This window comes from Camelus ferus, chromosome 12, assembly GCF_009834535.1.
Source record: "Camelus ferus isolate YT-003-E chromosome 12, BCGSAC_Cfer_1.0, whole genome shotgun sequence".
Lineage (NCBI taxonomy): Eukaryota > Metazoa > Chordata > Mammalia > Artiodactyla > Camelidae > Camelus > Camelus ferus.
In genome coordinates this window covers 32,058,272-32,289,724 of record NC_045707.1, presented here as the reverse complement: position 1 = coordinate 32,289,724, position 231,453 = coordinate 32,058,272, and the positions used below count along the sequence as shown (strand labels likewise).

The 231,453-nt window shown below is 38.1% G+C and overlaps 5 protein-coding genes across 11 annotated transcripts; 2 read left to right on the top strand and 3 right to left on the bottom strand.

Moving 5' to 3' along the window:
- Positions 1-34,765: 34,765 nt before the first annotated feature.
- On the bottom strand, positions 34,766-75,759 carry TBK1 (TANK binding kinase 1). 4 transcript variants are annotated; one of them, XM_032493327.1, is made up of 21 exons: positions 75,459-75,759; positions 72,914-73,031; positions 68,971-69,111; positions 66,063-66,192; positions 63,762-63,943; positions 58,719-58,879; positions 55,975-56,085; positions 53,023-53,202; positions 50,900-51,096; positions 50,108-50,166; positions 49,628-49,719; positions 47,412-47,513; positions 46,368-46,446; positions 42,730-42,851; positions 42,555-42,631; positions 41,936-41,975; positions 41,367-41,468; positions 41,142-41,238; positions 40,333-40,439; positions 40,032-40,103; positions 34,768-35,647 (listed from the first exon to the last, which is right to left on the bottom strand). In XM_032493327.1, the coding sequence occupies exons 2-21, from the start codon at positions 72,998-73,000 to the stop codon at positions 35,593-35,595; spliced, it is 2,193 nt and encodes a 730-aa protein (XP_032349218.1). In that variant the 5' UTR covers positions 73,001-73,031; positions 75,459-75,759; the 3' UTR covers positions 34,768-35,592. The 4 variants fall into 4 exon arrangements, with proteins under 4 accessions (XP_032349221.1, XP_032349218.1, XP_032349219.1 ...); XM_032493328.1 differs by having other exon boundaries at positions 35,549-36,707; XM_032493329.1 differs by lacking the exon at positions 34,768-35,647 and adding an exon at positions 36,728-38,333.
- A 2,765-nt stretch (positions 75,760-78,524) lies between these two features.
- On the bottom strand, positions 78,525-212,603 carry XPOT (exportin for tRNA). Of its 4 annotated transcripts, XM_032493318.1 has the most exons (27): positions 212,487-212,603; positions 162,879-162,958; positions 119,265-119,500; positions 107,149-107,282; positions 103,980-104,062; positions 101,967-102,023; positions 101,215-101,284; positions 100,233-100,451; positions 99,179-99,363; positions 98,909-99,077; positions 97,521-97,757; positions 96,352-96,390; positions 96,156-96,218; positions 95,071-95,195; positions 94,560-94,704; positions 94,031-94,150; positions 93,586-93,680; positions 92,953-93,022; positions 90,798-91,036; positions 89,672-89,957; positions 88,542-88,731; positions 87,871-87,987; positions 87,583-87,698; positions 86,839-86,886; positions 83,561-83,632; positions 81,530-81,586; positions 79,534-80,367 (listed from the first exon to the last, which is right to left on the bottom strand). In XM_032493318.1, exons 4-27 carry the CDS (start codon positions 107,206-107,208, stop codon positions 80,335-80,337), a joined length of 2,895 nt encoding a protein of 964 aa, XP_032349209.1. In that variant the 5' UTR covers positions 107,209-107,282; positions 119,265-119,500; positions 162,879-162,958; positions 212,487-212,603; the 3' UTR covers positions 79,534-80,334. The 4 variants fall into 4 exon arrangements, with proteins under 4 accessions (XP_032349211.1, XP_032349209.1, XP_032349208.1 ...); XM_032493320.1 differs by lacking the exons at positions 79,534-80,367; positions 119,265-119,500; positions 162,879-162,958; positions 212,487-212,603 and adding exons at positions 78,525-79,140; positions 110,383-110,685; XM_032493317.1 differs by lacking the exons at positions 119,265-119,500; positions 162,879-162,958; positions 212,487-212,603 and adding an exon at positions 110,383-110,688.
- C12H12orf56 (chromosome 12 C12orf56 homolog) lies at positions 117,942-186,347 on the top strand. The gene is made up of 13 exons (XM_014565743.2): positions 117,942-118,552; positions 139,151-139,313; positions 144,770-144,842; positions 152,730-153,138; positions 156,138-156,211; positions 162,957-163,101; positions 169,058-169,164; positions 169,851-169,940; positions 175,180-175,303; positions 177,547-177,621; positions 177,921-177,995; positions 181,781-181,959; positions 185,001-186,347. Exons 1-13 carry the CDS (start codon positions 118,019-118,021, stop codon positions 185,128-185,130), a joined length of 2,178 nt encoding a protein of 725 aa, XP_014421229.2. The 5' UTR covers positions 117,942-118,018; the 3' UTR covers positions 185,131-186,347.
- Positions 203,580-204,308, bottom strand: LOC116667657 (mitochondrial import inner membrane translocase subunit TIM16-like). The gene has a single exon (XM_032493325.1). It carries the CDS (start codon positions 204,007-204,009, stop codon positions 203,644-203,646), a length of 366 nt encoding a protein of 121 aa, XP_032349216.1. The 5' UTR covers positions 204,010-204,308; the 3' UTR covers positions 203,580-203,643.
- A 150-nt stretch (positions 212,604-212,753) lies between the features above and the next one.
- On the top strand, positions 212,754-231,206 carry C12H12orf66 (chromosome 12 C12orf66 homolog). Its single transcript, XM_006192366.3, has 3 exons — positions 212,754-213,027; positions 218,109-218,394; positions 227,705-231,206. Exons 1-3 carry the CDS (start codon positions 212,793-212,795, stop codon positions 228,519-228,521), a joined length of 1,338 nt encoding a protein of 445 aa, XP_006192428.1. The 5' UTR covers positions 212,754-212,792; the 3' UTR covers positions 228,522-231,206.
- The last annotated feature ends 247 nt before the right edge of the window (positions 231,207-231,453 follow it).

The window sequence follows — 231,453 nt, the reverse complement described above, 5'->3', positions numbered from 1 at the left end:
CCCTTCCTCTGCTAGGTCCGCTGCTGCCTGGAGTCTCTCTCACTTTCTCAGGCTCCCTCTCCTTCACTCTCCACAGCTGGTCCCACAGTCAATCTCTTGCCCGTCTAATCCCCCCGGGCTTCTGCTTCTTTGAGGATCTAAACTAACACAGGAGTGCATGGCCATCATGCCCGTCTGATACCTACCGGGGGCGTCTACCTCTGTACATATGCAGTTAGAGGGGCCAAGCGAGCTGTAGGAGGCGCCCACCTGGGTCACAGAGGCTCCACATAAATTCTTAGTTTATTTATTTATTTTAAAATTTCTTTGAGGGGGAGGTAAAGGTTTATTTATTTATTTTATTAGTTTGTGTGTGTGTGGTGAATGAAAGCACAGCATTTATTTATTTACTTTTAACCATTTTTAAAATTTATGTATTTATTTTACAACATCATATTTTTAAGCTTTTTTTTTTTTTTTTTTTTTTTTGGTTGGGGGAAGTAATTAAGTTTACTTATTTAATTATTTTTTTAGCGGTGGGTCTGGGGATTGAACCCAGGGCCTCGTGCATGCTAAGCTCACACTCTACCACTGAGCTAAACCCTCCCCACCCTACAACATGATATTTTTAAATTGAAGTATAGTTGATGTACAATATTGTATGTTACAGGTATACAATATAGTGATTCACAAATTTGTAAAGGTTATACTCTATTTATAGTTATTATAAAATATTGGCCGTATCCCCCGTGTCATACAGTACATCCTTGGAGCTGATTTTATAGCTGACCTCCATTTTGCCCCTCCCCCGTCCCGCCCCCCACTGGTAACCACTAACTCCTTCTCTACATCAGGGAGTCTGTTTCTTTTGTTATATTCACTAGTTTGTCAGTGTTTTTTTAGATTCCATATGTAAGTTATTTATTCTTCTTCTTATTTTAACAGAGGTACTGAGGATTGAACCCAGGACCTTGTGCATGCTAAGCACGTGATCTACCACTAAGCTATGCCCTCCCTCACTAAGTCTTTCTAGATGTCACCTTCTCAATGAGACCTACCCTGACCACACTGAAATTTTGAAAACCATTTGCTCCTTGACACTCAAGATTCCTGTATCCTTTTTCTATGTTTTCTCTTTTTCCAAAGCACTTTTCAGCATTTATTATATTGTGTAATTTAAGGATATATTTTGTTTATTGTTTATGGTCTGTTTTTTCCCACCAGAATGTAAGCTGCACAAAGGCAGGTATTTTTGTCTATTTTGTTCACATGGTGAGTGAAGACAACCCTGTCTTGAAGACAGGGCGCTATGATGGAGAGTGACTGGGAGGGGAGACTTCAGTCAGGATTGCTCCCTAGACTATGAGCTCCTTGAGGACAGGGCCGTGTTGGAATCCTCAGTGCTCAACTCAGAGTGGAGATGCAATAAATATTTGCTGAATCTCATTGGCTGAACTGAGCCAGAGGAGGGACCAGGCATCTCCTAGGATGGTCCTAAAGGAATGGACTGTTTGTTGGCTTCTCTTAACACTCACTGGATCATGATACCTCCAGGAATCTGCTCACTTCTGTTTTTGTATCTGCCAGATAAGAAAGCCTTTGCACCAGAATCCTCTGCATTCTGACAGCATTCAACCTGAGTCCCTGTTTTCATCACATCTTAAGGGGAACCTTTACCCAGAAAATAGGGAGATGGTCAGAAGTCTGAAAAGAGAAGAAGGATATGTTCTGTATTGTTCCTCGGATCAGAGGTTGGGCCAATGGGCTAAAACTGCAGGGAGACATACTGTGGTCAGCCCTAAGCATGCTGAAGACAACTCCTTAAACTAATTAGCTCCCCTTCAGAGGAGATGTTTAAGCAGAGACTGGACGGTTACCTGTCTTCGCTTGTAAGCCTGACTGGGAAGGAGGCCAGGCAGATGGACACCACGGGTCCCGTCTCCCTCTGGAATGTGGCGGTTCTATGGCCTTGAAAGAGCACAAAATGTGACCCCAGATGGCATTATTTCTCTTTGTGAAGGACATATTACCACAAAGCATTTATTTTACTATAATTCTTGATAAAAATTCCAAATTTCCTGGCAGTAGTCTGCCAGTACCACAGTGTTCACAAACACTGCCCTCTCCCCGCTCCCTGACCCAAGGTCAGGGACATTTAACACTCTAGTCCAGCCTCGTTGACCATAGTTCTGTATCCCAGAAGCATCAGGCATACAGCTGGTTACTTCCTATTATTATTGCTCAATCAGCTGTAATCTACAAGAGGACTTTACCTCTTTAGTTAATGACTGAACCTGGTGTCATTACTGATTATAAAGTTACTGGGGAGAAAAAGCTAATAACTTTCAGATCCTTAACACTGATACTGAGAATATAAAGCGCTGTGTGATATCTAAAAGGGAATGTGGAAAGATCTACGAGATAAGGGTAGAAAGAAAATATTCAAATCACAGCATTTTAGAAGTAGAATCCAAGTCACTCATTTTGGAAAAAGGGACACTGAAGCCCAGGGTTCAAAGCTCTTGCTCAAGGTCTTCTGAACCTCTGTCCTTGGTATTCCTGCTAGACTGCATTTCTCTTTCTCCCTCCCTTTTCTACCTGGTCTCCCAGCCTCCAAAATTATATTCTGCCACATCCTTTTAAACACCATCAAAGTACAAAAAAATGTTAATTGTTCAGAGAGTCAAATTACAGTATTTAAATTTAATCAACTTCAAGGCTCCCCTAAACTTAGGATGTTGGTTCCTGGCTGACCAACGCCAGGGGTTTTCTGAAGGCTATTGGAAAGCCCTTAGCACTGTGCAAGGCGCACATCTTGTAATCTATTTGAAAATGATACCTCTCAGTCTTGCCTACTGAATAACTGAAAACAATTTTGAAAATATTCTGTAGTCGTAACCCAAGCTGTGGCCCTTTGGCAAGTCACTTAGCCTCTCGGGAACTCAGATTTCCTCTTCTGTTAACCATAAAGCACTCTCCGAGTCATGGTCTAAGCCAGGTTCTCTGCTAAATGCCTACCTTATAGGGTTGCTGGGAGAATTAAAGAAAATAAGCAACATTAATTGAGTCATTTTCTGGCAAGCACTGTGTTAAGTACTTTATGCATTGTCTAAATCTCCACAACAACCCTAAGAATGAGACAAGACCACATTTGTCACATACAGTTTATAGATGAGGTTAAATGACATGGTCACCAAGGCCATCAGGCAGTAGGGGGCTGCATGTCTTTATGTCCTTGCCCTTGGCCACTGTGGGTAGGTAGGCAATGCACCTCGTATAATGTATTAAAAAGTGCTATAGAAGTACAGTTGCCATCTGTGAGGGTGTGGAGATCCCTAACATGCTCCTCTTGTCTGCCCCCACCCCTCTGAATTGAAATAAGGGTGAAACCAAGATCAAATAGCCAGTCATCCAGGGCAGGTGTGGGGAGGGGACGGGAGAAGGAGTCATACAAACAGTAGCCGGAGAAACTTGTGCAAGCAGGACAGTTGGGTGCAGGGCACAGCATTGCCCTAGCAGCTGGTGGACAGGACCAGAAAGTTTACCGACCTCTTGGGCATGAGATTCTACTGTTTTCTTTTTCCTTGGAGGGGGAGGTAATTAGGTTTGTTTGTTTGTTTGTTTGTTTTAATGAAGGTATTGGGGATTGAACCCAAGACTTCGTGCATCCTAAGCACATGCTCTGCCATTGAGCTATACCCTGCCCCACTTTTTTTCCTTTTCTTGTTAAGCAAGGATTAGAAAAAAAGAAAGAAAGAAAAACAAGGGTGAAAAAAGAAAGAGGGAGGGAAGGCAAGAAAGCTTTAATGGGGGGCTGAGCCTCTAGATAAAATTTCTGGTTTAGTTTTGTCATTTGCAGAATCGTGTAACTTCTGTGAGCCTCAATCTCCTCTGTAAAAAGGAAAATATCTTGCTGATGGAATTGTGGTAAGCATAAAACGAAATAATATATGACAAGCACACTGAAGGTTAATTAATGTTAACGATAAACAGAAGAATGATGTGTCTGAACCTCAGTTTTGTCCACCCATGCTCAATAAATACTAGCATTCTTTATAGGTTTCCTGTTTTTTCGTTGGAATCCGTGGCTAATGGGCAAACATACGGTAGCCAATGTTAGAGCGCCCTCTGGTGGCCCTGCTATCACAAACAAATACGACCATCCCAATGTCAGCCTCCACGAGGGCCAGGACTTTGGGTCTCTGTCCTGCTGTTGACCCTAGTCTGCAAGCACCCAAAAGAGAAGTGCGCCAGAGGCCAGGCTGCAGGTGCTTTCATCAGAAAACGTTACCATCAGTCTGCAAAAATGCTGAATCACTACGTTGTACTCCTGAAACTGACACAGTAATGTAAATCAACTATACTTAAATTAAAAAAGAAAAAAAAAAAAAGAAAAAACATTACCATTAGCTCACAATGGTTAGGAATAATTCCTTTAGCATGTCTGAGTTTGAGCCTATGAAATTAGCTGCTAGTCAGCCATTCCTAACCTACAAAAATGACAGTTTCATGTGTTTGCGCTTAATCACTGCCTGCTGTATGAGGAATGATTGAGAATTGGAGTGTGCAGCGCTCAATGGAAACAAAACATAACGACTTAAAGAATGACTCTGTGGCCCGTGGGATCTAGAGCTGAGAGAGGGACAGAACACCTCTCTTGTAATAGTTTACTAGTGGGCTGTTTTCCTAACCCCCTATATCTCTCCTAGCACCTTCCATCCTTAAGTCTCACCCTTACCTCAATCAGAGCCCAGGTGGTGGTGGTAGGCTTTGCAACCCTCTTTCCTGCTAGTTCACGCAGACCTTCCATTTCCTTCCCTAAAAGCCCTGTTCTCAGAGCCTTCGGAGGACAAACGGTTGTGAAACCCACCATGTCTGCATGGCCCTTCTAAAAAAGACCAGATTTGGATGGGGGGGGGGCGGGTGTCACAAAGTCATCAACTGCTCTGAGTCCTGACTTTACTAATTACATTTTTGGAAGATTCCAATTTGGAAAATTGGAATAGACCTAATAACTCGACCCCACCTCACTCACCAAATCTTAAGGGACAGCTTAGGACTGCTGACGAGGGTGTAAGCTTGCACAGACTGTCTGGTAAAGAATCTGGCAATACTGTCGTCAAGGGCCATGAAAGCTCTAGGCCAAATAATTGTCCTTCAAGAATCTGTGTTAAGGAAATAAGCAGAAATGTGGGGAACGATTTTCATAAGAAGATGCTGTTGCAGCTTTATTTGTAACAGTAAGAAATGACACCAAAGAGCCCAGAATTGTTAAATCAAGTATGAAACATCCATAAGATGAAATAATATACCTTAGAGATCATGTTTTCAAAGAATATAGACTGACAGGGAAAATGGTCACATTGTAATGAAGTGTGAAGATATATCTGTATCTATATTGATATCTATCTAGTGATTCTGGTTTTACAAAGAAATAAATAGACAATAGACACTAAAAAAAAAAAAAAGAGGAAAGAAAGACCAAAATATTGAGCGTGATCATCTATAGGTGGTGGGATTATACACAATTAAAAATTTTTTTATAGTCTCCAAAATTTCTGTAATAATCTTGTGTTACTTCCATAATCACAAAAATATGGGCAATATAAAGGCAATTTGATTTGCAAAGTCAGTCAAGTTTGAGTTTCATAATATTCATGGTATTGGATTTAGAAATTGTTGACACAACATTGTAAAATGACTATAACTCAATAAAAAATGTTAAAAAAAAAAGAAATTGAATACCAGGTTTCATTAAAATCTAAAGTTGATAAATGACTAAATTTTGGTGGGGGTAGGTAATTAGGCTTATTTATATATATATATACGTATGTATGTATGTATGTATGTATGTATGTATTTGCTTATAAAAGAGGTACCAGGGATTGAACCCAGGACCTCTTGCTTGCTAAGCATGTGCCCTACCACTGAGCTATACCCTCCCCACCTAAAAAAGTTTTAAAATACGTTTTATAGTTGAAAAGTGCTCCTTCATGGCTCTTGAAAATAGTATTGCCAAATTCTTTAACAGAAAGTTTGCACAAGCGTACACCTTCACCAGCAGTTCCTAAGCTGGTTTATCTCACCATAATTCACTTGTAGTCTCCTGTGTAGTGTATTGCATTTAAAATTTGTTGTTGTTGTTGTTTTTTAAAGGCTTAGTTAGTCCCTTAAGATTTGGTGAGTGAGGTGGGGAAACGATTGAGTAGTTAGGTCTGTTCCATCAACCACTTTTCAAAGTCCTCACCATAGCAAAAAGCAGCAGCAATACGTGTTCTCTTCAATAAGTGGTGCTGGGGAAACTGGACAGCCATACAGAAAAGGATGAAATTAGAACATTATCTAACACCATGTATAAAAATAAACTCAAAATGGATTAAAGACCTAAATGTAAGGCTGAAGGAGTCTAAAACTCCTAGAGGAAAACACAGGCAGAACACTCTGACATAAATCACAGCAATATTTTTTTGGATCCATCTCCTAGAGTAATGAAAATAAAGACAAAAATAAACAAATGGGACCTAATTAAACTTACAAGCTTTTGCACAGCAAAGGAAATCATAAACAAAATGAAAAGACAACCTACAGAATAGGAGAAAATGTTTGCAAACAATGCGACTGACAAGGGCTTACTTTCCAAAATATACAAATAGCTCATGCAGCTCAATATCAAAACTAACTAACTAACTAATCAAAAGATGGGCAGAAGATCCAAAGAGACATTTCTCCAATGAAGATGTGCAGATGGCCAAGGCACATGAAAGGATGCTCAACACCATTAATTATTAGAGAAACACAAATCAAAACCACAATGAGGCATCACCTCACACCAGTCAGAATGGCTGTCATTAAAAAGTCTACAAATAATAAATGCTGGAGTAGTTTACTGTACATGAATTATACCACAATAAAGGTGTTTTTAAAAATAATAAATAAATAAATAAATAAATAAATAAATGCTGGAGAGGGTGTGGGGAAAAGGGAACCCTCCTACACTGTTGGTGGGAATGCAAATTGGTGTGGCCACTATGGAGAACAGTATGGCAGTTCCTTAAAAAATTAAAAATAGTGTTAGCATATGATCCAGTGATCCCACTCCTGGGTATATATCTGGAGAAAACTATAATTTGAAAAGGTCAATGCACCCCTCTCCGCCCCCCAATGTTCACAGCAGCACTATTTACAATAGCCAAGACATGGAAGCAACCTAAATGTCCATCGACAGATGAATGGATAAAGAAGATGTGGTATATATACACAATGGAATACTAACAGCCATAAAAAAAGAATGAAATAATGCTATTTGCAGCAAAATGGATGGACCTAGAGAGATTATCATATTAAGTGAAGTAAGTCAGACAGAGAAAGACATACGATATTGCTTATATGTGAATCTAAAAAAATGATACAAATAAACTTATTTGCAAAATAGAAATAGACTTCCAGACATAAAAAACAAACTTATGACTACCAAAGGGGAAAAGGGAGAGGGATAAATAAATTAGGAGTTTGGGATTTACATGTACATACCGTTAAATACAAAATAGTTAACCAGCAAGGACCTACTGTATAGCACAGGGAGCTATACGCAATATCTCATAATAATGGATAATGGAAGAGACTCTGAAAAAGAATATATATATATATGTGTGTATAATTGAATCACTTTGCTGAACACCTGAAACTAACACATTATAAATCAATGATACTTCAAAACAATTTTTAATAATTTTTTTAAAGCAGCAGCAAAATAAGAGTGAGAGAATAATTTCCTTGGTTCTTGGCCAAATTCTACAGCTTCTAGATGATTCGATTCTGCTTGAAATAATCTTCTCGAGGGTTTTCACGGATTTGAAACCATTCTGAAGTTTATCCTTGTAACAGTGGCCGAAGCCAGTAGCATTGGGATTACAATTAGTCTGAGAGATCTTACAACACAATCAGCTAATACACATTTCCCAAAGGTTAATATCCTGAGTCTTGAGATATTGCCAGGACTCCGAATCCTGCAAATGACTTGGGAACCATCTCACTGATCATTTTGCACCTTTAAAGCCCATGAGAAAGTAAGTGTCAAATCCCAGTACAACTCACAAGAGTGGATTGGTTGGGTAGAACATTAAAACAACGTATTATACTGGGTATGCCTCAAGAAGAGAAAAACTATCCAAAATCTAATTTAATTCTCATCACCCCCTGTGAAGTACGTATCATTACCCGCCAGAGGTCGGTGCAGGAAATTACATGCTACAGTGCCATTCTCAGTTGGGGGCATTCTTACCCTAATACAGACAAATTTTATACTCAGCCCGTTGGGAAGGGTTTTTCGTATGTTCTGCTTGGCCCTATCTGGCAAACCAGATCAGGGGCTTCCCAAAACATCAGCTCCTAAATTATAAATTCTACAGTTTAAAAATAATGGAACTAAAATAAATTAAATATCAAATTAGGTTTTAATTTTCTAAAACTTTTAGAGCCACGTAGGAGAGCTCCATACGACTTTCAAAAACATCTTTGTAAGAAAATAACATAAATTATTCAAGCTTTGGTAGTTCAGGCACCTTTTGAGAAGCTTCCTAAAGCATTTGTTTAAACTTTACACTCGAACTCTGCATTTTTTTTCCAAGCCATACAAACATGTATTTGTTCTCCCTCGAGCTTCTCATAATACCTCTATTATTCTCTCTGCTCACTCCAAAGTCATCCTATTAAATTACAAACTGCATTTCTAATCCAAGCTTTTCTTGCTGAGATGAAGGCATTTTCTGAAGTTAGTTTCAAAGCTGGTACAACTTTGCAGGAACCCCAATAGGCTCCAGCTGTAAAATTCACATCCGTCACTAGTTTAAATGAAGCCACCAGTTTGCCAGAAAAACTACTATTCATGCCCTTTACAGATTCCCCATTCGTTCCCTGTGCCCCTGCCAAGTGTAATTAAGTCGGATGGGAATTTAGCAGATGTGAGCCACACAATGCTGAACAAACTCATCACAACAGCTATTACTGCTCTGATCAAGAGTTAACTTTGTTAGGGGAAAAACAAATGGCAAAACCATGGATCTGGTCTTTTGTGCTCAGCATTGGTCACGGGCTGTGCCCTTGGCCCCAAACTGAAAAAGAGCTTCATTTACCTACGGAGGGAAGATGACTATTGCTGTCTGATTTGGGTCATCCTATTCAGACCTGACAGTGAGCTCCCAGAAGCTGATGAGATACTCAAAGATCATTTAATGCCTGTGTCCCTAGCCTTCTGGGAAACAAATAACTGACTTTTTAAGAGTAACCTTGACACGTCAGGAGAGAAGATGCTAGAAATAGTCAAGTTTGCAGAGGAGTGGGCTTTACTGCCAATTGTACCCCTTCCTTCTGGAAATCTCAGCAAACCAGGGAGAACAGTGAGAAGGGAGGTCTGGCAGAAACCAGGCTGAGGATCTATTGGAAGCAGACCACCACCAACTCATTGGAGATCCTTGCTTTAATGGAGCCCGTAAAGACTGGTGGGTTCCCGACCAGGTGTGCATGCCGAGGTTCTTTATCAGATGAAGAAACAACCAACACACACGTTCAAAGTTCACGTCCTGCTTTGAGCAGCAGTGAGTACACATGTCAGCCAGACGGCTTCCTGAATGTGGACCAGCCATCGTACCGATCAACGCCTCGTCTCTCACCCAGATCTGCCGGGCGAACTATTGGCACAGCCTGTCCTGTTACCTCTAGAATCCCAACCCACAGTCATGCAACAAGCCCTGAGGAGAGGAGTCGTGGCAGAGAGTAAACACGAGCCAGAGCTTGTGAGGGAAGGAGACCAGTCTACGGGGGACGGCACTGCCCCCAGGCCCAGAACACCACAAGCACCGCAGAGCACCTACCTGAGGGTTCTTTAGGCTTGAGTTTCTTACTTCACAGGTGGGCACGCAGCTTGGTAATTTCCCATTTTGTGGATAATCCAGATGTACCAGGTCTCGGCAGTAAGAATGACATACGTATTTACCCTCTGAAGGAGGAAGCACACACAGTTCCTGGTCAGCTGTATGTGGGTCTCCATCCATCTGACATTTTTTTTTTTTGCATTTTTTTCTCTTTAATTAGTTAATTAATTATATATTATGTATATTTTAATGTTTATTATTTTTATTGAAGTTGCAATTTTCAAATTGAGATAAAATTCACATAACATGCAATTCAACCATTTTAAAGGGCAAGTCAATGACTTTTAGTGCAATCATAATATTGTGCGACCATCACTGTCATCTAATTCCAGAGCGTTCCCTCCAGCCCAAGAGCAAGCCCTCTATATGTTAGCAGCCACTCCTTCCTCTGTCCCCTGGCAACCACTAATCTACTTTCTGTCCCTGTGGATTTGCCTATTTTGGATATTTTGTATCAATGGAATCATACACTATGTGGCCTTTGGGGTCCGGCTCCTTTCACGGAGCACAATGATTTTAAGGTCCATCCATGGTGCAGCATGTATCAGAATTTCATTCCTTCTTATTGGTGAATAACATTCCATTGCCTGCAAGTGCCATATCTGGTTTATCTATTCACTTGATGGACATTGGGTTGTTTCCATTCCTAGGAGTAGAACTGCTAGGACATACGGTAACTCTGTTGAATTTTTTTTTTTGTCAGCTTCACTAATATAATCTCTACAGTGAAGCCTCTAAACAGTTTTGAACCCATGCTATTGTCAGTAAAAAAAAAAAGGAGGGGTGAGGAATTGAACATATACCTATAATGTATGCCGAGCAAGCAATGTTATTTATTTGTCATTTTTTATGTGTACTACTATATTAATATATCACATATATAATAAGATGCATGAGAATGGAAAATTCTAAGGATGATATTGAAAACTAAGTACAAAGAATGTCTAGTATCTTCTCAGTCCCTAGTGGGTTATCTTGCACACCTACAGGTACACCCAGTATTGCCCAGACTCCTGTCTAGGGCCTTCCTCTGGCTACAGCCTCTCCACAGAGACCATGAGATATGCCCCTTGGAGCCAATACAGCCGCTTTCTGGGTCTCACCCTCTGGCTACCCAGGACTCAGAATTTCCCTGCCCAGTTGGTCTCCAGCCTGCTCCCAGGGCCCCTGCAGGCTTCTTGCCTGGGTCCTCCTGTGTGTTCACCCCAAGGCCCAGGGACTTTCCAGGAGTAGTGGTGGGGGTTGGGGTTGGACACGTGCACTGAGGTGTCACAGGACAAAGGCACTTGTGCAAGGCCTTTTGTCAGCCATAAAAAAGAATGAAATAATGCCCTTTGCAGCAACATGGATGGACCTAAAGATTATCATATTGAGTAAAGTAAGTCAGGCAGAGAAAGACAAATATCATACGATATCACTTATATACGAAATCTAAAAAAAGTGATACAAATTCTATTTACAAACCAAAAACATGGACATAGAAAATAAACTATGGTTACCAAAGGGCAAAGGGTGGAGAGGGATAAATCAGGGTTGGGGGATAACAGATACACATTACTATATATAAAACAGATAAACAACAAAAACCTACTGTATAGCACAGGGAACTATACTCAGTTTCTTGTAATAACATATAATGGAAAAGAATCTGAAAAAGAAAAATACGTATGTATGTATATGTATAACTGAATCACTGTGCTGTACACTTGAAACCAACATTGGAAATCAACTCAATAAAAAATTTTAAAATCTTCAAACTGTACTAACACTAACCCAATAACACCACTTCTAAGAACTTACTCTAAAGAAATAATCATGATGTGAGGAAGGACTTATGAACAGGGATCTTTACTGTAACGTTGAAAACTTGGGCGCAAATCAAATGTACAACAATGGGAAGTCAGTTAATACGGTACATCTATGTGATAGAAGACTGAGATGTGATCAATAAATGATGTTGGAGAACAGTATTCAATGACCTGAGAAATTGTTAAAGGAGACGTTCAAATTACAAAGGAGAATATATGTTATGATTCAATGTTTAAAAATATATACATAGAAGACACTAATGAGTTCATCTCAGAAACAGACTTGCAGACATAGTAAACAATCTCACGGTTACTTGGGGGAAAGGGAGTGGGAAGGGATAAATTTGGGAGTTCGAGATTTGCAAATATTAACAACTATATATAAAAATACATAAAAAACAAACTTCTGTATAGCACAGGGAACTATATTCAATATTTTGCAATAACCTTTAATGAAAAAGAATATGAAAATGAATATATGTATGTATATACATGATTTTGGGCATTATGCTGTACACCAGAATTTGACACATTGTAACTGACTGTACTTCAATTTAAAAAATATATGTATATACAAAGAAAAAAGATAAGGATATGTGTCAATTATCAATTATAGGGATTTAAAATTTTATCCTTTTTTGTATTTTGTATTTTATACAGAGCTCATCTAATTCTTTTGTAATCAGAAACAAATCACTTATAATATTCATAATGGTGAGATATGTTGCGGTCCTCAACTAGAAGGCTGGCAGTGAGGATGAAGATGGAAAAGTCAAATTTGAGAGATGCCTAAAAGCTAGTGTTATGGGATGAATCTCCTGCAGATTCATTTGTTGAAGACCTAACCCCAGCACCTCAGAATATGACTATGGTTGGATATAGAGCCTTTAGAGAAGTAATTAAGAAAGAATGAAGTCATGTGGGTGGACCCTAATCCAATACAGCTGGTATTCTTATAAGAAGAGGATATTAGGACACAGTCAACTCACAGACCAAGGGGTAACCATGGGAGGACACATGGAGAAGATGGCCAACTCCATGCCAAGAAGAGTCCTCAGAAGAAAGCAATGCTGCTGACACCTTGCTCTTGGACTTTCAGCCTCCAGGACTGGGAGAAAATACAATTCTGCTGTTTAAGCCCCCAGTCTGCTGTGTTTTTTTATGGCAGCCCTAGCAAACGAATACAACTAGTCTTGTCAGGATTTTGATACCCAGAGGGAGGACTGTAAGATGACTCCCAGGTGATGCCTTTCACAAGGAGAGGATGCTGGTAGAAAGGATGAAGGGATGGGCTCTGGGCCGTCTGACATGGGGGTGCCAGGGGAACGAGGAGGGAAGATGTCCCGTACGCAGTTGGGTGTGGGAGTCTCTGGTTCAGGGGGGAAGAGCTGAGATGGAGTTGGAGATGGGGAGTCATTTAGCTTATTAAGTTGTACGGGAGACCTGGGTGTGACGGGGAGTCATCTGAGAGGGGGGTACCTACTGGAAAGAGTGTGGGTGGTTGGTCGGACAGTCTGGCTTTGAACTCTGCCCCAACCACTGACTGGCTGTGAGGATTTGCACAAGTTACCCTCTGTGAGCAGAGGGGAGAGTGGAGCCTCACAGGGCCCCTGCGAGCCTTAAAGTGATGTGACATGTTACATCCTAGAATGTTCTGGAATTGGAGCTCACACAAAGTGGCAGCTCTTCCTAGGACACTAAGAGCTAGGAGAAGGAGAGATCCCAGATGTTAAAGGGCTGCTTTGAAGAAGACTGAGAAGTAAAATTCAGAGAGGCAAGAGGAGAAGAAAGCAAAAGCGTGGGGAAGGAAGTCAAGACAGGAGAAAGTTTCCAGAAAACGCGGGGCAGCGCTGGCGCGTGTCAGAGGAGCCGGGGAAGGGAAGTATGAAGCAAAGTGCAGGGATGCACTCCAAAGCCGTATTCCGTATTTTCCCTCTTCCACGACTGTGCACCCTCTTTTTTTTTCCTGAAGCTCCAGAGCTCTCCCTTCTCATCTGGGAACTAGATTGACACTGCTATGACTTACACATGTCTAAAACACCCAGCACAGGCAAACTGAAGTAGAGAGCTGTGTGCTAGTCAGCACTCAAGACGGAATTCACTAGGAAACATTTTCTCTTTTGATGTATTTTTGTTTCTCATTCATAATTAACTTTAATCTCTAGCACTATAATGTCAAACCTACAGCAGGCCCACTATTTCCTTTTATGAAGAGTTTACTTGAAAAAAGGAAAGCAACACCCAAGCATTGGGAAAGTTTAATCCCCTTCTTGTAAATGGAGTTTTAATGGGATGGGAATATGCTTAGGAGGAAGCACTGATTTATGGGACTGCAGGGAATTTTGGAAGGCTATCTACCAAATTTCATCTACACTAAAAGGCACTTAAAAAAAAAAAACTTTTTTGTTTGTTTTGGGGGGCAGGTAACTGGGTTGATTTATTTATTTTTAATGGAGGTACTGAGGACTGAACCCAGGACGTCGTGCCTGCTAAGCAGGCGCTGTACCACTGAGCTATACCTTTAGCCTAAAAGGCACTTTTTAAAAAACACATAAACATCTCTGAAATGAGCTTACGTCTTACAATGAATCGTGCATCAGATAATTGGCAGCATTTGCCTTTCTTAGTGATTCATAAAATAATGTCACAATTGATGGCGTCTTGGGTAAGATGAAACATGGCAATGCTTTGCCTTAGGACCAGGCAAGCTATTCTAGAAACACAACTAGTGATTTGTTTTGTAAAGCCCTCTGGATAATAGTAATAAGATGGGCACGTAGCAGAAGCACAGCCTCAGCAACAGTTTCCATAGCTTAGGATAAAGGTGGGCATCTTTCTGCGCACACCAAGAAACAAGACAGCTCGTGGCTTAAAACCAGGTAGAAGTCCTCCCTGGGTCCATTCCAGCCCTTCTCACCTTCTCACTCCACGCACACACACACTCACACACATGCACACCCCGTGAGCCCCCTCCGGTTCCCCCGCCCAACCTTGCAGAGGTCTTCACTGGCCTCAGGATAGGTAATCTATCTGTCACTGGCAAGAGAGGAGTGGGAGATCTGCCTCTTTTACTAATTACTTAATTTCTGTTAAATCCTCATTTAAATTTTGTCACTAATAAACGCCTGCTGACTTTTGAAGCTCTCGGAAACGCCCTGCATTTTACAGGCAAGACCCTGTCCATACTGCGAGCCTGAATGCAATTTCCGTTGCTTCCCGAGAAAGACTTAGGAGCCGTGGACTAAAGCCTGGAAGTCCTTGAGTCCTTTTAGGAAGAACTGGAAAGGCAAGACACATGTCTTTGATATTTATAACTGGTCAAAATTAATGCTGGAGTTAGTGTTCCATCTGTTATGGAAAATTTAACCTCCTGAGCGGTCCTGTAATAGAAAGAAGCTGCAGGGCGCCACTGTCACCACCCTTTTGTTTAATTCATGCGACATTTGAAAGCATATTGGCCTACGAGAAATAAAGCTTACTTGTGAACTGACTTATAATGAACTCAGATGCCCAGAAACCCAGGCAGCAGGCCCGGCTGAAGTGTTTATCCCAGCCCTGCAGGCCAGCTGCGTCCTTCTGCTACATCAAAGGCACAAACAACTGAACCAACGTGGAGACCCTCGGTCCTCCCGGCGGCCCGGGTGCCGTCAGACTGTCAGAAGCAAGGGTAACCTACCGGGTATGCGGGTTTTCTTCACCTGCAAGTTGATTTTGCCCGAGAGCTTATAAATCGCAGTTCCCATCTCCGAGCCCCGGCTCTGTGTGCGGCCCAGAGAGACAGCTGAGGGTGACAGGCTGAGGGGGCCAGCCCCCGGTGACCTGTGTGACTCAGAGCCCACCAGGAGGCCGGGCCTCCTTCCACTCCCTGGCTTCGTGTATTTTTCCAACAGGCCACCAATATGCCCAGTGGCTGTGCTCATCAGGGCTGTCAAACTCGTACAACCAAGTCCATAGATCAGGTGAGAAGAGGGTGAGGGAGCATCTCCCAGACCACGGCTTGTTTGGAGATGCCTGTATTGTGGTTGTTAAGGCCTCTGGACACAGATGGTCTAAGCTGTGTGACCTTTCGCAAGTTATTTAACTTCTCTGTGCCTCCATTTCTTCTTCTGTAAGGTAGTTCCCATCACACTGAATTTGGTAAGTATGAAAAGTACTTAGAATACTAGGAAACCCCACTTCATATGATAAATCAGATCACGGTTCCTGGTGGTGGAGGTGGGAAAGGACCCCAACAACAACAGCCAAGAATTAGGAGAAGAATGAGGGCCTACTGTACAACACAGGGGACTAGATTCATTATCTTATAATAAGCTATATTGAGAAAGAATATGAAAAGGAATATGTATACATACATATGTATAGCTGAATCACTATGCTGTACACCAGAAACACCAGAATCACCAGAAACTAGCATAATATTGTAGACTGACTATACTTCAATTAAAAAAGAATTAGGAGAGGGGAGGTATAGCTCAAGTGGTAGAGTGCCTGCTTAGCATGCACAAGGTCCTGGGTTCAATCCCCAGTACCTCCTCTAAAAATAAATGAATAAACTTAATTACCTCCCCACAAGATAGAAATTTTAAAAAACTTAGAAAGAAAAAAGAATTAGGGGAAGAAGCAAAGCTGTATTCATCATTCAACCAGGTCCATAAACAGGACTTTTCTATTTGTACTGAAAGTCTGAGATCCGTCCTGAGAGCACGAACTGCTGTCTAGTGTCCTTGCCTCCTGTGAGAACCCTTCCTCAGCTTTCTCTCCCCAGTGGCTGCCTTTCTTGTGGTTAGAAATCCTGAGTAGCTGTGCTGTTCTGTCCCTGATCGCCCCCTGTTGTCAACTTTGAGGCATTTTTATCCCTTGGTTAAACTCTCAAGTCAATCCCTTGAGGAAGGGGGACTTGCTTCACTTTCCGGGTGCCCTGAGCCAGAGGAGAGTTGATTTCACCAAAGCCAGATCTCACAGAGGGGGGCGGTCAGGATTTGGTACAAAACCTTCAGCAGCACAAAAATAGCCTTTCTTATTTCTCAGCTGGCTCTGTCACTTACCAGCGTGGGATCTGGGTTCTCAGTTTTCACATCTGTAAAACGCAGGGGTGCTTCTAGGTGACCGCTGAGGTCTCTGTAGATTCTGATTTCCGCTGAGATTCTCGGATTGGAGTTTGCACAACCTTGGGAGGGAAGGATGCCACGGAATCCACACAAAGCTACAGGCTACATACAGTTCGCCTTTCTAAAGCATCAACATTATTTTTTATATTAAAACAAATCTGGGAGTGTGGTGGAATGCAATTCAAAATTTCCAAGTTTTTTTTTTTTTTTCAAGAAAAAAGTGAGATTTTTAAAATGTTCATCCTGGAAAAAATAGCGATGATGGTTGAACACTGTGAATGTAATGCCACTGAACTATCATATGTAAAAATGGTTAAAATGATACTTTTTCTGTTATATATATATTTTTTACCACATTAAGAATATTTTAAAACAGTATTCAGGTAGACTAGAGAGTCCAGAAATAAACCCACACATACTTGGTCAACTGATTTTTGACAAAGGTACAAAATTCAGCGGAGAAAGGATAATCTTTTAAACAAATGGTGCTGGGACACTTGGACATTCACATGCTTTCCATGTATTTTAAAATAAACTTCAATTTATACCTCTCATCATATACAAGCATTACCTCAAAATGGATCATAGATTTAAATGTGAAACCTGTAAGTATAAAATTTCTAGAAGAAAACACAAATGGAAATTTTCATATCATTGTATTAGGCAAAGATTTCTTAGCTAGGACACCAAAAGCATAACTAATAAGAGAAAAAAAATGTAAGAAGTCTTCAAAATTACGAGCTTCTTCTCTTCAAAAGACACTATTAAGAGAATGAAAAGACAAACCACAGACTGAGAGTAAATATGTGCAGATCACATATCTGACCCAGGAAAATATAATGAATTTCAAAACTGAATAGAAAGTAAACAGTCAATTTAAAATATGAGCGATAGATGTGAACAGACTTCACCAAAAGAAGATACATAGATGGCAAATACGTACATGAAAAGATGCTCACCGTTATTAGTCATTAGAGAAATGCAACTTAAAACCGCAATGTGATACTGCTACACACCTATTAGAATGGCTAACATGAAAGAGTGACCACAGCACGTGCTGAGGAGGAGCAACCAACTCTTTCTTACACCCTGCTAATGAGGATGTAGTGCCAGGACTGCTTTGGAAGAACAGTTGCACAGTGTCTTAAAAAATTAAATATACAGCTATCATATGACCCAGCCATTCCACTCTATGTATTTACCCAAGAGAAAGGGACAACTTTGTCCACACAAAGACTTGTCCACAAACATTCACAGCATCTTTATTTTTAATAGCCCCAAACTGGAAACAACTCAAATGTCCATCAGCAGATGAATGGAAAAACAAATTGTGGTACAATGAGATACTATTCGGTGATTTTTAAAAGTGAACTGTTTTGATACACATGACAATATGGAAGAATTTTAAAATAATTATACTGAATCAAAGAAGCCAGACAGAAAAAGAGTACGTGTTCTAAGTTTCCACTTGTATAATATTCCAGAAAATGCAAACTAATCTACAGCAACAGAAAGCAGATCAGGGTTCCATGGTGGGGGCAAGAGGGGTTAAAGGGGCATGAGGAAGTTTTGGAGAGTGATGCATGCATTCATTCTTTTGACTGTGGTGACTCTTAAGGTTTTGGGGTCAAGTTCTTCTCAGATGGGAGTAGCTTGGTAGACAAGTGTGTAGGCTCTCAGGCAGCAGGGCACAGGCATGGTACTAGAGAGGGAAACCTCTCACCAAGCTGGGTTGCCACAAGAAATGAAGACTGAGTCCCTTGAGATCTCTGTCTTCTCTTTGCTTGTCATAGCAATAATTTGGGTGAACAATCTATTGGTTAAGTTTTCCCGTATTTTTGCCAACATGGTATTATTGGTGAGAACATTTTGATTATGAGTAATAAGAATCCTACCTTCAGGGGGTGGGAAGGGACAGACTGGGATTTTAAAATGTAGAACAGATAAACAAGATTATACTATATAGCACAGGGAAATATATACAAGATCTTATGGTAGCTCACAGAGAAAAAAAATGTGACAATGAATATATATATGTTCATGTATAATTGAAAAATAGTGCTCTACACTGGAATTTGACACAACATCGTAAAATGATTATAACTCATTAAAAAATGTTAAAAAAAAAAAAAAAGAAACCTATTTTAAGCCAATAAAAGAGTGTATTGGCTCACATACTGATAAGTGCAAGGATACATTATATTCAGGTATGGCTGGATCCAGGAGCTCAAACAAGCTCATTGGCTCTTTTTTTTTTATGAATTTTTTTAAGCCTTTTTTTTTTTTGGTCAGGGGAGGTAATTAAGTTTATTTATTTATTTATTTTTTAGTGGAGGTACTGGGGATCAAACCCAGGACCTTGTGCATGCTAAGCATGCACTCCTCCACTGAGCTATATACCCTCTCCCCACACTGGCTCTTGATCTATCTCCATCTCTCTGCTTTCATTTCCCCTGTGATGGCTTCATCTTCAGGAAGGCCTTCTCTCATGGTGGCAAGGTGACTGTCAGCAACCCCTGACCCACATCTAACAGACAGGTTACTTCTTTTTCTTAAGTTCCATTGAAAGATTCAGGACTGACTCTGGTTGGGTGGACTTAGTCTATGTCTAGATGTTAGAAAATGCTGACTGGCCAGGCGTGGGTCACATGTCCACCCACGGATCAACTGCAAGTAGAGAATGAATGATTTCTCAAAGACAATCAGATCCCCACTACACCTTCAACATCACCCCTACCAAGAACCACGTTAGCTTAACGTGGTGCTTAATTGTAGTTCCTGAACACTTGACTTTGGAGAAGTCATTACATTTTGTATTAAAGATATACAGAATTATGAACTCACATAATTGGAGAGGACATTTAAGGTCCATTCACTCAGGTTTTCTACCCCTTATTCCTTTTAGGCTCTGGCTTAGAAGCTAATTGTATTTCCTTGCATATGATCTTTCAATCTGGAAAAATGTACAGTGAAGTAAATATAAAAGCCTTCCCTCTTGCATTCTCTCTAGAGAGTCCTTAATTTTCCAGCAACCCTGTGGAATGCTACAGATGAGGGGACTGAGGTTCAGAAAGGTTAGGTAACTTATGGGAGGCCAAGCTCATGGTGATGGGATTAGGACCTGCTCCTCGCTGGCCTCTCCGTGGGTGGACGCCCGCCCGTAGCATCATCAGCCTCCAGGAGTCACAGCTGCGCAGGGTCAGTCCCGCAGCGCCTCACCTGTCCTGGGTGCTGTTACCCAGCGCCCACTTAGGGGTGGTAGGGTTGAAACGAGATGAACCTACACTTTCAACGTCCTCTTCTGCTTAATGCTAAAGTGAGGTTTCCTTTGTAGCCAATTTAATGTGTAAGGATTCTTTCCATTTGCTAACATCAGACTAACGAAGGAATGTTCTCTTTTCAGTGCGCCTTTTAAGAACACTAGAACCAGCAGGGGTGAATGTGGAGGAAGGAGCACTGCCCTAGTTAGAAGGAGACCTGAATCCTCTATTTCTGGCTTTGCCCACAGCTCCCTGGATGACCTTTGAAAATCCGCTTAACCTCCCTAAGTCTCAGTTTCCTGAACTGAAGTTGGATTTGATCAGTGTTTCTCGCTGGCGGTAGACCTACCTCAGTGGTACCTAAAACGAAAGCTTTAAATTTTCGGTAGTTATGCGCTAATTTCAATGCGTAAAAGAATATAATAGTACATCAAGTCAGTTATTTTCCACCATCTTAGGATGATGCTAAGTAAAAAGGGCATGTTACTTAGCAAAAAATCTTAAGTGAATTCTAGCAGAGGCTTATGCGAGTATGGCAAACATTGTGACGACGGCCTGTAAGTGGCTGATATTTGGGAAACCCTGGATGGGGAAATGAGAGCTACCATTTACGAAGCACTGACTCCGTGCCAGGAACCGGGCAGTTTGTAAGAATTAAGTTATTTAATTCTAAAAGCAATTCCAAGCAATAAGCACTGTCTTTATCATCTCTATTTTACAGAAGAGGACGCTGGGGCAAAGAGAGGTGAAGTTGCTTTCTTACCAGTAAGTGGCAGAGCCAGGGTCTGACCTCAAGCCATGTTCTTTGTCTTCGTGCGCTGCTGGCAACCGTGGTGGAGCACACAGGACTTACTGCCAAGGACGGGGGTGTGTGTTTCAGCCTGGACGAGGTCCAGCACGAGGGCGGCATGAGAATCACCTGGGGAGCTTGTTAAAACTGCAAATTCATAGTCTCTCCTCCAGAAATCCTGGTCCTTAGACTAGGGGTTCAGGAGGCAAAGTTTTAACAATCACCCCCGAAAGTGCTGAAGCAGGTGGACCTGTGGGCTCATGCTGAAAAGTGGCTTGCAGTCCTCGGAATATTTAGAATAATGGGCAGAAGTTGGGAGACGAGCTCACTGCAGCCTCTTCTCCCTCGTTCACCCAGCTCGTCACTCACACCTGCGGCCGTTTGCGGCCTGTAGGACAGAAGTAACGAGCTGACCACGCTGTGCTTTCAACTGTTCTTTCACACACATCACAGGAACAGCAGTGAGGAATCTTCTGATCTTTATTCTCAAGTATGTTCTGACAGCAAGTCTCCATGTTCCTGATCACCCTACCAGGAATAAAAGAAACTCCAAAGCAGAGAGCAGTAGGAAAGGAGACTCTGAAACACTTCAGTGCAGACCCAGTAAATTCTGTCTGAAGAATCGCACCCATGCTCACCACCGCCACATGCCAGCCCATTTCCCCTTTCTGCAGCCAAGGCTCATTATGATCACAAGTAGACTGAGTACATGGAGCTTAAAAAGGCTGAAGAAGAGGAAGTGGGAGAATGTACATGACTCTTCCAAACAGGCAGTGAAGACCAGAGACATCTGTGCCCAGGTATAGTGAGGCAGAAAAGAGGAGAAAGAAGAGAAGTTGCTTTCAGGGCTTCTGGAGAGAAGGACATGACCCTCTAGAAATCTAGAAAATAGGTAAGAAATGTACACAAAGGGGAGGGTATAGCTCAGTGGCAGAGCGTGTGCTTAGCAAGCACAAGGTCCGGGGTTCAATCCCCAGTGCCTCCATTAAATAAATAAATAAACCTAATTACCTCCCCCTCCCCCCAAAAAACAAAATAAATGTACACAAATAGCTGTAATTCAAAATACGAGATGGTAACAAGTACCGCAAGAGAAGTGCAAATGTTTTTAAACAGGTATGGGGCAAGTCTGATGAGCAGATGAATGAAAAGATTTTAAAAACTCTAAGACCTGATGCCTGACAATCGGATGAAGAGGATGGAGCTGGGGCACGAGCTCTGCAGCCTGCCATGGGCCCCCCGGTTCTCATTTTTCTTACACTTGAGCTTGCCTTTTATTTTTATTTTTTTGGCAGGGGGAGGTAATTAAGTTTATTTATTTTATTTTTAAGAGGAGGTGCTGGGGATTGAACCAGGACCTCGTGGATGCTAAGCATATACTCTACTGCTGGAGCAAAACCTCTCCCCTCCCCCTTGCCTTTTGATTCAGTCACACCTGGATTCCTATAGGCATATCAGTTTGCATATCCAGCTTGGTGTGGACCCTGATGTGATTACTTGCAGAGGATGCAATGCAGGAAATGTGTGGAGACAGGACTGGCCACGTGGGCCTTGAATGCCATACAAAGGAGTCAGTGGCACCTTAGAAGTCAGTGGTTCTCCTGTGGACCAGAGCTGTAAACAACAGGGAGCCGCAAACAGTGGGAGGCTTGGGAATGACGTGAGTGCACTGGGGCTTTAGAAACATCTCTGGGGGAAGCTGGGAGCAGAAAGGAAGGAAGCACGATTAAAGGCAGAAGAACAGCTAGCAAGTGTTTACTGCAGTCTAGTGGGGCTTGAGACCTCCCCTCCTTCCGCCAGCTTTCCAGTTGCTTCCTGAATTGGTCACCTGACCAGCTCAGGAACTGGGCTGTGGGCAGATCAGCCCAAGGTGAAGGCCACTTTATTAAAAACAGTTGTCCTGGTGGCAGTTTGTTTTTTCTGTGCCAGAGTTCAGGGTCTGTGGTCTTAGTCTATAAGCGACTCTGGGCCATATGCACATTTGGGAGCTGGTCAAACAGAGAGCTCCTGCTGAAGGCTGGAGGACCTGTGGGGCAAGGAGAGAGCTGTTTGGAACCACAAGAGATATCTTTATCCACAAGGAAATGCCTGTTCAAGGAAGCCCATTCTTTCAAGCAAATGAACAGAGAAGGGATTTCAAAGAACAAACAGGGCAGCAGTTTTAAAAATGCGGGCATCTTCCTTTGCCCTGGAATGAATCAATACTCTGCTCCCAGCCCTCTGCCCACCATCCCGCACCTGACACCCTGAGTTTGGGGAATGGAGCTGATCTAGAGACACCACTATTCTGGATTCCCAGAGGGGCTCAGTAGCCCAAAGCTGGGAGGAAAATGGAAGTGAGGATATCCTCTCCCCGCTTTCTTCCCCAGGGAACCAGAGTATCTATGTTTTGTTGTCTGTTAAATCCCTACTAGGACAGAGAAACTGCTGTATCCCCAATTTCTTTAGCTGAAACCGAATAGGTGGATGGCTGTGGAAATCACAGCCAAGAGACAGTTTTGGTGAGTGGGGGAGACTTCCGGTCTCTCAGTTCCTTGGGTTGGCACTCCTGGTACACAGCGTTCACCGTCATTATCGTGAATGAGCTCTCAGTTCCCTTGGTAAATCATCCAGACCATTTGATGGTGGCCAATCCTAAAACTGCTCTTGACAAAAGACTTGATTAGATGTTGTGTGCATGTGTGCCTACGTATTTGTGTTCTTTTGTGTGCCTGTTGAGCCAGGTGGGAGGCTGGGATGACAGGTTAAAACACTTTAACCACATATGAACCACGTTCATCCAAAGCACTGAGCACATCCTACCTTGGGCTGATCCCTGTGCTGGCGCCTTGGTGACTAAAAGAAGCAGAAGGCAGGGTCCCTGTCAATTTCTCCCTATGTTGTCCCCCACCAGGAGCCGAGATGAATAGACTTGACATCTGGAGAACAGAAGTTTGGTTGCAGTTTCTGTTTTTATCTTATATGCTCTCAAAAAAAAAAAAAAAAAAAAAAAAAAAAAAAAAGAAAGTAGTTTTGAGCCTGGAGAAGATTCACTCTGTAACACAAGCTTTTTGATATTTTCAAAGGTGTTCTACTTTGACTGAATTTTCCAGATCTGTCTGAAAAGCGTGTCACAGGAAACACAATGCATTTCCAAAGGCATCTGCTTTCCTGCCTCCTGGTGTTCCAAAAAAGTTTGCTGTTTCTAAAGAACTCTAAGTGTGAAATTAAAATTTTGAAGCTTCACAAGTTGGGCTTTGCATAATTTCACAGACTCCCCCTCGTCTCTAGAGAAGAATCAACCCAGCCAGAAGGGCTGTGTTCCCTCTATTTGGGGGAAGGGACCCAAGGGGGCTCTGAAGGTAGATGGAGGGCTCACACAGGTGAAGCGGAAACCAAAATTCACTCCCCCTGACCATGCCACTTTTCAGCTGCATGACCTGGGCCAGTTATTAAGCCTTTTTGAGAATTCCCACTTGTTTATTTCTGCATTTGTTTCTGGGTTCATAGACCTTTGAGGTCCATGCAGACTAAGACTTTAACGTAGACCCTCCAGAGGCTACAATAGCACCCACTCCCTGATTTCAATCAGTCATTTTGGTTTCTCTTTTTTTCATCGTCCTCTTTTCAGTAATGACCTCAAAACTTTCTAGCTAGCAGAAATAGTAACAGTAATCCAGAGAAGCGAAACGCCACATTCATATTTAACACCCATATCTAGGCTTCCAGTTGGAGAAGCCACAATATATCTTTTTTTTTTTGCTTTAAGTGATCAAAAATCAGCAGTTTTCTTGAATGCACCATTATGACTAGAAACAGAAGCTGAAATCTATTCAGTGCTTGTGTGCCAGGTTCTGATCTAAATGTGTTATTTCTGTCAACTCACTTAATCCTCATGAATAATGCTGCCAAAGAGGGACAATAATTACCCTCAGTCCACAAAAAGAATGAGCAACTTGACCAAGGTCGCAAACAGAAGGCGGCGGGGCTGGGATTCTGAACCGAGGCAGTTTGGTCCCAACACTACTAGTGCTGCTCACCACGATGCTGCTCTGATCTTAAATCTCTTCAGAGTGTGTAGATATATTTAGGTTAACTTCCTTGCAGGATAGCTGACATAGAATAAAATGCACAGATTTTCAGCTGGGTGAGTTTTAATGCACATGCCCATGTAAACCCCGCTGCCCCCTAATGAAGATACAACTCATTTCCATCAACTCTCATGGCCCTTTGCAGTCAGTCCTCCTCACCTCTTGTTAGGTAACCACTGACCTGATTTCCATTGCCCTAAGAGCTGATATATTTTTGAAAATAATATGAGGGATGCAGAAGAAAGGTCTTCAAGTCATGCACCCACGTACAGGCAATCCTGTGACTTCTCAGGGTTTTGAACTTCCAGTTATAGAATAAAAGTAAAGTTATAGGATAATGTTCATTCCTCTTCAGCCCTTTTATTTCCTGATGTTTCTATTTGTCTTAAGTAATCATACAATTAAGAGTTTTCAAAACAGAAAAGAAAAAAATCTGATCTCTCTAGTTTCTTAGTTAGGCTCATAGATCATTGCCCAGGACTTGTCTGGTCCTAGGAAAAGGCCAGATATCCTTAAAAAGAACAGAACAATCAGAGGGTAATTACACTTCAATTAAAAAAACCAACACCTCCCCCCCCCAAAAGAAAACAATCAGAGGGTAGGGAATTATCCAAGAATAATTCAAGGAAATTTCCCAGAACTGAGAGACATGCATTTCCAGTTTGAAAGGGCCCACTCTAAAGCATTTCATTGGGAAATTTCTGAGTACGAAACCTGAAATGACTTTCACGAAGTTTCTTTACAGAAAGCTATGAGCTGTTCTCCGCTAAAGCGAGGAAGTAAATAAAGAACGAAGAAGAAAATAGGACATGAGAAATAGAAGCTCCAATTCAGGAAAAAGGTAGAAGCTCCAATCCCAGGATAAAGGCTCAACCAGGTCTTCAGAGCAACCTTCCACATTAGGGCAAGACTGCCATGGGGATGTGGAGGGATAGGCTGTCTAAAATGTTTCATTATATGTAAAACTGTGTGGAGAGGCTATTGAAAAAATATGCCAAGAACTAGAGACAGGTACCAAACAACAACAACAAAAACAACTCAAGTAAATTAAAAACAAAAACAAAAAAAAAACAACCAAATAGCAATTACTAATGAGATAATGCAAACCAGCTTGGACCAGAAAGTTAAACAGTCTCCCTGCTGTTCATCAGTCTGGGAGGATACACAGAGAATGTTAATGTTTCTCCCACACCGAGCTGTAACGTGTCATAATGACCCCCCACCAGAAATCCCCCAAACCATGCACTATGAGAAACTTTGCTGATTTAAATCATACCAGTAAGAACGAAACATCCAACTTTTGCTTAGAGGATCTAGTTTGCTCCCATGTTTCAAGGACTAACAAGTGCTGATCTTTTTATTAGCATGGCTTGCTAACATTGGTAAGGGCCTGAGTTACTGTTTAAATCATCTCTAAAAACTCTTCTTTTCTGTGTGTGTGTGTGAAAATATATGCTTTTCTGCTTCTACACTTTGTCCTCTCTCTTTGCAGAGGGAAGATAATCAGCCATCGGCAATGGTGGTTTCATGTTTGTGTCAAGTGTGTCTCTCTCACATGGTCAGAGATAGTTCACTTTGTTGGCCACTAAGCAGAGACAGGCCTTACAGATTCTGTGGAGTCATCCTGACCATAAGCCTGCCTGTGGTCCCATTAACAGACAGTTAATTTTTACTAGGGGATTCCACCCTACTCTCTATTCTCCCGCATCCAAGGGGTGAGGTGTCATCCTAATCAGGGCTCCTCCTCTACAGAGCTGCTGTTTTTGTTTTTTAAATTGAAGTATAGTCAGTTTAAAATGTTGTCAATTTCTGATGTACAGTATAATGTTTCAGTCATATATATCCATATTATGTTTTCATATACTTTGTCATTATTGGTTACTACAAGATATTGAATATAGTTCCCTGTGCTATACAGCATAAACTTCTCTATTTTATATATAGTAGTGTGTATCTGCAAATCTCAAACTCCCATTTTACCCCTTCCCACCCCCTTTCCCCTTGATAACCATCAGTTTGTTTTCTGTGTCTGTGAATCTGTTTTATAAATAACTTCATTTGTCTTTTTTTTTAGATTCCACATGTAAGTGTATCATACAGTATTTTCCTTTCTCTTTCTAGCTTACTTCACTTAGAAAGACAGTCTCCAAGTCCATCCATGTTGCTGCAAATGGTATTATTTTATTCTTTTTTATGGCTGAGTAGTATTCCATTGTATATAAATACATCTTCTTTATCCAGTCATCTGTTGATGGACATTTAGGTTGCTTCCATGTCTTGGCTACTGTATATAGCAGGGCTATGAACATTGGGGTGTATGCATCTTTTCAAAGTAGAGTTCCCTCCAGATATATGCCTAGCAGTGGGATTGCTGGATCATATGGTAGGTCTAGTTTTATTTTTTTTTGAGGACTCTCCATCCTGTTTTCCACAATGGCTGCACCAAACTACATTCCCACCAGCAGTGTAGGAGGGTTCCCTTTTCTCCACACTCTCTCCAGCATTTATTGTTTGTGGACTTTTTAATGATGGCCATTCTGACTGGTGTGAGGTGATACCTCACTGTAGTTCTGATTTGCATTTCTCTCTATAGAGCGGTCCTTGAAAGAGTCCTGCCATATTGTGAACAAATGGGATGCTGTCTGCTGAGCAGCTTCCCTTTCGTCTTCTCCATGGGAAGGAGGTGGTTTTCTGTGTTTCCCAGATGTGTTCACATCTGCCTCCTCATAGGAAGCAGAAGACTTTCATTCAGTAATCAAATTTCATTGAGCTAATTGCTAAAATCTGGGGCAAAAGGAGGGCAAGAGGGAAAACCCAATCCTCAGTGTAAAAAAGTCCCGCCTGGTATCACCCCTCCCCCAGGGACCCACCTAAACTGCTAGACCCTCTGGATCCGATTTTTTGACCAACCTGAGGGAGACTTTGGTTGTCTTGTGAGCCACCATGAAAAGGAATTAAAAAAAAAAAATTAATAGAATAGGCTTTTGTCTCCAAGGAGCTGTCCTGGAAGCAATGTTCAATTGGAGATTAGTAATGATTTGGAAAATGAAATGAAGAGCTGGGCTGTGAAAGTGATGGCCTCACCATCAAAATTAAATGGCCAGGACGACTACTGGGAATGTGAAAGGGCCCTGGAGCAAGTTATATATAAAATAAGGCCAATTTTGATATGTAGGAGCCTCGAATTTAGGGCTCATCCCCATATGTGGAGAGTCTAGAGGTCGTATTTATTTTTAAAAAAGAGCATGTATGGAGGGAAAGGTACAGCTCAGTGACAGAGTGTGTGCTTAGTATGCACGAGGTCCTGGGTTCAATCCCCAGTACCTACATTTAAATTAATTAATTAATTAAAAAATGGATTTTTAAAAATAGCATGTATGGTATATAAGCTCCTTAAACAGGATTTAACATGAGGTCTCAGATATAATGACAATTAATGGCAGTCCTGTTTCTGCAGATGAATAACATGGCGACATGCTATTGAATTCAAGAAAACTTCCTCCCTTCTGCTCTCTCCAGCAACCAGGCAGCTGATTTGTCTATACTACTGAATCTTAGTTTTGTGATATTTATGAAGCTGGAAGCTATCTTTAAGATCAAATCTAATCCATACATTTTACAGACAAGAAAGCTCAAGTCAGAGACACTGAAGTTACTTGCTTAGAGTAACGCAGCTCTTGGGAGCAGAAGCAAAGTCTGATGGCAAAGTCTTGTGCTCTTCCCACTGGACTGCAATACACTCAAGCTCTGGACTTTTCATACACAGGTGAGCTTCCATAACTCAGTTAGAAATGGTTCCAGGGCATCAAATGTGGCATCAAATGGTTCCAGGGCACCACTCTCCATTGTTTTAAGACCATAGATTAGTGACATGATTAAAATACGTATTGAATTTAGATTTGTTGATCTTTTCTATTTCTTCCTAATTCATACCTCAGCGTAACTTAATGCCTTCTAAGGTGGATATGGGGAGACAGAGAAGAAACGAAGGAGCGTGAGCTAAAGCCGTGTTCAGTTCCATGGTGATAAAGCTATTTGGGAGCCTTCCCTGAATTAGCAGTATTTAAATATCAATCATTGGTCTTGCCTTTAGACCATTCAAGTTTTCAAGTTGGGTTGATTGGGATAGATGTCCTTAGGGAACCCTGGGCACGTTTCTGTGGCAACCTGTAGATGACTGTGGGATGCTGATGAATGACAGAGTTTAATTCCAAAGAAGTGACCTGACGTTGAACTATTTGTAGGTAGTGGCAATCCATAAATCTACACAGAAGGTTGGAGAGAGGATCTCCAGGGATTAGCAGATTTCTAAGAGTCAATTCGTTCCTTTAACTCATCCAACTCAAATCCAGTATGACTGTCCTCATAAATCAATTAAGTAAGACAAACGGTTTCTAACTGCCCACTATACAAAATACCGTGTTAAACATTGGAGGAAAAACAAAAGACAGTTCCTGCTCTTAAAGATATATAATTCTGTAAGGCATATATGTAACTAACCTCATTAGAATGGGGTAATATCTTTTAACAAATGACTATTTCATCAGACTGTAAGTAAAAAGATTTTAAGAAACAGGCTATTAATCTTCAAACTAATGAGAATACTAGCAAGCAATACTTTGGAAAAATAAATGACCAAACTTCCTAGGTACAGATTATCCACTGATGAAGGCTATCCATAAAATACAGCAGTACCCTCTGTGGGGGAGACACAGGGGAGATATGTTTTAAGACCCCTGATGGATGTCTGAAACCGCAGATAGCACTGAGCCCTATGTTTTTTTCCTATACGGACAAAGGTATGATAAAGTTTAATTTATAAATTAGGCATAGTAAGAGGTCAACAATAAATAATAATAAAATAGAACAATATACTGTATCAAAGTTATGTGAATGGGGTCTCTCTCAAAATATCTTATTGTACACATTTAATACCTTTTTTTCTTTTAACTAAGCACTTACACACTGTGGCTGTAAATTTTGCAGTTCGGGGTGTGACAGCAAAACTAGCACAGATTTCTTTCCCCTTCACAATTTTATGGATAGAAGATTTGTTTTTTACTGTTGATCTCAGCAACCTCAATATACAAATTTTTTTCCTTTTCTTATTAAGTTGAGAACTTTCACCTTTTCACGTAAAGGAAGTACTTTACCGCTTCTCTTTAGCAGATCTGAATTGCCAGCATCACTACTCTTGTGCTTTGGGGCCGTTATTAAGTAAAACAAGGGTGACTTGAACGCAAGCAGTGATAACTGTGATAGTCGACCTGACAGCAGAGATGGCTACTGAGTGACTAACGGGTGAGGCATACCGGACAAAGGGTGCAGTCATAACCCAGCTTCATATTCACATTCTCTGATGTTTACAAACCATAGCACTGCGGAGTGGCAAAAAGAGCACTGGACAAATAATCAGATGATTTAGGATAAAGTTCTGGTTCTTCTCATGTGACAGTTTTGGAAGGTTAAGATATTTAACCATTTGGGGGCAGTTTACTCAACTTTAAAATGAAGGAATTGGAGAAGATGACTTTTCTAAGTTCCCTTGGGGCTCTAAAATCCCAAATGATGCTATTCCATACCTGAAGGATGATATATACACAAACACACACACAGGGACTTCTAAGTTAGATTCCACAGTCTTTGATAATGAGAAAGAATGAAAGAAAATACCAATTCAAGGAAAAAAGAGACGACTGAAATGTACTAGGCCCCATAGTTTGTAAGTTCCCTTCCTTGGTGAATACAGATCAGTCATTTCTGTGTTAATTAAAGGAGGGTCTGGTGCTGGGTCATCTAACATCTCATCAGATTATGTCTGATGATCTATCAGACAAGGGGTAAATGTCAAGCACTTACATAAGATGCAGACCTGCATAGGTGTCAAAAAAACATAACTGGAATTTTAACGCAGCTGCAAGGTGAAACACAGTGAAGGAAGAGAATTTGCTTACCTTGGTCCAGGTGGCATGTCCAACCCTCCCCCCAGTGCAGAGTAGGAAGAGCTGGGCTCTGCAGAAAGTGTGCTCTGGCCTTGGAGAGCTCATCTCCCTGCCTCAATTCCCTCTTCTCTGACCCCCTCACATCCCAGCCAGGTAGGACTGGACAGAAATGCAGAACTTTACACAGCAGCGTATTTAAGGTGCTTTAAAATCACACATTAATACTCGACTAAAATGTGATATAAACTGACCCAAAGAAATGTAAGTTCCATTGATGTTTTAAATTTTCCAGGAAAAGGAGGGGAATGCTCTTGATTTACTCTTTTTTGTTTATTCTAAGATATTTTAAGTCTACAAGCAAATTGAGATTCATTGAAAATGAGCTGTTTTTTTCACTTGTTTTTTAAAGCTAAACATTCTCCATCTCTCTCTAAAAAACTTCTCCAAACCCAAATGCCTAAAAAACATAAAACTGGATTATAAAATGTTCATAGCTTTTAATAGCTCACCTTCCAATTGCTGTATTTTCTCTCAATTTTTCAGATAACCATGCTAAATAACACTTTTGAAAGGCTTTAAGAGTTTTATCTCCCCCCACCCCCAACTTGAGGGAGGCTCCATTTTAGGAACAGAAGAAAATGTATTTCAAATGAAGCATTAGCCTCAGATAACTTACCTCCACCTTGGCTCCAGAGCAACTTGGATTTCCGATTCTTCGAGCAGGTCAGTGATTTGGGGAACCAGTAAAAGAGCTGGGCTATTCTTCTGAATGTCTTGTTCAACTCACTTCTTATGGCCATGGCTGGAAGTGTGTTCCAGAGCAGCTCTCCACAGAGAGCATGGATGAGGAAAACACAGCAACACCCCCATCTGACACTTTAGCTGTGAACTCCCTTTCGGCCAGTATGTCTGGGGACCACCTGTTAGCCCTAAATCCCCTTCCCCTGTCATTCCTTTAGCTTGTCCTTTGGACCTTAGCCCTCATAACTAGAAACTGTATTAATAGATGTTCTTTCTAAAGAAAGAGTTTTAAGCTTCAGAAACTCTAACCTAATGTAACAGTTGATAACTTTTAAGTACAGACACTCCCCCACCATGCCCCACCTCCTCCACAGAAATACAATTACTTTCATAGCCACTAACACAGCATCCAACAGAGCTGTCCACTGCAATTCATAGGACTTGGTGGTGGTTAACAAGCTACCTCCTAAACCCACAGCCTTGATCCCATTTGTTTTATACATTTTTCACTGGAAAAATATGTATTTTAAACCTTGGCGGGAAATTATCCCCCCAAAAATAATTTGACTGATTCTTACAAGTCTAGAAGTGCATAAAAGAACAAGATTATTTCCAGAGTTCTGTTTTGATTTTTGACTCTTTGAACATTTCTCTAGAGCTGTCTTTACTTTATTTTTATTGAAGTATAATTGATTTACAATGTTGTGTTAGTTTCAGGTGTACAGCAAAGTGATTCAGTTACACATACACATATATGTATTCTTTTTCAGATTCTTTTCCATTATAGGTTATTACAAGGTATTGAATATAGTTCTATGTGCTATACAGTAGGTCCTTGTTAATCTATTTTATGTACAGTAGCTTCTATCTGTTAATCCTAAACTCCTAATTTATTCCTCCCTCCTAACCATTTCCCCTTTGGTAACCACAGTTTGTTTTCTATGTCTGTGAGTCTATTTCCAATTTATAAATAATTTCATTTGTATCATTTTTTAAAAATTTCACATATAACTGATATCATATGATATTTATCTTTGTATGACTGACTTCACTTACCATAATAATCTCTAGGTCCATCCATGTTGCTGTAAACAACATTATTTCATTCTTTTTAGTGGCCAAGTAGTATTCCACTGTATATACACCTCTTCTTCTTTATCCAGTCTATCTGTCGATAGACATGTAGTGCTGCTGTGAACATTGGGGTGCATGTATTTTTTCGAATTAGTTTTCCCTAGACAAATGCCCAGGAGTGAGACTGCTGGATCTTATGGAAACTCTATTTTTAGTTTTTTAAGAAACCTCCGTACTGTTCTCACCCTCTCCAGCGTTTATTATTTACAGACTTTTTGATGATAGTCATTCTGTGAGGTATCATCTCATTGTAGTTTTGATTTGCATTTCTCTCATAATTAGCAATACTGAGCATCTTTTCATGTGCCTGTGGTCATCTGTATGTGTTCTTTGGAGAAATGTCTATCTAGGTCTTCTGCTCATCTTTTGATTGGGTTGTTTTTATTTCCAGGTCAGATGTTTTGTTTTCTATTCCATTCTCATAATTTCTTAGGAATTTGCTTAGGAGTCTGCTTGTAAGGGACAAGTGAGGAGAAAGTCCAATTAAAACAACAGCATAAGACTTTTCCAGATACTTTCATCTTAAAAGTAGGATGTGGAGTGGTGGATCTAGCTACAGCAATAGTGTTAAGACTTCTTTATGTCTTCCTTTCAACAGTGTCTGCCCTAGCTCTTTTCAGTTTTAAAAATTGGAGTAACTGTAAATTTTACGCAGCACTTCCTCAAAGACAAAGCACAGTGCATACAACGCCCTTGTAGGGTGAAGTAGAATGAAGGGTGAAATCAGAAATGAGGGACTAGCTCTGGTTGTGGCTGTGATTCGGAAGGGACAATACATTTTCGACATTTTAGTTCAGACTGCTTATTCCTAGTGACAATCCCTTTCCTAATTCCAAACAACATACTTCTTATTTTTAGCACAGAACACCACAAAAAGTGAACTTCACTGCCTAAAAAATAACAAGCAAACAAACAAAATGTTATGGATAACTTACCGATGAAGATATTACATTTTTAAAGAAATATTTTGAGGAAAAGATCTTTTACATCTAAGAAGAGGCACTCTGCTTGTCACGGTGTAATGAGGTCTATAAGCCACTTCTACTGTATTTGGTAATCTCCAAAATAACTGAAGTGGGACCTTTAGAAGATGTTATGGGATTATTTTCCACAGTTCTCTCCTAACCTCTAACACCCTTCTTATTGACTCGAAGATACCACTTTTTTCGAACTTTACGTTCACTTATTTAATTTTTGATTATTTCTTCTTCTGTTACAACTATAACTTTTCTTTTACATTAAGAGTTAAACCCCACCTCACACCTATCAAAATGGCTATCATCAAAAAGAACACAAGTGTTGGCGACAATGTGGAGAAGAGGGAACCCTCATACACTGTTGTTAAGAATGTAAATTGGTGCAGCCACTGTGGAAAACCATATGGAGGGTTCTCAAAAAACTAAAAATAGAACTACGCTATGACCCAGCAATTCTACTCCTGGGTATACATCCAAAAAAACCAAAAACATTCATTTGAAAAGGTACCCCAGTGTTCCTAGCAGAATTATTTACAACTGCCAAGATATGGAAGCAACCCAAGTGTCCACTGACAGATGAATGGACAAAGAGATGTGGCAGAATTATAACTATATATACACCCAAATACATACACACAATGAAATAATACCTGGTCATAAAAAAGAATGAAATTTTGTCACTTGCTTCTACATGGATGGACTTATAGGGCATTATGCAAAGTGAAATAAGTCAGACAGAGAAAGACAAAAATAGTATGAGATCACTTTTATGTGGAATCTGAAAAATACAAAAAACTACTGAATATAACAAAAAGAGATAGATTCACTGATATAGAAAACTAGTGTTTACCAGAAAGGGAAGGGGGATGCAATACATGGGTGGGGGATTAAGAAGTACAAACTGTTAGGTATAAAATAAGCTACAAAGATATACTGTACAACACAGGGAATACAGACAGTATTTTATAATAACTATAAATGGAGTATAACCTTTAAAAATTGTGAATCACTGTATTATACACCTGTAACTTATATACTATTGTACCTCAACTATACCTCAATAAAAAAGGGGACACTACAAAAAAAAAAGTTAATCCCTTTTAACTAACTCATCTATTTGTTAAACACAATATTTTTAATCCCTGTCTTTTGGAAATATATCCCAATACTGGAAAAAAAAAAAAAAGCTACTAAACTGAAGATGTAACTTATTTTAAAGCTAATTTCACTTACAATACTCACTGAAAATTTGGTTAGCAGACCAATGTTACCACGTATTTATTGACTTAAGGTGTTTTGAATGCGGATGCATTCTTGAGGGTAAAACTGAAAGCAAGAATGTTTGATTTACAAGTTGCTGTAATGAGGAATAAAACAGTAAGTCTTAAGCAATACTAATGTGGAACAGAACTGTTATTACCATACAGCTTATACAGTCTCCACAGCAAGTTTTTGCACTGGTGTTCTTTCCTACAGGTGCTTAAATAAAAATGAAGTCTGCAAATACATTGACTGATCACATAATTTAAGTAAAATTGTACTGTAGTATCCAGTGATATAAACATTTAAACTACCTAGTTAAAGATATTCATGTTAGACGGTCAGATGGAAAATTAAAATTGAGAGAGATTAAACACCCCCTTGCCTCACACACTCTCAAACTAAACAGTTTTTGACAATGGGGTGACTGTATTTATAAAAGAAAAGTCATTTACCCATGCATTTATTTGTATAATGTGTACATGCGACACTTAAAATTCCCCACTACAATAATGCATCAATTTGAGATTTCAAATAACATCATAATCCGTTTTCAGTTTTCCAATGTTCATGGTAGCCAAATTTATTTACTCTTTAGGACATGATCTCTTTATGATATACAGGTTGTCCACGATCACACTTCGAAAATCTGAGAAGTCAGAAACCAAAACCAAAATCAAATCCTGCTAGACAAAATAATTTCTTGTTGAGCATAATCCTTTAGTCTAGAACTCTGGGTACATTTTTCAAAGAAGGTTCTCTCTGGATTTATATAGCATACATTTACAGAAGAACTTCTACTACACTTGGAATCAGCAGGTTTAGAAGAGACACAAAATTGCCTCTACGTCCAATTTCTGAGAATAATTCACCATTACCACCCATGTTATTTCTTTCAAAAGATAACTTGTTTCTCAAACCGTTGTACACAGAAAAATACAAACTCCTTACATTAAAACTGAGAAATTTATTGATATTTCTTCATGAAGTAGTAAGCAGAACTAAAGTAAAGAAGAAATATACAGCTTAAAACAGTTGAAATGATTCTAAACTTTTAGAGACAATTATACATTTACGGTCAAAATAAAAATGAACAGTTTTTAATAATTAAATCTCTTATAAATGTTTGCTCACTAACAGACCTGAAATTAAACAGATAGGAGGATAACTGGGGTAATGCCACTTTATCCTTCTCAAAAAACCTGTGATCCTAGTAAAACAGTGGTTCGGTTCCGCTCCCCACTCACAGAAGCTACCTCTCCATTCTACCACTTACAAATGAGGCAACCATCAGCCTTTACTGATTTGTAAGAATGCCAAGTTTGGCTCCACCTAAAAATGTTTCCAGAGGCAGTCAGAGATAATGACTCATTTCCAGAAGAGTAGAGGATCAGTGTCTCAACATATCAGTCATGGCTTTCTTCTAAGTGATCACTGAGGTCAAATGTCCTCATATAAATGTTAAAAGGTAAAATTACATCTTAACAGCAGCCAAAAATTTATATATTTTTTATGTATTTACAGTATTGTACATATTTACATGGCCACACCAAATGGTGAAATGTAGAAACATAAGACCACCTATAGAAGCATTCATTTAATGCCTCAACATTATTTTCTTGTGCAAACTAAAATTTTCCTCAAAATTCTTAGAAAGCTAAAGACAGTCAACATTGCGAAGGCCACCATCCATGGTTAAAGAGCCAAACCTAAAACACAAAAGAAAGAAGGCAATCTCAAAAGATTCATCTATTTGGCCCACAAGAAGAATATAAAATACTTTGCAGAGGAATAAACTGTTATTTTTAAACAGTTAACCAACTATAATTTGCTCTATTTCTTACTGAAACACAGTGGTATAATAAATATGTGAAAAAATACAACTCAGTGGCTTGGGAAGACTTCTGAGAAGAAAATGGGGAGCGATGAAATCTGGAAAGTGTAAGGAAGAGATGGGTAATTTCTTTTTGGTGGGGTGGAATTTATAAGCAAAGATGTGGAGTTGGGAGCCAGTATAACATACTTAAGGGATGGTAAGGAATGGAACCTTGCTAGAAGAGAGTGTTATTTTGGGGAACAGTGGGAAATAAGGTTGGGTGAATTGGCTGGGGCCAGACTATTATATTCTTTCAATTCAAGTATGTATGTATGTATGTATATGTGTGTGTGTGTGTATATATTCTTTGAACTCTTTTTTTTTTTTTTTTTGGCTTTTTTGGGGAGGAGGGGCATGGGAGGTAATTAGGTTTATTTATTTATTTAATTTATGTATTTATTATGGAGGTACTGGGAATTGAACCCAGGACCCAATCATGCTAGGCATGCACTCTACCACTAGAGCTAAATCCTCCCTCCTCAAGTATGAATTCAGACTTCATGTTTCAGGTAACAGTTTAGAAATTTTTGAGCGAAGGGAGTGGGATGATTAGAGCAGTATTTAGGAAGATTGTTTTGGTTGTAAAACCCATAACAGATGGGAAGAGCTGGTTAAGGAAGTAGGTGGTAGATTATTACCATGGCTCGCAAGTGAGGGGAAAGGAGATCTAAATGAGGCTGATGAGGGGGAATAAGGAAACATTCTGAAGGAAGATTACAAACTTGATGAAAGGGAGTAAAGAAGAGTACGTGTCTGAAGTAATTTACGTTTACTGGAGTAGGAGAAAGGGGAAGAAGAAGAGGAAATTAGAGGGTAAACAGTTGGGAAGGATGATGTTAAGAGATTTTAGATATAAAAAAATCTGAAGTGATAGATATCCACATGGAGACACTGCACAAGGACTAGCTCTGGTATAAATCCTTCAGTGGTCACTTAACATTTAAGTTATGATGCTGCCATGTCTGATTACCCATACACTGTCCAACCTGCAAATAAAACACAAGCTACTGGACATGCTTTGGGAAGTGGGGATTTTATTCCAAAAAACATAATTGATTCAATATAAAATTTTGTGAACCATATTTTAATAGTCTCTCCTACTTTCTAATCTTTACCCTTACAGGATAAATTTAGGATTTAGCTAAAGTTGTAAAGAAACTATAGACTGAATGCATATGTAAAAAGTTATAGAGTTAGACAATTACTATGTAGTTGCTATAAACCAAAAGGGAAAAGACTTTAAAACCTAACAGGCAACTCACAGAAAAAAAATTGAATAAACATATAAAACATATAAAAAGATGTCTGACATCACTATTAACCAAAGAAATGCAAATTAAAACAAGATATCAGTTTTTACTCAACAAATTAGGCAAATATTTAAAAAACTGGTAACATTCAGTGTTGCAAATGGGACTATAAACAAAGCCTTTCGAAGAATAAACTACCTTGTAATGGCCTGTAATGAAAAAGAATATGAAAAGAAATATATATATATGGACATGGATATATACACACACACAAACACACACACACACACATATAAATGAATTGCTATGCCATACACCAGAAATTAACAGAACACTGTTAATCGATTATATGTCAATGAAAAAGAAAGTAAAGAGAATATCTTTCAGGAAAGAAGTGTAAAAAAAATTTTTAGAGTAAACTAACACCACCTATCAAGTTAAATATGTACACCCTTTGTTGACCCAACACTCCACATCTAGAAACATCTAGAAATCAACTCTTCAAAAATTCTTACACAAATCTATGAAGATATACACATAAGTATGTTCACTGAACCATGGTTTGTAACTGTGAAAAGTCAGAAACAACTTAAGTGCCCAACAAATAGGGATGCACTAAATAGCCACGGTAGGTCTATATATTGGAATACCTGGCCGCTGTTGAAAATGAGAAAAATACAGCTATATGTAGGATATGAAAAAGCACCGTTCATATGCAGCCTTAAGTGAAGAAAGTAAGACTAAACCAGTATGAACAGAATGATTCCATTCCTATAAAACACACATGCACTATTAATAGTGATTACTTCTGTGGGGGTGGGGAGGTATGAGAAAGGGCAGGTGGAGTCTTTTATTTCAATTTTTACAATTGTATGTTGTTTGAAAAAATTGTAACAATTCATTAAATTCATTAAAAAAAAACCTGACAATCCTACAGAAGTGTCTGGTAAACTTTCTGCATGTAACTCGAAAATCATGTGACCTCCTGAGAGTAAATCTTTCCAAGATTCAGGAACCTCTGTTTGGTCTTTTTATTTGAGAACAGGGCTGGTGAGGAGAAGCTGATGGGAGGAGACAGGAGGCTGGGGTCCAGCTCCAGTTCATCTCCTCAGGTATGAGTTTCAGTACGTGTAGAACACGGACAGGCTATCTGCTCTGCCCCGTACAAGGCTGGAAGGCACGTTCAGTGCGGTCATGCAGTGTGAAAATGCCCTGCAAGTGTACAAAATGCTACACAGGTGTGAAACAACTGCATGAGCATTTTAGGGGTGACAGAAGCTGTGGAGAAGCCCTTAAGGGCTTGAAAGAGAAGGCGTCTACTCCCGAGCCAAACAGGACTCAACTTCTCTGAGCAACCCGGATAAGGAAATAGCCACCAAAAGTGGCTTTATAGGCTCTGCACGTTTTGCAACGCTCTTTCTCCTTGATCTCTGAGGATTGTGGAGGCCAGCAGACACCCGGCTCCTCCAAGAACTCCGTAAGCAGACGGCACTCATGTGCAAGGAGGTGTGCAGAGGGCTCTGGGAGTTACACAGCACTAGTCAGAGTGCTGGCATCTCATTAGCAACTCTGATTCCAAAACTGAAGATTATGGTTCTAATGAGAAAATGTTTTGAAAAATACTGTGCAAAAGATTTTTGTTTTCACAGACAGATTCAAAGAATTCTATTAACCAGTGAGTCTATAAAATGGAATCAATCACAGAGGACTTGTCTTTATCCAAACAACCCCAGACACATTAAAAAGCACCACAAAATTCATAAAATCTAAGGGTTCTGGCTTAATATTCCTTTCCCATTGCTGAACATACTGCTATAGGAAGACAGGCAGGTCCAAGTACAGATATATGTATAGGTATTTAATTGTATACATAATCACCGGGGCAGAAGGATTTTTGCATTACTCACCTTTCTAAAATATGATTATTTTCAGCAAGTTCTTTAACTACCCCTTCCATTTCTTCCTTTAATTTCTTCATACTATAATATTCAAAATAAAGACAAATAAGTACCTTTGCTCAAAAAAAGTATGAAAGGGTTTTAGAATTATATTTAGGTCAGTCTAGAGAACTAAAACCTGACATAAGTCATTAAGTATTAGCAAAAGTATTCATAACAAATATAAAACATTTCAAAATAAAACAGCAAGATCACAAAATGAAATAAAAACAAATGGAAACATTAAGTTACGAAATACTAAATTTCTTACCCAAGAGTCATTTCTACTAATGTGTTAGAACATGGATAAATTGGGGTCATGGTATGTTTGATCCCACTGGAGGCTGCAAACATTTTCTGTGGCAAAGTTTCTTGTAACTAAAACATCAAACAAAACAAAACAAAACAAAAAAATCCCATATCAATCACAGAACAAAATACTCACTATAGATCATACATCAAATGTTAATAGGTTTTATAAAAAACAAATTTGTGGTTTCCAGGGGGAAAAGGGTATGGGAAGGGATAAACTGGTCTGAGTCTGAGATTTACAGATACTAACTACAATATATAAAATAGGTAAATAAATTTCTACTATATAGCACAGGGAACTTTGCTCAATATCTTGTAGTTACCTATAATGGAAAAGAATATGAAAAGTAATATACATACATGTATATGTATGACTGAAACATTATGCTGTACATCAGAAATTGACACATTGTAAACTGACTATATTACAATTAAAAAAAGTTACAGGTTTTAATAAGCCCTTTATAGCTTTAAGTTTTAATTTTAAAACCATCAATGATACAATACTTAAAATCAAAACTCTTTTAAAAAACTTTTCTTACAGATGATAAAAATGGTCTATTAGACATTTTTAATCATAAAATATCTAAGTTCTTAAAACTCAGCTCAAAATATGTATCACAGATGGGCCAAGCAGAGCTGAATACAGGCATATTAATATCCTATTTCTCTCTTCTCAAACATTATCAGATATAAACTGAGAAGAATTTTATTTTAATTTTTCCTAATAGGAAAAAGTTTTTTTTCTAGACAGTTTTGAAGCTGTACCTCATTCGTATAATCTTGATATTTTGAAACTTCTTCTTCAATATCAAAACACTGATTAGTTAGGGATAATAACTGTTTCCTAAGATGAAGCATCTTTCTGAAAACCAAAAAGAACCAATTAATAAGCAGTCTAATAAAATATTATTCTAACTTAAAACATACAACATGCATTAAATTGTATGTTGTGCAGTCAACAACCAATCACTCCCCCAAAAGTCTACTTACCTCATCCATTCTTCTGACTTATCCAAAAATGCCTCGTACTTTTTAACACATTCATCTGTAAAGTGGGTCATAGCTTTTGTTGCATGATAATACAGTTTTTGCCTGCAATTTAGAAATAATCAGAGGCTTAAACCAATGTCACTGTTTCTATTTCCAATATTAAAGAATTTTCAAGTATATGAAATTTATGTTTCCAGTAATGATTAAGATAGACATTATAGCAGCAAGAGCAGAAAGAGAAGGTTCACAGTGGAGAATGGTCAAAAAATATTTATCGAATGAGGTTAAGGTTAAGACGGTGGTTAAGTCTGCCCTGGCCCATGTTCTGTATTATCTGTCCTTCTGCAATCGGAGCACATGAGGCAGAGGAAGACTGCTTCCTCATTCTCCCTTCTCAGTAACCTCTCAACCAGGGGCCAGACGGGTGGGCCTCAAATATGTGCACACACAGTAACAATTCTATAAAGTCAGGATTAAAATGTATTTTTCACTGTGATTAATTCCAACTTTAAGAAGAACTGCATTAATAACATAACCAAAAATAATTATTAAATAATCTGCATACTTACTTATCAAATTTGTGGATTTGTTCTTCATTATAAGCTAATCCTAAAAATAAGAATATATATTACTTCTGAAAATGCAGAATCATAAAATGTCACACAATATTTTTTCTTTTGTGATTATTACTTCAAAAAGACTGAGTTTAAAGCAGATGTCACAAATTTGTGCCCCATGGGTAGGCACAGCCTACAAATGCTTTTATTTGGTCTGTATGGTGCAAACATAAAAAAAAATTAACTGTCAACATTTAAAAGTCAGGATATTTCTAATAAAGTCTGCATTTCTAGCTTCTCTTGAGATCTAGGAAGACTGGGGAAATAATCAGATGAATCTGAGTAGGGGCCTCCCCTTCAGATGGGGGTCTCCTTTCTAGTTCTCCTCAGTCTCTACCAGCCAATCTTACTCCTTTCTGTTACATATGTGACGTCTAGAAGTTTGGAAATTCATGATCCCTGATTTGAAATACTCAAAAGGTTGGTTTTAAGAATAATTTTTAATACATTCAACCTCTTTCCTTACAGAGTAACTTAAGTAGTCAAACTTACAAATACACAAAATGAATTCAACTGAATTACAACCATTAGGGCTGACTCATTAGATTAACAAGTGACAAATTTTACTTACTACGTTCTGCTTTGTCTTTTTTGAACTGATAGTAAATCTCTGTGATGCAATTTAACAGGACTTGTAGCTTTTCTACACTATTTAAAGAAGAAAAATCCAAATAAATTAATGGAGCCAATGTGAAAAAGTACATTTAATAATAATTGCAGAAACTACCAATGAAGTTATAACCTACTGTCTATCTTTTGGATGAGTGCCTTCTTGATGGGTCCATGTATCTGCCAGCAATCCACCTGGAGATAGTTTGCTTTCAATATCCTGGAGACTGGTTTCTATTGTTCCCTGAGAACTGGAAAGCTAAATAGAACCAATGGGTTCAGATTCAGATCACCAAATATCAGAAATGAGAATCACAATGCCAACAGACTCTAAAGTCTGAATAATACTTCTTTTGCAGATTACTTCCATTCAACATCAGAATAATTATTTTTATCTTTAAATATAAGGACAGTTTCTTAGGTTGTATTCGACCAAAAGTACAATATGATAATAAAATATGAGTATTAGTACACTTATAAAACACTGCTTACACCAAATATCCTTTTTAAAAAAACATACAAAATACTTTCAACAATTAAGCTTCTGTTCATCTACAAAATATGGTTAGTACTCTACATGAAAATCAAATAGAACCATTAGCATAGTCCTAAGTATAAATGTGGGTATGCAAAATAATGCTTTGTTTAGAGGCCAAAGAATAGTAACTCCTCTTAAAAACAAAAAATGAAAAGAAATCTTATCTAAGGATCCTGTTCATTTTAAGCTTAGTAAATTTATCACTTTTCTACCACAGAACTGAGCATTTGTAAAACTTTTAAAGAAAAGATGAAGGTTAGACTTGAAGGATAAATATGTTTGAATACTTCAACGGTTCTGATACATACTACTGCTTTTCAAATAAAGTTTTAAGGGGCAGTTCACGCTGCTACTAGTAATCAACAAGCGTGCCCTTTCACTACACTCTTGTTAGCATTGCTATTACATAGTTTTTTAAGTCTTGGTAATGAGAGACAAAAGTGGTATTTTACTGTTATTACAGAATGCAATTTTCTATTACTATTGAGGTTGAATTTTTTTTTCAGGTGTTTCAATTAGATCTATTCATTTTAAAATCATTTCTAAATGTTCTTTGTCTATTTATTGCAGATCTAATGTTTTCTGTATGCATTTGTATGAGCTACTTTTATTTAAAAAACCCACTATTTCATTTTCTCAATCTATTTATTTTTTAACATTTTTTTTGACATACAGAGATCTTAAATTCTTCTATAGTCAAATATATATCTTGCTTTTCATGGTTTATGTCTTCTTGTTTAACATTAATGTTAAGAATGCATGACCTTGGGTGGGAATGGACAGACTGAGAGTTCAAAATTTGTAGATACTGACAGGCATATGTAGAATAGATAAACAAGATTATACTGTATAGCACAGGGAAATATATACAAGATCTTGTGGTAGCTCTCAGTGAAAAAAAAATGTGACAATGAATATATGTATGTTCATGTATAACTGAAAAATTGTGCTCTACACTGGACTTTGACACAACATTGTAAAATGACTATAACTCAATAAAAAAAGTTAAAAAAAAAAAAAAAAGAATGCATGACCTTATCCTTCCAAAATATGGAAAATAGTTTATGGACAAAGTTATTTTTTTACAGCATTACATAAAAGTGTGAGAAACTGCAAGCAGCATGAAGTACCAACATCAAGGGGGCAATAAGTAAAACTATTAATAAATCAATTGGCTGCAATATTATGTCTATTTAAAAAGTAGTTTTACCCAAAAACAAAACTGGAAAATGACTTTTATGTCATACAAAAAATAAAAATAATAACTGTATGTTCGTAGGGTAACAATCATTTAACAATATATATAAAAAGAGACAACAAAAACAATGGTTGCCAAAATTTTAGCAGCATCAGAATCATCTGGAGGCTTAAAACATTAATTGCTGGGCCCTACCATCAGAGTTTCTGATTCAACGGGTGGGGCCCCAAAATGCACATTTCTAACAAGCTCCCATGTGAGGCTGAGGCTGCTGTTCCAAGAACTACTTTGAGAATCACTGCTGCAGGACAATGAACAGAACTTTTTAAAAATTGAAGTATTGTTAATTTACAATGTTGTGCTAGTTTCTGGTGTACAGCTTAGTTTCTGTTTATAGCAGAACTTTTAAATAGTCATTTTTTGAGTCATGAGGACATGTGGCAACTTTTCTAACTTACAAATTTTTTATGGTGGGAAAAAATTTTAGGATCTCCATTAGGAAAGGAGCCACAGCAACTCAACACGTATGAGGAAAAACAATGAAATATAGTGAAAAATAAATAGCCTGAAATTGAAGCCCTGATTTCCCATGACTCCAGGATGACAAGCTATTTAATCATCTGTGCTTCAATTCTCCTAGGAAATCTAAATCTTCACAAAAATATCATAAAAATGAGAAATACTTTGGGCTCCCTAAAGGAAACATACAATTTCCATTCAAAGTGCTCAAATGAGTTGACCCTGGAAAGTCTATTAGGACTATGAACTGGTAAATCAAGTTCTAAGACAAAAGCAGAAAAAGAACAGAAAACATTTACAATGCTATGACTGCCTATACTTAAATACAGACAAATACTGGGGAAGACTGTTTCTTGTTTCTCTGACTTTTAACCTGTTTATTCCATAGCAACATTTTTCAAACATTTTTGATCACGACCTACAGTAAGAAATTCACTTTGTTTTACCTCAGTATCATTTAAATGTATATACGTAACTAAACTCAAAGTTTCATGGAACAGTAATTTCCTTATTATATGTGATACATTCTGCCATCTCTTTCATTTAAAAACATTGCTAATTGCAATGCACTAAGCTTTACAAACTATTAGTTGTTTATGACTCATATTTTGAAGACCGCTATTCTAGATCTAAAACTGAGGAAAAGAAACAACTAAAAATCAGCCTAAGGTCAGAAAGAGAAAAGGGATATCACATCAAGTCCTTTTGCCTTTACCCTTAACATTCATTTCATGAAGAATACTTCCAATGCTAAAAGCTTGCAGCAGTACAGCATTTTTATTTATCTCATTTAATTGGTACAGTAACCTGTGAGATAAGCAGAGTAGGAACTGCCCATTTTAAAGAAGAAGAAAGCAAGGATGCAAAGAACTGAAGTCCTTGCTTAAGCAGCCAGGCAGGAATAGCTAGGTAATTAGAGGCAGATCTGAGATTAGTAACCAGCTCTCAATACATAATTTCATGCTCTTCTACATTTTAATAAGAGATCCAGAGACTACCTGAAATGTTACTGTATCTTTCAGCAGAATAGAGACTTATGTCCTAATTTCTTTCTTTTTTTTTTTTTTTTTTCAGTTATAAAAATGATTCACTGACTTGAGCAAACCAAATCTTTTCTTTCCTTACTTTTCATTTTAGAAAAGATCTGGTATCTTCCTAACTTGCATCTATTTCTAAACAAGTTTAAGCACTCTGCATGTTAAATTATATTCATGAGCTTGAATTAACTGTCACAGAAGCAACACAAGAGCATTACGGATTTTAAGGAGAGGGAGGGAGAGACAGGAAGATGGAGAGAAAAATAGCCTTAACGCAAAGTAGGCTTTTGGAAATGTCATAAAGAATTCCATGGCAGTAAGGGTGTTTAAATAATTGGAAACAGTTCCTTAGGTTGGGAAAAAGACTACTCGTTCTCTGGAGATCTTTAGGTACATCATCTCCCCAGGAAAGTTCAGATCTAATCTTGCCAGCAAAGGAACAGATTATGAGCCCATGATAGTCATAATCTTGTAAATACTTACTCTCAACAATTTGGTGTGTATGTCTGAAATTTCACCTAACTCTGCTGCTTCTAGGTTGATCTTCATCAACTTTTCATATCTGTATGAAAAACAAGTACAGAAAAATTAAATGAGCATAAAATTTAAATGAGCATAGATTTTAAAAGATGTCTTATAAAAAATTTTTTATCGTAACCATTTAAGAATAGAAATATTGAGGGGGAGGATATAGCTCAGTGATAGAGTGCCTGCCTAGCATGCACGAGGTCCTGGATTCAATTCCCAGTGCCTCCATTAAAAAATAAATAAATAAACCTAATTACCTCCCTAGCGGGGAAAAAAAAAAAAAAAAAAGAACAGAATATGGAATGCAAAGCCTACAAGTAACAGACTCCAAGAAAACTGGGTATCTCCGTAAGGAAGGAATTTTATATGTATCTACTTATAAATCTGTAGATTAAGAGATAAACTGTAAAAGCCAACTTTATTTCAAATAGTCTTATCAGGATAACAGGAAAAATACTAGATTTCAGAATTAATGGAGGTCAACAGTATATACTAATTTCATTTATTCTATTTCCTGTGCAGTACAAAATAGTATAGCCTAGAAAGAGGGCAGTTTAAAATATCATTCTGTTTCAAAAGGCATTCTTATGGATAAGATTAATAAGTAAGAGAAAACTAAAAGTAATGCCAAAATTCTAAAAATACTACCAAAATAAGGTTCTAGAATACCTCTTCCTACTTCCTTTGATTACAAATTTTATATTTTCCTATTCAGAGCTGTCTGCTTTGCAAGGTGAAAAAAATGAGATGTTTCTATTTCAAATTCCTTTTCCTTTCAAAGGAAAGGAGAAAATACCACCAAAGAGATGGTACTCATTTCTTACTGAGACGACTGGGCATTTTTACCTTTGTGAGGAAGTGACTTAATCTAAGATTGTCCCTTAGTAGAAACACTTGCATAGCATGCTATATTACGTCAAGGATAACTAAACAAATTGAACAGAAATGGAAAAATAGTTAACATTTTAACCACCATTAGTAAGGAAGTAACCTACTCACACTTTCACAGTTTTTTCAATGTTTCTGATGCAGAAATCCAATGTGATCACAACTTCCGTCTTTTTGTGAACAGTTTCATTATAATCATCTTTAACTAGTTCTCTAAAAAATAGTAATATACTCTTTAGTTTATTTAAGAGATAATTGTTTCCTCTTGTCTTTCAATAATTACACTGCTGTACTGCTTTCTGTTCAGACAAACTTAACAGTATTGATATACTATGAAAGCCAATTTACTTTTTACTATTGAAAGCATCTCTGTGAGCCTTATACCTATGCAGGGCACAAACCATTACCACTTATTAAGTTAACAGTTTAAAAATCTAAGGTATTAAAATTATATTAAGGAATAAAAACTAATCTACAAGGACACAAATAAGCTGAATAGCATTACATTTTATGCCACCACAATTAATTTTTATTGCTCATAGTAGACTATTGTCCGGTTTATACTTTAAATCAGTTAATATGATCTCTGAAGAAGCAAGATGACATAGTACATAACTGAAGGCTTTTGATCTATATCAGGGGTCAACAAATTAAGGTCTGATGCTTGTTTCTGCTAAGAATGGTACTTACATTTCTAAAGGTTGTAAAAGCAACATGAAAACAAAGAAGAGAGCTTATGCGACCCACAAAGTCTAAAATATTTACTGACTGAAAAATAAGTTTGCCTACAGCGGTCTACATTAAAAACTACTTTCTCATGAAAACGAATATATATGTATATGCACGATTGGCACACCATACACCAGAAACTGACACATTGTAACTGACTATACTTCAATTAAAAAATTTTTTAAAAACCCACTATTTTCTCATGACATATTGAACTAAAAGCTAATAAGAAAAGGAATAAAAGCTTCATGGAGCAGTGACTAGGGGAGAAACAGCAAGCAAGAGAAAACAAGAGCTGTTAGTAACAATGCTATGAAAACAAATGGAGTCAACCCTTAGATTTTTCCAGAAACCATTCCGTAAGAACAAAGAAGCTTCTTAATGGAAAGAGAGAAGCACAGGCTTACAAACTGGACATGTGAACACGATAAAATATTTTAAGCATAAATGTACAGGTTTAACATAAGGGCGACAGGAAAAAAAAAGAGCTTTATTCCTTTTTCTTCTTAGAAGCAGCAGCAGCAGAACAAGAATGATGAAATGCTTCATACATGTTTTTGCGAGAAGGGAAGGCCAAGTGTGAGGTAGGTAAAGATAAACTGTCACAAGAATTACAGCCTAAGAGCTCTATGAGTCTAGAGAACATGAGGCCATTTACTATGTGTGTACAAAACTCAAAAGCTTCAAATGATGTTGTATAGGACTAGAGGCATGATTCTTAAAAGGAAACATTTATTCTCCACTTCTATCAAATGGAAAGATGACAAATCACACCGTATTCATCCATTTCTTAGGGTCACTTTCAGGGGAAGAATACTTAGATGATCAATATTCTGACCTAGAGTAACTACATTAAGTGATTAAGTTTAAAAATTAGCTTTCAAATTGCCTATCAAGGTGAATGTATACTCATTTTGTATGATTTCACATACGTGAAATGTCTAGAAAAGGCAAATCTGTAGAGGGAGAAAGTATATAGAGGTTATGCAGGGCTAGGAAGTTATAGGGGAAACAGGGAGTGACTACTAATGGGTGCAGGGTTTCCTTAGGGGATGAAAAATATTCTAAAATTAGTGAGAATGATTGTACAATTCTGTGAATGCACAAAGAAAATCAATGAGCTACACACTTTAAAAATAAGTGAATTAGACAGTGTGTGAATTATATCTCAATGATTCTATTAAAAAAGTTTTGTGTATACTTAATTCAAGAAAAGGGCAGGAAATGGAGGAAGATTCTGAGGACATAAACCCTAAAGAAGTACAGGTTGTACTAAATTATAAGAATGTCAAAGTCTTCCATGAAAGTGAAATTATAGCCAAGTCAAGGTCCTTGGAAAAGGAATTCATTTGCCATCACATCATACAGTGTGGGGATGATTTGTCCTCTCTGTCTCATAAAATTTTGGTAGGAATCAAATGAAAAAACAGTAGCTAAATGTTTTGTAAACTAAATGTGAAACAACTGTATTATATAGTAGCATCATGCATATAACCCTAACCTAGTCTGAAGAAGTAAAGCACCAATGATCAATGATTACCAGTTATTTCATGAGGCCTATGTGAAGGTCAGTTTTCAAATTTCAATCCATTACTTACATCAGCCATCGTATCCCCTTTCGCATTAATTCCTGATAAAGCAGCAAGGTACTGGCAATCCTACAGGCATAACACACAACTCCTGTTATTGCCTAATGAAGAAATACACAATGTCAATATTTGGTGCTAACTCTAATACAGGGTAAGAAAAACTGTCACATAAATATTTTCAAGCTTTTGTGCTTTCACAATTAAAAACACAATAAAGCTACTAATTTCTAAAAGCTAAGGACAGATACAATTGCAATAAATATTTCACCCTTAACATAATAATGGTAAACATGCACTGTCTCAATGGAGAAAATTTTTTTGTGAGTTCAAAAAAGGATATAAAGAAAGAACACAAAATAATTTGCAATGGATAATTATCTAAATAAATAATTACCTAAATTATATAGGCATATACAAAGACTTTTTTATTGCTTCCACTATTGATAATTTTAATTTAGATGTTCAAACAGTAAATTAATAAATACTAACCTTAGCCATGCTGGCATCCCCATCTAAATCATATCGTGGATGTACTTTAGGCAGGAAAACTGAAATGTGAAGTAAAATAATTAAAATCAGAAATAAAAATTTATAAATTATTTTATCCTTTATATATCAATCTCTAAATTAAACATTAACCTCTAAATTACCTCTAAATTAAACATTAGTGGTAAAACTCTTTTAATGTTCTTTCCCAGGTTAAAAAAAACCACTTGAAAAAAAATGCTCATTTTTTAACAAATTACTAACAAATTACCTGCAATATTTCATTTTTTTCCTTAAATATATTCCAACATAAAAAGCTCAATGCTTCCCTTTAACTCCAAAGCAAATCCCAAAGATCCAAATAGAAATAGTAAAAATCTGGGTAAATTTCTTTTTCACCACTAGAATAATTTAAAAGATTTCCAAACGCAGATCTAATTTTCCTTAGACTCGAAAGCCTGGCAAAGTGTCTTATTCACCCTGGACACAATAAATACTTCCTGAAATTTATGACACAAAAGGCTATTTTGAGTGTTAGTAAAATACTAAAAGCAGAGAGCTATAGTAAAACACCTATTACAAACTACCACTTTATAAACAAAATATTTAAGGTCAAATTTTGTTGCCACCAAGACTATTTAATTCAACTACTACTCTCATACAACTAGTTTACAAAATTTTTATGTTTATGAAAGTTCTACATTAATATTATCATCAATCAGCTTTATGAAGATGACAATTTTTATAGGTTTTTTTTAGTGGCTAGTCAGAACAACAAGAAAAATTCCAGCTTACTTTTTTCATATATCAATCCAATGGTACTCAGAGGTTCCCGGCTTACTACAAAGATAGGATTTTCCTCAGTAGTTTTAGGGAAATGCTGTGCCAGTCTTCCAGGTTCTAGAACTAAACGTCGCCCTTCATATATAAGTTCTTGATTTGAAGAAATAATTTTGGTTTGTTTATACACCAGTTCATGAAATACGGTAGCACTGTGTGAGAAAAATCCAAAAGGACAATACAATTGGGATAAAAGAAGAGGTAAAATCTTTTTTTTTTTTTTTGATGAGTGCCACAACATCCACTTCTCAGGGATACTTTGGGTCATGGGCAGCCCATAGAAATGCTGCTTTGTTGCTATGGATACTATGAAGTCTATTACACTGAAAATCCCACATAACTTGTCTAGACAGCAATCAATGCTAAAATATTTTTATGTTTGGACACCTATAATGGATATGTGCAGCACATAGGACTCTTAATATTTAATAATGAGGAGCCCATGACAGGGAGTTTAAAAGCACTGACTCTGGAATCAGAACAGCGGCGTTCAAATTCCAGTTCTTCCACTTACTTGTTGTATTACATTAAGTTACTTAACTCCTCTATGCTGAATTTCCTCATCTCTAAAATGGGAACAACAGTCCCCACCTCACAGAACTGTTGTGAGGATTAAATAACTTAAATATATAAAAAACTGAGAACAATACTTACCATGTGACTATAAAATGTTTGTAAATGAATTAATAAAATCAGGTATTCTCAAAATGACATTTTGAGAAAAAAGGTAGATTCTCCCTAAATAGATCCCATGAAATCAAAGAAATGTTTCAGCAGCAACGTTTGACTTGTCTCTGCCAAAAAGCCTCTGCTGTGATTTCTTGCTCAGCTTGGGTGGCCTTTTTATGTTCAAGTATACTCTTAAAATGAAATAGTGACCCACACCTATGATACGTTATCTATCCAGGCTTTTAAGAACCCAAATCATTTTAACTTAATGTTGTTATAATATTATTTCATTCATTATATTTACACTATATTGAATGCTTATATTGTGTTAGATATAGATATAAGGTAAAAATATCTAAGATGATATTCCATCTAACTGATTTAGTCCTTAATAATCACCAGTGAAAGTCTCTTTTTTAGTTTTATGAGGCACCAAAACTGCTATCTTCTCAAAACAGAAACTAAGGCATATAGAATGGGTGTATTTTTTTTCCCCTTTCATTTTAAAAAATATTTTATTTTGAGAGTATTATAGATTCACATGCAGTTATAATAAATTATACAGAGAGATGCCATATACCGTTTACCCAGTTTCCCCAAATGGTAACATCTTGCTTAAACAGTATACTATTGCAATCAGCATATTGATTCTGATATAGTCCACCTATCTTATTCAGATTTCCCTAGTTTCACATGTAAGGGTGTATTTAGTTATACGTAGTTTTATCACAGAGGTAGATTTTTTTTTATTATTCACATAGGTAGATTTTCTTTCATATGAGTGTAATGTGGATTTTTTTTTTTTTGCTAAAACAAATGATTATTTCCCCAGCAGTCAAAAATGCCACATATGCAAATAATAACACATTAACTATCTATAAGAAGACTCTTGCTTTAACATTTTTTAAGTAGCAGGATAATACTCTTAATAAAACCTGGCCAATTTATTAGTAAATGCTATTTGTGGTTATGTGATCATGTAATTTGAAAGAAGGCACAGAAATGATTGTAGTTTTTAACTTTTTTGGGGGTTGGGGGGTAATTAGGTTTATTTATTTATTTAATGGAGGTACTGAGGATTGAACCCAGGACCTCACGCATGCTAGGCATGCACTCTACCACTGAGCTATACCTTCCCCCAGAAATGAAAACAGTCTTGTAAAACTTGCAGTTTAAGAACAAGCTAATTTATCTGTAAATTTTAGAAAATTAGAGTATTAATCCTTTTACTCCAAAGACAAGTGAAAAGGAATTTACTAAGTATTCAACATAATTTTCTAAGCAGGAAGTGAGGACCTTTGGTGAAGCTGAGGTATCTTTTCTGTATTTCCTCTCCTGATTTATGAAAATATGTAATTATTACATAACACAACATTATAATATAGGAAAAAATATAAAGAAGTACTTACGTATTGTAGCTATGAATATAAATCTTATGAGCTGTCATTTGTTGTAGCGAAAATACATGAATTATCATTCGGTGAAGTATATCACTAGTTTCTGCAAAAAACTGGTCAAAACCCCAACACTTTTCCTGATCTGCCTCAAGGATGTTTGCAAGAACAGGGGTAAGTAGAACTTGAAGGCCCCTAAAATAGTAGTGAAAAAAGTTACTTGAAGAGTGAATATGTTATATTTTACCTTTGTACAAAATTACAATATTTACCAACAAATCAAAGGAACTGCTAATACTATTATCAGAACAGATTAACTGAAAAAAAAAAAGCCTACTTTTCAGAAAGCCAGGTAACCTTAGTTTACTATTACTTGTCAATGAATCAGGAGTTACAGTAATTTTATGTTAGCTTACTGGTTATTTTCTTTGATTCTCTCCTTCCCAAGTTTCCTCACTTTTCCAAACACATTCTAACATTGTTTATAAATGGCTATCCAAGTGAGATCAGTTGATTGGAACTAGGTGGTCATGAGGATAAGATAATGGTTTAATTTCAGGGTCATTAATGTCCTTTTAATATGTTACTTCAACACATAATTTCTTTTGCTGAATTTATGTATCTTTTGTAGAGTACTTCTTTAGGAAGGAAAATTACTATAACCATCCAGCAATCAATTAGTGTCAATTCAACTAGGAAAAAATCTTTGAATAATAAAACTAGACATTGAAAAAAAAAATGGAAGGACGTTTATTCTCTCATCCTTTCACTGAATTTTAAAATATGCTTAAATAGGCTCAATTATGGAATTTCAAGCAGTTTTAAAAATACATTCTTGCCTATATGACAGACACTGGGGTAACTGCTTGTCTTTAACAGTTTTTAGGGTATATAGTAGACATTATAATTTTTGCCTAACAGGATCTCCAGTCTAACTCAACTCCCTGTGCATAGATGGTCACAGCAGCCAGGTTTGTTGATTATGATTGATTAGAAGTGGCCATATGGTAGCATTTAAGTGAGTTAAATAAGAATCAACTCAGAAAACAAGGTCCTACTGTATAGCACAGGGAACTATCCATATTCAGTATCTTGTAATGACTTACAATGAAAAACATGAAAAGAAATAATATTAATACATATATATCTGAGTCACTATGCTGTACACCAGAAATTAACACAACACTGTAAATCAACTATACTTCAATTTAAAAAAAAAAAACATCAACCCAGAAGTCTTTGCTAAAACTATCAGGAAAGAAAGTCTTTCTTTCCACTGAGCTTCCAAAGCTGTGAGTCTAGGAATGCCAGCAGCTATCCTGTGGCTGCCAGGAAGGAGCTTGACTGAAATAAAATAGATCTCAGAGAAAAGCAGGACTGAGCATTATGAAGAGACCAAGTCTTCATGACACAGTCTGATCTTAGGATCTAGCTTGGCTCTGAGTTACACACACATGTGAACTTTTAATTACAAAGACAGTCTATTCCCTTTTTCACTTATATGAGCTGAGATAGGTTTTTCTCACTGGCTATCCAGTCTTGGTTAATTAATACAAATAAGAAAGATGATGGTTATCTTTTTTGGTAGTTGTTACATTTTTGGTAGCTGTTTTCACTGCTGACTTGTAGTACTTAAAGTCCTTACTTTAAAAAAAAATCATATTACATACTTTCTGATACTTAAGCAATTTTTATCAAAGAGTTTATAACTTGGTGTGCTAAAGACTGATTAGATAGATAAGGCCTGTTACCTTCCTGAAATATGCAATCTACAGTTAAGACTGTCAAATTATTGACTCTGAGTTTCAGCAATATAGTTGTTAAAACAGCAAGTGTTCATTTCCAGATCCCTTTAAATTTTATCAGTTTTGCCTGAGATCTCCAAAATGAGTATTTTCTAAAACAAAATTTAACACAGATCACTATTGTAATATTAAACTGCTGCTCTCCAATAAAGTGATTTTCTCTTGGTAATTCTAGCTGCATGATACAATTTTATTTCGGAGACTTTTCTTTAAATAACACACAAAAACGAAACTGTCAGAACAGTGGCTTTCAAAAATGATATTATCATTGGAACTATTGGTTTAATTGAGTTTTCCCAGAAAGTAATATGTAAAATGATTGGAGATATTTTATTAGCTTGTGATACATATACATGGAATTTAAATAAATAATTTTGAATATTGATTTATATGTTGAAAGTCATACAAAAAGCACCTACAGACTATAAAAGGCATTAAGCCAATAAATCACCACCTAGTGTGTGTTCACTCGTGGATTATATAGCTACCACACTCAGGAAAAACAGAAGTTAATTCAGTAATTACAAGTTCTAAATACTGATGAGTGTCTTGGCTTTATTTCCAGAGTAAAATCTAAAATAATTCATTCTCTACTTTTAATTTCTTTTACCTTAATTCTTTCTTTGTGATAACAGGATTCATATATAATTTGAGTTCTAGCTGCTATCTTAAGAAAGAATCACATGAACATTCGAAATGCTTGAAAAGCAGTAGAAAATTGTTATTTCTCACCTTTTGAATAATATTACTTTTTGAAAATGAGGATAAAATTACCTTTTTGAGTGTTTGTTTTTTATAACTCTAGTTATTCCCATCTATACCACTATTTGTGCTCTGTCATTACAAAGGTCACCATAAAAGATACCGAAGTCCTAAGCTGGATCCCCCCTTAGGACACAATTCCAAGACCGTGACTAGCAATCTTAAAAATGTATGTATGGCCTATGTCCTAATATAGATCTGGCAAAATTATTTATATAGATCAGAATCAATCTTTACATTGCCCCAAAGACAAAAATCACCAATCAAGGCATATGCTTTCATAACATCTACAGAAAAATTTAAAACAAAACAAAACTACACTTAAGTATTTGTGACTTTAGTCAACAAAGATTCCTAACACCAAAGTACAAAAGAGGAGAGCTGGGTACACTATACTTACCGAGAAAGACTACAAGAAACAGGCATGTCTCCACTCCAGTCAATTGGTCCATTTTCTGCTTTCTGTACTCCAGATATTGCACCAGAAGGCTTTCCAGTAATTATTTTATACCTTGGGAGGAATAAAAGCAGATTAAAATAAGCAGTTTGTTACTGCATAGCCTATCAAAAGGCTTTGCAAAAAAATATTTCTTCAGGTGCACCTACAATTATCTACTAGATGAAACTTTCTGATTGACGTTCACAGGGTCCATAAAACAACAAAATGCTTTGAATCTGACTGACTGAAGTAGAATAGTGGTTGTACAATTATTTTATATATGCCATAATTAATTTTCATTTGGGCTCTCAGAATGCCATATAACAGCATCTTGATATTCACAACAAAAATATTAATTTTTCCATCTGAAAAAATTAAGCAAACACACAAAAAAGTTATGACACAGAATGTCTGTAGACCGTGAAAAAAGCATCCAATCCCTCTTGCCCATATTATCCAAAAGTACAGTCAACTGGGCCATGAAATTACTACAGATTGAACAAGAGTTTTCTTTAAAAAAAAAAAAAAACTATACATAGAACAGTATCAGAAAGCTTTTTTGCATATTGAAAATATATATACATATATATGAATAGACCTGTACCAAAATTAAAAGCCAAACTTAATCTGCTTCTTGATGAAGGTGATAAAAATAAGGATGAATGAAGAAAGACATGAAAGAGGAGGCAAGGGAATACTGATAATGATGGAGGCAAGGCACTGAAAGCAGCCTTTCAGGTTTCTGCACTTTTCCTAAACAAACTCTGAAAGCAGCAGAGAAGTAAGAGGCTCATGCCTTCAAGAATATTTTTACCCAGATGAAAATGGAAATCACAACACAGCAGAATCTTAAATACATCTATAGGTATTATTTCTGGCATAATTTTTTTGGTTTGCTCAAGGTCTATGTAAATGTGCTCCAATATTCTTGTAGAACAAACCACTACAACAATTTGGACCATTTGGTGCTTCCTCAGCAGAGGCAGCCAGGATTTCTGCCTTAAGAGATTTTTCAGAGAAGAAAATTAATGTGAAAAATAAGCTGCATTCACGTGAGAAGGATCTGACTGTGAAGAAGTAAGTAGAGATGTGAGATGAATGCAAGAAAAAAGAAGTGAATAGAATGAATGGCAGAATTCTTAATAAAGGGAATGCTTACAAATCCTTGAAAAAACTTAACTAATTTTGATAAGATCCATATATAAATACACTCATTAACATGTAAATGAGATGCTGGGGGATCAATACTGCTATAATGTGAGATGAATACGTCCCTCAGTAGTAAAGTAAAATAGTCATTATTACTTCTTCAAGTGCTTCTGAACATTCATTAGCATCAGCGTTCATGAAAAGTGGAGTTTCTGTGCAAATAAATAAAGTCTTCTAATGGTATTATCTGCCCACATGGTAGTCAGATAAAATCACCAGGTTCTTAGGAGTCATATGTTTCCTTCATTAGGGAGTATCACACTCTTATTTAACCTATTTTTAGGGCAGCAAGAAATGCTGACACTGCTTTAAAATACCTATGACAATAAAAGCATAATTAACTGCTGGGCACACTTTATGTTTAATGAGAAAAACACAAACTGACTCTTAGCCTTCACCAATGAAGAGATTTTATAAAAAGGACACTGCTGTAAAGCAATCTCAAGATATGCTACAACACAATCATCAGTACAGTAATGGATGTCTTCTCCCCATGAATATGTATGTCATCCTGGCTGGAAAACATTTAGATACCCAGGTTTCAGCAAAAGTCTCCTTACCAGCTGAACTGGTTTTACTTCCTCACACCAGCAAAAGGAAAAATATGCTTCTCTTAATTTTCTGACATTAGATTAGATAAAAGATTATATTTTTATAGTTGTGATGATTACTTTGTCATGTTTGCTTATAAAAAGCAGGGTCAAATATACAAAGGTCTAAGAGAAATGTTAAGATCTAAAACAACGGTTGAACACATTAGGCTGTCAAGTCAGTTATTTCAGTAAACAACATTCATAACCTCAGAGTTTGAGGCAAAGTCATTCACTAATTTCTTTCAGAACAGAAAGGTGTGTGGCCAACGTATAGATGAATTTTATATTAAATTTCACATCTAAAACTCCATCCCTCTTTTCCCCCAGTATTTGGTTTACAACAGTGGTTTTATACATGGTAATTATCTCCTAATAATTACGGTAGTACATAAGTATATAACATACTAGTAAAATGCATTCAGTCTTTGGACTGAGACTGCAACACTAGGAAAAAAGGTAATATTACATTAAATGTTATTTTTGAAATGGTTAAAGAAATCAGGTTGGTTCAGGGTAAGAACTGTATTTCTTTTTGATCCAGTAATGGTTCTAGCTACTCCACAGACATACTATTTTTTTAGTTATATTGAGGAAAAAGCCTGATAAACACATAAAGAGAACTAAACACACAATATGCTGAAATAAAATCCAGAAAGCAGTATATTTTTAATGATGAACCAAAGACTGGATGGCATTTATACTTTGTGTATAAGACAGTTAAACATGCTATGAAACATTACACCTATACACTTTTATAAGCTGCATTCTTACTGAAAAACCAAATAGCTTAAATATCAGAAATGATGGCTAAATCAATTTTTAGTAGCATATCTGGCTAACATGAAGAAACAAAAACAGACAGAGATACATTTTAAAAGTTATTTAGATGGATAAACCACTTACATCACTTCCTTATTCCTACGTGGCCCTTCAAATGGTCTAAATGGCAGTGATCCAGTCGCTGCATGGTAAAATGTTACCCCAATGCTCCAAAGATCAACTGTTGCTCCATATTTCTTCTGATGATCTTTTCTTAGCACTGCTCTCTCATACATATCAGGATGCTTTAAAAGAAAAAAAAAAAAGAAAAAACCCTACTAATTTGTGTTCTATGGTAATACATTACACAAAAATGGATATTCAATAATGCCTAGAACTTCTATCATACTTTTCTAATAATTTCACTTTCTCAACCTGAAAAAACTATTTCACATCTTTTGCTTTCTTCTCAAAACTCTAACACCACTTTCTTCCACATTCAGTTTTGATCACCTCACTTTATACTTCAACAAGGAAATGGAAGCAATCAGCGATCAACTCTTCCTTATGTCTTTCACCAAATCCCAACCTACCTGAATCAGCGTCTCCTTTCCAGTCACAACGGAACTGCTCCTATCAAAGGCCAATTTTCCCACCTGAGCTGTGGGGCCCATCACATCATCTCCTCAATTTCAGAAACCAGTTCCTACAACTACCCCTTTTATTTTGTGCATCAATTTCTCCCTTTCTATCGGATCATTCCTTTCAGCTTACACACATGCTTTAACATCTCTCACTAAAAAAAAAAACCAACAGCCTAAATTGATCCCACAACCCCTTCTAGCTATCGCCAAATTCTCTGCTTCCCACCAGAGCAAAACTCAAAATAGTTGTCCATACTTACAACTGCCTTTTCCTCATCTTCCATTCAGGCCTATGGCATTAAATGTTACCTATATCCTTTAGCTCCCAAAATTATCTCTTGTCCTGAACTATGGATTCAAGTATCATATTATTTTTTTGAATGTCTAAAAGGTAGCTTAAACTTAACTTATCCAAAATAGATCCTTTCGTCTTCTGACTCAAACCTGTTTCCCTCTAATCTTTATCCTTCAAGTATGATACCATCATCTATCCAGTTTCTCACACCCAAATATATCAAGCAGCCTTGATCCCTTTCCCTTATCCCTCACATGGAATCCATTAGAGCAAGTCATATGGGCTCTGAGATGAAAATTTAATTTTCTAGAATTAATTTGGATTAGCCTGACTGGCTATACTGGGGATACAGCAGCTCAGACAAGTAGCTGGTCTGATGGTAAACACATTTTTTTAAACACAGAAGACACTATAATACAGTTGTGGAGAACAGATGGATCTTATAGGACATGACTTAGGAGCTTACAGATCCAGACAGAGATTCTGATGGGCATTAAGCTCTGCAGAGTACAACCACAGGTCATATATGCTTAGCCTAGTGACATTTGTCTTTATGTATGTTGTCCATTGGAATTTTAAGATTCTTGGAAGATAAAGCTACAAGAGTGTACTCTGGACCAAAGGACAGTCACCTCCCAAATGATCCCAAACCAAAACAATGACTTATGACACTGGGGTATTTGGCAGTGGCCCAAGGGATTGGGAGCCAATGCAGATAACACTGCTGGGAGGGTGTTTCTAAATGATGCAGTTTTTGAATCTGACTTTCAAAAGGTCACAATCCCTTGATTATTATTTTTTGGGGGGTGAGTGAGACTCTTCTGGGAAACACATATTAATGAGAAATCAGAAGAGGTGATAAGCATGAGGGGTTAAAATGAGTGTCCAAACTTATGCCTACCAGATATACGGGGTCTGAGTGGTTTTGCTGGTTCTGTGGTACAGCACATAAAGTAACTATTGTCCAAAGAAGCACTAGCCAGACCTCTGACCTAGCAGCCAGTACTCAGTGTATCAATGGTGCTGTGAAGAGGCCAAAGTACCTAGACATGCCTGACAGCTTCTGGAACATGAGGCTGCCAATCTGGGAAGAGGTGATACAGCAATTCTAAAAGGAGACAAATGGAGGACCTCCTCAAAAGATGCAATAATATACTGTCTAATTGGTACAGCTGGAAGGCCCTCTCTAGGCAGTGACTGACTGATGTATCTGTGCCCACTGGCTCTCTCTCGAATGTGCGACTTGTACGTGTGTGGGGCTTGTATTACTAGGCCTGGGCCTCTGCATCTGGAACAGGAGCATGAGGAGAAAGCTACTGCAAGTTCTCAGGTTATATTATTAACTATCATAATTAAAGAAAATGTGCTACATACACAATGGAGTACTCCTCAGCCACAATAAAGAATGAACTAATACCATTTGCAGAAACATGGATGGACCTAGAGATTATCATACTAAGTGAAGTAAGTCAGAGAGAGAAAGACAAATATCATCTGATATTACTTATATGTGGAATCTAAAATATGATACAAATAAACTTATCTATGAAACAGAAACGCTCACAGACACAGGAAACAAACTTATGGTTACCAAAGGGGAAAGCAAGGTAGGAGAGGGATAAATTAGGAGTCTGGGATTAGCAGATACAAATTACATATAAAATAAACAACAAGGTCCTATTGTATATAGCACAGGGAATTATATTCAATATCCTGTAACAAACCATAATGGAAAAGAATATGAAAGAGAATATATATATATACACATGTATAACTGAATCACTTTGCTGTACACCAGAAACAAACACAACACTGTAAATCAACCATACTCTAAAAAAAAATCATATTAAAAACGGTAGAATTAAAAAATGTTGTTTTCCCTGGTCTGTAACACACAAAAAGGAGATTCAACATCTGGTCTGGGAATTCCAAAATGACAAAAGTTTTCATTTAAATAAAGAAATATTTCTAGATTGCTGAGCTTCAGGCTATTATTCGTCTTTCTTTATAACTGCTGGTGCACTGTATAAGAAAACAGGGCTGGGTATGGTCTGAAATAGGAAATACGTAAGAGTAAAATTTCAGCCAAGAGTAACGGACTTAGAGTTAATTTATTTAATGTTTTGTTCTTTTCATTTAAAACCTCTGTTAGAGGCAAAAGTTAAACTGCGGTCCTAGGAGGATACATGAAAGACTGACAGCTGGTCACAGGGGCTCAGCCTCACGAAGGCCAGGACTGCACTGCTGTTTGTTTCCTCTGGTCATCACAGTAACTGGGAAAGGCAATGGGTATTTAGTTGGCAGAGACCAGAGATGAGAGACATCCTGCTGAATATGGAACAGTTCTGAAAAATAAGCTTCTCACAATCTGCACCACTTTTGAATATCCTGCCAGACATTTGTGCAGGTAAGAAGTCTGTTTATAATGATCTCATTCCATTTAAATTATCAACCATGTACTTTTGTACTTTAAGTTTTTGTCATTACAGGAATGCAGTATTTGTAAATCTACTTTGTTTAGTTAGAAATGTTACCAAGAATTATTCACTGCTTTGAAAAATGATGTCAGTGACAACACTACCACTTGTGATATGTGACTCAACCAATACAACATACAAGTTATCACTGCACATGCACTGGGGGTGGGATTACACATGGGTGCAAGCATCTGATTGATTTGCTAGCGAAGGTGTTCTCAAACTTTTACACATTAAATATCCATGATTTTATTATATTTTCCTTTATATTATTACTAAGATATTATGCCTAAATTAGGTATGCAGGCTGACTATATTACCTAAGATTTTCTTTTCAAGATACTGAAAGGGACATTATAAAACATTTATTATAAAAAGGGGGTGATCATATAGGGTTGAAACCACTAGCCTGTATGATCTGGTTGGCTTCTGCTTACTCCTCCAATTCCACCTCCTATCACCTGCCTTTTCACTTACTAAATTCCAGCCATACTGTCATCCTTTCTGTTTCTCAAACATCAAAGTCATTCTTGTTTCTAAGCCTTTGCAGTTGCTGTTCCTCCTGCTTATAATGCTTTTCCCCCAAATGTTTGCATGGCTTGCTTCTTTTTATCATTTAAGTGTCAGGTCATTTAGGATTGAAAGGAGGCTTTCCCCAGCTATCTTTCTCCTGCTAGTCACTATCTTATTATCTTACTGTCTTTCCAACATTTTAGTTATCTGAATTTATCTTATTGACTTGTCTATTGTGCTCACTAGAATGTGAGTTCCGTAAGAGCAGGAATCATGTACATATGGTTCACCACAGAAGTCCCAGCTCCTAGAACAGTGCCTGGTACATAGTAGGCACTCCATAAATACCTGTTGGATGAATGTAATCCATTTTTAGGAACTTCTATTAAAAGATTATCAAACTATAACTACAGATTACTTTGGGGTTATATATTGATAGTATAATTTTAAGACACCTTAATGCATGACAGACTTAGAAAAATCTGAATAACATTATAGCAGCAGCTAGACTTTACTCTTCATGTTGTAAGATTGCAAAGGCAGAATCCAGTTGGAAAAAAAGTCACAGATTCTAAGACTTTTAAGACAAAACCAAGAGCCGTGAACACTGAGTAACAACTATATATTATAAACTGCCTGATTATATGTTACATGTATTTATTTTTAAGTGTATTTTCTGAAGTGTTTCAAATGTTTACTAACTTCACACACACACCCCTATATAAATTGTTTCAACCACAGAGCTTTCCTAGTTTTCTAGCATTTCAAGTTAGATCTTTTAAAGGCATTTCATTTTGTGTGTGTTTCTAACAATGGCTCTTTTCACCTTTCAATAACCAACCTCCCTGAATAGAATCTTCTCCTTCAGAATTACAATGAAGTTTGCTCTCCAGGGAATAGCACTGTAACATGCTGGTAATGCAGTAACTGCTCTGATCCAAAAAAAGGGAGCTTTTACTACTAGCTAGATGCTTCTGGAGTGTACAGATAGTTCTTTCTTTTTAACATACATCCATAACACTAGTGAAATTTTAGAAATTTAAGAGTATTAAAAACCTTGAAAGCATTTTTTAACAGAAAAATAACACCCTCAGAAACCAGTATCTAATTCCTCGTTACACACCATATTCATTAGAATAGAAATTTTAATTTTTGCCATAAAAACTAAGACATTTTATAGTGAACTGGTTGGCCAATTACTCATATTTACAATATATCCAGCTTCTTTAAATAAAACTATTAGTGACGTATGACTTACCAAATATTCTTCTGTGCCATACAGAGAAACAAACTGCTCATCATCTTCTAATTCTCTAGCTGCACCAAAATCTGTGAGTTTGTATACAGACTGTCCATCTTCCCCTATCACACGCATGATATTTCCTGGCTTGATATCACGGTGGACTATGCCATTTTCTCGGAGATGATTCATTCCACCCACTTTAATAATAAATATAAAAAAAAGGAAATCATAATGTAGGTATCTATGCATATGTGTACGAATCAAATTCATTAATTAAATATTAATTCATTCATAGTCACTCAATATAAGTCTTCAAATAAGCTAATCCAAAGTCACTTTAATCAAAGAAGTAATTGATAATATTTATATTTATATTTCATGTTTGAGTAATGAGGAACTTTAGAATGAGGATCAATGTGGCCTAAGGAAGAGTCCAATCTCTCTTACACACTATCAAGAAAATGGAATACAATGGTCTTAAGCATATTACTTCCTGAATTAGTTTTGGTTATATATCTGTGGGTCATCTGCCTAAACTTAAGAATAAAGATTCGCAAGAAAGATAATCTTCCACAACTTTACATTTTTACCTTGGGGGAAAAAATTCCACAAAAAAGTAAACTGGACTCAATACATAATAATAAAAATGTAACAGAGGCAAAGTGTCAGACTTATTTTGTTTCCATAAATATATATTTCTCACATGCTTAAGGCTATTCTAAAAAGGCCATTTTCCTTCTTTTTTTCCTTTCTTTTTTTAAGGACAAAGGTGACAAAATTGCTGAAATTAAGCTGTCCGGGTTGACTGACACGCAGTGTCACAGATTGACAGTTTTAAACAATTGTTTGACAGCTGACAGATGAATGTCCAAGCATGACATATAAAACTAACTTCAGGGGTGTCAACATTGAATTATGAAAACTCACGGCTACCAGTACACTCAGGAAGGCATCAATTACCTACAACTTCTATTTGATTTAACAGACTGTAGCATATATTCTCTTTCATTTTAGCCTCACCTAAAGTCTCTACTCTGCTTCCAGTGCAAATTCAAGAATTCCCACTAACCTCATACCTTCTTTATCACTGGGCTTTTCCTATTCTTCGAATATTGATTCATTTCTTTCCAAGAAGATATTATTCCCTTTGGTTGCCATATTCTTTTTTTTAAAATAACAGCTTTATTGAGATAAAATTCACATATCATAAAACTCATTTTTTAAAAGTATACAATTCAATAGATTTCAATATAGTCAGAATCACAGAATGTACAACCATCAACACCAATTTCAGAAAATTTCCATTATGCGGAAAAGAAACCCCACACCTATTAGCAGTCACTCCTCGACTCCACCCTCCCCTCAAGCCCTGGACAACCATTAATCTGCTTTCTGTCTCTCTGGATTTGCCTATTCTGGACCTTTCACATAAATGGAATCACACAAATATTGTGGCCTTTTGTGTCTGGCGTCTTTTACTAAGCATAATTTTTCAAGGTGCATCCATGTTACAACACGTATCACTACTTCATCTTGTTACGAACAAATAATAATCCACTCTATAGATATACCACATTTTGTTTATCTATTTATCAGCTGGTAGACATGGGGATGTTTCCATTTCTTTTGCTATTATAAACCCTGGTGTACAAGTTTTTGTGTGGATATGTTTTAAATTCTTTTAGATAAATACCTAGTAATGGAACTGCTAAGTCATACAGTAATTCTGTTTAACTTTTAGAACTGTCAGACTGCGGTCCAAAGTGGCTATACCTTTTTATAATACCACCAACAGTGTATGAGGGTTTCAGTTTCTCTACATCCTTGCCAACACTTGTTTGTTTTGTCTTCTGATTTTAGCCATCCTAGTTAATATGTAGTGGTATCTCTTAGTGGTTTTGATTTACATTTCCCTAATGACTAACAATCTTTTTATATGCTTGTTTGCCATTTGTGTATCTTCTTTGGAGGAATTTCTATCAAATCCTTTGCCAATTTTTAAATTGGGTTGTCTTTTTATTGTTGAGTTGTTGCGATAAAAATTTCTTATCGGACATACAACTTACAAATATTTTCTCTTGGTCTATGGGTTGTCTTTTCACTTGATGTTGTCTTTTGAAATATAAAAGTTTTTAATGTTGATAAAGTCCAATTTATCTGTTTTTTTCCTTTCTGTACTTGCACTTTTGGTATCATATCTAAGAAAGCACACCATAAAGGTCTTTGGCTTTGAATGTAAGAGATTTATTTTAAAGAATTCTTATGTCATTAAATTATACACACACACATATATATCATATAAATTAAGAAACGTACCCACATCTCGCAAAACAATTAAAAATTCAGACTCTGGTAGTCCATAGGCATTAGATGGTTCTTCTAAAACAGTGTATAAACTCCCACACGGACAAAATTCCATAATAAGTACTTTATGTCTTGTTGTTGTCTAAAAAAAAAATCACCAGTTGGGACTCAATATAAAAAAATAAATTTTTATTATATACCAGTACTTACCTAATTTCATTTAAAAGTAGAATTTGTTCCAGTCATGAAGGCACTTTGAACTGCTTTTTCACCTGGGGTTTGTTGACCGTACAAATGAGAGTATCTTCTAAATTCGTATTAAAATTGGATTTGTCTTTGAAGACAAACCACAGTAAAGGCTGTCAATAACTAATTAGAAAATCACTGCCACAATGTTGTAATGGTTCTTTTAAAATTATCTTTAATTTCTAATATAGAATAGTACATTTAGGATATTAGCTCTTCTACCAAACCTTAAAACACATGAAATTCTTCTTGTGACAAACACTTTCACTTTGAGGAATAGAGTTCTAGCCTTGGGAAAAAAAAAAAATAGGTGGCAGAACAGCTGAGTGGTCCTCTTACAGACAGGTTCTAATCTGCCCATTTGAACTTGAGCTGATTTGTTTTAATCTTGATTTTAATGCACCATTGACTATAAGATATATTATCAATCTAATAACAACTTTATAGAGAAAAAGAAGTATTACCAAATTACATACATATGCATTGATTATAAGATACATGCCCATTTCATAAACTGGAAAATGTGAATGAGTCTTAAAATCCAGTATTCATCTCCAACTTTTTATCCTTTCTTCCTTTGATATTTTTTCTACATATCCCCAAAATACATCTATAAAATATTTTAAATTTCTCTACTACTGAGTGGTATAAAGGGAATAATTTCTTTTTTATTGAAGTATAGTTGATTTACTATGTTGTGCCAGTTTCTGGAGTAAAGTATAGTGATTCAGTTATACATGTATATTCTTTTTCATTATAAAGGAAATAATTTTATAAGGAAAAAAAGTATTGTTTTAAAATAATGAAATAATTAAATGCTGATGAATTGAAAATGTGAGAAATACCCATAATTCCATCATCCAGAGATAACTATGTTAATATTTTGGTGTGTTTCCTTTCAGTCTTTTTTCTATGTGTCAAATCTCATTAGAGACACCTAACACTATTTGTATACCATATAATGTATTTACCAAGATCATACTGCATATATATTTGTAATACTGATTTTCTCACAGAATATTACATATAAGCATGCTCCCAGGTGATTGAAATTTTGTTAAATATATCTTTTTATTACTGCTTAACTGCTACATAGTAAAGAATTAATTTTACCCAGAGAGGTTTGGCTGTTGCCCTTGGCTACTGGGAGGTGGGCCTCTGGAATGCCCTGTTTGCTAGAAGTGTCTTTGTCTGGGGTCTTTGGCCACATGGCAGTCTAACAATGACTTATGATGGGGGTTTTAGGCCATGCATATCCATTCTAACTTCCAGAGGAAACAGAGACTAAAGGTATTAGCCAGAACCTCTGAGAAGGGCTGGAGACTAAAGGTCAGCCAAGTGGCAGTATGTGGTCGAGCCCCAATAAGCACTTTGCACACCAAAGGCTCAGGTGGGTGTCCAGGGATGGCAGTACACTGCGTTCTGTCATACGTCAATGCCAGGACAGTAAGGTGTTGCTGAGGACAAGGAAGATTCATGTTTAGAACTCTCCCATATTCTGCACTTATAGATCTCTTCCTTTGGTTAGCTCTAATTTACACCCTTTTGCTATACTAAAATATAAATTACAATGTAATTGTAAGTTGACTTCTGAACAAAGCAGGAGTTAGGGGCACTCACCCTCTGGGCAACTGAAAATTAACGTACAACTTTATAGTCAGCCCTCTGTATCTGTGGTTCGTATCTGCAGATTCAAACCACCTTGGATTGTGCAGTACTGTAGTATGTATTCAGTGGAAAAAAATCCACATTATTTAGGTGGACCTACGCAGTTCAAACCCGTGTTGTCCGAGGGTCAACTGTATAGTGCTTTCCTGAGTTCTGTGAGTCATTCAACATTCTAGCAAATTATCAAATCTGAGGGCAGTCACGGAAGCCCTAAATTTGCAGCTGGCTGATCTGAAGTGAAGGGAGCCCTGGGGACACCTGAACTTGCAGCTCGTGTCTGACTGGGCAGTCTGGTGGGGGCTTTTCTCTCTGACCATGCAGTACGCCAAACGCCTCTGCAGCTCATGTCAGAATTCTTGAACACACTTGGCTGCCTGGAGGGCTAAGCTCTTAACCTTGAGTGTAGGTAACTCTGGGTAACTACTCACCAAACACTCTGACTTAATCATTCTGCATTATAAACAGAGCAGCAATGAACATCTTTGTACATAAAATTACAATTTAATTTCTGATTACTTCCTAGTAAGTATAAATTGTCAAATTATTTTTCAAAAGGTGTGATTTTATTGATTAACCATGTCTAAAGCAATTTCTATTTTCCTAAGATAGTTTTATTTTCACTGTTTCCCCCTAAAATCAATTCTGTCTTTTACACCTGGACTTCATATATAATCCCAGGATTCCAAGGATTTTTCTTCTTTTACAAAGCCTTCTTTGTATTGTTTGACTTTCTCCTTGCTCCTTATATAATTATGCCAATTTAGCTTCACTTAGGTTTTGTATTTAGCAATAATACTGTAATCATATTCTACATTCTTTTATTCTCTATACTACTTTTCTAATTCCATACCTTAATTCCATTGTTTTCTCTATTCAAGAATCTTTGAGAGTAAATATTTGGTTGTATGACCCCTAATTTCCACCATTTAAAAAAACCTGTTTATAAAACAATTTTTATATTAGCTATAATAAACATGACAAGGTTAATTAAAGCTTGACTACTTACCTCTTCTTCAATAGCAAATAACTTGACAATATTTTTGTGATTGAGTTTTTTTAACACTTCAAATTCTCTCATTTGAACATCCACTGGACGAAGGAAGCTTATGTTATTAAATACTTTGATAGCAAATAAGTCACCAGTTTTCTAAGAAAAGGAGAGAAAGGTTTTATGTTTATATTATAACAAAGATAAAAAGGTACTATTAGAACTAGAATAGCAATTTATCTTTTTTATAGAACACCCTGAATATTTTTAAACACAGGTAATTTGTACTAGGACTCCTGACTTATTTTAAAGCTAAGATATATCAATCAGCAACTCAATATTTCTTTCAAATTGTATGCTGTGGAATGTAGAAAGGGCTATTTTCCTTTGTATTATAAAGCTTTCATTATGATACATGTGGCAAAGACAGTCATTCAAGTCTCAGAAGAGCTCAGCGTACCAAATGTGAATGTGTATTCTGAATAAGAAATAGAAAGTGAAACTCACAAGGCTTTCTCCAGGGCCCAATAATTTTAAACTAATCAAAACAGGAAAAGAAAGACTGAAAATTATATTCCACATATGAAATTTTTAGTAAGACTCTCAAATTAATACAATGAACTTCTAAGATTCCCTAACTGGATAATGTGTGTACATGTGCGCGTGGAGGTGAGAGCTGAAGAGAAGGTTGAAGGAGACCACCCTCATGGCACTGCACCACTACTGCCTTGGGTAACTTTCCACAACTTCCCCAAGATGACCAGGGCACACACTGTTGACTTGCAGACCATTTCTAAAGGATCAAAGGCATTTCCTTTTCTCTACCAAAGCACCGGCAGCACCCCAACTCTCGTTCTCTCATGGCATATTGAAGTAGATCAAACACAGAATTACAATGCACAACCGCAGCTGGGGGCAGATCTTAGAGGTACAAAATACATGCCTAATTTCAGGTAAACATTACACTCTCATGTTCTTCATTTAATTAACCTTACATTAAGGCTCTCTTCCAGACCCTCCCACATCCTTCCAATCACTCAGTCCAGAGTCTAAATTTAATCCACTTTTGCCACAATCCAAGGCTGAACTTCCCCAGGGTTAGTGGAAAGATCACTCATTTCCTCTGCCTAAAGATATTTCCTGGCTCGCTGTCAAGCCTGCTGTGCTGTTCCTGCTTTAGGCCCTCTCTACAGCTTTCCACACAGATTCACCACCTACACTTTCCCCTCCCCTCTCTTCAGAAGAGAATTTCATGATCTTCTTAAAACCATTTAACTGCATGACAGTCTCACTCTACAGGATCACTCTTTGGAGACCACCTCTGTGTTGTGATCACTCCTCCCTCTCTTCTCTGCTCCCTCTGCACCAAATACACATATTTTTTTTTCCATAAGAAAAGGCCCACTGACCATTTTCAGACAACATGAAAAGGAACAATTTAACTAGAGTTCAATTACACTTTTTTTTTCCATTTGATCAGTCAGGGTTAGGACACTGCCAAATCTATACCACCCAACAGAGAGATTTTTCTAGAGGACACTTATCTCAAACTTAGTCTACAATCAGGAGGATCCTAACAGAGGAGCAAGCAGGGGAAATAATACAATGTTGCAATGTACCCACTGTGACCAAGGCCAGTATTTTCCAGCCTTCTGCAGTCTACATCATACCTGTGAGGGTGACAGGATATGTGTGAGAACATGCTATTTTCCCTCTATTCAGCTGCACAGTCATCTATCATTCACTGGCCCTAAGTCAAACATTATCACTATTTAGAGATCCACACGCACATATATATACAATGTGCAGATCAACATGTCCTTCCTACAGCTCTCTCCCCTTCAGCTTCACCACGGTTACCACATACACATAAACCGTCTACCCCCATAAGCAGCTAAAAGCAACTTGATGAAGAATAGACAGATAAAGTAGGGACTATTCTTTGAATAACGTACAGTAAATTTAGGGATCTGGTTATTTTAAGCAATAACATAAAGGGGTTTAGCTAATACAATATAAAGACCCTTAAATAAACAGTTATAAGGGCAAGCAGGATTTTTTGGGTACAGCCCTAAACCCTTGATATTGATGTCACTGAGAACAAACATGGTTTCTCAAAACACATCCCAGGGAAGACTGTTAGGGACTGAATACCAAACTGGGTGTTAGCAGTATTTTAAGTCAATTTTTATGCCTCTCAAATCCTTATTTGAGGCTTTCAAACTATGCTGGATAAAGAACATTTTTACTTCCTTTGAAGAACTTCAGGTTGACTTAGGGTAGTCTACTCTATCCTCATTCATTCATTTACTCTTTCAGTCAGCAAGCATTTACAGAGTGCATACTAAGTGCAGGCACTTACAAGAACGACACCGGTATCTAAGTAAGGAAAGAGGATCAGAATATGTGAGATACTGACTAGTGCCAGGCACTTTATATATGCCTCCCTCAATTTCTATCACTACTGCCGACCTCTCACTCTATCAGTTTCTAATTTATGTTCCTTCCAATGCCACCTTGCCACTAAATCCAAAATTCTTTGTGGGCAGGAACTGCACATTACTCATAGCTAAAATTACTAGGTCTGCCATAGCGTCTGACACATACCAAGTGATAATTAGAGTTTGTTAAGTTAATTTGGGTCACAGAAAACAGACCATCAGATGTGTCTCACTGCTCAATTCTGTGTTGCCACCCGTTTTCTCTTCTTGGCACAGCACACAAAACATAAACATTTCCAGGACAGAAATATCCAAGGTTGATCACTATGAGCTTGATCAAGGACCAGAACCTGTGGACAATTCTAAAGCTGGAGGGGGAAAAAAGCCAAAAACTGCATGATATCTGATTCTTTCTCTAAGAGCCACAGAGGAAGCAGCCTCTCCCCGATTAATGCTTGTCTCATTGTCACAGACAGAACTGACTGGTAGTCTCAAAGCTACAGAAAAATAGAAGGAAACTCCCCCTTACTAAAATATGTAGAGCTTCTGTGCTGAATTCATAGTGCTGAAAAATTAGTGGACGATTATCTGCATTATAAAGGGATTTTTAAAAATTTCATTATTTCTCCAGCTTCCTTCGCAGAATAGAAACTTTAACGATCTTAAATTTCTTCATTTTAAATGACTTTAATTATCTTTAATTTCATCCTACCAACACAGAATCTGACACAAAGTCCTTTTGGTTCTTGAAATGCCTCTGGGATTAGTCCCTTTACTCTATTCTCACTTCCACCAACAAGCTCTGATGACCTCATACCAGGGTATAGCCTTCTAAACCTGGGCTCCTTGGTTTCTTTTTTTAAATTGAAGTATAGTCAGTTTACAATGTGTCAATTGCTGGTGTACAGCATAATGTTTCAGTCATACGTACACATATATTTCTTTTCATATCCTTTTTCATTATAAGTTACTATAAGATATTGAATACAGTTTCCTATGCTGTACAGTAGAAACCTGTTTATCTATTTCTGGGCTCCTTGTAGATAATCTCATTTTACTCCAGTCTACCTTGCAGAATGCTGCTCTACTCGGGGCACAAAGCCTTAGTACAGCACAGCAGAATCGTCTGTGGGTTTCCCCCCAAACTCCCTACCTGTCTCCTCACCATGCCTCCCTCCACTACCTCCTACCCCAAATCACTGCCGCACTGAACCTCTGTCAGTGACGTCACTCACTACTGTGGGAAGACTAGGCTGAGGAAAGAACCAAAAGGCACAACACTAATCTTTCCCAGTCTTTTTTTCCAGCCAACCTTCTGTTTTTCTCCACTGCCCAGGACATGACTTCTGCCACCAATGGGCAGATATCTCTGCACTGGCTCTAACACAAGTCATATCTTAAATAATGACAAAAACAGATATTCTCTTCAGACAAAATAATCAAAACCACCAAGTCTCACATTAGTACAAGTGTGTGTCTCAGAAGACGACACATACAGAGCTTTCACCCTCTGTACCAACCTTATGTCTTCCACGAAAGACATTTGCTGTAGCTCCCTGGCCTAAGATATCAGATAAAAGCCACAGGTGATTAGAAGTGCTCTGCATCTCGGCTTGGTCAGGCGATCCTCTTGTTATACTAAGAGAAAAGAAAAGAAAAAAAAGTACACATTTGTTTTAAGGGAATAATACATTTAAGAGACAAATATTAGCTATTTTTAGTCTCAGGTAAGATTAACTATCACTTGTTGCTAAATCAAAGTGTAGAAACAGTCCAATGTAAAAATCTAACTTTCCAGCAGTATTAAAGGCTAAAATGCCATGTGGGGTCTGAAAAAACATTCACCAATGACACCTTATATATTCAATTTAACTCACTCTTCACAGGGCTGAAAAAATATCTATTTCCCTTCTAATTTTGTCTCTGTCAATAAGAATGGTATTGGCCATTTACCTCCTTAAAATGTTTTGAAAGATTAATCAATAATAAATCATGTTTTAAAATTTAAAGTGATAAGGTTAAATACAAAAGAAGTATAGAAAAAAATTACTTTGTTTCCTTCAAAGGCAGGGCAACACTAAGAAAACCACTGTTGCCACAGTATAACACTTCCATAACTTAAAATTTCATCTACATAGAATCTGACAATTCATGATGGAAAGGTAACATTTCAGCAGTAAATTCTGAAATAAATTTAAGGATAGTTTTTCCAATCTCCAAGTATATAAATATACGTATACCAAGAGTATATTACAAAGTCTTAAAGAATAAGCAAGGGGATGCTATGCATGTATGGGGGTAGGAGGTATATGGAAAATGTCTGCATCTTTTGCTCACCTGTGAACTTAAAACTGCTTTAAAAAAATAAAGTCTATTAAAAAAAAAAAAAAGCATTACCCCTAGCCTTGTCCTTTAATATTGAAAAGTCATATAAATATAATGATATTAAAGGGTTTGAGCTCCACACTGGAATAAAAATGAGGTCTGCTAAATAGCATTAACACTTGTCCCACCATGCCACCTCAAACTTGATGGAATATCAGATTAAAACAGATCTTAATATCCCTTCATAGTTAAGACAGAACAGAGCAAGTATTCGGTCATGAATTAATGACTGCCAATATTCCAAGGAGGGTTAGGAACACAAAGAATGGCCAGGCGTCTAAATTTCACCCATCTTGATGTACCAAGATACATGTATATAATTCTAACACCCATCTAATTCAGATAAGGGAATTTTACATACAGCAACATATTGGAAATAAGCACTAAAAATAAGATAGCTTTTTTCAAAATATGAAATACACATTTATCCAGCTACTGAGGTAATAATAAACTTCTCAAATATCTTTCAGTAACATTATCAAATATTTCTCAATAATGAAAAGCTTTCCTAATTAAGGTAACTTTGCTGTTTAACTGTAAATGACAGTGTCATTAGGTACCTACATGTACCTAGTGGATAACATAAAACACGTTTATCATCTAAAGTATCTGCTCTCTATATGCAGATACAAAACTACAGTATCACAATGATCAGGGGAAACGTCTTTTGAAACTATCCAATAACCCCCCAACAACAGCATGCTAAAACATGACTCAGCACACCCAGAGGGTGCTTGCTATACAAACCTTATCAAAATTTTGACACAGTATAGGCATGATGCTAGTGATCCTGCCTTAAGTCTACTTCCTTATACTGTCCAAAATGAAAGTCACCGTTTGTACACAGATGAAAACAGGTTTGGTGACGCCGCATATGGACAAAGTAACAGGATTTCTAAACTCTACCACTACATGAATCATTTGTTAAACAGATATTACATTCAGCATTCTACAGTTAAAAAAAAAAGGCGGTTTTTGGTTATGGATTTGACAATTACTGAATAGAACTTGTTTTGAGGCCACCTACCGAAAATACCTGGGAAATGGACTGGAAAATACACTCGTAAGCCATTTCCCAAAGGAAACGTTTGGGAATTTGCATTAAATGTGTGTACACTGAAAACGTCTTCAGCTTCTAGATTCCGGTGAGTCAAGCCCCGCTGTTACCACCGAAGCCCTAATGACACGTCTCTTTTTGTTTGTCTGAAAAATTAATCGATTTAAACACCGCCAATCCTGTCCACGCTCGGAAAGAGAGGTAGAACGGGGCCAGTCTAACTCCAAGGGAAGGGGCATCCCGCCGTCCGGGCGGCCAGGGCCCAGCCCCGGTAACCGATACATCCTCTTCCTCGGTGCCCAACGCCACTACACCGGGAGGGCCAGGGTCAGAGGGCCGGCCGTGAGGCGACGAGTCCCGACGCAGGGGACCGGGCCCGCGCCACCTTTCCACCCGCTTCGCACGCCCCAGACACCCGGGAGGCGGCGTCCGCCCAGCCAGGGTCCGGGGAGGGCTCGGCCTCGGGTCGCGCGGGGCTCCTCGGGTCGCCCGCTCCGCCCCCGCCCTGACTCAGCATCCCAGTTTCCCACAGGGGGCAGGAGCGCTCCGCGCGGGCGGTGCCCCGCTTGGCTGCCCGCGTCCGGCGCGGCTTCGGCCCCTCCGCCCGCGCTAGCCTCGCTTACCGCGCCCGGTCTCCGCCGCGCCACCCTCAGCGGGCTCCCGCGGCCTTCTTGCGCCTCAGGCCACTTCCGGCTTCACGAGCCCTGGCCGGGGGCCACGTGACCGACGGCCGGCGCGCGCCGGTGCGCGTGCGCACGCCAGCCGGACCGGCCTGGGCCTCCGCCGCCAATCCCCCCACCGCGGCCGGCTGCCCGAACCTCTGTGGCAAGGGGTCGGGTGGAGGGGTTGGGGGGAGTCTGCAGTCCGATTCCGTCCACACCCTCTTCCTCTGCCTGTCCCCCCTTACTCTGAGGGAGAAGCCGCAGAGCCCTGCGCAGTGAGCACAAGGGTTCAGATTCCCACAGCTGTAAATCCCGCCCCGTCCCCGACAGCCAAAGGCGGAGTGCGGGAGTGGGGAAGAGACAGCGGAGCGGTGATTACAAACTTGCAAGTAATCCCAGGTGTGCGGAATGCGCGACACGTGAGGAGCCATCACTGGGGGGATCAGTCTGTATGTATTTTAAAGGCCACGTTGACCACAGGAGGGTCAGATTATTGCCGAATTACTCAAATTCGGACATGAGATTCTTAATGTAAATCAGTTCATTTAATAACTCCCTCTTTTTAGACGGTATTTTGGAAAATGGTAACTTTGGAGAATCTAAGGACCAAAATCAGACCTCCTGCAGTGTTCCTGCCGCTAAGATCTCAAGCAGCTATTCCTGAGAGTGATCTCTTCTGCCCACTGATAGCACGCAGCCTTTCTGTCAACGTAGAGGCCACAGAGACATCTGCTGGCGAGGGCTAAATTCTGAGAGGGAAGAGGAAGGAGTACTTCACAGATGAAAAAGATAGGAACCAGCAATAAAATAGGAAACCACGGCAGAGTAGTTAAGAGCAGAGGCTCTTGAATGAACAAACCTAGGGCTGCAGTCCCAGCTCCCCCTGCCAAATACCGACTCTAAGCAACTTTTTGTTTTTTTAACCTACGCCTGTTTTATCATATATCGTATCTACCATGGAGATAAGAAAAGCCAACTGTAATGCGTTGTTACAAATGAAGTTACTTTATTAAACTTTTAAACAATGTTTAAGTGATGGAATCACTTGAACATATCTATATGCTGCTTACAATTCCAACTAATTTTAGTTCTCCCCTATCTAATGCCAAGAGGAGCTGCAAAGTTCTTGACAGCAGTCTGAAGGCCTCGATTCACATGTTTACCACTTAAGTGATGAACAGAAATACATTTCCTTAAAGGTCAAGCTATTTGTGAACCAATTAATGTTACTATTTAAGATTTAAATAAACTGCTAGGCACAGAACTATACCAGGCATAAAAAAACTCTTGTGGTTTCATAGTTTAGTCATGCAAATCTGTCTTTTTGCCTCAATGACCTTAACCTGTTTCCAGGTGAGATTCACCCTTGAGATAATTATTTAGCTGTTTGCTTTTGGAGACTAAGTACAGTACAATTGAGGTAATCCATGAAGGAATGGAGTTTCCCAATTGCTATGGTTCTCCCTAAGTAAAGTGCTCTGGGCAACTTCAGGGAAGGAAGATGGGAATTATTACACATGATTACGTAACATGAAGTTTAACTTCTATTATAGACTCTTAATTTCCATGGTTTGATTTTGCTTAGCTCTGAACACTTGGAATATTCTGAGGGGCTTTAAAAAGCCAGGGGAAAAGGAGGCGGTGTCACCTTTACATATACAGAATAAACTGTACAGTAATAATAGCTATATCAAGGCTTTGTTTGCAGATGTGGTAATAAGCTCTTTTCATGTTTAACTTACTGAATTCTTAGTCATGAGGTAGTTATCATTTCCCCCATTTTACAGATGGGGAAACTGGGGCAGGGAGAAGTTATCTAACTTGCTCAAGGTTCTGAAACTAATTACTGGCAGGACTGCTATCTGAACCTCCATAATTTGGATCCTGAGTTCAAAGATCGCTGCAACAGGTGCAATGATCTCTCCCACAGTACAGGGGGACTTGTCAAAGAGACAATTAGCTCTCACTCATCTATTTTTAAAACCATTTTCATCGAAATACGGTCGTCCCTCAGTATCCACAGGGGAGTGGTTCCAGGACCCTCCCCCCAGATACCAAAATCCTTGGATGTTCAAGTCTCTCACATAAAATGGTGTATTTGCATGTAATCCACACACATCCTCCCATATACTTAAAATCATTTCTAGATTACTTACAACTAATGCTAATGTAAATGCTATACACATAACATTATATATATGTATAATGTTGCCCAAGTGCAGCAAATTCAAGTTTTGCTTTTTGGAATGTTCTTGAATTTTCCTGAGTATTTTTGATCAAGGGGTGGTTGAATCCATGGATGTGGAACCTGTGGAACTCATAGGTACAGAGGGCCAGCTGTATAATATACATTCCACTGACCTGTTTTTACAATTAATTGTCAACTTGGTTTACCTTTATTCTATGATGTAAGGAAAATGTTTAAAATCTCTTCTGGAATTAACTCCAGGAAAAGATTTATGTACAAAATTTAGGATATAATTTTAGGAAGTTTGTAAGACCACTGAAGCCCATCCATGAAACCTCTAGGGACCACATGGGCCAATGGTTAAAAAGAGCCTCAACCTGCCCCCCCCCCCCAAATCCTACTTGGGCTTTTATAACTTAAACTTAATTGATGACTGCACGAATTCCGCTGCTCAGTTTTCTCCATCTTAATTTTCCAGTACTACTACGGATATTGTTTGTTTTCCTGCTTTCTCGCACAGCCATGGATATAAATGGGGAAGGCGGGGAACTAAGTGGGCAAGCCACCACTCGTAAGCATCATAAGCACACACACCTATCCTGTGCCCTTCGTGACCCAGTGAGAAGGGAAAGACCAGATTTTTAATTCTATCAACACAGGCTTTTTCTAATGCATTTTAAAAGAGCCTAAGTTATTTCACAGAACTAAGTTGCATGTGATCTTTTAGAAGCATAATTAAATCATCCATACACTTAGATATGCAATCCTTTGAATGGGAAATCAGGGAGAGAGGAGAAAATAAGGTTGAAGTATTTATAATAACTCCAACAAAGACTTGGTAGATTTCACTACGTAAAATTTATTGGCCTTTTTTTCTTTTTATAAAAAATGTGTAACACCAGCACCTACTCTTCAATCAGTTAATTTATGAAACCATTCTCTTCTGTAGAATACACAATGGCATTGAAACAGTTTAAAGAAACGTAAAGGCTATCTACAAAAAATTAGTTTTGATTTATTGTATTCCCCCTGTACTTTATGAGTCTGCACACATAGAAGAAAATTAAAAATTTAAAACATTTTATATTCAGCAATTAAAAAAAAAAGTACACTGTTTTCCAGCTATGGTCTTTATAAAGGACTTAAAAGTTTCAGGTTAAAAAAAAGGTACTAGGATAAGTCTGCTGCATATTATAACAGCACTTTTAGATAGAACGATTTGAACTGGCATGCAAGCAACTTCTCTAGTTGTCACATACCTGTAATTCAGGGAAAATTACACCCATTTTACTGAAAAATCCCAATACATATACTGCAATAAGCTCAAAGCAATGTTAAAAAGACCAGTGTGAATGGCACACAAGAACTGCTTCTTTATAAATTAACTGGAATTCCTGGTGATGAAGCAGGCACAGGGAGGTCCAGTCCTTAGGGCTTTGCTCTCTGGAAGAACACCTGTAAATAAAGTACACTTAGTGCCGATGTCAGAAGAAGTCACCTTCTACCTGAAGAACAACTCCAATTTACTGGGTACTACTAGTCACTCTTGTAAAATACAATGAACTATTTAAAGTATTTCACATACTTCATAAATCCACACATAATACAAGTTAAGAACTTGCTCATCTGGACAATCTGATAAGGTCTAGAGATAACTTAAGTTGCCATTACTAAGCTGAGAAACTAGTGAAAATGTGGTTATTACCGCCAATGCTGAGAGATTCAAACAGTCAGAGGAAATCACGCTCTTGACACCTTTTTGCTGACTGGCACTACTTTCAAAGTTAATGGTAAGAAATTAAATTTTGAGGAAGAAATAAGTCAAAGCTAAAGATAACAGCTGTTATCCTTTGAGGAATTTACTATTTATTTATTATTTAAAAAAAAATACTTCCAGTTCAACATTTAAGACTATGAACAAGTAGGCAAGAGGCTGTGCTAGGCACTAGCCCAATACCTTCCACAGTTGGGTAGATACTAAGTGCGCGCTAGAAAGAGTAAATAGTAGGCAGTAAGCTCAATAAGAATAAGGATTGTAGTAATCATTATATCCCGAACACCTCATAGACCAGACATTCATTTAACAATTATTAACAATCTACTAAATAGAGAGAAAAACTGATCGCTACATGAGCAAAAGAAAGCCTTACAAAGAGGCCATGTTTGAGAGAAGCCTAGAAGAATGGGTAGAATTCATAAAGGAGAAGGTTGCTAATAAGGCAGGATTACTGAAGAACAGCAAGAATAGTAAAGACTGTTTCTGCATGAGAAACCATAAATGTAGCCTGAGATTAGAATATGACAAAAAAATAGCTAAATGCCAAACTAAGAGACATGAACATTTTTTTAGTCAACAATAGGTTTATGAAGATTATGAGGAAGGGGAATGAATTTCAGAGGACAGAGATCAGCTTGGATGGAACAAGGGAAGGGAAATCAGAGTGAGATAACATAAGCCTACACCAGAGTGGCAGCAGAGACAGACAGGAAGAGTCAGCTGGATCAAATAATCAGATAGGAATAGAGTTGGCACAAAGAAGGGACTTCGTTTTTTCCAACTAGAAGAATAATGCTAACACTGAAGAGAAGTAGGGCTTGGGAGGAAGACTTCAAATGCTTTTAGGTGAATGTGTTTGGAGCATAAGACTGCTACAATGTACTTCGATCTGCTGTTACAGATACCTGTAATAGAAAGTTACAGTTTTTTTAGTCCTTTAGTCCAGTGTGATTGAACAGTTATTTAACAGAGGTAACTTCCACAGACACTTTGCTTTTATGGGGAAATGGGACAGGGGAAGGTTCTCAATAAAAAACAATAATTCTCAATATCTTCTCACAAATGCTTGTCAGTTTAAGCTGACAAGGGAAAAAAACTAGCAAAGGAAGATGTTAGAACAAAGTCAAAGGATGGTATGTTTATTTATCAGCAAAGCCCCTTGACTTCAGTGCTTTGGGCCAAAGAACCAGTGAGCCACTCATTAAGTTACCCGCCACCATGAGTTTTAGCACAGTACTTTATTCTCAAATTTGTTGAATGAAGATAATAAATAATAAAAATAAAGACAATTCCTTATCCTGTCACACTGTAACTTTATTTCCAGACTAGGAGCTCCTTGTGGGCAGGGAGAGTCATTCATATTGGTATTTGCAGCAATTAGCATAGTGCCCATTACCCAAAAAGTTGTCCCTGAGAACAGAATGACTCGAGCGCCTGGATGAGAGGAAGACAGATTTGTTTCATGGATTTCACTGTATAATGAATACCAAATAAACACCTGGTACTTACCACCAACTTGGAGGTTGGCTGGTTTGTTTTAATTCAGTGATTTTATGAATGTAAAAGAGCCTTAATGACCAAATCTGAGGATTCTGTTTTTTTTTTGTCCATTTTACAATTAAAAAGTTTCAAGATAGGTTTCAACTAAGTAACTCATACTTCTGCTTTTGATCTTTAGCTCTTTCCTTCCAACTCAATATGGACAGTTGTTCTTAAACATGACTTATCCTCCCAGTCCTATAGTTCCTATTTAATCACATCACAAAACTGTAAAAGAAAACTGACATCTTCATACCAACGTGCTCAGACACATACCCTTTCAGTGTGCTTATTAACTTTCTATAATCTTACGTAGGAGTTCAGTTGAAAGAAGCTTCACAGAAAACTCTGAAGGATAACATCTATTAACTGGATTCTTAGAAGCAGGTTTTAGAGCAAAGAAATCCCCCAAACACGTAACAATTGGTCAAACTACAGTATGACACAGTATCGTGTAATATGTATTCTCTCTTGGCTCTGACACATCACCTAACTATATGAAGATAAGGAAGTTTTCCAAATACCTACCTTTAAGTAGTTTTTAAAAACTTTAGCATCAGGCTGCTGAAGTGCCTGACAAAACTCCTGGGAGGCCATGGGGAGAGGAGAGAGAGAAAAGAATGAATCTATTTGTATTACAGTCATCATAATTCAAAGCCACAGTATTCTTTTAAAATTGTGATAGAAAAACCATAAAATTGAGCATCTTACGCATTTTATTTATGTATATAGTATAGCAGTGTTAACTATATACACACAGTCATGCAACAGATCTCTAGAATTTTTTAATCTTGCAAAATTGAAACTGTAGGTACCGATGAACAACTCCCCCTCCCCCACTTCCTCCAGCCCCCAGCCACTGCTATTCCACTTTCTTGTTTCTAAGAACTGGACCACTTTAGATACTTCATATGAAGACTGGCTTATATCATTTCATGTAATGTCCTCAAGGTCCATCTATGGTGTGTGTAGCCTATGGTAGAATTTCCCTATTTTTTTTTTTTTTAAAGGCTGACTCATTCCATTGTATGTATATACTGCATTTTATTTATCCATTCACCTGTCAACGGACATTTAGGTTGCTCCAAATCTACAGTATTCACATTATAACTTATCAAAATTAACCTGAACAGTTCCTCACCAAAAGGTTATGTGACGTTTCCAAATGCAACACTCGTCAGACAGGCTGCTTTCATTTTGGACAACATGGCTCTCCTGGACAAGGCTGGCTCCTGCCTCAGCAGGATGAGTGGGACCAAAACTACACGGCTAGGCCCATCCTCACCCAGTAACAGGGGGAACTGAGCAGAGCCAGACCAAAAGAGAAAGACAAAATCCTCTTCAACAGAATTGTGTAAAAATGTTGTCAAAGGGCATATGAAAAAGGGAAAACTGGGAGTCATTATTTTTATAAGCAAATAATTAGACAGAAATGTAGTAATTTTGCTTCATTTAGCAATCTGGGAAACTATTGAACTATTCAAAATTGAATGATGTATTTCTATTTTGATAGGCATTAGGATCATATGAGTAATTAGTTAATTTATTATTTTCATAAAATATTAATTTACTTATATAATAAATGATAACAGAACATTCATTAATATCCAAGTTAAAGATAAGTCATGAGATAATAAACTCATTAAAAATGAATTTTATGATTACTTTTTTGTGAGATCTATTTTTCAGCATCTTTTATAAAATGAAATTATTAAACAACTGTTGATGAAGAAACAATTCTTAGAATCTACACAAGAAATTCTAATTTTAATCAGACCTCTGATACCTCATTAGATCTATGTGCTGTTGGACAAGTCTGGATACCTATATGCCCAGAAAACGGAATGCCTTCACAAAAATGTCTCTGAAGTACTGCAAAAGTTTAAGACCACTTTCCAGTCACTAACCTCAAAATATGGTTTCAGATTGATGAAGTAACCATTGATAAGCCTGGCCTACGTAAAATCAACTGCCTGGCACAAATCTTCAGAACAGAGGTTCACGTGCCACGGCCTGCTCTGGAAGTCTCGGGGAGCCTACTGGATTCCTTTTAGCATGTTTTAAAAATACATTTATAATATATGGGATTACAAAGGAAACTAATTATAGTGAATTATGGCTATCAAATATATTTTTGATATGTGGCAGAATAAGAATTACTGACTCTGATAACAAAGTCTGGTGGCATGTATTAGTAACTCATAATTTCAAAAAATTGAAGTATAAATAATATTTTGAGATCTCTGAAACAACTAATGTGATACAAAAACATTTGTGATTTCTAAGGGGACAAAGTCACAGGCAATGCAAATATGACTGTGATTTGTCACTTACACAATGATAGGAAATTAAATTTCTCTTAAAAGTAGTGAAAATAAAAACATAATTTTTTCCCATTCGATTTCATAGACCTATGAAAGTCTGGACTTTTGCTATCCTACACATAGTAAAACATCAAGGTGAATGCAATTTGACCTTCCAGAATCAAAATTTATATTGAACTGCATAGCTGTATTTCTTTAATTAAAAATAAGGAAAACCTGCTAGGACAGCTCTTACCTGAATTATCTCTGGAGCTACTTGCAAGGAAGGCAGGTATTCTTGTTGCAGATACTGAACACATTCTGGGCCCTGAAATTAAATTGGAACAATATATGTATACTTTAAACACAACATGGTATTGTGATTAATAACACAGATTCTAAAGCCAGACTGCTTTGGTTTGAAGCCTGGCTCTGGCAAATTTCTGGTAACTTGGGCATGTTACTTAACCTCTCTGAGCCTCAGTTTCCCTATCTGAAAAATGGAGTTACTGTGAGGACTGAATGAGTTAAGAAATGTAAAGCTTTTAGAATAGCACTTACCACTCACGACATGTTAACATTACCTAGTGTTATGCAGTGCTAAAGATTAAACAAACACGCTTCTAAATGCACAAGGTCACAGTGCCAGAGCCTGGTTCCACGCACTGAAAGGACGCTGCAAAGAGAGGTGCTCCCGTTTCAGTCTACCACTGGATGGACTATAGAGTGTCTATTGGTGAGTGAGGGGAAGCCTGTGGGCAGTGCCAGGGTAATGAACATCTTAACAAAAAGCACGCCTCCCTTTTCTGTTTAAGAAACTAGGAAACAGAAATTTAGTAGCCAGGTGAGGAAACCAAGACCCAGAAAGACGGGGTGATTTGCCCAGTCTGCTGTTAATTAAGTCTACTAAAATGCAGGGCACCAGACTTCTAAAACCCTTTTTCTTCATTGCCAAGTGCTTGCACTATTAGATGCTGAAACGGTAATAATAGTTTTCTGGGGTTTTGAGGGGAGGGTTAAACTCTGTGCAGGGAAGGAAGAAGCCCTACCCCTAACCCCTATCCCATCTCAGCAGCTAGAGGAACTTAGGACGCAATTTGAAAATGGTTTTCCTATAGCAATTTGTCTTTGAGAGGGTGGCCTCAACCAAATGTAATAAATCCAATACTTCAAAAAATAAAACAAACGAACAAAAAACCCAACACAACAGCTAATTTCACTTTCAAACTTGAATCTGACTTAAAGGCTTTAATATGTTAATGACTCCAACTTGGTCCAACTGGAAGTAATAGTTACCAAAATGAAATCAATCCAATTCTCCTCAATGTATTTCTCCCTGTATTAGCACCTGGATTTTCCATTTAATATTACTGCTCCTGAATCAAAGGATTTCTTTATGTTTCCTCCTCTACCCTGCTCCTGGGCCTCTAACCCAATGGATCTAGTTCACGATTTAATGACCCTTCAAAGGAAACCTGTTCCTGAAAGGAGGTAACACTGCATTGTTTGTGAAAGTTTCTCACATCCCTTCTGCGTTCCTCCTCACCTTTTTCTTTAGTCTACTCTCCCTAACACTTAGTGCCCCTACACTGCTCACCATCACATTTTAACCCCACTGTTATCACTTAAAAATGGAGTGTTTTTTTTTTTAAATCAGGAACAGTATAAAATCAGTAAACTTATACCTCAAGAGGAAGTCAATCAGGTAAATAAACAAAAAGATAGAACAACGAAGCAAAACATTTTCAAATATAATGTTCCATTTGACTCAATTCTGTGTGTGTCTAAACGACAGCTTTTAAGGGACAAGAGAAGAAATTCTGAATTGTAAGTATCATTCTTACTATTGGTTATTCCTCATCCTCCTTGACTCTCTAGCATCCAACAGTGTCAGCAAGTCTCCTCTCATGATTCTCTTCCCTTAACTTTCATACCTTTGGTTCTATTTCTAGCTTTCTCTTGACCCTTGCTCTAGCCAAAGTTCTTTCTGTCTTGGTCTTAGAAAGTCTCATTCATTCCTACTATTTCACCTTAACTAACTACAAATTGAGTATTCCAAAATCAGTACTTAGTTCTAACTGCTTCAGACCCACATTCCAAAGAGTTGTCCAAACATTTTTTCCACTTAGCCATCCTAAATTACAACCCCACTGCCTACTGACTTTCCAACTTTCCCATGGAACACAACACCCCTAGTCCCGTTGTAGTTTTTAGCTGTTCTGCCTCCACACTTTAGCTAAACAGGGTAACACTATTTTCTACCAAATCTACCATCTGACCTGTCTTCATACACCTATCACTTAACTTTGCCCAGAATGCCAGCTCCTCGTCAGTCCAATGAATCTACATTTGTTTTAAGGTCTACCAAAAACCAGAAAAACACCCCCTCTTTCCAATCGTTGTTTTAGATTGCCCTCGCAGGCACAGCTGCTCCTTCATCTTTAGTCCCACAGTATTACGTTTGATACAAATGTATTGATTTAAAATACCTTTATTAAAGTAGTTACTTAACTCATCCCACTCAGTTGTTCAGGTACTGGTCTCCCTGATTCTAAGATCCACAAATACTGGGTGATTTTTTATTCATCTTTATACAGATCCCCTGCAGCTCCAAAATACCTACCCCTCCCCCTAGCACATAGCAGACATAGTGAAAATGCTGAATTGAAAACTCTTTGAATTTCTTTCATAATCAAAAATTCAAGGTCAAATGAGGGAGTGGGCTGAATGGAGACTCTGAATAAGACCTCATGCTTTTCTTAGGAGGCAGAGGAAAGCTGCTGCTCAACAGCTGACTGCAGCTATGCAGGAATGCCAGTCCTGTGGTGGCGTCCCAGCTTTGAGAAGTTAAAGACAGAAATTTTTGTTTAAAAAAAAAAAAAAAAAGAAAAAGTCTGATTTTAAAATGTTTTTAATCAGTTCAAATTATTTAAAAATATTGTTTAAGGCAAACAACACGTCAGCTAGATTCAGCTCAGAATCACCTATGATTCATACAGATGATTAGACGAACAAAGAGAACGGACAATGTAAGGTAGCAATGTGCTCTAACCAGTCTGTAGTACAAAGAAGTTGGACAAACCTGTGCAGAACCTACTAGGTTCTGAACTCTGAATCTTGAAATTCTGATTAAGATTTTTCACATTGTTTGCCAAACCAAAGAAACATACACTTTAATCTCCCAGTTACCCAACACAAAGTACAATAATGGATACTGCTACTTTCAGCCAACCCCTCCCTCATATCCAAAAACGTCAGAACCGAAGTTAATTAACTTTTATAAAAGATACAGCTTTCATAAACAAGACACACTCATGAGGGGAGGATATAGCTCGGTGTCAGAGTGAGTGCTTAGCATGCACAATGTCCTGGGTTCAATCCCCGGTACCTCCTTTAAAATAAATAAACAAACCTCAATATAAATAAACAAACCTAACTTACTCCCCTGCCAAAAAAAAAAAAGAACAAGACATACTCAATTAAAACCATGAGAAATATATACGTGAGATAAAAGTGAAGTGGTATGGAGCTTACCCGTTTGAGATGAATTGTTTTCAGCGTCACTGCACACTCGGACAGAGCCTGTGAAAAACAAATTTAAGAACTTTAATACTGTCAATTCTTGGTTACTAATCCAGTTTTTCTCTTTATTTCCCCAGCCACTGCTCATTAACATTTACCTCCAAAGAAAGGATGGAGAAAGGAAAGGTAACAGGCAGATAGAACAAGTATATTAGATAGACAATTCAGAAGATAGAAAAATACAGAAATGCTATCTAAATACAATAAATGATAATTATGAAACCTAGCTTTTACTAGGTCCTGGGGAAATGAGTAAAGGGCAACTATTTGATATTAAGTATTCTGCAGATAAGATCTGGGGAAACTATCATTCAAGAAAGAAAAAGTTACTCGTGAACTTGAATTAGAAAAGAAAACATTAAGCACAAGTTTTAGGATGAAAGTAGTGGCGTGAAACTAATAACTCAATCAAGCTTTAAACAATGTTTGCATCACCCTTTCATGGTCTAAGAAAGAGTCTTGGATGTTAAAGTTGGAGGAGCTGGGTTTTATATATTCAACTTTAACATCAGGATTTAGCAAGAATCCATAAAAGATCCAAAAGGTACTATCAAGTTTTTAAAAATAAATCTTAATTTGAAATTATCTTTAAAAAGAGGGTATTGAAACCTAATATAATCACCTGGCATTAAGGAAGAAATTGTGAGTTAGAATGCAAGATCTACACAAGGTAAACAGAGATTCCTAGATGCTTACCAATACTGTCTGTGCATCTGCCAGGTCAAAGGTTTGTTTTAAAGGTGCTAGGAAACATGCGGGGACAATGTGCTTATAAACAAAATCAGCAAATCCCACTGGTCCATCTTTACCTCCTGTCAAGAGAATTCAAATTTTCATCTTTTATAAAAAGAAAAATCACTTAATTTATCACTGGGAAAATCAACTCCCAGCTCCTATGTTAGGGCTGGGATCTCATTTCATCTCTCTTGTCTTAGAAAATAGGTTGGGGAATGAAGTTTTGTTATTTTTTAAAAATCATCTTACCCCAGAGTTCTACCAACTTGGAGAGGATAATAAAACACGTTTTTTGGGCAATTGGATCTGGATATTCAACCGCTCCTTGAATAACAGTAACCAGCACTCTTTCTACATTCTCTGCACCTGAAGAGAAAAAAACATTTGTGTTCAATCTCAAAAAGAACTAGAAAGCTAACCTGAAGCTTTCACTTCATACACATTAACAAGACAAAAGCATTTACAGAGTTGATAAGATCCCTTTATATTAACATGACTTCTAAGTTTTCAGCATAAAACACTGAAAAATCACTATTCCTTTATTATCTTGTCCTCTGGATTTCTAGACAGCAAAATTCTGTTTATCGATACAGTCCTGTTTATTTTTAATTTCAAAATGACAACGTAACTGGTAAGATTCAATTGTATGGTCGATTCTACCAAGTAGCCACCATACTATTTAAACTACTAAGGAACCAATTAAAGAACACTGCTTTAGGAAGAAGGGAATTGAATATAAATTAATTGTAAGGTCCTCTATGTGAAAGTGATTCCCACCCTGATAAATCAACTGTCATCCTTGGGGCCAACATATACCACTTCAAAAGTTTAGTGTTCACCTCATCTAGCTCTTGCTCATACAGATGTGTAACTGTGGCAAGGACTTAAGGAGATAACTTAGGCACTGCATGCATCCCCACCTTGATTTGCTATGACTTCACTCATTCCACTGCCTGTGACTGTTTGCAAGAAAGCAAAGTAACTCCTCCTCAACATTTGCTTCTCTAAAGCAGCAGACTGGTCATTTTCTTCCGCTGGTCGGAGCAACACTTCAAAAATTGCATGAAGAAGGGGCATGAACATTTGTTGTAAAAACGGCGATACTTGTATCTGAAAAGAAATAACTATTACTACTTCAGAAATAAGAAAATTATTAATATGAAACTTAGGAAAACCCGTGTCTTACATAAAGCCTTTTCCAGAGATTCTCAGAATATTTATTTACATAATTCAGTTAGCAAATATCAATGTGAAGACAAAAATCTACGTAGCATATACATTATTGAAAGCCCCAAGATTGCTAATTTTAACCCACTTCCTACAGTTCAAGATTCAGGTTCAAAAAATATGGAGTCAGACATATTTCACAATTAAGTATTGCTATGGAATACTTTCAAATTTAAATTCTCAATAAATGAATTCTGCTCAATTTTAAGTGAGTTTCTATAACTGAACTCTTAGAGGCTTTACATGCCCTTAGATAAATTCCTTAACTTCTGGGACTCAGTTTCATCTATAAAATGATAACACTTATCTTCTAGGTTGTTACAAGGATCAAATGAATTAATATCTAAGAAAATGCTCAGAACAGATTTGGAATGTAGAAAGTACTATGTGTTAGTAATTTTTATTAAGCAGCTTAAACTTAGTTTAAATTTCCTTGTACATAAAACTGATATTGAATTACTTTCAAACTCCTATTTCGGCACCCAAATTACAGTGCTTTTAATGTAATCTTTAGACATTTAGTACTCAATGTTGTTATATTTGCTTTTCTAAAACACCAGACTAACAGTTTTCTTCTGCTGCATAGAATAGCTAAGGTCTTTTCTTATTAAAATATCTATTAAGCAAGTCCTACGTGTCAGGCAGTGTTGTAGACATTGGGGAGGATAAAAGTACATATAATCCGTGCCCTCAAATAACTCATACTTTAAAAAAAAACCAAGGAGCAAATGCTAAAATGTATCTAAAGAAAATACATCTAATCTTGAACTCAGGAGATCTTCAAAGTCAGGAAGTTCTCCGACCTCTGAAAGTTGGTGGCTACCTTAAATTTGGCTGTAATCTGGTTGATGAGAGGAATGAATTCCTGAAGGTCTTTTGCTTCACAATCTTTGAGCATGTGTTCCGAGGCAGATGGAATGAATGGAAGGACTTCTTCCTCCAGGCAAATAATCATGCGATGAAGGAAAGTGCGAACTCCACTTCTGAGAATATCCTTTTGTAAGGGACAACTGAGGGCTGGCAAGAACGTCTGTAAACAGTCCAGATAAACTTCGGAACAGCCACATTGTTTCACAGTCTGCTTGTTGCTGAAAGCTTTGCTGGTCCGACTATATAAACAAAATCAGGTAACTAGTTTTAAATTTGTTCTTCAAATGTTTTATGGAGTCATCAAAAACAAAGCACAACAAATTACAAAATAGAACAAAGAACCCAATTCTTTATTTTCCATGTTCACAGATACATCCACCTTTGGCTACTATGGTTATTTGTAAACTACAGCTTCCAGTTACCACTCCAGAAAGGGCTCAAGTTAAATTAAATAAACAAGATATGATTAACACAATCTCTCAAATATGTGTCTACCTAAATGTTTTACTATATCTGTAAACTGTCAATTTATATTTAGGGAATAATCTTAGAATCAAGTTGTTTATACACTATCTCTAACATTAGCTTTGCACTGAAGTCTCCTGTAGAGCAATTTCTCTGTATAGTTTCTAATTAGCAATCACTGTAACTTTCATGCTGTTATTGTTTGCCAATAAAAAGTTGGTTAGAAAGAAAGAAATGGCAGCTTAGGTGGTCTTTGGGACACAATGCAACGGCTAAAAAGAAGCCTCAATACCTTTTCTTTAAGGTCCCAAAACTGATCATCCAGTGTCATTGGTATATGAACACTTAAATTAATCTCCTTAAACACGCAACTAATTTACATCAAAGAAGTCAGAGGAGTTAAGGATTTAGATAGCTGTCAAGCCAGAAATGCCAAAAATTATATGATCTATTCCTTTCTTCAGTTTAAACTTCTAATTCACTGAATTTAGAAAAGAAAGGTTTAGACAGCTGTGGAAACACAGATATGTACACCCAATTCTAAAAGATCCAAGTAAATGATTCTGTGCATGTTGAGACAATCACTTCATAATTTTTACTGCAATCACACTCACCTGGCAAATCCAACCGCGTGGTTGAGACAGTCTGCTAGACATGCCTGCCTTTCTTCATCCTGTGCCATCATCAATTTTTCTAACAGAATTTTAAACTTCTCCATGAGTGGAGTCAACAGATTCCTCATTAGTGCTTGCTTCCGTTCTGCTGGGTACTCACTATTAACAATCAGCACTCCAGCTGTCTCATAAATGAATAACTGATCATCACTGCTCAACAAAGACTGGTAACCATTCTCCTAAAATGAAATTCAGTCTTATTAAAGTTTTTCTTTGTTCACCTCCTCATTTAAGCAGAATTACTACAAGATGGAAAGGAGATGTAATCTATCACATCAACTCGTTATTAAAAAGATCTGAGAGATTTCTCCCAAAACCCGAATAGTGGAAAGAAAACTGAATTAGAGGTCAAAATATCATGGGTCTAATTCTACCCCAACAAGACTTCATAAATGGTTATATAAGCTAATTATTAGTCTTCTAATTTGTTTTCTTTTGTAAAACTTATTTGTAAGATTATTATGAAGCTAAAAATGAGGTGTAAAAAGGCTCTTTGAATGTTAGTACAAAGGCCATACCAGCTAATATTTTAAAGAGTGTTTAAGAGTTGAGTAACAACAAACACCACAAATAAATACAAACAGTTGTTATTTAAGACCCTTTGAAAACAAGATTCCAAATGAAAAACAAAATCTCATTCAGGCATAAGCAAACGTCCCATACAATGATCAATTTTCATTAATGAGTTTTGTTAGTTTTTACATTTGTGCAGTCAGAGGGGCCAAGGAGGGGGAGGGTATCAGAGGACCATCTAAGTCCAACACTAAAGCTCACTACTGACTGTAACTCAATAAAAAAATGTTAAAAACAAACAAACAAAAAAACCCACTAAAGCTCGCTGTTAAGAAATTATTTAAAAACCTGGTCTTAAAACAGATATCTATGCAGAGGTTTTACTATTTTAAAAAATTCTCATCTTTTAAAAGAGAACGTCCCCGTTTAGAATTACCTACACCATTTATTAAGTATCACTGGGACTAATCACTGGCTCTGGGAGTTAAGAACACAAAGATAAAGCAGCTATAAATATAAGGTACTTATAACCCTATTAAGCAGCAGTCAGCATTCATTAAAAGCCTATGTATCTTGTAATAACCTATAATGAAAAAAATACGTATATATATGACTAAGTCACTGTACTGTACAACAGAAACACAACATTGTAAATTAATCATACTTCAATTTAAAAATAAAAGCACTGTGAATCAAGTCTTTTCATATACTAAAAAAAAGATTACAGTTACAGTGCAAGTCCTTGTTTATACGTACAATATGAAAACGAAAAAATTTCCAGTATCCGTAAGATAGTATGGCTAAATATGGCTTTCTGAATGCCTATGGCTTGTGGATCAGTGTGAACTACCAAGGAAAACTGGTACTAATCAGGTGAAGTACTTTAATATATAGGTTTCTACAGTATGTAGGCAAAGATAATTTAACCAGATAATTCCACTAGCAACCTTTTATACAGTGCAATTACATATCCTATGTACCCTAAATACTGATATTTACTTTAAAAAACCAAAATATTATTTTATGTTTAACACTTCTCAAGTGGCAGCTCTAGTAGTAACTTTCATCAAAATGAAAAGAAAGTCAATTTCAGTATTTTGTTTTACATAAAAACATGCCATCAGTCAAAATATTATTACAAAGTATCTCAACTTAAATCTTTCTAGAAATGGACATAGAAATATTCAGATCAACCAGCATTTAATTTTTTTTTACCCCAAGCCTGAAGTTTCACAGAAAAACTTTAGTCTACTAGTAGCTGCCACTGAGAATGGCTAATTGATCACAGTCTTAAACAGGGAATAATTTAGAAAATGAATTTTCCCTTCTCCAAAAAATACTTCACCAGAATTAAACAGTACAGAGAGCAGATCGTATCTCACACTGCCAAATTTACCAGTCAACTTTTGTTTCCTTTCTATTTTATTACTATGTTTTGTTTACTGTATCTCAACAGTTTTGGTAAACAGGGCCCCCCACCCTCATTAAAAAAAAATTGCCCACAAAGGCATTAAGACTAAGGGCTAAAGGCATACAGCTTCAACACTTGGGAAAACCTATCACGTAGAAGGATGATACTCACAGGTGGAGAAAGCTCTAATAAATCTTGTATTCTATTCAGAATATCCTCAATGAAAGGATTCATTTGTTTACTGAATAAAGGCAAAAAGAAAAACCACAATTACCTAAATAACAGTGCTTGGAAAAGTGCTAAAATACCAAATCCCCCTTTAAGGCAAAATTAAAAAAAATTTCACTTCTAAGCTAGTCACGTGTGGTTATTAACACTAGCTGTGATTTTTTTAAATTACAACTTTACAAGCCTAAGAATGAGTAATTTCCATGCCAAGAAATGGTACTAGTAAAGAATACAATATAAAACAAATTAGGTTAAAAATGTATTTCTAAGGAATATCACCTTTAGAATTTCAAAGAAGCCATACAGTGCTTCACAGCTATAAAATCGATGGTTAAGTAACTAATGTTATTAGTGATGACAGGTGAAACATACAAAATTATTCAAACAGATCAACTTTTTAATAATGAACAAAGTAGCTGACTAATGAAAAGTAAAATAAAAGGAACACCAGATTTTAAAAAAAGCCTTAGAGCAGAAAGAACCAAATCTACCACAAGCTCTTAGAAAATAATTTATATCTTACGTAACAATCTTAAAAACAAGAATTAAACGTAATAGCTGAAAATTTGTACATACTTGAGAGATTTGACAAATCTGGAAAACAGGTAAGCGGTTCTACTCCGCACTTTTGCACTGGAGTGCCGCAGACCTCTGTGATCTAGGAAAGCCATCTAAAGGAACAGACGCTTTTATTATTTCTGCACTTACTTAAGGCTTTTACTGCTATTGTCATAACATATTTTTGTTCACAGCAAATTTTACTTTTTAGCTCTGAAAGGGAAGAACCTGGCACACAGAACAAGTAATCTTACACTACACACAAACAGCACCTTGAGGGCTTGTTTTAAATGACTGACAGAAACTCCATTTTAAGGAAATGGAGGCGGGGTTAGTTTCAGTGTGCTGAAGAGTTTTTGAGAGCTTCTGGCTCTGGAAAAAGTTATAAAAGATAGAATACTGTCTGCTCATTAGTTGAAACATGTGGAAAATAACCAAAGTTGAGAGTAAAATGTATACTTACTAGTACGCCTGGAATGTGCTGAGGTTCAACTGTGAAAAACTTTTCATATCTAACAACGGTTTCGAAGAACTCCAATGTCACAGATGTGTGCTGATAGGCACTAACTCCTGACGTTACCAACTGGAGCAGGAAAAAGTTAAGAAATCTATCCTTATTTAATGCAACATCGAAATGCCCCAGTATTTTTTTTTAAACTTTTTTTTTAATGAGTTATAGTCATTTTACAATGTTGTGTCAAATTCCAGTGTAGAGCACAATTTTTCAGTTATACATGAACATACATATATGCATTGTCACATTTTTTTTCGCTGTGAGCTACCACAAGATCTTGTATATATTTCCCTGTGCTATACAGTATAATCTTGTTTATCTGTTCTACATATGCCTGTCAGTATCTACAAATTTTGAACTCCCAGTCTATCCCTAAAATGCCTCAGTATTTATATTAAGCTCTAACAATTAAGGAATTCCCATTAGCTTATATAGAAACAAAGTTATGTTCAAATCAAATTATCTTTAGTATACTTACGGTTCGCATCATATCCTGCAAAGCACTAGCTTTTGAAACATCACCTGAGAAGTGAGCACCATGAGATACTGGAAGAGCTTCTGCCAACATATACAGCAATCTTATTGCTACTTCAACTTCCATAAACCGTGTAGTCTGCCAATTCCTAGCAAGGTATAATATGTCAGTGAAACCTGAATATAAACTTTCTATACAACTAGTGGTAAAAAGACATCACAAAGGCCTCTCTCTTTAAAAAGTCATAGCAATTGTTAATCTTGCCACGCAACACAATTCAAATCACAGAAGTATAAATAACTGATATAATCCATTTGATTGTTTATATTCCAAAGGCCAGTGTTTCCCCCCGAAAGGAGCAAGAGAAATCAAGGAGACGAGTACTTTGTATCAGAGATACACAAAAGATCTTAGCAAGTAACACAGATCAACAAGTCACCTGAATCACTTATGGCAGAACATCATCAGGGAGAAAAGGAAAAGGATGACTTGTTAGAAAGAGTAACAAACTTACTGCAGTGTAGAACTAAAAACTCTGCGCACAGAAGCCAGCAGTAACTCTGGTGAAACTTGAGCAAGCCTGTCCAACAACAACTTCAGTTGTTTTCTATATTCCACAAACATGGCTTCATCTTCACCCTACATGTTAAAATTTCCATTTTAAAAACTTAAAAGACCTTAAAACTTACATAAACGGTGAGTTATCGGTGAGTTATTCTGTATTTACAAGTTTGACACACTTTCATTTTTTCATCAATATTTATGTGGAAAAACTTACTATGCTCAGCAGCCTTCCCTCCTGCTCACAAATAAGCACTTCTGAACATAGTCCCTAGACCATGAAAGCCTAGAGCCAGAAACGGCACAGGGAGGACGTTAAACACAAGAATCTAAGCCAGGATGGGTTCATGCTGGGCTCTGTGAGAACTCGGGAACCTTTATTTATACGCCTTATATCTCGCAGTCCACTGTAAAAACTGTAATAATATCACATGATTGAAAATTCTATATGCACGGAGACTGGCACTTTGCAAATGTATGATGTGTTGGTGATCATCACCATTATCCTTTTACAGTTCAGTGTTTCTGAATGCCAGAAGTAACAGAACACTTTAGCACACAGCTACACAGCACACACCGTGACTGAGTTGCAAGAAAGCACCTGAGGACCCTGATAGGAAGCTGACTCACTGACAATCCTGGACAAGACTTTAACCAGAACAAGTCCAGAGACGGTTAAGTGCCTCATTTCCACTCTCTGATGAACACTTATGACCTGAGATCTACTGACTGGGCCTCAACTCATCACTCTCAGTAAATGTAAAGTGAAATATGATCACCAATAATATTGTCCACATTTTACAAAGTTCAATGCTACCAATTGTTTTTTTTAAAGTTGTTTTAAAAGGGGACAAAATACAAAAAAATGGATTATGAGGCTTCTGTTAATTTCACCTAAGGTGGAGGTCAACATAAACAATACCAGTTTTTTTAAACTACTTTTTGTTTTAAAGAATTCTTAAAATAATCAAAACTTGAAATACTAATTTGATGTAAGTAAACAAAATTAAAAATGACTTCTCAATGCAAAATTCTTACCTCATTTTCAAAGTTATATTCTTCATCATAAGTTAATTTTTTCATAACGGCCAACATGATTGCCTAAAATTAAAAATGAAATATATATTGTCAGTCTCCTTTAATTCCATATAATTTAAAATTAAGCTATACTTCAAGGCAGACTATAGACACAGATTCTACTATTGGTTAAAAGAAGCAAAAAGAAGTCAGTTACCTCTACATTAGCTTTTTGCTGATCCGAGAGCACTGTAAGCTGTTGAAAAGAAAGCAATCACTTATTAGGTTTCCTCAAGTTGTACTTGCTTATCACAGTATTTTTATCAGTTAACATTTTTTCAAACATGCACACAGCTTTCCTACCTGCACAAGGCTTTTCTGGAGGGCTGTTTGCCAGTACCTTTCTGAATTTAAAATATACCTAAACTAAGATCCAGCAATTCTACTTCTAGTAAGTAATCTGCCGTGTAGGCAAAGATATGTAGAAGAATTTGATTTTTAAAGACACTTATAAATGTATTCAGTAAAAAAGCAAGTTACAGGACAGGGAAGTATGATCCCACCTTATTTTTAACAAGGCCCAAAAAAGCCCAGAAATCCATTATGAGATACACAGTGGGATCACCAATAGCAATTTTAAGTTTCTTCATAACTTGCTACATTGCCTAAAATTCCTTTAAGTATACATGCAGACATTGTTATAACAATAGAACAGAAGCTAACCTTAGTTTGGAAAAAAACTACTTGAAGCTTGACTTGATTCAACTAATTCAATGTAAATAAAACAGAAATGATTCTCATCTAATGTCATAATGAGAAGTTAGTAATTCTTTAAGTCTACATGCTCTGGGGTCCCCGGGCTTCAAGGCATGAGCCTGCCGTGACTCCCTCCGCCTAGCAAAGCCATGAAGCTTCTTCCCTAATCCTCTACTCCAAAAAAAAAAAAAATACTACATGCTCTCATAGCTCTAATATGGGAGACTAATACCTTCCACACTTTCTTATCATTGGAAGCAACTCTAGGGGGAAGTTTATAATTGTAAAAAAAAAATTTGTTTATAAGAAACAATGTATATGTAATTAAAATAATGAACCGCGTTTCACAAAACTTCTATGTATTTAGAAATAAAACACAGATTCAAAATTTAAAAACAACATGTAAACCTGTGACAAATTGTGAAGCTTTTTAGTCTAGTTAATTTTAGAGCCTGGCCATTTGTTACCAGGCTAAGAAGTTTAAAGGGAAAAAAGGTGGAAATACATTAATATTTGATAGTAAATATCGTTAGGTAGTAGAATTACGGGTATTTTTTCCCCTGTATTTTCCAATTCTCTACGGCTCTTCTTTATTATCTGCTGGACAAAAAGATTAAAATAAGGACTTACCTGTTTCAAAATATGAAGATAATCATAGCAAAATCCAATAATGTTAGACGAGATATCGTCATCCTCGTGAATTAGTAGCTGCAGCATCAGTGCCACCTTCGTTTCGATAGCTTGTAGTGCCTCTTGAGCATTCTTGATATCCCCACTTTTAATTAATTTAGTCCAGCTAACTATTAATGACTGTCCCATTCCATTTACCAGTTTAGAAAATCTGGCCAGGAAGTCAACATCTTCCTCCTATAAACAGTCAATACAGACCTCAATTTAAAACCATTCACCTAAAAGGGATAACTCTAAACTTCAGTATGTATCAAGCGTCAGTTATAGGATCCAATTTTAAACTAACATTAGACATTTAACAATTCTGCCATTCTGATTGGGAAATTTTAAGAATCCGAATTCTTCTATTATTATTATCCCCTAGTACTAAACTCATTAAAACAACTATTTTTAATGATTACTGTCACGTAGACATTGCCAACCTTCAAAAATTAAAAAAAACAGATCTGCGGTTTCAAAACTTTCTCTCTAAAGTGTTGCATTTAGTAAATATGCTCTAATAAAGTTAGAGCTGCCACATTATGCTACGTCAAACAATTTACAACAATCCTTTCTGGTACTATTTAATTTGAACCATAAGTATGCTACAAAGAGACAGAACTGCTATTACAATAACCTGCCTCACTCAGGTCACATCAGCAGTAGAGCTAGAACTCAAACTGATCATTGTTTTCATTAATGATCCTTATGATGTTCTGCTACAGAGACTTTTAGCTTCAGCATTTTAGATCTTTTGCCAGGGACTAAATAAGACAATTATTAGCAGTGTAAGAAAACACTACTGCTTGTCAGTTAGTAAAACGCCAGAGCTGTACGGCTAATATATCATCAATACAAAGACTTCTTAGTAATTCTTTATCTCTGTCACAGGGAAAATTAAAACAAAACCCTTCAGATTCTAATTCTAAATTACTACACTTGGAGCCCTCATTCTGGTAGACCTAAACCCTAACAGCTCAAATGAGTAATGATTCAAAAGTATGATGAAATTATAACATTTATAATTGAGTCTAATCTTGGTCAAAATGCACTGTCATGCATCTTCAAGTACAGCCCATGAACCAGGGGTCTCGGCATCACCCGGTCTGTTAGAAATGCTCAACTGTTAAGTACCATCCCAGACCTTCAAGTTTAAGTCTGAAATAATCTATTGTTCAAGGCAAATGTTACAGATAACTTTATGGCTTTCTGGATACAATGTTCATTACTGTAATCTCAAGGAAAGTTTCCAACATTTAAAAATCAAAGAAAAAGGAAGCATGTTTAAATTACTAACTATCCTAGTTTGTTCTAACAATTTTCAAAACTTTATACATAAATTTACTGACCTGGTCAATGCTGAAAAATCCAGCAGACTGTAATACTTGACACAAAGATTCTACTAGTTTCATTTTATCAACAGGATCCATTCCTTTATTTACAATTTCAAATAAACAGTCACATGCTTCTTCCCGTAGAACTTCTATTGACATATGACCTAGCAGCATATTTATAAACCTGGCAATGGGGAAATAAAATTGTTACAATATTTTCAAACTCATTAGTTTTACATGTTGTATTTTACAGGGTTTTATTTTTAAAATATAGGTAAAACTTACCTATCATTGGCTATAAGGGATAAGTCTATCCAAGAGACATAAGCCCCAACTACTTCAAGGCACTGACATGTCACTTCTGAATTAGTATACTGATAATTTTGTAGGATTTGGTACCATGATTCCACCAAGTTTGGAATGCACTGTTCCCTCATGGTATCTTTTATGAGAGTATTCCTACGAGCCTCCTAAAAGACGAAACAAAACACCTGATACACAGTCAAAGCAGATTACCTCCCAAAATAACATGTGACATTCATCTCCTCACCACTAAACTTCCAGACTTAAGACATTCTCTGCCACTATTTCCTATTTATCAGCTCTAAGATCATAACCTGTGATCCTATTTCCTCTATCCATTCTATTCCTCAATGCCAGTCTTAACTTTCTTATCAAACATAAACTATAAACAGACGTTTCTTAAAAATCTTAAGCATATGATAAGAGTTATTTCTCAATACGTAAACATGCTTAAGCTACTTAAGAGAATGGTAGTAACTTAAGTGAATGAAATACCCTTTAAAAATATTATAAATGTTGGACATAAAATGACCTTAAATTATTATACACATTTGAATTAAGCTATTTCCACTGTGTTCTTTAAGAAAAAGGAGAAAGTTATATTGAGTAATGAAGAAATAAAGACTAAGGTGATGGGCTATGTGACTGAGAATACAGCAGAGCCCAGCACTGATTCATAAGGAATGCTTCTTCTTCACTCAGTGACTAGAAAGCAGCAGTAAATGTAGGCCACATTTGTCTATGAATTCATAGAAAAAAATCAATTTGTATTTCACTTGAAGAAGTGCTTGCCTAGTTTAAAAAAAACCTAAATAATTTCAACCCACACTGGAAAAAAAAAAAAACCCCAAGTTTAAGTTCCTTTGTAAAATAAAATTTAAATGCTGAATAAATTTGTAAGTATTCTTAATAAAGTTTTATCTCAAAAACAAAAACAAAAAACAAACAACAAACCCGTTCCTGCTCTTTTTATTAGGTGCCCATTATCTCCTATAAAATCTACATTCAAACTCAAAATTAAGGGGAAGTTACTTGCCTCTGATGTGTGCACTACATCACGATCCACCAACTCTGAATCAATGGCCATGAGGATTCGGAGGTACAGATCTACTCCCCTTGGATTTAGGTCCACTACTGAGAGAATGTCAAAAAAGAACTTGGGCCATTTAGTGAGATATTCGGTAACAAAAAGCAAGGCGAAGACTTGGGCTGCTTTGTTTCGTATAAAGGTCTTCTCCGGTTGGGGATTCAGCATCTGACAGAGAAACAGTTCATGAAATTAAATGTAAATTGAAAAGACTCAAAACATTTTTCTCCTATTGATCTCTGATCGACCAAAAACCCACCAAACTTCAACTTCGTCAAGAACAGCTGTGCAGCAAATATGCTTGGGAATTACCAAAGTATTGAAGTGACTGGCCAGAGGGAGAACAAGCAAATGAGCAAAGGTGCTCGTGGATACTTCTCACTCTTACACTTTCAGAGCAAAATTTCATGGGCAGAGTTCTACTAGTTCCTGTAATTTTTTCCAAGAAAAAAAAATTGAATGTCTTTTCTTCTAACTGCTTGCTCTTTAAGCAAAATAATTCTAGCGACACAACTATTTATATGTTAAGATTAGCTAAAATTACTGAAAAAGAACATAATGTGAATGAAGAACTCTACTGGCTCCTTTGAAAAGGGTTCTTTGAGAAGAGGCTGTCCAGGAGGGCTCACCTTAAGTGTGAACAGAAAAGCTACTTTTGTCAAATAGTAAAAAAAAAAAAAAGTTACATTTCAAAATCAATTTCCACCATTCGTCACAGGAAGATTGAGTTTCAGTTGTTGATATAATTTTAAGTTATTGCTGAGTTTTCATCTACCCGTGATCTTCAAAACCAGCACTTTCTAAAAGAGCTACATGATCAAATGGAGGATAAATGATTGACATTTCTGAGGTGAAGTTGCAAACTCTTGCAAAAACAAAACTTTAAATTAATGATAATTTGAGGTACTAAGTGTAAAAACTACTATTTTACCTGAGCTTGAAGCCAAGATATGAGCGTCTCCCTAATTAGTTGTTGTTGAACAGTAGTTAGTTCTGAATATCTGTTCAAAATAAAGAAGAAAAATAATAATGGCTATATTTGGTGTCTGTGATTTTTTAAAAAGTAACAGCCTCTTGTATATTTCAAAGAGAAAATTCACATAGCACTCAGTGATCTAAAACTCCCTAAAATAAATTGATAATACATCTCACCACTGCTTTAAAGATGGGGGTGGGTGTGGCAGGTGGGGTATCAATACTGATCTCAGTTTGATTTGTGGTTTAGTTCATGTTAAAACAAAATGGCAGCTACATATTTTTTCAAATGGAAATATGTCCATGTTCTGAGGTCTGCGGTTTACAGAATAAGCCAACAGGCAAACTAAGGATCCCTCAAGTAGCCATTCGTTGTTTTTGTTTAATTAAGGCAGAGATTCTAAATACCACTGCCCACACTGCCACTCAACTCTAACAGAGAGTCGTCATGTAGAGAAACAGGCTTGTTGCTAGATCTGATTTTTTCCAGAGAAGCTGAAAATCTTTTTTCTGTCAAACAGCTGGATTTTTATATCTAACCAATGAACTCTATTTTTAAAACACGTTGGGATAAATCAAAATGCATCTACAAGCTGATTTGACATATACCGTCAATTTACAACCTATGTTATAATGTCCCCAAAAGGGAAAAGCTAATTTAAAAAATGACCTCTCCCCATAAATCTTGGTAAGAAAAGTCTTACTTACTTGTATTTAACTTGATGTTCCAGTACTTGAAAGCAGAAAAACTTAATGTGATCATCACTGGGGGGGGGGGGGGAGAAAAAGAAAAATTAGGTAAGCAGAACATGAATTGGGGAAAACAAATCAAAGGTTAAATAGTAATGAATAACACAGTTGAAAAGTTTCTCAAACTAGACCTTTGGCTTGCTTTCTATTTATTGCTCTGAAGTATTACACTCACAACCACTTGTTTAAAAAGCTAAGAGAACTTTAAATATTATACAATATTCAGTGTTTTCATTTAATATGGCAAGCAGAATAACCTAAATAAATAGATAGATAGATAGATAGATAGATAGATAGATAGATAGATAGATAGATAGATAGATATGCTTTGCAAACAGAAGGCATTCCTCCTAAATTTTAGATGTTAGAATTCCTGGAACAACACCTACACTTACAATAAAAAGGTTAGGTCTAAAGAGACAAATGATAGAATAGCCAGAGACTGAGTCACATCAAAGATGGTCAAAGTCATACTTAGAAGTTCTATTGCAGCCAAATGCAAAAAATAGTCACCTGGACTGGCAGTCCAGTCTCAAAATTCAGACAGAAAACCACATTACAAATATACTGCTCTTATAAAATGGGAGTAAAAATCAATATCCACCAATTATCTACTTCCAACTGTCTCTCAAGGGGTGATGGCAGAGTTGCACTGAGCCAGATACAAACACTGATCAAGCCCTTTAGTGAACAACAATCTGTTCATCTTAAGACAGTTGGTTTCAGCCAGGCTTAGTCATGGAACAATTTTTCACTTATAAAGCTAACTAGTCAATACAAGAATGGAGAAGTTACCTTCATTTAGACTATTATCAATTAACCAAACAAAATAATTCCACACTTAAGAAAATGAAACTTAAGTTTTAAAAGTTACATTTAATTAGTATCTCTCCCAAGACCTTACGGTTTCTATTCTTACCACAGATGGCACTGAAGCTTACCTAACTATACAAGACTTCAATCTTCCATTCAAAATATAAACTATAGGGAGTCTTTAGTTAAAAGCCAACCCTTATTTACTCTACGACATACAGATGTTCTCAAACCCAGCTTTCACTAAACTGGAGCACTTGCTTTTGGCTATAAATTGTAGTGACTGATACTTACAGCATGCCAAGAACTCTATCTGGGAGCCATCACTGACCCCGAAGAATTTCTACTCCCACTCGTATAGCTGTTTGTTTACAATTGGCAGTTGTGTTTCCACAAGCCTCACTATGTCAGCTGCACTTCTTTTGTATTTGAATAAATTAATTATTATATAAACTAATGAAATGAGTATGATCACAGTTCCTACTTTTGTAAAAATTAAGTTGAATGCTTTAGAAAGACTTCATAGAAAGTCACACTGCAATGGGAAAAACCCTGTACGTATGTCATGTGGGCCAAATGACCAGAAGACCTGGAGAAGTGGGAACAAATAAATAAAAAGCTTAGTAATCTGCACTCATTGTTGCCCAACCCACTATAGGGACCCAAAGTGGAAATAGTAGATGATGAATTATGGGTGTGATCAATGTTAAGAATGATGAAGTGAATGCTAGTGGCATAAACACAAAGAAAACACCCTGGTCCAATATTAGAAAGATTAGCAACTGAATGTTTATATAAATTAAAAATTAAGATATATATATATAATTTATGATTACTTCCTGTACCAACTTTCTAGAAAACCAACTATCCTTCTCCATCATAAGGAGCTAAGGAATTTTCTATTGTACTATATTCTAGTTGGGATCTACTGCCAGGCACTCAGAATAAGTCAAAGGATAATTTTAATGAAAAGTCAATTCTAGAATAGCCAAATTATCAATTTACTATTTTTCTCATTTCTACACTGAATAGTTTTCTAAAACATAAGTCATAAAATGTTTTTATGAAAGCATTTTCCAAACAGGTGAATGTAACAATCCTGTCAAGTTTACAAAAATCTAAATTCTTCTACAAGTCAGGCAAATTTGTTTTAATTACCTGTATGTCCTCTGGGCCAGAGCTTCTGCACACACCTGCCAGGCATCTGGGGAAATCTTCAACTGCTCAAAATAGGCCAGGGCCTGTTTTAAGATTGCAAAGCAACAAACGCATTTGGAATAGTCAATCTCAGTCCCCTGCCAATATTCGACAAAGTTTTCTGGAAGTAGCAAACCAACAACAAATCAGTGACTCTAAAAAACATCATTTGATCTAATGTTTAACAGAAAAGCAAAGTATTTCAATTCTTCAATTATATCTATTATGTAAGTTCCCTAAAAAGTGAGATTAAAATCGGAGTACAACTGCATATGAACTTTGGATAAGTACCAAATAACTGAAAAGGTCAAAGCTTTAGGAAATGTGTTTCTCATTCCCCTCTATTCTCGAATTCTGGGTCTCGTTATAAGAGCAAGTATACACTAGAATGGATGCAACACCAAGTCCACATGCTCTCTATCAGGCTGCTGGGAAAATGGGGGTGACCTCTGCCACTCTTCCACTAGGATGCTGCAACTGGCATACATGACAGATACAGGGTTCACACATGACAATGGGCAAACAGTCATCTTAACTTGTAAAAAATAAAACCAAGAAAATTAAATCATCTCTAGAAACACTGCTAAATGATTTTAAAGCAATTATATACTGAACTACTAACCTTGAAATGAGTTAAAAACAACCTTAAGCCTTAGTGAAGCCTAATTTCAATTAGTCAGTATTTTTTTAAAATGTGGTTTCTGCCTCATTAGTGATGATATCAATTTTATAGGTCTTGTCAGTAACTTAAAAAATGAAACAGAATAGAGAACATTAGAGTGTGCTGCACTTAGCAAGAATAACTTATTTTGTGTAACTTGTTTTAGTCATGTGCGTATATATAATATATTCATATGTATGTATGTTTATATTATACATACATATATACTGGGTCAAGATACAAAATTATTTTTTCCATTGGGTTAGAGGTTAAAAAAAAAAAGGCCAAAAAAACCACTGTATTTAGGTGACAGTTTCCTATAGCACGTAACTATGAATGAAGGAATGGGTTTTCATACATAGTAGCCTCAATGGCTGCTCCCACCAGCAGAGGACCAGGTAAATGAAGATGAGTAGATGAAGATTACCAAATACTATCTTAAGTGTAAATACTGTCTATCTTTAGAAATTAAGAATATAGGAACCCAAGCAGCTACAAAATAATCTAGTTTAGGTGTCCTAACAACACCTGTTCCATGAAACTGAGAGTTTCCTTTAGAAGTATCTTACAGACCAGGGCAGAGGACAGGGCTGAAGTCAATCATGCATATTGCATTGCCACCTAATACTTCACTTACCAAAAAACGGGAAGAGGTGTGATCTGATCCAGCTGCTAGAATGATCACTGACATACCATTTTCTTTAAATAATATCAAGTTTTAAGCCAAAGACAGATATTCTATTTTTCAAGTGATAATCACTTGAAAATTTTCAGTTTTTAAACTAGTCTTTGCATTTTAAATCCATGTAATACTAGCATTAAAAAAAAATTGTGGCAATGATGAACAAGTCAAAGCTTTCATCATCCAGATCTTCTACCTCACACTTGCTTTCTAATGCTCTATTGTCTCTAAGTGGCAAAAGAATCAGTTCAGCTACTTTTACTGAAAACATGTAGAAAACAGAGAACTGCAGACAGACAACTGGGAACTGGGGTTGGCAGTCATTTATCTTACTACAAAACTGAATTAAGTTCCCACTACTCCTGAACTCCAAAGTCAGGACTATCAGAACTCACTTATCCTTAAGACTCCTTCATTTTCATCCTAATCAATTGTAACTCATGTTGGCTTAATGGGATATCAAATTAAGCCTGGACTAGGATGCTTAACATATGCCCATGACCGCTAGAACCCATTTTTGTTGATGAAAAGCATATAACTTCTAGATAAAAACCATCATCAATCTGAAAAAGAAAACCACTGCACGTTAAAAAAAGTTAGATGGTGGAGTTTAATTAAAAAAACAAAGGAGTTCAAAAAAGGACCCTCTTCCCCCCCAAAACCAGAGAAGTTTATTTGATAAATAAACAGTCAAAAGCTTTTAGTTATAATGACCATGTGATACCAAGCCAGACTAACGGTACAGATCTATGATGCTTCAACTCTGTGACTAAGGGTTTGACGGTAGGTAGCTTAAAGGCCCTAAATGAAAAGAAATATTTGTCCACACACAGAAGACATAGACTTTTAATGACTTTTCATGTCCTAACCAGTTTGATAGGCATCCTGTAATTAGTTAGATATTTAAACCTCAATTCCTGTTATTTACCTCTGTCTGAAGGACTGGTTACTTCTTTTAATAGCAGAGGCATATACATGGTACTATGCTGGAAACCACTCAAGATTTCTTTTACTACTTAAAATAATTCCCACTTAGAAGTAGAAAAACTGCTATATTTTGTGAGATTGTTAATCTGATTAGCTCATTTATAAGAAATATCCTTTACTATAAGAAGTAGAAAGAAAATACCTTGTCTTCCACTTACCTTATACTTCAAACCACTCACACGTCTTTTAAAATTTTAATTAGAGGTTTGTTCTTTAGGTTTTTCTTTTATCACTCAGCTACAGTCATGATTACAGGCATAGGCTGCATTATGTTTAACTGTTTATACTTACCCAAATATCCCAGCACCCCATAAAGGATTCTTTGTCACGTGATCATTTTATGCAACCTGAGACATGGCATATTAAACTGCTTACTTACATGTCTGCCTGGACCAAATAACAAGGATGTTAATTATCACTAACATGAGCGCTAAACTTGTTTAGACCAAGCCAAGCAATGGGAAAATATAATTTGTAATAATATGTATGCCTGCTACTATGGAAAATCCCTTGAACAATCCTCTGCATGACAACTTTTAAATAATTAGAAACGATTATTGAGACATAGAGAGCTGCCTTGAATTATCTAAGATTTTAATAGTTCAGTCAACTAAAGAGAAAATAAATCATAATCACTCACTGTTTCTGTATTCAGAATACATTCAAAAACCTCAGATTTGTTTCTCTATTTATTTCTACCCAAATTAAACCTTTATCAGATGTAAATTTTTGATTCAAGTCCTCTAATGCAAATCTTTACATAACATGCTTTAAAAAATGATTAAGCCGACTTAACTTACCCTTTGCCTGAAGTCTGAATCAGCATTTGGATTTAGCCCTAGAAGAGCCTGTTCATCCATTCCTGCTGCTACACTTGGAGTTTTCTGATCACAACAGATGTGCCCTCTGATTCCACAGAAGAATCCACAAACATCTGCACACACGTATAGAAAGTTGAAAGAAAACAACACTTGATAAACAAAACAGATAGATAACATTAAGCAAAGAAGTTTAAAAGTTAAAAGAACTTCTTTTCTAACTATCCGAATCACAACTAAAGAAGCCTAAGTCTCAGAAGAGTGGGCCTGCTAGATACTCCATTAATGTGGAATTTTTAAACATCTAAGGTATGCCATTTTCTTCTTCAATATCATCAAAAAAGTTAGCAAGTAATTATTTTCCACTTGAAATAGAAGCATCCAATTTATGGAGTGCTGTTCCTACTACTGCCAGCAAAGTACAATTGTGCACTATATTAAGTAAATAAAAAAGACAAATCCAGAGATTATCTTATTATACTAATTATTATAATCTGCCTACTGCCATTTATCAATAGCACAAACCTTAAAAAAAAAAATTAGAATGGCTGACCAAATACTGCCCTCAGAGTGCAACATCCTTATTGGAGAATCTACCAAGTACTTCAGAAGAAGTCAAATGAAAAAGGAGAAGAGTGAAAAACAAGTCATTTAGCTTTTGAACAACGGGCTAGCTCTACCTTTTACGGATCTCTGCTCTTGCCAGCCCAATTCCAGAAATGTATTTCAAAAAATATTTTTTAATAGTAGCTATAAAAATCAACAATTTAATGCTGACTACTCTTACTTAAGAACTTTTTAGTCTCTGGAAAGTAATGCACTTTTTCACAATATAGGGTTTAATATTCTCAAATAAGAACGTGATCAGCTCCAAAGGGCAATGGATTTTGATTAAATGTATTATTTGCAGAAAAAAGAAAAAAATTCTTCCTGAGGTAAGGAGACCAGGTCTTACTACTCCCATTAAAAGGCTGTGAAGCTTTTTTTTTTTTTTTTAATTATCATAACCAAAGAGAAGACCAGAGCCTAAAGAGGTCAAGAACCCAATGGGGACGGGCGGAGGGGGTGGAAAGGAAGGGGCTTCACAGCCTTTTTGGAATGGTGAGGCCAGGATAAGATCCAGGTTAAAGAAAAAATTCTTACTACAACATGCTTTTCTGTCTCCCCCTGGGCCTTCCTGAATCAAATGATAAATCAGGGTATGTGCTGGGAGCCTTGGAGAAGAAAGCTTGGCCCCTTCTCTCACGGTTACCATCACACTCGTGGACTACATGGAGGCAGTGTAACTCACCACTGCCCTCAGGATTAAAATCCAAACACTTTCCAGTGACTCCTCACCATTCTGCACTCCAACCCAGCAAGACCAGTGGTATTCTGCCTTTCATCTTCTTTGCACACACTGCTCTTTTCTTGTTACGTGGTTAACCCCTGCTTGTCCTTCAGAATTCAACTTAGAGATCACCTCTTTTAAGAATCCTTCTTTGACCCCTATTGTTGAACTCTCCCAAACTGGATTAGATGCCCCCTCTAAGTGCTGATATGCTATCTGCTTACTACTTTTTTTCTCATTCACCTTAAAGGAAGGAGTGACCTTCTGAATATTCATCCCTATGTCCCTAGGACATAATATAACAAGTTTTGGATCTGGAAAGCCCAGGATTGGTACTCTAATCTTGTCATTTTCAAACTGGGGCCATGTGGACAACTGTGAAACCTGTGAGAGCCCTTTCTATGAATGGGGAAAAGAGCATCTGCCTCATAAAGTTGTAAAGACTTCAATGAGATAAGGTATGTAAAGCATGCCTGGCACATAGTAGGCTCTCAATAGGTTATTTATAATTCATAAGCACATGGGGAATGGGAACTACTTGGAGCACTCTAGATTTATCTTAGCATACCAGTAAACTGGCATTTTGAACAGAGGGAAAAACAAAACAGGCATCGGTTCTCTGCCCCTTTCCCCTCAAAAAAGACAAAATTTGATGACAATTCCTCTGAAAAATGCACACACAGAAAGAAAAGAATCCGAGTTTCTATGAATCTCAGATTGAGGAGTCCTATAAAAGATTCCTTGAATTTGGCATGGCTTTAGGGGAAATTGCATAAGCTAGGTCACTTGGATTCTATCAAGGAAAACAGCAAGTGGTCCTAAGGAAAAAAATATCGCAAATAAAACAACCGAAGGAAACAAACTTGTTACAGTTGTTAGTACAGAAAGAATCCCCCACGGTGAAGGCACTTGGATAAAAATCAGTATGCAATAGTAAATTATCTACATGTACGCAAACAACTGAAAAGCTAACAATCTTTGCAAAAAGGTGACAATTTTCCCAATAAAAGGTTGTGCATGAACACAATGTTCTAACACGACATAGCCGTGCAGGCTTAAACATTTGTTGCAATGCGATAAACACTTCAGTTATGTATCTAGCAAATGTTCTTCTGGGGGGAAAGCGAACAACATACTTAAAATATTAAGCTCTAACTTTTCGACAGATTAAATCAAGAATCAAAACAATTTGGAAAAATTCCTCTACACTGTTCAAAGATCAGGACTGAATCTTTCCAGGCTTTTAACACCACGCTGACAAGTCGCTTTTACAAAACGTAACTTCCCCCAGCAACAACTAATTAGCACTTTCAAAAAGTACTCGTTTTTTCTGGTCACAGAGAAACATCATGCTTCTCTACTCCTGCAGAAATGTGAAGGGAAGAGCAAAAATGGCGTGTCCATGCTGGCAAATTACTACAGAGAAATAATATTTTTTTCTTTTTTGTCCTGGGGATGGGAGGATGGGGAGTGGACCAAGTTTGAGTTCTCTGCAGTTGAAACTGGTGGGATACGCTACAACTATTACAAATGGGCACTTTTATTATATCGGGGGCTGCAGACGACGGGGGCCCTCCTCGGCCGGCCTTGCCCCCTTTCTTCCCTCGGATCCCTCCCCTAAAGGAAGCCTCGTGGCAATTCGGGTGATGAAACACTCGGCAACGAGCGGCCACGCACTTGGGGACGCGCTCTGCCGTGGCGGCCGCAGCTCGGACCCACCCCCACCCAGTCCACCCAGGCTCGGGGCGCACCGCCATGGAGGGCCCCCAGCCCGCACCCCTCCTCGGAATGGGGGCTCTCCGGGCCAGTCCTCCCGACCAACTTCCCCGCAGCCTCGCGTGGACCAAGCTGGGTCCGAGTCCCGCAGCCCCCGAGCCCCGAGTCACCTTCTCTATCACTCCATCCCGCCTCCCCGCCTGCACTCCCGACGTCTGGTCAGCGGAGCAGAGGGGCGCCGCAAGCAGGAGCGGGGAGAGCGGCCCTCGTCCTTGTTGCCGTCGTCCTCCGCCACGGACGCAGCGCTAACGCCGGAGACGGAGCTGGCCGGGGCCGCGCGCCTCTCGCCGCTCCGCGTCCCCTGGCGCCTTCTCTTGCGTGGCGCCGGGCCGGCAAGATACCAAGCAAGCGGGCGGGGTCGGAGCCCCAGGAAGGGAAAGAGCGCGAGGGCCGGCTAACGCCGCCGCCGCCGCCGTCGCCGCTGAGTCAGCGCGAAGCGCGCTCCCCGCGTCGGCGCCGCGCGGACCAAAGCCAGCAGCCTCATGGAGCGTGCGGACGGCAGACCGCAGGCCCGGGCCGGGCGCCTACAATTCCCAGCATGCAACGTGCAGGCGGCGCTTCCGGGCGGTGGGTCGCACACGCGCGCCGGGCGCTTGCTGGGAGGCGTGGTCGCCGGGGCCCGCGATGCATGCCGGGATGGGGCGTCCGGCAGGGATGGGGCGTCCGGCCCGAAACCCTCCGTGCTGTTGAATGCCTTGTAGCTTCTGCCCCGGGATGGGGACCCCCTCACCTCACACACACCCCCGGTTGGAACTGCGTAGCAAGTTCCATAAACGCCTCGACAAATAGTTGGTAGATTAGAGTACAGAGCTCCCGAGAGCTGCCTGACTTGATCCAAACCACGTGTGAGTCAGTTGTTTAATTGCTTTTCTATGGTCCCACGTGTTCGCCCGCATGAGGGTCCTCCGATGAGCGCTGAAATTTTGTTTAATTTTCACTTTAAACGTACTAACATTTTTGTCATTCGTGAAAAGAAGGAGCGCATTCTTGGGTAGTCCTACTCATAGGTTTCTTCTGTGATACTATTTGTTTATTCACCGATTAGTTTATTAGTGAATAGAGATCGTACGAGCTCAACCTGCGTAGATTTGAGTCCCGGCTCGCCCTACTCCCGTCAGGCACCACCCACTCACTAGCTGTTAACCTCAGTTTCAGGCACGTTACATAATCTATCTGTACTTAAATTTACTCGTCTGTGAAACGGTGGATGATAATAGTACTGACCTCAAAGGGTTGTTGTCAGGATTGAGATAATGCATGTGTTTGGCAAACAGTAAGTGCTCGGTACTTAGGTTTCTTTGTTGATTATTAAGTATGTACTGATACAGACTAGGTTGCCCTCACAGGGACCACAGTGAAAAACAAAACTTGGGAGAGGGGAATGGAAAGAAAGTAGAATAAAATTAATGTAACAATTTAACAGCTACATTTATTTAGTGAGCCACCATGTGCAAGACACTGTACCAGGCATTTCATCTGTAAAGTATCTCGAATCACTTTTGCATCACGTTTATAATTTACTTGTTTAAAATGTCAGGCTAGGATTCCTGTCCTATTTCAGTGCATCCCCAGAGTCTAGCACAGTGCCAGCCTGTAGTTAAAATTCAATGGGTGAATGACTGCATAGATTCGTACTTTAGCTGTGTGGGTCAACTACTGACTTTGGAGGCCCAATACTAATTCTGATCCAAGTGGCTCCAAAGTCTGTAATAAGTCCAGTGTATTCCACAGTATCATCCTAAAGAACCTCAAAATGCAGTCTGTTGTATTGTTACTGTCTATATTTGCCTCTTCCATTTGTAAATTCATTTTGTGGATACTTAATATGTTAAGTATCACTACGAAGTTTATCTACAGCTTACCTACTATCTACAGTTTATCTAGTAACATTGGCCTATTTATAATTGTAAAAATTTCTCAATTTTGTAAACTCATATTATTTTGGAACAAATAGGGAAGTGCTTGTAGTCAAACTGAAGAGGCTCTGAGAGGGATGTTAAATCTGACTATTCCATATTCTGGGTCCCCCATCCATAAAGGGATGGACAGTTTTTCATCTCAGACTAATATAAAATTCTAGTTATCAAAATGTTGACAAAGAACAGTCATTATTTTGACTTAAAGCACATATGCTTGCATATGGCAGTGCTTTTATGTACCAAATGCCAACATTTTTTAGCATTTATTATGTGCCAGAACAGTTCTGAGTGTTCAGATATTAATCCTCACAATGAGTCTGAGATAGGTACTAGCATTGTGCCCATTTTATAGTTGAGGAAACTGAAGTTCATAAAAGTTAAGGAGCATAGCTGGGATTCAAACCCTTATAGTCTGATTCTAGAGTCTGTGCATCTAACCCTTGTCTCTCAAATGAAGTTCATAAAAGTTAAGGAGCATAGCTGGGATTCAAACCCTTATAGTCTGATTCTAGAGTCTGTGCATCTAACCCTTGTCTCTCAAATGAAGGTCCATTAAAGGATGATGACATTGTAGAACTACTGTACTAAGTCAGTTCTTCTTACTATAACTATGCTGAGGCACCTCTCTTACAACAATAAAATTGTTCCCATCCCATATTTCCCTTTTCTTTCAATTGCCAGAATACTTGAAAGAATTATGATAGATAACATTTATATATTTCATTGTGGTTTAAATATGCTTTCATATAACTTTTCTAATTTGTTCCTCTTAATCTTGTAGGGATGGAGCAGATATCATCATCATTTTTAATTTACAGATAAGGAAACCAAGGAGGATTTATTTATTTTTTAATTTACTTTTAATTGAAGTGTAGTTGATTTATGCTACAGTTAGTTTCAAGTGTACAGCAAAATGAGTCAGTTGTACATACTTACGTACACGTTTTCAGATTATTTCCCATTATAGCTTATTATAAGAAACTGAATATAGTTCCCTGTGCTATACAGTAGGTCCTTGTTGTTTATCTATTTTATATATAGTAGTGTGTATATGTTAATCTCAAACTCCAAATTAATCCTAGGAGGATCTATTTTAAGCAACATCCTAAATCGCATAGCTAGTAAATGGTGGGCTAGAACCCTAGACTCTTGAACGTGGATTGCTTGTCTTCAGTACACCGTATGCATTACCTACATTTAATCTTCCAGTCACTCACTTCTTGTAATTTGTTTTCTAATCCCAAATCACTGCTACTAAAACTATTCCAAATTATCCAACCCTGTGACCATTTTTATTTATTTCAACTTTTCTGTTGACTATTTCCTTTCTCCTTGAAATTCTCTCCTCTCTTGACTTCTGCCCTGTATTATCCTCAAACTCCCTTTACTTTTCTGACTACTCCTCTTTGTCTTTACTTTATTCCTACTTTTGTTCCCTTAACATGACTTCCCCAAGGCCTCCTTCTTAGCATCTGGCTATTTGTTTTCTGCACTTGCTATCAGTAATTATTTCCATGGCTTCAATACTCAGTTCTACAAAGATGACCTCCCATTCTCTACTTCTGGTTCAAAGACTCCATACTCCCAACTTGTGTTACCAGACACCTATACATAGCACTAGCACGCCAACTATAACATGTCCAGAACCAAAGTCATAATCTTACCCACAAAATACATCTCCCTCCTGATGTGGCTATTTCTGCCAATGCATTCAACCCCTCAACATAACTCAGAACTCTTAGGGTCACTATTGTCACTTTCATGTTCAATGACCCAGTTCAGTTTCAGCATAGTGTCCATCTATCACATCTATCTTTTCTGTTCCTTTCTTTATTTCCTCTACCCTACATTAGGCTTTCAAAGCTTCTCTTCTAGACTTATTGAAGGAAATTTATCCATTACTTGAAAGTTATTTCTAGGTGGTGAGACCGCAGGTGATTTTTGTTATCTTCCTTGTACCTTTTTAGATTAAAAAAAAAAACAAATTCTCCACAGTAAAAATGTACTACATTCATTAAAAAAAAAATACACACTTAAAAGAACTGACTATAATAAAAGGAAAAAAAAAGTAGTTTTATTCACTTTGAGAATTTATTGAATGCTACCTCCCTCATGAAGTATTTCCAGATTTCCATAACCAGACTTGTTTAATCATTTCTTTGATGTTGTTTTTTTCCCTCCACCTCTCATGTCATTAACATATTTTAATATGTTTTTCTTTTGCATTAAGTTTTGTGATTTTCTCACCTATTAGTCAATTCTTGAAGACCAAAAATATGTTTTATCCTGATTCTGTTTATAGTTAATAATTTATCAGTAAATATTCGTGAAATGTATTGAATCAAACCCCAAATAATATAATGTGAGCTGATAACCACTGAGTTCTGTGTCAGATTCTCTTCTTCATCTCAATTCTTATTAAGCCTAGTGCCATTGTCACCAAAAATTCATTCATGATGGCTCCTTGGCAGAGAAGCCAAGAAAATAGGTCAGATAAGCTGTTGTTATTGGTTCTAGTCCAATCATTGGTTTCTTTTAGGGGCAGTGGGTGTGAAGCAGGAAGCCTGAGGCAGAATAGAGCACTGGGGCATTATTTATTAAGCACAAAAAAACAGAACAGTTGTTTGTTTGTTTGCTGTAATCCAAAGCATTTGCATGTTCCCTTGGACTTGTTATAATGACACCTCTCCTCCATGTCAGTTGATTGCTAATGTTGTAGCTATATAAATAGTTAGTATCCATTAATACTAAGTAGAAATTCCATGGGATTCTTAAATTAAACACTTTTAAAAATTCAGGTTCTATCTTCCTAGAACAGATTTCAAGTATCTCTCTATACTTACTGTCTGTCTTTAGCTTCAAGTTGGGGGATGGGAACACTTGGGATCCCTAGACCCATTGAAGGGCACTTCTGATTTGAAATCCTTATGGAGTTCTTATGATCTATGCAAGGCCCATTGATCACTTCTCCACCAAAAATGAAACTTAAAAAAAAAAAAGTGAAAATGTCATTCTTTTGTTTGTATGTTTGTGAACGTAGATTAGATTTTGTCTTGAGCCTTAATCTAAAATTTAAAAAGTTAAACTAGCATCCAACTGAATGACCATATAGGTACCAGGAAATCACATACTTGTTCAATTTATTTTAAAAATACTTACATAGTGTTTGCTCTGTTCCAGGTATCTGTTCTAAGTACTTTAGAAACATTGCTAATCCTCATAATGTAGTAAAGAAAAACCTTTGTTTTGTTGGAGGTTTACAGGGACACCATGACCTAGCCCACGCTGCAAGAACAAAGAATGCCTGCAACAAGAGGATTACAACAATCAACCACACCCCCTCCCGTATTTTTGTATAAAAGGAGCCTGTATTCTGACTAGAGCAGGATAGTTCTCCAAGACATCAGCCTACCATCCTCTCGGTCTGCCGGCTTTCCGAATAAAGTCTTTATTCTTTGCCTCAACACCTCATCTCCCAATTTATTGGCCTGTTGTGTGGCGAGCAGAACAAGTTTGGACTCAGCAACAATAATAACTCCATGGGGTTGGTACTGTTACTCCATTTCACAGGTCAGGAAACTGAGGCAGTGAGCAATTAAAGTAACTTGCCCACAGTCATTTTTTTAAACTACTGAGCGAGAGCTGGAATTTGAACCCAGGTCATCTGACTCTACAGACCTATGCCCATAACTACTGTCTTTTCAAAGAATTGACCATCCTTGCACCTAAGGCTATTCTGTTCTTCTAGTTAAGGAGAGTGCCTTTGGGGATTAGTTTTGGGTAAGTAATGTTCCATTCCTTTTGATGGTTTCATCAAGAAACACCTGCTAAGCACTTGATTGAACAGGATCTGTACCAAATGCTTCCTGAGTTTGGGTGGATTTAGAAGATAAAGAGCAAATGCCTGTGTAGGGTGTGTTTATGTTAAGTATTCACCTAAAGCTTACTGAAAGATAAGGGAATATGGATACTTTACATGTCTGCAGTGCTTTCAGAAGTTGTAAGTCACTGCCTGTGCTCCTCACGCCGCTCTTTGGTTAGCAGGGCATATTTTAGTAGTTTCATTTTATGGGAGCTGAAATGAGGCTCAAAAAGATGAAGTGACTTTCCAAAAATCTCAGATAGTGAGCAGCAGGGTTAGTGGTCTAATCCAAGTCTCCTGACTCCAAATCCAGGGATCTTTCTCCTATATTAAGCCCTTTCCTGTGATCTGAACTTTGCTGTTACCCTGGCAACCATATAGAACACCAAGTGCTGGGAAACCATGAAACTCCTTTCTCTGTACCACAAAATAAAAAATTTAACTGAGGTCACCTTAACCACCCGACCCTTTGTCAAATTTCTTTCTTTGTGTGCGTCATCTTCACGTTCGTTAAAGTTAGTGCCCTTGTCACCAAAAGCTCGTTTATGATGGGCTTCTTGGCAGATAGGTCAGATATACTGTCTGTCTTTTCTGGTCCTGGACCAGTTGTTCTGTTTCTTAGTCCCAGGAAGTGGGTACAGAACCAGGGGCCTGAGAGACACGAACAGCAGTCTGGAGTGAGGCCCTTCCCCACACTTGGCCTCATATTTTACCTCTGCTGTAGCCATTTGACTCTCAACCACTCTTGTGAGCTGTCGCTATTTGGCAAGGGTGATGGGCCGCTGCCTTCTGTTGGTTTGAGGCAACAGATTCCGGAATGGTTTAGATGGGGAATAGTCTTTATTTCAGAGGAAACAACCATGCCTCTGGGGCTTCCTTTTCATCCAGTTATGAAGTTAACCAAGAGTCAGATGTATGATCAGGTTCTAAAAAAAACCTTAAATGCTAGGTCATTTAAGATTTTGTCAGCAGGTGGCACTTCTCTCCTTACTCACTAGCCTCTCTGAGAGAAATACTCTTCTATTTCTTTGCTGCTACTGAGTTCCTCAGACTTGTTTAGCCACATCCAAACACTTCTCAGTTCTCTTTTGCTGGGATTTAGTCTACAATATCTGTTTACACGTTTTAATTTATTAATACTCTTTCCACAAAGGATCTGAAATTGCTTACAACATACAGTATGCAATAGTAAAATATGAGGAAAAGGAGAATATAAAATGGAACAAAGACTGTATCATTTGATTCTGGGTTGCAGGTAGCTGAAGCAAAACATACAAACAAAATATAAATATATGGTTTTCATAACCAGGTCTCTGGGTGAACGTGCAGGCAGAGAGAATATCTTTTCTAAAATTTTAAATTAAAATATAAGTTCTCACCTAGGGTTACTGGAGGCTAGTTTTTGTTGTACTCATCTCTCTAACCTAACTTATAATATGTTATTCCTGGTCCGTAAAAACTAAGCGGTACTTTTACCACCCTGCAGCCTCAAGGCTGCATGATCAGCATTTCTCACCCTCTAAGCTTCAATTTTTTCAACGTGCAGGCTTCACTCATTCATTCATCCTACACGATGAAGCTCCCACTGCCTTACAGGCTGTTGTCCCGGGCACTGAGAAGAGAGGCATATCCATCACGTAGGCTTAGGTGTCCCCAAACCCATTTATAAGATTCCCTTCTGTCAAAGAGCTTTTATGCAGTTGAAGAAAGAAGAGCTATGTTTCTACTCATGAAAAATTAGCTATGACAGGCAATGTTATAATCAAATGCCAGATCTGTGTGATTGGCTTTAAAAGGGCCCTAGGATTGTTCTAGATTTACAAATCAGTAAATTCCATCTCATTCAAATTTCTAATAGAAACCCAAATTAAAACTGCGCCTTCGATACAGTTCGTAAAGAATGGCCTTGTCCGCAACAGCTAGGGTAGGCGAGGGTAGGGGCTGGTGTGAGTGGAGGGCTCCGGGATGCCTGGCGGCCAAGAACTCGAAAGACCGGCGTCGCGCCCCGCCCACTGTTGTCTGAGGTTGGGACCTGGACCGGCGGCGGGGACGGGCAGGGGACTCTGTGGAGAGCGGGATCCCCGAGCCTGGCTCCGAAGCTGGGGGTCGGGCCCCAGCGCCCCGGGGAGGCGGCGGCGGGGCGGAGGCTTTGTGACGCGCGCGGGTTCCACTGCAGGCGGCGCGGAGGCGGGGCGGGGCAGAGGCGACTGCGGCCCCAGGCACTCGGTCCGGCCGTGGGCGCCCCGCATGGCCAGCCCGGCGCCGTCTGGCTTCCCCGCGCGCAAAAACAGCCGCCTGGACGCGTTCCTGAGGAGGCATCTGCCTCCCGAGGTCTACGATGCCATCCGCGCCTACGAGCCGTGCATCGTGGTATCCGACTCAGAGAAGCACACCTTAAAGTACGTGGTGCTCAGCGACCGGCTCATCTACCTGACCGAGAACCCGCCCAAATCCATCCGGCGAGTCGTGGCGCTGCGGGACGTCGTGGCCATTGACCTGGTGAGGCGCAAGGGAGGGCAGCGGGTTCGCGAGAACCCCCTTCTTGGGGCCCCCAAACCCTCCTGCACGCGGGAAGGACGAGGAGGACCTTCCCCACCCCGCCCTGGACTCCCGTACTCTTTATTTCACTTAGCTAACAGCCACACAGGGACATCTGTGGATTGCTGTACGCACTCCGAATAAAGATGCCTTTTCCGTTCTCCTGTGTACTCGCCATCCCCTGTCCCCCTAAACAGGGCGACAGATTTGAGAACATAGCCCACTATCGAAAATATGCTTTAAAGGCAATCCTTCGTTCATTAAGCACCTAGCCTGTGCCGGGCACTGTGCTAGACACTGAGGATGCAAAAATGAAAGGGTTCCTTCTCAGAAGCTGCTGTAGGAGGGACAGAAAACCAACACCAACACAAATAAATACCATTTGTAAGTGCTATTATGCCTTGTTTACTTTTTTTTTTTAATCCTTAGGGCTTATAGCCTGTTAGGTGTTCAGTATGAATAAGTGAATGAATGAATGCATGCATGCATTAATAAGATGTGCACTGGATGCCTGGCAATCTCAGGTGGCTTACTAGATCCAAACTGGGTTCAGGCCATGCTGGGAAAACTTCCTGGAAGGAGTGTCATTAGAGCGGAGCCTTTAAGGAGATACAATCTGTCCTAGTCTTTAGTGTGCTGCTACTGTATCCCTTTTGTCCAGGAATAGATTTACCTTATAAACCAGCAACAGCTTGGAAGCAGTCTCCTCTCCAGTTACTGTTTTTCCCCCTTGGCTCCGTTTGTCTCAGCTGCTCTCCAGGTGTGTTCTTCCTTTTTTCCATTGGAGACAGGTGTCTAGCCTCGTTTTTCTTTCTCTTGCCTGAGTCTCTGCGTCCCCCAAGGGAGAGGCTGGTGAGACTCTTGATGGGGCTGTTTTGCCAAGAAAGTCATACCTTGTTTGGAACACGTCTGTAAGGAAATAATAAAATTAAATGGAAAACAATTTTTTCTGACACATTGTAACTGACTATAGTTGAATAAAAAAAATTAAATGCTTTCTCTACTTGAAATACCTCCGTGGCTAATGTCACTGTGCAAATTTATTTGCTTCATTTGAGCAAAAGTTGGAGGTAAAACTGCCTTTTCCTCACTGCTACCACTTGCATTCTCTTGAACTAAATTAAAAAAAAATTTTAATTTCTGACTATTTTAGAAAACATTAAATGTTCAACTTTTTCTAGTGTCTGCAGTGTATAAACATTTATTCTTTTGACAGAAAGTACTGTTACTCTCCCCAAAAAGAGACAGTGTATGTATTTCAATAGTTGTTATGTATCTTTCTTTTTAAGTTGTCCGAATCTGTAAAGTACAGAAAGCTCCCTAAGTCTCCTAAGCCAAGAATCCTATAGGAAGGCAAACCAATTTATTTGGTGATGCTTTATGTACAAAATTGACCTTTCGGGCATATAGAGGAATGTGTAATGTCTATAAAGGTGCTGAACAAATCTAAGTGTTTTAGCAGCATGATAAATTGAATGTCCATCTTACATGATATATTTTAACTTTGGTTAAAGTTGTGGTGGGCAGAATAATGGCTTCCAAAAGATATCCCCAGAACCTGTGAATAGTTTATGTTACATGGCAAAGGGGAATTACAGTTGCTTGCTGATCAGCTGACCTTAAATTAGGGAGATTTTCTTGGATTATCTGGGTGAGGCCAATGTAATCACAAAATCCTCAAAAGTGGAAAAGGGATGCAGAAGAGTCAGCAAAGTGATTCAGCATAAGAAAGACTCGACTGATTTTGAAGGTGGAAGGAGACCACCAGCCAAGGACTGTGGGTAGCTGCCAGAAGCTGGAAAAGGCACAAAAACAGGTTTTCTCCTAGAGCCTCCGAAAGAAGGCAGTCCTGCTGATACCTTGATGATACCTTGATTTCAGACCAGTGAGACCCATTTCAGACTTTTTTTTTCTAAATAATATTCTCTTTTCTATTTTCCAGCTTTTTTTCCTATTAATGTGCGTTTCAATTCTGAATGTTTCTTGTTTTTCTTCTTACAAAAGTAGTGCATACATACTGTAAAAAGTTTAGGAAATACAAATAAGCAAAAATAAGATAATCTGAACCACCATAGTTTCACCACCCAAAGATAACAGTGTTCATGTTTGGATACATATGTTCCAGGCATTTTTCTGTGAATTGATATACATATATATCATATATCATTTTAAAATAATGTGATCATAATAAACACAAGGTTTTACAAACTGCTTTGTTTCCAGTTTCAAATATTACATGCATATTTCCCCATGCTATTTATTTGTTTATTTTTAAATTGAAGTGTAGTTACAATGTGTCAATTTCTAGTGTACAGCATAATGTCCTAGTCATGCACATACATATATTCATTTTTATACTCTTTTTCATTAAAGATTATTACGAGATACTGAATATAGTTCCCCTTCCAGCTTAAAATCTTTTAAAATTAATTAATTAATTAATTTTTGTGGGTGGAGGTAATTAGGTCTATTTATTTCTTTCTTTTTAGAGGAGGTACCAAGGATTGAACCCAGGACCTCATGCATGCTAAGCATGTGCTCTACCACTTGAGCTATACCTTCCCCCCCCATTTTTTTTTTAATTTAAGTCTAGTCAGTTTACAACATTGTGTCCAATTTCTGATGTACAGCATAATGTTTCAGTCACCCATATACATACATATATTCCTTTTCATATTCTTTTTCATTATAGGTTACCACAAGATATTGAATATAGTTCCCTGTGCTATATAGTATAAACTTGTCGTTTATCTATTTTATATATAGTAGCTAGCATCCCATTTCAGACTTCTGACCCTAGAACTGTAAGAAAATAATTTTGTGTTGTTTAATGCTACCAAGTTTGTGGTTGTGTTACAATAGCAAATAGGAAATCAATACATAAGTGTTTTCCTCTTATGGTGTTTAAAAAGGGGTAAATGTTTGAAAAAAATATTGTTTCAGTGAGAAATAAGTATGATCATGCCAAGCACAAATGCCTAAAAAATCCCTTTTTCTTAGTTTTTATTACAGTTAGTATAGTTCAGTGGCTTATACTAAGCTCCATAGGGTATGCGAAAAATGGGTGTCCCAGAATTGCTTTATCTAGTATCAGTTAATAACCACACATGTAGTTGACCAGTCATCCCTCTATGAACACCACGTCTGTCCTTAATCCACGTGGAGAATTTTCCTGATTTCTGTGTTATGTCATGTATAGTTGTCCTCCTATCTGTTACACTGGATTACATTACTTCAGTGCCAGGCAGCTTTGGTTTTTTAGAACTGGTTCCTCCCTTCTTGAATGATAAACTGTTTAATCTCCTTTTCTACTAGGGTGCTGTCCTCTTCCTAAGGCCACCTCTTTAGACATCCTCTTCCGTTCTCAAAGGTCTTCTCATTTTACAGTACAAGTTTGTCTCTTGTTATTTAACTTTCAGTTGGCTCAGGTTCCCACTTGGCCTTTGTTTTTACCTTCCTGTCAATAAAGTTCCTGAGCAAACCAGTCCTTTCTGCCCCTGGGCCCCCACCCAACTTGTTCCACATTCAGCCACATTTCTCCACTGAGTTCATGTCTCATGTTGCAGCTACACTTCAGGGAAAAAAATCTGCAAATATACTGATAAAATGCCATCCTCTCCCTAAAGGGGAAAAAAAAAACTGAAAGTAACAACAATAAAATGTTAGACCAGAGTATAGAGATGAGATTTCCCTTCCAGCAAAGACAAGCTTGATGTGCACTTGAAAGTCTCAGTAGGTGGGTTTTTTTTTCTGGAACAAATTAATGTCATCAAAATACTACTCTTAAGCCCATCTAAGACTAGACACATTTTTCAAATGTGAGAACCAACTATCCGGGACACTGAATTTTCCTATGGATTCACTCTCCCTGGTGCCATCCTATCACCTACAGAGGAAAAAAAACCTGTCACCTCCAGCAGCCCTCGCCTCTACTCCTTGCTTTTCTTTGTCCTTGTCTGTTCACCACTTTCCCCAGTGAGTGTCTGCTCTGCAGCCATCCCAGGATCCACGTGGATTCCCAAACAGGCAGCAGATGGGCCTTTTACTGCTGGGCCTGTTTGCTGGCAGTGTACTTAAAATCCTCCTCCTTCTCCTCCTTCTCTTTCTTGATTTAAACATGTAAAAACCATTCTCAACTCGGACAGAAACAGGTCACGGGGCTGTGCCCAGGGGACTGCTGTAGTTTGCTAACAGATCCCTGCTTTCCCCTTTCCATGTTTAGATCCTCCACACTTTCTAGGTTAAGCCCATGATGTTCTTTCTCCGTGAGGGGCGGGTCTTTTGGTCTGATTTGTTTATAGCTTTATGTCTGGTTCCTAGAACATTGCCTGACACAGGTGAGGTGGTCAATAAATAGTTCTTAAATATTCAGCATCATCTGTCTCATCATCTCTCAATTTATGATCTGCAGTATACATTGGGCATTTAATAGTACATTTTTATTCAGCTTTTGTGTTCCACCTGTGTGGATTTGGTGAAGTTATTCAACCTCTACTTTGTGTCTCCATTTCCTCATCTGTAAAAACGGAGGTAACAGCATCTTCCTTATAGAGCTTAAAATAGCACTTCACACATACATGTTTCATTATTATTAATAACCTTTACTCACATATATTAAGTCAACTAGGGCTCACTGTGAATCTGTAAGATTGGTATTATTATCTCTTCAGGAGATTTAGTAAATTTGGGGGAAAAATAATTGGTTTTTGAGTATTGATTAGGTATTAGGTGTTTTAAAATATCTCATGTATTCTTTTTGAAAATTTGCCCACTGGGTTTATATAGTTTAATATGTTCAAAGACAGAATTCCTGATCTCCACCCCCTAAACCTGTTCTTCCCTTAGCTTTCCCTACAGTAAGGAGTAACATCGTCTTCCATCACTTTTAATTCTTTCTTTCACTCCCCACAGCCTGCACATCAGTACATCCTCTTGACTTGTGTAGAGGAGGAAAACGTTTCCCTCAACCCTCTTAGGGACCCTGGCTGGGTCTGAAAATTAAACTGAAAAAAAAAAATGATTAACTAGAGGAAAGTGTACAAACTTATTTAGTATAAATGCTACATGGCATGGGAGCCTTTATAAGGAGTGAAGTCCCAAATGAACAGGTAAACCTGTGTGTGTTTAATACTAGGTTTGATGCAGAACGGAGAGTTGTAGAAAAATGCGATAGTTCAAAAAATTCAAAAAAGCTAAAGGTAATCACTGGGGAAAATTTAATAAGGCCCATTTGTTTGGAATCATCTCAGCAGCCCTGTCTTGGAGATAAGGCTGTTCCTCTTCTCTGGGTACATGAAGCGACCTCATCCATGAGGGTAGGAGGGCTGGGTAAGGCCAGAAAGTCTTTCCTCCATCTGCATTCTCTTGAATTCCTTCAACTCAAAATATTCAGCATGCCAAGGCACCCCATTTTGGGGTAGTGTGTTCTGAACCCCATCACCTGTCTTCTAAAAGATGTCTAACTACGACCTTCTTTCCCATTTTTCTTACTTCTTTTTCTAGTGCCACTTGTCTAATCCCTTATCTACTATTGAAACTATTGAAATTGCCTCCAGACTGATTCCTCTCCACATAGCAGTTGAGATGACCTTTTAAAATATAAATTACAAATTCAACTACGTCACTCTTCTGTTTCAAAGTCTCCATGAACTTGCAGACTCCTTATTGCCTACAAGAGCCTCCATGATTTGACCCCGCCATCTCTGACCTACCTCCTACCACTCTTCCCAGAGCTCCTTCTGCTCTTCTTCCAGCCTCAGGGCCTTTGCACTCGCCATCCTAGCTGGATCACTTTTTCCCAGGTCTTCAGTGGGTTGATTCTTACTTGTCAAGTTGTGTTTACAAATTCAGCATCACCTTCACAGAGATGCCTTCTGTGACCATTCAATTTAAAGCATCAATCCCCCGTCACACTTACTGCATCTGTGTTTCAAAGCACTGACCAGTATTTGCATTATAAGATTAACATGTTTAATGATTTATTATCATCTATGTTCCATAGTAAATATAAGCTCCATGAGAGCAGGACTTTGTCTATCTTGTTCATCCCTGTGTCACTGTACATTATATTCCCTGGCACATAGCACATGGTCAATAACTATTTGTAAAACTGGAAAAATGAAAAAGTGAATGAATGGATGCTCAGATCCATCATACAATTTACCTTTCAGAAAGGGAGATCATATTTCCTTACTTCCAAATATTGAGGGACCCCAGAGACTGACAACTCATCACCCAGGCTAGAGTTAACCCAGCCAGTTAGTGGCAGAGCCAGAGTAAATTCTCACAGGTCTCCTGATGCTCAGGTTCAGCTCCCTTCATGCTTCTACTGTGTTTGTATGAGATGATCTGTGGGTTGTTTATCTGTGTCATGCATTTTGAGAGGTACTAAGAGTAAGATAATAGATATACTTCTTGTCATCTTTAGCTTTTTTCCCCCTTCTCTATTTTGACTCACTTGTTGCATTTCATAGATCTCACTGTGGGAGGCAGAAAGAAGTAGTAAACTCTTAGCAGTCATTTTGGCTTCTTCTTAATGGTTTGTCTGCATAGAATATTTTGGATATTGCATTCAAGTCTTGAGAAACTCCACGAGGGCAGGCTTTTTGTCAGTTTAATTCACTGCTGTACCCCTAGTGACTGGAATGGTAGTGTATTGGTCAGGATAGCCTAGGTTAAGCTGCACTAAAAAGTAACTTCAAAGGGGGAGGGTACAGCTCAGTGGTAGAGTGCATGCCTAGCTTGCACAAGGTCTTGGGTTCAATCCCCAGTACCTCCATCAAAAATAAATAAGGAAACTGAACTGCCTCCCCCCAGAAAATAAATAAGTAGAGATAAACATAAAAAAAAAAAAACAACTAAAAAAAAAAAAAAAAAAAAAAACCCTTCAAAGTCTCAGTGCTTTAGCACAGCATCGGGTCTACGTCTCAGCTACCTGTCTGTCTTTGGTGGATTAGCAAGAGACTCTGTTCACTTTAGTCACAAGACTATGTGATACTGAGTTCCACATCTTAGCATCAGAGGCTCCATTTTAGCACATGCTTGCTTATTTGCCATGGCAGGGGGAAATTAACCCTGCAAATTATGTACTTCTTCCAAGAGGTGACGCATGTCTCTACTTCTTGCATTTCCTCAGCCAGAGTCAGGCACATGGCCATGCCTGATTTAAAAGGGGACAGGAGAACGTGATCCTACCAAGTGTGCATTCCACATGTCTGGCAGAGAGGATCAGAGTATTTATGAACAGCCTCGATGCCTACCTCAAATTGCTGACATTTTATTGAGTGCTTACTCCATGCCACCCAGCTGCTATCCCAAGTGCTTAACTTGGAACTTCTTTATCCTTACAACAGCCCCAGATGATACTGTTAGCTCTGTTTTACTGCACTACAGAGAATGTAAGCCATTTGCCCAGGGTCATCCTCTAAATGGCAGAACTAGGATTTTAACCCAAGAAGCCTGGCTCCAGAGCCAGTGCTCTTAATCTCCAGGCAATGGCTGCTTTGATACATCATAGATCCATCAAAGTTTCCATTGACTGGATCTCCAGAAGACTCTGAGCTCTTTGAAAATAGAAACTCCATCTTACATTTCTTATGCTTTAATTTTGTGCTTGGCAGTAGGAACTCAAAAATATCCATGATGAATTGAACTGAATAAATTAGAAACTAGATAATCAACTGCTGAAATCTTAGGGCTGTTTTTTTTCTCTGAAATTAAAAGCTGATAGAAATTTGAATCAAGACCATCAAATGAAGACTAAGGAATACAGTAAATATGGAATTATTTACAGAATGTTGGAAAATAAGAAATAAGGGGTTCTCCCCATCCTGCACTTTGAAAGTAGTATTTTACTGTAAGAGAAATCAGTATCAGTTGCAAGTATAAATATGGTCAAAAATGATGTAGATATAGTCGCAAGTGATTTAGTCAAAGAAATGAGGCGTATTTTCAGATAAAGCCTTATTCATTTGAGATAACAAAGAGCATTCACTTCTCTCCCCAAATGCATTTTGCTACCACCATCAGAGACAAATGCCAGGCTGAGTGGACCATGAATCTGGCTCAGGATTGCATAACTGAAGGTCTTACGGACAATCAAATGTCATTAATTAAAACAGGCATCTATTGGGTATGTACTGTGTGCCAGCACTTTTGTGCCAAACATTTTCAGGGGATTATTCATTTACTCTTATTGACTCTTTAGGGAAGGTGAGGTTCTCTTTCATAGACGAGAAAGCGAGGGCAGAGAAGGGGTAAATACTTGTACAAGGTCCCATAATCAGAAAACATCTGAGCTGGAATGTAAACTTAGGTCTTGTCATCACAGCCAGCATTCTTTAAGCCACTCTGCACATAGTAACAACTGGCTTTCTGTAAATTTGCGGTATTTCTTGAGAAGTTTTTAGGTTTTGCAATAGGGGCAACAAAGTTACCTCAGTATGCACATTACATGGTTTCTGGGCATTAGTTGTCAGGAAGGAGGGCGCAGTTATAAACAAAAGCCCTTTTTCACTTGCCCACACCACCTCTCTGTATTCAGGACTGTGCTTCACAGCTGAGACTGGTGTCAGTGCTGTTGCTGATGAGGTTCAGGGGCAGGTTTGGCTGAAAAGACCCAGATGGGGTATATCATCCTTTTCATAGGGCCAAGACCTGAAAGGTTTTTTGTGTGTTTGTTTTTTTCTTTAAGTCTTTCTGAGCTGTGGCTCTTCGTCCTGAAGCAATGATTTTTCAAGCCTAACACTGAAATAATCTAGGGGGTCTCCAATATTATGATGGGGCAATGCACAATTCTCCTGAACTGGTAATTCCTTTTGGAATATGTGGGTGAATCATTCAGGCCAGCAATATCTATACTTTCCAAAAATAGCTCATCTACTCAGATTTCCTTAGGGATTGGTATGCTAAAGCCCAGGTAGAGTCCAATGGAAAAAAACCACTTGGTGGAGACTGCAGTGAGTTTTTTTTAATTATGACAGTTGGAAGGATCTGCCAAATGCTAAATGTAAAAATAGCGTCTACTTAGGAGTAACCTTATGTGCAGTGGGACACAGGTAGTTGCTAATGCGGTTTAATCTGAGGGAAATTCATTGACGGTATGTCCATATGTTGATTGGCCACTTCATCAGTAGATTAAATCTTGCCATTGGTCCTCCTTCAGATTCTTTCTGAAATACTCCTGGAACAGGTAATTCATTAAATTGCAACTTGAGTAATTCATGTATTATTTGCTTTCCTCCTGTTGTTAGAGACTGTAGAGCTAGAGCTTGCGGTGCAGGGGAAGTTAGGTCCTGAAAGGACCAGGGAAGTTGAAAAATGTCTCACAGCTTAGTTCTGTTTGGGCCTTACTTCCACTACCCAAATGTCTCATTAAGTAAAATGATCTCCAAACTGTGGCCCAGTTCATGATGTCTGCCTTCAGTTTTTCCCTTTTCTCTTTCTTCTGGGTTATGTTTTTCCTCTTTCTACACCAAATAGTTCTATTGAAGGGATGTTAGATTTTATATGGAGCACTGTACCAGTCTTTTGAATTACCAGGGACTACAAATATATAAATGAACAAAAAATGGTACCTGCTTCTGAGTAGCTCATAATTTAGAGAGGAAGGCAAGCAGATGGAAAGAAGAAAAATTATAAGCAGATAATTAAAATGAAATGTGAAAACAGACATAATAAACAGACTATCGTGGGACAAGGGGAAGCGACATATTCTGTTGGGTAAAGGTTCACCAAGGAAGTAACGTTTAAGCTTGGTCTCAGAGGAAGAATAGAAGTTTCTAGGCAGAAAAAAAGGGCAAGTGTATTCGGAAAGGAGGGAATGGGGGAGGGTATAGCTCAATAGTAGAGTGCCTGCTTAGCATGTACAAAGTCCTGGGTTCAATCCCCAGTACTTCCATTAAAAAAATAATAAAGGAATGAATGAATAAATAAATAAACCTAATTATCTTCCTCACCAAAAAAGCAATTAAAAAAATTAAATTAAAAAAAAAGAAGAAGAAAAGAAAAGGAGGGAATAGCTTGTACTTGATCAGTTTTCTACAGTATGCCTAAACCCAACTCAGTGGAACCAAGCAGAGCCTGTTTTAGTGACAGCCACATAGCTTTTCTGTTTCTAGCTGTCTTACAGGTAGTTTGTTCAAACTAGGGTCCCATCAAGAATCACACATTGCATTTGGTTGTCATCTCTCTCTTGTGTTAGCTTTTTCATATGGAAAATTTGAAGAATTAAGAAACTAGAATGAAGGACTGCATTTAATATTACTTGTAGGTCTGCTAGTCACAGTACCTTTTTACAAGGTATAGATTCTTTGGGATGTAGATACTGAATTATTTATAAGGAATGTTCTTAACAAAATGCATAGGTTAATTGCATATTTACATTAATATACCCTCCTCCTACAAAACAGGATTCTGCAGATGCTTTTTGCTGCATCTTTGCAAAGAAGCCCATGTGGTTCTTCCCGGTCATGTAAATACATTTTCTGAAATACAGTCATTAACAAAGTTAACTTTTAATATTGTAAAGTTATAATATAGTTTCATAGGTATATTAAAAAAATATGTATATATATATATATATATTCAAGCTAAAAGAGACCTTAAATTGATTCCACATTCGTCATTTTACACCTGAGGAAATCACAACCGAAAGAAATTAAGTAACTTGGCCAAAGTCACACTGCTAGTTAATGGTGGAGGCCACATTAGAAATCAGATTTCTTAATTGCTAGTTCAGAGTGTTTCTCCAACATTCCAAATTTCTGTCAAGGTGTTGACTGAATACCTAGTTTGGTCATGATGTACTTAATAATCAGGGTATAAAAAATGAATTGGTTCGTAAGAAGTTAATTAGAATAATTTATACTTGTTAGATTGCTGTCTCCCTGATAGCTTTCCTTTAGGACCCCTTAGTACCTTCCATTTAGAAATCCGATTTCCAAGTGATTTTAATCCTGATCTTTGCACATGAGTTTATGTTAAGCTCATTTTTTTAAGCTTTTTTAGTCTGGGGTTCTCTTTCATATTTCAATCCCTCCTTGTCTTTTTTTTTTTTAATTTGTTTTTCTTTTTTCTTTTTAAAATGTTTTATTTTTATTCATTTTTTAATCAATCCGTCTTTGATGTCAAGCCTTTGATAAGAACTCTGTAGGTGGATGATTCATGAAAATACATAAGAAACGAGAGCCACCCCTCTGTCTCCTAAAGTAAAAGAAATAAAAGTAAAAAATAAACAAATGGGATGTAATTATACTTAAAAGCTTTTGCATAGCAAAAGAAACCACTGACAAAATGAAAAGACAACCTACTGAATGGAAGAAAATATTTGCAAATGATACGACTGATAAAGGATTGATATCCAATGCATACAAGCAGCTTGCACAACTCATCGTCGAAAAAGCAAACAATCCGATTAAAAAATGGGCAGAAGAACTGAATAGACATTTTTGCAAAGAGGAAATGCAGATGGTCAACAGGCACATGAAAAGATGCTCAACATCACTAATCACCAGGGAAATGCAAATCAAAACCACAATGAGAGCACCTCACACTTGTCAGAATGGCTGTCATCAAAAAGATCACGAATAACAAATGTTGGCGAGGATATGGAGAAAAGGCAACCCTTGTACACTGTTGGTAGGAATGTGAATTGGTGCAGCTCCTGTGGAAAACAGTACGGAGGTTTCTCAAAAAACTAAAAATAGAACTCACATAGCCTAGCAATTCCATGCCTGGGTGTATATCTCAAAAAAATGAAAACATTAACTTGGAAAGATGCATGCATCCCAATGTTCAGAGCAGCATTATTTATAATAGCCAATACGTAGAAGCAACCTAAGTGCCCATCAACAGAGGAATGGATAAGGAAGATACAGTATATGCATATACAGGAGAATACTCCTCAGCTATAAGAAGAATGAAATTTTGCTGTCTATAATATGGATGAACTTGGAGGGTATTAGGCTAGTTGAAATACGTCAGACAGGGGAAGGCAAATACTGTGTGATATCATTTATATGTGGAATGTAAAAAATAAAACAAACTAGTGAATATAACAAAAAAGAAACAAACTCACAGATATAGAGATCAAACTAGTGGTTACCAGTGAGGAGAGAGAAGCGGGGCAGGGCAAGATAGGAGTCTGGGATCAAGGGGTACAAACTACTATGTATAAAATAAGTAAGTTATAAGGATATATTGTACAACATGGGGAATATAGCCAGTATTTTAAAATAACCATAAAATAGAGTATAATCTTTACAAATTGTGAGTCACTATATTGTATGCTTGTAACTTATAGAATATTGTACAGCAACTATATTTCAATTAAAAAAAAAAAAAAGAAATGAGAGCCACCTGAACAAAATGGGTCCATTCAGTAATTAGGGAATTTGGAATTTTTTAGGTCCCTGTGACATTTGTTATCATAGTAATAATGTTTTTACAGCAGTCTTTCTCCTTAAACATTGATACCTCACAACAAGAATACAAAATACAAAAATAAAAAAAATCCACCTCATCATAACTTTGCGCTATCTCATAACAGAAGCAGTTTTATTTTTAGACTCACAGTATGTTAGTTGGTATATGTATGTTTTATAGTTTGTGTGTCATTTGTATAAGTTAAGAGCACAGGATACATTCTGAATCTCTGGTCTGCCACTTACAGCAGTGGAAACCTGGGCAGGCCACTTAACTCTCTGAGCCCCAGGTTCCTCGAATTCCCTTGTGAAACGGGAACAATTTTACCTACACGTGCCGTTGGGTGAGGAGTCAGCGAGGTAATACCTATAAAGCACTTAATAGAACATGTAATAAGTGCTTGATAAATGTTAACCTTTTTTACATTTGATATGATACTGTTTGAACATGTAATTTCTTGCTTTTTTCTATCTTTATGCTGGAGAGAATCTGGCCACAAGGATCAGAATCCTTGAGTCCTTTGAGAAGGTAGGATGGGAAGGTGGGCAGGCCCCTCTTGGACTCAGCCTGGGAAAGGCCAAGGCTGTGCAGTGCCCCAAGGAGGCAGAACCAGTGGTGTAGGCAGCCAATGGCCTGATGCTTGGGTATGGTTGTCCAGCTGTGTAGGGGGTCCCCAAGATGACCCTCATACTTAATGGTTCCTGGAAGGACTCACAGGACTCAGAAACAGTTTATGATGGTGAGAGAATACAGATTAAATTCAGCAAAGGGAAAAGATATGCGGGATGAAATTCAGGAGGAACCAGGTACAGGCTTCCGGGTGTCCTGTCCCAGTGGAGTCACATGGATGTGCTTCATTTCCCCAGCAATGTGTCACAACACGTGCAAAGGGCTACTAACCAGGGCAGCCCAGCTGAGCCTTGGTGTCCAGAGTTTTTGCTGGGGTCAGTCACGTAGGTGTGCGGGCCCTGCAAGCATCGAGACCTCACTTAGCTACTCAGACCATCGCTTCCCCTTCCACCTCCTCACCCTCACTGCTGGTAAAATCCGGTGTCTGTCATAAATTACGTTATTAGAATAAATTTATCTAATCAAATTGGCACAGCATGGCTCAAGGTCTCGGGCACACACAAACACTCTTACCAGGAAGAATGTTCTAAGGCCCAGAGGTTATCTCCTAGGATGAGTCCAGCTTGAAGACAGGCCTGTCTTTGTAGACAAGGTCTGAGCACCCAGACCTGCTGACTTAACCCTTTCCTGCAGAATCTACACCCACCTACTCTTTTTTAATGTCACAGACTGAGAGAAGGTGTACCTGGTTGGTGAGCCAGCATGGTTTCTTTTTTCCCTCTCACCCAGGTCATACATGTATATATAAGATTTTCCCCAAGATCCAGCTTTTACTGGGAGAATAGCAGTTGGTGCTATTGGACATGTCGGAGCACATGGCTCCAAATTCACAGTGATGGGGTTATACAGTCAGCACCTTTTTCGGAGGCAAAGAAAGTCAGGTCATATATTAGAAAGAACTACAACTTACAAATAGTCTTAGACTTTTTATCATACTGACTGGGAGGGAAAACTCAGGAGGCCATTTGCAAGTAACTCCCACTTGGCAGCCCCAGTTTCTAATGAGAAAGGCAGACAGCTCAAGTTACGATTTACATTAGTGGAGCAGTGTATGTGTAGCACTGGGTCAATAATAATTTAATGCAATTAAATTTAAAAGAGTTATTTTATTGAATATATATAAATAGTATGATTTAATTGTTACATAAGAGTTATAGAATAATGTTGTTTGAATGTTGGTGTGTCAGCAAGTGATAGAAAAAAAAAAACCTCTCATGTGTCCTGATTTGGAGTTCTAAAATTATTTTATTTAGATATTCTTCAGATTCTATTACCTGTGCTAGAAGGTGTCTGGGTAAAAGCAGTTCTTTCAGCTTTCAAAAATGATCCTAAAGACATAAATTCAGTGCTATATGAAACAATGGATAATCTTATTTCCAACCTAAATAAGCTAAATGTTAGTTTACAAACTAGATTTTGTCACAATACTTAAAGCTTATTTGATGACATAAAGTTAGAAAATTTTAAACAGAGGTAGTTCTATCAGATCATTACAGTATCCTTCCTCCCTCCCTCCCTCCCTCCCTCCATTCATCTCTCACTCTCTCTATATATATCTTTCTTTCATTTCTCTCTTTTTCTCTCTCTGCTTTGGGCTAAAACAGATGCTTTGGGTTTTGAATTTCCTAAAGATGTCTCTGATGTTCGGATGTAAATGCAAAACTTTTTTTTTTTTTTTTCAGATAACACCACGTCTAAAATAAATTGCTAACAAGAGATTGAGTTCAGCTATATTCCCCAATTTTTTTCCCCCCAAATTTCAGCTATATCCCTTTTAAGAGCTTTCTCTTCTTTCTTCAGGCACTGACAGCATATTCTTTGGACTAAGTAAGTGTCCTTGCCCTGTTCATTGCTGCAGTGGAGAGGCTTTCTGGTCAGAAAACTCTCACCACCCCACAGATGTGTAAATTAGCCTGGCTTGGCTCCTGGGTGGTCCTCTCATGCTTCACAAACATGCTGTGGGTCATTACAAAAAGATTTTGATTACATTTTTAAAAAAAATTTTAAAGGAAGAGAGAGAAAATCTTTCCTCCTTTAACAGTTTGTCCTTGTAATTTAAGTCCGAGTAAATGAACTATTTATGTTAGAATTTTGCTCTATCTAGAGCTTTGTAGCCATAGGCTTTACAACTGAGATTACGGCTGTTAGATGAACCAATAAGAGAGAAGAGGGGAAGTGAAAAATGATCGATCATTTTGATGCTACTGCTGTTCATAGTTACTGTTTATCACGTCCGTCATCATCCTCTCCTTTTCAGACACAGATGTATCCCCTTAGTTGTGTGACACTCATCAGTGTAATAATCTACCACCCCCCTTTAGTGATGGGGGCCTTGGCTGTGCATAAAAATGGCTTTTTAAAAGTGAGGTTGTTGTAAACAAACTGTCTTCATGAATCATATTAGAAGTTGTCCTTCCTGCCCCTGCTTAGCTCTTTAGTGACAAATTTTCAGGGAAGAATGCACATATTTTGTGTTTTATGACTATGAGATGCCAGACTACCAGCTGAAATATTAAAACAAAACAAACAGCAAACAACTGTCTTCATCCTACCATCTAGATGATTCTTAGAATTAAAATAAAATTTAAAAAAGTTATATAATATAATCCCATCATCCAGAAATAACTGCAGTTAACCACACACACGAGAAAATTTGGTGCACAACATTCCAAACTGTTCTATTAGTTAACACACACATGAAACCATACTCCATATACTGTTCTGTAATCTGTTATTTTTAGTTTACAGCATATCATGGGCATTTTTCCATGTTAATGAGTATAGAAAAAATTTACATGACTACTTTGTATAAGTACCACCCTAGTGTATTTAAGGAAGATATTATGTTCTAGAATGATGGAGCTCACCAAATTCAGTGATTACAGCAACTAAAAAAGAGGACTGGCTCTACGTCCTCTCAAATGAAGGAACTGGCATAATTTGACTGAAACTCTGACAAAATAATGAATCCAGCTGCTTGATTACTGTTTGGATTCCAGCCTTGTTTTTAGAAGAAATTCTTCTGTCTCTCCCTGACAAAATCTACCCCATCTCTGATTACTAGTAGGGCTGTGCTCTTAAACCTTAGTTTTTATTTTTATAAAATTGGCTTTGGAGACAGACTGCCTTGCTTTATAATTCCAGTTCCATCATTTATTTACTAGTTTGGTGAACTTAACTCTTTGAAACCAGTTTTTTCATTGCAAAATGGAGTTAATAATGACTACCTCAGAGAGAGAGAAAGAGACAGAGAATACCTGCTTTAAACCAAGAATAGCAAGTAAAGAGATTCAGTAAGTCTGACTGAGCCCAGATACCTGTGTTTTTTACAAACTGTCAGTATAAGAGTGACATAATTCCCTACCAAAAATTTACAGGTCAAGAAGGTGATAAATTCAAATTAAGAGCAAGGCTGTAAATCCCACTCCTGGCCATATACCCAGAGGAAACTCTAATTTGAAAAGATACATGCACCCCAATGTTCATAGCAGCACTATTTACAACAGCCAAGACATGGAAGCAACCTAATGTCCATCAACCAACCTAATGTCCATGGAAGCAACCTAATGTCCAGATGAATGGGTAAAGAAGATGTGGTGTATATATATACAGTGGAATACTACTCAGCCATAAAAAAGAATGAAATAATGCCATCTGCAGCAACATGGATGAACCTGGAGATTGTCATACTAAGTGAAGTAAATCAGAAAGAAAAAGAAAAATACCATATGACATCACTGATATGTGGAATCTAAAAAAAAAAAAAACACAAATGAACTTATTTATAAAACAGAAACAGACTGACAGACATAGAAAATAAACTTATGGTTACCCGAGGTGGGAAGGGAGAGTGGAGGGATAAACTGAGAGTTCAGGATTTGCAGATACTAATTATCATATATAAAATAGATGAACAACAAATTCCTACTGTATAGCACAGAGAACTATATTCAATATCCTGCAGTAACCTATAATGAAAAAGAATATGAAAAGGAATATATATATGTATAACTGAATCACTATGCTATACACCAGAAATTAACATGACATTGTAAACTGACCAAACTTCAATTAAAAAAAAAGGCAAGGCTGTGGTCAAGTCAACATTCTGCATAACATCTGAAATTATGACTGATACGGCTGTTGCCTAATATGATCAGGGCAAGCACCACCGAGACTCTGATAAATACAGACACAACATGGACAGTACGGGCATTAACAAATCTCTAGAGATTTCCCATAAAACATAATTTCTGAAATATTTATAATATTTTACCTAAACAAATTTAAACTTAGGCAAGCTAAGCATTTCTTTGGATTGGACAACTCTTCCCATGAAATTTACAATAGTAAATAGACCAAATAAACCTAATTATTTCAAGCACTTCTCTTTTTATAAGGTGAAAGAACAAATCTTCGTGACTATTTTTCATGGGCTTTCTGGGAAATCTCAAAGATACTTTAGGTATAAAAGATACCCTGAAAGTTTAATATATATATTTTTGTAATAAAGTTTTGATTTAGGGAAAGCAAAAATCAAGGTTATTAGAAGAGATTCAGACACCTGCTTAAAAGAGGACCATGGGTGCCTGAGAAACAATTCTTGATTACTTATTTAGTCAAAGTGACAATAAAACACTGAAAAATAGATATAGAAAATAACATGCTTGAAAAGAATCTTTTTCATAAGCACGGAACCTTTGTAAAATGAGCACATTTATTAACATGATCAAAAGATATAGCTTCTACAGAATTTAAGAATAAGCAAAAGTATATATGCTTAAAATTTTGCTGAAGTAGCCAATATTTCAGAATTTTCTCTTACTTAGAAATCATCTTCGTATCTAATGATTGATCATCTGTTAAATCACTCAGTTTAATTTCAGTCCAAGGTTTTAAGTTATCTGAAGATCCTGACAATTATCTTCAATCTGAGATATTATAAAACATATTTAAGTTTAAATAAAAATTTGTTAGAATAATGATTCCATTTTCTTGAACACAAATTTACACTTTTCATAATTTTTAACATGTGTGATTAATGTTAGCTTATTTGATTAGTAAATCTGTATAAAATCAGGAAAAATAAATCCCAGCAGAATAAAATATATGTTTTTTAATGTAACACTGATAAATCTGAGAAGATATAGCTGTTTTTATTAAACCAGAATTATTAAGCTAGGCTTGTTTGCCAACGACATGTTTATTTTCATAAACTTACATTCTTAAGACTTCTGAGTTTATTTTTGTAAAAATAATTTTCCTAGGTGGGTACAGCACATTTAAAGTATTAGACGTTAAATGTCCATATTTGGGGGGAATTGCAGAAAACTTTTCCTTATGTAAGTGCTTCTTTGTCTCTACAAGCCATCAGTACAGAGCTCCTTTAAGAATTATTAATGTATCAATGCCCTCTGGAAATAGGAAACCATTACCCACCAAAACACTAAGAGGTAAAAGGGTTTCTACAATTACAGATACCTAAATACAGAAAGAGCTTACAACTTCAGGTCAGTGAAGTTAGAAACAAATTCTCACTGGCTCAGATATCCAACAGCTGTTCTCTTTATAAAAGGCAATAATCAGTTCTATTCCACAGGACACAAACAATTTGTATCTGTATGAACCAGAATCATTTGCATTATTATCAGTTTTCTACAATTTACAGTTTTAAAACAGCTCAAAGATGATAAAAGACGAACACCTAGAAAATCCTTTTTGCCTATTTCAAAGCCTTTCATAATTTTTCCTGAGAAAGGCAAGAGAAAAATATTCAGAATACAGTTACACAAAACAGAAAACTTAGCTATCTGTGTAATATTCTAATTTTATAAACATATCAGCAGGTTTCAAAGAAGGCATTTCTGAAGACTCTCTTGTTCAGAAGAGAATTCCTTTACTAACTATAAAACTTCATTATTAACTAAAGCATATCCTCTGAAGACCTTCACTAGGCTTTGCTTCATTAGCCTGTTTGAATTACTTCATATATTTGAAAATAATTTTAAAAATTAAAAAATTTTAATTGAAGTATTGTCAGTTTACAATGTTGTGTCAATTTCTGGTGTACAGCGTAATGTTTCAGTCATACATATACATACATATATTCATTATAGTTTACTGCAGGATATTGAATATAGTTCTCTGTGCTATATAGTAGAAACTCGTTGTTTATATATATCTGTTAGTATCTGCAAATCGTGAACTCCCAGTTTATCCCTCCACCTCCCCTTCCAGCTCTGGTAATCATAAGTCTGTTTTCTAAGTCTGTGAGTCTGTTTCTGTTTTGTAAATAAGTTCATTTGTGTCTTTCTAAAAAATTAAATTTGAGATCCTGACAGCTCTTCATTAATCCATCTTTCTATCTTCAATTGCTCTGAATTAGATTTTTAAAATTTTATCATTATTATTTATTTCCTCCTTATATTTGTGAAAAGAGAGTGGTGAAACTGGACAATCACAGGAAATGTTTTTACCCTAACGCTAAGTACTTGCAAAAATTCTACAGAGGACTCCCTCCTGATGCTTGAATGAATGGTTTTCAATCTGCCTCAGGTGATTCTCTGGCTCTCCTCCTAGCTTTTCAGTCAGACACTATTGCTGCATACCTGTCATAAAGAGGGAAGGAGGTCTTTAAAGAAAAGATCTAAAAAGCTCTAAGTATTTATTTATTTATTTATTTATTATTATTTATTTATTTATTTATTTATTTATTTATTTATTTTAAAGCCCTAAGTGTTTATTGAAATCTTTTCCTTTTAATGTAGGTTTTTTTGGGGGGGGGGGTCAGGGTAATTAAGTTTATTTATTTAGCTATTTTTAATGGAGGTACTGGGGGTGGAACCCAGGACCTCATGCATGCTAAGCAAGCACTCTACCATTGAGCTACACCCTCCAGCGACCTTTCCCATTTTAATTAAGAATAGAAAACAAGGTAGGGAGGGTATAGCTCAAGTGGTAGAGCGCATGCTCTATTTAAAAAAATAATTGAATAAATAAAAAAAAAGAATAGAAAACAAGCACTTTGGAGGAAAGAAAAAACTATTCAGGGGCAGGAAACCTTCAATAGTTCAAACCTAGATGTTTGTACTCACAGGATCTTTGTGGACTGTTCTCTACAAATGGACGTTGTCGTCTGCATAGACAAAGCCTAGTTTAAACCCAGTTAATTATACCCTTTTAAGACCTTTAAAATGTTTTTGCTTTTAAAGTGGAAGTGGTGAGGGATACCATTTAACAAACAAAAACACTGTTACTGTTTATTCAGCAATCCTATAGTGTAAATAGTTCCTTGCCTTTTGTTGCTGGGTACATTTTCACTAAGGACTGAAACAAACGGAGGAGGGATTGGGAAACCTAACGACAAGAAGAGGAAAGATTTCCCAGCAAAAAACATAAGAAGAAAAAATGCAGTTTAAACTTGCCCTAAGCTTTGGAGGATTTATTATCTCAGAATAGATAAGCAGTTGCATTTGTCTTCAATCAGGCTCAATTTTTGTTTTTCAGATTGATGATTACCCAGAATTTTTGAGTCCACCAGATAGAGAAACCAACCAACATATTCGTATCACCTATTATTCAACTGTTTTGAAAAAAGAGTGTGAAAAATCAAAAGGTGTCAGAAAATTCTTATTTCCATTTCATCACGCCAATGCTAACAACAAAAAAGGTATGTAATGTATTTCTTAAAGTGACAGAAGAAAATAGACATTTCTATAAGAGACAAAAAAGATAATGTTCTTTTTTCCTCCCAGCTTTATTGAAGTACGATTGACAAATAAAATATCTATGAATTTAAGGTGTACATGTGATGTTTTGATATATGCATACTTTGTGAAATGATGACCACAGTCAGGCTAATTAAGATGTCCTTTATGGCACACAGTTACTTTTTTGTATGTTTGTTTTTGTGGAGAACATCTGAGATCTACTCTTTTTGCAGAGTTCAGTATACAGTATGGTATTATTAACTACAGTCACCATGCTATACAGTTTGCTCTCCAGAACTTACTTATCCTATACCTGAAAGTTTATGGCTTTTGATCCACATCTACCCTTTTCCCTCACCTCCCAGCCCCTGGTAACCACCATCCTACTCTCTGTTACTATGAATTTGCCTTTTTTAGATTCCCCACAGGTGAGATCATGCAGTATTTGTCTTTCTGTGCCTGGTTTATTTCACTTAGCATAATGTCCTCCAGGTTCATCCATGGTGTTGCAAACGGCAGGATGTCCTTTTTTTTAAAGGCTGAATAATACTGCATTGTGTGTGTACATACATTTACACACACACACACACACACACATAGACACACACACACACACACACACACACGCTACATTCTCCTTATCCATTCATCTACTGCCAGACTCAGGTTGTTTCCACGTCTTGGCTACTGTAAATAATTCTGCTATGAATGTGGGACTGCAGATATCTCTCTGAGACAGTGATTCTTTTTCCTTCAGATATACACCCAGAAGTGGGATTGCTTTTAAATTCTTTGAGGAAACTCCATACCATTTTCCAGAACTGCTGCACCAATTTACATTCCCACTAACAGTGCACGAGGGTTCCCTTTTCTTCATATGCTTACCAACACTTGTTATCTTTTGACCTTTAGATAACAGTCATCCTAATGTGAGGTGACATATCATTGCATTTCCCTGATGACTAGTGATGATGATAAGGTCACATTCTTTACACTGAGGATGAGCTGACCATCCATTATCAGCGGGGTAGTTACCACGAGTAAGGACACATAGAAAGGAAGGAAAGAGAAAAGAATAGGAAGAAAGGGAGGGAAGGTGGGAAGGTGAGAGGGGAAAGAAAAGAAGAAAGAGAGAAAAGTATGTTCACTAAATACTGGTTTAAAAAAAGAATGAGACTCTGGATTCCATCTGGTCAGTTCTTGTTTGATTTTAATAACCTTATTAACAACCACAGATTTTTAATGAAAAACTTGGTGAAGACGTGCAGGGGGGAGTTGGAAAGATTGTGAACCTGGCTTTGGGAAAACTCCTGATAATCAGCAAGGAAACCGCAAGCAAGGTCCGGCCCTGATCATTGTGGTTTATTATGGTTATTAACAACATTCACTCTTCATTCAAAAATACTGGTTGGAAATCCGTTCCCAAGAACATGAATCACACCTAGATAAAAAGATGAAAAGTCACCTTTAGATTTTGTTTTTCTGGAGCTCAGCGTGTGACTCTCCTACTGTGCCCGAGGAGACCTAGAAGATCCAGGGAGAAGGGGAGGATGAGAGTCAGGGCTCCTGGCACTCACCCAGCTCAACCAGAGCTGCCCTGCTTGTGTGTTTCACATCTGGGGCTCTATCCAAACGTTTCTTGGGAGGAGTGTATAGCTCAGTGGTAGAGTATGTGCTTAGCATGCACGAATTCCTGGGTTCAATCCCCAGTACCACCATTAAAAATATAAATAAAACCTAATTACAGTGCCTCCCTACCAAAAAAAAAAAAAAAAAAAACACAAAAGAAATTTATGTTTCTTGTGGAGAAGTTTTAAAAACCCAAGGCTGAATGGCTAAAAATAGAATATACAGGACTGCATTAATGCTGTTTACTTTTATGGTCTTATTTTATATATATATATATATATGTATATGAAATGTGTATGTATATAAAGGAGCCCTTTGCAGTATCCATCTCTTTAACTGGGAGTTGGTGAGAAGCAGAGAAAAAGAGCAGGGACTTTGCACTCAGCTAAGCCCAGGTTTGAATCCTAGCTCTCACCTTTCCCGGCTGTGTGACTGTCTGCAAGTCACTTCAGCTTTGTGAGCCTCAGTGTCCTGTCTGTTACCAGCTTCACAGGGCTGCAGCAGTACGTGAAATGCTGTGGGCAGGGCTGGGCACACGGCAGGGAAGCAGGCAGCTGCTGAGACGGCATGCTTAGCACAGAAGGAGAAGGGAAGCATGAGGGCCCTTCTACCTCTTGCATGTAGCAGTGTAGCTAGCCCTGCCCAGACCAGCCCATTCACCCTTCCCTAGCCTTCCCTCCAAGCCAGACTCAGCCTCTTGGAATACTGAATAGCTACAGAGTGTGAGAAAATTGTCTGGTGCTTATACCCTGTCATAAAAGAGCACCTTTCCACACTGACACTCTACAGCAGGGCAAGTGTTTGTAGAAGCCATTCTGATTAGCAGGCTTATTCAATCCCTGGTGGCTCACCAGGTCTCTTGTCACACTAATTAGGATATCTAACTGGTGTTGGTTGCCTTAAATGCATATTTATCCTCGTCCACAAGCATAATTATTCTTGGCTTTCTTTTTCCCCCAGCGTGTGTAAGAAGATGAAAACACACATTAAAGAAGCCAATTGTAGGTAGAAGTTTTATGGAATTTAAATTCCTAGAAATGTTGCATATGATGTTAAAAGCAGTGAAGAGTTTTTTAAAAACTTATCTTCTGTTCACACGCATGGCTATTCATAGAATTACACCTCTCCCCACCTGTTCTTTACTTTCACCTCCGAAGGTACCATCTGACAGTTTGCAGCAGGAATTTTTGAAAACACAAAGCTACCACGATCATGAGGAGTCATACATAGCACACGTTAGAGGATAAAACACATTCCACCTTTCCCTCAAGCCAGCAGTGATGGCTGATTCCCATTTGCCTCCAAGCTGCTTATTCTTGGGTTAGGTGTTGCTGTGTGCACAGGACCCCCGTGGTTCACCTCCTAGACATTCTGTAATATGTACTTCTGAAGCAAGAGACAGGCTTAAACCTGTCTGGCCATCTATTTGACAACAGTCATTACGGGAGTCCTTCATGTTAATAATGATGATGTCATGCCTGGAGAAGCCACTCACATTAACTGCTGAGCATTTAAGTAAAGATAATTATTAGAAGTGACTCCAAACCTCTTGGGTGAAGGCCTGGGGAATATTTGTGTCATGTGGCAAAGGTGCTCTCACTCCAATCAACTAGATCATTTTACCAAAGGAAGCTCAAAATTACAGATCACGTGTAATAAAAATACTCACATCACACTTCTAAATGGGATTTCTAATTAGGCTCAACTTTCCTGGAGACACAGAGAAAAAGAGGCTTTTCTCTTAGCACGTGTGTGTCCTCATATGGGCCACAGTTAGAACTTCAACACATGTCCTTGAACTGTACTCATTATGCTTAGATGAAGGGAATGGTTAGTAAACCCTGAGGGGAGCTGAGTGACAGGGTCTTAGCAGTAAAGCTCTAGGATGAACTGGGTTATTAGCTCCTTAGTTTCGGGTACATTCCAGAACAGTACTGTCCAATAGAACTTTCTGCAATGATGGAATTCTTCCATGTCTAAATAGTAGGCATCAGCTATCTATAGCCACTGAGTACTTGAGATGTGACTAGTCCTATTGAATTTTAACTTCTTAACTTAAGTAGCCATAGATGGCTAGTAGCTACCAAATTGATCACCACAGCAACAGAATCACAGAAAAGACCTTAAAGGCTTTAGTGGCATATTTTGAAACATTGGCATAAAGTGAAGTGGACTAATCCCCAAACCAGAACGAGACAATAACTTAAGGAAACATAAACTGAACCAAAGTTTTATATATGTGTGTGTGTGTAATTTTTATTTTAAACCTAAAACCTAGACATTTTCTGAAACCAGTGATGTGGGATAAATCTAAAACAAGGCACTGGTGAGTCTCTCAGGTTGAGTGGATAACTTTTACATGAACTTGTTGGTCTTCCCCACAGGAATAGGATATGACCAATATAATCAAGCCTCCTACCACTGAAGCAGCAGGTACACTGTTTTTATAGCGTAGCTTCTGGAAGTGCTCCTCAGATGGCCAGCACCAATGAACCTACCATCAGATACACACTGTGTTAAACGGATGAAGGACTTCACATTGAAATTACTGAAGAGAGTGAAGACAGCTGCATGCACGCTAGAGAACACGTGGGCAGATCACACTATTACCCAGTATTCATATTCAGGTTCTCTTGTCATTACTGCCTCATCCCTGCCAGGTTCTGGTCACTGGCACCCAGGAGACCAGACATCCCACCAAGTGTTGAAACAGAGCTTGAGCCAGACTGCATTTCTCAGTGGAGAACAGATGATCCTAACTTTCTCCACCCCATTGTTATACATTAAAATTTAAAGCTAACACACAGAGAAGCAGGGACATTGACATGAAAGTTTTAGTGACCTTACACACAAAAAAGAGAAGGTTCAAGTTTGGTTGGTGAATTTGAATGAACTCAGTTTAAGAGAGAACTTGCACCTAGGTACAGGTGGGTCATGTGGGTAATACCAGCTTCCTAACAGAGAAGCCCTGGCGAGCTCTTCCCCCTTTCCAATGTGCCACCAGTGCTGTGCTGTGTTTCCATTTCTCCTCCAAGCTCTTACTTCCTGGGTTAGGTACTGCTGTGTACGTAGGACTCTGGTGGTTCACCTCCTAGATGGTCTGTAATATGTGGTCCTGAAGCATGAGATAGGCTCGAGCTGGTCTGACCTCGGGCCACAAGTGCTAATATGTGCTACCTGATTCCAGCAAAAATCAAAGGTGTTATTTGTATCACATTTAGTACCCACATTTGCGAAATGCCTACTGTTACAAGTGTCTGTGATGATGGAGGTTCTTGTTCTGAATACTTATTAGATACTATTATTTTTTACCCCCCCAAATAAACAAAATACACTCATGTAATGGAGAAGATAGGACCATTTTCTTGATGTAAATTATAATTGGTTCTTTGATTTCTTAATTTAAATTGAACTAATGTTTATTGCATACCTACTCTGCCAGGCATCCCATGAGTCATTTTTATACACATTATTATCTCATTTTCATTCACAGAACTATCCTCATTTTTCCAAATTAAGATATTAAGGCCAGAGAAGTAAAGTAACTGGTAAAGATCACACTTTATGAGCTTGAACTTGAGCACATATTTTAACATCAGAGCCAATGCTCTTTCTGCCCATCATGCCGCCCAGCTTACAATTTTGGATTTGCAAGGTTTTGTGATGATTTATAGTCATCAAATAAGTGTACATGACTATATAACTGCATCTTCTCCATAAATGCAATCCAGTGATGTAATTAATGACCAACTAACTTTTCTTGTTTCTTTTTTTGTTTTTTTTTTAGTGCAAGAAGAGAATAATGGCCCAGTCTTTTGGAGAAGCAAAGAGCCTAGAAGGCTGAGTGAATTCTTTTTCAGGTGAGATTGTTGTTTGCAGTATGTTTTTAACTTGCTGATCAAAACTTAGTTTGCATTTCAATTTCCTTTTAAAAATGCTTTTTCTCTACTAATTTTTGTTTTTTGCACTAGAGTTATTTATTTATTTAAATTTTGGGATTTGGGGGGGGCTAACTGAGTTTGTTTGTTTGTTTATTTATTTTAATAGAGGCACTAGAGGTGAACCCAAGACCTCGTGCATGCTAAGCATGTGCTCTACCACTGAGCTATACCCTCCCTTCTCTCTACTAATGTTTCTGAATTGAGTTCTTATCTCATATATGTAATAATGAAGACGGTACTTTGGGAGAGTCTAAATTCAAGTCCAGCTAGTTACAAAGGCTAATTTTTCTCATTTCAGTTGAATATATAGATGTCATAATATAAATAAATGTCAAAGAGATTTAATGAGGGGAAAGGTCTTATTTAGTTGCGGGGAGAAGTCAAGATGCCAGATGCCAGTCGGTGAAGGAATAGCGCATGTGGTGATGGAGATACCGCAGCTGGAGGGAACAGTAGACATTCCGACGGTAGAGGCAGGAAAAAATGGAATACGTATAAATTTAAGGAGGAGTTTCCTTAGCTGCATAATGCGAAGTATGATTCTGTTACACACTTTAAGTATCTAGATTTTAGGAGGAGGGGAGCATAGGATTCTAAGAGCTCCGAGTCAGAGGACAATAGGCAAGGGGAGAATTAAGGTGGGTTGGGGCCCTGAAAGTCAGGTCACGGCACGGGGGAAATAGCCGAGTTAGGAAAACATTGCAAAATGCCGCAAAGGAGAAGTGAACTCCTATTTGGGGTGTATCACAGACCTGTGGTCCACCACGCTGTGCAATAACCTGGGTTACTGGGGAGGAGGCTTTTCCCACTGTACTTACTCTCATACCCACCTTCTCTCACTGAACAATGACACACAGAGTCTCTTCTAAACCTAAATATCATTATTATAATTTTTTTTCCCACCAAAAAAAAAAAAAAAATTGGTTTAGGAACCCGGGCTTACATCATACAGGCTCAGAGGAGCGTGATTTGATCTAAACCATGTTTTTATGGGTTGATGCATTTCCATTGTTACCCCGAGTGCCATAAATTTCTGGCTTCTGGGAGGAAGGATCTCTGCCTTCTTATCTCAGGGCAATAAGTGAAGTTCCTAACATGACCTTCATAGCTGGAAGTACTGAGGGAGAGGCAGTGCCAGTGGATAGCCATCCACATGCTCTCAGATCCAATATTCTTTATTTCATGTTTGGTATATAATGCCCCAATTTTTCTAGACCACTCTGAGAGCCTCATTGTTTTCTTCCAATTTAGAAAAATAAAAGAGATTTCTAAGTAATGTATGCAGTAGTTGTTTCAGGTTATTGCGGAGGTTAGAACTCTGCTAAAAGTGGCAGAAGTCCAACTTAGGTTAAAAGGGGAATTTATTGGAATTGCAGGGCGACTCATGCATGCATTCAATTAGATGTATATAGATTCATTTAACATTCATTCAGCAGATATATAGAGATACAGACCTAACTATAGATACAAATGTGTATCTATCTATCTGTCTGTTAAATCTGGCATATTCTATTTTCTGGGTTCTGTGTTTGATGTTAGCTGTGCAATGGTGAGCAAAATCAGCCAAAGTTAGAAACCACACCATAGAAATGCAGGAATGGTGAGAATGAAATTGGATTCAGGCATCACTGGAACTGGGGACCTGCAGCCATAGAACTTTGTCTTTGTCTCCTCTGATGTTTGTGGAACTGCTTAATTTTCTCTCACTGAATAATACCACGTCCTCTAGTGGATAGCAAACAAAGTTACCAACTGTCTTAAATTCACTTCTTACTGCTCCCACCACCACCCAAAGGCTAACTCACACACTTTCTTGCATCAAATTAAAAAATCCTGGGAAGATCTCTGATGCCTAGTTTGAATAAATGACTCAGTGCTGAAAAATATCCCCCACAGCCAAGAGGTTTAAAAACACGGCAGCTTCCAATATCGCTAATTACTAGAGAAATGCAAATCAAAACTACAATGAGGTATCACCTCACACCACTCAGAATAGGTATCATTAAAAAGTCTACAAATAATAAATGCTAGAGAGGGTGTAGAGAAAAAGGAACCCTCCTACACTGTTGGTGGGAATGTAAATTGGTGCAGACACTATGGAGAATAGTATGGAGGTTCCTTAAAAAACTAAACATAGACTTACCGTATGATCCAGCAACCCCACTCCTGGGTATATATCTGGCGAGAAAACTTTAACTCGAAAAGACACATGCATCCCAATGTTCACAGCAGCACTATTTACAATGGCCAAGACATGGAAACAACCTAAATGTCCATCAACAGATGACTAAAGATGTGGTATATGCATACAGTGGAATACTATTCAGCTATAAAAAAGAATGAAATAATGCCATTTGTAGCAACATGGATGGACATAGAGATTATCACATTAAGTGAAGTAAGTCAGACAAAGAAAGACAAATATCATATGATGTCATTTATATGTAGAATCTAAAAAAAATACAAATTTTATTTACAAACCAAAAATAGACTCACAGACATAGAAAACAAACCGCAGTTACCAGGGAGGTGTGGGGGAGAGGGATAGATTAGGAGATTGGGACTAACAGGCACACATTACTATATATAAAACAGATAAACAACAAGGACCTACTGTATAACACAGGGAACTATACTCAATTTCTCGTAATGAGTTGTAGTGGTCAAGAAACTGAAAATATGTATGTATATGTATCACTGACTTGCTTTGCTGTACACCTGAAACTAACATTATAAATTGACTATACTTCAATAAAAAAATAAGAATTAAAAAAAAAACAACAACCCAAAACATGGCAGCTTCTGTGTGCTCCATGTGTGGAGGGGAGGAGTGGTTTCCAAATAAAGGTGGGGGTGGTGGAGTTAGGTCTACACTCCCATAGTTTTCCAGTACTGTCATCTTCATAATCAAATATTTGAGTCAAAAGTGTAAGCAAAAGGCAGGCTAGGATAGAACACACTAATTAGAAGACTAAAGAATGTTATCATGTACAGAGCTTTGAAACACCTCCAAGGTGTAAAGTTTTAGGCCTAATTATGAGAAGCTGCAGGTTGTAAGGAGGATGAGTTATCTTGGGACATCAGACTTAACATAAATATGATGACTTTTCAAGGCGACAGTCAACAACAGGCCTTTTAACACCTAAGGGGTAGAAAACAGATTAGTGACGATGTCTGATAATGAGATTCAGTCCTTAGGTTTCTCTATCTGTAGTGCAGTTCTTCATTAGTGGATAGCTCCACATACTCATGCATTTTACAGGAGAAAACCCAAGTAGACATCTCACCAAAATGTTCTTTCAGGGAAAGTTTATTGTGATCTAAAGCTAGGCGTGGGGTGGAGGGGAAGGAGTGCCTACTGCTTGCAAGTATAAAAAAACACAGAGATCAATCGAACACTTCTAAAATGTGGCACGGTTAAGAGTTATATTAATTTAATTGAGTTCACCTTGAATAATCCGAAAGGAAAAAAGTGACAGTGCTGAGCCCTCAGTCCAGATCTGCCAAGCTCACACCCACCAGGATGGATTTTGATCTGAGTTTACATCTATTTATAGCCTCTACTGATATTTGGCTAATGAAAACTTGAAAGCAGATTTTCTAACCAACAGCACATGGCAAGTAGAGGGATGAACTGTTGGAGACACTGATCTGTTTGATAAATAGAATCAGAGCTGACCAGCGTGGCATACTTATGAAATGAGAATGTGTTGCACTTAATTGTACATTATTAGCAGAATAGAAGGGGGAAAAACCACCAAGAAGGTGAACCTTATACTTTTCTCTAAGAAGAAGTATTTCTCAGCAGAAGGTAGAAAAAGGGAGCTGTGAGGGGGAGGGTACAGCTCAGTGGTAGAGCACATGCTTAGCATGCACAAGGTCCCGGGTTCAACCCCCAGTACCTCCATTAAAAAATAAACAAATAAACTTAACTACCTCCCCCACAAAAAAATTAAATTAAATTTTTTTTTTTTTAAAAAAGAAAAGAAAAAGGGAACTGTATTATTCTTCTCTGTGTAGTAGATAAAAACATGCAGCCTCTTCGATGTCTTGTAATAACCTATAATGGAAAAGAATCTGAAAAAGAATATACGTGTGTGTGTGTGTGAATCCCTCTGCTATACACCAGAAACTAACACAACATTGTAAATCAACTATACTTCAATAAAAAACAAACAAAGTCCCCCCAAAAAAACAAAAAAAGAAAAAAAACACATGCAGGCTTTGGTGCCACACTGACTGACTTCAAATCTGGACTCTGCCTTAGACTATTTAACCTCCCCAGGCTTCACTCCTCATAGGCAGGATGGGGATCACAACAGCACTTGTCCCACAGGGATGATATGTAAAGGGTTCAATCATGTACAGTTAACCCTCGAACAACACGGGTTTGAACTTTGCGGGCCCACCTACACGCAGATTGCTTTCAATAGATACATACTACAGTATGACACAATCCTTGGATGCGGAACCTCGGATCCGGAGGGGTGACTGTCAAGTTATGGGTTGATTTTCAACTGTGTGGAGGGTCAGCAGCTCTAATCCCCGCATTGCTCATGGGTCAACTGTACATGTAAAGTGCTTAAACCGTGTGTGCCACTCAGTGAGTCCCTATTAAACTTAGCTCTTTTGTTACTGCTGATTATCTGTAGTCAGTCACGGAGCAATAATCTATTTAGCATCCTCAGAATCCTTGATCAAGCCTTGGAACAGAATAACTTTTCTCTTTTCTACTCTCACTAATAAATACTATGATATTTAAAAAATAAAAATGCTAGTGTGCAGTACTTTGGCATGAGGCACCATCTATATTAATTTCTAAGAATTTCCTATGCAATAGGTTTATGTATTTCTGTTACAGGACCAATTCCTGTGTTTATGGGTGTAAGTAGATGAATTCAGGATGTTTAGAAACTCAAGAGGACTCAAGGCCTCCAACAGCTGTTATTATAATAAGCCCTTAATTCTTGATATTTCTCAAAATGGACTCCCAAAACATTAAATAGATATATTCTCTTGCACATAATTTGCTCATAGTTTACAATTATTAATAAATATTCACTGATAAGTTATACATTTATAAAAATAAAAAAAAAATACTGAGTTTGGGGTAGAATCAATATTGATTTTTCTCTCCCTCACTCTCTCCCATCCTGTTTGAAAAATTTCTCTGGGACATATTACTCAGGAGCAGAACTACTTTGTACATTCTACATACTAATTTGCTTATTGGTTTTAGACATTAAAATATCTCTCCCTGTGTTGTCATGTTGTCATGTACCTATTAGCTTTGTCTGTGTGGTGGCTTACTGAGTAGAATTTTAATTTTGATGTAATAAAATTAATTAAGATTTAATTCTGGCCATGAGGGAGTAAGCAGATTTTACCCCAAGTAAGAATTCTGAACAGAATGCATACAGCAATTGATTTCTTGATTTCAAAAAATTAACATTTTCCATAGAATTTAAACAAGACCCAGAGTCAACAATAGCTGTATATTTTCCTCGAAAATCTGTTTTAGCTGAGTCATATGTATTTTGACATGTATTGCCATTCAGTTTCGAGTATCTCTTAATTTCCTCTGTTATTTTGAGCAGTTTGAATTCTTTGAATTTATCTTCTTTGGGATTATCTTCTTTGGACTGTGACTTTTAACCTGATGATTTCAGCCTTAAGGAGTTTATCTGTGCTTGATGCAGAGGGAAAAATGATTTATGCATACTTTTGATTCTGGAATTCTCTTTCCCACTTCTCTCATTGCTTTCTCCTTTGCAGCTAGGCTCTCTCTAGAGATACACAGTCAGCTCATTAGAAAAACAGTTGACTTTTAGCAACTTAGTTCTGCAAATATGAAGTTGACATGTGCAAATTCAAGGTTCTAGAACTCTTGCTTAGTGATGAACTACTTTTTATAAGAATGGATACTATTGAATTTCAAACGAAAAATACAGCTCAGCTTTATGAGTTGGCTTGCTTAACTGGTAAAGCTACGATATCCATGGCATTTTAATTTATACTGCCAAAAAGTAATCTTTTTTAGAAACGCTTTTAACTCTAAAATACTAGATTTTTCATGCAACTGAGTAAGTAACAGTCACTTCTGTAACTACCTGAAATCATTTTGCTGACCTTTCACATGAAACATATGTTGTGCCTAAAAATGAGTGTTTTAACATAATTTCATAACATTGTCTAACATAAGCTGTGCACTGATAATTTAACTTTCTTAATTTTCATAGAGAAAATTTTAGAAAATCTTATTCTCAAGAATAAAGAAAAGCCATTACTTGCAAGAGGATTGGAGTATGTACTGTCTATTTCTGGGCTAGACATATTCACTGACCTGAAAATCCTAGTGTGAGCATCTTTTATTCTTAGATACTTTGATAGCACTGTTACATAATGCTAGGATCCTATGAAGAAACAGGGTAATGTAAACTAATCACTGAGTGGCATTCAGGGATTGTGGGTCCTACACAGTCATTTGTTCAGCTGTGTGTTTAAAGCCTGGCCATGCTGTTGCCACTCTCCAGGCAGGAAGACTGCAGGAAGGAGGGGTGCTCTTATGCTTCCTTTCCAGATCACACTCTAGGACCACAATGCCAGTGTGCACATCCTTAAGCCTGAAGGTTTGGCAGGGGATGGCTGTTTAAGGCAGCTGGAACTTGGAAGAGTGAACTGGGGTGAGCACCTGTGTGCACGTGTGTGTGTGCATGCATGTGTGTCCACACATCTAGGGTCAGCGGAGGAGGGAGCTCAGGGTCAGAACTCAACACAGTTCATAGCACTGTACAGATAATGAATGAATTTTATACCTGTTTCAAATTAAGAACTAATAAAAACAAAGTGGTTTTCCACTTTCATGGAGGTTCCAGTCTCATAAGGGAGATAAGCTACTTCAATATAAAAATGATAAACCAGCAACTCAAGGCAATATAGGATAATATCCATAGCTAGCACCTATTGAGTATTTCCAGTGTTAAAACACATTGCATGTATTTTCTTATTTAATCCTCACAGAAACTCTGTGAGATTGGTTCTATCATTGTTCCTATTTTAAAATTAGGAAATTGAGGCTTAGGTCAATCAAAGTCACATAACCACTGAGTGGCAGAGCCTGAGGTCCTCAGGTTATACCCCTATGTCCTCAGATTATTTTGTGACCTTATGATGCCCTGCCTTCTCCTATATCTTACACTCTGCAACTTCTTAGCCTCTACTCGCTTTTTTTGTGCTGCAGAGAAAAGAAACAGGTCAGAGTGAGCTGGCGAGAACAGGGAAGGTAAAAGAGGGGGCCCAGGACTGATTCTGAAAAAAGTGTTGATGCTATTGGGATGAGACAGGAAGAATCAGAAGAATATGAGCAAAATATGAAACGAAGAAAACACCATTAAAAAAAGCTCTCTTCATCTCTCCATATGAATAGTTTTTTTCTTTACAGGATCCATTAGGAAAATCAAGTTTCAAAAGTAGAACAAAAAGTCCTTTCCATGAGAATATGGGGCTCTGTGAAGGAACGGCAAAATGCTTTAGATACAAAAAATACTTCTTTAAGTGACATAAGGTAGAATTTTCTTTCTGCAAGCAGGGAAGTATACTGAACAATGTGCTCTACCTCCCCCAGGTATGATCAATGGTCAGTAGCAGGTCAGAATAAATCACTCCTTTCTCTTAAGGAGTATTCCTTTTATGCAAAGACATTTACTTTCAGACTCTTAAAAGTGCTGCAGTTGGGCCATTGGGTTCTCTTTGTTCCTTACCATTAAATTCTGAATATTGTGTTTAACTCTAAATTCTACCTGACAGGTACCACCAAGAGAGCAGCACACCATCCAAGGACTCAACTCTCGGCCCTCCTTCTGACCCCAAGAAGCTGTCCCTTCATGGCCAAAGTGCCTGTCGACCCTTACCTACCCCCTCCAGGAGGAGCTATCAGTCCACCTCAGCCACTGGCCAGGCTGTCAGTGTGCCACTTTGCACAACAAACACAAAAGAACCCCAGGGATTTTCAGATCACAAAGACTCTCTAAGTGAAATCTCTTTCAAGTGCAATGGGAACGGAAATGAGTTTTACTTAGGAAATTCCTCCCCAGCCTCCCCTTTACAGAGCAACCCAAACCTAGAGAAAAAGGAGTCAGAACTTCATTTGTACGTTATTTCCACCACCTCATCAATATTTCTGCACTTAAAAAGTTCATGGAACAATTATATTATAGTAAGTGTCCTCCTAAGTTAACCTTGACTTGAGTACTGTGTTTTAGGGTACCCTTCCCTGCCCTTCCTCCCCATTTTGGAAATTTAACTTTGGAATTTAATAATTCCAATTGTGTAAGACACAAGGCACTGGACAATTAAGGAGATGATTTTATTCAGGCTATTGCAATAGGGAAAATGCTCATTAATGAAAAGTGTCTTAAAGAAAAGGAGATGGCCCTGAGGTTTTCTAAACGCAGGTAATAAACAAGGAAGTCATCAGTGAGCCTCATGGGAATTATGAGGAAGGATGGAGATAGGTCTTATCTTGGAATTTCTGTGAGCAGGGTGGTCTTTTGCAGTTAGGTGGGGTGATTTCTCAACCATTCTGCTTTCAGAGAGCACAGAGCTCAGATAAAGTTCAACATTATCAACATGTTTCTGTATTCCCTAGCTGCACTATTGAAAGTAGGTTCGTGGGAGTCATTGTCATAGGATCAGATAATTTTATAGAGATCTCCTGGTCTGTGTCCCTTATTTTATAAATGAGGAGACTGAAGCTCAGAAATTTTAAGTGACTGACTTGATATTATATAGTAAGTTTAGGGGCAGAGTCAGAACTCTCATTTAGGAATCTTTTTATTACACTAGGATCAGTTTTAAAAAAAGTAATTTGCTAAAAGAATAATATGACTCTTTTTTAGTTATCTTCAGTGACACATAATTTTTATTATTGATCTTCCAGAATGATAATATTAAGGAATATGACAGATTCTTTCACTCAGAAGAAGCTAGGAAGCAAGGGGATTTATAAGTGGCCAAAAATTGTGAAAGATTGCAAGACAACTCTAATTTTTTTCCCAGAGCACAGTTCAGAATATTTAATCTTTAAATTAAATGTTGAAAATTCCTCCCTAAAATTTTAAACAGCTTTCTCCAAATTAAGAATGCGAATGAATCATAAATAGAGGGAAAACCCTGCTCTACTAACAGAAGGCCTCACACGTTCTAACAGAAAACCCAAAACTTAAGTTGACTTTTAAAAGTCTACTTAATACTTCAAAATAACCGTTGATGCTTCCCTGAATTAACTAACTCCCAGTTTTAAGTACTACTTTTAAATTCTGCAGCAGAAGCATGTTTGGGGCAAGCCAGGCCAACGCATAGCCCTTCGAATAGTAACAGCAGTAACAAATAACAGACACGTATTGTTAGTAGCAGTAGGAACTGTTCTGATGCTTTTTATATATTAACTCATTTAATCTGTTGACAGTCTTATGACGTAGGACTGTTACTCTCATTCCACAGATGAGGAAACGGAGGCACAGGGAAATCAAATGATATATTCAAGGTTGTACAACTAATATACAGCTGGGATTTGACCCCAGATACTCTGATTTTTTCCCTATGACTACTGAAATAAATGCAGGTGGGGGGGTAATCTTTATGAGTTGGTGGATGTTATTATTAAAAACAATGTTCTATTCCTTGAAAGATGGAAAACAAGTAAATATTTCATATAGAAATGATGAATCAATCAGGTTAGCATTCATTCTAGTGAGAATAAGATATTAATTCAATATAAACATTTTAAGAGTTGCGACTTTTCTGTGACATTGAATTCTTTCATCAAGTTGGTCACTTTTGGTTAGTCTTGGTGCTGTCTTCATAAGTTTTAGGGAACTGAAAAAAAAAATAATATCCTAAATCAGTCAGACTTATCTTGGGTAACTGACCTCCTGTGCCTTGAGATTTCCTTCATGTTGAGGTATGCAGATGCTCTTGGGAAAAGAAATTAGACGTCTTAACTCTCAGTATACTTTCAGGTAAAATTAACCTAAACCATCCAGCTAGAATTTAGCACTCACTCTGATTTTAACTGTTTCCAAAGAGTCAGTAACCTATTTTATCTATAACTTTCACCAAAAGTAATTATACCTGAATTGTTTAGCATCTTAAATTCTACAGAGACAAAATATGGCAATTCTTTGCCCTTAATATGTTGTGAAGATAACTGTAGAAAGCTAAATAACTAAGGAATATTCTCAAATTAAAATTCAAGATTTAAGGCAAGAATAAACATTTGGAGAGGGAAAAAAGGCAGGTTTTTTTTTTTTAAAATACATACAGCAATGACAAAAATAGTAAGAAAAAGCACATTAATTCCCTCCCCTCCGCCACTCACCTACCACCCTATTCTGTAATCAAGGAATAAGCCGGGGGAAGCTTGTTTGGAGTTGTAAGTCAGCAACATTTCAGAAATTCCTTCTAACCTGTCTGTTAAGCTTCAACATAAATAATTATTTAGAGAATCTGCTAAACACTACATGCCCATTTGTTTCAAGACCCAGGATGAGTGGGAAATGGCGACACTAAAGATTTAAGGAAAAAATAACTCCATTTATGGGGGAATAGCTAATGAAATTATTGTGTATCTTGGCTATGGAATACTAGATAATCATTAAAAAGACTGAAGTCAGTCTGTATACATAGACATGATAAACTGTCCATCATGTATTAAATGAAAAAAAATTACAGATTAATATATGTGATATGATGTAGCTAGTACTAGTTACATATTATAAAAATATATCATCTAATGTGTAAATATTACAAATGTATATATTATAATTAATATGTTTTTACATGTCTGAAAGAATATAACAGTAAGGTATTCTGAATATTGTGATAAGAGGGGTAGGGAACTGTTATCATTTACTTTATGCATTTCTGTACTGTTTGATTTTGATAGATTATTTTATTTTTTATTGAAGTATAGTCAGTTTACAACATTGATTATTTTATTTTATAATGAGCAAATGTTATATTTAAAACTTAAAAAATATATATATAACAGAAAAAATCCTCTGTGGTATTATTAAATGCTCGAATGAGTTACATGAACAAATCATGTACTGAAGAAGGGATTAAACAATAGATACATGACATTGACTAAAAATAGGAAGCACTGATTTTCAGTAAACAAAAATTCTAACCATTCCTACTTTTTTTCTCTTTCAGAAAGCTACTCTTTTACAAGATCCCCTCTATGTTAGTGAGCTCAGTCCTGCTACTGGAAGTCAAAAGCCATATAGGTAAGGAGTGATGACAGGACAGAGTTGCGTGGGGGGGGGGTTGTTCTCTTTCTTTGCCTCTCCTAACTCTACGTACTGCTGACCGTCACATTTATATATACGGCAACTCTCTGCCTGGAATTGCAGATACAGTTACCCACTGGACATCACTTCTTGTATGTTTCACAGGAGCCTCAAAGTCAGCATATGCAAAACAGAACTCAGCATCTTCCTTCTGGGACCTGACCTTCCATCTGTGTTTCCTAACACGGGGCATGATGTCATTTTCTCCAGATAGCCTAAGCCAGAGTCCTGGATGCCTAGAGCATCACCCCCCATATCCAGCCAATCACCACATGATTTAGTGTACTCACTGAATGTCTTTGGATAACATCCACTTCTTTCCACTGCTGCCTGCTCAGGCCCAGTTATCTCTGTTCTGGGTTCCTACAGTATTTTTCCAGCTGGCCTCTGCCTTGTTCTTGCCTCTCTATACCATGCTGCAGTACAACAGAGGAATTTTTCAGAAGCACAAATCTGATTGTGTAATCCCTCCTTTAAAGCCCTGTAAATAGCTCCCCATTGCTCTTAGAAGGTCTACACTCTATAACAGCTTATACAGATCTTCCTGATGTCTCTTTATTTTTCCATCCTCAACTAGTGTGCTCCCCGCACTCCTGCCCTAAGCTCCTGATCCAAATGAACTCGTGGTTCTCAGAAAGCTCCCTGTTTATCTGCTCTCTGTTTATCTGACATGATGGCTTCTATTTAAGAATCCTACTCTCTTCTCTCCTTCCCCTTCATAAAAAACTTCAGCTCCCCAAGTCTTAGCTTACTCTCCCTTTGTCTAAAAATCATTTCTCAAAACTAAGTGAAGAGGGCCCCTTTATAACATCCTGTGCCTACATACCTTGTGGCACTGTCCAGTCTGTATGATGGACTGCTTGTTTGATTACGTGCTGTCCTATAATGCAGTATGCTCCTTAAGGACAGGGACTCTATCTTGATCACCAGCATATAGTAGGCTACCAATAAACCTTTACAGAAGGAAGGAAGGAAGGAAGGAAGGAAGGAAGGAAGGAAGGAAGGAAGGAAGGGAAGAAGGAAGGAATGAACAAGATAAGATAGAGGCTAGGACCTTATAGGCAAGGCTAAGGAGTTTGGATTTTATCCAGACTTCACAGTTCTATTACGTTCTCATCACAGTCTGCCTCATATTGAAGTAGTTACTTGTGATGTGACTATTTCTTCCAACAGACTGTGAGCCCCTAGAAGGCAAGGAGTATGTCTTATTAATTTTTTAATTTTTCTTACTTAAAATAGTGCTTTGCATTCACTCCATGAATTGATGGTGCCAATGATTCTGATAGTAAGTAAAGTCATGGGCAAGTTTTGAGAGATTTATGACAGTGACATATATTGGGAGTCATGTAAATGAACTAAGGGTAAGTTTAATTTTAAAAGATTTATGTTCATTCCCCACTAAACGGAACCTAAGTTCCGTGGAAGAATGACTGATTCTAGGTCTGGGGCAGGAAATACACAAATGAGTCTGAAACAGTAATGCGGCCCTGACTAAAGGATACAGGAGCCTATGTGAAGTGGCTCCAAATAGCCAAAGATTGAACAATTTGAAAGTCAGAAAAAAATAATGAATGAGATGGCTGAAACACAATGAATATATAAAAAATTCCAAAGTGTATAATGATGCATCATAGAGAGAAAGTCCTGCCTCCTACCCTTCCCCAGAAAGAAATAAAAATGCACTGAACTCCATTGGAAGTAAATAGGGCACTAACTCATTTCTCTGCAAATCAAGCAAACAAGCGGAAAGAATTAAGCATTATCCTGCCTTTCCTGCATAAACAGTAATTAGTTCAGGGTAACCAAGTAGCCCAAGTTGATGAGCTGTAAATTCCATTTTACAGAATTCCAGCTAATGAAATGTGGAAGGGTTAATAGAATAAGAAAATTACCATTTTTTTCAACCTCTGATGATATAGTAGATTCATGCAGTGATCCTCGATGGATGAAACCATTAGATAGAAAGGTGAAGTGGAACTTCAGAATGGAGGGGTCATGTTGTAAATAACTAAACCCACTGGTCAGTCTCAGCATCCCTTAGGTAGGATGTTATAATGAGACACTTAAAACTTTTGTACCTCATTGTTTGATGCAGTATGAAACACACAGCACCACCTATGACATATCTTTGTTCAAACAATTAAACTTAAATCTAACTTAAAAGTGTGGGTACGTCAGCCTTAAGAAGGAATGAAATTCTGACACATGTGACAACATGGATGAACCCTGAAGAAATTATGCTAAGTGAAATAAGCCAGACATAAAAGGACAAATATTGTGTGATTCCTCTCATATGAGGCACCTAGAATAGGCAAATTCGTAGAAACGGAGCAGAATAGAGGCTACCAGGAGCTGTGGGGAGAAGGGAATGGAGCCATTGTTTAATGAGTGCAGAGTTTGTTTGGGAAGATGAAAAAGTTCTGGAAATGGATAGTTGTGATGATTGCACAACATTGTATATGCATTTAATGCTGCTGAACTGTACACCTAAAGATGGTTAAAATGGTAGGTTTTATGTTACGTATATTTTATTTCAAAATTTTTATAGGTGTGTGTGTAAAAGGTAATAGATAAAACAAGATTGGCAAAATGTTGAAAATTATTGAAGCTAGGTGATGGGTATGTGGGGGTTTCTTATACGCTCCTCTCCATTTTTGTGTATGTTTGAAAATGTCTATAGGAAAAGTTTTTAAAAGACTTAAGAAACATAGCAAGCAAATATAACAATTATCTTATTTAGATCTTGATTCTAACAAACCAAATATAAGAAGACATTTTTAAGACAACAGAAAACATTTGAATATGGACTGAGTATTAGACAATACCATAGAATTATTGATAATTTTGTTGGGTGTGATAATAATGATTTTGCAAGGAAATGTTTCTTTAATTTTGAGTTAGGTTCTGAGGTATATAGGGGTTAAATAACAATGTTTGGGATTTCTTTTTCAAAAAGATGGTTATACAGGTAGCTTAGAATTTCTACATGCTGTCATATGTCTACTTTAAAAAAGTATCAGTTTTAATGTTGGTGCTATATTATATGTAAAGTGATCATAAAGCTAACTGTGTAATAAAACAGGCTGTAACTTTGTGTTATCCCAGAAAGCAAGGAGAGTTCTGCCACTATTTTGACTCAGGAAAACCATATTCTTGCAAAGTTAATTTCTGAAGGCGACATATTTATAATATAGTAATTTAATGCACCATGAAGGATGCAAGTATATGCACAAGATACACGAGAAATGGTTTCTTTCTGTGAGGCATCTTTGGTTTAAAAGGAATAGGTGTTCTTTGGGTTTTCAAATTCAAAGGCATTTTCACAGTTGTGAGTTCTGTAATCTGACCATTGTGAACATATACACAGTGCTTCTGAGATAATGTATGAAAGGCCTTTCCAGCTGTAAAGCATTATACAAATGTAAAGTACTACTTACATCAAATGTCTGGAAAAGTGAAAAAATATAGGAGAAATAGAGCCTATCATTAGATCAAGAATCCTCTTGCCACATTATTTGGGAGAATTTGTGTTTTCCAGCTCATGAAAATAAGGAATATCTGTTAACATTAATATAAAATTTCTCCTTATTCCTGAATGGAATAATGGAGTCTTTTGGCAGTAGACTTTTTCTTATTTAAATTAGTCAAAGGAAACTTGTCATCTATGTAAAAGCAAATATTCTCTGAATTTTCAAAGAAAGTGTGATTATACATAACTTCTCTGTAGATATACAGGCTACTGAACCTAACTTGAATTTATGAGTTATATGAGACCTCAATTTCTATACGAATTGATTTTTAGTATGAAGTCATTAGTGTGCTTTTTTCTTATGCAATTTTTTTTGGCCTTTTGAAAAAAAATAGTTTGGTATTAATATCTATTGTCATAGGTGTCAAAAGATAAAAACAGTCTATTTCTATATGGATCTTAGCAACTTGCTGGCTCCTAATGGGAAAAACTGGAAAATCAATTTTAAATTGTTATGCTGATATTGTATTTTTTCTAAGCTTTTACTTTTCTAAGCTCATTTGTTTGTGAAAACTACCTTTGTACTGGGTTTTTCTTTTTAGTTCTAAGAGAGTAAAGTTTGTGGTTATTTTTAAAATGAAGTGTGGCAGTAATTAACAGTGGATGCACAGGGAAGCAGGATTCAAAGCTCATTCCTATTTTATTTAGATAACATTTATGAAACACTTACTGTGTGCTAAGCACATGCAGTAACTAAAGTATCAGAACAGCACAATGGGATAGGTACTATCATCACCCCCATTTTACAGATGAGGACCTTGAGGCACAGAGAGACCAGGAAACTCGCCTGTGGTAACTAGCCAGTGGAATAGGGGCAGATCTAGGATTCTGATCAGCCCATCTGACCCTGCCCCCATGCTCATAATCATGTTCTTCCACCTCTATGATTGCTATCACTGAATTATTTTTTTTTAATTGAGGTATAGTTGATTTACAATAGTATATTAGTTTTAGGTGTACAACATAGTGATTCACAATTTTTAATGATTATAGTCCATTTATAGTTACTATAAAATATTATATTCCCTGTGCTATAAATATATCCTTGTAGCTTAATTATGTTATACATAGTAGTTTGTACCTCTTAATCCCCTATGTCTGTCTTGCCCCTCCCCACTTCCCTCTCCTCACTGGTAACCACTAGTTTGTTCTCTGTATCTGTGAGTTTGTTTCTTTTTTGTTACATTCACTAGTTTTATTTTTTAGATTCCACATATAAGTGATATCATACAGTACTTGTCTTTCTCTGTCTGACTTATTTCAACTAAGCATAATACTCTCCAGGTCCACCCATGTTGTTGCAAATGGCAAAATTTTCATTCTTTTTCATAGCTGAGTGGTATTCCTGTGTGCGTGTGTGCGCGTGTGTGTGTACACTACAACTTTATCCATTCAACCATTGATGGACACTAGGGTTGCTTCCATATCTTGGCAATTGTAAATAATGCTGCTGTGAACACTGGGGTGGATGTGTCTTTTCGAATTAGTGTTTTCGTTTTCTTCAGATATACACCCAGGAGTGGAATTGTTGAGTCATATGTTGGTTCTGTTTTTAGTTTTTTGAGAAACCTCCATACTGTTTTCCACAGTAGCTCCACCAATTTACATTCCCACCAACAGTGTACAAGGGTTCCCTTTTGCCCACATCCTTGCCAACATTTGTTATTTGTGGTCTTATTGATGGCTAAAACTGAATTCCTAATGACCATTTCTCCTCCAGTGTTTCCACTAGAAAAGAGACTGTTTTTCAGGAAGTCTTAAGTTTTGTATTAATAAGAGGTTCATTGATTGGATAGAGGAGAGCATCTTAGATCTTTTTAAATAAAGGGGGAGGTAGTGGGCAAGAATGAAGATTCTATGTAGTATTATTGGAATAAATGCTGGTATCAAGATTTGTGGAGTAGGTGGTAAAAATATTTTTACTTCAAGTCAGAAATTCTAAGACATTTCCATCAACCTACACAGAACATGAAACATCTCTCCGATAGCTACTTTGCACCCTGCTTTTCTGAATCACTAGTTGTGTAAGTTTGGACAGGCTACTTAACCTTACATCCTATAAATGTAACAGTAATTTCCAGCTCAGCCCTCCTGGTGACACTGAATGAACAAGTCCTTGAATAGTACCCAGGCCAGAGCCTGCCACAGAGTCAGTGCTCAGTCAAGTGCAAGTTGCTATTACTGAACACAGTGGGAGATGGAAACAGTATCTCACCGGATCATGTTTTATCAAGTTGTTGCAAATCAGGTGAGGGGCAGGACAAGTACACAAATGACTACAATGGGGTGAAGTCGGATGAGTGTGGTGTAAGAAGTGTGGAAAAGCTGCTATGGGAGAGGATCCCCATTCGTTGGTAGAATTAGGGAAACCTCTAAAGAGAAGATGTTAACTCATTTCAGCCAAGCCAGCTTTTCCTGAACTGTGGAACGCACGTGGGGCAGGAATGGGAGATGACTTCATGTGGTAGCCTGACGTGGCCTGAAATAACTTTGAATTCCATGGTGAAAAAAGATTCCTTTTTCCAACTCATCTGATCTCATTAGGGAGAACCTCTCGGCTTGGTGCTAATGGTAGCAGCTCTGTAACACATGTTCGTCTGACTTTCTGTCAAAGAGAGAGCAGATTCCAGGCTCAAAATAGGGCGCATCTGCTCAGAATTTTGGTTGCTTTCATACTGTTTTTACAGCTACCTGCTATTTATTGCAAACGGTCCTGGTTTTCCCTCGTGAAGGAGTGATACAATGTTTTATTTATAAAGAAAATTTCTCGGAGAAAAAAAGGAGTTTATTTAAAGAAAAAGTATTAAGCAAATAATATTACATATGATTTACAGATTATGGTAAATGGTATGTGAACAAACTCGGAGCTAGACTATGAAAGGGAGACAGAAATGTACCAGGGACAGTGGGAGCATTTGTGACACGTACAGCTTGCGTAAAGGGGCATGGCAAAAAGTCTGTTTGGAGAGCAATAAATAGTTCACTTTGGGAGGAGCAAGTTTCATTACTGATAAGTAATAAAGCTACAAATACAAAACTATACAAAAATTCCGTTAATCACAAAGCTTTACAAACCTGTCGATAATCGTTGATATTCCTCAGCTGTTGTTTCTCATCATTTTCTCCATGGACAATTTTCTTCTCTTTCTGTAGATCTGAGGAGAAAATTAAGCACTTCGGTCAACTTAAATCTGAACTTTTCCTTAAAGACAATACTCTGAGGAAGATACTTTGTTTAATTACGGAACTTAAAATAGCAGCCCAGAACAACTTCATCCTGAAAAGGCTTTTCTGGCAAGTAGGTGTTTTGTCTCATTTTTAAATCTTTAAAACTTGTTTCACCTGTTTATCAAATGCAGTTTATTGAAGCATAAAGCAACATATAAATAAAATGTGGTCTTGTATTCTGATGCTGTATTTTAAAATGCTGATTAAATTTAATGCAACTGTGGACGCTTGAAATGTGATGTGATCAGTGCACATGTGTTGGGGCGGGAGTGATGCAAGAGAGGAGGGGTGGCAAAAAGACAGGAGCTCACTTGGGCTGGGTATGCAGTCAAAGAAAAGAGAGAGGAGATGCTTCTGGCAGGTGAGAAGTATGAGTATGAGACAGTAAGATGAGAAAGATTTCAAGACATTTTATGTGTATGTTCCCCTACAATATAAAAATTAATTAAAAATTATTTTTGAGTGTAGGACTGTTATTTATAAAAGGTGAGTCCTGGGGAGTCAAAGCAACCCAGCAACCCGCTCGGTAAGTTATAGGCTTACTCTGGAAGACTTAGTCTCAGTTTCAGGTCCGGTGGAGGTATTGAGAAGCCCCGGTGAGTACCAGTACAGTCCTTGTGAGGCTGCTTCTGACCAGTGGTCTTACATGGTGGCCACCAATTCCTTGCACAGCTGTGAAGCGCACTGCCTCCTGAGCCATACAAGACCATCTTGGCCATTTCTTAGATTCTAAGTGCTTCACATGTCCGATGACCAACCATCCTGTTTTGCCTAGACTAGGGTAACAAACTATCCCAGTTTGCCTGGGACTGAGGAAGCTCATGACACGAGACTTGTAGTGCAAAAGCTAGAACAGTGCCAAGCAAACTGGGATGGCTGATCACCGTAATGAGAGGGCATGGTAGCTACAGAGAATAGCATGTCAGATGTCCCCAACATTGAGGCACGTAAGGATGACGTAGTGCTGTGTGGTCTAAAATGCCTGTACTAGATAGACCCAGTCAGGAACACGCCATCTGAGTTTTAACTCGAGAACTTCAGAGAATTGCAGAAAATACAGGGACAGGCATCAAAATGCCTTACATATGGTTATGAAGAGTCCACACGGAAAGGCTAAAGAAAGCCTTATTATCTCCCACCCAAATAAACCTCTCCAGTTCATCCTACACACGTTATTTATCTATAACTCTGATGGTGAGGGCTTCGATTCCTCAAAAACCTCTCAAGGCTCTCGTTACTAAGTACAGACACTTTGGCTTTGGCATTTAAGGCTTTCCACTAATGACTTCTTGTCAATGATTCCAAACTTGGACAGGCATGATCTTTATTTTAGCAAGGGCGGTTGTCAGAAGGGGTCAACATCGGCACAGGACAGGCACTGGAGAATGAATCCAGCTGTAGATGCTAAAGGGAGAAGGCACCGTGCCCAAGGGTGAGCTCTCCATAGAGAATGTACAAAATGAAGTATCAGGACATTTCAGCATGTGGGTGGATTACACCCAGGTGTCTGCATAAATATTTGGCACCAGACAGATCTGCATGTTTAGGGTTTGGGAACAGGGGCTTCATGGAATGTGGGGTTGGGGGCGTAGCAAGGACATAAAGTCAAGAGTGAAGTCAGTGGCTGAGAAAGGACCTGGCAAAGGACTTAGCCCAGGGCCCAGAGGAGATGTCCACTTACACAAACTGGACACAGCTAAGGGATGGATGTAAAGCAGATGTCTAGGCAGGAGAACTGAGCTCCCACCTAAGGGTTAGACTAGAAAGAAGGGTGTCGGTCTGGAGGTTGTTTAAGCATCCCCAAGCTTAAAACAGGCTTGAGGCAGGGGGCCTCAGCTGTGGAGCCAAAGAGGGAAGCAGAGAAAGAGAATAAAACGAGGTCTAACCCACTTGACCCACCACTTCATCACTCTCACCGTGTGAGATGACGTGAACACCTGCCCTTTCTAGCCGCTTCACGTCTTCTCCTACTGTTCGCTTTCTCGAGGATACTCCTTCCACTTTCTCCTGTTAAATTCCTTCCCATTCATTCTCCAAGGCTCATCTCAAAAGCTGTTCTTCCACATTTCCAGTCATCCTCAGTGGGGAACTTTGGTACCTGCCTCCTTTTGATCTGTTATGGCAGTTCTGTGCCGTAGAACTTTCTTCGATATTTTATAATCTGCACTGTTTAATAAAGTAGCCACTAGCCACCATGTGGCTTTTAAGTTCTTGAACATGGCTAGTGACTAAGGAAGTGAAATATTAATTGTATTCAGTTTTAATCAATTTAAATTTAAATAGCCACATGTGGCCAGTGGCTTCTGTACTGGACAATGCAGTCTCTCACATCTCTCAGAGTGCTTTCCCTTTAACAATTCAACAAATATTTACTGCATGCCTATTTTGTGCTAGACATGGTAAGAGGCATTATAAATGTAGGCATGATTAAGATACAGTTCCTACCTCAAGAATTAGCACAGCCATTCTCCTTTTTACTATAGTTATTGGTATATTTTTCTTATTTACCATAATATTCTATAAGCTTCTTCAGGACAGCCATGTGTCTTACTCATCTTTGCATTCTCCCAAAGGCCTAACACAATGCCTGCAGATACCAGGTCCCACAACCAATTCATAATGAATTGAAAATTTATTCTTTTGTGAAAGACTAATATGATCAGAAGTCTAGGAGTAAAGCATTCATGTTCTGTTTCTTGAAAATACTGCAGCCATTATTTAATGTACGTCCTTAGATGACCCAAAATAGAAGATCCTCTCATTTATAGTTGTCAGAAGTGAAAGGCCAACGTGAACAGAGAGGGAAGTAAAAGGCACATGGGTCATCTCCACGTTTGGGGCCTTCCCACCTGTCAGTGGGGTACCCCGTGTCCCTTCCCACCACCGTGCACCACACCTGGAAGCCCTATGGTTTCTCTCTCATCTGCATCCAAAATCTAGTCTCATATTCATGTACAGAGTTAACACATATGACTATAAAACTCAACATTTTAACCTTGTTTTAGGAGCTCTTTTATTTAAATGGTTATCATAGCCTCAAACTAAAGCAGTGGTTTTCCAACTTTGTGCTGGGCTCCCTGGATAATGGAAGGTAACGTGACACTTCCTTAAGAATTCACACTGGGGCGGGGAGATTAGAGGCAGCTCTAATTTTCTGGTTCTTGGGTAAGAGGATGGAAAATTATATACATGTAAACTAGAATAAAACTAATATAATAATTATAGGAACATTCCCATAATAATAAAATTATATAGTAAATACTATAAATATTACATAATTTTAATAATATATACAGTTAACCCTTGAACAACATGGGTTTGAACTGCATGGATCCAAGTATAAGTGGATTTTTTAATAGCAAATACTACAGTACTACACAATCTCAGTTGGTTGAACCCACGCATGTGGAACCACAGATCCAGAGGGCTGACTGTGAGTTATACTTGGATTTCTGACTGCAAAGAGGGTGGCCACTTCTAACCCCACCCCGATCCCCCCACCCTGTGTTGTTCAAGGGTCAACTGTACATCTTTTTCCCTTTTAAAAAATCAACTTCATTAGGGTGTGGTTTTCTTCTGTTAGGTAATTTTTATTCTCCAATTTTATTACAAGTAAAATTTTAAATTATGAGAACACATTTTCATAGGTTGACTCAACTGTGAGCTTTAGGAGTACAGACACCATGTCCAGCTTGTCTGTTTTGCTCAAGATGTTATTCTCATTACTTAGTATAGTACCTGCCACAGGCTGGGATCGATAGTTAACCTGTTCAATGAATGAATGAAAGAGTTCTCTATTCATGTTCTTTCCCAACCCTCTATTTTCTCATTAAGCTTTTTCCGTTCAATTTTTAAATTATGGTAAAATACATATAACATAAAATTTACCATCTTAATCATTTTTAAGCGTATAGCTCGGTGTTAAACACGTCCATGTTGTGTAACCATCACCACCGTCCATCTCCAGAACTCTTTTCGTCTTACAAAACTGAAACTATACTCATTAAACGAGAGCTCCCCATTTTCCCTTCCCTCCAGCCCCTAGAAACCACCATTTTTGTGCTTCCATGAGTTTGATTACTCTAAATATCTCATGTAAGTGGAATCATACAGTATTTGTCATTTTGTGACTGGCTTATTTCACTTAGCACGATGTCTCCCAGGTTCACTGATGTTACAGTGTATGTCAGAATTCCTTCCTTTTAAGGCTGAATAATATTCCACGTATGTATGTACCACATTTTATTTATCCATTCATCCACCGATGAGCTTCCACATTTTAGCTATTGTGAATAATATTATGAACATGGTTGTGTAAATATCTCATTGAGACCCTTCTTCCGTTTCTTTTGGGAGTACCGTCAGAAGCAGAATTGCTAAATCATATGGTAGTTCTATTTTTAATTTTCTGAGGCACCGCTATACTGTTTTTCCCAGCAGCTATACCATTTCACATTTCTACCAACACTGCATAAGGGTTTCAGCTTTTCAACATCCTGACAACTCTTGTTATTTACTGATTTATTTTGATAGCAGCCATTCTAATGGGTATGAAGGGGCATCTAGCAGCTTTGATTTACATTTCTCTGATGATTATTGATGTTGAGCATTTTTTCATATGTTTATTGGCAATCTGTATACCTTCTTTGGAGAAATTATTGGGGTCCAATTTACATATAATAAAATGCACTCTTTTTAAGAGTACAGTTTAAAGAGTTTTCACAAATGTATATATCTGTATGACCACCACCCCAGTCAAGATTTAGAACATTTCTATCACTCTTTAAGGCTACCTTGTGCCCTTTGGCAATCAGTTTCCCTGGCCTCAGGCAAATACTTGCTTTCCGTCACCATAGATTAGTTTTGCTTGTCCTAGAATTCCACTTACATGGCATGATACACTATGTATTCTGTTGTGTTTGGCTTCTTTTGACATAATACTTTTGAGACTCTTTCATGTTGTTGCTGGTAGGCGGAAGTCATTTTAAAAGTGAAAATTTCTGAACCACTGAGCAGGTGGGAGATCACAATAATAACAGACATTTATTAAGCACTTACAATACGCTGAGTGGTGTTCGGGCTTTACAAATAAATCCTATTTAATCCTAACATCAACCTCATGAGCGGTGAAGAAACTGAGTCATGGAATGTAGAAGTAATTTGCCACATGTCCTACTGCTACCCAGTGGCAGAGCTGGGACTTGAACTCAAAGAACGTGGCTGCAGAGTCAGTGTGGACAACCGCCACTCTGCTAATTTGTCCGGGCACTGGGTGAACCCTGGCACTTCTGAGAGGGCCAGGGTGTACTTCCTGCTCCCCTTGTCCCTCTCCCCACTTGCCATCCTCAGCCTCTTCTCAGGCCGGATCACCTCAGTCGGAGCACACATACACCTGTCTAAACAAAGAGTCTAAATTGCCACTAGGAAATGAAAGTCCTGGAGCAAAAATGAGTAATAGAGACATAGAAAAGAGAAGCAATTACATTCCATTTTTCATTAGTACCATCTTGCCTGATTTCATGGGCCAGTGCTTATTTCATGCTCAATTATCTCATGAGACTGGATAGGAAAACACACAAAAACTTGTTCCCCCACTCTTTTCTTTTTAATTCTTATTTTTTGTTGAAGTATAGTCGATTTACAGTGTTAGTTATTTCATTGTATCCTCACAAAGGTCAACTTACTTGGAAAGGCAGGAATTATAGTGGCCCCCATTTAATATTATTATTCCAAGGTGATGGAATGACTTGCCTGAAATTACGCACCTACTTCTGGATGATTGTCAATATTAACAGCCAAGCTGGGCCTAGAAGGCATCTCCCAGCATCACCTGCTAGGTGTTAGCTCTGGCTCTGTGCACCAGGATAGTGGTCTCCTGGTTGTAAGTAAACGTATATTTTCAATTTGGGTTGTGTTAGTGTAAATGAGAGATATTGTAAATCACTTCTTATTTTTATTATGTAAGGAGGGAGAGTTTTGCCAACAGATACCTTAATTGCCATCTTCTTTCCTGCTTGCTTTCACAGACCAGTGACCTTTTCAATTTCCTAGTGAACAAACTTCATGAGTACTTGCCAGAGTCTAGGGATAAGAATGCGCTTCAAAATAAAAGCCAAAGGGCTGATGAGCTGGTGTAAGTACGTGCTGGATAATCATAGGTATTTTTCCCCTAAGGTGTTAAAGAAAAGTGGAAGGCACTGGACAAAATATATAATGTATTAATGATTAATGGTGCTGCAAGTTTTGCTTCACATAGGTTTTTTTTTTTTTTTCTAACTTTTTTTTTTTTAGATGTACTGGGGATTGAACCCAGGACCTCATGCATGCTCACCATGTGCTCTCTCATTGAGCTATTACCCTCCGCCCCTAGATTTTTTAAAAACAGCATTCATTTTGTTCTAATTTTAAAAGAAAAACTACACTAGAAACTAGTAAATACTGGCTGTCTCAAAAGGGAGAAAAAAATGGATGTATGAAAGAAAGGCACTTTTCACTGTATATATACTCTTTTTACCTTTGAAATTTTGAGACAAATGTTACCTACTTGAAACAGTTAAACCACTATGAAAACGACTTTTCTTCCTGACATCCACCTATTCATTCATTCATTCAAAAAATACTTTTGAGTGTTTACTATGCAGCAATCACAGAGTAGGCACTCAACCGATGTTGACAATTTGATGTAAAGAATTTTCTTCCTATACTTTTTTTTCCCTGGGTATCTGAATGCAGTTCTATTGAGGATAACTGATTTTGTGGAATTCTGAACTTGTAATGAAATCATGCCATTTCCATGATTTTTGCCTCTTTGTTTTCTAGGGCGTGCATTGAAATTATACAGACTCTGGGACTAATGTTCAGAGAAACAGAAACTGAATCATCACGTCTGAACACATTAGCAGCTAAGAAGTAAGGTCTTTAAAAAATTGAAACCCTTGTATTTGCAGCCCATTAACTACTCTGTTGAGTGTCTTCCAAAACTCGTAACTCTCTGGCTTTTCTCTTCAGCCCCCTTGTAAATATATTAAACTCTTTTGTCTCTCACTTCCTTCTGTGATGAACAGATTAATTGGGAAGTAAAGGGCAAGCAAATTTCCTATTTAAGCAAGGTGTGATAGACTTTTGCTCACACTCTGTCAGCGAGGACTTTAGGCATATGGCCATTTCTAGCGGCAAGAGAGGCTGCAAAATGTGTCTGCAACTGGACGGCACATGCCTAGCTAAACTTTAGACAGCAATGGGGCCATCTGTTATTTAAATGAAGAATGGAAGAATGTATAGTGAAGGACGAGAGCATTCTTTGCCACAGAAACTATGTGTTTACGTGTTTTGCGTATTACCTGCTTGACCTTTTTATAAGATTTATAGACTATGAATTACATCCTTGGGTAGTGTTCTGGCAAAAATCTTAGTATTTTTTTCCTACTCTCTCCAATTATTTATCTACGTTTCTTGCATTAGAAGGTGGAAGAAGGGTGAGAGCCATGGACTCCAAAACATTTGAACTACAGGGAAGAATAAGCACTTTTAATAATACTTGTCCTGGCTATTATTAGAGACCTTTACAAATAAATTTTAATGATAATATTCACTAACATACTTTAAGCAACGTGCTATGTGCCAAGGACTAGGGGCATACGATGCTTTGTGACAGGGGTGGTCAAACACTTCTGTAAAAGGCCATAGAGTAAATTATTTTGGCTTTTCAGGTCATAGAGTTTCTGCGGAAATGACTCAATTCTGCCTTTGTAGTACTAAAGCGGCCACAGACACTACGCAAAGGAGTGGGCATGGCTGTGCTCCAGTAAAGCTTTATTTACAAAAGTAGGCTCTGGGCTGCCTGGCCTGCAGGCACAGTTTATAGGCCCTCGCTGTACGGCATACAAGGGAAGGATACTCTGGTATTGTCTCTGCTTACTTCTTTGCAGCTGATAGCACTGCCATTTCCCCAATCTCCGAGAGAGTCAAGATTATTTCTCATATTTCTGTCTTCTCCCACTTTGAAATTATTGCTAAATCATGTTACTCTTTTTGTCTACCTTTTTGTCCCAACCTTTCTCTATCCAAGTTGGAAAAACAAAAAAACATTCTTACCAATCTCTGTTACAAAGGATTGCATTTTGATTGTTGTCTTAACTTTGTTTGACCATATCCACCCTACTATGTCAAGCCTCTTTCCTGATATGACTAATTCTTTTCGTGTCCTTTGATACATATATTATAGTGCTATGGTAGAGTCTAGTTGTAATACTAACTTTTCGGTCAATTCTGATATGCATGTGGTCAAATCATGTTACCCATACCATGAACTAGCACAGTAAATATCTAGTATCACTAATAATCTTCTATTGCCATCTAGAAAGTTACCATAAATTTATGTGGCTTCAAACAACATACATTTATTTTCTCACACTTTCTGTAGGTCAGGAAATCTGGGCACAGCTTAGCTGGATCCTCTGCTCAGGGTCTCACAAGGCTGCAGTCAGCAGGCTAGGACTGCAGTCTCATCTGAGGCTTGGGGCGCTCTTCCAAGCTCATCTGGGTAGTCATTAGCAGAATTAATGTCCCTACAGCTGTAAAACTTATGACAGTTTGCTTCTTGGCGGGAGAATATCTCTGAGTTCAGGGAACACCTAAACTCTCTTTTAAAGGGCTCATTCAATCAGGCCCTCCCAGGATAATCTTCCTTTGATGAACTCAAAAGTCAACTAATTGGGGATTTTAATTTCATTTGCAAAACCCCTTCACCTTTCTCATCCAACATAACATAATCACAAGAGTGACAGCCTAACATATTCACAGGTCCTGACTATACTTAAGGGGAAGGCATGATATGGAGTATATATACCTGGGTTGGAAATCGTGGAAGCCATATTAAAATTCTGCCTACCACAATAACATAGATTGACTTATGAGACTATGAGTTTGCCCTTCAAAGTTTATATATTAAGATACTGTAATACATTAAAAATTCTTACACTGGAAATAATAACAACCTAAACAATCAAAGTATCAAACTGTTGGTACCATTTTTAAGGGTGTGATATCAATCCTATAATAAATTTATTTTCAGGATGAAACCACCATTTTAGATTAAAGTTTCTTTTATCTATTATTGGCTTAATGGATTTTAAATTGAGTTGGCAGAAGGGATAGATTTCAAATTAAATTCCACTTGAGCAAATAAAAAAGCATTTATTCATTTCAGCATTTTTCCTCTATTTTTTTCGTAAGTGGAGACTTAACAGTTCAGCCCACTTCATTGTATTCTTGAAATGTGCCATAACCCTTTCATTTGTTTTCAGTATTATGATAGCTGAATTCATGTATTCTCACAGCAAGCAACCCAGAATTTAAGAATTCCTTCTCTTAGTCTAGGATATATGATCCTTTGAAAAGAAGCTGTTGCTGAAAATAAAGGACTATAATTAAATATAGCAGTGAATGGCATGTCGATTCAAACTTAATATCAGGAAAAGCTTCTAAATGGAGTGCTTTGTTGATTTGGAGTGTCTCCTAAAAATAGATTGGCTGATTTAAAACACCCTGAATAAAACATTAGCAAATATCTTGTAGGATGTATCCTGCTTTCTGAGCAATGTGCTAAATAACATGCTTCCTCTTTTGCAGATATGAGACCTAGACTTGTTTTTTGAGTTGGAGAAAGGAGGGGAATTGTATTTTTATTAGAATTTTGGTAAATTTCTAATCATGGCAATGATTTAAATGATTATAAAAAGATTGTGAAGCCTCAAGTATTACTAAGCAAGAATTGTTTATATTCTTCTTTATTCCATCATGAAAGGAATGCTTAGGGTTATGGAGGGTTTTTTTTTTTTTTATACAGTCCTATATGTAAATTCTTTTACTGCTTCTATCTGTCAAAGCTACTCTGATAATTGTCTTCAGTGAGGCAACTGATTTTTTTGGGTGGTGTGCCTTCAGCTCCTTTTCATACTACACATATGAAAATGGGATTACTAACCCAGCATCTCAGGATTCACATTTTGAATTGTGATTTTGTGTGTGTGTGCCTTTTTATTTTCAAATAGTATGATACATTATTCAAATACATAGTAACATGTAAGTGAGTCATTAGTGTATGTTAGTGGACTGTACACTATGTTTGAAAGCAAAAGACTTGAAGTTGGAACACTAGTTTTATTTATTAATAGTGGAAAAGTATACCTCTGAAATGCTTTCTTAAAACCAAGGTTTCTAGCATCAAAAAACTTAAAAGTGATAAGCATTTAAAGAAATGCTTCATACTGTTTCTTTGTCCCGGAGATACACAGTGCACATTTGCATGTTAAAACCTCTTAGAAGTCCTGAAGTAAAGCTACCCAATGAACTTGGTTTACCCAAGTGTTTCCTATACCTCCATTGACCACAGAATCTTATTTTGACTGTAATATTGCCTGGAATTAGTAATCCATAAAAAAGCCCTTTGGAAAATACTGCTATAATTGAAATCACCCAAATTTCCCATTAAGTCCAGATTTCCTAAGATTTCCACGCTACAGGAACTTGTAGAACTGTATTTGCTCTAAGCCAAAAGACCAGGAAATTATATTCTCACTTAAATGGCTTATCACTAGATATTTAACTGCATGTCTAAGGATCCAAAAGTTCAGTCAAGAATGGTCTGCAGTCACTACCAAAAGCTTCCAGAGCTCAACACTGAATTTGGTAAAGTTGCAGGATACAAAATTAGTATATAGAAATCTGTGGCATTTCTATATGCTAACAATAAACTATCAGAAAGAGAGATTAAGAAAACAATCCCAGGAAGGGCAACATAGGAGTAGGAGAATAAAAGGTACAAACTATTATGTATAAAATAAACTATAAGGATATATTGTACAACATGGAGAATACAGTCAATGTTTTATAATAACTATAAATGGAGTATAACCTTTAAAAATTATGAATCACTGTACTGTACAGCTATAAATTATATAATATTGTACATCGTCTATACTTCAATAAAAAAACCATGATGAGCTACCACTTAATCAATAACAAAAATAAAACAATCTCATTTACAATCACATCAAGAAGAATAAAATATCTAGGAATAAATCTACCTAAGGAGGTAAAAGACCTATACTCGGAAAACTATAAGACACGTGAGATGGCCAACAGGCACATGAAAAGATGCTCAACAATACTAATCATCAGAGAAATGCAAATCAAAGCCACAGTGAGATAGCACCTCACACCTGTCAGAATGGCTACTATCAAAAAGACCACAAATAACAAATGTTGGGGAGGATGTAGGAAAAAGGGAACTCTTGTACACTGTTGGTGGGAATGTAAATTGGTGCAGCTACTGTGGAAAACAGTATGGAGTATGGAAGTTTCTCAAAAAACTGAAAAACACAACTACCATATGACCCCCAAATTCCACTCCTGGATATATATCTGAAGAAAATGAAAACACTAATCGATAAGATACATGCACCCCAATATTCATACCAGCATTATTTACAATTATCAAGATATAGAAGCAACCTTAGTGTCCATCAACAGATGAATGAATAAAGAAGACATTGTGTGTGTGTATATACACATACATACATAAACACACAATGGAATACTACTCAGCTATAGAAAAAGAATGAAATTTTGCCATTTGCAACACTGTGGATGGACTTGGAGGGTATTATGCTTAGTGAAATAAGTCAGACAGAGAAAGACAAGTACTGTATGATTTCACTTATATGTGGAACCTGAAAAATAAAACTAGTGAATAGAAACAAAAAAGAAACAAACTCACCGATATAGAGAACAAACTAGTGGTTACTAGGAGAGGGAAGTGGGGAGGGGCAAGATAGAGGTAGGGGGTTAAGAGGTACAAACTACTATGTATAAAATGAATAAAGTATAAGGATATGTTATATAGCACAGGGAATATAATATTTTATAACTATAAATGGAGTACAATCTATAAAATTTTTGAAACACTATATTGTGCACCTGAAACTAATGTAATATTATAGATCAACTTCACCTCAATAAAAAAAAAAAAAAGAATGGTCTGCAATGCTTCATACTTTTAAGTATAATTATATTCAGTGTCTGCAAACCTGGCATCATTGTTTTTCTTCTTGAACTTTACTCACTAATTGCCTTTGTTTTTTTTCAGGGGAACATTATTTAATCTCTTGGTAATTTTAATTAGCGAGCCTCAGATCCCAAAATCTTGTCCTGTGTTTGACATCCAGTTGGTGGCTGATTCAAATTTAGTTGAGATGTCTTTTGATGCTGAGGTGAGATGAGAATTTTGGAACAGACTAAATACGACATATAGGGGTCCTGGGTTCTTCTATGTGGACCATGACATTGTAGAATACAGAAATATAATTATAGCACAGGGAACTATATTCGATATCTTGTACTAATTTATGGTGAAAAAGAATATGAAAACGAATATATGTATATTTATGTATGACTGAAGCATTGTGCTGTACACCAGAAATTGACACATTGTAACTGATTATACTTCAATAAAAAATTACGTATACAAAAAAACAAATATAATTAAATCAAAGAGTAAATAGTTTATTAACCTCAAAATTTAGATAGCTATTCTGTCAATATGAATATTATATACATTTTGTGTTTTAAAGTATGCATACTAAGAAAAATAACAAGTCTGTATATATTAGATAAATCTCTTTATATTTATCTCTATACAAAATATTTACATATATATAATTCCACAGGGGTCTAGTGGGTAAAAAAAGCACTATCTTAGAGATTTTAGGGTTAATACTCTTACCTTTGCTTATCATTTCCTTACCTATCTAGGTAGTGCAAACTTAGTGAGAGTTACTTGTTTTCCTAAAGTTTTACTAAAACATTAGTGGTATCAAAGTGCCTAGATTGTACTTATTCTGAGATAATAAATCAGATTGTTGTTAGTTTATTTTGATCAGGCCAACACAGAATTTGTTTTAAAGGATGACACATGATTTGATAGTTCTTGAACATACAATCAGAGTTATGTTTTAGAGAACTCTTAAATTCACTCATTCTTTCAATAAATGTTTACTGAGCATCTATTATGAGCTAAACAGTGTGGAAGGAAGTGGGGTCTAAACAAAAAGCAAAACAGACACAATCTCTGCCCTCATTAGTTTATAGTCTGGCTGGATTGAGAGATGTTAGTCAAATATAACATCAGTGTATTATTACAGACTGTACATAACGCATCTACGATACCAATTTCAACAGCGTAGTAAGTGGATTAGGGATTAAAGAGGAGGATGGAAGCAAGACTAAGCCAGGCAGAGATGTTAAGAAGCTAGTGCTGTAGTCCAGGTGAGGGATGATATGGGCCAGAAGGGAGCCCTCTCTTGACCCCCAAATGAGACTAGGCTTTCTTTTTAGAGCTCTCCTAACTTTCCACGCTTTTCTCTCATAGCCCTGGTCTCAGTCTGTAACTGTGCATTTATTGATGTGATTATTAGATTAACATCTGTTCCCCACTAGACTGTATATTCCATGAGGGCTGAGACCATGTCTCTGTTACTCTCCATTGTATCCCCAACTAGCACACTGTCTGATGCATATTTGTTGAATAAATAAATGAAGAAAAGGGACGGTAGTTGGGAAGAGGAGAGATTCCAGAAATTTTTAGGAAATTGAGTTGATAGGTTGATGGAAAAATAAAAAGTGAAGATTAGATGACTTTTAGATTCTGGCCTGGGGGTCAGATAAAAATTACAAGAAGAATAGGTTTAAAGGGGAAATAATGAGCTTGGTTTTGGATTAGTTTCTTTGATTTGCTTTTGATATTTCCACATGAAAGTTTCTAGTGGGCAGTATAGACAGGTCTGAATTTCCTGTTTTCAGACCTGCTGATCTTTTGCACCTGGGCTGTTAGTGAAGCCATGAGCAAATCACATAAATTCTGATTCCAAGGTCTAATAGACAGGGAAACTTCAAACTAGAGCTCTTCTTTGCAAAGAATACTGTCAGGGAAAGTGTGTTAGCCTGTAGCATGCTCACAGACACAGTTCTCATGTACCAAGCGGCCTTCGGGCTAGAAGACAGCCTCCCCAACTGTTTGCAGTTCTTGAGGATAACAACAAAATGTCTCCAACCGTATATTTACCCATACCACAGAAGGAGTTATACTTTAAGTGGGGCACAAGGCTAAATTTCAAGAATTGCCCACCTTAATTCTGGGGAGCATAATTCTACATTCTTGAAAGGAAGCAGGGTGGTTGATCTGAATGGTTTTGCAAATCAAGTGTGCAACTCTTTTTGTGTGTTAGTATTCTGTAGGCTTACCCTGACCCACTTTCTTAGCCATTATTAAATGTGTCATTTTTATGAGAGCCACTTTTTTGAGAATGACTGAGTCAAATGGAGTAAGAAAACTGACCACACTAATAATACTTTCTGTTAATCAAAAGAAATTTTTTTATAAGTACCTAAAGAGAACCAGGAGAAACTACCATTTTCTGGCTCTGCCAATGATACTGATTACGATTTAAAATTCCAGTTACAGAAGCTTGTCCTGGAATATACAGATACAGCTACAGCACTTTTATATGAGATACTCCTTGTCTTTCAGCAGGTACAATATATGTTTGTATTATACATACTATATTGTATGATTATTATATGTGTCATGACTATTATATCTATATGATTCATAATATACCTTAAAATGCTTATATTAGAGATAATCTCCAAAATTGGCTGATTTACATGATAGTACTACTTTTGTTCTTAAGTGTTCATGCAGCTTTTTTTCCTAAATAGTGATTTTAAAGACTTGATTAATCAGGATAAAATGTATTTGAGAATGAGTATCTTTTTAGGTACAATTTGAACTTCATGAATATAACTTGTTTATTTCCTTGAGTCTTTTAGGGAAATCTTGGATTGGGGTCAATGAAGTTTGCTATTAGCTGGATGATGTCCTTTCTACAAAGTTGTCCTCCCATAGTAAGTATCCAGAAGCAAAAACAAAACTACCACTCAAGGCTAATGAAACAGATGCTCTTGTGCTTAATTTTTTTTTTTTTTTTTTGCAGGGGGAGGTAATTAGTTTTATTTATTTAGTTAGTTTCTTGATGGAGGTACTGGGGATTGAACCCAAGACCTCATGCATGCTAAGCACGTGCTCTACCACTTGAGCTATGCTCTCCCCCGATGCTCTTGTGCTTAATTAATAAAACACAAAATTTCTCCGTAAGTAGTCAAGTTTATAAAACAGAAGAAAATGCAAATTTGATGATTTTAGTGATTAAAATAAAATGTTTTTATATTTGGGACCTGAATGTTTAAGGTACTGAAATGACATCTTAAATGTGATCTTTATTTAACGAAAAGCCCTAAGATATATGTAGAAAACAGAATATTAAAATATTGGCTGTATAATTAAGTGGAAAAAAAATGAACATTTATCTTAAACAGTGAGTGCAAGTTGGCGAGTATGACTATAAGACTTGGAATACTCTGGCCACCCTGTCCTGGCAGCCAGGATCCTGGTCTGTAGTATCACCGTCTCTCTCCTTGACACTACAGTACCATCTACATGGTCTGTCCTATCTTCCCACCGGACTACAGTCAGAGGAATCTACTCAAAATAAAAATCTGATTAAGTCATCCCTTGCTTTAAACCTCTCATAACAAATAAAGACAATGAATAAAGACTGAACTCCTAGGGAAGGGTACAGCTCAGTAGTAGAGTGTGTGTTTAGCATGCAAGAGGTCCTGGGTTCAATCCCCAGTAGTACTTTCATTAAGAAAAAAAACTTAGATAAACCTAATTATCTCCCCTCCCCAAAAAAGCTTAAAAAATAAAAAAATAAAAAGACTAAAATCCCTAATATGGCCTCAAGGCCATGCATGTTACAACTCTACAGCCTCATATGGTTCTTCACTCTTCCAGCTACGCGGCTCTCATACTCACAGCCCAACCCCAACACCCCCAACTCCATCCCAGCGTCTTCACCATTCCTTCTGTCTGTCTGCCTGAAGTGCGTTTCCTTCCCTCTTCCACCTAGTTCACTCCTACTCGTCCTTCAGGCCTCAGTGCCCCTTCCTGCTGTGGGGAAGGGGGACGACTCTCTCGCCTCTGACTATGTCAGAGTCCCCATTATTGGCACACAGTCACAGCATGGTGTCTCCTTCCTTTCTTTCGTAGGACTTGTCACTGCTGCAGTCTCCATTTATTTATTATTGATTCTTTCCTGTGGCAGCCATTAGCATCCACACACATTCTGGCTCTCTCTTTCCAGGCACATATCCCTCCCCACTTGAGATTAGATGGTTCTCTGTTTTTCACTTTGGCCAATGGAATGTGAGCAGAAGGAACCTATGTCACTTCTTGCCCCCCCCCCAAAGTTTAAGGAGCTAGTGCAATGCTTCTCTGCTTTCTCTTTTCCTTCTGACATGGTGACTGGCAACATTCCATATGGTCCTGAGTGACTACAGTGAGCAGAACCCCCTAGCGACCCTTAACGGACATAGAGTGTGAGCAAATAATAAACCTTTGTTGTATTAAGCAAAGCACTGATATTTTGTGAAATCTGTTACCACAGCATAACCTAGTCTGTCATGACTGATACACTGTCTCCTCCCCAGACAGACTCCAGGTGCCTTAAGGATAGGAGCTGTGTCTATTGTACTAGGCACATAATAGATGCTCAGTTCTCATGAAGGCTTTATCCCTTAATCTCTTCTCATCTCCCCAAACTTATTTTCCCCTTACTCATTCATGTATTCATACATTCAATAAGCATATATTTAATTAGAATTTTTTTCAAAAGGTTGGAATCCAAACTGAATTTTCATTGCTCGGGGAGGGTTGATATGTGGTTTATGTTTTCTTCCCATAAATGAACATGCCTCCCTTGATCATCAGTGGTTTCCTGCTTCGAGCTATTTTTCTAGAGTGATGCTGAGTCTGTCCTAGGGAATCTAGATTCTCTTGCCAGATCTCTGTGACACATGTTTACAAAAACCTGGCTAGAGTGAGAGGGTACACTTGTCAGTAGTAGAGTCACCTGCCTTGTACAGAGACTAAGCCCAAGCATTCGCCCCCCGCTTAGCAGCCAAACCCTAACCGGTCTCAGGCCCACTTCAAGGAGTGTTGTAACGTTACAGTCACTCCCAGCAACAGAAGCTCATATTTGCAAGACACAAGACCCTTACTTTTTTTGGGCAGTGGTTGCAGACCCCGTCGTCTAAACTGATATGTGAAATTTGGGGTCCTAAGAACTCCAAGCAACAGGAAAGTTTCCTTATCAACCTCTAGGGTTGGTTCACCAAAGGAACTGATTTGAATATGAGGCCGTTCTGTGACCATAAAGCACGTCAGGATGAAAGATGGCAGAAGGACCACTAACACTGTTGAAAGCTTCAATATTAACCCAGTTCTAAGGAGTTTGGGTAGAAACAGATCATTTGAGAAAAATTTGCAAGCAAGGAAAGAGTTGGGATCACTGAATACACCTGCATGCCAGGCAGCTCCGGCTGATTCTCTTACTTGGTTAGAGCAAGATGCTAGAGACAGTAAAAGTTTAATCCTCAGTGGGTGTTGTTTTGTTTCACTGCTCCAGACTCTCTGACTTCAACCTGTGTTTGCCTGACACAGTATTTGGTCAATATGTGTACATGGATCTGGACAGGGGAAATTTCACTTCGAATCTCCTGCGTGACCTAGGAAGGGTCAGTAGCAACATCAGTAGAAAAGGCAACAGCATTTATTGGTACTAATTTAATGGGCGTACAGAATGACCCGCTGGTTACAGCCTGAAAGGGCACTTTATTCCTTTCTGTTTTTTACAGTAGCCTAAATTTATAGATAGTAGTTTGAAAATGCACTCCCCCACACCAAAAAAGACTTGTGGAATCCATTGTTTTTGTTTTATATTATTTGCTTATTATTTTAATTCCCCCCAAGAAATGACAGCAGAAGTGCTCTTGACGAAAGCCCCAGCTAACAGTGACACCAACATCACTTGCTTGTGTCAGGCCTCGCTTTCTCTGCTTTCTCACTTCGTGTTTCTCAAGGTGTGGACCAGGGAACAAACTCATGAGAACTGTTTATGATAAGTATTGGGAGGTAGGACCCAGGATTCGGCATGTTTTGTGAGTTGTCTAGGTGGTTTTTATGCATGCTAAATTTTGAGAAGCACTGCCTTGTAAGATCCTTCTTTAAAAGTCACAGGCAGTTGATCTCTGTGGGCCATTTGTTTTTTGTTTTTTTTTTAATGAGTAAAGGTAGATTTATTTAGAAAGATTCATACTACATAGAGTGTAGGCTGTTTCAGAAGGCGACAGAAAGGCCACGAGGTGTGGGGGTTGAGTGCTCAGGTTAAAGTAAAGTAGATACACACTTCACAGACAGAACGTGGGCCATCTCCGAAGATGAGGGAGCGAAAAGAGACCCCATTTGCTCTTAACAGGAGAATAGAAGAAAAACCCTTTTCCCTCCCCTTTCATCCCCACACCTGCTTCTAATGTTCTCCTTCCACTTTGGAGCCAATCTTTTTTGCCAGTCAGTACTAGCTATGATCCTGCTTGAAGGGGGACAATTGGTAAACCCAAATGTTCTATGGTCTGGTGCTTTCCCAGTGCCATTTCAGTGAGAAAAAGTGCAAGGACACTGGTTCATAAGGGTGCTAAGGACTTCAGCCTAGATTTATAGTTGAGATTCCAGCTGAAGTAGGTCTCTTACAGGTGGCATGCAGCCTCCATGTAACTGCATCTTCCTTGTCTAGATTACTTTTGTGGCCAGTATTGTGAAACAAGTGGTGAAGGGGCTTTCAGCTTCGTATCAGCTGCTAAGCCCTGGCCAAGCAGTTCTGCTGTACCAGCAGTTTTACATCCTCAAGAGCTGCCTGCAGCACAGCAAGACTTTGGCGGAGTATATTAGGAATGACTACAGAGAAGAATTCAGGTAAGACAAAGTCTGAATCCACTCATTTCTGATTTTCATGCAAAACTACCACATGGCCCAATATTTAGAAGATCAAGTGATGATGGGAAATTCTATTTTTGTTTTTAATAATATTTTACTCTGATGAAATAGTTACCTTACCGTGGTAAGGTAGGATGGGGGGGTGGGGGAGAGGAAGGCTCTAAGAACCACTGCCATTTGAAGTATGTTCCCAGGCCAGAAAAGACTGGTGGAAATCAAGCTCTATTTGAAGAAGTGTTTCTCAGTCAGTGTCTTTATTACAGCCAGCCTCTATCTCACAGAACCATTAATGCTTTTAACATGCTGTGAGTGATTAAGCTTAACAAACCCTACTGAAGGAGGTGATATATTATGGACTGTGAATTACCTGAGTCACTGGGAAAGAAAAACAACTGAAAAAGGAGGAACAATGAATGCAATTATCAGGGGTTTGTTGTTTTGTTGTTTCATTTACCCCTCTCTTATTCTCAGGAACAAAACAGTATGAAAGAACAGCAGCGAGCATTCGTTTCATCAGCCTGCTTGTTCTGCACCTCAGGGGTTCCTACTTCTATTTATAGGCTGGCAAAGCCAGGTGCACTTAACGGTGCCGCCCTGCACTGGCACCTATCAAGGAGAAAACCCAGGTTGTGTCTGATTTAAGATGAAAAGGGTGCAGCAGGCATTGCTTTGCTACCAGTTTGGAGGGAGACATATATAAGGATGTGGAGGCATATATTATGGCCTTAGATTTGCTTTAAAAATTGTTTTCAGCCCAATTTGTACACCCTGTTTTTCCTTTATGTGGTTTTATACCAAAGGTTCCATTATGGCTCCCATACAAGGGTTTTGTTTGGCCCACTCTGAGTTGTTCCACACAACCCAATTTCTTCTTCACTTTTTTGAGGTAAAATTCATACAGCATGAAATTCACCATTAAACATTTTAAAATATGCAGTTCAGTGGCTTTTAATACATTTCACAATGCTTTACAACGATCACCACTGTCTAATTGCAGAACGCTTTCATCACCCACAAAGAAACCTGGTACCGGTGAAGCAGTCACACCCCAGCCCCTGGCAACCACTAATCTACTTTCTGTCTCTGTGGATTTGCCTATCCTGGACATTTCATACACATGGAATCATGCAACACAGGGCCTTTGTGTTTGGCTTCTTTTACTTAGCATGATGTTTTCAAGGTTCATCCATATTGTAGCATGGATCACAGAAAGCAATTTTTAAAAATTAGTTGTACTTTTAAAAATCTGAACAATGGCAAGAACAGCATCACACCCTTACATGGCGACAGTTGGCTGCAGCGCAAAAGCAGCTACCTTCTTAGGTGGATTATGTACAGTTTAGTTTGCCACTGACCCTCTCTCTGTCCTTACTCTTACCCTTCCTCCTATTCTGTTATCTGTGGGCATTTAGGTTTGTGATCCTTGTTTTTACAGACGTGATTTTCAACCTGCCACGCATTAGAATCAGCAGAGTGAGTATTAAAAAACACTGATACGCAGGTCTCACATGTAGAGATTCTGTTCAGTTTGTCTGGGGTGGGGTAATGACATTAAAAAAAAAAACACTCCCCAGGTGATTCTAATGTGCACCCAGGGTTGAGAAGGAATCTTTAAAAACATCCAAGGGGCTGGCTAAAGATTTCCTTAACTTTTGTCTCTTCCTGGCCTTCCCTATACAGCTGACCCATGAATAATGTTGTGGTTGGGGGGCGCCAACCCCCACGCAGTTGAATATCCACATATAACTTCTGACTCCCCCCAAATTGCACTACTAGTAGCATACTGTTGACCAGAAGCTATACTGATGCCATGAACAGTTTATTAACAAATATTTTTGTATATGTGTTATATACTGTATTCTTACAATAAAGGCAGCTAGAGAAAAGTCAACATTATTAAGAAAATCATAAGGAAGAGAAAGCATATTCAGAGTACTGTACTGTATTAATTGATACAGTAAGTTTACATTGTCTTTAAAAGATGAACCATCTATCAGTACCTACATCAATATTGTCTTACATGATACAAAACATCGCAGATATCACACGCATTACTAACACTAGAATCAAAAATGAAAAGATAATGTGAAAGAGAAATTCACATTTATTTACAGGTATACAATTCATGCATGATAACAAAGAAACAGCAATATGATTGCTTCGTGGTAGCCTAGCTTATACAATAATGAATACGTTGTTATAAAAATTATATGGCATATAGTACCATAGTCATAGTCATAATATAGTATTGGAAACATTGTTACCTTAAAAAAAAAAAAACAAAAAAACACTTACCTGTGATGATAGCCTGATACCCAGCTTCTTCAGGTACAAGAGGGAGAAGCATACTATATGGTATGTAATATTTTTATTATAAAGTGAAGTTATAAAACAGTAATAAGAAAACTAACACATTATTAATTTTACATTAAACATTACTCATCTTATGCCTTATACAGATGGGCTATCCACTTCCATACTAGTCTTGCACACGATGTTCTACACATATATTTTTGTATATTTATTGAAAAATTCCAGGTATAAGTGGACTCGTGCAGTTCACACCCAGGTTGTTCAAGGGTCCACTGTAGTTTTAGTGAGGCTGTGGGGACAAACCCTCCTCTTCCCTCTTGACTTGGCCTTAGTGGTCACCCCAGCTTGACCCATTTCAACTCCACTGCTGTGTATGGCTTGCAAATACAAGAGGCAGGAGCCTCAGCTCACACTGTGGTAAGGCCAGTCCTGGCTTGCTTATTAATGCTTTGATAACTGATGCATTATTAATGCAATTCACTTTCTTTGCTGAAGTAAAGTGCTCCAGTGAGCTGAAAGGCACACATACCAGAGATCTTCTTGGTCACAAATGGGGGAGGCTGGAGGGTTAAAAATGTCGCTGGAGTCTCTGGGTTAGACTCCCACCTGTCTAACACCCCTACCCCAGTAAGTGCGCACATACTGATGTGACCAGTGTGAAAAAGTCTTGTTTTTAAAGCTGTTTTGTTTCTTTTCATGATTTGCAGGTACTTTATTCACATGCCAGCCTTGGAAAAAAGGCTCCCATTGTGTTACCCTATTACCCAACCTACCACTCAACTTTTCCATGAACTTCTGAAGTTGGTTGAACAGGAACAATGTGTGAAATGTTCATAAGAGTATAAAATGTTAGTTGGAAGTCAACTTAATATTTGTGAGAAACATTTTTGACTGATTAACATCTCGCTATTCCTGTGTCCTATAAACAAAGATTTATTTGAAGGCTCCATCAATACCTCTCTAAGAGAAGTCTTTAAAGTTTTTGACCTGCTACAAAAAAAAAAAAAAAAAGAAACTATTTAAATACACTCACATACATAAAGTGGTGCACAAGACTAGTATTTTTCTAAAAGAAAAAGTTTCTAAAGACATAAAAACCTATAAAGGGAACAGAAGTTCATGAAGAGCAAATGTAGAAAGTGCACCTTGATGAGTTTTGTTGGTGTAATAATGGTGAGTGGTGTGAAGTCACTGAAAATAACCAGAGGTCAGTTGTTTGGGGGAGTATAAATTACAAAGTGATCATGATAGAGAAATGCTGGGTGATAGGACAAAAACCTCCTTCTCCATCTGTAAAAATTCCATTGACAAGTATTCATGGAAGAATGAGGAGAAGGCACAGGCATAGCTATAAAGAAGGTCAGTTCCTCACTATCCCAAGGAAAGAAGCTTGGACTTTGTTCAACGTAGTTGAGCACATCGGGCCACCTGAGCACCCAGGCACACGTGAGCAGTCTTGTAGAGTCTCTATGAAAGCAGCACTGTCTATAAGCAGTCATGGCTCTCCCACTTATTTAAAAAATCTCTTCACTATATCTTTAGGCAATAAAGTAACTTAATCCAACAAAAAACCTTAAGTTTGGCATCACTGTTGAGCTATTATTGAATTTGGGCTTCTAAGGACTTAGGAACTGGGTCCTCCATTCAACTTAGGACTTGAGGGAGGATCAGAGAAAAATCTGCCACTAAAGAAAGAGCCCCCACACCAGGTTTTGCCTGTGCTGTGCAGTGGAGAGGGAATTAAACTCACTCAGGACATCTTATTTCTGGCTCTGGCTAAGCCACTACTTAAAAGCCAGCCGTTTGACCTCAAAAAGTCAGGTCTCCTCTCTGGGCCTCCTGTACTATGAGGAGGGTAGGACCAGACGGTCTCCAAGTTCTCTTCCAGCTCTAACATTCTCTGCCTGGGACGAGACATGTCTTAACGCTGTAACGGGGTAGTGGGCTCCTCTGCTATCCCGGCTCAATGGATGATTTCACATTGATTCCAAATAATCCTGCTTTCTTTGGACTAAAGAAAGCTGTCACCAACATTGCCCCAGAAAGTATGCAGACCTTCTCCACTGTCCCCCATCCAGGACTACAAGTCTTCTACTCTCCAATCTGGGGGCAGAAGCAGCAAAATGGTGTTTACAAGTGTCCTGAGCTGTTCGATGAGGGACATTCCCAAGAGATGATCAATCAGAATACAGAAAGATTCCTGACAATGGCAAGCAACACTTCAAACTGGACAAGTGATGGACAGCAGAGCCTGCAGAATGACAAGAGGATCAACTCCGCTCTGCCTCAGCTTCTCAGCGGCGCCCTGGCTCTGGGCAATCACCAGGGAGGCTCTGGAGAGGGCTCGGGGTTTCTTTCCCGTGTGCCTTCTTGTCCCTGTTGCCTGCTTCTCTCCACTGTTCTCCCACTGTTCTCCTCAAGCTGAGAGCATCCTTCAGCTCATCTCTGCGAGCAAACGGTCAGTCTGAATGTACCTGAATCTTTCCATGTAGGCCTCAGTCAGCAGCTTTTTTGAATATGGTTGAATATTTGTCATCTTGATTTTCTTATGACACATGGCTATTCATCTGGACAGTCTGGGAGACGAGGGAGCACCTAGAAATTAATGCTTTGAAAGGTTGTCCTGCCACAATTCTTTCTTACTATGTGTTTTTTTTGTATAGTTGCCAAAGCCAAGAAAAATCACTAAATAATCCATCTCTATTAGTGATCATACACATTTGATTGACTAAATATTGATCTCAGCCACAAAATAATTATTTTTCAGTGAAACGAGTTGTAGAAAAAAAATTCAATATGTAACTTTTTAAGACTACAAAGAATCACCAAAGAGGCCAGCACACACAGCCAGTTTTCAGGCTGGGTTCAAGACTCTAGGCTCTCTGACAACCTTTAAAAATAAACACTGCCGTTTACTACCCCTACTAAGAGTAAAGTCATAGTAATTTGCTCCACCGTTATATATACATGGGTTTTGAGGTCAAATAACTGTGTTTAAATCCAGCTCTGCACTACTTTTGGACCCTGGGAAGTTACTTAACATCTCTACGCTTTGGTCAAAAACAAAGATATAATCTATCTCATAGGACTGTTAGATTTAAATGAAAAGGTGTTGGTAAAGCACACAGCATGATATGTGGCAAGCAGTGAGGATGCAGGATTTACTATTATTAAAATACTATCCAAGCGGCTGAGAACTTAGAGATTAGTAAGTACAGTCCTTATTTTTTGGACCAATTTGGGAACTAGCTACTATACTCAGCCCTTAATCTTTAAAGCACTGAAGAACACATTCATTTGGTTATTAAACTGAGAATTCAATTTTGTGTTAACAGGAGGGTGATTTAATTGACAAGTGCCTATTTCTGCTATTCACCACCATGAAGGACTGCTGACTCTCACTGACATTCTCAATGTAAGCGCTCTGTGGGAAATATCCTTCCCAAGGGCAGACAGAAAGTTTTCTAGTCATGTAAACTTTTTTTAACCTTTGACTTACACAGCTAATTACTAACTGATCAAATGGACAGAGTCATTCTCTGTCCCTACAGAGTTCCTAATTGATTCACAGTGTTAGAATAAATAAATGAAGAGTTTCTTCATTTTACTGAAATCCAGATAATCTATAAATTACGTAAAGAAGGGAAAGCTTGAAGTCCCTATAATTGATAATGTATTTTACTTATTTCCATACTCTCACTCACTAATGGTACCACTTTTCATAGTGCATAGAAATGCTGGAGAGCATGGTATTAGATGTGCTATAAGGCATTTGATAAAAGTGGTTACAGCTCATTGACTGGTCACATGCTCCAGCCTGTGGCATTAAATTTCCTCCGAGGTTAGAATCCCTCATTTTATATTTAATGTATTGGTAGAGCGTTTTGGTGATAAATGTGGAAGAGAAGCTGGAAACCTCTTGAAGAAATAAATTTGATGGGAAATTTTCAGCAACCTTTAATAGTGTTAACTCACTGTCTGGTTTCTCTCTGTTCATTGCATTTACTTCTAAAATGTAATACTCCACTTGGACTTGGCTCTCTAGAGGAGGGAGACAGTCAGCAATTCTTCATTCTGTCAGACCAAGCCCTCTTGTGTCTGTGTATCTGTCTTTTGGATCTGAAGCTGTTCACATTTCGGAGAAGGCAGCAGGACTCTGGCTGGAAATCTGAGTGGTGTAACTTTGTGGCTAAGAGTCCAGATGCTATGTCAGAAAGACCTCGCTTTGATTCTTGCCTGCCTACTTACTTGTCATCAGACTTTGGGCAGGTTATTTAACTTCTTTCCAAACTTCCAATTTATCAATCATAAGTTATTAAAAGGTTACATTAAGGGTTTTTGTGGATTTTCATTCATTTATAGGTAAACACATAGTTCCACGGCCAGTATATACTGAGACAAACCACATGGCATTGCCATTTTTAAGTTTAAAATTGCCAATATCTACCATTTCATATGGTTCAAACAAATAAAAACCCCTCAATAGCTGGTAGCAATTATTCTAACCAGAAAGATACTAACTTTAAGAACTTATACTTTAGAACCCTCCTACGTGGTTGGTGGGAATGTAAATTGGTGCAGCCACTATGGAGGACAATATGGAGGTTCCTTAAAAACTAAAACTAGAGTTACCATATGATCCAGCGATCCCACTCCTGGGCATATACCTAGAGAAGAATATAATTCGAAAAGACACATGCACCCCAATGTTCATGGCAGCACTATTTACAATAGCCAAGATATGGAAGCAACCTAAATGTCCATCAACAGATGACTGGATAAACACACACACACAATGGAATGCTACTCAGCCATAAAAAGAATAAAATAATGCCATCTGCAGCAACATGGATGGACCTGGAGATTATCATTCTAAGAGAAGCCAGAAAGAGAAAGAAAAATGCCATATGATATTCCTTATATTTGAAATCTAAAAATAAAAAGGACACAAATGAACTACTTATTATTAATAATTTAGATGATTGATTTCTTGAAAATGTGTAAGCACATTTGACCGTCCTTTATGATTGGATTACTGTATTCTGTTGATTCTTTAAAAAGTAAAATAACTTATACTTTAAATACATGTCCCTAACTCTAATTTCCCAGGCAGTATGGCACTTTTTATTGTATCATGGCTCATCCTTGCACAGATGAGGATGAACCTTAAATTATACAGTTCAATTACAGATTATCAAGGGAGCATGATATAGCTAAACACGTACAAGTGGAATTTAAGATTTTCCTCCTTGCCTTCTCCCGAAATAAAAAAAATCTGTTCTTCCACCAGACTCCTTCCCCTCAGTGAACTGAACTGCATTCACTCCGCTGCTCAGGAGGAGACACTTGTGAGACCTCTGTTTTCTCCTTTCTCTTCATCCCCCGAACGCAATCCATCAGCAGTACTTATTGGAAACTCCTTCAAAATATGAGTGATCTGCTTCCCACAATTACTGCTACTCTTGTCCAAACCCCCATCACCTACTACAGTAACCTGTTTAGTCCCCCTGCTTTCATTGCTGACCCCTGCAATCCTTTCTCTAAGGTGAGAGTGGAGTGTTCTTTTAAACATGGAAATCAACACAATTTATGACTTAAAACCCTCCCATTGCTTCCTATTACCCAAGATGACACCCAAAGTCCTTCCCATGGCTTCCAGGGCCCCTCATGACCTGGCCTCTGACTACCTCTGTGACCTAACCTAGTCACTCTCCTCACTCACTGCTCCCTAAACATGTCGGCCTTTGTGGTTTTCCTTCCAATCTCCAAGTTCTTTCCAGCCCTGGACATCTGCACAGCAGGTCTTCAAATGTCACTTCAAAGAGGGCTTCACTGATCACTCCAAAGTAGCCTCCCACCCACCGACATTACCTTATAACATTTGTGTTTACTTACTTATTCTTTGCAGTGTAAGAACTTAAGTATGTAAGCTCCACGAGGGTCTGGCCCTCATTTGCCTTATTCAGTACATTTTATCTCAACACCTGGATAGTGCCTGGCACCAAGTGTTTCCTCTATGTTGAGTGAAGGAATGGGCTAAAGAAACATGCAGAAGGAGACCACAGAGAGGAGCACCAGCTCCAAATGCCATGTCACAGCAAACTCATGAAAGACTCCAAGTAAGACTTGTACAAGGACTGCCCAGCCAATCTATAGAATTGTGAGATCTAATAAAGAGTTAGATTTTTCAGCTTTACTGAGGTATACCTGACAAATAAAATTGTAAGATATTTAAAGTATACAACGTGATGATTAGATATGCTTATACACTGTGAAAGGACTTCCCCCCTTGCCTCAATAATCCATCCCTCACCTCACATACTTACCTTTTGGGGGGTGGGGTGCAGTGAGACCATTTAAGTTCTACTCTCAGCAAATTTCAATTATATAATACAGTGTTATCAACTACAGTTACCATGTTGTACATTAGATCCTCAGACCTTATTCATCTCGTAGTTGAAAGTTTGTACCCTTGAAAATTTGGAGAGGTACCAAGCTTTCCCTGTTTCCCCCAACCCCTAGTCCCCGGCAACCACTTTCTACTCTGTTTCTATAAACTTGATTTTTTAAATAAATAAAGTGCTGTTTTAAGCCTATAAGTTTTAGAGTGGTTTACTATGTAGCAACAGATAAAACAAGAACATCTTCATTTATTTTAAATAAAATTTTACAACATTATATCAATGTTAGGGTAATTTCAAATGAACTAATTCACCACAGTCAGGCACTCTAACCAGCATCAGTGTTTTACTCGTCTGTATGTTCTTCCAGCTTTTTTCTACATTGTAAAATCATGTAAGTTTTCCCTTTTGTCACTTTAAATGAATTCAGTAGTATTCTTAAGAGTTCTCCTAGTCCCTTTAAAATGGGATTTATATCTGTCTAGACACAACAGGGTCCACATTGTCACTGACCCTCACTGGGGAGGGGCCCTTGGGATCACACAGCGCGAATAACACCTGACCACTTAAATGTTGATGATATATGATAAACACCAAGTGGACTGAGATTGCTTCTGCCCTCAGCCTTCCTCTTCCAGCCAGTCCCTGAAAGGGACTGATGAGGGAAATCTATAAAGCTCGGAGGAAATAAGATACATTTGAAGATATGTTGGTTTTTTTATCTGAGAGATTTCTGGCTTCCGTGTTTGGGAAAACCTTGGGGCAAAGGGTTTTTTTTTTTCTTTCCATTTTTTTTCTGGTCTTTGTTTTCTTTCTTGCTATCTTTTGCTTGGAAGGTGGCTTTGACCCTAGAGAGCTAGGAGACACTACATGCAGGTGAGGCAGGAGAAAAGGAAGCAAGATTGATTGTTTGTCCCAAGATTCTGAAAGAGGCAAAGGGGACCTTTAAGTTTTCTTCAAGACTCCAGGAGGGGTGTGGGTTTTGGGGTACAAATGGTGCCTATAAATAAAGATGCTGGATTTGACTGAAGCACTACCCCCTCCCCTCCTCCTCCCACTTTCGGTGGCGATGGGGACAGAGTAGTGGTGGTGGCAGTGACGGTGGGTATGACGATTTGCTTGTTTTGCCAGCAAGGAGAGCAGCGGAGGAGGGAGAAGGAAGGTGTGGATCAAGTGGCAAAGGGCCAGTGTGGGCTTTTGTGGGCTATCCTGCAAAATCTGCCATTGTTTACAACACTGTTTCCACAGGAGAATTACCCTGTCCTCTGTACAGCTAACCTACAAATGCATTTGGAAAAGGACCACAAAGGGACTATTTTGCTTCTATTAGAAACTCTAACCAGCAGAGGGCACAGCTGGATTAGGAGACAGAGATAGAAAAGCAAAACTTTGCTTTAACCAGGAGCATTGATTCTTAAACTTTTAAAACTCCTGCAGACCTTCAAAATTCAATGAATTTTTGTTGTCCTGCTTCTTTAATAGGTACTAACATAAACCCGGGCGTGAAAAAGTTCCAGATGCTCTTATAAAATCAACACTAATGTATGATTTAAAAATTTACGAAACTGAATGCAAATTAATATCATTGATGTAATACATGACGTTTTGCTCAAACTCTATCTCCTCTCACAAGAATGAAGATGGTGGAATATACCACACAGGCACTTAAGTTCAGTACCCTGCTATCACGTTTCACTGCCTCCTTTCAGAACTACCACACGTTTTTATGTACAGGCCATGCTGACCTTTGACTGTCCCTTGGCTTGAATGTTTCACTATGTATGCAGTCTGCTTCTGTTCTCTTTCTGGCCAGGGACAATAAAAGTTCTCCCACTTAGGGACAAACAATAGATCAACATAAACAATGCAAACACAGGCATTTCACTGAAATGAACATAGAACTTTAAATTCCCTAAGAAACCCCACAGACTTTCAAGTTGAAATCTAGACCCCAATTTGAGAGGCTCTACTGCAGAGGATAAGGGGCTCAAATGTTTAAAGCGTGCTGACTTAACATCATGGTTTCCCTGGGGGGTTTATGTCTTTTCCCCCAGCACCCCCTGCTTCATTTTCAACAGTGTCCTCATTTGGATGATAAAGTAGTAAGGTTGTACCTATACCCTGGTCAGAAGCCAGGCCTGGCGTGGAGTTCTAAGATCAGGGAAGCCCCGTGCCTTAGCAGGGGGAATTAGAAAACAGAAGTCAAGTTAAAGCCACCTACAGAAGCCTCTCAAGCTTCTCTCAGAAGCATAATTATTCCAATACCAGCAAAGCTTTGGGGGTTAAACCAAACTTCAGACGTATTCTGATCTTTTGTGACTGAGAGGCCTCGGGGGTTCCCCGGACTCCCCACACCCACAAACCACCACCTCAAAACATAGGCTATAAGAAAGGAAATGCACAAAGTGAAAGATGTCATCACAAGGAGGAGGATCCTCTGATATCTGAGAGCATATAAGGTCATTTTAGGGTAGAAGGAGAGAAACTCATATAAGGGTCACACTTACTTGGAGAAGCTGGAAGGCAGGACAGCAGTTTTGTAACCGTATGACATAATCTGGCTACCATCACACACCAAGCTTGCTGCACAGCAAAACGATGCCTCGCCGCCAGGTCTTAAGACCAAATGCAGTTGCCAATGTGACTTCAGATGGTTCAGTGTTAACAATAATGAAAAGATGCCACAAAAATGTGATTTTTAAGGAGACTGAGAAATACTTCTCTAAAAACAGCCCACAAACTGAAATTTGCTGAGATTGGAAGCTAGGTCTGTGGAAGTGATACTTAGAGCATTCTGGCAACTGTGAGTCCTCATTCCTTCAGATGACGACTATTACTAGCATTACGTCATAATTATCGAGCCCCACCTGGGGCAATGTGTCATATGGACAGGGAGGGGAGAGGGCAAAAAGCACCATGTGTCTCTGTCACATGTGCCGGGGACGCTCAGTGTGGGGACAGTGTGGGGACACGCGGTCTGTCAGAGGTTTAGGAGGCTCCATATGACTTGCGAGGATCTCGCCGTCCCAGAGACAAATCAATTCAAATCAATAAGCATCTATTTGTAGTTAGTTGGATACTTGGGGTATACAAAAAAATTAAAATAAAACTGCATCCCTGTTCCTATAAGCTAAATTCTCTAAGCTAAGTTATCTGAGTACAACCTTCAAAATTTTTGCCATATCAACTGTATTTTTATTTAATCCATGTTTTTGTAACATCATTATTTACTCAATACTTTTCTAGTATCTCTCCTACTTCAGCCATGTCATAAAGAATATCTGGTAAGTCTTGGAATTGATATTCTAGATACATATTTTTAAATACTTGTGTTTACATATTTCTAATGTGCATTTTAAACACAATTAAATTTTTAAAATGTCTTTTCCTTTGACTATCTAAAATAATCTTTGTACCACTCTACAGGAATGATAACAGTAATGAACACTTACAGAAGACAGTTTACAAGGGTAGGTCAGGTCAGATGACAGAAGTATAAAGAAAAGGGCTATAGGAAATCACAGAGAGAATTTAATCCTGATTGGGTGCATCAAGGGGGCCTAACTTAGAAGATTTTGTATTTGAGGAGGTTTTAAAAATGTCTAAGCGTGTAATATTTTTTGAAAACTAAAGAACACGGCAAAATGATAACGCGTGCCAATGCTTGGTGGTGAGCGCGCAGATATTCTTATGTTATTCTCTTCTCTGTATGCTTGAAATAGTTCATGATAACAATAATAAAATGTGTCTAGGATTTGGAGAAGAGAAAAGTATTCCAAGTAGAAAAGAAAGCATGAGCAAAAGCACAGAATCCCGAAATGCCAGCTAGGTGACTTCGATACAAAGTGAGCGCTGGAAAATTAAGATGTGGCAGATCACAAGGGACCCTGGCTAAGTGGTTCTGAATAAGAGGTCTGCTGGCGTGGGAAATCCCTGGAGGTTTCTGATGAACAATATATGATAGTCTGATAAACAATATACGAATATTAGGAATAGAACTCTGGGAGAGAATTACAAGATAGGGAGAACTCACATTTGGAAGGATTATAATAATGATTCAGGTGAAAACATGGCAGTCTCCCTAAGCTCCGGCACATCCTGACTTGCTCCCTTCCTCTGCCCACTTGCATCCTGTTTTCATTGTCAGAAAATCCATTTCTCCTGGGTAGGCATGTTTTCTCCTTCCCACCCTAGATCCTCTGTAGTCTCATCCAACTATACTGTAAACCACTGAATGTACGCTTTAAAAGGGTAACTGTACGGTATGTGAATTATATCTCAATAAAGCTGTTAAAGAATAAATAACAGGCTGCAGGCTAACTGGTCCTGCAGGTGGCAGTTTGCCAGCCTCTGCTCTAGACACCAGATGAGCTGGCTCCTCTCAGAAGCCTACAAGTGGATTCAGCATTTTAAATGTGGAAAATTCAGTTTGGAAGAGCTGGAAGATGACTGCAGTCAGATAGGCCTTTGTTTTTGGGTGTTCCTGGCGAGGGGATCTATATGTCTTGTAGATGTGTGATGTAAGCAATGATGAACTCCTGTTTGTAATTAAAGCCAGGAATTCAGCCCACACACCCAGACACACTCAGACTCACCACAGTTCTCATTGCGGGGTTCTTGCATAGCCACTAGGCTGCAAAGACCTTCCCTTAGTCCCAGCCAAGCTTCCCAGGCAAACAATCATTTTGTCCATCTTTCTTCTTCTAGCCCATCTGGATAGTTTGCAAAAATTCCTCAATTTGCCATGATTAAAAAACAAAGCTTCATCTCATTGCCTCTTGAGAGAGGTAATGTGAGGGGGTGATGGTAAAATTTAATCTGAAGTTTTCTTCTTGTAATCAGAGTCTTGGCCAAGGGAACTTGCTTAGATAATTTCTGTACTGTACTTACAGCCCTCGGCATTCATTCCACAAATATTTATTTAGTGGCTATGTGTCAGGCACTGTTCCAAGTGGCAGAGACACAAGAGTGAACAAGAAATAAAAAATCCCTCTTTCATGGCATGGCGTTTACATTCTAATAAGGCAGAGTCTGTCCTTCTTTTATCTGCATGTTTCCATAATGAAATACTATACTTTATTATCATTAATTAACCTCCTATGCTTCATGAGAGGTCATTTCGCCTCTCCCTCTGCCTCTAAGCTGGATGGACCTAAACTCTTCAGATGGAAGTGTTAAGTCCTGTGAGTTCTGTCCACAGCACAGTTTAAAAATACCCACTTTTCTAACAGTCCAAACCATTATCACTAATATCTAGGCTACAGCAGTAGCCTTTTTATGGGTCCCCTGAATCTTCAATTTCCCCATAGTTATTGTTAAAATAATCAAATCTCATCATATCCTTTCCTTATCTAAAACCTTCCAGTAGCTTTTCCATTTTTCTTAGGATTAAGTCCTAAATACATAACCTGGCCTGTGGTAGCACTGCATATCCTGGTCCCTACCTTCCTCCCTTCAAATCACTCTCCCTTGGCTTGAAACATTCCCACCACGTTGGTCTCTCTCTCTCTCTTTTTTTCTTTTCTTTCTTTCCCACCCTCCCACTGGTCTTCTCTCTTTACCATGAACATGCCAAGCCCCTTCATACCTCATTCATTCTTGCATTGACAAGATTCAGCTTACATGTCATTTTCTCAGTAAGGCTATCTCTGATTCCATTCTGTTACACACTTTTAGTGATTAGTTATTTATGCTATTATTTATTTAATGACTGCTACCTCTAGCAGACTATGAGCTCCATGAAGGCAGGGCTTTCCATGATTTGTTTATGACTGTATCGCCTTACTTAGCCCGGGATCTGGCTGATCACAGATGCTCAACAGATGTTTTCAATAAGAAACAGATGTTTTGAAAAATATCATTTAACACAGGAAGGCTACTGAAATTACCTCAAAAATGGATAAGTATTTTATGACCAAATATTATGATATCAATTAGAATAAAGAGAATGAAAACAAGGACAGAAATATGACTAGAAAGGTAGGAAAGGAGATGCGGAGAGAGTGAGAGAGAGAACAGAGGTGGAGCCAGCTATCGGCAAGAGACGGAGCCTGCTAAAAAGAGAATTCGTTTAAAATAAAAACTGGTGAGGACTTGACTGAAGGAACATTTGCTTTAGGAATCATGCTTTCAGGAGGCTAGGAACATTGTCATCCAGGACTGCTACCTGGGCACTGGTGGGAATAAAGATCATCCCAAATTTTGTCTTTTTTGTCTACCTCTTTACCTCTTTTGTCTTAAATCTTAGAATCTCCTGAATGAGATACTACAACCTTCCTCGGGAGGACTAGAAGTTTTAGGAAATAAAGCAAATGGCAGTATTTCTGCTTTTAAAAAGGAAGCTTTTCAGTTCACGTCCAGCCACAATTCTGGGATAATGTGTGCTTCATCTCTTCTCTCTTTAGGCCTTGCGGTAGGTGATAGCTAAATTTTTTTTTTTTTTTGAAAGAGAAACTTTGCTTTTATCATTAAGTGTCAAGAAGAGGTCATTTGTAGGAAAAAAAATGTTTAATAAAATGCAGAAAGCACAGCCCCAAGGGTCTCCATGAAGACCTCTGCCTTACATATTAATGGATAAATGGATGGAAATGCCATCTTTTAGCAATGCAGGTGAGAACTACTGGAATGAAAAATCAAAGAAATTAAGAATTTAATGACACGTACATACTTAGGAAAAATACTCAAAAGATCTCTGAGGAGCACAAGGTGTGTGAATTTGAATGATGCCACTAAAAGAACCAAACAAGTCCATGAGCATTCAGAACACAAAGGGAGAGTCCCTTTGTCCTAATGGGTGCTCCAATCTCCTACCGGAAAGAAAATGTTGACAAAGATATAATTCCAATCTACTTGGGAGTTTAAATAACGTCCAGTTATGAGAACAACATTTAGATTTTATTAAGAAAAATGATAAAAATGTGCTGGGGTTCACAGTACGCCATTAGCATAAGTGATTACTGTACTCATTTCAGCAACTAATTACTGACTATCAACTGTGTGCTACTCACATAAAGAGTAACAAGACCCAGCGCCTCTCTTCGAGAAGCTTACTACACACAAGCTTATAATAAGTTAACTACAAAAATAGTTGTATAATTCGGTAGTTGATAACAAATGGCCAGGAGACTCAGAGTTTTATGACAGAAGGTGAAAAGACTTGTATCTTACTGAGATAATCAGTAAAATTTTCACAAAGGAAGGAGCTTTTGAGAGAGGCTTGGAAAAAAGTAACTTTTTCTTAGTCTGGGATGTGAGAGAAGAGCATTCCAGGCAGTGGGTATAGTAACAGCAAAGGTACAAAAGTGGGAAAGCAGGAGAGATTTTTAGGAAACTCAACAGCTACGTTGCCAAAGTGTAAACTATATGTGTTTGGGAGGGGGCAGCAGGAAACACTACAACGAACTAGACAGGTAGGCAGGAATCAGACTGCAGGAGCTTTTCAAATTCATTCCCTTACTCTTTTCGACACTGACATTCACCGAGCACCTGCGCCAGCCTTTGTGCTAAACACAGTGGGGGCGGGGACGGGGAGGGGGTGTGGAGAGGAGATGTGAGTGCTGTAACCACACCAACTGTGTATTCACAGACTTTCATAACTAGAGGCCTAAACATTCTTTTCATAAAATGAAGTCACATTATTTGTCTGCTCCCCAAATTTCATACTGAATTAGTCAAGCTTATTAGTAGTTGTGATCTGAGTCCATATGATCTGTGTCTCACAGGGCATCAAAAGTAATTTGGATGAAGAAAGAAACACATTTGCAACGAATTATACTTTTCAGCTGCACTCTAGTTTCAAAGAACTAGGTCAGATTCCTCATTAGGTTTGGAAGGACTTAACCTGTTCCTCTCCAGGTTCCACATGAGGCTGGTCCCACTTGGTTTGTCCCATTGGGGTGATGCCATGATGATAATCATATCCCAGGAGCTGAGCCACCAGACTGGCCAGATTTGGGCTTTATCAACTGACAGCTACTGCTAAAGAATTCTAAGGACAAATTCCTGCTGCTGTTTTCAGCCTTGAACATGATTGGAATATCAGTCTACAAGCTGGAGGTGGCACACGTTGAGGATTTGCTGAAACTACAGGAAGCCAGACTTGAAAGTGGCAGATCTGGGTACCCTGGTTATTAAAATAAAGAGGGCACGTCCACGTTCAAACACTTTTAAAAAGAAATGTGAAATAACAAAACATTAAAAAGAGAAATGGAAGTAACTGAAGTGCAGAGAAATTATATAGATGGCAGTTAAAATAAAACGTAAGAACATATTAGGGAAAAGGCTATAATAAAAGATTATCATTAACTCGAGCTGTTATAATAAGGAGGCTTCCCAAGCTGAGTGTCAATTGAGTAAAAGGTGGGGGCAGGGGCCTAAAAAGCTTTCTCAGTTTGAAGCTCAAATCTGTGGAACTCCCTGTCCTCGGGGTTTTAACTCGGGCCTGGAATTGCTGCCAAACCTGTCCTTGTGCCTGGGCAGAAAGTCTCTACACAAAGCTTCTAGGCCTTGAATGACCTCACTGATGAAAGTGAATTTACTTACTATTCGACTTACCACTCACCTGTTAGTCTTCTAATAATACAGTGTCTCAGAGTCCCCAGTCTCTGTCCTTTCACCCTCTCAACCTGAAATCCGTGTTGGGCCAGCCCAGCAGGAAAATGGCCTAGTTTTGATCCCCTAGACAACATGCAGAAGTCATTTTTTATATCACATTTCTGCTAGGTGACTCTATAGTTTAGAAAGAAAGATATAGCAGGAACGCCATTTACTCAATTCAGTCAATCAGTACACATGTTGTAGTGCCTAATATATTCCTAGCGCTGTGCTTGATCAGGAAGAGCAGCGTCAGAGGCTAACAGTCAGAGACACAGGATCAACACAGTTAAACAAGGTATAAGACAGGACACGATTAGCTCTTCTCTCTCCTTTGTATGTACTGTGCTTAGAAGGCACCCTTGTCAAACTGCCTTGCTACCATGGTGACAGTTACTAAGAAATGCACAGATCCACATACGAACAGGTTACAGAGTTCTGTTTGGTTGCTATTGTTAAATATGCAGTTTCTGCACTGAGATGAACGGTTCTTATTATCAGTCTGCAATTTTCTCTATGAATTCTCTGTATTTAAGTCCTTAAAGAGCATGTGGACCCATCCACGCTGACCCTGCTCAACTTGGGGGTTTTCCCACTGAGTGGGAATCAGGCTTTAACCCTTCATGTGTCGTCTGGAATGACCTCAGTGTCCCACGCTTCTCAGTTGACCTGATCCTTTAATTCCCCAAGGTTCCCCCAAGGTTAAGAAGGAATTCTTGATCATCTCTAAACTGCTTTTGTCTCTTTAGTGGCTATCATCTCCTCTTTGCCCCACCTCATCCTGTTGTGACCACTGTCCCCTTCTCATTCATTCCCCAAGCACCATTACATATAAGTGGTAGTTTATAAAAGACTTTTACTGAAAGTCTGGGAATTAGAGGAAGGACTACACTATAGCACAGGACAGGAGATGTAAGTACATAAAAGCTCTAGTGCCATTTTCAACATAGGGAATTTCTCACTATATTTTCTTCGCAGGACCTGCCTGGTGCCGTTTTGCTCAGCGTTCCTTCTCCTCCAGCTCTTTTCCGAGTTCTCACGTCCAAATCACTGTAATTTTATTATTCCAAGCAGTGTAATTCTCAGAGTCAAACCGTCCTCCATGTGAACTAACTCACAATCCCAAAAGGCCCATCTATTTTTTTCCTCTTCTCAAACAAAATCTCCACATACCCCAGAGGTGAATTTTGCCATTCCCCTAGAATGTAAAATAGCAGCTAAATGTAGCTATTTTTAATAGTTATATTAAATTAAATAGCTAAATTCAATCTTAATTCTCTTATTTAATCTGTATTTATAACTGTTTTTCTTGAGAATGGCTGAACTACCGATGTAAAGTCAAAGTTTCAGAAACATTCTGCATTGTGCACAAGTCATTCATACACTTGGAGAGAATTGTAGTTCCTTTTTTCTTTTTAAACTTCATTTTCTAAAGAAGTGATTCCTCAAAAGATTGAGAAAAACTACAGAATGATTTGTGATTTTCTGATTGCCCTATAAGAGACAGGAAGCAGAATAAAAACGGGTCCCCCATAGAAAACTCCCTTCTGGGTCTGGCAGTATTCACAAGCCAAGACCCTTTTATATGCACACAACACAATTTTCGTAAGAGAAACCTTTCCACATTCAGTCACAGGAGTCGACGACTGGGGGGTGACCACAGCTCTGCTTTAAGGGTAAGGATCTTATCTCTGACAAAAGGAATGTTTCCAAAGGTGTTCAGTACTGATTTCTCTCCAGGCAGCCCTAAGTTACATCTGAATGTCACCCCCAAAAGAAAGTAACATCTGACAGTAAGTACAGTTTCTTGTGAAGATGGATACTTCCCTTTGGAAGTATATATGTATATACTATATGCACACCTCTTATGAGCCCTGTTGTGTACTATGCAGAGCACTGGACTAGGTACCATGGAAGATGTAAAAAAAACAGTAAAACAAAACTGAAATCCTACAGGAGCTTAGAATTCAGAGGGTGAGAAAAGTTTTACTATGCAGAAATAATAATTATGGAATGAAAAACAAGGTAGAGTTTATTCACAGAGTTCTGGGATTTCAGAACTAGAAGTATTTTAGATTATTCACTGATCTGCAGAGGAGAAAACTGGAGTCCAGAAGGGTTAGGAATTTACCTGAGGTCACACAGTGAATGAGTGGCAGAGCCAGGAAGAAACCACAGATATCAAGAGCTCTCTCTACCTTACCACATTGTAACAACCTTTAAGCATCAACTCGATCCAAGGAAATAAACAGCTCAAGATGACACATGTAAAATGCTTAGCATAATGTGTGCAACCATCAGCTGACATCATTATCACAATCATCACCACAATGATAGTGGTTGATGGTGGTATTAGCCAGAGCTGGATGTGAGTTCCAGGTCTGCCACTTCCTGTGTAACTGCAGAAGAGCTACTTATCTTCTCTACACCTTACTTTCTTCATCTATAAAATGGGAATAAAAATAGTATCTACCTAATGGGTATATACCTGTCACTTGAGTATGTTCAAACACTAGCTGTTCCACAGTATTTATTAACCTATGTAGGTATACAGAGTCAAACAAGGATACACGCATACAGGGTATCAGTACTTCTCTTTGCTTTGCTAAAAGGAAATCCAGAACGTTAACATTTTTTTTTTTTTTTTTTAGATTTCACCCTATACAGATACCAGCACACAAAAGTATGGAACAAAGAAAATAGGAAAATAAATGCTATTTGGGATGTTGTATTATAGGAACTGTTTATTATTCTCAACAAATATACACCAAGCTTCAGCTTTCAAGGAGCTTGTAGTCTAGTGGAGGAAGAAACCAGGATGTTTTGATAGGGAGTGATATACACATTGCAGAGCTAGAGCTAAGAGCTAATGGAAGCTCACAGAAGGGCATCCCATCCTGTAAGGGTGGAGGTAGGGAAGGGAGTGTCAGAGAAGTTTTCTCAAATAAAAGAAAAAGGAGCTGGACAAAGATGAGAAGAGTTGGGAAAAGCCTAACGCCACAATCCAGCTGTGGTAGGTACTCTGAACTGGCTCTCAGCATCCATTCCAAACCTCTAGTGTGCTTTCTTATCCTGCAGGTTAAAAGCCACACCTTGCTCATCTCCCTGCAGTTAGGGTTCTGTTCTGCCAATTAGAAGCACTTGGGAGATGGACTGCAGGCTGGAGCCATCTGCTTTGTTTCTGCTGGCAAACTCAGCCGTGGGTACGCTGGGCTTTTCTGCAGCAATCATTTCAGTGTCTAGGTGCTAACTCCATGGGCGTTGAGAGGTAGTCACATGAGCAGTGGTGGCTTCCTGATCTTTGTGGGGTTTTTTGTTTTTTGTTTTTTTCAAATGGAGGTACAGTGGATAGAACCCAGGATCCTACGCATGCTACACATGCATTCTCCACCCTTCCTTCCTGATCCTTAGATAACAGCTACAATGGTCTGTCTTTGAACTCAACAGTACCAGTGGAGTTCCCTGACGCCCCATCTTCCTGATTAACTGCAGAGGTAGCAGCTTCCTTGGCAGACCAGTCCAGCAGTCTTGTCCTAGAAATCATTCCTGGAAACCCCGCTTTATTCCTTTAGCCTTTCCAATAACTTTGTAAGCTCCTGATACCCTGTATTAAATCCCTTGTTGCTTAAAATAGTGTGAGTGGTTCCTATTTCTTACACCGAATACGCCAACAAAATACAAAAATGCAAAATGTGCATGAGCAATATTATTTGCAGGGGTCAGCAAACTTCTTCTGTCATGGGCCAAGATAGTAAGTATTTTAAGCATTGTTGGACACTTATGATCTTGATCTCCTCTTCCTTCCCCTCCTTAACACCAAGTGTTAAGTACATTCACACTGGTGTGCAACAATCTCCAGAACATTTTAATTTCCCCAAACTGAAACTCTATACTCCTTAAATAACAATTCCCCATTCCTCTCTCCCAGCCACTGGCAACCACCATTGTACTTTCTGCCTCTATAAATCTGACTGCTCTGGACACCTCACATAAGTGGAATTATACAGTATTTGTCTTTTCCTAACTGGCCTATTTTCCTTAGCAAAATGTCCTCATGATCCATGCTGTAGCATGTGACAGGATTCCCTCCCCCCACCCCCCAAGGCTGAAAAATGTTCACTTGTATGCCTATATCACATTTTCTTTATCCATTCATCTGTTTATGGACACTTAGGTTAATTCCACCTCCTGGCTACTGTGAATAATGCTGTTATGAGCATGGATGTGTATATATCTCTTTGAGATCTTTTCAGTTCTTTTGGATATATACCTAGAAGTGGGATTACTGGATCATATGGTAGTTCTATTTTTAATTTTTTTTTTAATGCGGAAAAGACATTTATTACCGAGCTATAAATTAGAGGCAACGGGCAGGGTAGGGTGGGAGAAGCCAAATGGGAGGGCATCTGCTCTTTCTCTCTGTCCTCCTGGGCCTGGATCCTGAGTTACTCATCAGGCGCTCCTTCACTCGGACTACCTTTGACTGCAGGTAGAAGGAGCCACCCACAGATTTATTGTTCACCTTGAACAGGTGTTTGTAGTTCTTCTGGATCTCCTTGGGGCTCAGCCTGGAGACGCTGAGAATCTGCTGTGCCTCCCAGAGGCTGAGGCCAGAGAGGTTGGAGGCAGCTGCAGACTGGTGTCCGGCGCGGCCTCGGGGGTCAGCTGCTGCCTGGCTGGCTGCAAACTCCTGTCGCAGGGCTCGGGCGAGGTACTTGGCCATGGCGACCGCTCTGCCTCGGGGGACCGGACTCTGGCTTCCGGGGCCTGCGGCTCTAGCTCAAGGTATTTTTAATTTTTTGAGGAACCACTACCCTGTTTTCCATGGGGGCCACACCATTTTATGTTCCTACCAACAGGGCATAAGGATTCCAATTTCTCCACATCCTCGCCAACTCTTATTATTTTGTTTTGTTTTGTTTTGTTTTTTGTAGTAGCCATTCTAACGAATGTGAATGATAACTCATTATGGTCAGATTTGCACCTCACTAATCATTAGTGATACAGAGCATCTTTTCATATGTTTTGTTGGCCATTTGTATATCTTATTTGCCCACTTTTAAATTGGATTATATTTGTTGTTGTTGTTGAGTTGCAGAAGTTCCTGATATATTCTGAATGTTATCTCCTCATCAGATACATGATTTCCTTAGGCTGCTTTTTCACTCTGTTGCTTATGGCAGTCTAGTTTAGTCCAGTCTGGAGCAATGTGGTGACAGTCTGGCCAGATCTGGAGCCATCTTCCATCCTAAAGATACCAGTAGGAATGAGCCAGAGCATCTCTATCTTGGACACTTCAGGTCTTAGATACTCTGATTCCCTACAATATGGAAATGTATCCCCATGCTTTACTTTGCACCAGAACCAACCACCCTGAGGTCTCTGAGGCTGCCAAATTAGAAACGGCCTCAAGCCTCGGTAAGTGGGAGTCATAGACGTCGACTCACCAGATTCAGGTTTTGCATTGTCAAGGGCCTGCCACTAGAAAGATGAAATCAAACATAATTCTCACATCTGTTTTCCAATTTAGCACTGCTCCCTTCTACTTCAAATGGTAGTTCAGTTCAGCTTCTCTGATTCTCCATATTTATCCTCAGGGGATAAAATATCCCAACCCTAGAGACATTAATGATTTCCAGTCAAATATACAGCGAGTTAATGCATGACTTAGTCTAAAATACAACCCAGTTCACGTACTACTTGCTCCAAAAAAAGGAAACCTTGCTATTCTGTATTAGTGAGTGTGAACACTGTGGCATGATGCATTTGCCAACATATCCTACCTGAAGAAGTAAGATTCTGATTTACAAAAGGTCTATTTCTTTTTCTAACTAGTATTGCCTTTTAGAAGAATTCAGGAAGCCTTATGTGCATTATTTTTCTAGTCCCCACAAGAAAAGGAAAATGGGACAGTTAAGGACAGAGCTGCATATGGTCAAGAAGAAACATTGGAAATGCAGGATCCTAATTCTCTTCTTCCCTGATTTTTATGGTTAGCTGTTGCTATTCAAGTGTTCACATACAATGATGTTTAACACTGCATTACTTCTAATCATGAATATCCAAGGATAATGACATTTATAAGTGATTTCAACTGTAAATAACAGAAAACTCAAACATAAGTAGGTTAAAAAATAGTTTTTCCCTCATCATAACAAGAAATCCAGAGATTGGTAGTTGCTAGCATTGGTTTAAATGTTCAACAATCTCAAGGCCAAAAGCCTTTCATTTTCTTGACCTTTTCCTCATGGATGAAAGATGGCTGCCACAGCTCCTTATCTTATTCCTCACAAAGCAGAGAGACTAGGTTAGAGATGATACCAGTTTCGGCTGTCCCATTTTATTTGGAAGGCAAAAGGTTTCCTGGAACTTCCCCCTCAACCTCAGAAATCTTCACCTTACTTCTAGAAGGCTGGAACTTACACCACTCCTAGGGATAAGCAAGGCTAGGAAAACAAAATACTTGGGTTTTCCCATCCCGGAGGCAGGCAAGCGAGAGAGAAGTTGGGAATGGATATTGGTCTGCTAAATTTGGGGGTCTGCCACAGCAAAAACCAGGAAACACAAAAATATTTGAGAACACAAGATTGACTGAGTTATGATGTGCCATTTGAATCTCAGGGAGCTGTTAACAAATTGTAGTATAGAAATATACTTAGTTGCATGCAAAATTATTCATAAAATGTTATCAACTAAAAAATCAACACATAAAACAAGACAAGAAAACATCAAATTTGTTGGGGTGAATTAAGTTTAGACAGATCTTTTAGAAGTTAAATAGATACATGCAGAAAGAAAAAACTGGAACTTATACGCTGAAAATGTTGACTGAGGTTGGGTTTTCCACGAAACAGACTCTGAGGCAGAGCTCTGCATGCAGGTGGCTAAGTGCAGAGTGCTCTCGGGAACAGTAGCTGTAAGGGAGGCAGGGTGGGCAGAGCTAGGGCAGATGCCACAGACTTTAACTGGTCCCATGGGAAGCTGGATGTCCCAGATTGTCCCAGTTGAGGGACTGTCTCTTTGTACCTTCACAAGTGACCAGTCATGGGATTTGGGCTGTTCCCAGGGAGGAGATAGAACCTAGCATGAGGCAGTTTCCTTCACAGAAGGCAATTCTGGAGAAGAATTCAACTGTGAGTCACCAGCAGCCAACATTCCTGGCAGCTGTGTCTTGGGATCTGGGCAGCACACCACAGCATCCACCAGAAAGTCAACAGTGATTATCTTTGGGTTTGGGGATTAAGGTTGGTTTTCTCTCTTTTGAAAAATATTTTCCACAGCAAACATAGCATTGTTCTAAGGATAAAATGAGTTAAATCATGTGAAGCACTTGGCACAATTCCTGGAATTTATTAAGTACTCAATAAATTTAGCTATATTTTGTGTGTGTGTACACACACACACACATATGTAACATTTTAAAGAGAAAACATAAATGTGGATATTGTCAAAAAGGATGAAATAGGCTTCAAACAATAACAGAACTTTCTGTTCCTTTTGGCTTATTTTGTTTTAATCTGTGAAGCTCTTTCTTATGACATTATTTCTTTCTAGCATGTCCAACAGAACTCTGTGTGATGATGGAAATTTAAGTATCTGTGCTTCCAATATGTTAGCCGCTAGCCATTGGTGGCTGCTGAGCATTTGAAATGTGGCTAGAGCTAATGAAGACCCTAATTTCAAATTTTATTTCGTTTCAATTTGTTTAAATGTAAAATAGCTGCATGTTGCTGGCAGCCACCATATTGGACAATTCGGCTCTATACCAATGCTGATTTAGAAAAGAGATCCAGAATATTCTTTCTCTCTTGAAGTTTGGATTATTTCCTCAACTCACTACCCTGTATAATCTACTCTTGATTTCAAAATCACATTATATTTACATGTGTAGGAAAAACAAAATGGGAACAGTTAATTAAGTGTTAAAAAAAAAAAAGGGTTGTTGTTTTCCATCAGACTTTTTTTTCATACAACAGGGTAAGTAATTTAGATGAAAGTTAGGTGCTAAACAGCTACAAAATGTATTGCTAATTGTACGGTATTTTTTAGTAAACAATCTGAAGAGAAAATGAAAGGGGTTGTTCCATATCAAATATCTGGTTCCCCCTGGTAGGCTGAAAAAAAGACTTCTCACTGAAATCATATCTTTCAACCATATTGTCAATATAAAAGGGGAGGCAACTGCAGAAACAGTTTGAGAATGCCTGATAATAATGTGGAAGTCTCTTACCTCTCAGGTGGGAGGCATACTGTAAAGGGGAAAACTCTCTAACAGCAGTCATGTTTGCGGAGAAAAGAAAGACAGATCTCGGTCTGCATCTCACTCTGCCAGGTACTGGCTGTACTTTGGACAAATTACTTAACTTCTCCATAATCAGATGGTGATAACTACAGCTACCTTGAAGATTTGCTGGAAGATTAGTGATATGTAAAGCACCTGGCACACAGTAAGTGCTAAATCAATGATAGTTTTATTATTATGTTAGTAAAATGTCAAGAAAATATATCAGCAAAAAGGGAGTAAGCCCAAATACAAAAAAACTGGGGTAGGAATTAACTGGCATAATCATTAAATTGCAAAATTATTTGGGGAATACGTTGCTTTATGTGTATTTCGACCAGATGTAAAATTTAGTCAACTGTTTATCAAATGAATGAAAAAAATGGATGCTTGAATAAATGAATGAATAAGTACCTTGCCTGTTTTTAATATCATTTTGCCCTCAAAATGGGTTGTTATCACTAAAATGGTTTCATCACTGACACTATCACTAAGGATATCTTGAAGAACCTATAAAGAGCAGTATCAAATCAATGGTCTTGAGCAGAACTGTTTTTCCAGACTTAATAGGAGAGATTAGGGCTGAAATGAAGAAACAACTTCTTGAGCAATATTCCATCCTCAGACATTTTTAAGAAGACAGATAATTCTCCAAGCTGGAAATGTCTTCATCATCTGTGGTAGCCAGCTTCCAGGATAGCCTCCATTGAACCTTACTTCCTAGCATTCACGCCTGTCCCTAGTCTACCTAAATTCAATCAAGGATGGCCCTGAATACTGGCAGAGGTGATGTGTGACTTCCAAGGCTACGTCATAAAAAGCACTGCAGCTTCTGCTCTGGTCTATCAGATTGATCACCTGCTCCAAGATAAGCCAGTAGTCATACAGTGGGGAGGATACTCAAGTCATCCCCTGGAGAGATCCATGTGTGGCCAACAGCCTCTGCCAGCCCACTGGACATGTGAGAGAGCCACCTTGAAAGAAGTTTCTCCAGCTCCAAAGAGTCTTCAGAAGACCACATCCCTAGCCAACATCTGACAGCCACCTTAGGAAACACTGAGACAGAAATGCTCAACTGAGCCACTCCTGAATTCCTGACTTATAGAAATTGTGAGAGAGAATACATGATTTTTTATTGTTTTAATCCACTAAGCCTTGGGGTCATTTGATAAGCAGCAATAGATGGCCAACACATTATCAAGGAAAACATTTCTTGCTACTGTCCAAAGTGTCCTGCTTATAGGCTGAACCAGATGATCATTTAAAGTAACCTCTATCTTTACAACAGCAATGTTTAAACAGCTTGTCATGTCATTAACTCAGTATCTTTTCCTATAAAATTCTTATGAGACAAGGATAATCAGCCAATCAAATATATAACAAATATCAATTAAGTTTGTGGGAATTAGAGAAACATGAGGTAAATCAGAGTCAGAACATGCCTATAGGAGGAGCTCTCACAGCCATACACCATCAGTTAGCCCAGACTGGAAGAGACATACCCCCACATCCTTCCCACAGGAAGGTATTGCCTACTTCATTATCCAGCAGGATGAAGAAAACCATTTTTCTGGCCAACCATAGCCTAGCCAGTCAGAGGCTGTAGCGCCCCAACCAATGAGAAGCCTCCAAACTTTGGACTCCCAGTGTCCTCCAGTGAACTCTTTAGTTACGACAGCCCCTACCAAGGCCCCCTTTTCCCTATAAAAGCAAGCTCCCTTCCAAGTTCTGTGGATTTGCCTGTGGTCAACCATAGTTTCCATAACCTGAATCTCAATTCCTCTGGCTATTCCTGAATAAACTCCCTTTTGCTGGTAAAATAACTGACTATTATTAAAGTTAATAATTTTTCAAGTTATTATTCTAGGTGCTCCACTGATTAAAAGGTATGATGACGCTAATGATAAAAATAACAATAATAGTAACATTTATAAGTAGTACTAATATTTATTAAGCATCTACTTTGTCTCAGTGTTTTAGACACTGTGCATCTACTTTCACTTAATGTTAATATATATTGCCAAGAATCTACAATGGAGAACAGTCTCTTCAATAAGTGGTGCTGGGAAAACTGGACAGCTACATGTAAAAGAGTGAAATTAGAACATTCTCTAACACCATATATAAAAATAAACTAAAAACGGATTAAAGACCTAAATGTAAGACCGGATACTATAAAACTCCTAGAGGAAAACACGGACAGAACACTCTGAATAAATTGCAGCAATATTTTTTCCAACCAGCTCCAAGAGTAATGGAAATAAAAGCAAAAATAAACAAATGAGACCTAATTAAACTTAAAAGCTTTTGCACAGCTAAGGATACCATCAACAAAACGAAAAGACAACCTACAGAGTAGAAGAAAATATTTGCAAATGATGCAACCAATGAGGGACTAACTTCCAAAATATACAAATAGCTCATAGCTTAGTATCAAAACAAAAGCAAAAACAAAGAAAAAACAAGCAACCCAATCAAAAAATGGTCTGAAGACCTAAATTGACATTTCTTCAAAGGAGATATCCAGATGGCCAAAAAGCACATGAAAAGATGCTCCGTTTTGCTAATTATGAGAGAAATGCAAATCAAAACTACGAGGTATCACCTCTCACCAGTCAGAATGGCCATCATTCAAAAGTCTATAAACAATAAATGCTGGAGCGGGTGTGGACAAAAGGGAACCCTCCTACACTGCTGGTGGGAATATAAATTGGTGCAGCCGCTATGGAGGACAGAGGTTCCTTTAAAAACTAAAAATAGATTAACCATATGATTCAGCAATCCCACTCCTGAGCATATATCTGGAGAAAACTATAATTTGAAAAGACACATGCACCCCAATGTTCACAGCAGCACTACTTGCAATAGCCAAGGCATGGAAACAATCTAGAAGTCTATTGACAGATGACTGGATAAAGATGTGGTATATATACACAATGGAATACTACTCAGCCATAAAAAAGAGTAAAATAATGCCATTTGCAGCATAGATGGACCTAGAGATTATCATATGAACTGAAGTAAGTCCGACAGAGAAAGATAAATTATCGTATGATGTCATTTAAATACAAATTTTATTTAGAAACCAGAAATAGACTCAGGGACATAGAAAACAAACTGTGGTTACTAGGGGGAAAGGGAAGGGAGGGATAGATTAGGAGTTTGGGATTAACAGATATACATTACTATATATAAAATAGATAAACAGCAAGGACTTACTGTATAGAACAAGGAACTATATTCAATTTCTTGTAATGAGCTGTAATGGAAAAGAAACTGAAAATATATATGTATGTATATGTATAACTAAATCGCTTTGCTGTACACCTGAAACTAACATTGTAAATTGACTACACCTCAATAAAAAATAAGAATAAAGAAAAAAATATATATATATATGTTGCCAAATGTTTTCCAGGAAGGTCATATCAAGTTACACTCCCATCTGCAGTGTATAAAAAGAGAGTCACTGCATATTTACCAGCACTTAAACAAAGGTTTTTAAAAAATCTGATAGGTGAAAAAGACAATAGTTTAATCTGCACTTCTATGATTACTAGACCCTGATAAGTTAAGCACATCAAATCTTTGTCTCACATACATTACAAATATTTCTCACCCAGGTTGGCACTGTGTTTTCTTGAAATTTTGAGTCAAGTCAATCTCTTCCTTTGTAATTTCCTACAATTCTTTTGTAATTAGATTCTTCTCTACTTCTAGATCAATGAAATTTTCACTTGTATTTCTTTCTAGTTTGTTTATGGTTTTGTTTTTTACATAGAATTATTTTTTGTTGCAGAATACAGAGTAAAAGTCTTTTTTCCTCCATAATCATGTCTCCTTCACTAATAATTGAATAAAATTGAATAAGTTTTCCTTTCCCCACTGATTTATGATGCCACCTTTACTATCTAAGGAATTCTTATATTACTTGAGTATGTTCTTTCACTGTCGGTTTTGGTGCTAGTACTACATCTTTTCTGATTACTGACTTCTACACATTCATCAAGAATCATCACATTCTCCTCCAGGAAGCCTCCCTGATTCTTCCAAAAAGATATAATTTCTGCCTCCTTTTTCACCTTTATAACATACAAAATTCTGCCTTGTATCACAGTCAACAGAGTTGATTTTACCCAATTACATTAATGAGAACAAGGAACAGGTATATTATCCAACAAACATCACTGGGCCATCCATGATGAAAGGATTATAAAGGTGAATGAACTCTAGACTCTGCTTTGGGGAGTTCACCACTTAGTAAGGGAAAGAGACACGTAAATACATGTGATTAAATACAGTACGATTAAATAGCATAAAAATAAGCATATACAAGGAAAGAGAAAGGTAAAAATTACCTAAGCGAGCACTGGGCAGTGTTTCAAGTAGTGGACATACCTATGAGCTGGATTTATGGAGTTTCTTAAATGTCAGAGGAATTTGTAATTCATTTGAATGACAAAGTGCATCAATTCAGATTCTTCAACAGAAGCTACATTAATTTAGCCTGCATTCTGAGAACTTTTTAAGAAAGCCTAATATAGTGTGGGTTAGGACGGCCAAGCCTAGGAGCAGCTCTGCTCGGAAACCGTTTTCATGAGCACGAACCCGGTTAAGACTAGAATGGGACAGGGGGCAAACTACCCACCAAGTGTGTTTGGGAGAAAATCAGACACAGGAGTGAGATAACACCTTTTCTGATCTATAAACCACTTTTACTGGAGTTGGTTTAAAAGGCATGAGGGCTGCAGACACCTTGTCGTGGGAGCCAGCACAGTTTCAGGCTCGAGTCTCACCTCGCCCCGCCCCTCAGGGCCCCGCCAAGCCCTGGCCAGACGTTAGGACACGGACCACTGACGTCATGCAAAAGTGACGTCATCAGCACTGACGCAGTCTCACAGGGAGGGGCCTCAGCTCACCTCAGAACGCAGTCAGCTCCACGGAGCAACGAGGTGTCTGCCTCGCGCTCTGCGCTGAGGGTCCGAATAGTCAGAGCTGCTGGAACAGAAGCGCCGAAGTCGCTCAGGAGCTGGAAAGTGGCCACGCCTCTCCGGCCTTGGCCCTTACCCGCGTCCTAAGGTCCCGGCGCGGTCCAGGAGGCAGCGCGCTCACGAGCCCGCCGCTTGCGGCGGTCACGCGCACGCACGCTCGTGCGCACGTTCCCTGAGAACCCGGAAGTGCGAGGGACAGGAGAGGCACGTGGGTGGAGCTGGAGCGCAGCTCGCATGGGGGAGTCTATCCCGCTGGCCGCCCCGGTCCCGGTGGAACAGGCGGTGCTGGAGACTTTCTTCTCTCACCTGGGCATCTTCTCTTACGACAAGGCCAAGGACAATGTGGAGAAGGAACGAGAGGCCAACAAGAGCGCGGGGGGCAGCTGGCTGTCGCTGCTGGCGGCCTTGGCCCACCTGGCCGCGGCCGAGAAGGTCTATCACAGCCTCACCTACCTGGGGCAGAAACTAGGTACCTCCGCCCCGCCCCCCGTGCCCCTTGAGGAGGAAGGAGAGGGAGTATATTCCCCTATCGGCAGTGGCTTGGGTTCCCTGTCTCTGTCACTCTAGCTGCAGGCTCAACTTGGCACTCCCAGATCTCCTCCCACCGGTCCCTTCCTTCCCTCGGCTTCCACAAACCCCGCCCACCGGCCTCCGCTGCTGATAGATTGGCCAACGGGGTGGCTGTTTTTTGCAGGGCTGTGCTCCAAACCGATGGATGTATCCATTTTGCTCATGCATGGATTGGTGCCATAAATGATAAGTTAAGCAAACTCTATGTCCCCGCTCTTCTAACCAGTGACACTGCGGCCAGAGGAGCAAAACTTGGCAGTACAACCTAGTTAATGAACACTATTGTTTGGCCTCTTAAGGTTAAGGCCTTGGAAAGGTACAGATGGAGTCCTACCCCCTGTTTGTAGGCCCTCAATAAATATTTAATGAATGAAGAAAAATATGAATACTGGACAGGAAAGGCAAGAAATAAGCCTAACACTAGCAATAGGGGACTTACAGGGAAAATGGTAAACACTCTTACCATCCCATTATAAATCTTCGCCCTGAAAATAAAATCCAGGGGTTGATTCAGCTGATTTTCATCAGTAGAAACAATTAGTATGAGTAGATCAGAAGGAAATAATATATGTGTAAGCCAAGGGCTATGCATTAGAAATTATTACTATTTATAATTACCAATATTATGAATCCCAGAGCTTTTAGAGTTGTTTTAGTACTTTAGCCTACTTTAGACCCTTTATCAGATGCACAGGGTCTGGTATGAATGAAGGACACATATATACAATGTAGACTAGAAATATACAATTGTGTGTAGACTCTGTTTTGAGTTTTTCTGCCCAGTTTCCTTATATTGCCTGAAGGTGATCATATACATCTTGCTTTCAGGAAACACTCAAGGGGGCAGGCTTTCTGAGATCTTAATTTTGCTTTTAGCTTTTCAAACAATAACTTGTTATTTAATATATTGACTTATTGGTAAAAACTGGTCAGATAGTTTCACCTTGTGTATTTTTTCCTCCCTTTTCTACGTTGGCACTTCTCACAAATTTATAATTGCTGTCGCAGTATTATAATTCCCCTTTCTGCAGATTGGCAGATTGTGTGTGTGCAATTGTGTGGGTAGGTGACAGCGCCCATACCAGAATACCTACCTTTGAACTGTCAGATTGTGTTTGTATCCATATGATTTATAAAAAATTATAGATTTATTTTAGTACATCTATATGAAGGGGGGATGCTGGCTGTAAAATTGAAGGTGAGTAATTTTCTGGCAGTTTTAGTGTTTTTAGATTCCCCCACCTCATGAAGAATGCTGATGGATCCTAGTGCCATGATTCCTAGCTTGGGGGCTTTTTTAGCTCACCTTTGAGAACTTGATGAAACCTGCGGCCTTGCTCTGCAGAAAAAAAATATGTGTGTAGTACAATTTTGCATATAATCTGAGAGGATTGGATTCAGTTCAGTTGGATTTCCTAAAGACTATTTCTAGATCTCAGTTAAGAAATCTGCTACACTAGTTTAAATTGTACGTGCCTGGTGTTAGGTAAATAGAACTGGTTGTGCGTAAGAACATGCATAAGGCCATCACTGTCTCTGACTTGGGTTCTGTGAGGTGGCTCTGATTATCTAAAGTGATTAATTCTGCATGGACCCCAGCCTGGATGGGTGAGCCTGAGGATTGTGGTTTGAAATTGATCCAGGGAGCAATTTACACTGTGAAACAAGCCCAAGTGCTGTCCAGGCTCCCAGGTGATCTCGCACTTTGGAGTAAATGTTCTGAAGATAGCATGTTTAATTTTAATGCGTCATAACTTACTTACATGTACAGTAAACGTAGGTTCCAGATGTAAAATTTTAACTTTGCAAGTATCTTACAGTTTTTTGGTACCGGAATGATTGTGCTACCAACGTGCTTACAATATGACTTCAGGTTATTGAGCTGACTCTCTATTTTCTTAAAAACTTGGGAGAATTTGTCTGTTGCCATTTAAAACAGTCCCATGGTCTTCAACTACATTGCTGATTAGGATGTTTATATGGTTTTGTTTAAAAAACAAAACAAAAAGTTTGTATTTTTTAAACACATGAAAAAGTATGGTTTAAAAAAGTGAGTCTTTTTGACCTCATTCTTGTGACCCGTGTTTAGTGGAGAACTTTGCAGTCGATGCAAGCCTGGGCCTTTGGGCACAGGACGGAGCTGACAGGGAGCCTTCTGTTGCTGTCTTGTCTCAGTGCTGAGAGCCCTCATCTCAGCGCCTTCTCTTTACTCTAAGGGGGGAATATACCTGTTTGGGGAAGGATCAGTGATTAAAATATGCTGACTCAATGCCTGCAGAGGACTTTAGAAGGTCACACTTTTCTCCCCTTTGTTTCATTACCGGAGAGTTTCCTTATCTTCTGGTTGCTGGAAGTTACCAGGGTAGAAAATGAATTCAGAACTGATGTTTAAAATTATCATTAGCAAGAAGTTGTAGAATAAAATATTTAATTAGAGGTTTTGCTTGCTCCTTCAATATACTCATTACTTGAAGTTTCATGATGTGAGAGACTGTTGAAATCTTTTTTTTTTTTTTTTTTTTGCAGGAGGGAGGTAATTAGGTTTATTTGTTTATTTATTTGGCTTTTTAGTGGAGGTACTGGGCATTGAATCCAGGACCTCACGCATGCTAAGCATGTGCTCTACCATTTAAACTATACCCTCCCTGCCAATGTCTTGAAAAATAATGAGCATTCATAAAAAGAGCCATCTGGAAATAATTCAGAATAATCATATTTTTGTCAATTCGAAAAACTGAAAAGAGAAGGAAGTCTAGTGTCTCTGATTCCCTGTTTCCCAGCATAAAGGAAGGCCATTCCCCATTGGATATTCCTAACCAGATAGGCTTGTGCTCCAGAGAGCACTGAGAAGAGAGACCTGTTTAAAAGAAATGTGTTGGTGGTCTCTCCCTTCCTTATAGTGTCAGGTTCCTTGGTTTTACATACTAGTGATTGATGTTTATTGATAAGCTTTAAAAGGTATTTTTGGTATTTATGGGTGTTTCCGTGTGCCCAGATAAGGGTAATATGTTTAAGGAAAGTATCCTTTTTTTCACCTAGAGTTAAAATTTGCACCAAGATCACCTTGTTTAACAGAGGAAGTGAGTACACAGTTGAGGTCACCTAGCTATCTGTCACATAGCTAGCTTTTTTTTTTTTTTTTTTTTGACAGTACTTGAAGCTCCCAATTTACCAAATTTTCAGAAGCCTAACTGTGTAGTGTTGAGAATGCCTTATAGCAGCTATAAACGGAAGGGAAAGGGATTAGCATTACTGAATATGCGCTTTGCTCCAGGCATGTTGCATATCACATGTTGTCTCATTTTGTCTTCTTAGCAGCTCTTTTACTGGTTTCATGTTAAAATGACAACTAAGGCCCAAAGTGGCTAAGTCATGTGCATATTACACAGTTTGTCAGTTTGGAAGCTGGGATTTGGAACCAAGTCTGTCGGACTTCCAGAGCTTTTAGGGTTTACGTGGTACTCTTGTTACCTTCCTAACCTGAGAGATTTTGTCCTAGACCAGGGCACAGAGGTCTTTTTATTCCATACTGTCACTTTACAAAATCTGCAAAGCTAGACCAAATATGGGTGCAGAAGGCAGGCAAACCTTCCAGGATTCAGCATTGCATGGATATTGGTGTCAGGGTCAATCCACTTGTACCATATGGTTTTTGCTGCTATTAGGAGAAGTGATGTGAATGATAGTCAGTCTCTGGGCAGTATATTGGGGAAAACACTTTTTAAGTATTAGTAGTTTGCTTATGGAATCAGCAGTAAGTAGGGTAACCAACACTGTAGGGTTGCCCAGGGTTGAGGGGTTTCCCAGGACATGGGATGAAGGGGTTTCCTGAGAAGCTAGACTTAAAGTGTTAAAACCTGGAAGGTCATGGGTAAACATGGGTAAACATGAGAAAACATGAGCCAAGGTGGTCACCATAGTAGTAAGGGATGTAAGAGCCAATTCTTGAAATGTAAACTGGGCAGTGAACTAAAACAGTATTGTGAAATGTTTCAGTCATTAAGAGGATATTTTACAGATGCCTTGATAAGTAATTTTCACTCCTAATTGGTGTGTTTAGAATAGTAATTCATTCATTAAAGCATTCTGTTACTCATCTCTGAGATTTTTATATATTTCTAAGAGTTACTGTTTTAAATCTGCCCTGTTTCTTTCCCTTCTCCCCGTGTCCTGCCTCTGCCCCTTTGGTAGGGTGCAGAATTGCTTAAAAAAACATCTATGAAGCTGGCTCTATAATTAGAAATATAGTTGATCATATAATAATGCAGAAGTAAGGAAATGATGCCTATGCCAGTTGAACCATTCTGACTGTTGAAAAGAATGTATTTGGCCTTATTTTTTGCTGATTTCATTTACATCAGCAGTTACTTATAATTGTCTCTTACTCTTAATAATTCACAATGTGGTGCTAATTGTGATATACCTGTAGTGTCAACGTTGTTAACGGCACTAACATTTTCTTTCTCCCCCTGGGTCCCCAGTAGTCTGTGTTTTCCATTTTCTGGTACAGCTTAAAAGCAAAATGCAACTCCAAAGCAGAAGTAAAATTTTCTGATTAACCTGGAATAACAACAGTGTTTCATAATCGGATGTTCTCTTTTGCTTCAAATATATTTATGTGGAAGGACGGTTTTTTAGATCCAGGTTGATGTCACTTGCTAGGTTAATCACCCTCTGAATTATATCTGAATCCTTACTGAAATGGGTTGGGGGAGAATTGGCTCGTGGGTTAGGAGGTTACACACAGGTCCATTGCTACACTAATGAGTTGTACCAGGCATTTGCTTAACTTACTCTGCAGTGAAATTATGACTCACAAAATATTTAAATCCAAATCATGGAAGTCAGAGAATACGGCTGATGAAAAGTACCACGTTTTGAGCTCAGCAGTTCAGATACTTTCCTTTTGGATGCTGGGAGGTGTTTTGTGCTTCTGGTTTCTCTTCCTTACCTGTCGTGTGCTTGTCATTTGCCTACCAGGGGGCCAGTCTTTCTTCAGCAGGAAGGATTCCATCCGCACCATCTATACTTCCTTGCATAACGAGCTGAAAAAGGTAGCAAGTGGCCGCAGTGCCCTTGGAGGGACCATACCTCATGTGGAAGAGCTCCTTTCCCACCTGTCAGAGCAACTCTGCTTCTTCGTTCAGGCTCGGATGGAGATCGCAGACTTCTATGAGAAGATGTACACCCTCAGCACCCAGAAGTTCATCAATGCTGAGGAGCTTGTTGGCCTTTTGGACACCATCCTCAAGAAGTACAGCTCCAGGTAAGTGCAGATGAGGAGGGAGGGAGGGGCGGAACTTGGCAGCCTTGCAATCACACACACAGTCTCTGTTTTCCCTACCTGCCTGTGAAAATCTGTGATGGAGTAAGTATAAAGGAGAAATAGCTGTGTTACATTTTATACATGGTAATTAATCAACAGGTATACATTTAGGCATCTTCTTTGGGCTTAATTAATACCCTGCTGGGTGGATACTTCTCTGAGCAACAGCAAAAGATTGAGAATGAAGTATTCCTTAAAAGATATATTATAACCGATTTTTCTGCTTATGAAAGAATTCACACAGTAGCAAGAGATTGTATATCTCATATTGTGACTTTTTAACAAACTGTTGTTCAAATAAAGGTTCCTTTCAAAGTAATCACCTTGGTGAATTATCCACTCGATTCCTCTGATGGAGCCATTACTTAACATGTGTTGGAAACTCCTTTATAATTGTTTTCAGCACCTGTGGCACAGCTTTGCTTTTTGTTTTAAACTTCCTTGGTAGAGGCAGGCATCTGTGCTCTAGAGGAGGGCATACTTAAGTTTTTTTGATAATCAAAAAGATATTGGGGGGGTGGGTATAGCTCAAGTGGCAGAGCACATACTTAGCATGGACGAGTTCCTGGGTTCAATCCCCAGTACCTCCTCTGAAAAATAAATAAGTAAACCTAATTACCTCCCCCACAGAAAAATAAACAAAATAAATAAAATTTTTAAAAAAGATATTAGTAGCCAGTTTAATTTTTTTTTAAGATATTGATCAGCTGGAAAAAAATTTTTGAGGGAAATTGCTACTGACAAAGAAACAAGACCCTTGCAATGTATTGCTCACTGCTTTGCCCAAAAAGCAACTCAAAAAGAATTTGAGAAGTGTGAACATCACTGACTGTTGAATGACCCAGTTTTATTTCTGGGACCGTAGAGCCTGGCAGAGAGCCTTGCACCTTGCGGGTGCTCAGTCATTTTATGATGAACTAAATGGAAAGTGATGACCTTAAAGGACACCACTCTTTTGGATATATGATATGCTTACTTTAAAAAGAAAGGCAGATATGTTAATTTATATTCACAAATGAAGACTGATACTCATCTCATTAATGGACTGGGGGAAGAGGGCAACGTGGGGAGATTAAAAGAGACTTCAGAAAGAAGGTACCATCTGAGAAGACTTTTAAGGCAGGTAGGATTTTGAAAGCAAAGGTAGGTAGAAAGCAAAAATATCTGCAGTTCCTCCATATCCGTGGTTCCGATCCAGGGATTCAAAGGATTTACTTTGAAGAAAACCTGGGAATTCAAGCCTGCATCATTCAAGGGTCAACTGTAGTCTAAATTTTCATTTTATTTATTTTTATAGGCAATATATTAACATGGCTTAAAGTTTATAAAAGTACAAAAGAATAGAATAGTGAAAAGTCTGTCTTCTGCCCCTGTTCTTCAGCTACTTAATTCCATTCCCAAGAGTCAATCAATGTTAATAAGTTCTTCTATTATTCTCAAGAGATAGTCTGTGCATATAAATAACTCACATTTTTTTATAAACAAATTTACACATTTAAAAATATTTTGTTTGGAAAATTCTTTAATTTCTTCCTCAAATCTGATTAGCATATGTTTTCTTTTAATCAAATAATTTTTTTAAAAAACCAAAAACTACAGTACCATTGGAGATAGGATTCTCAAGGGGAAGAGATCTCTTGTGGTGATTCCCAAATGCTAATGTGAAAGCATTTTGCTGAACCATTTCCAGACCTTAAGAAAACAGCCAGACCTGGGCCTGTCTTCTTCTTTCCCAAGAGAGTAAGACTTAGCAATTTTTGATTGAGTGCACAGAAACCTGTCTGTCTTAAAAGTTCCCTGCGATACAGATACATAAGTCTGCAAGGGAAAACTGGATAAATAAGAGAAAGATGCCAACCCTGGGATATACTGGTTGTTGAACTTTACCAATGTGTGCACATGTGCACGTGGGTGTATTGTGTCATAGTAATGAGGGATTATTACTATTTAACTTTTTATTTTTATTTTATTAGATTTGTGATCTATCATCTTTGAACCTTCTTTGAAACATCCCACTTCCCAGAGCCTTGGACATTTTTTCCATTGCAGTAGCAAAAGCCCAGATTTCATTCTGGAAGCTCTTAGGGCAGTACTTGGGTGCACCCCTCATCCTGCTGAGTGGATACAGATGGAGCTGGGTTGTATTATCACAGATGGTCAACAGGGGTTTTCATCTGTAGTCTCCATCCTCCATCAGTGCTACCTTTGTCTAATTAATAGGGAATTACTGATCACAGACACAATCCAGTCTGAAAATTATCTAAGAGGCTTTGGGTTAATTTGAATATAAATTCTGTAGTTTAGAATTTCTGAAAAGTTGAGATTCTGCATAATACATTGATTTTCTTTGGGAAGTGGAATTATTTTAGATATAAATTAACATGATTTGCCCTTTGCCAGGATAACATTCCTTTTTCTGTAGTCTTTTTGATTTGACATCTGTGCTACACCAAGCACACTTTTTTGGTGGTTCCGGTGTTCTAGAGAAATAATTCATATTTTGGTATTCTGTTGTATTGAAAGAGTTAATCCTTTTCCCAAATGGCCCAAGTTATCTTTCAGGGACTATTGATTTGTCCCAATATACATGATCCACATCAGAACACTGATAAAAAAAATTGTGTGAATCTTTCATCTTTCAAACAATGAAATGCTTTAAAAAAGGATTTTATTTTAATTTTTGGGGTGGGAGGTAATTAGGTTTATCTATTTGTTAATGATTTTTAGTGGAGGTACCAGGGATTGAATCTAGGACTTTGTACATGCTAAGCACGCACTCTACCTCTGAGCTATACCCCTTGTCCCCCAATGAAATGCTTTTGTATTAAAAAGTTAACAAGTGTGATGTGTATCGTGGAGTCTAAACCTCTGGCACTGATTTGAGATGCAGATTCAGTATGAGTTATTGCAATGTCCCATCTGCTTTCAGAGACGAAGGGAAAACGTGTTTTGTTTTTTCCTCTGGAAGCCAGTTGTGCTCAGATTAGAATGATGTTAAAGGTTTCTTCTTTAGGCAAACTTACTACATTACTAAGCAAATATAAATTCTTGTTTAAGAATCACAGTCATTTGTGATGCTGCATTTCAGACTAAATAATTAACATTAATCATTTGAGTTTTCATTAGAAGAAAAAATATGGATTTAACTCATGGAGGGTCAGGGTGTCTACTATTCCTTGAATACTTTTGAGAAGTAGAGCTTGGGTTTGTTTTTGTTTTGTTTTTTTCCCCAAGAAAGCATCAGTGGAACATTTTTTGATTCTGAATTTATTTTGAATTTATTTACCCAACTGTTTTGTACAATGGGCATAAAAGAAAATTTTGGCTAATCTGGTTAAAACAAAACTGGAAGATAGATTTTAAATGCAAATTAGTATTTACTCTCCTACATCAAGAACATACTTTTTTTAATTGACATATTTGATATACAATATTATATGTTACAGGTGTACAGTATAGTGATCCACAGTTTTTTAAAGGTCATACTCCATTTACAGTTATTATAGAATATTGGCTGTATTTCCTGTGTTGTACAATGTATCCTTGTAGTGTCTATCATACATAATAGTTTGTACCTCTTAATCCCCTACCCCGATGGTGCCCTTCCCCACTTCCTTCTCCCCACTGGTAACCACTAGTTATAGAAGATAATTTTTAAGAAATAATTCTTTTAAAGAAGTTAGCAATTTGTGCATTCTAGACAGCTTTTAAAAATCTATCTGATGTGGCAATAATATTCTATTAAATGATTTTTATTCTTTAACCATAATTTTATTGCTAGAATTTAAAAAACATTTTTTTAAAAAACTGAGTTACATAAAATTTCTTATTGCATTTTAGGAAGCACATTTTTTTTTTTAATCTGAATGCTTCAAATGGCAGAATTCTTACCAAAGGCAGAACTGTGAATTATTTAGGCTTTATGCCCTTTTTCCTTCAAAAACAGATTTGTGATGATAAGACTATTTTTTGTTGTTGTTGTTGTGTTTTTGTTTGTTTTGATTATAAGACTATTAATGAAAGTTAGTTGTGTGTGTGTAGTTCAACAAGGTTGTTTATTGCCCCCTGAAAATTTCATAAGCAAAACTAACAATAGTGCAATTTCTGTGGGGCTCATTCTGCTGTAGGCATTTGACGTATGTAGATCTTAACAGTGAAAATCCAAGGCTTTCTGTGATCTTTCCCCAGCCTACCTTTTCAAATTATCTAAGGCCCATCAGATGCCTTAAATTGCACTCAAATTCTTAGTAAAAAGGAAGCGGCTTCAAAGAGAAAACTTTGAGGATTTAAGCAGAAGCCCCCAACACAGTCCACAATGTAATGTATTCCCCGAATTTCCCATTTCCTACCTTGGTTCCTGTTACTTAGTTTGCTTAGAAAGTCCTTGAATTTGTAGGGGAGGAAAGAATATCTTTTTCCTCTACCCATCTAAGTTCTCAACTGGGGGCCATTTAACAAAAGACAGATTAACAAGTGGAAAGCATACAAATGTATTTAATATAGGTTTTATCAGGTATGGAAGCCTTCGTAAAGAAATGAAGGCCCAAAGAAGTCCTTAAACCTGTGTTTTTATGCTAGATTTGGTGAAGAGTGGAGGGATGTGGAAAAAATGTGCTAGGATGAAAAAAGGTGTGAGCTAAATGTACTAAACTGGGGGAAACAGTGAGGCCTGTTCATTCAGATTCCTGTCTGTGACCTTTTGTCTTTGAAGATAAGGATGCGCCTTTCCTCAGGGTACAGGGAGGGAACGTCTTACCTGAAGGTTTCGTGACCTGCTTCACAAGGGGGTCAGAAAGTCCTTCCTGCCATTTCTCAAATTCGTTCAGCTTAAAATGGTCAGTATACCAAGATGCCATATTTTGGGGTAGCATGTTCTGAACCCCATCCTGTCCCACTATGCATCACTTGTTGAAATAATCATTCTGTATAACAGACCACCCCAAAAATCATACTTGCAGGCTTGCAGGCCTACTGGGAGTTGGCTGGCCTAAGCTGGGAAGCTCTGCTTAATGCGACTGGTCTCCTGGGGCCTGGCTTATAGCTGTGAGCGCTGGGTCTCGTCAGCTCCAGTGCGCTCGTTCTGAGCCCAAGGTTAGCGGGGAAGCAGCTACCCAGGGATGATGGCCCAAGTGCAAGAGAGCAAGCCCGACCCACCTCCTTTTTAGCCTTTGTTTGCGTCAGATCTGTTACCATCCCTGTGGCCAAAGCACATCACAGAGCCCGATCTGTGGTCGGGGTGGGAAGGTACCCTTCCCCTCTGGTGGGAGGAGCTGCAGAGGCACACACAGCCAAGGGTGTGGAATCAGGGGTGGTTAAGAATTGGGGCCAGAGAGTTAAGCCCTCATCTTCACCTGGCTAAATCTACCTTCTCTTTAAGCTTTATGGCTCAGTTCAAATCCTATCTCCTCTACAGCCTGCACAATCTTTCTACCAAAAGGAATTGCTCTTTTTTTCTAAACTATTATTTGATTTGTACCCCTTGTAAGAGAGGTATTACTTCCTACCTGTGTCCATTGTAAATATCTCCTTTTACCAGGGGAAGTCCTATAGGGCAAACCTTTGGCTAATTCATCTTTATTTCTTCAGCAGCACATTTGTATCTGCTTCTACTTTTTTTTTTTTTTTTTTGGAACCGGGTGGTAATTAGGCTTATTTATTTTTTCACGGACGTACTGGGGATTGAACCCAAGACCTCGTGCATGCTAAGCACACGCTCTACCACTGAGCTACAGCCTCCTCCCCAATTTGTATCTAAAAACTAGTAAACTAATTGTTTTAAATGAGATTATAGATTTTTAAAACTGGTGAAATATACATAACATAAAACTTACTGTTTTAACCATTTTAAAGTGTGCAGTTCTGTGACATTTCATATATTCCCATGGTGCTACAGTTTTATTTTTTATTGGGCTTCTGACTACTCACATGCAGGGGACTCACATACTTTTGGAAGGAACTCCTTGATGGGGAGGGAGTGTGTGCTCGAGCTCTTTCTCTCTTTTTCTGTCTTCTTTTTTGGCTTTTTTTTGGAGTAGATGTTTTCTGCAAATAGTTGTCAATTTATTCTGTATTCAGACTCTCTCAAGCTTGCTGCCATAGCTGAGGTATATATTTTTGGATTACAACAATTTAACAGACTCCCCCCACCCCCGCCATGGTGTGAGATGCGAATAGGTATGAGGCACAGAGTGGGAATGGGAAAATGCTACAACATAACGCTAATCTCAAAGTCTTGGCAGAATAACATTAGCATGAATTTATAGCTCTTTTTAAGGATGAAAAGTATCTTCAGCATTCACGTTTCATCCTAATAAATGTTGAACGTCTAAACACTTTTAGCATATGTTTATGGAAGAGCTTGTGCAGAATTCTTTGTGAAGGGTTGTACAGAGAATTCATGTTCTTTCAAGGAGAACCTTGGATATAAATGGATTTCCTACTGGAAACAGAAAAATCACTTCAAGTTTTGTTATTTGTGGTAGAATGATACCATTTTCCTGGTTATTAACAGTCTTACTGTGTTTGTAGTTCCTTGGCAGATTTTCTTGATACCCATGATTATAGAATCTTGTTATACTTAATGCTCATTAACCGTCAAGTTGCCTGAAGGCTAAGGTGGTAAGAGCATTTCTTAGAATGCAGAGATTTTGAGACATGCTATAGTGTGTGTGTATTAGACTTTCTTAATGTTTATTTTGAATTGTGTAGTGTTTGAAGAGTCCAAATTAATTGAGCACATGAACCAGAGGATTTGACATCTGGTGTATCTATCTGATTCTTTGAGTGTATTATTAGACTATATCTTCCACCCACGTTTTAGCTTCCCTAACTTGAAGGATGTGAATTGTAAAATGCCAGTAATAGGGAAAAAAACAGTGTGTTACTGTCATGTGAATAACTGCATCCTATTTATCATATGATAATCAGTTTCTATCTTATAATATCCAACCTAGTGTGGGCTCTCTGAATCACAAGACATTGTGTTTAAATAGATTTTTAAAAAATCTTGATATACTTGTGATTTTTTTTCCCTAATTGTTTAATTGATGACCAGCATTATCCTCTTCAGCTGAGGCCAAAACAGCTGTGTAAGACTCGCAGGTCTCATTGACAGTGAAGCAATAAATCACGTGGGCTCAGGCCTGTAAAGCATCTCCCATGGTGCCTGGGGCGTGGGGTATGCTCAGAAAATGCTAGATCTTCCCATATCTTGCTAAGATGATTCCTGAAACCTCCCCAGATGCATTGGAACTTGAGGAAGAGTATAAGGGCTTCCTCTAGGCTCCTTGAGAAGGAGGATGTACCAGGCCATGCAGACACTGAAACTCCCTGGGCATTTTTCAGAAGAAAAAGATGAGCAAAAACCTCTAAGTGGTCCATACAGAGAGGCCTCTCTGTAACCCTTCCATCTCATTGTTACAGAACTTCATTTGAGATCATAAGCAAAAGACGGAATCAATGAGGCAGAAACTAGGATTCAGCTCTTAACACAGTTACTGCGTTGACCAATTTTCTACTATGTGCCATAGGTTCGAGATAAGGAGTGAAGGAAGTGGGCAGCTTTTACTTCCCCTCAGGAGGAGCTCAAAGCAAGGGTGACCCTATGTCCCAGTTTGTCTGATAAATTATATGATTAAGCTACCACAAGGGAAGACAGGTCATAAGAAACTAGAGGATGTAGTCAGGGGGCCCGACCTAGTCTGGGTTGGACAGAAAAGACATTTCTAAGGAGGTGACTCTAAAGAGGAGACCTAAAGTAGCAGAAAGTAGTGGTGATGGAAGCGGGTCAAGCTCTTACTGGCCTCAGGGTCTTTGCGGGTGCGCTTTTCCCACCTCTGCCTGGGAGAGAGGCTCCTCACACATCTTGTCCCCACCCCCTTCAATCTACTATACAAGGGAAGTAGAAAGATGTTTTACAAACAGCAGGTAGCAGTCCATGAATCATAAAATTAATTTAGTGAGTAGTCCTCTAATTTATATATTAATATATATAGTCCTCTCTCTATATATTACTAAATATCAAGAGTACATTTTGCATAGTAAGGGTGAATATGAAATTTTAAAACCTTTTATTTATCTACAGGTATATGTCCTTAGTCACCTAGTATTTCTTACTGTAAGTCACGGTCAAAAAATTCTAAAAACATTCTGTCTGGAACAAGTAGAAACGCAACAGCACTATTACCTTAACCTTTATGATAGCGTCACATTTCTAATTATTTAATGTCTGGAGAAAGTGAGAAGAATGGGAATGCGGCTCCAGCTGAGAAGGGGCCAGATTCTTCAAGGCCTTGTAAGCCTTTTTAAGGATTTTGGATTTTATCCTGAGATAAATGGAAAGTGACTGAAGTGTAAGACTTTTTTAATTAGGCCACCATTTTGTTTTTAACTGCGATTAAATATGAAGGGAATTTGGGAACTAGGATGGAATGAGAGCTTTTGGTAAATGTTCTATTCCTTTAATAAACATTGATTGATTATATACCATATTTCAGATACTGGTTTATAGTCTCTACTCTCATCTGCAAAATAGGTTTAATAATACCTTTTAGAGTTACTGAGAGCATTAAATAAGTTTATGTGTTCTATACACATTTAAAAGATGTTTTAGTGACCTTTTCTTTGCCTCTTTTGGACGACACCCTGAAAATAGGATGCCTTGTTTTTTGTTTTTTTGTTTTTTTAGTTATCAATATTGCATTTTATTTGTCAGTTATTTTAACTACTGGTATATAGGCACGATAGAGTGATACAGAGTCACTTGGTGAGAGAAGTGCTTACTTTCCCCCCCACTTCTTATAATAATTCTGATTGCACCAGGGAGAAATTCCTTCATTTCATTTAAATCATAGGATGCCTTGTTTTGATGATAATGTTCTCATAATAAATATAATTCCCAGAATAAATGAAATAAGAAAGACTGATAGCTAATTCAATTTCTCTGTATTTAAAAAGAAGGAAAAGAAGGTAGCCACTCTTTTTTTTTTTGACATCAGGCTATTTCCAGGGGAGTCTATGATGCTGACATAATTCTGAGATGGTGAAGTTAGGTCAGAACAATCTTTTAAATAAATCAACATGGAGTCCTTCCATCTTTCCTTCACTCTCAGCCCCCAAACATAATATTAGTTGTCTGACCACACTGTTCTGCTTTTTTTTTTTTTTTTTTTTTTTTTTTTTTTGAGGCTAGAAAATGTCATCTGGGTATCACATTTCCACTTAGTTCTGTAAATTTCCCTTCCCCTTTTAGATTTCACCACCCCATCCTCAGTCCCCTGGAAAGCAGTTTCCAGCTGGAAGTCGATGTCCTGAGTCATCTACTGAAGGCCCAGGCTCAGGTCTCCGAGTGGAAGTTTCTTCCGTCTCTGGTTAATTTACACAGCGCTCACACCAAGCTCCAGACCTGGGGCCAGATCTTTGAAAAGCAACGGGAGACCAAGAAACATCTGTTTGGAGGGCAGTCTCAGAAGGCCGTTCAGCCCCCACACCTTTTCCTTTGGCTAATGAAACTCAAAAACATGCTTCTTGCCAAATTTAGCTTTTACTTTCACGAGGCACTGAGCCGACAGACAACTGCTTCGGAAATGAAAACACTGACTGCAAAAGCCAACCCAGACCTCTTTGGAAAGATTTCCAGCTTCATCAGGAAATACGATGCTGCCAACGTGTCCTTAATCTTTGACAACCGAGGTTCCGAGAGCTTTCAGGGTCACGGCTATCACCACCCCCATTCCTACAGAGAGGCCCCAAAGGGCGTGGATCAGTATCCGGCCGTGGTGTCTCTGCCCAGCGACAGGCCTGTCATGCACTGGCCCAATGTCATCATGATCATGACAGACCGCACGTCCGACCTGAACAGCTTGGAGAAAGTGGTCCACTTCTATGACGACAAAGTTCAGAGCACCTACTTCCTCACCCGCCCAGAGCCTCACTTTACCATTGTTGTCATTTTTGAGTCAAAGAAATCCGAAAGAGACTCCCACTTTATTTCCTTCCTTAACGAGATCTCGCTTGCCCTTAAGAACCCCAAGGTTTTTGCAAGTCTGAAACCTGGATCCAAAGGTTAGCAGGTGATATGTGTGCAAGGTTTTCAAGGCTGGACATTGTGTTCTTAATTGCTCTAACAATCCACAGTGGTCTGTGATTAGAGTTTTCGTGCATTCGTGCTTCTTTCAGAGCTAAATTAAAGACAGATTCTCCCTAATTGTATCACACACTCTTAAGCAATTAAAGCCAACTGCATTACATATCCAAAGAGTAACCTAGGAAGGGATCATGGCTCCTGTCTCCGTGGTACAGCAAGGTACTCTCAGTGTTTTCTCCTCTTTTCCTGTATTTCATGTAGACTGGATATTTATTGGCTTTTGATTTACCTTTCTGGATATTTTATGTTGTTGTAAACATTGTGTTCCGATGCAACTCCAAACGCCGTCTCCTTCTCCCACTTCCTTGGTGAGTGATTGGCGTACGATATTAAATGGCTTTTTTACTATTAAATTAGCAAATTATAGTGAAATTTTAAGTTTCACGATTCTGATCAACAAACTCATTTTTTTGATGCCAAAATTAGGTGAGAAATTTCTGTCAGTTATTGGAATCGAAGGTGAATCAGAGTGGTTGCGTATTGTCAGGTTTTAACAGTTCTGAGGAGCTTCACGGCAACTCTAATAGTCATGGGTTATTTTGGCGGGTGACCTACACACCTAACTGCGTTTGTTTTCACCTTTGTAAAGTTTGAATTTTTCGAGCTCGAGGGGAGCGGGTGGCCGGCCGGCCGGATCGCCGGGCGAGTGCGGCGGGCAGGGGTCAGGTTGCAGAACGCGGCGCGGGAGGCAGGCCCCTCGCCCCGCCGCAGCCTCCCTCCAAGAAAGAATTTTTTAAAAGTTTGAATTTTTCGCTCTGTTTTCAAGTCAGCATAAGCCATTAAGTGGGGTTTCTTCGTTGTTCAGCATCGTATCTGCTTGGCTCTCTGTTTATCACCTTTCTGCTGAAATGTAGGTTCCCGTTTGGTTCCACCCCCTGGTTATTTTTAGGCTGAAAAAGCACGCAGTCTTGGTTTTTCACTACTTTTACGCTTAAATTCACGCGACTTAAACTACTTTTACAAAATCACAGTGCAGGTCTTGATACCTTTTACTTGCTAAAAACCAGTTGTGCGTTCAAAAGAACGCCCTTCCTAGTTGAGTAATCAATTCTGTAGTTAAGCACACCTGAACTTGGGTTTCATGCCTGGCTCCCCCAGATTATTTTTAGAAGCGGTGATGCTTCTTAACACATGCTGCTTTAACACCTTCCTTCAGTAGGTGTTTGTGGGGAAGGAGGTGGATCAGTGAAGGCAAAACGGGCCGTGGAGACCTTCCCTTCTCGGTTATTGCTTTGGAATAAAAATAAGCCACGAAAGGTAATTGAGTTGTTACTATTTGGTAGTTTCTTCAAAACTTGTATGCAGTGTCGTGATCAGCTCAGTCCTGTTTCTGGTGACTACACGGGGCAGCCGCAGCCGGCAGGGGCCAGGGCGCCCCTCTGAGTCCATGCGGGGGGCCTGCCCACCTCAAACCGGACTCCCTGGTAGAAGAACCCACTGGCCTGTTATTTTCTGGGGAGAGCATGTTTTCTTTTCTTTCTTTTCTTTCTTTCTTTTCTTTTTTTAAGTAAAAGTCAAATGATTTGTAAAAAGCCAGTTTGCTTTAGACAGAAAGTAGTGATTTACCTCTGCATTTTATGTACTCAGGTTCTATAAAATGTGGACACATTTTACAACATTGAGCTGACAGAAAAAATTGAAAACAATTGGAACTAAAAAGTCACATCATTTCCCCTCCCTTTTGTGTTTTGCCAAGAAGCTGAAAAATATTCCTTTGGTGTTCATGTATTTTTTTTTTCTAGAGAAAACCACCATTAGCCTTAATGATACAGTCTCCCATGTACCTAAAAGAAATATGCCTCAGTGGAACATGGAAGAGAGTGTAAATAAAACATTTATACAGTATTTAAATAACTAGTCCTTGCCTAGAACATATTTGAATTGTATATTTATTTTTAAACATATTTTCGTTCAAGCTGAGAAACAAAGTCATTTTACCCTAAGATTTGTCGTCTAAAATCAGTAACAAAATGATCTATAGAGTCTGAGTTTTGCTAATTGGAAGAGTCAGTCCCATATTTTCTGCAGACTGCTTGCTTTGAAATTTGTTTCTAAACCACAGCTTAATCAGTTTTTATGGGTAACCAGCAATGTGGTCAACACTTAGTTTGCCAACAACTCCGTCAAGGAGTGTTCACTTTAGGCTGTTCGGACACAGGGTGAACGTTTACGACTTTGTCCTTTGGGGAACAGCCTGGTATCTGACTATGGCACTTTTGGTGTGTGTGTGACAGTAAAGCTGAATTCTTAACTGAGGAGCTAATGCTCTTTGTACGATTGCTTTGTGTGTTTGGAAATACTGGAGAAAATTTACTTTGAAGAAACAAAATTGTTAGCATTTCACTGCACTCCCAGTAGAGTCACCCAGGGGAATAATCTAAATAAGTTCACCCTTTGACCCAGCAGCAAACTTGCAGTTCTGTTTGGCAGGTGAGCCTCTGCGCTTGATTTCCTTGTCTGTAAAATGGGGTTAAGGCAACGCGGGCTGCCTTTTTCAAAGGACGTGTAAGAATGGAGTGAGATCACGCATGTAAAAAAGGCTTTGCAAGCTTGCCTGAGTTTGAACGCCGTATAAATAAACGATGGACCACTCTTTCTTTAAACTTAACACCTCTCCTGTTCTCGTCTTTCTCTTCTGATCGGTGACAAACCTATGCTTAGTTATTAAGTGTGAACAGTACTTAAAGAACTAGTTTAAAAGAAGAGGCAGATAAATGTCTAACCAACCCACCCACTCCACTTATTTTAGAGTCTTTGTGGTTCTTTGTTCCCAAATTTTTATGATTGATTGATGGTGGCATCATGTCACGTCTTGTATTTTCTTACTGGTATTTTTTTGTCTGGTTGCTCTATCA

Bases quoted from the DNA above. Each gene is read 5' to 3' on its own strand.
- C12H12orf56 (XM_014565743.2), top strand. From the start codon at position 118,019: ATGCCTGGCGGCCAAGAACTCGAAAGACCGGCGTCGCGCCCCGCCCAC. The intron at 139,314-144,769 runs GTATGTAATGTA...TTTTTTTTTTAG, and splicing joins CAATGCTAACAACAAAAAAG to TGCAAGAAGAGAATAATGGC. The intron at 156,212-162,956 runs GTAAGGAGTGAT...CTCTTTCTGTAG, and splicing joins GGAAGTCAAAAGCCATATAG to ATCTGAGGAGAAAATTAAGC.
- TBK1 (XM_032493327.1), bottom strand. From the start codon at position 73,000: ATGCAGAGCACTTCTAATCACCTGTGGCTTTTATCTGATATCTTAGGC. The intron at 51,097-53,022 runs GTAAGTACTTCT...TTTCTCACACAG, and splicing joins TATATTCATAGCTACAATAC to TGCTACCGTATTTCATGAAC. The intron at 42,632-42,729 runs GTAGGTTATAAC...TTCTTTAAATAG, and splicing joins ACTCATCCAAAAGATAGACA to TGTAGAAAAGCTACAAGTCC.
- XPOT (XM_032493318.1), bottom strand. From the start codon at position 107,208: ATGGATGAACAGGCTCTTCTAGGGCTAAATCCAAATGCTGATTCAGAC. The intron at 100,452-101,214 runs GTAAAATAGTAG...TTTCTCTGTCAG, and splicing joins TATCTTGGCTTCAAGCTCAG to ATGCTGAATCCCCAACCGGA. The intron at 96,391-97,520 runs GTAAGTCCTTAT...TCTTTTCAACAG, and splicing joins ATCTTCATATTTTGAAACAG to CTTACAGTGCTCTCGGATCA.
- LOC116667657 (XM_032493325.1), bottom strand. From the start codon at position 204,009: ATGGCCAAGTACCTCGCCCGAGCCCTGCGACAGGAGTTTGCAGCCAGC.
- C12H12orf66 (XM_006192366.3), top strand. From the start codon at position 212,793: ATGGGGGAGTCTATCCCGCTGGCCGCCCCGGTCCCGGTGGAACAGGCG. The intron at 213,028-218,108 runs GTACCTCCGCCC...TTTGCCTACCAG, and splicing joins CTACCTGGGGCAGAAACTAG to GGGGCCAGTCTTTCTTCAGC. The intron at 218,395-227,704 runs GTAAGTGCAGAT...TTCCCCTTTTAG, and splicing joins CTCAAGAAGTACAGCTCCAG to ATTTCACCACCCCATCCTCA.